Below are 288,358 nucleotides of genomic sequence, written 5' to 3' on the forward strand. Positions count from 1 at the left end.
TGCTTAGCGACCTATTTGTAAATAAAGCCCACATGCACTGAATTCAAACTCAACCCTTTATTCAACCAGCTTTTTACCAAAACTGCAAGTTTTTAAAAAAGAAAAAAGAACGCATGCTCTCTGAACTCTTTAAAGGGGGCGGAACTTGGTTCCTGGATCTGCATTGTGATTGGTTGGGAGGATGAAATGTAATATTAACCTACATGATAGGGTGGAATGCAAAAGGGAAGAAAACTGTTATTCTATTGAACTTTTTATTGATCCCCGTTTTTTCTATCATTGATATACGTCTATTGATCAATATATATTGTTATTGAATTATCATCCAGCCCTACTGTGAGGTGAAGAAAAGGACTATGAAGAGGACTCTGGATGATCTGGAGATCCCCGTCTCTGCGTCCTCTCAATGGCTTCTTACACGTCTTTCACAAAGAGTGTCAATAAGTGGCTGGAACGCATTCAGATTCAGCTCATCACCTGATCTGGTAATAAAAATCTAAGGAAGCCCAGGTGACCGCATTGACTCACAGGCTTTGCAGCAATCTCCCCAAAAATATGTCTGGTGTTTTCATGCATTTTGCCCTGTTTGGGCTTAAATATATAAAAAGGGGGAAAGATGTACCATAAATAAGCCACACTTTATTTGTTTGAAGTATTTCCGTTGGTTTTTTGCAACAGCTTTTAAATATTTGAGCTTCCTCGGTCTATGGCCTGAAAATAGTTTAAAAATGAGCAGTTCAGCCTGTGAAAAATGACATCAGAGCTTAGAAACAGCTGAAGATGTACTCTAATCTAAAAACCTGCATTTCTGTAAAACATTTTACATAATTCAGCTATTTTCCTAAACAGAGGCGTATCCTGATGTGAACTGGATGGAGCCAGGAAAGTTAAACCCACCAGTGAAAAAGTTGACTCCACAGCGCCACCTACTGTCGGTGAGATGGCACCAAAAGGCCTGAAGTTCTTTGTTTTTCACTCGAATCTCTTACTCTGGTTTGAAGGTTATGATAAAAAAACTCCTGGAAAATGTTCTGAGAATGCAACATAATTTAGTTTTAAAACAGACATACAGAAAAAAACTAAGTGAGAATTTATCTAACTCACGCAACAATACTTTCTGCATTTGTAACATAAAAAAGGAATCCAGTTAAAGTATTTTACTTTATTTTTTTTACAGCTCAGATTAAAAAAAATCAACAGGAACACTGATTTCTGTCTGTTACACTAAATTAGATAAAGTTTATTGTTGTCAGGATTATGCTGGTGTACAAATACTGCTGCTGTTTTCACATTTAAAACCAATAACCTCTGCATTTTCAAAATACAAACCAAAAAAACACCTATTTCCGTTTTTAGTTGAACCCAAATTACTTTGGGATTACTTTTTTATGAGTGGATAAACAATGAGTTTGTGCAAAACCGACACTTTTAAGTCAAACAACAAGCAGCCCTTTAAATCAATGAATCTCCTTTACAGTGACACTAATGTGGCCGAAAACAAAAAAGCCACAGATGCGTTTGCGTCTGAGTAAACAGTCAAAGTGTGAACCAATCAGCAGAATGCAGTGGGGTGAGCAGAGCGAGCTGTTAATGGGATTACAGAACTTTTTATAGGCTGCAGAGTAAGCTCAGCACGCTGGCTCAGATGTCAACATCACTCTCGCCATCACTGCTGTCCTCATACCAGCTAAACGACAGACAGAATCCTGACGCTTTTAACAGTTCAATTAATGCATGTCCCATTTAAAAAAAGAAAAAAACCTGCTTTGTTGTGCAGAAAGTTAGAAATCCATTTATTAAATGTACAGCTGCAATATTGGGTTTTATTCTCTGCAACTATAAAAACGGCGGCAAGTTTCCTAATATTCTCTAGTAGCAAATGCAGGATTTTTTTCCCGATTTGTTTCAGAAAGAGAAACTATAACTAAAAAACAAAGGGAAAAAAAATTAGAAATTTCCCTCAAACACCTCCAGAACAATAATGTTTTCTGTCTTACTTTTTAAAATAACTCAGAATCGTCAGCAAAGTGCTTTTATAGTGATGTTGGTGTTTGAATATCCCGCCTGTCCTCCATGTAGAGTCGCCGGTCCATCACAGAGACATTTGCAGGACAAACAGTTCTTTTGGGCGTCTGTTAAATTCTAATGATTAATTGTGTTTGGAATAAGATTATTGGAGATTCAGTAAATAAAACAGTGTCTTGTATGACAAAAAGAAAAAATAGTTACTGTATTTTTTGCCAAAATAAATCAACCAATTTCATGACCATTACAATAACCCTCTGCACAGGTAAAGATGTGGAAGAGTCCACCTGAAACCTGAAGTCACTTCATTTATTTAATTAGTAATGTTTTATTTTAGTAATGGCTAAATAAAGAAAAGCTTGCTGCAGGAAACTGCTAAGAACGTTGCAGCTTAACAAAAATGTTTCCTCATATCCAAGACGAGTGTGAAGATTTCAGGAAGAACCAGGACTTTCACCTTCTGAGGTGATGCTGCCGCCAGTGCAGAGCTTACTGAGCACTGGTGGCAGCTGGGTTTAGGTGTGTCTACAGGCAGGGGGATGAAGGCCCTCTTTCCAAGAAAAGCAGAATTAAAGACCGGCCTGAAATCCTGCAGGAGCAAAGGGTGGGATGAAGACGTCCTCAGTGCAGATCAGCGTATTTTCCAGCATGATGGGGCAAAAAAATATATACAATGAAGTAGTTTAAGGATCAGAAAACTCTTAAAATAACAGAAAAAAGCACCAGACAGAAAATTAGAAAATCCCCATTTTTTTATTTAGCTGAATTTCATCACAGTCATTATGTACAAGGATGAAACTTTTTTTTTTTTTTTTTTTTTTTATCATGTTCAGGTGAAGAACTTCTTTTCGCTCTTGATTAGAAATGTGTCACATCCAGTAGATTGTTTAACCAGCCAACTAAAATAAAAAATAAAAAGATTTAGCTGGAAGCACATTAGCTCCACATACACATTTTTTTTTTTTAGCAAAGTGGAGTTTGAATCACGGAGCTGCGGTTCTGTGACTCGGAGTAAACACGCTGACTTCAGCCTAACGCACCGTTTCCTTTCTTAGAGCATAAATAAAAACATAAGTGCATTTATACAGTTCAGCCACTTCATAAACCTTGTTCAGTACCATTTCATTTGGTCAGTCATTTCTGTTTTATGTGTAGCTTTGGTAACATAACAAAAAAAAATTCATGGCCTTTTTGCATTAAGAGATTCAGTGGGTCAAAGATAATTAGTATATAATTCTTCAGGTATGGCAATTAATAGCAATAAAGCCAAGTAGAAACACGATGCGGATATTTATATCTGACCCAAATGCTCCTACATGCAGCGTTAATGTGCCGGGCTGGGATTTAATGAGCTTACAGGGGCGCCACCTTCCAGACTGGCCTCTATTCAGCTACGAGTAAAAGGTTAAATTATCTGGAATATTTTAAAACATCCATCAATTGTCCTCCAGCTCAGGCCGAGGCCAGCCCCCCCCCCCCGACAGACGCACGGTTCGTCTCAGTGAACCGCGGACGCATCGACTGGGAAAGCTGTGTTAGTTTGTGGTGGGGAAGGGGAAGAACTGTTAAACAGCCAAAAACTGCTCTTTTTTTTGTAATAAAAATGTGTAATTAGAAATATAAATGTTCTTCTTTCCCCCACAGATTAATACCAAGCGACTCTGATCAGAACCCAGATTATCGAGGTTTCTGCCAGCACTCGAATGCATCACGTGTTTGCAGACATGTGGCAGACAAGAGGAATTCAGAACAAGCTGAATTATGTGTAAATACAAAACTACTCGGGAGATAATCTGACTTAATTATTGTTAACTTTTAATGTGGGCTTCTTCTATCCACGGTAACGTTAAAGTTCTTGTTGCTGTAACAGTCATATACAAAAAAAAGGGGCTTTTAAATTTAAAGTTAAAACCCTGATATGAAGGGGGAAAAAAAACAACGCATTTCTTCTTAACACATGTTGCAAAACAGTAACCGGACCCATAAACAGAGCAGTTTTAATCTGACTGGTGCTAAAAATGTGATTTCTTTCTGACTTTTTTGCCCAGTTTGTTGGTCGTGAAGCTCAGGACGGCGGACCGATGCTTTGACCTAAGAGTTATTTTTAGGGTTTAACGCAAACCGTGACGTAGGGGTGCGGCTGAACTGAGGTTCCTCAGCACCTGTTGCACAAAAACCTTGATTTGAAGGAAATAAATCAGCTTTGTTTTTAAAACTGAGTGGAGAATAAGGTTTCAAACTTGTTATTATTAAACCACACGGGTTACTGACACACTGCTGCTTCCAGATCAGTCGGAGTAAAGAAGAGAAAATCCTAAAGGCTTTTCATCTGGTTGCTTTCTAGAACCATGGAGGAACAAAGATATATATATCCTGTATAAACCAACAACACTGCAAAAAGAAAACTAAAAATAAGTAAAATTTCTTGAAATTAATGTTTTTGCCCTTGATTTGAGCAGGAAAATAAGATTATTTGACAATGGAATGAGTATTTTTACCCCTAAAACAAGATGCTTAGAAATACTGCACTTAAAATAGGAACAATTCATCTCTATCATCTTATTTTAAGCGCAATAAGATATTCAATTGGCAAATAATCTTATTTTCCTGCTCAAATCAAGGAAAAAAACAACACCCTTCCAAGAAAAATTCTTATTTTTAGTTCTATTTTTGCAGTGAAATGGAGCACATACCCTAAGTAAACAAGAAAATAAAAACTTTTACACAGCCTGTGTCTTCAGAAAGCACCAGTTAACTAAACGGGAGAACTTTAGTGTTTTGGTAAAACATTTTAAGCAGTGAACAGAGCTTCCCCCTGCCTGATGATCTACAAAGAACAAACAAATTGTGAATGATCAGGTCAGCGTATAAAACATATTCAAGGGATCATTTGGATTTTTTAAAACTCCAAAACAAAAGGCAAATTCACCAAAAGGTTAGTAGGGAAAAAAAAAAAAAATGAGATGAAGCCTTTTCCCCCCTCGTTATAAAATTCTCACAGACCGGATTATTTTCTGCACAGCATCCCAGGATCGTACTGCAAACGTTCACTTCTTAATCCGCTTTATCGCTGCTACAGTTAATTCTTCAAGGCACGCCGCTGTCGCTGTCAAGTCAGAAGGTAAAAAGGTCTAGAGATTGAAAATCATGACGGGTAGTTTTCAACAAAACGAGACAAATAACGCAGGACATGATGGATGAGCCGGCCCTCCGGCGTCCTGCAGCCTTCAGACGCTTCAGACCGCCTGACTCCTGCGTTAATTTGTTAATTCGTTAATTTGAGCCCGACTTTACGGGGAAGCTAAGAGCTGCAGGACACCAGCCGGTCTCTAGGATGTGAGCTGGAGAACGCTAAACGCTGAGGCTTCAAATTCATAGATGATTACCTACTTTTTCCCCCCCCCAACGCCTAGTTTAAAGCTACGACATAAATTAAAGATGATTAAAAACGAAGGATTGCACTTCGATCTGGACTACAGGCAGACGCTGATAGTCTCTTTAGCACGGCCGGGATGCAACGAGCACAACATAACCTGCAAAGACCAAAAAGCTACAGGAAGCGGCGGCAGACCCGCCTGGCAGAGAGTTTAGCGCCTTCCGCCGCTAAAGATGCTGGTTCCAACCCCCTGCGTCATGCCAATGAGCAACACGGCGCTGCCTTTAGCCCCAGCAGGGCCTGCAAGGTTTGGGTTCGCACACATGATGCGTTTCACCAGAGGAGGCAGGAGAAAGCGGAGCAGTTTTTTGTGGTTTTTTTTGTTTTGTTTTTGTCAGCGTTCTGTGGTTCGGGTCTCCATGCGGTACGGAGGAGAGGCGTGCAGCTGAAGAACGAAAGGGGTGAGCGCATGCTGATGACGGAGGTCTTCCTTTCTCCGGATAACGGCTCAGACGTTTAGCATCAGACCAGGAAATGTAGCGGCGATCCTGACGAGGGCAGCAGTTTTTTTTAAGGGAGGCTAACAAGCCGTTTTTTCTTCTTCTTCTTCTTCTTCTTCTTCTTCTTCTTCTTCTTCTTTCCCGCATTAGTAACAAGAGCGAGTTCTGGTGGCTGATGGAGGAAGTCGATGCAGCCGTAACTGGTTCCACGTCCTCGTTAAGTCTTAATGGCTCGTTTTCTGCTGAGCAGCTGGAATTTCTAGGATGTTTGGCATCAAATTTACCACCAACCTTCTACCCCAAAGGTGTTAAAAGTTTAAGTAAATGTGTATGTGGGAGGGGGGGGGTATGTAAAAAAAATAAAAAAAGTCCTCCACCAGATGACCAACTGTATCTAAAATGAAAAGCAATAAACAATCCCTCCACATCTCCCCCTGATCCCATCGTTAGCAGGTAGAAACAGGACGAACAGGAGAGTTTGGCGTATAACACACGTGTGAAGTCACAACCAGCATCAGAAACGTTTCAGAAACCAGGAGCGAGGGGAGCTGGTTGGTGGTTATTGGCCTCGTTCGGTCGGTCGGTCGTTGGTTGGCCGTGGCTGGTAATTTAGGGCTGGCTTTTCTCTGGGCTGCTCACAGCAGCCAGATGTTGCTGGATCATAGCAGGGCCTCGAAAGGCTACGAGGAAAAATATAAAAACAGGTGAAATTAGCTTAAAAAGCAAAAGAGGCAACACCCAAAACAGCTACTTATATCACACGTCTCACAAAATCTTCTCATTTTGTCACGTTACAACCACAAACATCAATATGCATCATTGGGTCAACACAAAATAATAATAATAAGTGAAAGTGACACTTTATTTCACAAATTAAACATCCTAGAAGCATTCTTCTTCAACCTCGTTTCCTCTGACATCCCTAAATAAAATCGGCTGCAACACGTTGCCTTCAGAAACAACCAGCATGATGGAGTCCAAACGAGCCAGCAGACAGTTCAGGGAGGAGGTTCTGGTTTAGCTTAAAGCTGGGTCGGGTTCTAGGAATGCAGAACCATCTCCTTTCAGTCCATGGTCTGAGTATGGAACGAGGAAGGACGCCCTGCAGACCCAAACATCCATATAAACACACAGACCCATCTGAAACTCTGGAGGAGTTGCAGAGGTTCACAGCACAGGTTGGAGAATCTGTTGACAGAACAATTATGACTCTGACCTCCATAAATCTGTCCTTAATGGAAGAAGCGTCAGAGAGGAAGTCCTTAACGAAAAAAAGCCAAACAAAGTCAGATTTGCCACTAGTTATGCAGCGAATGTGGAAGAACGTATCAGAGCAGTGGTGGATGAAACCTAACGTCCTCCTAAACAAGGCGTCCCTACGGTGAAATAAGTTCTGGCAAGAGGAGAAGGAAACCTGGTAGATGCAGCGGAAGAACAAGAGCAGAACGACACAGAACCGACGCAGATCAAAACCTATTCGTGTGTTCGGACGGCCTAGTCAAAGTAAAGGAATCCGATCTGGAAGAGCCTGAGCAACGCTGCAAAGAAAAACTTTCGAAGCTAGTGGAGATAAAAGTTCCTTTACGCGAGAAAACCCGCATACAAACTAGGGCTGAACATTTAATCGCATTTGCAATATTAATCGTAATTTAAAAAAATACAATTTCCAAATCGCAGAGGTCTGCATGTAACAATTAGTGAATCAGACGCGTCCTTTAGGTGTCAGTAAAATGTTTAAAGTGGGTTTGCCTCCACATGGAAGGGAAGACAGCTGCAGCAGTGAGATAATCTAATTTTATAACTTGTTTTAGAGTTTATATAATTATTCTGTTTTACCAGAAACTTTAAAGGAATCTCGCCACAGCATTAAGTTGAATCACTGCTGCACTTTATCCTGTAATTTTATCCTGTAATATAATGTAACTTACTGTAATTTTCAAGCTGTATGCAAACGAAATTTCGTTCTGTACGCACTCTGTACATACAAAATGACAAATAAAGTTGTCTAAGTCTAAGTTCTGGCATATCAGTTTAATACATAGACTTGTTTGTTGGTTGCACTTTATGTTCAACAAGGATTGATGTCCAATTAAATTAAAAGCTGTTCTCTTGAATAATATTCTGATTAATAAAAACATTAAAAGTTCTTGTTTTAAATAGTCCTTGTTTACAAACATCTTTATCTAGAGGCCATTTTTGTTGCTTGTGGTTAATGCAGAGAAAAGTCAGAATCAAATCCCAATTGGTTGAAATCTATCGTAGGCAGAACTCAATCATTTCTGCTCAGAGTTGAGACGCAGCGGCTCTTTTAGCACCTGATCTGCACAGCGATGAAAGAGATTGATTTGTTGTTTGTATATGTTTAAAAAGACATGATAAATTAAACTGAAATTTTTTTCTCGCAATATTAATATTAAAAATAAATAAATCACAATAGCGCTCCGCGAGCGTGACGTCACCATCTCATTAATATTCATGAGCAACGCCACTTGTCGCTAAGGTAGGACAAACAGTGTCAGAGCGCATGTAGCATCAGCCATTACACGTGCAACACATACAACGATATGATCGACTTTTCAGCTGTTAAACTTTCACAAGAGGATGTCCAGGCGCCCATTTTACTGGTAGAACTGTGGAACAACATACCAACGTTCAGCTCAAACGATGGATTGAGTGTCGAGGGCTTAGAAAGACTGGAAAACGGGCCGAGTTGATCGAACGGTAAATCGATGTTTTTCTCCTGCTCGGCTGTCATGGCGTCATCGGTCGTTTTGTCAGTCTAACCGTCCAGGAATCGGTATATTTTTCCAATCGGTAGCTACAAAATAACTGTTACATCTCAGAACATTTCCCTTTATGGTTGAGGTTTATTTCGCTCGGCAAGTATAGTGGCCTGGACCGTTTAGAATCGATTGAATGTTGCAGTTCAATGTCGGAGTAATTTTCAATTCAAAAATAAATTCATGGCAAATTGTTTGTCTAATGTTTGTGTTATTTGAAATTGATTTAAGTAGGGTCTTTTTTAGGCTTATATGCTATCATGGTAGCAGGCCCTTTATTTTTAGCTAGTCGCTAAAAATAAAGGGGAAAAATAAAGGATGTTCTTCGTTTGTGCCCTTTCCTCCAACAAAACGCTTGCTGCATATGTATGTGAATTTAGTAACTTTTAACCGGGTTGAACTGTTGTGAAGGCCGACAGCACAAGTGTACCCATCGCACACACATTTCTCCTTGGCAGTCTTGAGTTTCGGGAAATTAATGAAGAAAACATCCTTCATATGCGGTCTATCAGCGTACCTCGAGTCACTGTTGCACGTTCCATAGCAACAATGTTTAAAAACCATGGTCTTAGATTTGGAAAAAGCAGTCGTTTTAGCGAGTAAAATCCAGTGTGATGTACAGTGAAACAGTGGAGGACAACGTGATATGACGTCACACTTAGATGGTTCTAAAAATACATCGCTCGCGGAGCGCTATTAGATTATTTTCCAAAATTGTTCAGCCCTACTACAAACGTAAGCTTTGTTTTTTTATTTGGGAAAAGAAGCAAAGAAATGATTCATCCACTTTAACTCGATCTCCATTAAAGTTGGTGGTTGTAACGTGACAAGACATTTGGATGTGCTAACTCAGGCTAGGAGACTCACGCTAGGTTTTAGTCAGGAAAACAGAAACGCCGTCTTACCTTCCTGCGTTAGCTAGTTGACACTGAAACAAACGATCACTTTCCTGGAAGAAAAGGCGACAAGACGCAATCACTGACATGTCAGCACCGATTGAACAGGTCAAGGAGGTAATAACAAATAAAACAAATAAAAAAGAAAAACAAACCAGCTGCTGAAAATAAATTAATTAATAAATAAATAAAGATTTGACAAAACAGACAAATGGATGGACGTGTTAGAAGGCGGTGATTCGTGTCGCCGTTTTTCATGCTTCAGATCGCCGGACAACATCTGGAGCGTAACACAGAGACAGCTGGGGGGGGGTTTGGGGACGCGTTAAAGCGGACAGCATGAAGAGACGTGCAGGTCGACGTGAACATGAGGGGCGTTGTGGTTAACACGTGACGAATGGAGAGCCGGAGCGGTTTGTTACGGATGGGCGTAAAAAAAAGCAGAGACCAGGTGACAGCAGCCAGCCAAGATGGCGACGTGCAGCACTGAGGACAACCAGGAGGGCTTGTGGGAGAGAAATTAAAGAGACGGAAGACGGCGGGGACACACAGATTGGGACGAGGCGGCTCTTACGAGTCACTTGGACTCTTGTGAGCTGTCTGCGGGGTTTTCTCCCCCCGGCGGGTCGGCGGATGAAGGCGACAGGGGCTCAGGTGGAGGCATGGGCAGAGGCAGGGGGATGGGCTTACTCTGCTCCGCTGGGCTTTCTGGACCCAGATCAGATGCTGGCTGGATTATGATTACAGTCGTACCTGTTGGATCGGGACAGGAAAATCCTCAAGTGTGCGTCCATTTTAATCCTGCGCTGATGCAAGCCAGTGAAGCAGCTTAATGTAGTTTAATACGAGCACCAGAGCCACTCCCGATGCTAACTCACATTTTATTAGATTTTCCAAACAGATCAACAAACAAACCTCTTTTATATTCAGAAAGGTTCTTCATGCATCAAGTTTTATTTACTTACCGTCACATTTAATCAGTAGAAAATCAAACCCTGGCAGCTGTGATTAACCAACATATAACCTGCTGCTATTATTCTCACTCATCTAAAAAAAATATTCATATTTATTTGGTAAATAATTTGAGAACATCCATCATTGATGTTTTGGAGTGTTTTGAACAAAATCATAATTATTGGCAGCCCATTACTCTTCCAAACGGGAAAGAAGGTTTAGCTTCTGATAAACTGATGTCAGCAGGTCTGCAGAGCAGCAGCCAGACACCATCCACGCGCATCGGCAGCCATGACAGGTCACGGCTTTTCTGTTCTACCGCTACAAACATGAAATGAAGGTCAGATAAGAAGCACACGGGGGAAACTTTCAGCTGCAAACACATCAGATGAAGATGAAGCTTCTCTGTGGAGAAGCCCTTCATCCCTTATGATGGGGGCAGAGTTGTGATGCTGTGGGACCTGGGAGCCTCGTGGGCGTGCTCAGCATCATTTTTATTTTTTATATTTTATACCGCGACATTTTAACTAAACATCTAGTAGGTAAAAATAAAAAAAATAGGATCTTTATTTGGTCTTTCAGCAGGAAGTAAATCAGCCGTCTCAGTCCACTGATCTACACCCCAAAGAAAAATTAATGCTTCTTACGACGGCCTGAACAAATGTACTCAATTAAGGCTCCGGTATTTCCCATAAAAGGTTTCTCCATTATGGGCTTTTTTCCTCTAATAAATGTCTAAAAAAAAAAAAAAAAAAAAAAGGGGGGGGTTATAATCGTGAAGGTGCTTCACTGGCTGCATGTTGACAAATCAACACTGAGATTTGACAGATTTTGACTCGTCTGAACAGGGAAAAAAAAAAAAGAAAAAAAAAAAACAATCGTTTGGTAAAAGTTAACGTTCACTGACACGCAAACACTAAGACTTAACTCACTGAAACTTGAAGATAGATAGATACATAGATACATAGATACATAGATAGATAGATAGATAGATAGATAGATAGATAGATAGATAGATAGATAGATAGATCTCAAAACTACTCTTTAAATGACCCACAATCAATGTCAGTGTATTTGATACTCCTATTAGTGCAGAAAATGGGACAAAGTGATCAAAGTACGTTAAACTGATAATAAATACTGATAATAAATAATAAATAATACAGACAGACAAACACACGGAGCCCAGGGCGCTCACCTCCGTCCTGGTCCGCTCTGATCTGAGCCTCCAGGTCTTCCGGGTCGACGTACTGGTAGCTCTCGTCGTCGTCGGGGGGTTTGCACTTCCCGCAGCAGAAACAGCAGCAGCAGCAGCAGCAGCAACACGTGAACAGTGTGCAGCACAGCACCAGACTCTGCAGGGATCAGCATGCATGACAGATTTCTCTTTTCAGCTCTCACACACTTTCATCTTCATCTCTAAACTGTTGACAGTGAATTGGAGATTTATCCCCCCCCCACCTCCCAGATTATGAGTTATTCTGCACAGGCAGAGCGGCTGGGACACTGAGGTACTGTGAACTTGTCATTTAAGAAACAAACTGCTATGGTGACATAATAAAGAGCTTAATAACCTCTGGCTGCCTCTGTTTACGTTACACGGCTTTACGCTGAGCAGACGCTGCTGATCTATGGCGGCTTTAATCTAAGTTTTTGGCAGTAAAACAAGTGTCTACGAGGATGAACCGGAGGACGGCGTCAGGGTTTTCCACAGAGTCTGAAACTGCTGAGTTGCACAAAAATAATCAAAAGAAGCACCAAGAGTTAAAAAACTGCAGCTCTGCATTTATATATGTCTTAAATATGAGCTACATTTGCCTAATTATTTAAAAATAAATCACCAATAACTGATAAAACACAGAAGGATAATCACTGTGTCGCAGGTTTGTTAATTTAATAAAATTTAGCCTGATTTTTGCCCAGATCTCCTCCTTCCCAGAGACGCTGATTATCGCTGCATCTCTTAAGATAATCTTAGGACATTTTCCTGCTGTGTGGTGAGTTAAGAGCGGTCGGGTCGGTGGAACGTCAGGACCGCTCCGACCTCAAATCGGGGACGTTCAGCATGTTGGACCGTCCTCCTGAAGACAAACGAGCTGAATGTGACGTTCAGCCAATCAGAAAGTGCGGTGAGGGATTCACCGAGAGAAAAAAAACAAATCAGCTCCTTATATCAGCGCAGCAGGCGTAGAGACTCCAGCCACGTTGCCTCCACTTCCTTAACCAACGACTTTTCTTTCTGTTAGGTTTTTTTTTAGCATTATTCTCCCCCATCATCCATGTTTATTTACTCTGAACTCACGTTTTATCTGGAGAGGATTCGCACGATTTGCCGTCTGACATCTGAATGATCTAAAGCTGTCTGAGTGGACGCCACACGCTCTACGACCAAACCCGTTTTATCTTGTGTTTCTTTATCGTTACGCGTCTCTCAGGCTTCGACAATCCGGCCGTGTGAACCAAACTTTATTTTATTCCAGTAGGGCTGGGCGATATGGATTAAAAAAATAAATCTCCGATTTTATCATACCAAATCCGATTAATCGATTTTTTTTGTTTCTTTTTGTTTCATAAAAAGAAATTAAAGAAATTATTTTAAAACCTTGCTTTTATGTCAAGCATTTTGTCTGGGAGTTGACCTGAATTCAAAGTGCAACTAAAAACAAGCTGTGAAACATGCTTGTAAAACAAGATGGCAGCCGTGCCATTATAAACAATGAAAATATAACAAAACATTTGCTGCTAGTGGTATTACACATTGAGCTAAGAACAGGCTTCACTGCACTTGTGAACTTCAAACTAAGTTTAAAAAAAAAAAGGAAATAACTAAATGAAGTACCTCGTATTATGGTAAAAAAAAGTTTCCACTTAACAATATTTTGACAATACATTTTCCTAAACATATATTCAGCATCACATGCTGTTCTCTTCATGGAAACCCAATGAGTGTATTGGCAAAATAAAATCCAGATTTTCCAAAAATGAAATCTTAAAGAATTGTAAATTCGAATTAATCGATTTATCGCCCAGACCTATATTCCAGAACCAAATGAAATATGATCTTTTTTCACTACAGAAACTAAACTAAAAATACCATCTTTGGATGTTTGTAACTTCAAATTTTGTGTCACCGCATGGATAAAACTTACCTGAATATTCTTAATCAGAATCAGAAATACTTTAATAATCCCAGAGTTCTTTTTATTATTTTTTTAGTATATTCAGAATAGTAATTATTAATATTCACCTTTAACAAGCCGTCTATACCGTCTAGGTTCTAACGTGCATCTATTTCAGCTGTGACCAGAGAAAACGACGCCACTGACCTTAAACCACCATTTGGACATGAGGAAGTAATATTTGACGCTCTCCTCTCCGAACTGTTCGGAGACGTAAAGGCCCATGGAGCCGTACTCGTCGTAAATCCTTCGCTTGTTGTCATCGTTCAGAATGGAGTTGGCGTTGTTGATCTCCTTAAACTTCTCCGCCGCGTCTGGGTTGTCCGGGTTCTTGTCCGGGTGGTACTTCAGCGCCAGTTTTCTAAACAGAGAGGAGACGATCCAGAGACGGTCAGAGGCTCAGACTGACTCTGAAATAACGTTTCGTTTTTATTTTTATAAAAGCACAGATGTCCATCGCTGCTTACTTCTTCACGACTAACCACAACCCCCACAAATTTAAACTCCTCGCACACATTTTCATCTTAATAATGTGTTAAAGATCAGTTTAATAAATAAATAACTTATTTTAGTAGGAGAGTTTTGCACTTTAACGCCCAAATGGAGATAAAATATTAAGATGTGTTGTCGTTAAAACCTCATGCAACCCCAGAGAGATTTGGTCATATTTAAAATGTATTTATTCTTTATGTCTTAAAATAAAACATGTGACCACTAGTAATATTCGTGTTTGATTTTATTAGGTGTGTTTAATTATTACAGTATTTTGTTACCATAATTGACATTGTATGAACCACTGAGCTATATAATACACTGGAGTGCTGATTTTGCTGAAAAACTGAAGTCACTGGCCGCCATCTTGCTACTCCCTACTCTCACAGAATCCCATAGGATTTGGTTGCAACAACAAGCAGTTTTCTGGCTGAGTGAAAACGTTTCACAGGTAATTCTACAGTCTGTGGATGTACTAACACTATCAACTACTAGGAAATTAGGTGCTGAAATATTTTACATGTTATTCATATTAAATATACATATATGTATATATATAAATATTTGTACATGTATATATGTATATATGTATACATATATGTAAATATATGTTTTTGTATATTGTTATTTATATATTGATAAATGTTATATATATATATTTAAGTGCAAAATATTTCAGCACGTCTTTCTCAGTACTTGATAGTTTTAGAACATAACATAAAAGTATATGGCATTTGACATTTTAAAAGTCTTAAGCCCCCCCTGAACATGAGAAAATCCTCGTTATTCGATGCTGTAGCGCACATATTCCCTAGTTACTGGGGGAAATAGGGAGTACCAATATGGCGGCTGGTGGCTTCAAAGTGACTCATTCTAAGAGCGGCTATTAGCACTCCAGTGTATAATATAGCTCAGTGGTATGAACCTGCAGGCTTGCCTTTCACACTGCTGCCGTTTCCTCACTGAGGGACATTTTACTTTTTATTCTATTGAAGCTGGATAACGCAACAAATGAACTCCCCATAAGAAAGGAAATGCATTCTTTAAACAAATAAAACAAAATCATTCCCCCTTTTATGAGGTGACAGAAACAGGCACCTAAATGTGGCAGAAGCAGAAAACCTACGATGAGAAACATTTATCATTGAGTTTAAGGAACTACTACGACCCGGCAGAAACCAAACCTTTGAAAACGAACAGCGGAGACTCTGTAAAAACAGGTAATTTGTTCAGATTAGCGCAGGTTCACCTGTACGCCTTCTTAATCTCCTCGGCCGACGCTCCTTTCTCCAGGCCTAGGACCTTGTACACGCTCTCCCCGGAGGTGGACATCTTCCTCTGGGGTCGGGCAGAAGTCTGTTCAGCCATGGCTCACCTCTGCATAAAAACACATGGACCGCATTACAGGAAACAGGGAACGTAAAAACACTTCCATAAATCACTTTTATGGAAGTGATTCCTTATTCAAATGCTGTGAAATGAGAGGAGCTGCAATAATTTTTATTAAAAAAAAGAGGATTTTAAATGTGAAACACCTCATTTTTATGTCATTCTGAGAATTCATGCTTCCCTTTTAACTTATTTTGTTGCTTCACTGTTTAGCTACAAGTTTAATATTGAGTTATTGTCATGTTAAATCATCTTTATTCTGGCTCTTTCTCATAAAAACCAGAGGAGGTTTACAGGCTGCTGGTCACTTTGCAGCCTGTAAACGTATGAAGGAGGCGCCGGGTTCACATTTATTATAATTTAGCGTTTATCTGCTTTTCAGCTAATGGTTTACAGCAGTTCTCTAATTTAATCAAAGCTCTTAATAAAAGGCCAATAACCCAAATAGATGTGAGCTGTTTGGGCTCAAAATTCATGGCCGTGCTTCACAGTGAGATGATTGTAGAAACAAACACATAACAGGCCCAAAAACACGTTTTTAAAAAAGTCTGATTAGTCCAGGCTCCACCAATCAGGACGTTCCAGAGAAAAAACACATTCACGCTTACAGAAAATAATCATTATAAGAATAAATAGATTAAAAGGAGCCATTAGCTGCAGCTGCCTGGTGTTCAGAGATCAAAGGCACTGAGAAAAACATAATTTCAGTTAAACACAAGTGAGATTTGAGCTTTTTTATGAGAAATATAGTCACATATAATGGTTAAAAAAAAATAAATAAAAAAAAGGAAGAAGGCTGGAGCAAATGGGGATGAATTGGTGAGGAGCCAGACATTAGATTCTTCATTACAGAAACAATTAAAAAAAAATAATGATTAGTTTTTGTTACATTCATCAAGTTACAGAGATAAAATAAATAAATAAATGCATCCATCGTCTGTCAAAGCGTCATCATTTAACTAGAACACAGACAGGAGGACTTTTTACTGATCGGCGGCACAACAGAGGGATTCCTGGTGAACCGTGGCAGCGGTACAAACCAGCACGTCTATTACTCAGCCGCGCAAATAATGCCACAGCGGTCGTTGACTAAAGAAGATTACATTTTGCTGATCTAACAGATTATGCGTCCAAGTCTACGTCAGAGAGGGCCGTTCGGGGCTGGAGAGCTTCATGAAGCAACAAAACCACTCATACCGCCACACAGCTACAAGAGAAATAATAAATAAATAATAAAAATAAATGGTCCTAAAGAAGCTGGCAGAGGAAAATGTTCATCTCCAGGCAGAATATCCTCCTCTGCCAAATAAAAAGCAAACGATCGGATATTTATTACATGTAAATAATCAATCAGAGTCATCTTAGACAATAACTAATAGAAATGGAGGCTGTAAGCATTAGAGCGTCACATGAACTTAGTCAATAACAGATAAAAGATGCTATAAATAAAAGGAAATGTTGGCATTATCAACTCTTTACTGACCAGGGTTGTCAAAAATATTGATACTTTTCAGAGTATCGATATTTTTGACACTCTGCAGTGCAAAAAGAACTAAAAATAAGTAAAATTTTCTTGAAATTAATGTATATGCCCTTGATTTGAGCAGGTAAATAAGACTATTTGCCAATGGAATGAGTATTTTTACCCCTAAAATAAGATAATTAGATATACTGCTCTTGAAATAAGAAGATGGAGATGAATTGTTCCTATTTTAAGTACAAAAATCTTATTCCATTGGCAAATAGTCCTATTTACCTGCTCAAATCAAGGAAAAATACTTTAATTTCAAGAAAGAAAATTCTTATTTTTAGGTCTATTTTTGCAGTGTGTATCCGGATACAATACTAATGTGGCGCAGTATTGATGCTAAACATTTTAGCATAGGAGGAAACATCTGGGTTCCAACAACTTCTCATGCAGCTCAATCCACAGTACCGTATTTTTCGGACCATATGGTGCACCATTAATTATTGAGAAAGTTTAAGGATTTTAAGCGAGCCTTATAGTCCAAAAGATTTGATATGTTCTTCCTTCACCAAACCACTTCAGGGATACTTTCTGGATTAGTTGCACTTTTAAAGAATAATACCTCAGACCATCTTCAAACATGTTCAAATTGCCTCATATTTGAGTTATTTTGGATTTATTTGCACATTTATTAACTGGCATCTGTGTCAAGAAAGCAAGTTCCATGCCGAGATAGAAAATGTGTTTTTCATGTTAATAAAATATTTTTTATGCCTTTAATTACTTTTTTCTTTTTTTTATAAAATTGGCAAGTTATAGAAAATGGTATCAAGCATCAAACATTTTCCTGGGTATTGTTATTGAGTTTAAAATTTTGGTATTGTGACGAACCAAATACTGTATTTGCATTTGAATTTCTAGGGCAGGTATGAGCTTCTGCTTCTATAATGAACATAAGGAAAAATACCAGGGTTTCATGCTATAATAAAACGTTTTAAATTATGTAAAAAAAAAAAAAAATTAATCTATTAGAATAATTATTCCTACTGTTGCAACATAAAACATTATTACAGCTATGCTAGCGTAGGGCTGGACGATGTGGCCAAAACTTTTATACATTTCTTAATTTCAGTCGATACGATATAAATCACGATATCCATATAAACTAAATAAAAAGCCTCAGAACGACTGCAAACTGATGACATTTTGCCATGTTTACAAACTCCTCCAATATATTTTAGAAATATTTGCTTTAAAAAACGCAAAACACCATAAAACCCAGAACGTCAGTCAGTAACAAATGCTGTACTCATAAACCATAATGTATACTGAAATACAGGAAATGTCATACCACCTTTTTTCAATAGTTATATTCCGCATATTAATATTGATTTATTATCCACCACTATATTAATGCGATATAAAACCTACATTATTCTGATACAGATGTAGAATAAGCAGCTGCTACATTTAGTAGATAAACGCTTCTTGCTGAATGTCATCTTTACGTTCTGCTCTTTAGAGTAAAACAGCATATTATGATATTAGCTGGTAGTTTGGACGCGTTATCCACCATTAACATTCAGTAAGCTGCTTAACAGAAATGCCACTCCATCGCCCCTCAGCTGGAGTTTAAATACAGCCTCGGTTTAATCAGAATGAGAGGCGTTCTGCATCATAACTCTACATGCTCTTTGTAAAGTTGCCCAAGCTTCTCTCATAATAATTCAATTATACTTTAACTGGTTAAGCCTCTTTATAGCTTACATAGCTAATTTAGTACAATATGAAAATATTATAGATTTAAATGTCAAGCATGAAAAACTGCAATGATTTTTTTTTATTTATTTAAAAAGGCGACCATACGGATTTACTTTAAAGGAGCTATAAGTAATACTGACACCTTGTGGCTCAAATCGGTACAACAGCTTCCCGATCACAACAATCTAATATGCCGTTTTTTTAAACGATATGTTGCTGTTGTGAATTTTTACTTCCTCAGGACATATGATGTTATATTCTGCTCCATTTCTGGTCCACTTCTCTTACTGGCTTCAATGCTTACAGGCTGCTGCTCTTTTCCCAAGATAAAATACCAAATGCTGTTTGAGGAACCCTGGGAACTCTGATGTGATTGGCTGAGGAACCAGGAAGTAAACATGGGCTACACTCTGAACAGAAGTAGTTCTGGACCGTACCTCTAGGTTTGAAAGGAGAAAAACACGACCAAGACATTGTTGATGGAGAGGACTGGTGGTTTATAAGGAATGTTACTTCTATCTTAGGTGAGAAATGAAAACAATTTAGGTTGATTTTACTATAAATATCTTACTTATAGCTCCTATAACATAAATGAATGTTTGCAGGATTTCTGCCTGTTTAATCAAACAGCAGGAAAACTGCATAGCAGCTTTTTACATTTTTTAATGTGTGTACTAGCAATGCTAAAATATTTTTTGCAAACTGCATCACGTTTCAATTCCAAGCAACGGAAAACGATAAAAAAGTAACTTGTCATAGTAAATTTGTTTAAACAATTGATTGCATGTTTGCAAAAGACAATCTGCATTTATCTACTGCCGTTTAGCCCAGAGTTCTTCCCCAAAACCCGTTTATAAAATCAAAATAAGGCATCCATTTGTCTGAGACAATTACGCCTGCAACAGGAGCTTTATTACATTAGATTAATGTGTTTGGCTGCACATTACAGCGTTTTGACTAGCATTAAACTCCCAGCTTTGGAAAGTGTTTCACAGAGAAAGTGCAGAGGACGACAATAATCCAGCAGTGTTTGAGTAATAAGCTCTGTTGCACGTTTCCTGGGAAAATCCTCTGAATGAGTCCAAAAGCAGCTTTGCTTCTATTGGCCCTCATCTAATTAGTTAAGATTCCCGCGATGCTTACATTCCTTTCACAACTGCACCAGATGGCACTTTCTCTCGCTGACTCTTAAAATGGGTCACTGGGACCAGAGACCAGAGAACGCCTCAGAGGAACCCCAGGATGACAGCAGAACGTCACGGTCAGACTTATCCTTCAACATTTACGAACCACAACAGGTCACACTTTTATACATTCACACTGCAAAAACTGAACTAAAAATAAGCAAGATTTTCTTAAAATCAGTGTGTTTTTTCCTTGATTTGAGCAGGTAAATAAGATTATCTGTCAATGGAATAAGATTTTTGCAGCTAAAATAGGAACAACTCATCTCGGTCATCTTATTTCAAGTGTAATTTATCTAATTATCTTATTTTAGGGGTCAAAATACTCATTCCATTGGCAGATCATCTTATTTACCTGCTCAAATCAAGGACAAATACATACATTTCAAGAAAATATCACTTATTTTTAGTTCTCTTTTTGTAGTGCAGAACTAAGGTGGGGCGACGATGCAAACAGCTCATAAAGTACTTTTTGTTTGTTAAAAATGAAAGGTTAACATTTTAATACATAGATAGACCACAATAACTTCAGTTTATAAGCATATACCTATATTAGGATTGAAAACTTAGGATTTCCTCTCCTAAAATGTAAAGTTCACACATGAAAACATAACGTGTGTCAGATCTGGACGGCGGGGGGGGGAAAAGCTGACAGGAGCATATGTTGTTGACAGTGTAGATGCGTTCCAGCTCACCGGAGCTGAAACGCTTTAATCAAGCAGACGGATTTACGCTTCGTCGTGAACGCACATTTCACATTGGCTGATGTTTGGGAAAAACCGAGGCAGCGGCGTGCTTTCAATCAGCCGTCCGACCACAGCAGCAACGAAGCGAGCCGCAGCAGACGCGTTTGTCCAGAAATGTTGGAGCGCGCCACGGGTCCAGATGGCGTTCCTGCCGGAGCCAAGATGGCCGACGTGAAGCTCACCGGAGGTCTTTCTACACGACATCCAGAGAAGGAACAGAAACATTTCTGATAAAGGAGGCGACCGCCCCGCTAAACCCATGGATGGGGTATTGCTGAGCCGGGTCCATTAGCTTAATTAGCTTAATGGAGCGACTTCAATCTTTAGGATTCAGGACTTTTAAACACGTCTGTAATGCTGCTTTGGTTATAATACTGATGTGAAGCGTTTCTAGTTCAACCTTTCTATGGTTTTTCCACATTTTGTTGCACAAAAAAAGCAAATCTGCACACATCAAAATATTTATTCATCCTTACAGTCCCTGGAATCACTTAATATCTTAACATCCTGCTTGGAGATAAAACACATGTAAGGCATGTGGGAAGAATACACTGCAAAAAGGGAACTAAAAGTAAGTGAAATTTTCTTGAAATGATTGTATTTTACCTTGATTAGAGCAGGTAAATAAGACTATTTGCCAATGGAATAAGATTTTTGCACTTAAAATAAGAACAATTCATCTCCATCATCTTATTTCAAGTGCAGGAAAACTGATTATCTTATTTTAGACATGATTTGTTCCTATTTTAAGTGCAAAAATCTTATTCCATTGGCAAATAGTCTTATTTACCTGCTCAAATCAAGGAAAAATACAATGATTTCAAGAAAGTTTCACTTACTTTTAGTTCCCTTTTTGCAGTGTATTTTTCCCACATGTGCAAGTAAAGATTTCTTGAAATTAGTGTATTTGTCCTTGATTTCAGCAGGTAAATAAGATTATCTGCCCAAGGAATAAGATTTTTGCACTTAAAATAAGAGCAACTCATCTCCATCTTATTTTAAGTGGACATCAAATTATCTTATTTTAGGGGTAAAAATACTCATTCCATTGGAAAATCGTCTTATTTAACTTCTCAATTCAAGGGAAAAAATGTATTATTGCTAACCAGAGTCAGATTTTTGAGTGCATTGTACCACATAAAGTCAGTCAGTAAGCACAATGGTAATCATATATAAGGCGCCTCGTACATTTTTTAAAGAATTTAAGGATTAAGTGTGCCTTATAGTGCGAAAAATACAATCCATGGTGATTTTTTTTTATCAAAATCACTTGATTATATGTTCCCTGAAGGAACAAAAAGAGTTTAAAAAGGCTATTAATAGCAGAGAAGCCTAAGAGCATCTGTTATTGGTTTGCTGCCAACTCAAAAGCTTCTCTTCAAAGACACCAACTGAGGGAGGAATCATGTGAAGGCCGCAGCCAGCAGCTCTTATTGAGATCGTAGTCTGGCAAAACAGCATCTTAAGACAGCTCCCAACACTTGGTACAAAAATAAACGATCACGAATGTTAAAAATATCTCTGGCAGAGCTCCAGCAAGCAGCTCCGGGCAAAACGAAGGTAAAAACAAACCGAGCGTGAAACCAACAACCGCTGCAGCCTTAAACTAACCTGGACATTTACACCAGGGCTAAAGAGCTGCTAAAAACCTAAACATGCAGCTTAAACTATTCCTCTTTCATTTGAGCCAAACGACGCTTTTATAAACGAAATCTGAAAAAAAGGTAGAAAACCCAACGAGAAGCCGCCAATTTACTCCTCCTAAAAGAAGCTGAACTGGAAAACACGAATAAAGATGCATCAAAATATGACGCAGTTTAGCGAAACTGATGGGAAAATAAAGACGCTCCGGTTAATAAACGGCCGCATTGTTCAACGGGACGACGGACTGCAGCCTCTGACCTGCAGGAAAACCTCTTAAAAAACAAACAAGAGAGCATGAATTGTGCTATATGGCAATATTAAAGAAAAGCAGGATGCATTCGGACACAGATTTGGGTCAAAGAGAACCGAGAACAATGGGAGACGGAGAGGCGGGCGGGGTTCTGTTGGCGGATAACTGGGCCAAGATAGCCGGGTTGAAGTCAGGTGAATGATGTCCGCCGAATAAATCAATCTAGAAATGAGCAGATTACGTTACGTAAGCCCCGCGGTCCTTTACATGGAGTTCTGTTAAAGATGCCGACGCTTTGTCTGCAAGTTCCTACGTTCTGAATGATTTTCATCACCAGAACTGTGACAAATCCACACGGCTCACTAATTTAGTTTGGAACGGTGAGCTTCAAAAGTTTGTCTTTGTTTAGAGGGAATAAGACACCAAAGACAAAAGGAAGTTATCTTTACTGAAGATCAGATTCAGGCCGGGATTAAAACCTAACCCTGAGTAAACAAAGACGTTTATTTAAGCACAAATGTCCATAGACTTGTTTTCCGGGCCTTTTAAATCTTTTTTCAGAGCATTTCCCCCGCACACCTATTCCTTACCCATCTTCATTTATAATAGCCCGTTTCTGCCTTTTAATTTTAAATTTAACGCTGTGTTGTTTACTTGGCAATTCATCGTGCAATTACCTGCAGCGTTGTGGTTAATAAAGGGATTTTAGCCTTTATTTAAAGTTTAAAAAAAAAGAGTTATGTGACAGAACCACAGCTACTGAAGCCGCCTTTGGAACATATTTACTGTAAAAAGTTTGCAGACCTTGGTCTTTCTTTGTTTTCCCGCTGTAACGCACGGGGGTTACTGAGTTTTAAATAATTTCCCCACACATCGTCGAGCTCTGCAGACAACCAGGAATAAAACAAAAGAAATCAAGAACAAACGTGGACGATTTTCCCTGCCGTGCAAACCCTTTTGGCCCGTTTTGGAGCTCTTTGTCCACTCCCATGGCAGAAACACGTTTTTTCCTTTAACATATTTAAAACTTAAAAGGCTTCAGGTCCTCTGAAGTGCTGAGGCTTATCCTGAAGACCTAATAGTTAACATCTGGGTCCGTAATGCTTAGAAGAGGCCTTGGTTCCGGATCTTGCTTCCTGATTTAAAGCCGTTTTTAGTCCTTGTATCGGGTTGCTTACTTCTATATTATTCCTCGCCAAAAACAACAAAAGAAACTGTGAAAAAGATCTATTGTTCGCCAAATATTTGCTTTACTAATCACTCTGGGAAAGTTAGTTTAGAATCCAAACAATTGGTTTTTATTGATGTGAATAAACCGTCATTAATGGCCCCGTAAGTCTCACACAGGCTTTCAAGGGTCAAAGTAAAGTAATCAGCTGCTACCCAGACTATTTATTTTACCCCCTGCACAGCCTAAAACAAATTTAAATAACTTGCAATACTATTTTTAAAGGCACTTTTAAATAAAAACTATTATTTTCAAGCAACAGAAAACACTAAACACACCTTTTTATTCTGTACAACTTGACCAAAATAAAAACGCTAGCCTCCTCAATGCGCCAAATTGTAAAGAATAAATAAAATGATATTACTTATATATACTTAGATTACTTAATATAAAGATGGCTCTGCAACAGCTACAGAAACAAAGCTTCATGTGTCCAAATCGTTACGCAAAGATTTATAATCCTCAATGTTATTATAGACGTGGAAGAAATAAAGATCGGTTCTCCAAATCCTTTGAAGGTTTGAGAGGTTGTGAGCTCGATTCCCACACATTGTGCTCAGAGGCAGTGTGCTCTTAGCGAGCAGACATTATTTAAGTCCTGGGTGCTGTTTGGGGGGATAATGAGGGAAGAAACGCCGCTCGGTTCCCGTCTGGTTGTCCTTGCGGAGCTCTAATCCTTTCCTAATCCCACCACCACCCCTCCCTGCAAAGGGGATAACTCCTTTCCATTTTACACCTCCTCATTCATAACAGGAACCATTTTTTTTTTCTTTTAACCTCAGCAGCCGTTTCTACTCATTTCTTTCCCCCCTCCTCCCCAATATTTCCGCCGGGTTTCGTTACGCTAACTCCAGCCGTAACTCCAAAACGCCCACACAAACTCTACGGATATTATACGTCATTTTTTTTAAACAAAAACAATTACAATTCAGTAACAAAAATAAATAAATAAAATAAGCACATTTCAACCCGTATTAGTCCATTTAAGCTGCGCTAGTTTGAGCCGTTAGCTAACGCTAAGCTAGCTAGTAGCGAGCGTCCGGGCAGAAAGAGCCTCACCTTGAGTAAACTGAACACCGTGTATCCCGCTGTCCGGTTAACTGGACCATAGAGGCATCCGGTTTGATGGCTCAGACGGCGGTTAACGGGTCAGAAACGAGCTTCCGTTATTCCGGTAACGAGGCAGTGACAGACCGCTACCTGCCTGCCTGCTTGCTTGCCGGGTCGCTCCTCCTTCCAGGAAATAAAGGATGAGGAGCCACGATGATGCGTTCAAGGCCCAAATCCGCTTATCGGGAAAAACGTTGATCATGGATAAAAAAAAATAATACTTTATGTGGACAATTTTTTTTAAATATAACGCTAATTATGCGATTTTATATATAAATTGAAGGATTTATTTAAAGTAATTTTAAATAGATATGTCTAGTATTAATCTGCACACATAACAGAAGCTCAGCTTTTGAATGAAGTTATTTGTTAAAAAAGGGTTACAAGTTTTTTTATTTTCCTGCTGACTCATAGTCAACAGCTGTGGCTTACAATGAGTTAAGTTCTTTCCCCCAACAGTTTTAAGAGCTCCATTGTTGGTTCAGAGGCTCGATACGTTATAAAAAGATCTCAAACACATTAACACGTTGATTTCTGCCATAACTGTTGCTACAGGTGCGAGCATTGGGTATAAATAAATAAATTCACAGTTGTTCAGTGTTGTTTCCAAGCCCTTGAGTTGTTAGCAATAGAGCTTTGCCATTTTTTAAATATTTTTTGGAAAAAGTTTAAAAATAAACAAACTAATTTGACCTTTAGCTATTTTTCTTATGTCCCTGTTACCATAGACATCATATACGCAGGTTCGCACGTCAACGTCACCGCCATATTGCATGTGGCAGAAAAAAGTTTAATTCTGTTGTGGTGAGCGTGGATCAGAGAAGATGCTTCATTCCTGTGCTGCATGGAAAAGTATTCTGGCTGATTTCACTACTTGTATCTGCCTTCTATAAACTAAGGCTGCACCATGTTGCAAAACTGGACACACTAAAGCTGCAGAGTGGCAACACTAGAAAAAAAGCTGTGCAAGACAATTCTTTTTCAAGGTTTTTAGTTTGCATACAGTACAGACTACTGTATTTAGACATAGATGTGCATATATAGATTTTCAAGTATTATAAATAAGTCAAATAAATAGGTGTGTGATTTTATATATATATATATATATATATATATATATATATATATATATATATATATATATATATATATATATATATATATATATATGTGTGTGTGTGTGTGTGTGTGTGTGTGTGTGTATGTATATATATATTTGTGTGTGTATATGTGTATGTGTTATGAATATAAGGATCAATTTGTTAAATCTAAACATTGTGGTCTTCATTATTTCATTAAACCGTGTCACATGTGAAACTTTAGGAACAGACTTTTTGGGGGAGTATTAAAGAGGTAAAATTACTAATATGAGAAAAAAGGACCTAGGACAATAAAGTAAAAAAAACACAAAAGTGATGTTATGAGAAAAACGTCATATATTGAGAATTAAGAGCGAACATTTCCAGAATGTTCACAGTTTGCAGAATTATTACTCCTGGAGTAATAGGGCCAGGTTAGATTATTTTAATTATTTTTATTCTTTACGAAAATAAATTCAGGAGAATGATGCTAAAGGGATACGAAAATAAACTTGTAATATTGCAAAAATAAAAATATTACGAATACAAAGTATATATAGAGATTAAAGTCCCTCTGATACTGTTTAAGTGACTGAGTAACTGCCGATTTGCCACATTTAACATGGCGGACGCTCTGACGCATCGCAGCATAGGCAGAACCCGCCCAATGACGGGTCTACTCTTATATTATGTCTATGCCTGTGACTCTTTTGTCCTGGAAACTACAACAAATAGTAAATCCTTTTATTTGCAAACCACTAACAAAATAGGTTTCCTATTACATGATTATTTGCAAATACAAATGTTTCTATTTGGTGACCTTTTTAAATGTTTTAACTGCACACAAAAAATAAATCTGGGAAACAATAAGCAAGAATCACAAAAGTTTAAAAATTTGTCATTTAATTATTTTTTTAATGTTGACTAATAAAATAAAATAAAAAGTAGAGTACCCCAAATTGCCATTATGATTCCTTATTTACCATTGATCACAATTAGAATATATATACTAGATCAGGCGTCACCAACACGGTGCCTGTGGTGAGCACCAGGTAGCCCCCAAGGACCATATGTGGCACCCTCAAGCCTGTTAGAAAAATAGCACAACCCTCCGATGACCTGCATTTATAATATTTTATTCTGTTGCTCTTCCTTTTCAATCATAGTTGTAGTTACATAGATTTATTTATTTTACAGTACAGGTAGTATGACACAGTAGCAATGAAGAAGCTCTCAGTTTCAAAACGGTTGGTACCTCCTCTAATACCCCTGTACTAGATTAAGTTGATCTCATTGGAAAGGTCTTCATTTTGCCTAACCAGTGACACAGCTGCTTTCATTAGTTTTAAAAACAAAGATTTATATTTAGAACTCTAATTTTGCACTTTAACACTAACAGCAATTTCACCAGACCTAGACTCTGGCTCCTATCAGCATTTCTTTCTTACAATTTTACAAAGCAGGTCTAAGGATGAAACTGAATTTCTGTGTGTTTTTTTTCTTTTTACTATCATGAAAAGAAAAAAAAAAAGTTTATTTTTGTTAGAATATTTGGCTCTATATAATATGCATAGTTTGTGATATCAAATCTTGATCCAGACGTTTTCTACATTTTCTACCATTTAAACATATATACATAGTTAAAATTATGTTTGTCATTCAAGCATCTATGACAGATTCACTTCAACATAGTGATGCTTTGGAAAAATCTCTTTATTTTCCGCATTTCAAGTTCTTCAACACTCAACTTACGTCACCGTGTGGACTAAGAAAAGTTGTTCTCTAAACGGTTACAGTCCAAGAGAGCGTTGACAAATGCAGTAAATAACCATAAACACAGGCAAGGGTAGAAGAACACCTGTGTGCTTTTATTTTTATTGATGCTGTATGTTTAAGGAATATTCCAGTGAAAAATACACATTTTTCCACAACTATTTCTGGTGCTGACATTGGCCACGGCAGAACCGGTAATATTATAACCTAAAGATTTAAAGAGATGGGCTTCCCTTGTTAACATCCTAGGGGGTCATACAAATCTTTTCTTGGCAAAAGTAAAGAAAAAAAAAGGGGGCAAAAGTTTTCCTCCAGCCGACAGAACATACATTTCATATGCATAAAAAAATAATTTGAATGCCCTCATAGCTTCCTTTAACAGCCCCGACCTGGTCCACAAAAAGGCTAAACGAAACAAAAATCACTAAAGTATCTTTATGAGAAATGTTGGGGACAAAAAAAACAAAAAAAAACAAACCGCTTTTCTTAAACCAAAAGGTGAAAAGTATCAGTGGGACATTTAAAGCAGCATCATAGAGACGAAATATGAAATTCTAATCTAAAACATGGTTCTCCAGTCCATCTCCAGTCATCTTTTAAATCTTCACAGATTGTCTGGAAATAACATGGTAATATTGCATTGCAGCTCTTCCAAATTTGACCAGTTGTGCTACAAAAAAAACAAAAAAAAAAAACAAAAGGATGGATTTATCTGCCAAGTACGGTGGCCAGCAGGGCCATTCTGATGTACATGCCGTTCTCAGCCTGACGGAAATATGCAGCTCTGGGGTCCGTGTCCACCTCCGCGCTGACGAGACAGAAGGAAAGGCAAGTTACTCCTGAAAGCTTTGCTTTGGAAACGTGATTAAGAACATGATGAAAAAAGGAAGTCACCTGATTTCGTTGACCCTGGGCAGAGGATGCATCACCACCATTTTCTTTTTGGCAACAGTCATGATGTGAGGCGTGAGGATGAACTGACCAAAACACTGAGAAAAAAAAAAAAAAAACACCATCAATGAAGGATTTTTATACGTCCTGCTCACTGAGCTATATAATACACTGGAGTGCTGATTTTGCCGAAAAACTGAAGTCACTGGCCGCCATCTTGCTCCTCCCTACTCTCACAGAATCCCACAGGATTTGGTTGCAACAACAAGCAGTTTTCTGGCTGTGTGAAAACGTTTCATAGGTAATTTTACAGTCAGTGGATGTAGTAACACTATCAACTACTAGGAAATTAGGTGCTGAAATATTTTACATGTTATTCATATTAAATAAATAAATAAATAAATAAATAAATAAATAAATAAATAAATATATATATATATATATATATATATATATATATATATATATATATATATATATATATATATATATATATATATATAAGTATGTGTATATGTATATATGTATACATATATGTAAATATGTTTTTGTATATTGTTATTTATATATTTATAAATGTTGTAAATATATATTTAAATAAATAAAATGCAAAATATTTCAGCACATGACTTTCGCAGTACTTGATAGTTTTAGAACATAACATAAAAGTATATGGCATTTGACATTTTAAAAGTTTTAAGCCCCCCCTGAACATGAGAAAATCCTCGTTATTTGATGCTGTAGCGCACATATTCCCTAGTTACTGAGGGGAAATAGGGAGTACCAATATGGCGGCTGGTGGCTTCAAAGCGACTCGTTATAACAGCGGCTATTAGCACTCCAGTGTATAATATAGCTTAGTGGTCCTGCTTCTGCCCAGCATGTTTAAAAGTGAAAATCCGACTTACAGCCTTGTACTCGTCCTCAGACCCAAACCTCTCCTTCTGGATCCTGGTCATGTACAGGACGTCCGTCTCAGGCAGCGCTTCCTCAATACTGTCAAACTCCTCCTGTTACACCAGTGAGATTAACCCCGTTTAGCGCGCTGGAAACCATTTTCTGCGCACCGGCTTTCAGCTGGGAAGCGTTCCCCACCTGCTTGATGCCCTTCGACGCCACGTAGTTGATGATCTCTGCGGGCATGTGGAGGTTCTTAGGCGCCACGTAGCGCAGAGTGATGCGGTACTGGGTCAGCAGCTTGGCCAGAGAGTGAACGGTGCGGCCGTGCTTCAGGTCTCCAACCATGGTGATCTAACAGAAAAACAACGACCCGTAAACCTTCCCTTCCTCCTCTGGATGGGGCATTCAAGCGTCTGGCTTCTTACCGTCATGCCGTTGACCGTGCCGAGCTCCTCCCTGATGGTGAAGATGTCCAGCAGGGCCTGGGTGGGGTGCTCCCCGACGCCGTCGCCTGCGTTGATCACCGGCTTACGGCAGTGACGGGATGCAGTCTGTGTGGCGCAGAGAAAACATCGTCACGTGAAAATACCGGCTATGGCGAAATAAAGCCGCAACACCTTCAGAATAAAGTTTTAAATTTTTTTTTAAGTTAAAACAATGTACAGCATATATACCTAGTTTGAAATGTATTTAAAGTACTTCTTGATTCTGAGATCGACCAACTCGGAAATACATGCATTAGTGACCATATTTTCAAAAAAATGTAGCATTAAGATCGTGATTGCGCCATTAAAAGTTTTTTTAAGGACTTAAAATTGTCCCTCGGTGACCGCTAGGCTGAAAATCCATAATTTGGGTCGATGACGTAGTTTGTGGGCGTTGCCCAGGCTACGCTACAGAGAGTTCAATGAAGTACACCACGAGAAGTTCAGATGGCGATTCACAAAGTGATGATTTTAACACGAAAGACAGCGCAAGCGTCTGTTACGACTTGGGTAAGTCTGAGAAAAACATTTTAGGAGAATAAACGGAATGGTTTGCTAATGTATAATTAGAATTGGTGCTCATAATCGCGGTCATGGCTGACCGTTTGGATGTAAACACGGAAGCAACTCGTTGAAGCTCGATTGTCTGGAATCGTTCACTACCTCTCAGCACAGCAGCGCCGTGCAGAGAGGTAGTGAACGAGAGGAGAGAATATGGACATTTCAGCTGCCTGAAGACAGCGTTTATTTATTTTTATTTTACAATTTTGTAAACAACAGCTGCCGATTAAACTGAATGTTACAATCTTGACATGATTATATTAGTTGTTTTACCGAGAAACCGATCAGAAGTGCCGTGAAACCCCGCCTCTCTGGATGCAGCTCCCGATTCAGAGGGGAACAGATTTTTATAGGGGAGCTGAATTTCGCACAACACCGGGACTTTTTGGGTTTGGAAATGTGTGTAAAGAGACATTATCCTTATAGTTGGTATTTGACCAACCGTAAGCCACACACTTTTTAGCCATGTTTAATCCGCCTATTTGTGTTTGAGAAAGCGAGTTTGCAACCAGGAAGTATCTTGTTACCATGTCAACAGATCAACGCCTAGCCACATATTTCGTCATCGGTCATGCAACATTTTCTTATGAGCCTTGAGCTAAAAAGCCTTAAAAATCCACTTTTTCATAAAAATTTTAAATTTTTTCCCCTCAGGTCATAATAATATGAGAACTTTCTAACATTTAGCAACTTGTATGATCTCAGAATCAAGAAGTACTTTAAATATCATTAAACGTTAAAATTTATTTTGAAAGTTCCCGTTTGGCTGCAAATCTGCCTAGCGGCTTCCATCTCTACAAGCCACAGCGGTTCTCTGGTGCATTAAGAGATCATGTGCTCAGATGCTTCTTTATGATAACCTGAGCCGGAAAACCTCAGCAAAATAACCTTGAAGCCCAACTCTAAACATTTATAAGCAAACTGGTTAGAAAGAAGGCCGATTTATGAGAAAAAAAACGTTTGTTGTGCTTTTGTTCCTCTGCCTTTGACTTCTGTTTGCCTCGCAGGACGCTTGAAGAACAAGAATTAAACCGTCAGACTCCATTAAAAGAAAATCAATCACAGCTTTCCAGGGTTTCTGTCTTAAACTCCTTAGTAGAAATTAACAAGGTTCAGTGCAAACAACCTTAGATCCTGTTAGCAATTTAGAAAAAGAAGAGCAGAAAATTCAGCTGAAGCTTTTTCCACTTGTTCTCGATACAAAAACGCCTCACTGCTGGAAAAAAACGTCGCCAGCTACACTGATCTACTGAACTACAGTCAGAAAATAAAACCCAAGAATCTAATTGATTAAATAAAAAGGAAATCTTCACCGTTTTCATTGTTTTACGCAGTTTTTAAAAGGTTCCACGAGAAAGTGACATCAGTCCTTTAATCCCAGGATTAAAGGACTGATGTCTCAGCAGGATCTGGAATAACTAATCCATGCGTTTATTTTTAATAGAATAGATTACTGCAACAGTGTTTTCACAGGTCTGCCTAAAAAGTGGATCAGACAGCTGCAGCTGATCCAGAACGCTGCTGCCCGCGTCCTCACTAAGACTAAGAAAGTAGAGAACATCACCCCAGTTCTAAAGTCCTTCCACTGGCTCCCTGTATCTCAGAGAATAGACTTTAAAATCCTTCTGTTAGTCTATAAATCCCTAAATGGCTTAGCACCTAAATACATTACAGACTTGTTATCAGTGCATCAACCCTCCAGACCACTCAGGTCTTCTGGCTCCAGCCTGCTCTGCAGAACCAGAACCAGAACCAGACATGGAGAAGCAGCATTTAGTTCCTATGCTCCACTTATCTGGAACAAACTTCCAGAAAATTGTAAAGGTGCGGAAAGCCTGAGTTCCTTTAAATCAAGATTAAAAACATTTGTTTAGGATTGCCTTCAACTGTTCTAGTTAACTGAATCACCACTTTTTTGTTCTATTTTCTATCTACATTTTATTCTTACTTGCTTTTATTCTGTTTTATTTTGCTATATTTTAATCATGTAAAGCACTTTGCATTGTCTCTGTACTGAATTGTGCTATATAAATAAATTTGCCTTGCCTTACGTCACACCTGATCAAGCTTAAACGCAAACAAAATACAACTAAATGTATTAATGAAATATTCCCATTATAAAGAAGGAGAAAAAGACAAATATTTAGCACAAGCGACTTAAAGCGAGCTGTACATAAGGATATCTTAGACAGCATGGTGAGCAGAGTCATCTAGTCTCTAATTATTGGCTCATATAAAGTTAAACTCGTTTTTTTAAGCATATAAAAAAACATAATAAATATGTAATAAAAGGAGAATATAAAATCTAATCAAATGCTCAGTAAGTGGTAAGCGCCTTCTTGTGAAGAGTTTTTCAGAATGTGACCCTGCGGATCCAGAAACCCACCTCCACGGCGCCAGGAGTCGGGTGTCTGAGCACCACGACGTCGGCGTAGCAGCACATGGTCTGGACCGAGTCGGCCAGCGACTCGCCCTTTTGGGAGGAGGAGGTGGAGTCGCTGAAATGCACGACGGAGCCGCCCAGGCGCTGCATGGCTGCCGCGAAGGAGCTGCTGGTGCGCGTGCTGACTTCGTAGAACATGGAGGCCATCACTTTCCCCTGGGTGGATGGAAACGGTAAATGGAGCGTTTAGAAAGAAAATATGAACGTTAAGGAATAGAGCTGGACGATAATTCAATAATATATATCGATAGATCGACCGTGTACTGATAATAGAAAAAAAAGGGTAACACTTTATTTGAAGGGGTGTGCATAAGACTGACATTACAGTGTTTTACACCTGTTATGAACATAAATGACTCTTTATGAATGTTTAGGACTGTTGTCATTAATTGTCATTCGGTAAATTATGACACTATTAAAGAAAAGTTGACATTGTTTAAAATGTCTTTGTTATGACAAACCCTTAACTTAACAAAACCCCAAACCAAGCCCTTAATTTAACCTAATCCCAAACCAAGCCCTTAATTTAACCTAATCCCAAATCAAGCCCTTAATTTAACCTAATCCCAAATCAAGCCCTAAATTTAACCTAATCCCAAATCAAGCCCGTAATTTAACTTAATCCCAAATCAAGCCCTTAATTTAACCAAATCCCAAATCAAGCCCTTAATTTAACCTAATCCCAAATCAAGCCCTTAATTTAACCTAATCCCAAATCAAGCCTTAAATTTAACCTAATCCCAAATCAAGCCCTTAATTTAACCCAATCCCAAATCAAGCCCTTAATTTAACCTAATCCCAAATCAAGCCCTAAATTTAACTTAATCCCAAATCAAGCCCTTAATTTAACCAAATCCCAAATCAAGCCCTTAATTTAACCAAATCCCAAATCAAGCCCTTAATTTAACCTAATCCCAAATCAAGCCCTTAATTTAAACAAATCCCAAATCAAGCCCTTAATTTAACCTAATCCCAAATCAAGCCATTAATTTAACCTAATCCCAAATCAAGCCCTTAATTTAACCTAATCCAAAATCAAGCCCTAAATTTAACCTAATCCCAAATCAAGCCCTTAATTTAACCTAATCCCAAATCAAGCCCTAAATTTAACCTAATCCCAAATCAAGCCCTTAATTTAACCTAATCCCAAATCAAGCCCTTAATTTAAACAAATCCCAAATCAAGCCCTTAATTTAACCTAATCCCAAATCAAGCCATTAATTTAACCTAATCCCAAATCAAGCCCTTAATTTAACCTAATCCCAAATCAAGCCCTAAATTTAACCTAATCCCAAATCAAGCCCTTAATTTAACCTAATCCCAAATCAAGACCTAAATTTAACCTAATCCCAAATCAAGCCCTTAACTTAACCTTGTCTCTGTTAATGTCAAGTTGTCATAACAAAGACATTTTAAACAATGTCAACTTTGCTTTAATAGTGTCATAATTTACCGAATGACAATTAATGACAACAGCCCTAAACATTCATTAAGAGTCATTTATGTTCATAACAGGAGTTATGTCATGTTTATGACAGTGTAATGTCAGTCTTATGTACATTCTTTTTTTTCTTTTTTAAAAACTTGCAGATTTGGTACAAAGTGTGTTTAATAAAGGGTTGAGTTTGAATTCAGTGTTTGTGTGTATCTTTATCTACACTGCAAAAACGGAACAAGAAATAAGTAAAATGTTCTTAAAATTAGTGTATTTGTCCTTGATTTGAGCAGGTAAGTAACATGATTTGCCAATGGAATAAGAACTTTGCACTTAAAATAGGAATAATTCATCTCAATCATCTTATTTCAAGTGCAGGATGTCTAATTATCTTATTTTGGGGGTAAAAATACTCATTCCACTGGCAGATAATCTTACTTACCTACTCAAATCAAGGATAAATACACTAACTTTAAGAACATTTTACTTATTTTTAGATCCATTTTTGCAGTGTAAAAATAGGTTGCAACAGCATAAATTGGCCAGGGCTGCATTTAAAATATGTGTTTTAAATTTGTCGATAATTATCGATATCGATCAATATGATTTCTATTTTATCGATATGATTTTTTTTCCTAAATCATCCAGCCCTGTTAAGGAATTTTTAATGACTAATGGAATGGCCGTTTGGTATATTTAACAGTTTACCTTCAAGATTTCCAGGCTTCGCTCTTTCTGGACCAACAATCGCAGATTGTGGGCAACATTAAAAAGATGAGACATCTGAAAGAAAGACAGAAAGAAAACCCACGGGATGAGATGTGGCAGAAAAGACCGCAGTCGTACCTCTGTGCCCTGGACGAGGCGTTGCCATCGGGTACCTGCTCTTTGCTGAACTGGTTGACCGTCAGGATGTGCTGGCCCACCAGTGGGTGAAGCAGGGGAGACGTCTGGAAGTGCTGTACCTGAGTGGAAGTCATCTGTTTGGACTCAGACAAGGGGGAGAGCAGCCTGGACAGAGGCGGAGGATGGCTGTAACCTTCCCCAGAGCCGGGGGTTGGGATCATGGTGAAATCTACAGGAGTCACACACAGACAACTGGTCCGTAAACGATGCAGCTAAAAGATTGTTTCTGCTTTTATTGCCTCTCTTTGTAATAAAGCCGTTTGTTGGCTTACAACGCAGACAACTCACAATGTCTTTAAGAAAGAAAGAAGCAGTCGGACTGTTTTTAACCAAAAGCAATATCCCCTGCGTATTTTATGTCAATATTGCACATTTTTCTCATTTGGTCCACATATGGATAAGCTGGTATTAACTAAGGCAAATTGCTATGAAACTGCATAAAATCATTGGTTCCTCCAGATTTTTTAAGCCAACATCATAGAATTAGTCCGACTTTAAAGGCGCATTGCCACGTTATTTGACTTTTTTATTTATACGTCAGTAGCTCACTCTGGTTGCATCTAGCCTCAAAAAGGAGCAATAAAAACATTCTCAAGACAGACGTTAGGTGTGTAAACCTTATTTTATCATAACTAAACGGTTTTTGGTCTTTTTTGTATAAGCAAATAACATGATTATGTACCTTTAAATATGCAAAAACCAGGAGGTAGGAAAGAGGGAAACTTGGAAGGAAAGATGGATGAATTACAGCAATAAATATATGAAAGGCTTGATGGATGGCTTTACAAACAGATGGTCAAATGGGAGGATGGATGACAGAAACACAAACGTACTGGTAAATAAAATATAGAGACATAAATATTTGCATATATTCCAGATTATGTGGGAACCCTAATTTCCATCTCAGCTAAAGTTTGACCAATTTAGGGCTGAACGATATGAAGAAAACTTATACCAAGATATTTTTTAATCTCGGTAGATAAAATATAATTACGACATCGATATAAACAAAATAAAAGCTTCAGAAAGAATCACCACAACAGACGCCTGTACAAACGCTTTCATAATTATTTCCCCATGTTTATAAAACTCCTCCAACGTAACATTTTAAAAATATTTACATAAAAAAAATAAAACCCAGTACGTTAGGCAGTGACAAATGCTGTTTTTAAAGACTGTAATGCACATTGAAATATCTTATAAAGTTGATCGAATAGTTATTTCGTGATATATACTGATATTGAATCATAGTCCTGGGCCATTTGACGGTATAGACCGGTTCACGCATGACGTCACGAGCTACATCCGGGTCACGCTGGTAGGCAAAAACAGAACTGTTTTCGCCTACCAGCGTGACAAAACAGGTGAATTAGAGCGTACTGTTAGTTTATTTTTGGAATCTAAATAATGCATACGACTTGTTGTTCTCCCGGTTGCACACAGAGGCATTCCTAATAGTCGGATGTACGTTTCTGTCGTTTACCGAAGGACGAAGAAAGAAATGGATAATTTCAATGAAAAGGATGCAGGCAGACAATCCCAATCAACTGGGAGCCATCAGCACGACAGAATTTGCAGTCTACACTTCATCTCCGGTAAATACAACTTAATTCTGCTCTAGTCATTGTTCAACGTAAATCATTATATAAATAAAAAATTAGGATATATATTTAAGTCAAGACGTAAACGTTCGTTTCGTAATAATATACGTACATGTACAATGCATGCAAACCCTCTGGCATGAGTCTGTGAAAAGGATTAATAAGACAAAAACACCAAAATAATCCACAATGTTTTTTGTTTTTTTTAACCTACTGGTGGCGGGTCTTCCTCTATGCTGAGGCGCCGTTTGTGTCCAACCATCAACTTACTCTTAAAAAGATCTTGTGATACGTTATCTAAAGAAGAAAAATATGTGGAGAACTAGTTGTTTCCTTTGCGTCCGCCATTGTGCCTACCAGTCAAAAAAAAAAAACCCAGAATCAAAACAATAACAATGAACTGGTCTATTGCGGGTTTTCTAGTACCTGGCGGTAGGGCTGAACAATTAATCGCATTTTCAATATAATCGTGATTTAAAATAACGGAATTTCCAAATCGCAGAGGTCTGCAATTTTTGCCTATGTAACAATTAGTGAATCAGACGCGTCCTTTAGGTGTCGGTAAAATGTTTAAAGTGGGTTTGCCTCCATATGGAAGGGAAGACAGTTGCAGCAGTGAGATAATCTAATTTTATTACTTGTTTTAGAGTTTATATAATCATACAAAGCATTAAGTTCTGGTCAATCAGTTTAATACATAGACTTGCTTGTTGGTTGGACTTTGGACTTTATGTTTAGCAAGGATTGATGTCCAATTAAATTAAAAGCTGTTGAATAATATTCTGATCAATAGAAACATTAAAAGTTCATGTTTAAAATAGTCCTTGTTAACAAACATCTCAATTTAGAGGCCATTTTTGTTGCTTGTGGTTAATGCGGAGAAAAGTAAAAATTGCAATTTTGATTGAAATATATCGTAGGCAGAAATTTATTGTTTGTATATGTTTAAAAAGACATGATAAATCAAACTGGGAAAAAAATCTTATTAAATCGCAACAAAAGTCAAAATTGCAATTTTGATTGAAATATATTGTAGGCAGAACTCAGTCATTTCTGCTCTGATTTTAGATGCTGTGGGTCTTTTAGCAACTAATCAACATGGTGAGGAAACAAATTGATTTGCTGTTTGTATATATTTTGAAACACATGATAAATTAAAATCGTATTTATAAAAAAAAAAAAAAAAAAAAATCGCAATTAGATTATTTTACAAAATCGTTCAGCCCTACCTGGCGGTAGTCCAGGGTCAGAGGAACGGTGGACCCTCGGTGGCAGCAGGAACCGGGACTCCCCTGGAATGCGTCTGGGACTTGGAGGTCTGGTTCGGACGGGTCCGTCACGCGGAGTCGACGGGCGCGGTCGCTCTGGGGACTGACGAAACCGCAAACAAACTTTCTGAATGAGAACACAGGTCAGAAAGCCAACGGCTAGCAGCTTGTTTTACAAGTCCTCTGAATACCAGCGGCGTGTCCTTAACGGGCTCAGCCGGGTGAACGGAGGCAGCAGGCCAGCTCTTCACATCCTCGCCAAAACCAGGAGGCACCAGAACCTAAAAAAGAAGGCAGATTTTCTACGTCGGGTTCAAACAAACACTCAAACGACCGATGATGTGGAACGCTAGCTGACCTGTCCATCGATGTAGGCCAACTCTCCTCGCAGAACGACGCGGAGAACTTTACCCTTCACCTTCATGCCTTGGAAAGGAGTCCACTTGGACTTGGTGAACTGCATGGACTGAGGAATGACCCACTCTTGCTCCAGATCAACCTGAACAACAACAGAATGTACTCCAGATTACATTTTCATAGATTACGTTCATAGTTCACAGCCTTTTTCAGGACGTCGCCCGTACCTCCACATAGGTGTTCTCCTGCACGGGCAGGTTGAAAATCTTGCGTGGGTTGTCGTAAAGACGTCTGATGATGTCATCCAGAGTCAGGCGTCCGTCGCTGACGGCGGTCAGCAGCAGCGGCAGCATCGTCTCCAGGCCCGGGTAACCAGGAGGAGGACGCTCCGAGTTCTTCTCCTCTACGGTGTGAGGAGCTGCAGACAAAAAAGGAGACGATGAAAACGAGAAACGACTGTAAGTGTGCGCTAGGGTTGGGAATTGAAAAGATTTTCACGATTCCGATTCCCTTATCGATTCTGTGAAACGATTAGATTCTCTTTTCAATTCCAATTTGGGGAAAAAAGGAGAACAAACAGTTTGTTTGTTTGATAGGCCTAGGCTGCTGGAGGACATCAGGGTCTAATTTTCTCACTGTACTGATTTCTACTGTTCTTCAGTTTTGCATTGTATTACATTGAAATGACTGTCGTCATTTCAGCTTTTAACTTTTTGCTCTCTCTCTTTTTCTTTATAGTAGGTACACCTGGTCTGGCGTTCTGTTAACTGTGACATCATCCAGAGAAGATGGCTCACCCGCTACTACCATCTAATGTAGAACAGATTACTAGATCAATGTGTGCTTCTGTGCTTTTTTGTTTCTCTTGTTGTGTCTCTGTTCTGTCTTCTGTAACCACAGTCGGTCGAGGCAGATGACCGTTCATACTGAGCCCGGTTCTGCCGGAGGTTTTTCCTTCCCGTTAATGGGTGGTTTTTCTTCCCACTGTCGCTTCATGCTTGCTCAGTATGAGGGATTGCAGCAAAGCCATGTACAATGCAGACGACTCTTCCCTGTGGCTCTACGGCTTCCCCAGGAGTGAATGCTGCTTGTCGGGACTTTGATGCAATCAACTGGTTTCCTTATATAGGAAATTTTTGACCAATCTGTATAATCTGACCCAATCTGTATAATATGATTGAACTTGACTTTGTAAAGTGCCTTGAGATGACATGTTTCATGATTTGGCGCTATATAAATAAAATTGAATTGAATTGAATTGATGATGAGCATCAACTTTGTTTACTTAACTATCACACGACCTTACAAACTAACAAGGTCAAGATATCCACAGCAAATGTGCAACTGAAGTAACATTTATATTTGTTTAAATAAAAAAAGGAATATAAGAACAAACTTAAATACAGTAGATGAGTTGCTTATAATATAAGAAAATGTAAGTTTGTTGTGACAGTTGCTTATTAATCTCTCTTTAGATAACCTCAGTCATCTAAATCTAACAGAGAAGGCATCGGTTTAGTGAAAAAGCATTACTGTACAATTTTGGGAAATAAACTCGTCTCCCCCTGATTTAAATAAACTAGCGTCACCTTTCTCTCGCTCCCGGAACTGCGGAGCAACTTCGTAGCATGTTTCGTTACATCCAATGCAATAGCTAGAATCATGTAATAATTCCAGCTACCAGTAGTTCTAATTAAACATGTTACCAATGAAGGGCTGGATTAACGAGAAAGACACACTCCCTTAATAACCCCAAAGAAAGGTAGGGAATTGGTTTATTTCCAGAGATGGTATATGATTTACTAGGAACCAGCCAGTGATGTAAAACTATCTACTTACACTGCAAAAACGGAACTAAAAATAAGTAATATTTTCTTAAAATGAGCGTGTCTGTCCTTGATTTGAGCAGGTAAAAAAGATGATCTGCCAATGGAATAATATTTTTTGCACTTAAAATAGGAACAACTCATCTCCGTCATCTTATTTCAAGTGCAGGATGTCTAATTATCTTATTTTAGGGGTTGAAATACTCATTCCATTGGCAGATACAATTATTTACCTTCTTAAATCTAGGACAAAAACACAAATTTTAAGAACATTTTACTTATTTTTAGATCCATTTTTGCAGTCTACCACCAGAGCTGCCTTCCATGCTGGTCGTAACTTTAGCTTCTGTCCGGTAAGAATCAAAAACACGGCATTCATTAAATTATATGCCATGTTGTGTGTGCAGGTGTTTCTGCCTGTTGGATCTATTTCCTCCCGCGGATGTATATGCCATTTTGCAATGATTGCAAAGCGCCTCGTTGCCATCTTTCTCTTCCTTTAAAATGAAACCAAACTTTCGACCGCTTCCCCCGATGGGGCGCCATTTTTTTTTTGTTTTGCTTTAAGCTTGGTCACGTCGTTTAAAAAAAAAAACGTTGTGCTGCTAAGAGCTACGGCACGACGGAATCGAAAAGAGAGAATCGTTTAGCGAGCTGCCAAACGGTGCCACGGATTTGGAAAACACGGAACCGGCTCTGAACAGGAACCGGTTTTGGATTCCCATCCCTAGTGTGCGCTCACTGACCGTGATCCGTAGCAAAGCAGTCTATCACGTCCAGGTTTTTCCACAGTGCCTCCATGTCCTCGCGGGTTCCCAGCGAGGGTCGGACCTGCGCTTGCCCCGCTCCGATGTCCGCCACGTTGTCCTCGCACAGGAAGAGGTGATGGGGCGCCACCTCACACGTCACCTGGATGCCCTTCTGCTTCGCCGCTCGGATGACCAGGATCTAAAAAAATAAAAAATAAAAACATCAGAGCCTGTAACTGTTGCGACTCCAACGCGGAGCTGAAGACAAACCATCCCGTTCCTTACCTCCTCCTTTTTGGCCACATGGCAGATGTGGACCGGACGCTGGTAGAGCTGCGCCACCATCAGGATGGCGGCCACAGTTTGCTTCTCAGCGTGAGCTACGATGGGCATCTGCTTGGGCCAGTTCTCAAAGTGCTGCAAACAGAACAAGGCAGTGTGGGTTTTAGCTCCTCCATTGAGCCCAAACAGTTTCTCCAACACATTTAGGTCCTGAGATTAAATCCATCCGTTTTCCACAGTACTTTTCCTCTGTCACCACTTCCCTCTCAGTCTCAAAAACAGACATTTTGGCTTAATTAGTAACTCTAAATTGCCTTTAGCTGTGTGTCTTCATGACATAAGGCACAAGGAACTTTTAAAACAAACACTTTAATGCCTTCAAAAGCAGGATTTTCTAGGTTTTAGGTTTAAACTAGGATTAAAAACATTTATTTTTAGCAGGACGTATGACTTTTAACATTTTACAATTATGCTATTGATTTTATTCATAAGTGTTTTAAAGCGATGCTTAGTTTTAAATTTTGATTTTACCCTTCTATGATGATTTTACCTGTAGCACTTTGAGATTTTTCTTAAATGTAAAGTGCATTACAAATAAAATTTATTATTATTATTATTATTATTATTATTATTATTATTATTATTATTAAACTGCGAGGAGTTTTATTTTTAAAGCATTTACAATAAAACGTCAGGTGATGTTTTGTGAAAAAGATAGCTTTAACAATGTTCTGGAATGTGTTAAAGCAACGTAATTAACAAAAGCTTGGAGCTATTTAAAGGTCAAAGTTCGACTTTTTTAAGAATTCAATTTCAGATGTTTCTTTTCCCTTTAGGAAGCAAAAAGTTGTGTTTCTTATCTTAGAGTTATACTCCTCGTCTGAAACTGTTGTTAGAAAGTTAAAGTCTTTTATAAGATGAAAAAAAATATATTCTCATTGTTCTTTAAACATTAGTACATGGAGTAAAATAGTAAAGCTCTTTTCTAGTTATACGGACCAACCCAGTCACATTCTCTCAGCTGCACTTGGTAGCCAACTTGGGGTTAAGGGTCTTGCCCAAGGGCACCTGGAAGTGTGATGGGAACCAAACTTATTGCCAGGCGACTATTCCTCAAACTGAGTCAGAACCAACCTTTTTTTTTTTAATGCACAAAAATCCAGGTTAAAGAACGTAATTGTTGTGATATAGTGATATTTTATTTTAGCAAGGTCACATAAAACAGTTTCTTAAATATATGGGGCACCATCAATTTTGGAGAAAATTTAAGGATTTTTCAGTGCGCCTTATAGTCTGGAAAATACGGTAGTTTATCGTTTCTCAGAGTTTCAAACACCTTGTTTAAAATAAATAAAAACAAACATGATAGGGCTGGGCGATATGGATTAAAAAATAAATCTCCGATTTTATCATACCAAATCCGATTAATCGATTTTTTTTCCCTCCTTTTTGTTTCATAAAAAGAAATTAAAGAAATTATTTTAAAACCTTGCTTTTTATGTCAAGTAGTTCGTCAGGGAGTTGACCTGAATTCAAAGTGCAACTAAAAACAAGCTGTGAAACATGCATGTAAAACAAGATGGCAGCCGTGCCATTATAAACAATGAAAATATAAGTGGTATTACACATTGAGCTAAGAACAGGCTTCACTGCACTTGTGAACTTCAAACTAAGTTAAAAAAAAAAGTAAATAAGTAAATGAAGTACCTCGTTTTATGGTAAAAAAAAGTTTGCACTTAACAATATTTTGACAATACATTTGCCTAAACATATATTCAGCATCACTTTCTGTTCTCTTCATGGAAACCCAATGAGTGTATTGGCAAAATAAAATCCAGATTTTCCAAAAATGAAATCTTAAAGAATTGTAAATTCGAATTAATCGATTAAATCGATTTATCGCCCAGCCCTAAAACATGACATTAAAAGCATTGATTTAAAATATGTGCACCATCACTTCTCAGATAACCTAATTAGGCTCCACCCACCTCCATCCACAGGGAGACGTTGTCCATCTTGAGGGTGGAGTACGTGTCGTTCAGGTACATCTTCAGACCTGCAGCCTGGGTCGCCACGGACGGCAGCGTGGCGGCGTTGTCTGAAGACGCGCCCACGTACAGGGCGTAGTCACAGCGGCAGCCCGCCTTGGCCAGCTGATGACAGATCACATGTTTTACGTCACATTTTGTCAAACGCACAACAAAAGGAGCGCGATCACAGATCCTTCCTCCCAGCAGACTTTAGCACCATCACTGCTCCCATCCAGTGGCGCCTCCAGAAATATTTCATAGGGGTGGCCAGATGGAGCCACTTAAACTCTTGGGGTGGCACTGAAACTAAAAGCTGTAATTTCAGGATTTTATTCTACTGTTGTGGTAAAGCTGCATGTAGAAAACAGGCAGAATCAGAAAGACTTAAGTAAACGCCTACTAATATCTTATGGTTTTTAATGGTTTTCTGAAATTTTAATGTTCCTAATGATCTAATGTGCATAGCCCAATAATAGCACAGTTAACATTTTGTGTTGAACAACAATACATTTTTAATGCGTAATTACATCAGGAATAAGGTGTACATTTATTCATTTATTGGAAAAAAAAACAGTTATTAAGAAGTTGATACTGGCAGATACAAATAAGTGCGATAGAAGCCAAGGAAGAGCGTCTGTCTTGCTGGCTGTGCATGATAGGATAAAATGCTAAACTGACGCTACTACAATAGACACTGGCCAGTGGGGTGGCAGGACAAGGCACAGGGGGGGCCATGGCCACCCCTGCCACCCCCTGGAGGCGCCCCTGCTCCCATCATCTCTGCTGTTCTTCGAAACAGTCGTAAATGGATTGTTGGCATTTTAACCCATAAGTATTCACACGTGTTTTCCACATTTCTTTAATTTCTAGTTTTTAATAACTACAGTATTTCCTTCTTATGTAGTAAATTGGCTTTTTGCTGCTGGTACGCCTGAACTTTCCCACTGAAGGACCGCGACGGATCCTCCTCTGTGCTTTATGTCGGTTAAGTTATAAAAGACACTTTTTGCAAAGTAAAACATATTTACATGCATTTTTTTTTACCTCTGACTTTGAATAGTTTTGATCTGCAGGCTTACCTTCTGTACCAGCGCCAGGGTGGCGGCGTCTGTGACGGCGGGGGACGTGTTGGGCATCGCACACACCAGAGTCACACCTCCTGCCAGAGCAGCGGCCGTGCCAGAGGAAAAGTCCTCCTTATAGTTGCCGCCGGGTTCCCGTAGGTGAACGTGGACGTCGATTAGACCTGAGGGCCAACAAGAACCCAACTTAACCGACAAACGGGTCGGAAATAAAGCCGAAACTTTATGCCAATTTTCTACAAGCAAAGGTTACAAAAAACAACTTCTGGATTGCAATAGAAGAAGACTTCAAGAACAAAAAACTAGGATTTTAACTAAAGGCACACACGTCCACTCATCTGTAAAGGTTTGTTAGAAATTAAATTAGCAAAGATTATTAGATATCAGTCTGATTTGGATTCAAGTAACTCAGTGGTTCCTTCATAGGGGAAAATACTTTCCCCTTTGAAAAGGGGAATGGGTAAAAAAAAAATAAAAAAATAAAAAAATTATCGTTTTCTGTTTTAATGCATTAAAGCTGTTGTTCTGAAGATTACCCAGAACCCCTTTTAAAATTATAATGTATATATGGGTTAATGGTTTCTAACTAGAATGTTTCAACATTGGCACTTTTTTAACTACATAATATTAAAATGGGTGTTAGCTCGACTCGTGCCTGCAGTCAACTTGTAACTAGCTGTGTAAAATAATACTAAGCCATTAATATTAAAGATAAACTTCAGATACATTAAGTTTTGCACTTTTTAGGAGTTTATCCGTCATAGTACTAGCTGCAGGTACAGACCCCCCTGCAGTACCTGCACCATCCCCTAGAGAGCGCACCCTACTATCTGACAACCACTGAAGTAACAAAGATCAAATTACACAATTTTAGTTTTCTTTCCAAAGAAGGAAAACAAAGAAGATGACAGAAAAACAGAAAAGGAAAAGCTAAATAATTCTGAATTCAATCTCCAAAGTCTTTAAGGCTGGTTCACATCGCATGATTTTTAGCACAATTTTCACCCGTTCTCCCCTTTCTAAGAGGCGGTGATTAAAATAATCTTAAGAGATATTCCTGCCGCGTGTGGTGTGTTAAGAGCGATCGGGTCCGTTTGGTGGAACGTCGGGACCGCTCCGACCTCAAATCGGAGATATTCAACATGTTGGATTGTCTTGCCCAGATATCCTACCCTGTGTGGCGTCTCCCTAGGACAAACGAGCACGGAGCCTGTTGAATGTGACGTGTAGCCAATCAGAAAGCGAGGTGAGAGACTCCCCAGAGAGGAGGGAAATTTTTTTTTTTTAAAATCGCCAACTTGCCCCCATTTCATAGTGCAGAAATCGTAGAGCCTCCCGGTTGCGTTGTCTCCGTTTCTTTAACCAACGGCTTTTCTTTTTTTATGTTTTTTTTTCTCCATTAAAATTAGTCCACAAACTATCAGCATTATTCTACCTGGTCGTCCACGTTTATTTACGCTGAATTTCTTGATAGGATTGGCAAGATTTCCCGTCTGATATCTGAATGATTTTAAGTGAAATCTATTTGTGTGTGGTGTGTTGAGTTTGTCACACTGTACGAACAAGCCTGTTTTATCTAGGATTTTTTTTATCATTACGTGTGGCGTCTGTAAGGCTTTGAAAAATCATGCGACTCTTTTAAAATCCTGCCGTGTGAACCAGCAGTATTCAGAAGAACAAAAATTTCTGTTGCAGGTTAAAGTATTGCTGGCCACAATATTTCCAAAATTAGGGGAACATTTGTGGAAACAGGAAATTGTGATCCTTCCGACTCCATTATTGCTCCATTTTTTGTGCGCTTTAGCATCTCATGGCACCAAGAATGTGAAGGCGTCACCGCTAAAATGTGGTATCCAACCACTGAGCTATATAATACACTGGAGTGCTGATTTTGCCGAAAAACTGAAGTCACTGGCCGCCATCTTGCTACTCCCTACTCTCACAGAATCCCACAGGATTTGGTTGCAACAACAAGCAGTTTTCTGGCTGAGTGAAAATATTTCACAGGTAATTCTACAGTCAGTGGATGTACTAACACTATTAACTACTAGGAAATTAGGTGCTGAAATATTTTACATGTTATTCATATTAAATATATATATATGTATATATAAGTATGTGTATATGTATATATGTATATATATGTATACACATATGTAAATATATGTTTTTGTACATTGTTATTTATATATTTATAAATGTTAAACATATTATTTAAATGAATAAAATGCAAAATATTTCAGCACATGACTTTCTCAGTACTTGATATTTTTAGAACATAACATAAAAGTATATGGCATTTGACATTTTAAAAGTCTTAAGCCCCCCCTGAACATGAGAAAATCCTCGTTATTCGATGCTGTAGCGCACATATTCCCTAGTTACTGGGGGAAAATAGGGAGTACCAATATGGCGGCTGGTGGCTTCAAAGCGACTCGTTCAAACAGACGGTGATTAGCACTCCAGTGTATTATATAGCTCAGTGTATCCAACCAATACGGGACTTAAACAGTCCTTTGCAACTGCATTATTGCAAACACTGACATTGCAAACTGAACTGGCTGGATATACAATGTAGCTTTTAGACAAATCAAAGCTAATTAAGAGTCACTGTAGCGAAATGTCCCAACAAATGCCATGTTTTTACCCTAAATCTTAAACACTGTTGTCCATATTTAAGCTTGTGAAGTAGAAATAAAACACTACTAGAGTGAATAAGTGCTGCTGCAGTGAGGCACTTTGACTCACCAGGCAGACGGACGAGGGTTTGGGATGTCATGCAGTCGACGTGAGTTTTCACAGGTGGAGTCCGACCAACCAGACGAAGAGCCTGTAATCAAGTCCCTCATGTGAATATTTAAAAGGTAAATAGCCACGCAATGTGCTTAGAAACAAACAAACAAAAAAACAACAACATTTGATCATGATAAAATAAGGTTATATACAGCAAGCCTTCATCCTGATAGTGTTTTGATTGTCCTTTTATAGCCGAAAATTAATCCCCTCTCAGGCACGATTAACAAATACAAACAGATGTGGTGACATCTAGCGACAGTATCGCAGAACTATCATAATGCCGCTTTGCTTAATTTACCGCATTTTTTGGACCATAAGGTGCACTAAATATTCTTTTAATATCACTCCACGTCCACAGCTCTCTATCCGTCTCTGTCAGGAGGACAGAGTAGCTGGACTACACTGCCCTGTTTCTAACATAAGGCCAAAATAAACTCAACTTTTATAGTGAATTAACTCACTAAGTTTATTGTTGCTAGTATGTATTCCAGGCGCGGGCTGCTTTACATGTATGCACTAATTTATACATTACAGTCAGGCAGTCTGGTAGACAGCTCACGGGTCCTCAGGTAGTGACACAGTGTACCGTAATGCTCCTAATATCCATTGAGCGGAGTGGCTTCGTAGCTTACCAAAGTTGTATTAAACATTTTAACAGCTTTTTGAGCGCGTTGTACCACATACAATTAGTAAGGACAACGGTAATGATATATAAGGCGCACAATAGAGAAAGAGTTTTGAGAAAATGTAAGTGTGCCTTATAGTCTGAAAAATACGGTATAAATCAGAGCCTGACCCTCTGAAATGCCTCACAGTAAAGTGGCAGCTCGGCGTGATCGAAGATCAGCTGTTATCAATTAAATAAAACGATATATAGCAACTTTAAGAGCCTCACAGCAAAAATTTACTCGCATCAATCAACTCTGCGTCACATCTGAGCCTCGGCAGGTTTACCGTCCGCTTCAGTGACCATCAACATACTGTATTCCCAGAGACATTCCAGTCTTTTCCCTCTTGGAATTATATAATTTTTTGCGCTTTTTTTTTTTACCGTTATTCAATATTTTGTGGGAGATGCTAACAGCCGTTAGCCGCTTCTTTCTTCTAACCCCTGCTGCACATGCACAATGTCTTACTTCCATTGATATTGTAAATCTTTCATAAAAACTTTGTATGCAACCAGTGTCAGCTACAGATGTATAAATAATAAAGCCAAATAACGTGAATATGCACCTTTAAATTCCAACACAGCAGATTTTACTGTGATCACCTGAAAACAGGGCATCTTACCTGAACGAAGAGCTTGGTGCACTTGATGTCGATGATGAGCGGAACAGAATAGTCCACAGCCATTCGTCTGGTCCTGTACCCCTTGGTGACAAAGGAGGACAGCCTCCGGCCGCCGCTGTTCCTCATGGAGAGGTTGATGACCAGCTCAAAGTGGTTCTCCTCCAGGTAGTTCATGATGCTGCGCTGCCTCTCCTTGGTGGTACCGTCACTTTCATCCTCCTCAAATGGCCAGTCTACCGCGGTCACCTGGAGGGAGGGGGCCAAGATCACATAAATGTACGCACTTGTGTTTATGTATCTGGGTAGCCTAGCGGTTAGCTTCGGTGGCAGCCTAGCGGTTAGCTTCGGTGGCAGCCTAGCGGTTAGCTTCGGTGGCAGCCTAGCGGTTAGCTTCGGTGGCAGCCTAGCGGTTAGCTTCGGTGGCAGCCTAGCGGTTAGCTTCGGTGGCAGCCTACCTCTTAGCTTCGGTGGCAGCCTAGCTCTTAGCTTCGGTGGCAGCCTAGCTCTTAGCTTCGGTGGCAGCCTAGCTCTTAGCTTCGGTGGCAGCCTAGCTCTTAGCTTCGGTGGCAGCCTACCTCTTAGCTTCGGTGGCAGCCTACCTCTTAGCTTCGGTGGCAGCCTACCTCTTAGCTTCGGTGGCAGCCTACCTCTTAGCTTCGGTGGCAGCCTACCTCTTAGCTTCGGTGGCAGCCTACCTCTTAGCTTCGGTGGCAGCCTAGCTCTTAGCTTCGGTGGCAGCCTAGCTCTTAGCTTCGGTGGCAGCCTAGCTCTTAGCTTCGGTGGCAGCCTAGCTCTTAGCTTCGGTGGCAGCCTAGCTCTTAGCTTCGGTGGCAGCCTAGCTCTTAGCTTCGGTGGCAGCCTAGCTCTTAGCTTCGGTGGCAGCCTAGCTCTTAGCTTCGGTGGCAGCCTAGCTCTTAGCTTCGGTGGCAGCCTAGCTCTTAGCTTCGGTGGCAGCCTAGCTCTTAGCTTCGGTGGCAGCCTAGCTCTTAGCTTCGGTGGCAGCCTAGCTCTTAGCTTCGGTGGCAGCCTAACTGTTAGCTTCCGTGTCAGCCTAACTGTTAGCTTCCGTGTCAGCCTAGCTGTTAGCTTCCGTGTCAGCCTAGCTGTTAGCTTCCGTGTCAGCCTAGCTGTTAGCTTCCGTGTCAGCCTAGCTGTTAGCTTCCGTGTCAGCCTAGCGGTTAGCTTCGGTGTTAGCCACTTATTGTAGCTTCGCTGCTCTCACCATATACTGGCTGAGAGTAGAAAGAAGGGCACCGCATTCATGTTTACGAGAAGAAGAGGAAGGCCACAGTAGAAATAAATAAGACCAGAATGGATTTGGGAGATTTTGTCATGCAATCCCTCTGAAGAGCGGAAGAGCGGGTAAGACGGCCTTGTGCAGTTATTTTAAAAGTGGCTTGGGTAAACTTCCAGGAAAAAAATAATTAAATAAAAATATTCGGCAACTCTAGCTTTAAGCCATTTTTAAACCGCAAGTGCAGCTATAAATGTAGAAAAAATGCTTCTGAATATTTTATACCAGTCTTGTTTTAATAAATCCAAAAATCAGCAAATTAAAAAAAAATCTGCAAAATAGAGAATGTGGCCCCGCAGAGGATGGTGAGAGGACGCATTGAAGTGTCCCTAACCTCTGAGCAGGAGAGCCTCTGCAACAACGGGGCTTTGAACATTGCTAGAGGCTCCTCTCACCTGCTGCTATCAGATGAGGTATTTTATTCATTTTTAACACCGATCTGTTAAAGATCCTGAGAAATCTTCTTATATCCCTCACTGCAGCATATAGGATGAGCACCAGCCAGGAACAAAACCAGATCCTCCGACTCCTACCGTGACTCCGTGTTCTGTGTAGAAGTCAGCCGTTCCCAGACTGGCGTACAGGTCGTATCCCAGAGACTCCAGAGCCTTAACCGTGGGCAGCAGCTCGCTCTTGTTCTAAGGTCACACAATTCAAAAAGACATGATTAGCAAAAGGAAACCATTTTCACACGGTTCCAGTCCCCAGCAATTATTTAAACACCTGCTCCACAAATTTATTCTTTAAAAAAAAAAAAAACACTGTCTTTTTTCCTCCCTCATACATTATTAAACTTAGAGATATAAAATGCGGAAAAACGTGGCGGACGAGCAAGCGCTCCTTCTGGTGAAGGTTCATAAATTTAGATATCTTCATGATTCGACCCTTAAAGATCACCGTGATTGGACAGAAATCGGCATCACTCTTGGAAGAAAGTAAGAGGCTTAAATGTTTAAAACAACTGTTTTCTACGTCTCTGTGTAGTGTGGTGTAGTACGCTTGGCGTAGGAGCGCAACGCTGCCCTCTAGAGTTTAGGAGACTAGTGCTACTTGGAGGATAAGCTGCATGCAGCATAAATGGTGCAGACGTTGCGTTCGCACGTCTCATTTCCGTGTGATGCATACGTGCGTCAATCGGATGAAATGAGCTTTAATCTAATAAACGATTAATCGACGGTCGATTATTTGTTCACCAATTGTTTCCAAAAATGCTACAAGTCAATAAGCGAGTAATGAGGAAAATGGGCATATGTCACAACTGATGCTACCGCAGTATAACCAAAATAAACTGCAGATTGTCTAATATCGTACAGCCATGGTATTTGTATGTCGTCTAGTATGTTAGTTCACAATGTACACCGTTAGATTTCTGTTTTTGCTGGTTTCATTTCAGCTTTAATTGCAGCTTTACGTCTCTGGATTAATTTCAGATATTTTAATTGGATTTCTCCTCGTCTTTGGTTAGTTTGATAGTTTGAGAAGAAAGATTTAAATTATTGCAGTTTTTTTCACAGATTTGTTTGTTTCTTATTGGAAGTTTATTTCAATTTGGTTCAATTATCTCAGAAACGTCTGTTAAAGTCAACCTCAGCCACAACCTATGTTCTTCCAGAGTGGCTCCCCGTTAAAATGTTCCTAAAATATCTCAGCCATACCTTATAGCTGCCGATGGAGAGCAGGATGTTCTTCTTGGGGATCTTGAAGCCCGTGGAGAGCATGGCCTTCAGGTAAGCCTCGTACCGGTTCTCCCCAAAGCAGGCGACTTCCCCGGTGCTGGTCATCTCCACGCCGAGGACCACATCGGCCCCGGCGAGCCGAGAGAAGGAGAACTGGGGAACCTAAAGAACGACGCATGGTTGTCGTTTTAACACGTGAAGAAGTGAGGCAGCAAAAATAGTTTGAGTTGGAACATTTACCTTGACTCCCACAATCCCTTTTCCACGCATCAGACCCACCGGCTCGACCTCGACCCCCATGATGACTTGAGTTGCCAGGGCAACGAGATCCACTCCCAGCGTCTTTGATACAAAGGGGAAGGAGCGGGAAACTCGGACGTTGCATTCGATCACCTTCAGCAGGTCGTCCTTTAAAAGAAAAGGCACAAAAACGATGAAACAGTGTTCCTTATTCAAGTAGTCTGCTAGAAGTAATCAATGATGGCCTGTTTGTTGAAAGGAATAACCAAAGCAGCACTTTAATTTACCAGAATAACTGTCTTAATTAGATATTTATAAGAACTATTAAAGGCATTCAGGTTTCAGCTGGAGGTGGTTTGCAGATGAAAAGCTCCAGAAACCCAGAAAATAGCATTTTCTCGCTCAAAATATGGATGTTGTTCTAAACATCCTCACAGGTTTAGTTCATATATTCACAGGGATGAGTCCTTGGCCCGGTTCTGTTCTCCATTTACCCGTTTACCCTTCGACAGCTTATCAAGGACCACAGTTTAACTCTTTACGGTTCTTAAACAAAAAAAGTTTCCATGTGGAAAATCACACTTTTCCAAGTCTAAATGTTCCAACTTCTCAGCGTATGTTAAAAAAATGTTTTTTTATTTAAATACATTGGATTAAGTTGAATTAAGAGCACATATTCTACAAACATAAGATTTTAAAGAGCGCAAAAACGAGGATGAGTGGAAAGCTGGATGGATGGGATGGCTATCCTGCATGCTTGGACAGATAATAGATGAATAAATAAATAGTCTGGGTCGATGGATAGACAAACTGAAAGGGTAACTTTTTTTTGCCAATAAACTGTTAACCTGGTTTTCTCATAGCACTGTCTATGTATCCTGGTCATTATTTTTTGAAAAATTAATACACATTTGTTAACATCCTGCTTTTGTGTCTAAAATCCTCAGTGTGGCGCCTTCCTAGAGTTAAACGGCGGCCTTCAACTGAATTTCAAACTAACATTTGCATTTGGTGACTGTGATGTAATTCTGTTCTAGTGCCGCTGTGGGGTATAAAAGCTGCTCCGATTAAAAATCCACACCTCCCTCCATCTTCTGCCTCCATATAGAGCACTGTTGCACTTTTCAGACCCTCTAGCAACTTTCTTTTTCTTCATAAAAGTGACTAGAAACTATTCAAACCTGCCTGCAGCAGTCAGATCATCCAGGCTTCATGTCCACATTACAAATGAATCATGATGCGATAGGCCGCCAGTGATCCCGTCTGGATTTCAAAGTGGTAAATAAATATATAACTGGACCGATCCTGTCCTCCATTGCCTCGGTATGAGGGATTGCTGCAAAGCCATCAACAATGCAGACGACTGTCCACTGTGGCTCTACGCTCTTTCAGGAGGAGTGAATGCTGCTTGGAGAGACTTGATGCAACCTGCTGGGTTTCCTTAGAGAGGAAACTTTCTCACCAACCTGGAGGATTTGATTGAATTTGACTTTGGAAAGAGCCTTGAGGTGACATGTTTCATGATTTGGCGCTATATAAATAAAATTGAATTGAATTTTTAATTTGTCTTGGGCGGAAATCTGCTTTTACATGAAGAGTTACACTTGAAGGACGCAAAGCTTGTTAGAAAGACATGTAGATGAATGCAGGGAGTAAAGTCTGGAAGCAAAAATTAAGTTAAACTTTGTACATCAATGTATCTGCTGATAATAAACTATACAATTCCTTCAGTTTTTGTGATAATTACTTATCACAAAAACTGGTTTGGTTCATGCAGCTCTCAGTTTGCAGCCTATCACTAAATATCAGCCATGCTACTGAAAATCTGTAATAGTTTAGATCACATGTAGGAATGGGTCTCACCTTGGCGATCAGCTGCAGGTTAAAGGGTCCGGTGACCTGCAGCTCCTGGCCGATGGCGTGAACTATCATCATGATCCTTTCTATGGTTTTTGGGTTGAGGTCCTGAGGAGGAGTCACCAAAGTGGCGTCGCCCGAGTGAACGCCAGCGTTCTCCACGTGTTCAGAAATGGCAATGGCCATCACAACCCCGTCGCAGGCCACCGCGTCCACGTCTATCTCCTGGTAAACAGGGAAGAAAGGAGAATTTTACAGCTTACTGTGGCATTATCCACTGATATGCTACAGTGAGATGAAAATGACAGAGAATATCCTAGTTTTACTATAGTAAATTTATCCCTTTAGTCATGGAAAATTACTTTATTTCTTGAATATTTACAACTTTTTTGATATCAGAAAACATACAATTTTGTTTCTTGGAAATATGTGAAATTAATCTTAAAATTTCTGATTTTTTTTTGTGTGGAAATTTACTCCGCCATGGTAAATTATTTATATCTTTAGTTTACGACTGCCCTAAAACTTTTCTGTATGTGTAATTTATGAGAATAAAGTCATGATATTAGGTGTACAAGAATAAAGTCGTAATATTAAGAGAATAAAGTCACATAACTGTTTGCACAACTGTTTCAAATAGGGCTGAACAATTAATCACATTTTCAATATAATCGCGATTTAAAAAAACGCAATTTCCAAATCGCAGAGTCTGCAATTTTTGGCTATGTAACAATCAGGGAATTAGACACGTCCATTAGGTGTTGGTAAAATGTTTGAAGTGGGTTTGCCTCCACATGGAAGGGAAGACAGTTGCAGCAGTGAGATAATCTAATTTTATTACTTGTTTTAGAGTTTATATAATCATACATAGCATTAAGTACAGGTCAATCAGTTTAATACATACACTTGCTTGTTGGTTACACTTTATGTTCAACAAGGATTGATGTCCAAATCAATTAAAAGCTGTTCTCCTGAACAATATTCTGATTAATAGAAACATTAAAAGTTCTTGTTTTAAATAGTCCTTGTTTACAAACATCTTTTTTTAGACGCCATTTTTGTTGCTTGTGGTTAATGCAGAGAAAAGTCAAAATTGCAATTTTGGTTGAAATATATTGTAGGCAGAACGCAATCATTTCTGAGTTTAGATGCTGTGGGTCTTTTAGCAACTAATTTGCACAGCGAATTTTTACCGTTAATGGGTGGTTTTTCTTCCCACTGTCGCTTCATGCTTGCTCAGTATGAGGGATTGCAGCAAAGCCATGTACAATGCAGATGACTCTTCCTGTGGCTCTACGGTTCCCCAGGAGTGAATGCTGCTTGTCGGGACTTTGATGCAATCAACTGGTTTCCTTATATAGGACATTTTTGACCAATCTGTATAATCTGACCCAATCTGTATAATATGATTGAACTTGACTTTGTAAAGTGCCTTGAGATGACATGTTTCATGATTTGGCGCTATATAAATAAAATTGAATTGAATTGAATAGAATTGAGGAAACAAATTGATTTGTTGTTTGTATATGTTTAAAAAGACATGATAAATCAAACTGGGGAAAAAAATCGTATTAAATCGCAATTTTAAGAAAATAAAAAAATCGCAATAAGATTATTTTCCAAAATCGTTCAGGCCTAGTTTCAAAGTCCTGGAACTACTAATAATTTGATGCTGATGTGCTAAAAAGTTTTGGTATTTTCTTATTTCGTAAAAACCAATACCTAAACGTAACTTAAGATGCTGAATATTTCTTATGTTAACACAGACTGTGCTTTTTTTTTTTTTGTTCTCATAAAGTGTAGGAACTCCTGCTGTAACTCACCTTGGCTTCTTGTATGAACTTGGAGATGACGACAGGATGTTCTTTGGACACGGCGGCGGCGCTGGTCAGGTATTTCTCCAGGTCGCTGTCGCTGTACGCCACGTTCATGGCCGCTCCGCTGAGAACGTAGGAGGGCCGCACCAGGCAGGGATAGCCGACCGTCTCACAGAACTTCACGGCAGACTGCAGGAGGAGAAAAAAAGAAGAAGTGAAGGTCGGAGCGAGGCACGGGGCGCGACAGTCGGTCGGCTCTCCGGCCGGGCCGTACCTCCGTGTCTGAGAGCTCCTTCCACTGAGGCTGGCTGATGCCGATGGTGTCCAGCATTCTGGAGAACTTGAAGCGGTTCTCGGCGCTGTCGATGAACTCCGGCGACGTTCCCAGGATGCGGCACTGCTGGCGGTGCAGCGACATGGCGATGTTGTTGGGCAGCTGGCCCCCCATGGAGAGGATCACCCCCTCCGGGTTTTCTCTCTCGTAGATATCCATCACCACCTGACAGACGCAGAAAAAGGAAACGGCTTTAAACGCCGGGCGCACGCTGTACGAGTTTTTACTCTTTTTATACAGGACTGCCATCAAACTTTACAGTGCTGCACTATAACTGCAATTACTATTTAATAACCTGTGCAATTAAATAAGAGACTTCAGCTGTTATAAACTACAAAAAGGGAACTAAAAGTAAAATATTCTTGAAATTGGTATATTTTTCTATGATTTGAGCAGCTGAATAAGATTATTTGCCAATGGAATGAGTATTTTTACCCCTAAAATAAGATAATTAGATATCCTGCACTTGAAATAAGATGATGGAGATGAATTGTTCTTATTTTAAGTGCAAATATCTCATTCCATTGGCAAATAGTCGTATTTACCTGCTCAAATCAAGGACAAATATACACATTTCAGGAAGATTTTACTTACTTCGAGGTCCCTTTTTGCAGTGTAGTTATCTCACTACCTCACTGTTGTGCTTTAGCTGGTACCACATTAATGCACAACGTCAATCCTTATGTATATAAGTCACCTTAAATACCTTAAATCTCTGCTTTATTTCTTTTTTTCTCTCCATCCACTGTATATATGTGGACACACTGTAAATACCTCATACACCTTTTTCTCCTTTTGGTACCTTCTTTTGATTATTGAGCCGATGTGAAACGTGAATTTCTCCACCGTGAGATCAATAAAGTATATCTTATATTATCTTATCGTAACGAGGGGTGATTAGCCTCTCACGACCTCCTACCGATCAGGAATCGTACGGTCGGATAAAAAAAATGTCTGAAATTCAGTCGGCCCTCCTGAGGTGATGGTGAGCGCCTCCTGCTGGTGAAGCAGAGCTACAGGCAGATTTCCCACAACCTTGCACACTGCACATGTGCAAACAAGGGAATTCTTCTTGTTCTCCTCAGATGCCAACATGGGACTGCTGTCATGTTCAGTTTGTCTATGTCAGGGGTCGGCAACCTTTACCACTCAAAGAGCCATTTGGACCAATTTCAGACAGTAAAGAAAACACTGGGAGCCACAAAATCCTTTTGAAATTTTAAATGAAATAACACTGCACATAAGGACTTTTTTGCAACTGAATGGACCCGCACCAGAACCAATGCACCTCTGCGCTTGTACTTCTACTGTTGTTTTATGGAAATCGTCAAATCTGCTAATGTCAGAGTTTTTATTTTGAATAAAGCTTGGTGCGAGTAAACGCACATCATGGTCGGACTATTTTATTTATCAGCCCATATAAATGGTTCATCCGGAATACTTTCTTTCCTTTAAATCCGAACACATTTTAATCACATCTGCGAAAGTGAACGAGCTCCTGTCATTAACAAGCTAACAAGCTAACAGCTGCATTAGACGAGCTATCAGACTTCAGCTGCGCAGGACTCCGCTCACATCCTCGAGCCAAGCGCTGTTCGCTTTTCCTCACTTTGAAAATGAACAAACGTCAGATATAGAAATGACTCTTACCCTGCTGTTTAGCTCTCTTCAACCTCATCGATGAATCCATGTTATTTTAGTTCACTGTGTTTGTCATTTGAAGAATTTACTACAAAAAAGCAGCATTTGAAAATGCCGCCTTAACTCCGCCTCGCTGTGTTTATGTCACTGCAGCCAGTGAACTACCAGTTCTTCTTCTTCTTCTTGAGTTTGACGGTGAGCAAGAATCTATTCAGTGTGCATTACCACCACCAACTGGTGAGGAGTGTTCGTCAGCCAGCATTGATGACTGCCTGTATGAGGCACACAGCTTCGTGACATAATTATTTTCAACACCTGAGCCGCATCAGAGCAATCAAAGAGCCGCAGGTTGCCGACCCCTGGTCTATGTCGATGTGTGTCTGTCCCTACCAAATAAACTTTGAAATGAAATGAAACTAAACAAGTGGAGAGAAGCATGGTGGCGGTACGTGTGACATTGAGTCAAACTACGGAGGAGAAAATCATAGAATTACCAAGGCAGCGCGTTTCGTTCTTGTGAGCCCCATATTTAACAGAGAGCATCGACACTTTTTCTTTTTCTACTGCTTACGTTTGGATTCCTGATAGACGAGTCCGAGTAGTCTGACGTGGTTTTTAGACGTACAGTGTGAGCTGTCAGATCGCATCGGGCCGTTTAGTGTGAGAACAGATGTTGTGAGCTGTGAACTTTTAAATCCTGCGATTTCGTCGTACAGTTTTGAGCTCTGAGCGCAACGATTGAACATATCGTAGTCAACGCCCGGCTGAAATCTCAAAAACCTCTTGCACAGATCTGTGCCACCACAAGAACATGACACACTGCAAAAACGGAAGTAAAAATAGTTAAAATTTTCTGAAAATGAGTGCATCTGTCCTTGATCTGAGCAGGTAAATAAGGTGATCTGCCAATAGAATAAGATTTTTGCACTTAAAATAGGAACAATTCATCATCATCTTTTTTCAAGTGCAGGATGTCTAATTATCTTAATTTAGGGGTCAAAATGCTTATTCCATTGGCAGATGATCTTATTTACCTGCTCAAATCAAGAACAAAACATTACGTTTAAGAACATTTTGCCTATTTTTAGATCCGTTTTTGCAGTGCAGACTTACCTCGAAGGAGATCTCGTCGAAGTAGAGGCGGTCGCACATGTCGTAGTCTGTGCTGACCGTCTCAGGGTTGTAGTTCACCATGATGGTCTTATAGCCCATCTGTAAAGAAACAATAGATTGTATTGCGTTAATTTGCCGAAAGCTATCTCGCATCTCGGCGCATGAAGGTTATGAAGGTTTTAAAAACCGAGCAGAGCCCCGATCGTCGGCCCTGACCGCACCTTGCGGAGCTCCGTGATGCAGCCGACCGCGCACCAGTCGAACTCCACGCTGCTGCCGATGCGGTACACGCCCGAGCCGATGACCATGACGTGCTGCTCGCCGAAGCTCAGGTCGTCCTCCACGCCGTGGTAGGTCATGTACAGGTAGTTGGTGTAGGCGGGCCACTCGGCCGCCACCGTGTCGATCTGCTTCACCACGGGCAGGATGCCGTAATCGTGACGCAGCTTTCTGACCGCCAGCTCGGTGCTAGGAGACGGGAAAGACACATTTGATGAGAAACCAGCGATTCAATCAGACTCCAAGACGATCCAATCACGTCTCTCCGGGCTTTAGCCTCCGTTGCTCCACACCTGTGTATGGCCTGCGCTATCTGCTTGTCCGAGAAGCCCAGCTGCTTGGCCTTACGCATCTCCTCCGGAGCGATGGTGCCTTCGTCCTGGAGGATTCAGGAGAAGAAAGCTCAGAACACATTGTTGTTTTCAGCCTAAGCTGGACGCCGCCTTAAAGCGTTACCTGGCTATATTTCTCCAGCAGCCGCTCGTGGTCGGCGATGTTTTTCATCTTGTGCAGGAACCAGTGGTCGATCTTCGTCAGCTCGTACAGCTGGTCCACCGTGTACCCGGCTTTGAACGCCGCCGCCAAAACAAAGATACGCTTATCGGTGGGAGTCTGCAGCTCCTGCAGGGAGGACAGGGGGGGGAGGAGGTGACAACCTGAACGCAAACAAACCCAGACCTGGTCGGGAAACTTTTGGGTTATGCTCAGACAATCCAGAACAGGATATCTTGTATACACTGCAAAAAGGGAACTAAAAGTAAGTAAAATGTTCTTAAAATTAGTATATTTTTCCTTGATTTGAGCATATAAATAAGACTATTTGCCAATGGAATTAGAATTTCTACCCCCAAAATAAGATCATTAGACATCCTGCACTTGAAATAAGATGATAGAGTTGAATTGTTCTTATTTTAAGTGCAAAAATCTTATTCCATTGGCAAATAGTCTCATTTACCAGCTTCAATCATTGGAAAATACATTCATTTCAAGAGGATTTTACCTACTTTGAGTTCCCTTTTTGCAGTGTACCGGTCATTTCAAAACGCTTTTAACGCGTTTTTGGAGACATTTACTCAAGACGAGACAAAGATCCTAGCTAGATCCCATGAAAACACTTTCTCTCAACCAAACTATAACTTTTTACCATTTGTAGTTGACAGCATGCTTAGTTTGTTAAACATGTAGCAGAAATACATATTTTCCTGACTGACAACAATCAGGCCTCTTGTGGTGGATGTAACTCAAAAGGTAAAAATCTGCAACGGCTTCCTTTGCCTTCATCAAGTCAGCCACATGTAAAGCAGAAGATGCAAGTACCGTATTTTTTCAGACTATAAGTCACACTTTTTTTTTCATAGTTTGGCCGATCCTGCGACTTATATTCAGGTGCAAATTATACATCGGTTTTAAATGGTAAATCATACAGACTAGCTAGAACCAAGGAGTAAACATTACCATATGTAGCCACAAGAGGGCGCTCTAGGCCAGTGAAAACTATTTCCTGCTCCTGTACCACTTAAAAATGAATCATTATCTTATAAACAACAAAGATTGAAAACATGTACATATGTTGTTTCACTGTTTCAATATGGATTCATACAGCAAAGTGTTTGCTCGAAGGAAACAGACGCGACAGAACCCTGTTACTGGGCTGTCCGTGAAGCTAATACAAGCTAGCGCTAGCTTGCAGCTCTGTTTACAACTTCGCTGATGCACGTGAGCTTTATGTTGCTCTGGAACAGCCGTGTTGTACTGTTAGCTTAGCACGTTGCACCGCTATGTGCTCGGTCTAATTTCACCGTAATTAGACCGAAATGATCTAATGAGAACTTCCCCGGTTGAAGTTCCTGGCTTGTTGTGCTAATTTGCCCGATTCAAACCTCCAAGCATGCTCCATGTTATTCAGCCGATTGTGGATGCAGCTGTGTTGTTGAATAAATTGCCATACCAGATTTAATGTCAGTTTTTAGTCTTGGATTGTGTGAAATAAAGTTCTAAATAAATGCGAATTATATATATATATTTTCCCCCCTCATTTTGACATGTTTTTTGTCTGATGCAACTTCTACTCTTGAAAAACTTAGTTGGAAAAATACGGTAAACTTTTTAGTCCTCAGGTAAATAGTTTTTAATAAGTCAGTGAATCAAATTAGGATGACGGCTAAGCTGCAACACCATAAGTTTTTTTTTTCCCCTACGTGGAAATGAGACGCGTGGACACATCTCTAACATTTATGCTCCATGTGGAGGAAAACTCTGAAGTTGCACTTTTCTCCTAGACTCTAGAGGGCAGCATTGCACTCCTATGACAAGCATACTACACCCCACTGCAGGTAGAGGTAGAAAACGGGTGTTTTCAACATTTAACCCTTTTTCTTTCTTCTAATAGTGACGCCGATTTATGTCCAGGAATTGTTAATTTGTTGATCACGACGAATCGTAAAGATTTCTATATTTACGAACCTCCGCCAGAAGGAGTGCTTGCTCGTCCGCCATGTTTTTCCGTCAAAATGGCCGCGCGGACCATGACTGACCTCATAAACATAAACCAGGCATAAGTGTCCTCTGTGTCTCCAGCTTTATTATTATCTCGCACAAATAGCACCTCGGCTTGGGTTTTCCCATCACGGATGTGAATAAAATGTTACAATAGGGTTACTGTATAGTTACATCCAGCAGTTTTCTAAAACGATAGTAGGGAATTAAAGCAAAACAACTTTCTGAATGAGATTTTTTTTTCCAGTTAAAGATGTGAACTTCACTCAGCCTGCAAATCAGCAGGCTGAGTGAAATCAGCCACCCTACAATGCTGATTATGAAAGTTTCTCCCTGATACTTTTATTTAGGTACTTCCTCTGTGCAATGAGGCTTTTATTTTGACATCTCCTTTAACAGGACCTGCAGTCCTGACTAACGGTAGCTTTGTTTAAAAAACATGGGGCGACTTTCTCAACTATCAGGCTCTCTTACACCGCGGCGCGGACTCATGGTTACATTAACGGCTTAGCTGGAAATGGAAACAAAGTATTGTGTTCCTTAATGTTTTATTAATGCTGGGGTGACGCGATACGCCGACGGCCGGGCTGCACTGGAGTCATAACACTGATGCTCCTTACAGGAGAGCTCAGAGCAGACGCTACCAGCTGAGGAGGCGGAGGTCTTTTGGACTACAGGGGGCGCTGCTGAAGACTTTTGACTCTGTGGTGGCATCAGCCTTCTTCTATGGTCTGTAGGAGCAGCAGCTTATTTACAGCTGAGAGGCAGCGGTTATATAAGCTCATTATGAAGACCAGCTCTGTCCTGGGATCCTACCCCCCACAACCCAGACCAGGTGCTGGGAGTCAGGAGGACTCTGGCAAAAATAACACCCATGTTGGACAGTTTAACCCACCCGCCCCGGTGCATGAAGCCGTAGCAGAGCCGGTGAGCTCGTTCAGGGACTGCTGCTCTTTCCTCCCAGCAGCTGTTAGACTTCATAACCATCACTGCTCCCAGCTAACTCATTTTTATTCAGATTTCTTCAGCCCTAATATACCTTTTTTATTAACTGTACAGTACTTTTTTCTTTTGTAAAGTTGCCTACACTGCACAGTCTTGTCTGCGTTTTATATTTTTCTGATAACCTCTGTATCTGCATGCTTCCGTTACATAAATGTTCCCTCTGAGGAACATTAAAGGTCGTTTCTACAGGACTGTCTCAGAAAATTAGAATATTGTGATAAAGTTCGTTATTTTCTGTAATGCAATTAAAAAAAAACATGAAATATCATACATTCTGGATTCATTACAAATCAACTGAAATATCTCAAGCCTTTTATTGTTTTAATATCGCTGATTATGGCGTACAGCTTAAGAAAACTCAAAAATCCTATCTCAAAATATTAGAATATTCCCTCAGACCAAGTAAAAAAAAAATTATAACAGCAAAACAAAATCAAACATTTGAAAATGTCCATTAATGCACTGAGTACTTGGTTGGGAATCCTTTTGCACAGATTACTGCATCAATGCGGCGTGGCATGGAGGCAATCAGCCTGTGGCATTGCTGAGGTGTTATGGATGCCCAGGATGCTTCAATAGCGGCCTTTAGCTCATTTGCATTGTTGGCTCTGGTGTCTTTCAGCTTCTTCTTCACAATAGCCCACAAATTCTCTATGGGGTTCAGGTCAGGGGAATTGGCAGGCCAATCAAGGACAGTAATGCCATGGTCAGTACACCAGTTACTGTGAGAATCTTATGTCGTCTCTTAACCACTACCATACTTGTGATTTAGTTTACTGAACCAAGCTGAGTGTTTTTCAAGGCTCAGGAAACCCTGCAGTGTTTCCAGTTAATTAGACGATTCAAGTGATTAGTTGATTGGCCTACTAGTATACTTTTTCACAATATTCTAATATTTTGAGATAGGATATTTGGGTTTCTAAAGCTGTAAGCCATAATCAGCGATATTAAAACAATAAAAGGCTTGCGATATTTCAGTTGATTTGTAATAAATCCAGAATGTATGACATTTCATGTTTTTTTTATTGCATTACAGAAAATAAAGAACTTTATCACAATATTCAAATTTTCTGAGACAGTCCTGTATGCTAATGTAACGCTTCTTTTTGTCGTTTTTCTGTTCCAGAGCTCTTACGGCGTTGTCTAGAGAAACATGATGGTTGTCTGGGAAGGATTAAGTAATCTAATATATGTTAAAAAAAAAAAAAAAAAAAAAGGCTGAGCAGAAATATAAACATTTAAACACATTAATATGCTTCGTCGTTGTTCTGCTGTGGTTCACTACAAGCCTCGCCTTTTTTTACATCAACATATTTAACCGCTTAACCAAAAATCTTGTCATTCACAGCAAATATGAAGACTCAAATACATCTATGCAGTTTATGTTTGTGTTTTGTAGCCACAAAACTGGATAAATGAGACTAAAAAAAAAAAAAAACTGGACAGCTGTGAGAAAAGTTTGAGATTGTGTAATATTCACACAAAGCGGCTCCACAAACCTTCTCTGAGACGGGCTTGATGGTGTGGTCAAAGCCGACACAGTTCTCATCCACCATGCGGAGAGCTTTCTGGAAGGCCTCCTCAAAGCTGCGGCCGATGGCCATCACCTCCCCTGAGGAGAGAGGAGGTGAAAAGCATGAGACAAAAGTTTCCTGCTGCTGTTTAAGTGTAAACCTGTCAGCACTGCAAAAAAGGGAACTAAAAGCAAGTAAAAATTTCTTGAAATTAGTGTATTTTTCCTTAATTTGAGCAGCTAAATAAGATTATTTGCCAATGGAATGAGTATTTTTACCCCCAAAATAAGATAATTAGATATCCTGCACTTGAAATAAGACTATGGAGATGAACTGTTCCTATTTTAAATGCAAACATCTTATTCCATTGGCAAATGGTCTTATTTACCTGCTCAAATCAAGGAAAAATACACTCATTTCAAGAAAATTTCACTTACTTTTAGTTCCCTTTTTGCAGTGAGAAAAGGAGACTACGGAGCTCCAGGCACAATCCCCAGACATATTTTATTTTAAGTCCGCTATGGCGTTTAAATAGTGGTAGGGTTGAAAGTTGGAGAGCGCAAAAAAGAGGCAGACAGATGGACTGACGGCAGGATCAACTTTTAAAGAATGAAGAATCCAAACATATTTACAAACTTCATTTACTTTTCCCCCCCCTAAAACAAGATGTGATTTAAATCAAATATTGTACTTTTCCAGAATTAAGCAATCTAGAGCTGATTCACAATGACACAAATATACTTCTTTTAATACAGGAAATGTAAGCAATTAATTGTGTTTATGACTTTGACATCAGAGAACATCCAAAATTAGCTTAAAAACTTTTTTTGTGGAAATTTACCAATTCATTTTTCTTTATTCTACTACGACCCTGATACAATTTATTTGGGAGGGAATTTTCAAGTGGTCATAATATTTTGATCTCCCCAGTTTCCGGCACTCTTATTTCAGGGTTGCAGGCAGAAAAGTTTGGGAAACTCTGATCTAGACGATGTGCTTTTAAAGTTCAGCTTACAGCTGAAGTTCCAGGGGAAAAGCAACATTAAAGGTTTTTTGTATTTCTCCTCTCTCACCAACGCTCTTCATTGAGCTGCCGATCTTGGTAGAAACCCTAAGGAACTTGCTGAGATCCCATCGCGGCACCTTCACCACACAGTAGTCCAGACTGGGCTCAAAGTTGGCTGTGGTCGAGTTGGTGACAGAATTCCTACAAGAGCGACATTTAGAAAATTAAACATGACGCACAGATAGAGTCGCGTTAATAAGCTGCTTGGCAGGAAGAAGTCTTCACATACTGCTTCAAGTAGGGCTGGACGATATATAGAAAAAAATAACTATATTGATAAAATATAAAATCATATTTATCAATAATTATCAAAAGATTCAAAACGTGTGTTTTAAGAGCAGCTCATGCATTTTTATGCTGTTGCTTAGTGACCTATTTTTAAATAAAGACACACAAGCACTGAATTGAAACTAAACCCTTTATTCAACCAATTTTTTTTAACCAAAACTGCAAGTTTAAAAAAAAAAGAAAAAAAAGAAAGAATGCTCTCTGAACTCTTTGAAGGGGGCGGGGCTTGGTGACAAAGCAATCCTGGGTCTGTGTTGTGATTGGTTGGGAGGATTAATGACAGTAATATTAAGCTACATGAATACAAAAGGAAGGAAAACTGTTATTCTATTTAACTTTTTATTGACCCTTTTTGTGCCTATCAATCGATTATATATTATTTAATTATCGTCCAGCCATAGCTTCAAGACAGTCTCGACTTACAATATATCGCTGGACGATAATTCAATAACAATATATATCGATCGATAGAAAAAAGAAAGGGTAAATAAAAAGTTCAATAGAACAACAATTTTTCTTCCTTTTGTATTTTAGCCTATCATGGAGGTTAATATTACAGCCATCACATCCTTCCAACCAATCACAACGCAGGCCCAGGAACGCTCCGCCCCCTTTAAAGAGTTCATTGAGAACATGTTCTTTTTTTCTTTTTTTAAAAATTGTAGTTTTGGTAAAAAGTTGGTTGAATAAAGTGTTGAGTTTGAATTCAGTGTTTGTGTGTCTTTATCTAAAAAAAAATAGGTTGCTAAGCAACAGCATAAAATGGCCAGGGCTGCAATTAAAATGTACGTTTTGAATTTGTTGACAATTATCTATCAATCAATATGATTTCAATTTTTTCAATATGCTTTTTCCCCCTTATATCATCCTGCCCTAACTATAAACATCAACGCCCAATGTAGCGCGTTCTCAACAAGTAAACGGCTCTAAGATCATTTTCAGATCTCTTAATATAATTTGATTTGTCACCAATAGTCTGTCCTTCCTGCGACCAACTATGAAATAAGACGGCTGCTTAGTTCTTTGAAAACTTATTTTTGTTGCTAGACGGACCCAAAGAATAGATCCGAAACAGATCCTGAAAGTTATAAAATTAAAATTTAATAAAGTTACGCTCAAAAATACGTTAAACTCTGGCAGATCTCAGATTTCAAAGAGATATTCATTCAATCGAGAAGTAGGAAGGGAGAACGGGAGGCACCCCACCCCCAGGACAACATTTCTAGGTGAAACGCTGCATCACAAACAAAAGGGAACCTAGTTAACATTTTAAACCAGGGGTGTCAAACTCATTTTGGTTGAGGGGCCGCATACAGCTTAATCTGATCTCAAGAGGGCCACACGAGTAAACTCATTGCAAGATTAAATAGAACTAATAAATGTGGACTTGTTGTTGGTTTTTATATTAAATGAATTTCACTTTTACACAATATATTATGAATAACCTCAGCGTTTTTAAGAAAAGTATGTGCAATTTCAACAAAACTTTTACTCAGTTAAACATTTACTTGTGCATTATGCATAAGAACTGATCACAGTGATTATACAATGTTGAAAAACATTTTTTCACTTTTTTTGGAACTTAAAAACACTGTCCTACATGACAAAATACATCAAACAGATAAAAATTAAGAAATTATTTAAAATAAATTTTCCACATCTGTAAACAGCAAAGGTAGAGGACGTGCTGCCTCTCAGCAGCTAAAACACGTACTTGAGTTGTGGCAGCGGGATTCCCAGGCCCAGTTTAGCCGCCACATAAGCCAGAGGGTAACCCGTGGCCTTACTGGCCAGCGCAGAGCTGCGGGACAGCCGGGCGTTCACCTCGATGATGTAGTACTGCAGAGAGAGAGCGTTCAGCGTCACGGCGACGCTCCATCGATCGGAGCGGCGTCTGGAACGGCGTGGCGTACCTGATCGGATTCGGGGTTCAAGGCGTACTGGATGTTGCACTCCCCCACGATGCCGAGGTGCCGGATCACTTTGATGGCCGTGTTTCTCAGCATGTTGTACTCGTGGTCGTTCAGCGTCTGACTGGGGGCCACCACGATGGATTCCCCCGTGTGGATGCCCAGCGGGTCGATGTTCTCCATGTTACACACCTGGAGGACGGCAGGAAGGTTAAGTTAAAGGAAAAGAACGGCTTCCCCCGGATAACATGACTGGCCGTTCGTCGCCGCCCAGGACTCACAGTGATGCAGTTGTCGTAGGCGTCCCGCACAACCTCGTACTCGATCTCCTTCCAGCCTTTGAGGGACTTGTCCACCAGCACCTGAGAGGTGTGAGCGAGGGCCGACGTCACCAGCAGGACGAGCTCCTCTCGGTTGTTGGCGAAGCCGGAGCCCAGACCGCCGAGAGCGAACGCCGAGCGGACCAGGACCGGGTAACCCAGACGCTCAGCAGCAGCAACCGCCTGCAACCAAAATAAACAAAAAAAATTAAATTACTTTTCCAGATTCTAGTCTCTGCTTTCTGCACAGATCCGTCTATAAATGTAGAACCTGCATGAACCAGAAGAAATGAAAAGGCTGCATGGAGGTAAATGTGATAATATGGCTGTCATTTCTATATGTGGCCACTTTGGCATCATGAGGCCATTAAAAGGGCCGTTGAATGTGTATAGATGATACTTGTGATTTCAGTTCACAAAGAAATATATAAAAATGCAAAGCTACAGAAAAGACTAATTTAAACAGTTTATCTGCCAAAAAAGGTGATTTTGTGTGTGAGTTACACTTTAAACTCATCGTTCTGCATCACTTTTTCTCTTTTTGAACATTTCTGGGTTGTTTTAATGTGTTGTGGGAAAAACTGACATCTAGTGGCAGAATGCTGTTACTACACAGTTAACAAAAAACATCAACAATCCCTGCAGGAGGCTCAGTTTTAGCCGATTTAAAGGATATATGCCTCTACTTTATAACATAATATGCCCTTTTTTGGCTCTTGAAGGTCGGATAAATTGCCTTGACGGGCCGCATTCGGCCCGCGGGCCACGAGTTTGACACGTGATAAGGACAAAAGCATGAACGAATGAGTTGATAGCTGGATAATGGAGCAACAGATGAATGGATGAGAAGTGGACCAACACACGTTTGGATGGATAAAGGTTCAATAGATGGATACAAAGTAAAAAATAAATAAAAAAGATTTAATTGTGGCCGAATTAAAACCGTTTTGGCCAGAAGTGTGCCAAAATTTTCCCCACAGCAAAATAAACGAGTCATTTCCAGTTGTCGGAAATGATTGAAATATTGATTTTAGTCTGCATGGCTTCGACTAAATTTAATTGACCGTGGCGCACGGCCACTGCAAAAATAAAAGCTGCAACACCTTTAGAGTGTTTTTTTTAATCTATGCTAAAACAATAAACCATACAAGATCTATATTTCCTGTATTATTTATAACCTATAGTTGCACACTTATAATGGGACAATCACAGTTTGAAATGAATTTAAATATCATTAAATGTTAAAATGTACTTTATTTTGAAAAACTAACACTGCCTGCTCCTTCCTGTCTGGCTGTGAAGCTGCTAGTGGCTTCTGTGCTGCTTTCAGGAAGACTAGAGAGGACCACTGTTGCCCATTTAGCGACATCTCAGACCTGTCTAGTGATTTTCTTTCAAAAAGCGACTAGCACATAAGTTAAAACAAAAAGAATCAGTTTGACTAAAAAATCTTCCTAGTCAGCCCATATATTCCTGGCCGTGGACGTCATGCCACATTAGTTAGCTCACTTGCTTATTATGCAAAGTCAAAAAATATATTTACCTTATTTCTTATTATTATTAGAAACAATTAAGTCTTTCTGTATGTTTGTTAATGTATGAAAGAAGTTTAGTCAATGATTTATTTAGCTTATTCTTTTGTTTTTCCTGTCTGTAATGCTTTTCTGTTCATGTCCAGCACTTTGAATCGTCTGGTTACTGAAAAATGCTAAATAAATAAACAAGTCTTGACTAACCCGCTCTGTTTGCAGCTGAATCATGCGTGCACCACAGTGCTGCTGATCCCGCCCTGCATTACAAAGCGTCATATTTACAATAAATATGACAAATGCAGTTTTTAAAAGTAGTCCATTTTGTCTCTGAAGCTGTTGCACTAAAATAATTCACAGCTTTAGTCTCATTGAGTGCCTCTGACAGCTGGATTAATTTGGTAGTTTGTTTTATGTAGTGTGGATTCAGGCAATGTATTGAAAGTCATTCCATGCAGGTCATATGTTTTTTATTTAATCCCTTTTTTTGTCTTGGTAAAAGCTTCTTTTTCCTACAGCCCAGGATATGAACAAACATGCAAATGGGCCGACGCCTCCTGTTCACCTGCTCCACTGACAGAGCCGCTTCACTGGGAGCGACGTGCTCGTTGATCTCCTCCATCTTCTCCACGAAGATCTTGCGGTCCTCGGTCATCTCGATGGAGGCCACCGGCGTTCCCAGCACCTTCACCTTGTACTTCTCCAGGACGCCCAGCTTGGTGAGCTCCACGCCGCAGTTCAGCGCGGTCTGACCGCCGAACGTCAGCAGAACGCCGTCCGGACGCTCGTTTTGGATCACCTGGCACAAAACGACGAGAACACGTTTAATATCAATGCTTTCTGTTCTCTAATCAGATGTTTAATAGGCGAATTCCCTGTTTTCTTCACATTATTTAGCACTTTTATACACACATTTTCCCCTTCGACTTTTTCTGGGGCTAGTTTTGCTGCAATCCTGCTAACTTTTTATAGAAAACAATGCCCGCAGAACAATTTAGTCCGGCCCGGTGGCTAAATGCATTATCATTATTCAAAAAAATAAAAAATAAAAAATCCAGTGTCCTGTCTGGCAATGTGGCAATACGAATTGTTGTCACAAGTGGAGCAGTACTGCTTTTGCCATAGTGCTCCGCTTGATTTATGAATGTGAATAGTTTTATTATGATTCATGCGGGGAATATCTCAAATGATATGGACACTACAATGGGAAAGTAGGAGAGGAAAGGAAGAACAAGAAAAAAAGAAAAGGTGAAATAAAGAGGAGATAAAAGGAAGAGAATGATAAATTATTGAAAAAAACATGTACTTTGTTTAATTGAAAATCTGCAGTTCCTATATTGTCCACGAGGGGCGCTGTGTTTTAATCAGCAGATGGTAGCACTGAGCTTCAGATGTGGAAAATTGATTTTAAATCATTTCTTAATTTTTATCTGTTTGATGTATTTTGTCATGCAGGACAGTGTTTTTAAGTCCCAAAAAATGTGAATAAATGTTTTTCAACATTGTATAATCACTGTGATCAGTTCTTATGCATAATGCACATTTAGTAAATGTTTAACTGAGTAAAAGTATTGTTGAAATTGCACATACTTTTCTTAAAAACGCTGAGGTTATTCATAATATATTGTGTAAAAGTGAAATTAATTTAATAAAAATCAACAAGTCCACATTTATTAGTTCTATTTAATCTTGCAATGAGTTTACTCGTGTGGCCCTCTTGAGATCAGATTAAGCTGAATGCGGCCCCTAAACCAAAATGAGTTTGACACCCCTGATCTACACGGATTTACACGGCAAAGAGTGGAAAGGGTTAAAAGTGAAGAACAAACGCACCTGAGTGACGTATTCTGGTGTGAGTGGCAGAAAGTAGACTTTGTCGGCGAGACCTTTGGATGTCTGTACAGTGGCGATGTTGGGGTTGATCAGCACGGTCTGGACATTCTCCTCCTTCAGAGCTTTAATAGCCTGGGAAAACAAAGCAGAGTTTAAATGAAAACTAGAAAAAGCTGTTCCTGCGTAACAGCGAGTGAGAATGCTAATCTGCAGAATGATTTTAGCAGAAGATGCAGAAGATCCCTGCAGAAGAGAAAAAGTAGCTGAAAAACATTGAAATCAGATTTAAAAAATTTGAAAAAAAAATTAAGAATTTGAAGGGATTTGAAGAATTTGAAAAAATTTAATTGGAAGAAATTGAAGAATTAAAATTGCAAAAATGTGAAGGAATTTTAAAATTTTTTTAAAAAATGTGAAGGAATGTGAAAAATTTGAAGAATTTGAAAATTTTTTGAAGAATTTGGAAAAATTAAAAAATTTGAAAAAATTTGAAGAATTTGAAAACATTTGGAAAAATTTGAAGAATTTGAACAAAATTAAAAAAAAATTGAAGAATTGGAAGAATTTAAAGAATGTGAAGAATTTGAAAAAAAAATAAAAAAATTGAAGAATTGGAAGAATGTGAAGAATTTGAAGGAAGTTGTATCAATTTGCATTGATTTCAATGGTAACAGCCAGAAAAAAAATGCTGTATAGCATTCTCACTGAATAACAAATTCTAATCTATTCTTTGAGGGGAGCAGTTTCCTGATCTCACACCTGAGATCCAGAGTAGTCAAACTCCCCGGCCTGGCCGATGGAGAGGCCTCCAGAGCCCAGGATGAGGACCTTCTTGGGCCTGACGACCTCCTCCGTCTTTGAAGAGCCAGCGTATGTAAGGTGGTCCATCAAACGCTGCTTAACTGTGGAAAAAAAAAAGAAAAAAAAAAAGACATGAAATGCTTTAAGGAGGTTGCCTGAACTCGTTATTACAACCAGCTTCCCTCTGATCTGTTTAACGATGCGTAGACTGGTTAGAGCGGGAGGAAATTGAATTACCAGATTTCTTGCCGTTGCCCACTTTGTGGTCCTTGACGGCGTCGAGGAAAACGTCAAACAAGCCGACCAGATCTGTGGGGCCGGCCATGTGCTCAGGGTGGAACTGGACACTGCAGGGTGAGAGGAGCCGATCAGGGATGTGATCCACATTAGGGCTGAACAATTAATCGCATTTTCAATATAATCGCGATTTAAAAAAACGCACTTTCCAAATCGCAGAGGTCTGCAATTTTTGGCTATGAAACAATTAGTGAATCAGACACGTCCATTAGGTGTCGGTAAAATGTTTAAAGTGGGTTTGCTCCACATGGAAGGGAAGACAGTTGTAGCAGTGAGATATTCTAATTTATTACTTGTTTTAGAGTTTATATAATCATACATAGCATTAAGTACAGGTCAATCAGTTTAATACATAGACTTGCTTGTTGGTTGCACTTTATGTTCAACAAGGATTGATGTCCAAATCAATTAAAAGCTGTTCTCTTGAATAATATTCTGATTAATAGAAATATTTAAAGTTCATGTTTAAAGTAGTCCTTGTTTACAAACATCTTTATCTAGAGGCCATTTTAGTTACTTGTGGTTAATGCAGAGAAAAGTCAATATTGCAATTTTGGTAGAAATATTTCGTAGGCAGAACGCAATCATTTCTGCACCGACTTTAGATGCTGTGGGTCTTTTAGCAACTAATTGATTTGTTGTTTGTATGTGTGTTAAAAGACATGATAAATTAAACTGGGGAAAAAATTGCATTAAATCACAATATTTAAAAAAAAGAATAATAAATAAATAAAAAATAATAATAAAAAAATAAAATCGCAATTAGATTATTTTCCAAAATCGTTGAGCCCTAATCCACATGAAGCGGCGCGTCTACCTGAACAGCGGCTTGGTGCTGTGCACGACGCCCTCGCTGGTGTGGTCGTTGGCGTTGGTGAAGAGGACGTCCCAGTCGCTGGGCAGGGTGTCGGGGTCGACGGCGAAGCCGTGGTTCTGACTGGTGATGAAGCAGCGGTCCGTCCCGTTGTGGATGCACGGCTGGTTGTGGCCTCGGTTACCGTACCTGAGATTTAAAAAAAAAAAAAAAAAAAAAAAAGAAAGAAAGTTTTTTACTGAAACAAAACAAACCTAACAGAAAATGTTAATTATAAGACATCAAAAGGCTTTTCAACGTCTGCTTGAATGACATTAATGGTATATATGATCACTGGTGGCGTTAATGGAGTTGCCATTATTTTTAGTTCCCGTTTAATCATTTATTAGAATAACATTAAGTTGGTCACTCTGTATTTCTTCCTGTTGTTTTCCTTTTTCAATACTGCTTAAAAGCCCAGAAATCTTTTACAAAATTACATTTTACAATTAACCTGTTTAGCACATGGTGCAGGCGTTCGCCACAGGCATAAGTTGTGTTTTTAAATTTAAGTTACTGCCTAATGCATGCACTGCAAAAAGTGCATGAAAGTAATGTATTTTTCCTTGTTTTGAGCAGGTAAATAAGACTATTTGCCAATAGAATAAGATTTTTGCACTTAAAATAGGAACAATTGATCTCCATCTTATTTGAAGTGCAGTTTAATAATTATCTCATTTTAGGGGTCAAAATACTCATTCATTGGCAAATAATCTTATTTACCTGCCCAAATAAAGGACAAATGCACTAATTTCATGAAAATTCTACTCACTTTTAGTTCCCTTTTTGCGGTGTGTGTGATATAAACAGAACACGAGTTCTAATGCATAAAAATATAACTTAATCAACTAAATAAACTGGTTTCAGGAGTGATTTTTCTTGTTTTCCAATTCCTGAGATTATTTTAAGTATTTCTTTGTAGAGTATAGCTAAGTTTATTGAAAAAAAAACTGAATTTCCACCATGATTATCATCCACAAAAAGAAGAAAATAACTATTTCCTATTAATTTTAACCACTTTAATCCCCCGTTACAGACTTTTCTTTACAGGAAACCAAACGGTTAATAAACCAGGCTGCATAGCTGTAGTTTGTTGCCCTGAATCCAGGCAAACTATCCTGAAATTATCTCTGAAGATGTCAATAACATTCCAGGAGGCAGTGGGAACCTTTTACTGCCCTGAGAAAAGCTGCCGGGCGGCGGCCGCTGTACCTCTGAGCTTCAGGGTCACTGGGTTTCCGCTCATCCAGGACTGCTGAGGACAGCTAAACCTGCCTTTCACAGCTCAACCGTTCCCAAACAAAGAGGCAAAACGCCACAGCCGGAGGATTTCTGAGAACCTGCCCCCCGGATCGGGTCACCTGGGAGACATTTCTGTCCTGCTTCAGAAACCTTTAAAGCACTAAGAGGGCTCGTAATGTTATCAGGTTTGCCTGTGTGATAAAGTGAAGCCGGCTTGATTGATCCTTTCTTCAGACTTTAATAATTTAAAACCGACGAGCCTTTTCGCTGCATGCCAACAACAGAGGAATCTCACTTCATCTTGTAGGTTTTTGCTCCAATGACCAAAGAGAGCAGCTGGTGGCCGAGGCAGATCCCGAACACGGGCTTGGGCTGATCCACACAGACCACCTTCCTCACGTTGTTGATGGTGGCCTGACAGAACCGCGGGTCGCCGGGACCGTTGCTGATGAACAAACCGTCAAAATCTGGGGAGAGAAAGTCGACTTTACCGTCTAAAATCTTGCCTGGTTTCGTCCAAATGAGCAAATGCTGCCGGCACAAAAGCTTACGGTGTGGACTACTTACCGTTGGGGTCCAGTGGGTGGTCCCACGGCACCACAGTGACACAGGCCCCCCTCTGAGCAAGGCACCGGATCTGATTGTACTTGATGCCACAGTCGACCGCCGTGATTCGCACGCTGCCACTTGGGTTGAACACTCGTGGCTCCTGAAAGAAACAAGAGCAGAAATAAGAGAACCGCATCATGAGTAGCAGAAAGCAACATTACTCTCATATCATAGGGAAAAAAAACGTTTCTCCTGCCTCCTGATGCAGCAGCTGATGACACTTCAGCCACTAATGCACCAAACTCACCTGAAGTAGAATTCTTTAGTGTCCCATAGGGCCGGTTCTTTTGCAGCAGAGTCTTTTAAGTCTATACTAGGGTTGTTTAGTACTAATTTGGTACTGGGGCATTTAAAATGGTGTTATACTGGGCTCCTTTGATAAGCACCATCACTTAGTGGAAAGGGGCGGTCGGTTGCGTCCTGCAGGGCGCAGGGGCTGGCTAGAGGGGTCCCTGGGGCTCTGGGGGCACTCGGAGTGGGGCGCCTGGTGGGTCTGACCCAGGGGTCTGTTGCCCCCATCTGGGCGGGGCTTGGGAGGCCTAGGGGCGGCCTACAGCGGCCGCTTGCGGCGCTCTTGGGGAGTTACTGACCTGGTAGCTGTACTGCCACTTGGTGGGTCCGGGGGTCGGTGGTCCCTGGGGTGTGCCGGCCCCTGGCAGGGCCTCAGGGGTTCGGGTTCCGGGGGGTATGCCGCCCCCGACAGGGCCTCGGGGGTTCGGGTTCCGGGGGGTATGCCGCCCCCGGCAGGGCCTCGGGGGTTCGGGTTCCGGGGGGTATGCCGCCCCCGGCAGGGCCTCGGGGGTTCGGGTTCCGGGGGGTATGCTGCCTTCGGGCAGGGGCCCCCGGCGGGGCCTCGGGTTCCGGGGGGTATGCCACTTGGGATCTGGGCCAGCGCGCCGCCTGAGTGTTTGCCCCTGCACGAGGCCTCTGGTGTGCTGGGGGGCCTCGGGGTCTGTTGAGCTGGTAGGGGGGCATGGACTTTAACATCTCAGGGCAGATGCTCTTCCCTTTCTTTTTGGGTTGGCACTCTGCTAGTGGAGGGGAGGGGAGGGCGGGAGGAGTAGGGACTAACCCAGCCTTGATGTCTATTGTTGCATGTATGGTGAGTTGTTTGAATGTTAGTGTTGGGGAGGGATTACATCTACGAGTGGGGGGTTGGGGTGTGTGTGTGTGTGGATGTGGACGTTTTGGACATGGACATCATATATGTAGACGCCGCGTCGTTGGGTGAGAGGCGTGCTGACAGAGCGGCCATCGTAGGTCAGACCAAGCTGCAGTCAGACAGAATACACGTCAATTCAGGAAAATGTACTTTATGTTTTCAGACACTCTGAATCCGGTGAATTCTCAACCGATTTCCAGATAAATTAGCTGACTGAAAACGTCACCCCTTTAGGGGCTACATGAGATCAATTGATTGAATTAAATTACTGTCTAACTTAATACATCATTTCAAATTTTGTATTGACAGTTAGCAAACTTCCAGAGCTACGTCTCAGGAAGCCCGATTTTTTCTTTGCTTATGGGTGCACAAATAAATGGACACTACAAACTACATCCTGGGGAATTACCTTTTATAAGTAAAATTGTCTGATAGATAATCCTCTGCTTTACAGTTAGTTTTTCCCGGCATAAACACAATATGTGCTAATGGGTAGAGAAGTACATTGAACACCCTGATTTCTGAGACATGTGACTGAGGATATATATATATTGTTTATAATAATATAAACAATATATATTGTTTTTGCTATGATTTTGTAATCTCTTTGATTCTAAGATGCATTATTCATTTTTTGTTGATTTGTTTTCCCTCCGCATTGCGGTTTGTATTATATCATTTTTAAATTTATTGGCATCTCTGCTCTCACTTGTCTGTATATAGTTTTGCTCTTATGTAGATAAGCGCTGTTGTTATCACGTACTCTTTAAAAGTGTCAGATGGTCACTAATGAGTATCTGTTTTTTTGTACAGTTTAAAGTGTCATTTGTAAATGTATTTACACATGAAGTAGGAAGCTACCCTGTTGGATCCGATTGATAATTATATTAATATATAACTTAGTATATATATATATATATATATATATATATATATATATATATATATATATATATATATATATATATATATATATATATATATATATATATATATATATATATATATAAAATCCAGTTTAAATAGTTTTGGTTCTGAATAAATATGTGTAATCTGACTGAAATGTCACGATCATTGTGAACATATGATTGTGGATGGCTCGTGCAGGCTGGCTAGCCAGGGTCCCCCCTTTAATTTTTTTATTTTATTTCTTTCTTTTTTGGTAAAGCCAGGAGGCTTCGTGGGTGGGTCGCGGGGGGGTTCGGTTGTAGGTGTTGGCTCACGGGCCCTACCGCCTCTCCCTGGCCCCCGGGCTATGGTGGTGCCGGGGCCCCCTTCTCCATGGGTTTCGGGGAGCGGGGGTGCCTATTGGAGTCAGTAGGGGAGCTGGACTGCAGTAGGCCCCCCAGTACTTTTCTCCTCATCCCCGGACTCCTCCCCCTGCCTGCTCCATCACGCTGGCACACTTGTAGGACCTTGGGGAGTGGGGGTGTTACTGGAGGTTGCCACTTTCTGATGATGTCCCTCACCCCAATTTTATTATGCATTTTAGACATTTTCACAACGCACATACATGTAGGCCATGGTATGGGGGGGGGGGTGAAGACATCTGGGGGAACGGGGGGCATATGTTGTTTGAGCCTCGCCTCGGATGGCTCCATTCACCTCCTCTCGCATTAAGACATTGAGGGTTCTGGGCAGTTGGAACGGGTGCGTTAGCACCAGCTACCTTCCGGAGGGTGGGTGGACTGTGCCGGACACCCCCTTCGGTGCTCCCGGTTTTGAACACACTTGAAAACAACATGCAACAATACAACATCTGAGCGGGCGTAGGGAGGATCGGGGGTCTTTTCCACACCCCCGTTCTCCGATTGCGGCACGGAGTCTGGGGCCTGGAGGAAAAGCTGGCCACAGGGTCCGGGGTCTTGGCGGGGGGTTGCTGTGGGGCCTAGGTGGCTTGCCGGGACTGGGGCTGACACCTCTGCTCTCCCCAGAAAGGTGTGGGGGGAGGGGTGGCTAGGGTAAGGTGGGGGAGGGAGTGGGTTTATTAGGTATTTAGGGGGTCAGGGGCGTTCTGGTTGGGTGGCCCGTACGGGTCGTGTTGGCCCCCTCCCTGGGGGGCCTGGGCCGGGTGTGGGATCGGGAACTGGCAGTCGGATAGTTGGATTATGGTGTGGTGTGGTGCCCCCCCCTCCCAATTTGGGATTGTTGGATGTGGGTGTTATGTGGAAATGTGTGTACGGCGTCGTCCCCTTCTTTTCTTTCTTTTGAAAGTCTGTGTGTGGGGAGTGGGGCACTAGGGTGGGAAGGTATGAATGAGATTTATTTTTTAAAATTTTTTTTATTATTTTTTTTTACCAGGTTCGGGTCTAAGTTCAATTTTCTTGAAATTAGTGTTTTTGTGCTTGATTTGAGCAGGTAAATGAGATTATCTGCCAATGGAAACAGTAGTTTTACCCCTAAAATATGGTAATTAGATATAATGCACTTGAAATAAGTGACTTTCAACATTCTTCATTGTCTCTGCGTGTTACCGTGGTGAAAAACCTTTCAGGACATAATGTGGCGTTGAGTTCACACAACAAACGGACAACAAACACGTGTACAGCTTTGTTTTTGTTTTGTTTTAATTAAAAATGTGTCTAAGGATGACAGGATCTATGCACTTTTGACTCAGCAATGGGATTTTTTGTGTTCTCTTCTCTTTTTATTTGAACAAAGTATCACAATACATATCGACACACAACAATAAACACTAAAAGAGAGAAAAACAAAAAACAAATTTTCAAGTTTAAATCAGGACTCCAGGCTGGAAAAACTTAAAAACCCAGCAGCTAAAGTTCCTTCCTGTGAAGCTGCTAGTGGCTACTTCTGCTCCCAGGAGGGAAGGAAGACTAGAGACGACATTTAGCATCTTTGTTGCTACACTTAAGAGACTTTTCAGACCCCTCTGGTGATTTTATTTCAAAAAGTGACCAGCAACAATGGCTTTTAGCAACTTTTATTTTCCCCTCCGAACCAACTGGGCCCGCCTGGTGAGAATGCTTAAGCGCTCTGGATGGGTTACCTTCATGGACACCTCCTGGACCAGGTTCCTCTGATCGGGGTTATCCAAGGGAACGCTGTTCTCCGGAGTCCCGTCTACCACCAGTTTCCCCAGCATGGTGCCGCGCTCCCTGATCTTTTTGGTTAGGCAGCGAGTGTCGATACCTGGAAAGCAGGAAAACAGCTTTAAAAGCCTCGATTTTATCAGCCTTACTTTAAAACAGGCGTGTCCAAAGTGCGGGCCGGGGGCCATTTGTGGCCCCCCCACTCCCCCTACTGCGTTTAAATAAAGATTTGCTCCACCAGCATAGGTGTCTGATGCAGATGGAAGCTTTTAGTTTTTAAATCAGGGCCAAATTATTACAGAAAAGTTCAAATCTTACAATAGAAAATGTTAAGTTCAACACAAAGTATTCAAATTTTAATAAATACACTTTTGACATCCTCTTTAATTTCATTGTAGCGTCTATCCAATGACATTTAATTACTCAGATGCAGACTTTGGTGCATTAAAATCTGCTTTGAATTCAGTTACACTGGTTTTAAAGAACTACTGACCCAAATAATGTTCATATGTTGCTAGACCAAAAAGAGTCAATTATTCAAAAAAATTTGCAAACTGGACGACCATCTTTTAACGTGACAAATTATTTGGATCTACAATGATTTACACATTTATTTCCTACAGAAAATCTAATTTATTTACTTAAAATTATATTTTGCAGAGCAGGTAAAAAAGTTAGCATACATTTTTTTTGGTTTAAAAGTTTTTTTTTAGTCATTCTTTGGCTCTAGAGTTCCTTTGGCGTGACATTTTTGGCCCATGTATAGAAAAGTTTGGACACCCCTGCTTTAAACTTTGAGATGGGAATGAAATCTCCTGACCTTGCAACCCGGGGATGCCGTGCTCTTTGAGCCACTGGTCGAGCGACTTCACCGAACTCCAGTGGCTGGGATTCTCCGACAACTCTCCGATAATCAGAGCCGCAGCGTGAATCTTGTTAGATTCAAACCACTGAGGAGGAAAAAAAACGTGAGAATAAAATTAATGTGGCGTTTTCGGTCCGATTTAAGCCCACTTCAGCGGTTTTATTTCCGCCGCTTACCGAGCTCAATCCAAACTCCCCCTCCTCGTCGTCCGGTACGCCGTAGTTGCCGATGAGAGGGTAAGTGAGGGTCAGCATCTGGCAGCGGTAGGAGGGGTCTGTAAGGGCCTCAGGGTAGCCCACCATGCCCGTCTGGAACACTAAACACACAAAAAACCTTCCTCAGCAAGACCCCAAACTCACTCTGCACTGCAAAAAAGGACTTAAAAATAAGTAAAATGTTCTTAAAATTTGTTTTTGTCTTTGATTTGAGCAGGTATATTATATTATCTGCCAATGGAATGAGTATTTTGACCCATAAAATAAGATAATTAGACATCCTGCACTTAAAGTAAGACGATGGAGATGGATTGTTCCTATTTTAAGTGCAAAAATCTTATTCCATTGGCAGATAATCTTATTTACCTGCTCAAATCAAGGACAGATACACTCATTTTAAGAAAATTTTACTCATTTTTGGTTCCGTTTTTGCAGTGTGCCTCATCCACGTCTGTGGACGGGGTCAACGTACGGCTCAGGTCTTCCTTTCATTTCATTTCACAGACTTTTTTTTTCTTCCAAACTCTTGATAAATAACCCGTACAGAGTTCAAAGTTTGTCTTTGGGCTTCAGATGCTTCTTATTTTGAGCGCGGCAGCCTTTTTTTTTACCCTCAGTCCAGCTAAATAGCTCGTTATGAGCCGTACACTGCCAAAACAGAACTAAAAATAAGTACAATTTTCTTATGAGTATATCTGTCCTTGATTTGGGCGGGTAAATAAGATTATCTGCCAATGGAATAAGATTTTTGCACTTAAAATAGGAACAATCCATCTCCATCATCTTATTTCAAGTGCAGGATGTCTATTTTTCTTATTTTAGGGGTCAAAATACTCATATTGGCAGACAATCTTATTTACCTGCTCAAATCTAGGACAAAAACACACATTTTAAGAACGTTTTACTTATTTTTAGGTCAGTTTTTGCAGTGTAGATGTTACACGTTTGATTGACATCATCTGTGCAGATGAAGCTCTGCCCTTCAGAGGCGAAGAGGCAGATCTGAACATAAGAGGCATCGAGTCGCTTTGAACGTCTCAGGGGGAAAAGAAGAGAGGCTGCTGCCTACTTTCCCAGTCTAAAAGATTGGGAAAGTAAAATAAATCCAGGCCTGAGGCTGAGATTTAAACGTTAGCATTAGTGACATAAAACCTGATCATAGTAGGGCGTAGGCCAGTGGGGCTTTTGTCAAATGACGTCAAACGTTGAGCCGAACAGCTTAAAATAGTTTGAATAGTCAAATAGTGAACAGGTCCGTGCTGAAAGTCGCCTCCGCAGACATTATGGCCGCCATAAAACGCAGCTGCTGCGTCGGTTTCTGCCGGAGAGACCAAACGAAGGGATTTTTTTTTATTAATTTTCCTAAACACCAAAGGATTGACGGGAAATGTCAGTGTTGGGTACGAGTTTGTGACCGAGACGACTTCACTGTGGAAACTCTGACCAAAGACGCCTCTGTGAGCTCTCTGCCTTCCATCGGTGGTGAGGAGTCAGACGAGACACCAGGTAGGCTAAATTTCTCTGGGTTTTTTCTCAGCGGAATGAAACCATCATACAGATACGGCCGCGCGATCGATTTAAAATCAATTATTTCCAGATTTACAAAGTTTGTAAGATTTAATTTTTGGAAAATGCGGATTTTACTTTGCCAACGCACTCATTGGGCTTCCGTGAAGAGAACAGCAGCAATGCTGAATTCATGTTTAGGGAAATATATTATCAAAATATTGTAAAGAGGAAACTTTTACTTAGTTTTTTTAGTTAGTTTGAAGTTCAAGTGACGCGAGGCTCATCGTGTAAAACCACTGGCAGCAAACATTTTGTTCTAATTTCATTGTTTACGACGGCAGGGCCGCCATCTTGTCGCGTTTTGAATTCAGGACAACTACAAGATGACATAAAAGCAAGTTTTTAAATTATTTCTTTAATTTTTTTTTGGTGAAACAAAGAGGAAAGAAAATCAATTAATCGGGCTTGTTATAAGAAAATCAGATTTTATTTTGAGGCCATATCGCCCAGCCCTATACGATCCATGAGGTGTTCATGAGCTTCATTCCTGCATAGTCCGCCTATTATAAGCAACTTTGGGCTTATTTTTCTCTAAATTCAGTCGCAACGTTCGTTGAGTTGGTGATTATGGTTTTTTTGGGTTTGTTTTTTGAACGTGAAGTCACTTTTTTTTTTTACAACTGAACCCCTCATCATGGAAGATTAGTAATATTATTTGTGTGTCTGCAGCGGTGAGAAGGGACGCAAGTGTCTGATTAAAGCACGTTGGTTGACTTAGAAACTTTAGAAAATAAGCTATTTTTTTCCCTAGTAAGCCCAATAATAATTTAAAACACAGGCCTGTAAAAAGATGTTTTTTTTCTTTGTACTGGCTGTAATTTTACGCGGATTCAGCTCGTTTCCCTTCTCACATTTGATCCGTTCTGTGAGAGGACAGCCTCTCCTCTCTTTGGGCTTATTTTGAGACATCTACGTTTTAACCAGCATTTAAGCTTTTCTCTGCTGGGTTTCTTGATTGAAGCGGGTTGAAATGAAGCTCGGTTTGTACTCTGCTTGACCGAACGTGACGTCATTTGAGAGAAGCCCCACTGCGTGATAATTCTGGCATAGATTATACCAGCAGGATAATTATTTATACCATTATAACTATTGGGATTCAACAATCTCTCCAATGTGAGATCAATAAAGCTCATCTTATCTTAACAATGAAGGAAAAGGAAACTTAAGATTGCCACAAGGATGTAAGCAATAAAAACAAAAGATGTGGCCGGAGTTGAATAAAACCCAATTATTATATCAAATTTAATGGGAAACTTTAAATCTTTGCATTGCAGCTCAGTCTGGGTGTGGAGGCGTGTTCTCAGAGCATGTTGTTGTCAGGAAATGACACCTTCCCAAGCATGCTTCAGATCAATCTCACCTCATATTGGTTGACTGGATTGCGTAAACCCAACTATGCCGTAGTAAAGGCATCACAGCCGGGGGCGGAGCCACTTTCATCTGTGATCATTACCAACAATGACAAGATAAGAGAGTTTTCAGGAGCTGACTACCTGAGGAAAGCTAAATAGTCACAACAGGGCTGCCAAGTGTCCCGGGATGACCCGCGTTTCGAGCCAAACTGAAACATTACCCCTTAATTCTTGTTTTTTTTTTCCTGCGTCCTGCAATTTGTATTAGTAAATGACTGGGGGCGCTGCTCGCCTCACCTACACCAAAACATAGACATCATATACGTAGACGCGTCATTGGGCGAGTTCTGCCTATGCTGCGATGCGTCAGAGCGTCCGCCATGTTAAATGTGGCAAATCTGCAGTTACTCAGTCACTTAAACAGTATCAGAGGGACTTTAATCTCAGAATATACTTTGTATTCATAGTATTTTTGTTTTTTGTAATATTACAAGTTTATTTTCGTATCCCTTTAGCTTCATTCTCCTGAATTTATTCTCGTAAAGAATAAAAATAATTAAAATAATCTAACCTGGCCCTATTACTCCAGGAGTGAAATAATTCTGCAAACTGTGATTATTCTGGAAATGTTCCCTCTTAATTCTCATAATATGACGTTTTTCTCATAACATTATCACTATGTATATTTATGTCTTTTTATGTGTTTTTTTACTTTAATACCACTTTTGTGTTTTTTCTTTCTGTCTTTTTTTTTCTTTATTGTCATAGGTCTTTTTTTTCTCATATTAATAATTTTACCTCTTTAATACTCCCCCAAAAACTCTGTTCCTAAAGGTTCACATGTGACACGGTTTTATGAAATAATGAAGACCACAATGTTTAGATTTAACAAATTGATCCTTATATTCATAACACAGACACACAAATATATATATATATATATATAGATAGATAGATAGATAGATAGATAGATAGATAGATATAATCTTGACCTATAGTTATATATAATCACAGCTATTTATTTGGCTTATTTATAATACTTGAAAATCTATATATTCACATCTATGTCTAAATACAATAGTCTGTACTGTATGCAAGCTAAAAACCTTGAAAAAGAATTGTCTTGCACAGCTTTTTTTCTAGTGTTGCCACTCTGCAGCTTTAGTGTGTCCAGTTTTGCAACATGATGCAGCCTTATTGTATAGAAGGCAGATACAAGTAGTGAAATCAGCCCGAATACTTTTCCATGCAGCACAGGAATGAGGCATCTTCTCTGATCCACGTTCACTACAACAGAACTTAACTTTTTTTTCTGCCACATACAATATGGCGGTGACGTTGACGTGCGAACCTGCGCCCAACGACGCGTCTACGTATAAGATGTCTATGCACCTAAATACGACAATCACGTCGAAGTAGAAAGCGCGCCGCAGGCTTTGCGTGTCCGGTGGATAAGCTCAGCACCATACCCACAACCCTACCCCGGCTGTCCGGTGTTCTGGAGGTGCCGAACCGGCAACCCGAAGTCATTACATATTAATTTAAGACAATATGTCGCTTTCAGGTAGCTTGTGATTTCCAGTTACTTACCAACTTCCCCAGAAACAGACACGTTCGCACCAAAAAGTCGGCCCCTAAACCTTTCTCCATCCTCCAGAATCAAAGTAGCCATAGTAGCCATTTCTTCCCCCATGCTAAAGCTAACTTAACCGGTTCGCGGTTTGGAGAACGGTCCCCACGTGAACTCTCCTCGCCACGCAGCGCGCGAAGATGCGAAGGATGAAAGCAAAACGCGGATAAAGACAAGGTTTGAGAGTCAAAGGGGGTTAGCTTAGGCGCGCTGCCGCGTTTCCAGCGTCCCCGGGAGGCAAATAAATAAGAATTAAAGCTTAGCTGGAGAGTTTGATGGGTAGATGGGCCGGAAGGCTGGCAGAAAAGTGTCCCACGCGCGCCGCCAGCAGCGTGGAAGTCGGCCCGCGGTGACTGCACGAACGTTTGACGCAAAAAACCGGAAGTGACAGTTCCGGTTGAAGTTTTCAAAATAAAATTAAAGGTATGACCATAGACATAATATATATGTCTATATATATATATATATATATATATATGTCTAATATATGTCTATGGGTATGACCACTGAGCTATATTATACACTGGAGTGCTAATCACCGTCTGTTTGAACGAGTCACTTTGAAGCCACCAGCCGCCATATTGGTACTCCCTATTTCCCCCCAGTAACTAGGGAATATGTGCGCTACAGCATCTAATAACAAGGATTTTCTCATGTTCAGGGGGGGCTTAAGACTTTTAAAATGTCAAATGCCATATAGTTTTATGTTATGTTCTAAAAATATCAAGTACTGAGAAAGTCATGTGCTGAAATATTTTGCATTTTATTCATTTAAATATATATGTTTAACATTTATAAATATATACATAACAATATACAAAAACATATATGTATACATATACATATATACATATACACATACTTATATATACATATATATATCTAATATGAATAACATGTAAAATATTTCAGCACCTAATTTTCTAGTAGTTGATAGTGTTAGTACATCCACTGACTGTGAATTACCTGTGAAACGTTTTCACACAGCCAGAAAACTGCTTGTTGTTGCAACCAAATCCTATGGGATTCTGTGAGAGTAGGGAGGAGCAAGATGGCGGCCAGTGACTTCAGTTTTTCGGCAAAATCAGCACTCCAGTGTATTATATAGCTCAGTGGGTATGACTAAACCAAAACCACTGAGCTATATTATACAGTGGAGTGCTAATCGCCCGCTGTTAGAACGAGTCACTTTGAAGCCACCAGCCGCCATATTGGTACTCCCTATTTCCCCCCAGTAATTAGGGAATATGTGCGCTACAGCATCGAATAACGAGGATTTTCTCATGTTCAGGGGGGGGCTTAAGACTTTTAAAATGTCAAATGCCATATACTTTTATGTTATGTTCTAAAACTAGCAAGTACTGAGAAAGTCATGTGCTGACATATTTTGCATTTTATCAATTTAAAAAAAAAAAAATATATATATATATATATATATATATATATATATATATATAATATTATATATATATATATATATATATAACATTTATAAATATATAAATAACAATATACAAAAACATATATTTACATATATACATATATACATATACACTTATTTATATATACATACATGTATATTTAATATGAATAACATGTAAAAATTTTCAGCACCTAATTTCGTAGTAGTTGATAGTGTTAGTACATCCACTGACTGTAGAATTACCTATGAAACGTTTTCACACAGCCAGACAACTGCTTGTTGTTGCATCCAAATCCTATGGGGTTCCGTGAGAGTAGGGAGGAGCAAGATGGCGGCCAGTGACTTCAGTTTTTTGGCTAAATCAGCACTCCAGTGTGTTATATAGCTCAGTGACCAAAACGCACTAAACCAAACTGAGGTGATGGAAATAAAACAAATGACATAACAGAGCTTTAAAAAATACAACAACCTAAAGTATAAACATTTGCAACGTCTGGGTTTTGTTGTCCTGCTGTTGCTACCACACAGAGTGCACTGTAGCAGAATCTGATTTGGAGACCCAAGCCATCCTTCACATTACTGATCACAGAAATAGCTTGTTGTGGAAATATATAATCAGTTGTTGTATTGTGATGTATTTGTATTAAAGCAGTAAGAATTACCCACGTTTTAAATAAAATAGGTAAACTGTGTGGCCTGGAGTGCAAAGAGGATGGAGTCTGTCTGCTAACCTGACACAAGCCAGACGCATGTCTCCGTCGCTCCGCCTAGCTTCACTCACATCTATCTGGGACATCTCCTATAGAGAGTGATTTCTTCAACCAAATTTATGGTCTGGCCAATCAGGACGCAGGGCGGGTGTTTCCTGGATGTGACGTAGTGGAGAAGCCACCGTGAGATTCCAACAACAATGGCGGCTTGCATCGAGGAAGCAAGCGTTAGCATTGATGCTACTATTTCTTCTGTGTTGTCCAATCTACCTAATATTGTTTCATTCATTCAACATCAGAGAACGCCTCTGAAGGCTTTTGTTGGTGGAAACGATGTTTTCGCCCTTCTCCTGACCGGATTTGGCAAGTTTTGTTTTCCGGGGCGCGTCTGTGGCGGAGCAGTTAGCGGTTAGCGCGAACCATATTAGGAGGCCTTTAGTCCTCAACGCGGTCGGCTCGGGATCGACTTCGACCCGCGGCACTTTGCCGCCTGTCTTCCCCCCTCTTCCTGTCAGCTCACTGTCAATAAAACGCGTGCCAAAAAAAAAAGTTTTGTTTTTTTCCAACATCGCTCTCACAGCGTCACGGGTTAGCTTCGGTGTGAGTGGTTGAAATAGCACGTCGATAAAGATGACAGACAAGTGGCTTATCCAATCATATGCAAGGATTTTTGATAAGGCCCAGCCTTCTGAAACGCCATTCCTATGGAACTGTCCCAGATGGATGTGAGTGAAGTTAGGTGGAGCGAAATACATCTGGCGAAGGTCAGGTTAGTAATCACGAGCTAGACTCTGAAAAGAAGTCGTTCCGGAGAAGGAGGAAACGTTGGCTAAGACATTGTTGATAGAGGGGACCGTTTGTTTATAGCGAATGTTACTTCCATCTGAGGTGACAAATTAAAATAATTTAGGTTGATTTTACAATAAATATCTTACTTGTATTTCCTTTAAGATACAGAAAACAGGCACTGACATGCCCAACATAAGACCTAAAGGCATGAAATAAAAAGTATAATCTAATAATAATGTCAACATGGATTGACATTAGGGAGTTAAGGAATTTGTCCTGCATTTGTCGGGTTGCCGGTTCGATCCCCCGCTATGACTGTCTCAGTCGTTGAGTCCTTGCGCGGTTGTCAGAGGGTCTGGTGGTGCTGATGTTTGGCAGCTTTGCCTCTGTCAACTAACAGCTCACCACTGTCAGGTGAATGACTGATTGTAGTGTAGTGTCGTCGGACTAGTCAAAGCTTTATACAAGAACAAGCCATTTACCATTTATCAGTGTAATTAAGTAGCAGAAAAATGTAATTAATGTGCAAATGAAAGTCAGCAGTATAATTCAGACCAGTTCCAGTAATAATTTAAGTGTGTTATTGTACAGGGTGATGGCATGTGGCAGGAGACATTTCCTGTATCTGTGATCGACAGCAGATCTGTAATAGTCTGTGGGAGAAAGTGCTCCACTGTCTGTCCAGTGTGGGTTAATAATAATAATGGATTACTTCAGTATCCTTCCTTTCACCACAGTCTCAAAGGTCTACAGCCTGAAACAAATCACATAGCCAGTCCTCCTGTTAATGATTCTCCAGTCTGCAGGTTTCTGTGATGCTGCTCTCCCAAAACACAGCTGATCCTGTGAAAAAGATGATGCTGGAGACAACAGACTGCTGAAAGATCACCAACATCTTGCTGCATAAATTAATAGATCAGGGCTTCCCAATAGGCTTAATTTATGGACTTGAGTTTATTCATAAAGCTTTTTTTAGTCTGTGGTTACAAAACGACAGGCAAATAAAATAAACAGAAGGGAATAAATAAAGCAGTTGTTATAGATTATTTTTTTCTGTACTAATATTTTACAATATTTTTAGGTATTAAAGAATTCACAAGTGCTTGATCTATAATCTATAAATTAGACGTTAGGTTATCACACTGGTCACTCGATGCATTTTTAAATCATAAATATTAGATAAATATTATTAAATATTATTATCTTATATTCAAGAACAAATGCATTTTAAGCACATTTTTAATGTGTAAGTATTTTGAGTTAAAAGATTAAACTAAGAAGTAAACATAGTATTAATATTCTTTCATTATGAAAATTGTTATATTTCCCTGTTGTTACTTTAACAAGTATCAGCTTGACATAAAAATAAAAGTTCACATAGTTTATGTTTAAACAAAATAAAAATAAAATGTTACTGCCCTCATAGATATTATATAGATGGTCCATGGACTGGCGCTGCTTATTGGAGCTGACGGTGGACATACCAATTAATTGTTGTATAAATGAATATATTTTATATTTTAACCAAGAAACAAGTTGGTTTATTCATTTAAATTTATTTCACACTCACATGTACACTCTTGAGCCTTCTCTACATACAACAATATTTTTTCCATATGTATACCATATGTATACCACTGCATACACAGTTTTTTTTAAGGTCTGTAAAAGTGTTCTTTAAAATTTCCAAGTCATTTCAGTGTCTTACACTACTCTGCCTGGAAATAGGGCTGGAGATTGAGACCCTTGAAAAACAACTGTTTTGCACAGCTTTTGCATCTGCTGGCACTCTGTAACTCCAGGGTACTTAATATGGCAATGTGATTCAGACTTAACTTGTGAAATACTGTTATAACAAATTAATAAACCTAAATTTATGGTCCAGCTGTTGGGTTTCTGCATGGTTCTCACCAAGTAAAAACTAATCTTCAGAGCCAATCTCAGTCCAAAATGGTGATATGCACTGTGTGATTTTCTTTCAGTAGTTATCGACAGTTATTGTAACCGTCAGCTGCAGAAAATACGGGCAAAGTCGCTCCCTCTGCGTTTACTCCAGTCGGCTCCTATGCCAACCTGGAGCAGGAGATACCCATCCAAGATGGCGTCGCTCAAGCGCGCAACGTGCCCTGCTGAAATTTTATTTTGAACATATGTTTGCCTATTTCCTTTTTTGACGTCACCTGCGTCATCTCTTTTCCCACCACAACAGTTTTTTTTCAAAGATTTATTATTCCAACGATTTCCTTGTTTGATGGCGCCATTAAACACATTCTCTTTTGTCGAAATAAAACCTCGAGAAACACTTTAGAAGCTTATGAGAAAAGTATTTGTAAAGTAGTGGTGATGAACCTGTCTTGCCCTACCCCAATGTCAAATCGGCTAAAACGTAATAGAATAATAGACAAGTATCAAGCGGATTAGTTGAAAACAATGTGTAAGTTTGGACACTTTTAACGAAGTTTTCGTTAATTCTTAGGTTCCTTGGGTTATCTTTACATGTGTCAATATTATTAAAAACTATTCCGTATATAGTAAAGTATATATTCACAAAACGCGGTACTTGTGCTATGGAAGGGGATGTAGCTCAGTGGTAGAGCGCATGCTTTGCATGTATGAGGCCCCGGGTTCAATCCCCGGCATCTCCAAGTGTAATTTTTTTCTCTAAATTGTTTCTATAAACGTTGATATTCATTTTTGTCATTGGCTGATAACATATCTGAAGACATGTCTTAATACTATTTTACTCGTGCCTGTCATACAGCTTTGTAATTTAATAATGTCCTCTGTGTAAAGCAGAGGACAACTTCTTGACAACCCGGCTGTATATTGTCAATCATTCCTTTGATTAACTTTACTATTTGTATCTTTATAACAGTTTTTTACTCATAGGTTTACGCATATTTGTAGACAAAACGGAGTAGCTTAGCTGTAGAAGCTTGGCCAACGAGAAGTTCTTAAATTTCCGCCTGCTTCTAAACGCACCACGAGTCCCCTCCCAGAGCGGTAACTAAGGAGATCACGGTTGTGTTTACTACAAAGATGTCCTCCTTGCTAGCTGCTGCTGTCCTGCAGCCGGTCAGAGAGATGGCCGAGATCTAAACCATTATCTCAGCGCTGATAACCGCGCTGTGGGCTTCCTGTCGATTATTGTTTTATATATATTTTTTAAAAAATGCAGCTGAAGCATATCAAAACACTCCTAACCCCCCAGGTAAGTTTGGAGGTGGGTGGGTGGGCTAGCTAACGTTAGCGGACGCTGGCTAGCTTACACGTTACAGTTGTAAATGTAATTTCAAACCCCTTTAATAACGCTATTCTTTCTGTATGGGTGTAATTTGATAACACTGACTTTGCTGTGTTTAGGTCATTTTAATCATCCCCCATAACATGGTGTTCTTTTTTTTTTTTACTGCTTTTTGATTAGCATGTCTATATCCCCTGCATTGTTTACATTTCAATTGTTTACTATAAATCACTGCTGCACCTTATCCTGTAATTTACTGCAATGTACTGTAATTTTTCAAGCTGTATGCATACGAAATTTCGTTCTGTACGCACTCTGTGCATACAAAATGACAAATAAAGTTGTCTAAGTCAAAGTCATGTCTGCTGGAATGCAGTCAGCTCTGATGTATAAATACCGGTTTAATACGATTTAGATTTTATTTAGCGGTTTAATTGTATTTGCTGTTGATAGGATGGTGCTGCCAAGGTGACATGCATGGCCTGGGCGCCGAACAACAGCAAGTTTGCTGTTTGCACTGTGGACAGAGTAGTGCTGCTCTATGACGAACAAGGAGAAAGGAGAGACAAGTTCTCCACCAAACCTCTGGACCCGAAGGTGAAACCCACACAGACGCACACACACAAAAAAAAAACAACATATTTTTATCGATCTAATCTGGTAAAAAAAAAAGTTAGCTTCACACACACCATACTATTTAAACAATACAACCCAAATAAAAAAACAGCAAAATACTAGGCGTTGTCTTTAGGAATCACCGACAATGTTTTACAGATGTGATTCCATTATATTTAAGTGTTAAGCTGTGGCGACTCTGCATTTGGGGCCAGTGAGGCCTAACCCCACCAGATGTCCCTGTGGAGCTCTAATGAACATAGAGCTGAGTAATATTGTAAAAAAGACAAATTCCCTTACCAATATAATTCTGTTATAAACATTTGTGTCTCTATATCTAAGTCTGCCAGAAAACTGACAAGCTCAGTAGTTAAATCCTCTTGAGGCGCCTTAATGTTGGGGCCGGTATGTTCGAGATAAATTCTTATAGTAGGAAGATTCCACTTACATGGGTATAAAGATCTCCTTATAATAAATTATTTACACACACAGCTAAAAGGAGCCTTTTGAGATTAAACATCAACCAATAAGCTAGTTTCTAACATGATAATTGTGTTATAATTGTAGGTGCAACCTCACCAACATGAATTATGTCCTTTTTTTTTTCCTAACAATCTGTGGTGACATTTGACATGAACCTTTTGTTGTCCTGCTTTTATTATGCTTTAGGCTATGTTAGAGTTTTTTTGCACTAACATTTAGGTGTTATGTGATCCGACAGTTTGGCAAACAGAGCTATGTGGTCAATGACATGGCCTTCTCGCCGGACTCCACCAAAATCGCCATTGGCCAGTCGGACAACATCATCTACGTGTACAGAATCGGCGAAGAATGGTAAGCTGGTCCACACTGCTTTAGGGTTCTCCAGTGTAAACGTTTGCTGATAGAGCAAAACACAAGATCCCCAGAAAATCTTCGGATGTGTGGAAATTGTTTGTCAGAAACGTTCAGGTCTAGATAAAGGAACATGTAACCTACAAACGTTAATGGTCCGGCGCTGACAGATAAAACAATTCTTAGTTTACATATAATAGATATTTTCAAATCTGTCTAATAGATGACCAGAGTCACCACGATGCTACATCCGTTTGTTCATCTCACACATCAAACTCTGAGTTTCCAGAAATACTTTAATATTTGTCTGATTTAAGACCAGGGGTCTCATTTATAAAGCTTACCTACGCACAAAATGGGGCCTGAAACATGCGTACGTCACTTTCCAGGTAGAAGTTGGGATCTATAAAAAAATAAATACAATTTATGGGAGAATGTGTGGTTCTCACGGGAGCTCTGCCCAGGGATACGCTCCTATTGGAGACGGAGAAACTGGGGACACAGATGGTAACGTGATGATTTGCAGCCAAACTGCATCATAATTCTTCTCAGATGTTCAATTTCCCTTAATATCCGACTTTAATCATCGCTCATCTTCATCATAGCTACAGTGGTATTCATTCTTGAGCTGCTGACACATAAATATACAAAAGGACCTTTCAAATAGAGGAAAAAATGCCCATAACTTAAATCATAAATAAAACTCTGTATGACATTTGATCAGTTTTCTGCCATCACATCCGATGCTCACCAGATTGACGTGTTCCACAGATTAACTGATTATTGTGAGAAGGTGCGAGGCGATTACTTTAATTCCTGTGAACGGTGAAATCCACTGCTGCGTAATGCTGAGCAGGTGATGAGGCGGCACTGCATGAAGACCTTACAGATGGGAGAACTAGGAAGGAACACGGTTTCCTGGCTAATATGCCGCTTTAGACTCCAAGCATCGCTTTCTTGAATAAAATACCGTGTTTGTTAATTTAACAAAAATTCTCTTTTGTGAGCTCTATTGCAAGTCGTTTCCTTCCTGGAAAAACCTGAGAATCTCAGTTTGGACATGAGTTTAGCCCTGAAACCCAAAGCCGGGTGGAAAAAATTCGGAATTAGATTTGAATATTTTCAGAGTTGTGGTAAATACGGAAGAGAAAACCAGAAAGTTGAAAATATTTGTTTTTCCACGTTTTATTCTCTGTCTTTCTGTCTGGAAATCAAACCCAGCCGTCCATCCATAAGCCTGTCGTTTTTAATTATTCCATATTTAAAGCCAGACCGCTGTAAAAAAACAACAACAACCTGCTCCTGAAATTATTTTTGTAGAGGTTCTGTATTTTTTGGAAAATTATGGTATTTTATCATGGATAATGTGTAGGAATGTGTTGGGACACTGTGAATTTAAAAAAAAAAAAAACTCTTCTATCTTTTTTAGGGGTGACAAGAAAGCCATCTGCAACAAATTTGTTCAGACGGTGAGTAAACAGAGTTTGTTTGTTTGTTGTAACGCAGGGGTGTCCGAAGGGCTGGACTGCAACTCAAGAATGGTTTGTTCCATGGAGACGTTAATACATTTAAAAAAACTCTTTATTGATCAGATAGAAAAAGGTACCAAACATTCATACAGGAAGTAAGGGGCGACAGAGGTCCAAAAAACAACTGGCTCCATTCTGTGAGCTGCACACAACAAAAATTCCCATGATGCCTCACACATGAATGACACATATAGAGCCTTAAACCAAAGAAGTAATTAAAATAGTTACAAAATAACCACAATAGCTAAATGTACAAATTCCCAAAATGAATATGAATCACAAATAATATCTAATAATTCAAAGAAAAGTCAATTTAGCTAGAAGAAACAAAACTATTAACCATAAAGCATACCAAGAGGAGCACTAAATATAAATTCAGGCTCCTGCAGAGAGGATGGAATGAAGCGGCTCTTCATGTTTAGTAGATGCGGGGTTCTTCGCTGACCTCTCAAAGCGTCAGGTGTAGTTTTGAATCCACTGAATAATTTCCTTTTGCTTTTAATCCCATGCCGTTTTAGGATTTTTCTGTTTTTACCTTCTTTCTTGTGAACTTGAGCTGGCTTTGCTGATCTAAAGGATTAACACAGGCCTCCTCTAAACATTTATTTAAAAAAAACTCAGACCTCCTTTATGTCTTAGAGCTAAACATTCTTCTCTCTACGCATAATATAGAAAATTTAGTCCCAGAAGTGTGTTTTTTTTTTTGTCTTTTAGAGACGTGTTTTGCATCTGAAATTGTTAAAACTGAGGCTAATATCAGACACGGAGCACTGTGTGAAGAAAGTTGTCATTTTTTAGCTTTCTTTAACTCTGTTAAAACCTTTAGTTTCTGCAACAAGCACCTGAATGTTTAACTTTGACATCTGTGTTGCAGAGCGCCGTGACTCGCCTTCTTTGGCCTGCAGAAAGTGCGATTGTTTACGGACTAGTTGATGGCAAGGTAAGTCACCAACACACCATAAAATCTTTGCCATCTGTCTATAAAGGACAGAAATGGTTGTCACTAAGGGAAAGTACAGAGTGGCTCTCAGTGGGGTTCACACTGCTGTTAAAATGACAGATTTTAGATGTAAATAAACGACATCATGGTAAATCTTTTTTTAAATCCACTACGTGTGGTGTGATAATGATGATGAACAACTCAAGTGGGGAAAAACAAACAAATGCATTTGTGGTAAAATAAAAAATACTGCAATATCCTGGTTGCAAAAATGTACACACAGTTCAGCTAATACCTCTTTGAAGCTTTTTTTCATGACGTTTCAGTATTTAGTCTGTAGTTCACACCTGCAAATGTTGAGAACTATTAATTAATAGCCCAATTAACTATTAATGTGTAAACCTTACATACACAAGTTCACTCTCACCAACATCTACAGGTGGATCCAGGTGCTTACAGATTCACTTCTATACAGAAAATCCCTGTTATTATCTTCAGCTGTCACTTTATAAATGTTGTATTAAATAATATTGTATATTCTTCAGTGATGGTATCAAGGCGTTGGTTGTTTTTACCTGTAATACTTTATCGGCTGGTTCTGCTGTTCTTTTTATATATCTCTCTGCAGATGTAGAAGCAGACTCCAATGATGTTATCTTGCTCTTTCCTTTTCCTCTCCGCTTTCTCTTTCACCTTTTCTCCCTTTTTAACATTTTGTCTAATCTGTTTCTCTCCTTTTTTTTTCTCTTCTACCTTCCCGTTTCAGTGTCCATTTAACATGAAATAGTCCCAGCATAAAACCTAATAAAGCTTCTTGCATATATAAATCAAGCGGAGCACTATGGCGAAAGCAGTAAGGCTCCGCCTGTGAAAGTAAAATCTGTTGGGCTCTTTTTGGCATTAAGACAACAATTCTTATTTCCACATTGCCAGACAGGAAACAAATAAATAAATACACCAAAGCATAGTGAAGGAAGTTGGTAATAATTGGGCAAAATGGGGGACAGCGTTACAAAAACTGGACATTTCTCCTAAATGGTTTAAGGGACCAGCTTGAAACGGGTCAGGGATGCTAAAGAGGTTAACCAGTCAGTTCAAATTAATTTATTTGAACTGACTGGTTGTGTCATACACGTGACAACAATCTCTGGATTTAGACGTAAAGTCAATAGAATAATTTTCTTCCAATAAAATCATCCAAGCCTGGCTAAGAAAAACCCACAAATATTAATGTGTCTTAATGTGTTTATGGTCTAATTGAACCAATTTGAAGCTTTTTAGTTCAAGGGTCCAAATGAAGATAAACAACCAAAGGAACACGCTAAGCCACAGGGATGGCAGCTTACTTTTCTTCAGATGAAACTGAGGGTTTTGTCAAGGTGGATGTAGTCGAGTAACTCAAAGTACTAGCCTGCCGTTTTGGTATTTGCTCAGAAGCTTCATATTGAGTCCGAGCAACATCCAAAACAACAAAAGAACGACTCCATGAGAGGAAAATGAAGGTTCTGAAACGGCCTGGCCCCGAGTCCAGAGCAGGAAATGTGTGGGATCATCTGCAGAGGGCTGAGGACCACCGATGTCCTCATAGTCTCATCGATTCTGAGACCTTTTTCAGTGCAGAGTGAGCGCATATGGCCGAGTCTTCATGTCGGATGCTGAAAGACTCCCTACAAAGACAGATAAACACTGAAACCGCATGAAAAGGTGCTTCAACGAGGTTTACAGGGTCTGCACAACTCTTTTTTTCTAGTGATTTTTTTTTTTATTACTATTGTTTCATTTAGTTTTTACTGTGGTTTATTGTTCACTTTTGTGCTTTATCCTCTTAAGCCAAAAATAAATAAATAAAAGAAGGCATTTCTCAACTTGCCTAAACTGCTAATCTTGTTATCAACTAACATAGAGGTTCAGGTGGATGTGAAAAAATTAGTAAATTTTTCTGGGGCTGAGTAAATGAGATTTAAATGCCCAAAAAAATTATTCTGTACTGTGCCACTCTTTATTTACACTCTCTAAAACTATATATACAAACTATATGTGCCCTTATATCCTCACCTGAGCTTTGGTGGTCAGCTGAAAGTTTTGCTAATGAGTTTGATTGGGATGGATTCAGGGTCTAGTTGCCTTTCGTTGTGTTGAAACACAAACTTGGTCATAATTTGCATTTTGGCTATCTGAGTGTTCTGCTGCATGGTGTTTGAGCTGCGGTCAGTGGATATTAGAATAAAGTAGATCATTTTGTAGAGGAGTCTCAGATAAAGACCTGAACATATGATAAATGTGTCGGTCTCAGTTAGTCAGCTACAAACGCGTTATTGTTGCTGAAGAGCTCAAGCCCTCTTAAAAGTGGACTCACGGGCTTAAGGGGTTAAGCATTTTATTAATCGCTTATTACTCGTGCAATTCATGCAACCAGGTTATTGCAGCAAACACAGATGGTTCAGTCCAGCTAACCCAAAACTGACCCAAAAATAAGATGCAAAACCATGACAGGTGATGTGAAACTGAGAGGAAGAAGAAATAAAATGTTTGGTAACTTTGAAACGGAGGATAGATGAGGAAAGAAAAAGCTGAAACAGAGGAAGCAAAACTAAACCACAGAGAGACTTATTTATATTGCACCGTAGCCGAAGACACCATCCTGCAAAAAAAAAAAAAAGGAAAGTAATTAAGTTATTTTTTTTATCCTCAGGTTCGCCTCGCCAACACCCAGACAAATAAATCCTCCACCATCTACACCACAGAGTCCTGTGTTGTCTCTCTGGCATCCAAGTAAATGTCTCACCCACACAGCGCCCCCTACAGTTCTGAGCCCTCCTGGTAAAGCTGTGCAAAATGCTTTAAAACAAATGTTATTGCTGTAGCATCGTCTCACACTGAAGTCATTTAGGACAACACAACCAACTTGAGCTCGTCAGTGTGTGGAGTCTGATGAGTTGATCCGACTGTTTAGGAACTTTTAATCGGCAATTAATTAGGGCTGTGCATAAAAATCGATACAAAAATTAATATTGATATTTTTTTTAAAAACAATTTAATATCGATATTCTGGCTTTCAATACGACATACCTCCCAACCCCTAGGGGGCGCTATTACAGCCATTACTGCTCACAGTGAGGAAGAACAAGTGAGACAAATGTGTGGACCGACAGGATTTTAGATGTGCCTTTGTCCCTAAAATCAGACGTTTGGACACATTTTTGGTTTCTGTGATACATTTAAATGCATTGAACCAAATGATTTATGTTCCTGTTCATATATCAGTGTTCAATAAATTGAACATAAATATGATATTTAGTTTTGTTTATTTATGATATCTGGTTTTGTTTATTGAATGGCTTTGAGCATTAATTTGAAAGTAATAAATATCAATATTGGAGTCAAATCAAATCAAGCTGAGCTATATATCGAGAATAGTATCGAATCAACACTGCAAAAACGGAACTAGAAAAAAGTAAAATGTTCTTAAAATTTGTGTATTTGTCCTTGATTTGAGCAGGTAAATAAGATGATTTGCCAATTGGAATAAGAAATTTGCACTTAGAATAGGAACGATTCATCTCAATCATCTTATTTCAAGTGCAGGATGTCTAATTATCTTATTTTAAGGGGTCAAAATACTCATTCCATTGGCAGATAATCTTATTTACCTGCTCAAATCAAGGATAAATACACTAACTTTAAGAACATTTTACTTTTTTTTAAATCAGTTTTTGCAGTGAACTCATCCTAGATGACACCCAGCCCTACAATTAATGCCTTCCTGCTTCCCTGGGGCATCAGTATGTTGGGGCGCAGTTCTCTTCCTCAAAATGAGAAAGATTAGAGAACTTTCCCAGGGCAGAAGTTTAAAATGTCAGGACTTGGCTACAAGAATATCAAAGCAAAGCGGGACACAGGCCTGAGCTTATCTTTCCAACACGCGCTGTAAGGAGGCTAATAGCGGGGAACATTAGGCCAACCGTCTTCCATAAGCATTTTACACAGCTTCACCAGCGACTGCAGGGTTTTCACTGTTTAGTTGTGACTGACGGTGAAAGAATATGTAAATTATCCAGCTGTTTTTGTCCCTGCAAGCATTGCTTATAGTAAAAAAGCCATTTGTGTGTCAGTGTTTCGGGTAAGGGCGTCCTCTCTGGTCACGCCGACGGGACCGTCGTGCGCTACTTCTTCGACGATCAAGACTCAGGGGAGTCTCAGGTGAGACAAGATTAGACCTCGCTTAACGTTCATCAGCTCCTCAGAGGTTTTTCTCACGTCCGTGTCCGCTGCGTTGCCGCCTCAGGGGAAGCTGCTGACGCACCCGTGCCCTCCGTACGCGCTGGCCTGGGGGGCCAACGGCATCATGGCGGGCGGCTGCGACAGGAAGGTGGTGGCATACGGCAGGGAGGGCCAGGTCCTGCAGAGCTTCGACTACAGCCGAGAGCGATCGGAGAGGGAGTTCACGGCGGCGGCCACCAGCCCCAGCGGGCAGTCGGTGGTGTTCGGCAGCTTCGACCGGTCAGTGTGAGGCCGTCTCTGTTGGGTTGGGACGGAGAAGCGTAGAAAACGTGAAAAACCTCCTCTACTTTACACGTTTGTGCAATATAACGGCACATTATTACAAATAATACGGCACTAGCATGATAATTTATTGCTTAGACATTAAAAAGAGGCATTATCATGTTTATCTTTTTGTGTTTAGATCAGCAGAGGACTGGTTGAGAGAATGTTTCGTCTACAAATTGTGAAGTCAAAAACACTCGAGGTCCCAAAAACATAATTTAAAAAAAATAAAAAATACCCCAAAATTATACTGACATTTTTTTTTAGCTGTTCCGCAAAATATTTGCTTGCAATATTTTAATTAAACGAACTACACTCCAAAAACGGAACTTGAAATAAGTAAAATGTTCTTAAAATGAGTGTATTTGTCCTTGATTTGAGTAGGTAAATGAGATGATCTGCCAATGGAATAAGATTTTTGCACTTAAAATAGGAACAATTCATCTCCATCATCTTATTTCAAGTGCATTATGTCTAATTATCTTATTTTAGGGGTCAAAATACTCATTCCATTGGCAGATAATCTTAATTACCTGCTCAAATCAAGGATAAATACACTAACTTTAAGAACATTTTACTTATTTTTAGATCCGTTTTTGCAGTGCAGTCAGCTTTTCTGCATTGCAAAAACGGAACTAAAAATAAGTAATATTTACTTAAAATGAGTGTATCTGTCCTTAATTTGAGTAGGTAAATAAAATGATTTGCCAAAGGAATAAGACTTTTGCACTTAAAATAGGAACAACTCATCTCCACCATGTTATTTCAAGTACAGGATGTCTAATTATCTTATTTTAGGGGTCAAAATACTCAGTCAATTGGCAGATAATCTTATTTACCTACTCAGATCTCGGACAAAAACACAAATTTTAAGAACATTTGACTTATTTTTACATCCGTTTTTGCAGTGTGTAGGAAAGGGGATGTGTAAATGTCTGCCTTGTTGAAATATGGCCGTCCAGTTTGGAAATATTGTTCTGCTTGATTGAAGATAATGGACAGAAATTTAGTCTATTATCAGCAATAAGAACAAAAAATGAGTCAGTCTGTCTTTGAAAACACTTGCTTTAATTTAGACATTGTTAATAAGTGCATTAAAAGCATCAAAGTATTTTTTTTTTACTATGAAATTAAAGAGAATTTAGAAACCAAGGTTATTAAAAGGCAATTACTTTTTGTTTTACCATTCTACATTGTAAGAAGATTTTAAGTTCTCTGTAATAAATCTGCTCTAGTTAAAGCAAAAAGTCGCTATCTGCATCAACGCCTGTGCTGGTGGACCAAATTATCATTGGGGGGGCAACATGTGGCATGTTGATCTATAACAACCTGGAGCCTTTTGGAAAAATAAATAAATGCAGAATAAATGTGCTGGTCAGTGGCGTTTCTGAATTTAAAATGTTTCATGCTCCAACAATAAACGCATTGTTCTGATAATGTCCTATGCACAGTAAATTATCTCCTTCATACCATATAAATATTACATTTTGAGATTTATTTTTTTTTGCATAATAAATGGTTACATTGTAGTTTAGTGTACATTTAGTTACATTTTAACATAATTAGCTCTTTTTTTTCCCCGCTGAGGCTGCGGCTCTACGTTTCTACGCCTTTACAGATGACCTGCAGAGCTAAAAATGTTTTTCTTGGCGGCGTTTGTGCAGACTGCGAGTGTTTAACTGGGCTCCGAGTAGGAGCCTGTGGGAGGAAGCCAGACCCAAAGAGATCACCAACCTCTACACCATCACCAGCTTGGCCTGGAAGAAAGACGGATCGCGCCTTTGTGCTGTGAGTATACAATGCATAATCACCCCCCTGCCTATGGACCTATTTTGTTCCTTTCCAACCAGTGATTTTAGATGTTGTTTAATATCAAAAATATTTTCACTGCAAAAAGGGAAGTAAAAATAAGTAAATATTTCTTTAAATAAGTGTATTTTTCCTTGATTTGAGCAGCTAAGTAAGACTATTTGCCAGTGGAATGAGTTTGTTCACCCCTAAAATGAGATAATTAGATATCCTGCAGTTGAAATAAGATGATGGAGTTGAGTTGTTCTTTTATTAAGTGCAAAACTCTTACAGTGACTTTTGCAAGGCACTGTATAAAGCATTTCATCTGCATTTTCATTCAAACATCCATGTTAAATAAAATTATCCAGCAGCTGTATTGTGCACTGCAAAAATATAACTAAAAATAATAAAATGAGTGTATTTGTCCTTGATTTGAACAGGTAAATAAGATGATTTGCCAATTTTAGGGGTGAACAAACTCATTCCACTGGCAAATAGTCTTATTTAGCTGCTCAAATCAAGGAAAAATACACTTATTTCAAGAAAAATGTACTTACTTTTACTTCCCTTTTTGCTGTGAAAATATTTTTAATATTAAACAACACACTGCAAAAACAGAACTAAAAGTAAGTAAAATGTTCTTAAAATTAATGTATTTGTCCTTGATTTGAGCAGGTAAATAATATTATTTGCCAATGGAATAAGATTTTTGCACTTAAAATAGGAACAATTCATCTCCATCGTCTTATTTCAAGCGCAGGATGTCTAATTATCTTATTTTAGGGGTAAAGATACTCATTCCATTGGCCGATAATCGTATTTACCTGCTCAGATCAAGGACAAATAGACTAACTTTAAGAACATTTTACTTGTTTCTAGATCCGTTTTTGCAGTGCATGGAACGACTTATATCTTAATGATGTCACGCATCATTATAATTATTATTGATTAATATTGTTTGTGTCCTTGCAGGGAACACTGTGCGGCGGAGTGGAGCTGTTTGACTGTTGCTTGAGGAGAACCATCTATAAGAACAAGTTTGAGATGACCTACGTTGGCCTGAGTCAGGTAGAAACCGTCTCACCTGCACAAAGAGAGAAATAAATTCCCAACACATGTTTGGCGCCCCGGATAAGGATGATTAATACGCCTTTTGGTTCAGATAAATCTTTCATTGCCTTTTAAACAGGCTCACATCCCAAAACTGCAATAAGTTTAACCTTTAATTTCATTTAAATAGCTCTTACTGAAGGAAAAAAGTAAAACATTAATATTTTATAATTAAGGACTATCCCCTGTTTTAGGCAGGGTTTGGTACATTTTACTAGAAATGTTCTGGTATTTGACGGCACCAGAACATTTTAGGGGCTTCTTAGCTAAAGTGGTGGATACATTTGCACATACAAAATGCCAGGTTTATATCTATATATATATATTTATATATATAAATGTATTTATTTTTTTCCCCATTTCACTTTGCTGACAAACTATTTTCTGCAGCCCCATCACATACACTGCAAAAAGGGAACTAAAATTAAGTAACTGTTTCCTGAAATAGGTGTATTTTTCCTTGATTTCAGCAGCTAAATAAGACTATTTGCCAATGGAATAAGATTTTTGCATTTAAAATAAGAACAATTCATCTCCACCACCTTTTTTAAGTGCAGGATATCTAAATATTTTAGGGGTAAATAGTGTTATTTAGCTGCTAAAATCAAGGAAAATACTTATTTCAAGAAAATTTGACTTTCAGTTCTTTTTTTTTTTTTGCAGTATTTTGAATAAAGATTAAAAAACATTTGCATTTCATTGCCGTTAAACAGGCTCACATCCCAAAATTGTGAAAAGTTTAACCTTTAATTAAAAACTAAAACGTTAATATTTTACAATTAAGGACTATCCCCTGTTTTTAGGTAGGGTTTGGTACATTTTACTAGAAATTTTCTGCCTTTTTCATGAGTTCAAAATAACTTTCAGTCTTGACAAAGTTCTCTGCCCAGAGCATCACAGACCCTCCACCGTACGTAACGTCGGCGAACATGTGGCGTCTTTCCACATGAGCATGCTTCGCCTTTTCTGCCAAACCCTCTGAGTTTTGTTCCTGTGGAGTGGAATCTGGAATAATATTACTTCTAATTCTTCCAGGGGTGTAAATATCGTTTCCTGAATTATGAAGGTAAACATAAATCAGTGTTCAATAAAAACATGCTCTCTGTTCCTTCTGATTGTAAAGAGCTGCTAAGTGAAATAAACTTTGTAATTTTAGGTTTCTGACCAAGAGAAAGTTTTCTATCACCGGTGTAAACCCAATAAACTTAAACTAAAATAGTAATTATAAATGCTTAAGTTAGTTTTATTTTGCCGAAGCTGTTAGGACTGCAAATAAACACGGGACTGGCATTTTTTAAAACCATTTTATTATTTGTAATTCCGGTCTGAGACTAGGCAACTGAATTAAATCCTATAAGTGGAGTATTTCTCAGGTAGCAAGAAGCACAATTGGTTTATAAGTGATAAAAAGAGCTGTCCAACGAAGTCTTTCTCTCGATAGAAATAATTAAAAACATAAAAACCGCCATCAGTTGTTTCAGAGGAGCAACTCAGACTGACTTATGTGTATAAACTGCCCAGCGCCGCAGATTTATCAATAATAAAATGACAAAATAATTCATCCTTACAGAGAGTTGTTTGTCTGCTTTGCTTGATTATCGAATTCACCAATTAAATGTGCCGATAACAGGAACGGATACAATCTTTGAAAGAGACGACGGGGCCGAGACACAAAATAAGCAAAATAATAAAACAGGGCATACTTGAAAACAAGCACCAATTATTGGAGCTGCAATAAATTGAAACTGAGAGATCGAACAAAAGACATCAAAGCTTCAAATGACACTTTTAATTTAAGAAATCCAATCTCTGTTCCAGTTATGCTCTCTGAATACGTCTCCTAACGCCTTAACTTGCGCCGCCCTTGTTCAGTAGATAAATGAATGTGTTGATGTTGTCTCTTTGCAGGTGATTGTGAGGAACCTCTCCTCTGGGACTCGGGTGGTGCTGAAGTCCTACTACGGCTACGAGATAGAAGAAGTCAAGATCCTGGGCAAAGATCGCTTCCTGGTGGCTCACACCTCTGACACGCTGCTGCTCGGAGATCTGCTGAGCAACAAGCTGAGCGAGGTGCCAAACACGGCCGGCGTCCTGTGAACTGCATGACTTTACTGTGATAAAACCTGCTGTCGGCTTTTTATTCCTAATTTACTTGGGTGTTTTTGACAGAAATGATGAATTCGCTTTTCTTTGCCTCTCCCTCAGGTGCCCTGGTCAGGTTCTGGAGGAAACGAAAAGTTCTTCTTTGAGAACGAAACCGTAAGATTACAATTATGTAAAAAGACAGAGTGGTGCACTGCAAAAACAGACCTTAAAATAAGTAAAATGTTCTTAAAATTTGGGTTTTTGTCCTTGATTAATTATTATTACTATTACTATTATATTGATTTGAGCAGGTAAATTATATTATCTGTCAATGGAATGAGTATTTTGACCCCTAAAATAAGATAATTCTGCACTTGAAATAAGACGATGGAGATGAGTTGTTCCTATTTTAAGTTCTATTGGCAGGTCATCTTATTTACCTGCTCAAATCAAGGACAGATACACTAATTTTAAGAACATTTTACTTATTTTGAGTTCAGTTTTTGCAGTGTGTTAATTTAGAAGATCTGTATATTTCTAAAAAAACCCAAAAAAAACCCCAACATGCTTTTGTTGAAATCAAAATCTGCGCCTCCAGGTGTGCATGATTTTCAACGCCGGGGAGCTGAGCCTGGTGGAGTACAGTAACAACGAGATTCTGGGATCCGTCAGGACCGAGTTCATGAATCCACACCTCATCAGGTAGGCAGGGCTTCTGACCGCTGAAACGCACATTAGAGCTGGCCGATAAATCCATTAAGTCGAATTTACAGGTTTTTTTTAGATACAATTTCTGAAAAAAATGGATTTTATTTTTCGCCAATGCTCTCACTGGGCTTCCATGAAGAGAATAGCATGTGATAATGAAAATATATCGTCAAAATATTGTAATTTACCATAATACGAAGCACTTAAATTTGCTCATTTACTCTTTATTTCTTTAATAAGTTGGTTTGAGGTTACACAAGCGAAATTCAGCCTGTTCTTAACTCATTGCGTAACGCCACTAGCACAAAGCGTTCTCACTGTTTACAACAGGGCCGCCATCTTGTTTTACAAGCAAGTTTCTAAAAATAATTTCTTTAGTTTCTTTCTGTGAAACGAAAAGGAGGGAAAAGGATTTGGTGAAAGAAAACCGGAGATTTTATTTGCAGGCCGTGTCGCCCAGCCCTGATGCACATCAGCCTCATTAATAGGCCGGTCAAAACGTACCGCATGTCCCTGGAGGATTACAAGCCACACTGTAGTTTTAAATGTAGAGAATAAGAAAATAACATCAGGATTAAAAAAAAAAAAATCTTAGAAAACGTAAATTGCGGCAGATTTTTGGGTGCCATGACATGAAAAACATAAATTTTACTGCTTTGTCCACTAGATGGTGATATTGAGCTTTGCATAAATCTGAGCCATCAGCATAAAGCAGTTTACAGAGCTGATGTTACGGCTCCTGCAGCTGCAGTCAACTGTGATATGTTGATGCTGAACTTGTTTCTCGACGTAAAAGCATTGATAACTTATGTCTTATAACTGAGCCCTGTGTTTTTTTTGCATGTTTGTCCAGCGTGCGACTTAACGAGAGGAAGCAGAGAGGAGTGGAGGACAACAAGAAGCTTGCCTATCTGATCGACCTAAAGACCATTGCCATCGGTAAGAAACAGGAAAGAGCAAGGATGATTCCAATACGATAGAGAAAAGGTAGATATCTATTTGTACTGCATAAACACAACTAAAAGTAAGTAAAATTTCTTTGAAATTAGTGTATCTGGCCTTGATTTGAGCAGCTAAATAAGATTATCTACCAATGGAATAAGATTTCTGCACTTAAAACAGAAACAACTCATCTCCATCAGAATCAGAAATCAGAAATCAGAATCAGATATTTAATAATCCCAGAGGGAAATTGCTGTTTCAGTACCATCACCATAACATAAACAGCACAAACATTTCATGGGGGGAGACGGTTCACTGAGGCTGTGCTGCTAAGGACACTACTGTGTCCACAAGGCGCTGCCCTTTGATCTGTTTAAGGAAGATTACAACAACATGGGGGAAGTGGTTGTAACTTCATCATCTTATTTCAAGTGCAGCATATATATCTTATTTTAGGGGTCAAAATACTCATTCCATTGGTAGATCATCATATTTAGCTTCTCAAATCAAGGACAAATGCACTAATTTCAAGAAAATGTTACTTATTTTTAGTTTTGTTTTTGCAGTGAGGGTCTTTGTGCGTTATGATTTTTCAAAGTAGAAAAGTCAGTCAAACTCAAGGCAGACTTTTTTTAACGCCTTTATTAAGTCTCAGTGGGGCTTTTTGGGCTTCAAACAGCTCGCGTAGCTTTTCAGGTAGTTTTAAATCAATGAAAACCTTGTTTAAAAGCTTATCACCTATTGCTACTATCCTCACACTTTGAACACAGGATGTGCTGGATGGATGGGGTTGACATGTACGTCACTAATGATGTTTTTTAATCCACGTAGATCCCGTCAGGTTCTTCAGATATTCAGAAGGTCTAATGTTCAACAAATGATCATCAGAGATTTGGTCCTGACACAGTAGTGAATCTGTCAGAAACACAGCCACTGCAAAAACATAACTAAAAATAGGTAAAATCTTCTTGAAATTAGTTTATTTGCCCTTGATCTGAGCAGGTAAATAGAATTATCTGCCAATGAAATAAGATTTTTGCACTTAAAATAGGAACAACTCATCTCTGTCACCTTATTTTAAGTGGATTATATTCAACTATCTTATTCTAGGGGTAAAATTACTAATTTCATTGGCAGATAGGATTATTTACCTGCTCAAATCAAGGACAAATACACTAATTTCATGAAAATTTCACTTATTTTTAGTTCAGTTTTTGCAGTGAGATGGGTTCTTCCTCCTGAACAGAAGCTCCCTCTTTATATGTTCTGCCCCTAATTTCCAACACAAGTGGCCTCTAGTGGCTCAGTTAGGGTGAAACGTGTCTCCTACACTTTGTAACAAAACGCTGAGCTTGCATTAACCGTCCAGAAAATGTTCTTATTTCCATAGAAACTCACGCGAGGCAAAACGCTTCAGTCTTCTCCCATGTAGGAGACGTTTGTATTGACTCATAAAGTACCTACAACTGAGAGTTTCTTCAGATTATAGAGGAACCAAATGCTGGTTCTAATAGAAAGTTGCCAGAAAACACGGTGGATCACGGTGCGCTGTGTTCTCTGTAAGAGGCAGCGTAGCTCAAACACAAACCAGTGTTTTCCTGTCAACTGGGTCTATAGCTGAAGCATTGAGCATCAGAACCGGACCACGAAGCAAAGCAGAAAGGCGGCCCTGTGTGTCACATTGATGGATGTGTGTAAGCATCACTTACCTGGGGAACATGTGGCTCTAACCTTGATAAGTTTGATATCCTAAGATCTCATTCCAATTAAAAGTAATCTATGGGAAAAACAAGTCTGATCTCATCTTAACTTACAGAACCTTAACAGGATAAAAAGGACGTTCAGGTTCCTCAAGTGGATCAACTAAGCCGGACTTTCACCACCATTCAGGCTGAGTTTGGCTGAAAACACGAGTTTAAAAAGTCCAATTTTTATTGCTGGTCAACCTTAAATGGCCATGAAAAGATGCCTGCACTGCAAAAACAAAACTAAAAATAAGTCAGATCTTCTTGAAATTAGTGCATTTATTCTTGATTTGAGCAGGTAAACAAAATGATTTTCCAATGGAATGAGATTTTTACACTTAAAATAGGAACAACTCATCTCTATCATCTTATTTCAAGTGCAGAATATCTAATTATCTTATTTTAGGGGTGACAATACTTACTCCATTGGCAGATCATCTTATTTACCTGCTAAAATCAAGGATAAATGCACTAATTTCAAGAAAATTTGACTTATTTTTAGTTACGTTTTTGCAGTGCGAGGATATCCTGTGTTCTTAGAGAAAACTCTGCTGCTAACATCAGCGCACCAGATACCGCAGAACACAGCCAGGCTGGTTGGGCACCAACACACCATTAGGCAGGTGATGATGATGTTATGCCTGTGTACCTATATTAAAGATTTCATTTTAATCGCTGTTCTTCACAAACCCTGCAGTAATAAAGTTTTTTTTTAATTTTTTTTATTTGTAAATACGCACCACATGACCTTTTAAGTCGATGAATTCAGGCGCTAAAATCTTTGGGATAAATTAAAGCCGAGACGGTTAGTTAGGTCTTCTCTTCCAGCATCTTTTCATTACTTGTGTGAAGGCAGAGAAGCAAATGTTTCATTTGTTGGAATATTATTTTGAAGGACGAATGACTCGTACACTTTTTCAACCTTTTTTGGGGCCAATCGATTGTTTTCTCTTTTCTATTAGTAGTAGTTAGTAGTTAAGCCAGTTTAGCTTCTGATTTCTACCGAATTAAAGACCATAATTACTCCCTACATGAAATATTTTCTTACGTAAACAATAAAATCTAAGGATTTATGTAGTTTAACTACTTGACACCAAGAAAACTTTAAGTTGAGGCTGTTAGTCAGGCCTTCTCATCCGCCATCAATAGATTGTTATCTTCTTTCAGCAATTTAAAACTACTTGACACCAAGAAAAAGACTTTGTGTTGATCAACGTTAATGTTAACATTTTTGTTGCAGACAAAGATGCTTAATTATCTATTTCTCTGTGACTGTGTAGCACCTTTGAATACCAAAGGCTTCAGTATGCATGACATCCGAATAATAATAATACTAATACTCTTATTTACCATTAAGTTATTCTGCGTTTTATCCAAGACAAGCCGAGTTACTTAGCAATGCAAGGATTTACATGAAGAAAACAGAAAGGTAGAGATTTTCAGGGAGCAACGAGCTAACGGAGCAGTTAATGTTTGTTTTTGATGAGGTGAAACTTTCCCCTCTGCCCGTTTTACTGGACAACTGGCTGATTTATTTATTCTTTTTAATCCTGAACAAAACCCATCTTTTAGCCCTCTGCTGGCCGCCTGGCTGCCGCTCAGTTAATCTGCTGCTTGTTTTTCCCTCCTCAGTGGACTTGGCCGGAGGCTACAACCTGGGAACCATCAGCCACGACACCAAGATTGACTGGCTGGAGCTCAATGAAACCGGACGCAAACTGCTGTTCAGGGACAAGAAGCTGCGGGTGAGAACGAAGCCTCAGCGCCCCGAGGGGCTCAAAGACTGGAAACAATGAGCTACAGACCTCCAGGCAGTAAATTAGAGAGGGCAAACGACAGACCGCTATGGCAGGGAAAAAACATTTCTCCTTAGTTGGGGCTTGTCTGCTGTCAGAGCCGCATCCATCACCCACAATGTGCCTTGTGGCTCTGCATGGTAGCAGTGTGGTCACCAGGGAATCATGATGGAGAGCTGGGATGAAGGTTGAGGCTTCAGAAATTGACCGTTGTGGAAAACTGAAGCGGCTACCCATCACACTGCAAAAACAGAACTAAAAATAAGTTAAATGTTCTTAAAATCAGTGTATTTGTCCTTGATTTGAGCAGATAAATAAGGTGATCTGCCAATAGAATAAGATTTTTGCACTTAAAATAGGAACAATTCATCTCCATCATCTTATTTCAAGTGCAGGATGTCTAATTATCTTATTTTAGGGGTCAAAATACTCATTCCATTGGCAGATAATCTTATTTACCTGCTCAAATCAAGGATAAATACATTAACTTTAAGAACATTTTACTTATTTTTAGAACCGTTTTTGCAGTGCATACTTTCCAGTTTAGGATTTTTATTTTTCACGCTGCTCATAAAAGCAACTTGTGTAGCGGAACAAGAGCTGGTTCTTTAAAACTCTTAAAGTGAAAGTACGTACATTTGTACAACAATATAGCTTTGCTTTTATAATATGTATATTTTTACAACCTAATTAAAACCGAAAGAAATCTAGTTTTATATTTTTAATAGGTTCTGACATTCCAACATGTCACCTGGAGCTGGAGCTCAGGAAAAGTGAGATGGACGGAGAAATGCTTGACATTCTCTTCGAAAAGTGTGACTATTCATTTAAATTTTCTCCTCCGCCGTTAGTAAAACTGTAAGAAGTCATTGTTTAGTAAATGTTACTTTAAACCAGTGGTTCTCAAAGGTTTTCTTTTGAAGAATTGCTCTGAAGATTACCCAGAATCCCTTTTAAAACGTATAACCGTTAAATACCTTATTTAACAATAGTTTCTAACAACTAGAATTTTTCAACATTGCTACACTTATTTTCACCATATAATATTAACAACACTATAAAAGGTCTCTCATCAATAAAAATCAAAGACCTATAATAGACGAGCTGAAAATATGGCCAAAAATAATATCAAACCAGTAATATTAAAGACAAGCATTACGTTTTATACTTTTTTAATAATATTCTTCTTCTACAGACAAACATAATATTACCTCAATACAGTGAAGTCGTTGCTCTCACAGAGAATCCATAGCTACTCACACTACTAATAACTGCTCATCTACCATCAGGTAAACGCTCCAGAAGCATTAAAGCCAAAAAAGATAAACTTAGCCCTCACAGCTCTTTGTAAGAAGCTGTTTCTATCGCCCCCTGATGGGAGACTGTGATCCAACACGCTAAAAATCACCCCACGGTTACAAGCCCATCATCACGTTACGATAACTTTACTGTTGTTGCCTATTTGCACACTATTATCTCAGAATATCTAGATGCACTTCTCTGTAAATGAAGCCTCAACTCATTGAACAAAAGCACCTTATTACCTCATTATTTATCTGTAACTCACAAAAAACTAGTTCTTAAAAACTTTTAAATCTTCATCTTTTAATTTTTTTTTTAATCTTTTGAACGCTATAATGGAAAAAAACAAACAACTTTAACCCTTGTTCATTGGCTGTTTGTTTGTTTGTTCGTCTCTTATGTGCACTCCTAGCCGGAGTGGCCAAACACGCGGTGACAATAAAGAATCTTTGAATACAGAACCCCCCTGGGTGACACGAGAATTTTTAGTTTATTTTGCGTTCCCTCTCAAAATGTTTTGCGTTCTCTTGCAATAACCTAGTAGACAATTATTGCCGCATATTGAATACTGAAAATCTTTCTGCTACAATGTATGGTTTTTACAAGGTTTGTCCATGTATTTTAATATCTAGTTAGTGAACTATCTGAAGTTTTATCTAATTTCTTTTGGACACAAATGCACCACAGACTTGTGTCCAAAATACAAAAGCTAAATGGGTTAAACATGAGCTTTCCATCTCTTTCCAATCCCTTCTAAGACAAACATAAACTTTCCATAAGAAGTCAAGAAAGAAAAATTTAATTCAAGCTATTAGGATTATTTTTTAGTTATTTTCACTGGGTAATAACGTCATCGGACAGTTTTGATTGTGTCTTCTTTTGTGTTGGTGGTCTGGCTAATCATTTTCATGCGCTGTTCTCTCTCAACCTCACACAAAGATCAATTTTCAACCAGTTTTCTGCACCAAAGAGTTAAGAATGTATAAATGCGTTTTCAACCGGGCTCTTTAAAGGTATTTGCAATTTTAAATTGAACCTTATACTGTAGCAGAAATACTATAGTATTTATATACAATATGTCGAATGAACCGTCTACTAGGTTATTGCGAAGGAATGCAAAAGTATTGCGAGGGAGTGCAATACTTTTGCGAGGTAATGCAAATTAAAAATACATTTCCCATTTCCCCTAGGGTTGGTCTGTATCAAACATCCATTAAAATTTACCATGCAGTGATTTTATTACAAATGTTTGAGAGGAAACATCATAAAATGAGAGCATTCTCCAGCATTGAAACAAACTGTTCACTCAGATCAAAATGAGCTCCATGCCAGTATAAAATCAAGGGAAAGTTTATTTATAAAGCACTTTTCAGTAACAAGATTATTCATGAACAAAAAAAGAAAACATCACAGAAACAGAAGGATAATATTACAGAGGGAAACACTTTGCAGTGGAACAGCAGCAGCAGACCAAGTTGGAATATAAACTTCAACATAAACATTTAAAGGCAGCTCTAAACAAATAGGTTTTTAACCTGGATCTAAAGCACATGTGTCAAACTCAAGGCCCGTCAGGGGAATTTATCTGGCCATCAAGAGCCAAAAAAGGCATATTGTGTCATAAAGTAGCGCCATATATCCTTTTAAATTGCATAAAGTGGCTAAAACTGAGCCACACAAAGCAAATGTTGATTTTTTTTAAAACTGTGTAGTAACAGCATCGTGCCACTAGATGTCAGTTTTCCCACAACACATTAAAACAACCCAGAAATGTCCAAAAAAAGAAAAAGTGATGCAGAATGAGAATTTAAAGTGTAACTTACCCCAAAAATAATCTTTTTTCCAGATAAACTGTATAAACTGGGCCTAAGGGTGTTACTTTTATGTTACTGTGAATTTTATATACTTCTATGTCAACTGAAATGAAATTCTGAAATGAAAAGTATCATCTATACAGGTGCAACCGGCCCTTTAATGACTCCATGATGCCAAAGTGGCCCGATATAGAAATGGGTTGGACACGCCTGATTTAAAGGAACTCAGGGTTTCAGCACTTTTACTTCTGGGAGTTTGTTCCAGATAAGTGGAGCATAAAAACTAAATGCTGCTTCTTCGTGTTCTTACATGTAGTATCCTATTGGTGCATGTCTGGTAACTCTGTACACTTTGAGTCCTTTTTTAAAACCTTGTTGAGGATAAATCTTCTGTTTGCTTCGTTGTTTTCCTCCTCAGCTCCACCTGTTCGACGTAGAGTCCGGGGTGAAGACCACGCTCCTCAGTTTCTGCTCGTACGTCCAATGGGTGCCCGGCAGTGACGTGGTGGTCGCCCAGAACAGGGGCAACATTTGCATCTGGTACAGCATCGACAGCCCAGAGAGCATCACCATGTTCCCCATCAAGGTGACACTTTGCACACGGGTTCCCAGAAATGTTCTTTTCTCACACAGTTGATACCCAATATGAACGCATTCTGGATTAATGCTGTTTACATGAAGCTGTTTGGTCAGGTGGATGCAACACTTTAAAGGTATATAGTTACGTTAAATGCTTATAAAAAAAAGACCAAAAACCCTTTGATCATGATAAAATAAAGTTATCTACACCAAACCTCCATCTCGATAGTGCTTTGATGGTCCTTTTTGAGGCTAGAAAAGAATCCACCGCCCGGTGCGATGACCAGATATAAACAGACTTGGCGCCATCTAGTGGCAGTATCACAGAACTGTCATAAGGCTGGTTTGCTTAATTAATAAATAACTTATAAATAATGCTGGACTAAGACTGACCCTCTGCAATGCCTCACTGTAAATGCCTCACTGTTTTTGCGTTTTTTCCCACTGGATCGTGGACCTTTCTTCATTGTTTCGCTGGCAGATGCTAATAGCCATTAGCCGTACTTCTGTTAAAATCGTAAATAAACACAAAAGGCTTTATTTACAAACAAACCGAGCAAAAACAGACCGTAAAATCTCAAAAATAATAACTAATACACCAGCCGGAAATGATGATCTTTCATAAAAACGTTGTATGCAACCAGAGTGTGCTACTGACGTATAAATAAGTAAAAAAATAAGTCAAAAAACGTGGCTATGCACCTTTAAGGCATCTGGAAATTGTAGCAAAGGATGGACCAGATACAATTCCCTCCCTGGTATCTGATTTATTTTGTCTTTTCTTCATGATGTCACATACATCTACATACCGCATGTGTCTTCATTTTACCGCACAGTTTAGATTTCCCTCAGAAGCTTACAAAGCTGTATCATTGTCTGGGTTTACCTAATTTGTGTAAAGACATTTGTGGCATTTAGCATAAATAAATACATTTTGATAACGCTGACTTTCCCAAAACTGGAAAAGCTGTCTTTTTATGCTTTGCATCCAAATATCTAGATTAAACTGCATGCACATCATATAAAGCTTTTAAATGTGTTTTCATTTACAGTAACTTATTTCATTCAGCCTGTTTACTATTATTAGATATCATTATTACTTTTTATATTATAACACATTTATTATTTATTAAACATTATTATTATTTTTGCATGTGAATAAAATGTCTGCATTCACTTTTTAATAATGTCCAAACTACTGGTTGGGGTAGGTGGGTGTTAGGTTGATGCCTTAATGGCAATAAAGCAACTGTGTTTACAGTGCCCTGTACAAAGGTTTAAACCTGTAAAAAGCAGGTAGTTGAGGTTCAGATGTTAGTGGAAGTAAATGTAGATCGGCTATTCGACCTTGTGCAGCATAGAGAAAACCAACAATACATTTAAACTTCAGCACCATCGTATTATTATTGCATATCGTATTTTATATGGAGGGATTATACTCAATATGGACGTATATTACCAGTCCACAAAATGTCAGAAAGGAACAAAACAAAATAAAGGCTCTAAGTTAATGATATTCATGCAGATGAGTGTGTGAAAGCTACACACTGGAGCTGCACAATGAAAAAAGGCAACTAAAAATAAGTAAAATCTTCTTGAAATTTGTGTATTTTCCATTGATTTGAGTAGGAAAATAAGACTATCTGCCAATGGGATTAGTAGTTTTACCCCTAAAATAAGATAATTAGATATTCTGCACTTGAAAAATGATGACTTCAAAAATCTTTTTCCACTGGCAAATAATCTTATTTACCTGCTCAACTCAAGGAAAAATGCACTAATTTTAAGAAACTTTTACTTACTTTTAGCTCCCTTTTTGTCCCGTTTGCTGCTCACCTGCACTAATTCAACCAGGTCTTCCTTGTTGGTTAAAAAATCACTGTAAATATACGTATTTACAAAATAAAAACCCACCTTTTTTTTTTTTTTTGCATTTCCCAGGGTTCCTGCGGATCCTTAAAAAGTCTTAAAAGGCATTGAATTCTGTAATATAAAACTAAGGCCTTAATTGGCATTAAAATGTCTTAAATCAGTCTTTCTTAGGTCTTAAAATTGTTACCAGGTCATAAATAGGATTTTATTTTTGTAATCCTTACCAAACAGTCAAATAATTGATACATTATATTTTTTTTAAATTTACCGATAGCGGAACCAATAAAAACTGTTGCGGCCGGACCATAGCTGCAAAAAAGAGTTGGCACTGATTTATAGTTTATTTTAGTGGGGAACGAAACAAAGTTTGTGAATTCAGTTCAGTAGTTGTTAAAAATATATCTGTAATTTGTGTGTTTTTGAGATTTCTTCCTATATGGAATGTTTTTCAAAATCTTTAACATGTCTACTGAGCCAGAAAGTAATGGTTTATGTTAAAATAAACATTTGGGTAAAGTTGTCGCATCCAGGTTTATCTTGTTTATCGTGAAGTTGGTCTTAACTTTTTATTTCAAGTGGCATTAAAAAGTCTTAAAAAGTCTTCAATTTAACTTGCCTTGTGCTGTAGGAACCCTGATTTCCTTTCCTATATATTCATATTTCAAACGTATTCCTCGAGAACGCAGGTTCACCGAAGCCTAGATTCCTCCTTTGTGTCACAAACCTGCCGATTAACGGCGACTCTGGTCGTTTGCTTCAGGGAGACATCGTGGATCTGGAAAGAGTCGACGGACGGACCGAGGTCGCAGTAACGGAGGGCGTCAACTCAGTGACGTACACTTTGGACGAAGGCCTCATTGAGTTCGGCACCGCCGTCGATGACGGAGATTACGACAGGTAGGTCCAGAGCTCACTTCCTGAACGAGTAACAGAGGAGGAGGCCGTGAAAGATGGATGTGGCACCCAGTCCGTCCCTGGGTGTGAATCACTGCCTCCCAGCAGGGCGAGCAGAAGAACCCAGATGTCCTTTTGTCCCTCAGCTTCCTCCTGCAGCCCTCTCAGGCCAGCTGGGAGGTGTAATGTGTCTCCTCCGTGTGTCGTGACTTGGACACGTCCAAGAGGAGTCTTGTGAAGGCTCCTCGTCAACCGGAGGAAACGATTAACTGACCTCCTTTTGCAAAGAAGTAGCAGCTGATTTTTTTTTTTGTACAATAACTCTTTTAGGGTTTATTAAACATCCATTGATCTTTGGATGTCTTAAAATAACTATATTATCTTTAACTCAGCTAAACCACCCCATCACTGACCAGCTGACATCTACAGTCCCTCTTCCTGATTAAATTACTGCATTTACAGTAGCGAGCCTTTTGGGGTACGACTCTTAACAGGTTTGCACATCCAAAGCTCTAGAGCAATTAGTTTTGCTCTAATTCAACACTGCAAAAACGGAACTAAAAATAAGTCACATTTTCTTGAACTTACTGTATTTGTCCTTGATTTGAGCAGGTAAATAAGATGATCTGCCAATGGGATGAGTATTTTGATCCCTAAAATAAGATAATCAGATTTCCTGCACTTAAAATAAGATGACGGAGATGAGTTGTTCCCATTTTAAGTGCAAAAATCTTATTCCATTGGCAAATCATCTTATTTGCATGCTCAAATCAAGGACAAATACACTCATGTTAAGAAAATTCGACTTATTTTTAGTTTTGTTTTTGCAGTGAAGCTTGTAAATTCAGAGACTTTCACATAGATTTAGTTCTGTAGTATGGCTGGGTCCTTCTACCTCACAGACAGCGTTGTTGTTAGCCATCCTTTATTAGCTCTGGGTATGTTTAGTGCCCCAGTCTCCAGTGTTGCCCGGTATTCAGCTCCTCAGGGCTGGTCACCAGGACCCGCTGCCCTGCCTACCTCATCTGTTCCCCAGCTGCCCCACGCCGGCGTTAAAGGTATACTATGCAACCGGGTTTGATTTTCCAGCGAGGCTCCCCCAGTGGGCGAAAGTAAAAGTGCACTGTCGTAAAGATGCTCAGCTGTTCTGGTTTCTCTGTCAAGCCAGGTGTGATTGTTTTGAGCTTAGCAGACAGGCGAACGCAACGAAAAGTGGAAAAAACGGCAGTACAAACAATGACTAACACAGTGAAAGTATGAACATGCACACAGAGAGACAGAAACCCTACAATGTTACTTACAATCTCATCAGCAGAAACGCGAGGTCCGCGTCAGCCTTGCAGGCTTCTTTTTCTTTTAGTTCTCACCATTCTGAAAAAGCTTGCCCGATGTTCACCCGTGTACGACTCCTCTCTCTGTCCAGAACCCTTTTCCTCCTTCTTGCCTGCTCCAACATGGGCTTTCGATGTTTTCTCGCTGGTTCCGCCATGATAACTGCGCTAGCAACCAGCATGCCTTTCACTGGGGGCGTGTAGCAGTTCTCGCCGTAAAGCAAGACCGACTCTCGCGATGCACCAGACTTCTGAGCCTGTGGGTGCGGGCCGAGGGCTCCTGCTATTGCAAGTACGGTATTTCCCCCACAGACCACCAGGGCGGCCGAGAAAACCTTTGTTCGACCTGAAATGACTCATTTAATCATCCAAAACGGTATGGAACACATTAATTAACTGAAAAATGTTGCATAGTATGCCTTTAAATAAAGGGTGGGATTGGCCGGCTTCTGCAGCACCCGACGGCACGCTGAGAAGCATGCTGCAGTCTTTTAAAGCAGATGTGCTGGAACAGAGATGCATCTAAAACCAGGAACAACAAGGAGCCTTGAGGACCAGGTTTGAGAGCTGCCGACTTAGACCAGTCTCCCCATCGCTGCTGAACAAACGGGTCCCCTCACCGCGATGCTTCCAGCTCCATGTTTTACAATGTCACTGTTCCCCTGCAAGTCATTCAGCATGCAGACCAGAAAGGGGCTATTTTCCTCACCTATGAATCTCTGCAGCTCCTCCATAGCTTCTTGGCTGCAGCTCTGATTAATGGCTAAGAGCATTGGTGGGTCTGCAGTGGAAAACAACTGTTTCCTCCTAGTGCAGATGTAAGGTCTGCAACCTTTACAATCCAAGGAGCCAAATTTGCCCTCAGTCCAGTTAAATAAAGCTTGTTTAGCGCTATAAGTGTTGCATTTACTTTTAAAGGTCTAAGAAAAATATTAAATACTTATATAGAACTGTTGCAAACAAAGGGTGGATACATTTTCTTCTATAAGAAGTTGATATTTGTGGAAAATGATTTAAAAGAAACGCAACATAAAACGTATAACAAGAAACATTTCTCTCTCTCTCTCTATCTATCTATCTATATATATATATATATATATATATATATATATATATATATATATATATATATATATATATATATATATATATATATATATATATATATAACTGCTTCTTTAGTGTTGTTCTGTTGTGCAAAATCAGTGAAATTATTGAATAAAAATATGCATTTGTGATTATATTTAGTATATATAAAGCATGATTTTCCCTCATTTTCATTTTTAGCCAAAGTCGACTTTTAGAAATTACGGTTTAAGTGCATTTATAAAAGATGCTCAGATGTTGACAGAGACTCCTTGGATAGATGTTGAAACGTTTTCTGAAAAAATACAGAGGAAAGACCCGGATAGCCGAGAATTAGCCCAGGCACATTTTTAAAGTAGGAACTAATGAATGTATTACAGCAGGAGAAGCTTTTGCAGGACAAGCGGGACAGAAGAAGAGTCTGAACAGCAGACGGACGGCGTTTGTTGGAATAATAAAATATCCGGGGCATTCTTCTTTAGTTCATCGCAGACTGTTTGCCAAGTTTAACGTTGCATGCCGTCCTCCGTTTCCAGAGCAACGGCGTTTCTGGAGACGCTGGAGATGTCACCGGAGACGGAGGCCATGTGGAAGACGCTCAGCAAGCTGGCTCTGGAAGCCCGGCAGCTGCACATCGCAGAAAGGTCAGCGGGGCGGCAGCACCGGCGCGCAGAAATGCACAAACCTGCTCAAATGTGGCTCCGTTTCTTCAGCAAGCTCTGTTCTCACTGCAAAAACAGATCTAAAAATAAGTAAAATGTTCTTAAAGTTAGTGTATTAGTCCTTGATTTGAGCAGGTAAATAAGATTATTTGCCAATTGAATGAGTATTTTGACCCCTAATATAAGATAATTAGACATTCTGCACTTGAAATAAGATGATGGAGATGAGTTGTTCCTATTTTAAGGTCAAAAATCTTCTTCCATTGGCAAACCATCTTACTTACCTGCTCAAATCAAGGACAAATACACAAATTTTAAGAACATTTTACTTATTTTAAGTTCTGTTTTTGCAGTGCTCCATCAGTATTCTGGAGAAAACGGTGTGGGAGGGTAACCAGGCGCGGCTTCTCGCTCACAATAAAGAAATATTTTGATGCATAATTTGATTCCCTGCGTCGTCTGGAAATACAAAATTAAACAAAAGCGCACAGCAGATGGTGCGTCCCGGCCTCCGAATCCATTCATCATAAGACGGCTTTTAGTTCCCCGTCATTCTCCTTTTCTCGCTCTGTGCTTAGAAACGCCTCAAATCTAAATTCTCTGTTGTTAATAATGCATATGCTGTTCGTTAGGCGTTGGCTCCATTTACATAAATCACAAAAATCTGGGAATCTTTTTTTTTTTTTTGTTGTTGTTTGGACTGGATACTCCCTAATGAGGGAGGGGAGTGATGTTAATGAGGAAGGAAGAGTCAGTAAAGAGTTTTTATTATTATTATTACTTTGTTTATGTGATGCAGCTGTTCAGACAGAGTTGGTAATTAAGTAGCCCAATGCTAAGACGTTCTCATCTCTCGGCCTGTCTGTGAAGGCTCGTTAGGCTGATGCTGTTATTTATCTCGCGTCATTAGGTTTGCAGGTTTTCATTCCTCCGATCGATCGGCCGTTACCGAGCTTAAAATGTTTCCCGGTGTTTCGCCGCGCCTCCTCTGTACTCTGATCGTTTTCTTCTTCTCTGGTTTTCTCTCACTGGGCAGATGCTTTGCTGCTCTGGGCGACGTCTCGACTGTCCGCTTCCTCCACCAGACAAATCAGATGGCGGACAAATTCTCCCAGGAAACGGTGCGTTGTAAAAGTCTAAGTATGCCGCTTATTCATTTTATTTATTTTATTTACAGTTATTGGTGCCTTGCAGAAGTACCCTCAGCCTATGGATTTTCTTTTTAGCCCACAAGTCTAGACTTTTTGAACCACCTTACGCTCCAGTTACAGCCGTGTCTGAAAAACGCATCGTACATCTAAAGACCACAAAATACTTAAATTCTTAACGGTAAGATTGGACGGAGAATGTCTGCAAAATTCAGTTTTTCAATCAGACTCATGTCTGGCCTTTGACTAGGACATTCTAACACATCCATATGCTTGAATCCAAACCATTTTATTGCAGCTCTAACTGCAGGTTAACGAACCTCTGCACCCTCTAGTAGGTTTTCTTCCAGGATTGTCTAATATTTAGCTCCACACTGCAAAAAGGGAACTAAAAGTAAGTACAATTTTCTAGAAATTATCGTGTTTTTCATTGATTTGAGCAGGTAAATAAGACTATTTGCCAATGGGATTAGTAGCTCTACCCCTAAAATAAGATAATTAGATATTCTGCACTTGAAAAATGATGATGGAGATGGATTTTTCCTATTTTAAGTGCAAAAAATCTTATTCCATTGGCAAATAATCATATTTACCTGCTCAAATCAAGAAAAAATGCACTAATTTCAAGAAAAATTTACATAATTTTAGTTCCCTTTTTGCAGTGCACGCATCTTCACGTCAGCTAGGAACAGCTGCGTGCTTCATGGTGGAGACGGTGTGTGCAGTAAAATTGGCATTTTGGTTGCCCTGGATATTTTTTGGCTTGGGTACAAACACACAACAAGCTGATTTTTATTTATTTAAAAAAGAAAATTAAGCCATGTGATAAATCCTTTGATGTATCTTTAGTCCTTTTTTTTGTTGGACTGTGACATTATCAGGTTTTATGGTTGCAATATGACAAATTGTGAAAATTGTAAAGGGTATGGATGTTTCTGCAATGCAGTGATGTGTTGTACCAGAATAATCCTGTAGTTTAATAATTTGATTTCATGTTTTTTTTTTCATGAAAAGCAGAAAAACAGAGAAAAAAACCCTAAGATAAAAAACCATTACCATATTTATTGTAATAAACTTATTTTGAATGTGTCATAATGCCGTGGACTATGTCTGATGTCTGCTTTGTTCATATTTTAATGTGCGTCCTCTAATCAGGGAGAAGATGGGGCCTCATTTTACAAAGTCCAGGCCCACATGGCCATGTTGGATAAGAACTTCAAACTGGCTGAGATGCATTACCTGGAGCAGGTTGGTGTGACAAGCTAAAAATGATATTTTTCCACTAGTAAGGAACATAAAATAAACTAAAACCATCTCAGTGACCATCTGCTTTAGGAACCCAGTTTCATTGACCAGTTATTGCTAATAAAATCATCCACTAAACACAAGCTTTTAATTCCTCAGTCTGTCAGTGCTTTGCATCCTAAGCACCGTAATCCGATGTGTTTGACGTTTAGTGTTTTATTTTTTAAACCATAGAATGCCATCGACGAAGCCATAGAGATGTACCAAGAGCTCCACATGTGGGATGACTGCATCGCTGTGGCTGAAGCCAAGGTTTGAAACTTTCTGGGATTTCAAAACCATCATGAATGCCCTACATTCTAAAAAACCTAGCTTGCACTTAACTTTTACACAGAGAGGTTTGCTGCAGAGAGCAAAGCACACAGTTCCTGTTAAAGGAGCATTTAGCAGACTTTTGTGACGCTTACAGACGAGGAATTTCTGCTGCAATGCCTCTTAAAAAAACCTCTCAGCTGGCCTGTTGCGTCTAAAGGTTGTAAAAGAGACTTGGTGAGCTGCAGAGGCGGCTGTTTTCCTCCAGCAGTGAACTTAGGCGGCTTTTATCACCGTCTGACTGTGCCTGGCGGGAAAAGATAACCTTGGGTCCTCGTCCATCCACGTTTGTCGCTCTTCCAGTTGTTTAGATGGACTAGATATGACCTAAGCTGCGGCTAGTATCCGCCTATAAATTTTAAAGCAATTGATTTTCCAACAGCGCTTTTCTCTAAAGACTTACAGCCAGATAGAAAGTCCTTCTTGAGTTGTTCCACAGCTGCAGGTTACACAACCACTAAATCAAATCCAGGTGAAATAAATGTAGATGTTTATGAGTCTCTCCAGGTGATCAAAGCCTGCGGTCGCTGCTTTAGATTCTGACAAAGGCTTTCCTTTGCTGAATAAACCACAGGGCCACCCCGAGCTCAGCAGCCTGCGTGGGAACTACTACCAGTGGCTGACAGACACGGGTCAAGACGAGAGGGCCGGCGAAGTGAAGGAGAGCGAAGGGGATTTCCAGGCCGCCATCAACCTCTACCTGAAGGCCGGACTGCCGGCCAAAGCCGCCCGGCTGGCCATCAGCCGCCCGGAGATCTGCAGCAGCGCAGACACCGTCAGCCGCATCGCTGCCCGTCTCATCAAGGGGGAGCTCTATGACAGGGTGATCGATTTTTACTTGTTTATTTTGTCAATTGTTGCTCTATTTAGTAAAAAAAAAAAAAAAAAAAAAAAAAAGAAGCCGCCTCTTCATATCCATCAAGCCTTTCATTCGGCTCCTCGGCTCTCCTAGCAGAGGCAAAGCAGCGCTCCTTGGTATTTTCAGCTTCTCTCCGTCTGTCTGTTATTTCTCTCCACTTTTGTCTCTGTTCGTATAAAAACTCTTTCCTCAGAAAATCTTTTAGCCGTATTTGATTAGATGTCTGAAAGCAAACAAGAAGTGCAGGCAAACGAAGGTTAACTTGCAGGACTTTTTGTGTGTTTATTTTTATTTTTGTTTTTTTTTGCAAGAGCCTCGATTCTTTTGTGCCGTTTTCTTTTTAATGCAGATAAATTATGCCTCAGTTAAAAGCAGACTTACTTAGAGGAATTCTGAGGTGGCCATATTTGGACCAGATGTTTTACTTCAGAATTTATTTAAATTTTAAAGAACAAACTTTTTAAAAATCCCAATATTTTCTGAAGTATTTCATCACAGGAAGCCCATTAAACTGGAATAGTTGGGGGAACAACCTTTGAAGTCAGAACTCACACTGCAAAAATAGACCTAAAAATAAGAATTTTTTCCTGAAATTAAAGTATTTTTCCTTGATTTGAGCAGATAAATAGGACTATTTGCCAATGGAATAAGATCTTTGCACTTAAAATAGGAACAATTCATCTCCATCACCTTATTTCAAGTGCAGTATATCTAATTATCTTATTTTAGGGGTAAAAATACTCTTATAATCGGTAATAATCTTATTTACCTGCTCAAATCAAGGGCAAATACATTAATTTCAAGAAAATTTTACTTATTTTTAGTTCTCCGTTTGCAGTGCAGACGTTGCACCGCAAAAACAGAACTAAAAATAAGTTAATGTTTTCTTGAAATGAGTGTATTTGTACTTTATTTGAGTGGGTAAAGAAGATATTCTGCAAATGGAATAAGATTTTTGCACTTAAAATAGGAAGAACTCGCCTCCATCACCTTATTTCAAGTGCATTATATCTAATTATCTTATTTTAGGGGTAAAAATACTCACTCCATTGGCAGATAATTTTATTTACAAGCTCAAATCAAGGACAAATACACAAATTTCAAGAAAATTGTACTTATTTTTAGTTCTGTTATTGCAGTGATGTGATTGCGTGAAACTCAGCGTAACATTGTTCTATTTCTACTAATGGAGGCAAGTTGTTTATTCCTAAAACTTTTATTACATTTTACCCATGGGGCCGCCATATTGAATTTTTAGATAGAGGTTGTTGAAGAACTTTTGACCTTTCACGAGGATTTTCCGGCTTCAGCCGTTTTTCAGTGAAAGTTTCTGACTAATTGTAAATGGAAAGTGCACATTTCAACCATTTGTTTCTCTCTTAAAGGTAAGGAACTATGTTGGTGTAGTTTGAGCCGATTATTTCTTGGCAGTGACTCCCAGATCTGACAAGAACGAAGAAATAACTGGAAAAAAAATAGGATTTAACTTCCATAATTTCCAACATAAATGATGTCCTTCTACGGAAGAGGATTAGGGCCACTCAAAAAAAAAAAAAAAAAAAAAGTCTACTCATTTCTGACTTTTTTCTCAGAATTCTGACTTTTTTCTCAGAATTCTGAATTTTTTTTAAGAATTCTGACTTTTTTTAAGAATTCTGACTTTTTTTCTCAGAATTCTGAGGGGGAAAAAGTCAGAATTCTGACTTTAATCTCAGAATTCTGAGAAAAGAGTCAGAATTCTTAAAAAAAAAAAGTCAGAATTCTGACTTTAATCTCAGAATTCTGAGAAAAAAGTCAGAATTGAGTAGACTTTTTTTTTTTTTGAGTGGCCCTAAACCTCTTCCGTACCTTCTCTTTTTATCCAGGCTGGAGATCTATATGAGAAGATCGGGAACAACCAGAGAGCTTTGGAGTGCTACTGCAAAGGGGGCGCCTTCAGGAAAGGTAAAGTTTTTTTTATCATTTACAATAGGTTATGTGTTTTATTTTCATTCTAAATCATGTTTTTTTCCCCTCCCTCCTGTAGCGGTGGAGCTGGCTCGCATGGCTTTCCCCGCCGAGGTGGTGAAACTGGAGGAGGCCTGGGGAGACTACCTCGTCCAGCAGAAACAGATGGACGGCGCCATCAATCATTTCATTGAAGCAGGGTGGGTGGCGTAGATATGGACAGGTGGAGAAGAGAGACGAGGAGAGAGAAATAAACTCAGCCGCGAAGCCAGAAACCCTCTTTAAATCCTCACCAACACTGTAATGCAAAGATAAGAGGGATTATTTTTAACTGCGCCCCAAAAAAAAAAAAAAAAAAAAAATCATCGCCCAGATTTAGCAGAGAAATCTAAACCAAAGATTCCTCCGTGGCTTCATCAGGAGAGGTTTTAACTAATACTCAGGTTGAAGGCATGTTAAGTTCAGCTTTGAACTTAACATCCTTTTCTCGCCCAGTTAAACGTCTGTATTGTCTTCCTCCTAGCTGCTCCCTTAAAGCCATCGAGGCGGCGATCGCAGCTCGCCAGTGGAAGAAGGCCGTCCACATCCTGGAGTTGCAGGACGACGAGTCGGCAGAGAAGTTTTATGTCAAGATAGCTCAGCACTACGCCTCCGTTCAGGAATATGAGGTGAGAGGAGGAGAGTCCAGGAGCGTTGGCGCAACATTAAGGAAAGAGTTGACTATTTGGTCACAGTTCTTTCTGTCTTTATTGTTTGTTTGCATGGGGACAGTAAAAAAAAAAAAATAGTGCACACTATAACATTTCTAGCCTTCGCCAATCATCCATATCATAGCATAAATCTTAATATTGGCCTAAAAGAATGAAACAAAAGGACTGTGGTAGAACCATGAATGTTAATCATGACTTATATATTAAATTATAAACCTGGGTAGTTGCTCTGATTGCAGTTCTGGTAATCATTAAGGTCTGATTATTTTATATATATATATATATATATATATATATATATATATATATATATATATATATATATATATATATATATAAGCCTCCAGACATGATTTAGACGAGAGGATTAAAAAAAAAAAAAAAAAAAATAAAATAAAAACTAATATATATATATATATATATATATATATATATATATAATATATATATATATATATATATATATATATATATATATATATATATATATACATACATACATACATACATACATATATATATATATATATATATATATATATATATATATATATATATATATATATATATATATATATATATATTTATTTATAAATATATTTAATCCTCTTGTCTAAAGGCTTAAATATATGTATACGTTTTCACTAATATTTGGTTAAAGGTCCCTAAGGAAGTTACTCCTAGACTGCTTTTTGTAGCCTTTTAGCTGAAATCTACCATTAATTAGTCGTCGTAGATTTAATTAAAAAAAATTATTTTCCAGGACAGAAGTGACTTTTAAGCATGAACCACAAATTTCATCCAACAAGCTCAACGTTGGGTGTGAAAGCTTTTTGACTCAAAAACATTGTACCGGCTGTATGCACGGTGGTGGTGGCAGGGCCGGTTCTAGACGGGGGCCATCAGGGGCCGCTGCCCCTGTAGAGCTGGCTCCTGTACTAAAGACACGATATTAAATACATTTCTTATGATGATCTATGCTGACAAAGATACTGTAACTGATTGGTCACTTGGACCAATTGCATTTTTTAAATTTTTTGCGCTAACAATAATTAAAAAATTTAGCTGTCTCACTTTTAGCTCCAGCCGCATTTGGACAGGATCAGGACTCTGCAACACGCAGTTCCAGAGCCGAAATTGGCTCTTTGGCTCACTTAATATGTTAACCGATGAGATATCTACCCGTTTATTTCCCCCCCCCAATCTTTTGTTCTGTGTCCCCATAAAAAACAGGACAACAACCCTAACCACAGATCCAAACCGCTGGGATAAAGCAGGGTAACGATTAGCTTCTCAGGTGACCAGACCGCAGCCCTAAAAACACAAAAACAACACAAAAATCAACAAATTAAATGAACTAGGCCAATTCTGCAGAGAGACTACCCCAATTAGAATCGTACCTACAACTTGTGGTCCAAGGTCGAACTTTACAAGCAACATTTAATTAACTACCAGTCTGGGTACACATAGACAGTCGATATGCAATACATTGGAATATAATTGAAAAGGTAATTTTTTTCAGTAACTCAGCTCACTAAGTGAAAAAAATATAGATTAATTACACAGGCTGATGATTTCTGACCTTTATCTAGATTAATTATGATCCTTTTCTGCTTACAACTATTGACAAAAAACATGTAAGATTAGAATATTACACCAGAGCTATAAAAAGATTTTATTACAGAAACGTGGGCTTAATGAAAAGTATGTTTGGATACTTTTTTTTCCTAAAGGTACTTTTAACCTGACAAACGAGCCTCATCGTGCATCATATCCTAATTTACTGGATATGAGTGTATATTTGAGGCTGTGTCTGTGTAGAAAGGTTTCAACAAGAGAAATAAACACCTTCGTTTGTAAAACAGGTCGTCAGCCTTATTCCAGATCAAGTTTGTGGGTAAAAGTTTGTAAACCTTGATTTGAAACTTTGGCAGTCATAGATTTAAAATTTTCAAAGCGTACAATGGAGCACATCTGACTGAAAAACCACAAACATTTAACATCCACTGTGTGACTGGTGCTCATATTACCGTAATCTTCAGACTATAAGGTGCAGCTACAATCTCTAAATTGCACCTTATCTATGATTACCGTTGTGCTTACTGGCTGATTTTATGTGATACAATGTGCTAAAAAAAATCTGTTAAAATGTGTAAATACGACTTTGGTTAGCAACAATGGATATTAGGAGCATTACGGTACACTGTGTCACTACCTGAGGACCCCTGAGCTGTCTACAAGACTGCCTGACTGTAATGTCTACACTTGAAGTACATTCATGTAAGGCAGCCTGGGGTACGTGCTAGCAAAAATAAACCTAGTAAGTTCATTAAATATAAAAGTTACATTTATTTTGACCTTATGTTATCATGTCTCCTGACAGAGACGGATAGAGAGCTGTGGACGTGGAGGAGTGATATAACCAGTGGCGCCTCCAGAAATATTTCATAGGGGTGGCCAGATGGAGCCACTTAAACTCTTGGGGTGGCACTGAAACTAAAAGCTGTAATTTCAGGATTTTATTCTACTGTTGTAGTAAAGCTGCATGTAGAAAACAGGCAGAATCAGAAAGACTTAAGTAAACGCCTACTAATATCTTATGGTTTTTAATGGTTTTCTGAAATTTTAATGTTCCTAATGATCTAATGTGCATAGCCCAATAATAGCACAGTTAACATTTTGAGTTTACATTAGGAATAAGGTGTACATTTATTAATTTATTGGAAAACAAAACAGTTACTAAGGGAAGTAGATACTGGCAGATACAAATAAAAGTGCGATAGAAGCCAAGGAAGAGCGTCTGTCTTGCTGGCTGTGCATGATAGAATAAAATGCTAAACTGACTTTACTACGATAGACACTGGCCAGTGGGGTGGCAGGACATGGCACAGGGGGGGGGGGGGGGGGGGCATGGCCACCCCTGCCACCCCCTGGAGGCGCCCCTGGATATTACACACTTGGGAAGAATATTTAATGCGCCTTTAATCCATAAAATACGGTAGTTTCACTTTTGAATTCTGTTAAAACAGGTGAAGTCTGTAAACTTTAGGTCCTTGTGGTGGTAAAAAAAACCAACAACACGAGTTCTGGAGAGCAGAATTCAGATTGTTTTTGTTGTGCCCTTGTTAATTAGTTTCCGTGCCTCTCTGAGTAAATTGTGTGGCCGCTTATGAAGCATTTAAACGTTGAAGCGTGGCAGTAGCCGGTTTTAACCGTGGTCCCTTCTTCCCCGCACGTTATGTAACTGCTTGCTTGAGGGAATTTCAGCGTTAATGAAAAGTTTGCTTCGACACAGTAAACCACTGTGCATAAGTGTTGGAGAAAAAGAGCAGATAACGAGATAAAGGCAGTGGAGAACACAAAGGAACGGGAAGCGGATGATGGTGTTGATGCACGCTGCGTGCTGCGCTGATTGTGATGAGTTCAGCCGAGCCGCTGAAAATAGCAGCGCGCCGCAGTCAGATTGCTCCGCGGGAACAATTCGCAGAAAGTAATTAAGATAACAAGTTCTCTGCGCCGCAGCTGGCGGAAACGTCCAGAAGGTGAGATTTTCACCGCGGCGTCTAAACGGTGACGGAGGCGCACACCTGAGGATGAGGAGTTGGTGCGCGTGCGGAGGAAGAGCGTTATCGTCGGCGTTATGTCAGCCTCGGCTTTGTGCGGGAATGTTTCCCCAGCAGGGAGGAGACCGGCCGCTCCGTCGTTACGTTCACGTCACGCCTTCCTGCTCCACGTCACGTGACAGTTTGAGGCTCCTGGAGTCTGACGGTTTGTTCTGGGGAAAAATCAAAGGGCAAAATAGTTTTACTGCCTGGCTTTAAAAGATCCATCCATCCATCCATCCATCCATCCATCCGTTCATCCATTAATCAATCCATCCATCCATCCATCCATCCTTCTCTTCTCCATCCATCCATCCATCCATCCATCCATCCATCCATTCATCCATCTGTTCATCCATCCATCCATCCATCCATCCATCCTTCTCTCATCCATCCATCCATCCATCCTTCTCTCATCCATCCATTCATCCATCCATCCTTCTCTCATCCATCCATTCATCCATCCATCCATCCTTCTCTCATCCATCCATCCATCCATCCATCCATCCATCCTTCTCTTCTCCATCCATCCATCTATCCTTCTCTTCTCCATCCATCCATCCATCCTTCTCTTCTCCATCCATCCATCCATCCATCCATCCATCCATCTGTTCTTCATCCATCCATCTGTTCTTCACCCATCTGTTCTTCATCATCCCTCATCCAACCCTCCAAAAATCCCTCCGTTTGCAATCATCCCTAACTAACTCCCTCCCTCCCTCCATCAATCCATTTATCCCTTTGTTTGCATCATCCATCCATCCATCCATCCATCCATCTATCTGTTATTCATCCATCCATCCATCATCCCTCCATCCATCCCTCCGTTTGCCTCCATCCATCCATCCATCCCTCCGTTTGCCTCCATCCATCCATCCATCCCTCCGTTTGCCTCCATCCATCCATCCATCCATCCATCCATTCATCCATCCATCCATCCCTTTTCTCCATCCATCCATCCATCCATCCATCCATCCATCCATCCATCCATCCATCCATCCATCCATGGGGTTCATGTGTTTCTCTGGTTGGCCTCTAGGTGGCAGAGCAGCTGTTTGTGAAAGGAGGCCACATTAAAGACGCTGTAGACATGCACACCACAGCCGGCCGCTGGGAGGAGGCTCACAAGGTCAGTGAGGAAAAAGTTTGTGTTCAACTAATAATTTATCATAATATGCCACTAAACTGGTAGTTAATGCGTTTAATCCAACGAGTCAGTTGTTTAAGTATTTCCACCAGAATATGTCAGATTTGTTTAAGCTGCTGTTGTTAAATGTGGACAGCTGGCAGTGGAGTGTATGACGGAGGAGGAAGTCCGTGCTCTGTACGTCAGCAGAGCTCAGGAGCTGGAGAAGGACGGGAAGTTCAAGGAGGCTGAGAGGTGACCGGGCCCACGCTGTATCAGTCTTAATTTCACCTTTGACCTTCATTAGAATGAAGAGACTCCATTAAGAGAATGAACTGATGCTCCTCTGCCCTGCAGGCTGTTTACCACCGTGAAGAAGCCCGACCTCGCCGTCACCATGTACAAGAAGAACCGCATGTTTGATGATGTCATTCGTCTGGTGGCCAAACATCACCCTGAGCTGCTGACGGAGACCCACCTCCTCCTGGCCAAGGTACAGCAGCAGACAATTTCTCAGTACACAGCTTCATCTGAAATTCAGAGCTTTGACTGTCTGAGCTGCACACATGGCAGTCTGCTAAAGTTAGAATAGAAATTGTCCTGTTTTTATTTTATTTTTTTTTGTCCCTGACTACATCGTCTGGCATGGTGACTGTAGTGGGTGGAAGGAGCAGTGGTGAATTTCACAGTAAATCAGCCGTAACTCTGGAATATTCCCACATGAATCATCTGACTACTGAACCTTTAAATTAAGATCAACTCTCAAAGGTCTCAAATCCCAAATCTGCAAAGCATTCTCACACGGAATGAGGACATATAAAGCGTGTTTGTTAACTAGAATTGAGAATGACTGAAAAATCTGTTTCATTTTAGCACCAACTTTGTCTTTTTTTTTCACAGATCTATGCACACGAAAGCCCAAATTGTAATAATTCAGCTTATGTATAAGGAAGATAAGGGGCTGTGCAGGAAAATATCTGCATAATGTTCTTTAGAAAATGGTAGAATTAATATTTTTTAATTATTTTATTCATTTATTTCAGTTAATCATCAAATAATTTGTCAGCACTACAACAAGACAAACAGCATCAACAGAAAAATGCACAATGCTTGTATCTGTACCTGTTCTACAAATCAAATTAAACTCTCCATCATTGTTCTTACAAGATAGGAAAGAAAAAATTGCAACATAACAAGAGCAAAAAAACAAAACAAAACATATCATTATTTGAATATAGAAATTAATAATCAGAAAAAAAGAAGAAAAAATAAACCATAAAAACCATACCAGATGCACTTTAACAATACAAAGTTATTTATACTTAAAGCCCTGAAATATAGTCCCTCTTATCAATTTTTGGAAAACCATTAATGAATTACACATTTGTAGATCCATACTTGCGTCATTCCATAATTTAACTTCAACAACAGATATGCACCTCCTTTTAATCTCTTTTTTAACTTGTTGTTTCATAAATTTATAAACTTATTCATATTTGGATATGAATATGTTTACAAATTTACATTATTATCCTCTATAATGTATAGAGCAAAATTAAATATACACCCTGCTGGTGTGCAAAGATTCTTTAAATTTGAAAGAATCTTTGCACACCAGCAGGGTGTATATTTAATTTTGCTCTATACATTATTTGCATTATTTTGTAATAGACCAAATCATGAAATTTCATAATATTGACTTTTATAAACAGTGGATCAGTATGTTCATGGTAACTAGCCTTATTAATAAAGTGTAGAGCCTGTTTTGTAATAGAATTATATCATTTGTTGTTTTGCATGTGGAGCCCCACACCTTAACACAATATGATTTATAGAAAAGTATGAGTGAGCAGTAGATTAGATGTAAAGCCTTATGATTTAATATATTTCTTGATTTATTCAGAATTTTTATTGATTTAGCCATTTTGTGTTTTATATTATTGATGTGTTTTATCCATGTTAGCTTATGATCAATAACTAATAACAAATAAGTCACTCGTTCAATCTCAGCATCACGTTTTTTAGTTTCACATCCATATTGATTTATTTCCGATTCCCGAACACCAGGATTTTTTTTTTCATATTCAAAGATAATTTCTTCACATCAAACCAATTTTTAAGTTTTTTTTTTTATATCACTTTCAATATATTATTGATGTGTTTTATCCATGTTAGCTTATGATTAATAAATAATAACAAATAAGTCAATCGTTCAATCTCAGCATTATGTTTTTTAGTTTCACATCCATATTGATTTAATTACGATTCTTGAACACCATGATTTTTTTTTTATATTCAAAGATAATTTGTTGTGATCAAACCAATTTTTAAGATTTTTTTTATATCACTTTCAATAGAAAGCAATAGATTCTATAGAAATTAGGCAATAGAAATCTGTTGCATTTCTTTTCATGGAGAAGCTGGCTACACAGCTACATACGTGAATGATTGTAATATGAGTTATTTGCATATTATAATTGTATCTAATGTTTTTTAAGCTTGATTACTTCTTTGGTAACAAATATTAGTTATGTTAGAGCTTGGTTAACCTGCAGAACCACAAATCTTACTTTAAAGCCAACGCATAAGAGCTTAGACTTTGAGCTGTGATGATTTTAAATAACAAGACTACAGTGACTGGTAAAAGCCCTGTTGGCTTTTTGTTTTATTTTTTTTATTAGGGTTTTAGTATTTGTTTTCAAATGTTTCTTTTTATGTGCTCCTCTCGTCGTATTAGACTGGATGGCTATGGTTTCCGGCCCTTTGTCTGCGTAAATGTGCCTTTTTTTTATACTGTAAATGGTAAATAAAGAGAATTGGATCAGTCGTTGCTTACAGAATGTAAATTCCTTATAAAACACTTGTTTGAACTGGTATGGACCGTCTGTGTAGTGGAGACGCTTCTCTGTGTTTGATGTGTAACGCATGGCGGGGCTTTTTCTGCAGGAGCTGGAGGCTGAGTCCAGGTTCTCAGAAGCAGAATACCACTTCGTGAAGGCCGAAGACTGGAAGGCAGTGGTTCTCATGTACAAAGTCCACGATATGTGGGAGGAGGCGTACAGGGTACAAATATTACAAGTTACTTCTTTATTTTGTAATCCTGATTTAGCTGTGGTGAATCTTTGTGGTTGGCCCAAAATGCATACAGTCCTCAGCATCTGAACCCATAAGTAACTTTATCTAACTCAATTTAGGCAGCTTAACTTAATTGTTTTGGAAAGGAAACTGTTACACTGCAAAAACGGACCTAAAAACGAGTAAAATGTTCTTAAAATGTGTGTTTTTGTCCTAGATATGAGCAGGTAAATCAGATTATCTGCCAATGGAATGAGTATTTTGACCCCTAAAATAAGATAATTAGACATCCTGCACTTGAAATAAGATGATGGAGATGGATTGTTCCTATTTTAAGTGCAAAAATCTTTTTCCATTGGCATAAAATCTTATTTACCCGCACAAATCAAGGACAGATACACTAATTTTTAGAAAATTTTACTTATTTTTAGTTCCATTTTTGCAGTGTAGTTGTATTTTTTGGAACATGTCGTGTAAATTTTTAAAGTCAGCTACACGTTGATGATCTAGAAAATACTACTTCTCTAGTGAACACTGATCAGAGGAAGCAGGTGTCAAACACATGATTATCAGAGAAAATTAACACAGACACCTTGAAAGATGAACTACACGTCCAAAAAGCCCAGATTGTTCACATTTTTAATATACTGGAAACATAAATATTGGGTTTTTCTCTGCTAGCAGCGGTGTTATGGTGTTTTTTCTACATAAAGATCTCTGTAATGTAACATGTGGATGTGCATCAGGTGGCAAAGAGCCATGGAGGTGCTGGAGCCCAGAAGCAGGTGGCCTACTTGTGGGCCAAGAGTCTGGGGGGAGAGGCCGCCGTCAAGCTGCTCAACAAGCTCAGCCTGCTGGACTACGCCATCGAGTTTGCTGCAAATAAGTTGTGAGCGTCATCGTGAGCTGTTCAGCAACACACGTGTTAAAGATTACAGAACAGCTCATTGCAAGAAAAATCTAAAATACGAAACGGCTCCAGGGCCGGGGTGTCCAAACCTTTTGTCACCTGGGACAAAACTGTCAAGTCAAAGGAGCCAAAATTATAACAGTAAAAAACTAAAATGATCCACAAATGAGATATTTTGATTAAATAAGTGTGTAAATCATTTAAGATCCAAAACTTTAAAGGAGCAATAAGTGAAATCTCATCATTTTAGATAGAACTAAAATAAAAATAGTTCGGGGAAGAACTAAAGGTATCTTTTTAGATGGACTATGGTTAAACTTCACACACCGTCTCTCTGTGTTGTTCTCCAGTCACAAAAATGGTGGAGAGCACGGTGATCAGATCAAAACGTTCTCTTGCTAACAGCATTATAAAGTTATGAGTTACTGACTTCTTCACTAGACATGTTCCTCTGAAAGCTGAGGCTGTTTTGCTGTGTTTTTATCCTTTGGCTCATACGAGCCGATGGTGGAGAAGGGGAAATGGGTGTCGAGTGGTGGAGCAGAGATAGAGAAAGGCGTGGCTTGATGCACGTCTTGTTTTGGTCTACAGACAGGGCTCCATCGCCACCTAGTGGTGAAAAATCGCATATTGCATCTTTAAAAAGAGTTTTGCACATTTACTTATTAAAGGAGCTATAAGTAATGCTGACACCTTGTGGCTGAAATCGGTACAGCAGCTGGCCAATCACAACAATCTAATATGCTGTTTTTAAACTGTGTTGTGAATTTTTACTTCCTCAGGGTAGATTAACGATGTTGTATTCTGTTCTATTTCTGGTCTGCTTCTCTTCCTGGCTTTCATGTTTGCAGGCTGCTGCTCTTTTGCCAAGATAAAATACCAAATGCTGTGCCCTGTGTTGGGAACCCTAGGAACTCTCATCTGATTGGTTCAGGAACCAGGAAGTAAACACAGGGCTACACACTGAACCAAAGTAGTTCCTGACCGTACCTCTAGGTTTGAAAGGAGAAAAACGTGACAAAGACATTGTTGATGGAGAGGACTGGTGGTTTATAGGGAATGTTACTTCCATCCCAGGTGACAAACGAGAATGATTTAGGTTGATTTTATAGTAAATATCTTACTTATAGCTCCTTTAAACTATGGTCATCCAGTTTTGTTTATTCACAGCAATAAAAACTTTGATAATGTTTGCTGTAGGGCTGGACAATAAATCAATTCAATCAATTCAAATTTACAACTCCTATTTTGGAAAATCAAGATTTTGTTTTGCCCATGGACTCTTCTGGGCTTCCATGAAACTTTGCACTGTATCAGTTATATGTTTATATGTTTAGGAGATTACATTTTTACCCTAAAATGGGGCGCTTTAATTTATTCATGTACTTTTTTTTTTTTTAAGTTGGTTTGAAGTTACACAAATGAAGGGAACCCGGTTCTTAGGTGTGTAATACAACTAGCGGCAAACGTTTTGTTATATATTTCTATTATTTATTGTGCCGGGGCCTGCCATCTTGTTTTCTGAGCATGTTTTAAAGCCTGTAATAAGTTGCACTTTGAAGGTCAGGGTCAAGTCCCAGATCAAATTATTGAAATCAAAGTAAGTTTTTATAAATGATTCCAGCAGTTTGTTTTTATGAAACAAAAGGGAAGAAAATCAGATTTTGGGGAAAATAGAAATTGGGGATTTTATGCCACATCGCCCAGCCCCAGTTTTCTGTATTCAGCCAATTCTAATAAATTAAATAAAATCTGATTGTGGTGCAACAAAGTCTGCCTCTGAGACACAAAAATCACTGGATAGATGTGGTCCTATTTACTATGAATTAAAGAGGATTAAAAATGTGTGGTTTTAAAAAGACTTCTTTTTAAGACTTCTTAAATTGCATTTGGGGGCCGCATGAAATCAGTCCAGGGGGCACAAATGGCCCCAGGGCCACACTTTGGACACCCCTGCTCTCCAGCCTAACACATTACTGTAGCGTTTATTTGTTTACTGCGTCGTTGTTTTCCATAAGGGATCTTGTAAATTCACGTCCACACTGTGTGATCTCCGCCTTTCCTTTCTTCGTTTTAGCTCATTTGACTTTGCGTTCGACTTGGCTCGCCTGTCGTGTAAGGAGAAGATTCCCGAGATCCACCTCAAACACGCCATCTACCTGGAGGACGAGGTAAACCAGCCGGCCGCCTGCCTCATTGTTCCACGCTGCCATCACGGAGGCAAAGGTTTTTGTTTACAAGCTAGATGTGGTTGTGAAACCAGGGCTGAGCTAATTAAAACCAGGATTTTTCTTCATTAGCAGAAAGTAAATTCCCATCAGAATGAAGTTCCAGCAGTCTGACTTGCTTCCCTTATTATCGTTGCTGCAAATTTGATCAGTCGCTAATGCGGCTGCATGTCATTATTACCAGTGAGGATCAGCCCCTACTTTCTGCCACTAATCTCTGCTCCTGACTTGTTTCGTTTTTTTTCCAGGCAAGGTTTCCTGAGGCCGAAGTTGAGTTCATCAAAGCAGGAAAACCCAAAGAAGCCGTGTTCATGTGAGTTCTGGAGGCAGGATCTACTTTAGTTTTTGTTTGCTACAATGCTGGGTCCCTCTCATCATCAGCAGGAATGTCATATTTAATTTGAGCTTTTAATGATGCATTGAAATATATATTCTTTTCTAGATGACATGAAACAGTGAAAAACAAAAACTATCATTGTGGATATTTCCTAATCCACACAGTGTATAATAGGGCTGAACGATGTAGAAAAAAAGCATATTGATAAAATAGAAATCATATTGATCGATATCATAACATAGATTTTAAGTGCAGCCCTTGTCATTTTATGCTGTTGCTCAGCAACACAGTTTTTAAAAAGAAAAGAACATATGCTCTCTGAACTCTTGAAGGGGGCGGAGCTTGGTGAGCTGGGTCTGCGTTGTGATTGGCTGGGAGGATGTCATGACTGTGATATTAACCTACGTGATAGGCTAGAATGCAGGAAGAAGGAAAACTGTTTTTGTATTGGACTTTTTAATTGACCTTTTTTTTTTCTATCATCGTTATACATTTATCGATCGATATATATTGATATTTAATTATCATTCAGCCCTATTCTATAATACTGTTTATAAATACACCCCCACTAATTTTTGGATTAAAGTAGAACCTTATGGCTAATTATTTTACTGGATATTTGGCCCCATTTCTTGGTAGAGCTCATATAAAATAGTCAGACAGTATTTAAGCAAAGCTTGTCATACATTTTCACTTGGGCTGAGGTTGGGACCGTTAAAGATGCCCAACTTTAGCCTCCTACATCCATTCCAAAGCCAATTTAAACGTGTGTTCAGGATCATTTAGCATCTAGCGGTTGATTTGAAATGCAGTCGAGGAATTTGAAGGTAGTCGTCTTTTATAATCAATGCACTAATGTTATTGATGAGAGATTAGCCCCACAACATGATCGAAAATCAAGAATCTTTACGGTCACCATGTGTTAGCTTGGTAAAGTGTTTTTAGGTAGACACCGGCTCAGGATGTACACAGATATAACTTTTAACATGCAGAAACAACAGACATCACACTTTGTATGCATATCCATCCATCCATCCATTTTCCTTTTCAGAAAAAGCTTATTTGGGCATTTTAATATGCAATTTTGCAATAAATAACACTGGTAAAAAAACATACTTGTACAAAAAATATTTTTATGTTTTATTTTCAAGCACTTTTCAGAATTGGAATGAAAACATCCTGGTGCCATAAAATGTTAAACTCTGCCCAATAATGCCTAAATCGCTAATCATAACGCCCTGATATTTACAGTAAATAAATAAAGTATTTACTGTAAATAAATAAAAAAAATTGTTTCTTAAACAAAGATAGAAATAGTATTAAACGTTTACATATAAAGTAATACTAATTTTACATTTTAATAAAGTCACAAGTTTTTTTTCACCATCTCACACACATAATCCTGAGCTTTCAAACCAACCACAGTAATTTGTTTGTATATTTTTGTATTCTGTTTATATCCACATTCATATACAGTTTTTTTCAAAGCCTGAAAAAGGTTTTAAATTTCCAGGTCATTCCAGAGTCTTACATTTTATATCTATCTATCTAGATATATCTATATCTAGATAGATAGATAGATAGATAGATAGATAGATAGATAGATAGATAGATAGATAGATAGATAGATAGATAGATAGATAGATATAAATCAGTTGATTGCACTGACCAAACACACTTCCTGGGAAGTTTAAAGCATCTAGTCTTTATGGTCTGATAAGATGCTGCCACCACCCCGCTTGATGGTTGGTGCAATGTCCTACAAAGTTTGAAAGCCTTACAGTGAATCAACCAAACATATTCCTTCTAACTGTGGCCAAATAGCTCAATCTGTGTCTCATCTGACCATAAAGCTTTTCCGTAGAAGGCCATTATCTTGTCCGTTTTGAAAACTGGCCATTCTGAAGTTAGACAGACTTTCCAGTGAACACTAACGCTGCTGTTCCAGCATGTTCTAGATTATGATGAACTTCACTTGGGGTCCCTGGGTTGTTGCGAAGTATCGTGATGACAGCTGGGGTGGAAAGAATAAAACATTAACCCTATTAAAAATAAATTAAAGAATAGGTCTGTGCCAAGACACTTAAATTGACACTTTGATTTCTGATAATAATCACCCAGCCAGAGGTGTGTCAGAAACTTTTTAGTGGCTTAAATGGGTTGCTGTTAAAGTGGAAATCACATTTAATCCAGGTATTCACCAAATTAGTGGAAGTGTGTGTGTATATATATATATCAAAGCCATTGGTATAGTTTAGATCTAGTGAGGATTAGAGGAGACCTGTGGACCAGTTTGTTTTTAAAATCGAGTGAATCTGTTATTTAGAATTATTTAAGTGCATCGTTATAATTTGTTTTATTCATTTAAGCTTTATTTAACCAGGAAAAGTCTCATTGAGATTAAAAAATCTCTTTTACAAGAGCGTCCTGGCCAAAACAGGCAGCAAGGTAACATGTCCATTACAAACATTCATCATCCACACATACAAAATAAACAATTACAAACCAGTAGAAGTTTGAAACGTCACAAGCAACAATTTTTTACAATGTAATTAAAAAAAAAAATCAGTTAACACAACCACATGTTAATGTGACAGCATCTCTGTCATTTAAAGGAGACCAGCTCCCTCATTTTTAAGGCGTTTTGTAGAAGGATCCAAGCAGAAGGAGCAGCAAAAAATGTTAAACCTCTTCTTTCCCAGCTCAGATCGGACCTTTTGGAACTGACAATAAAAATAGGAACCAGTACATTTCTGAAAAAAAAAAGTCCTCAGTGTCCCACTTTTAAGGGAGCGTGTGTTGACGTGGATCTGTTCCAGGTACGTCCACAACAAGGACTGGGCCAACGCTCAGCGGGTGGCCGAGAGCCACGATCCAGAGAGCGTTTCCGAGGTTCTGGTCGGCCAGGCCAAGTTCTGCTTCGAACAGAAGGACTTCCAGAAGGCCGAAGCGTTCCTGCTCCGGGCGCAGAGGCCCGAACTGGCCGTTAAGTTCTATAAGGTGACCCTAAGGCAGACGATCCCACCTGCTGTACTCGTGAACTCACTCAGTATCTTTTTATGAGCCTCATTCGGGCCACTTCTCGTTGTTTATTCCCACGTTTCAGGATGCAGACATGTGGAGTGACGCAATGCGGATCTGCAAGGAGTATCTCCCCAGCAAGCTCTCCGTGCTGCAGGAGGAGTATGAGAGGGAGAACTCCAAGAAGGGGGGCCGGTATGATTACCTTTTTATTTATTTATTGCATTCATCTCAAAATGCTCATAAAACCAGGGTTCCCATGGGTCCTTGAAATCCTTGAAAGTTTGTGAATCTGAAAAAATTAATTCAAGGCCCTTGAAAGTTATTGAAAACAGCCAAAAAAAACACCTTGTCCTTGAAAGTCCTTGAATTTCTTTGTGGGGTTAAAGGTTAACACGGATGACGACTCGTGTCATTATTTTACTACCACACGATCTTTTAAAATTATGTTGATTCCGCAGACTTTTAATTAGCAAAAGTACGTTCGCTCTTCTTCAATAGTTGGTAGGCTATGGTTTAGGTCTACGTGCGTCCAACAGGTTACATTTACGCAGTGTTGCCAACTCAGCGACTTTGTCGCTATATTTAGCGACTTTTCAGAGTCAAAGTGAAAAACTAGCTTAATCAAAGATGAAAGTAAGTGAAACAAATTGATATAATTCTGAACATCTCAATGCTGCACTTTTTTCCATAAAATTTCATGAAATGGTAGGCTAATGTACATCTTATATGTAATGTAGTATGGCATAGCCATGTACTGTGGATATAAATGTAGGCTATGAATATGATCAATATCAATGTAGGCTATAAATTAAGTCCACTTTCTTGCATTGCTTCTGACCCAACAACTTCTATGCCGTTTAGTCTTTTATTGAATTTGCATTGTATTAAAATATGATAACCTATTCAGCGGTCACAGTAGGTAAATGCCGCCACGTGTGGTCCTTGAATTTGAGGAAATTGGTCCTGGAAAGTCCTTGAAAGGTCCTTGAATTTGATGTTCACCAAGGTGTGGGAACCCTGTAAAACGTTTCACCGTTACTTAAACATCATCTACGGCTCACCGTTATGTTTATAGCCGCTTAAACAGCCTCGAATCACAGCAAACTGAATATTTTACTGCCTCTCTTCTACAGCTCAGCGAATTAATCCGTCCACAAACAGTTAGTTTGATGCTTTATTTAAACATCGCTCATGTTTTTTTTTTTTTTTCTCCCCCCCCCTGCCCTGAAACTTAAACTTTCAACAAGGAACAGCTCGTTAGCGAGCAAAGCAGCAGCGTGCTGCTCTCATCCTCCCTCCGATGCCTTAATGGCTCGTGGGAGAAAACATCAAAAGTTGCCAGTGGAGACGAATGAAAATGAGGTTTAAAGGGGGAAAAAAACACTAAATTATTCCTGAAGAGTTCACATCTGCAAGTCTCGCCTTTTTATTAGGAACCACTGCAAAGATACTGTGGAGGCGGGGTTTAGTAATCAAATGCACTATTAATTTGATTTATGGCAGTAAATTTGTCTTTTTAGATGCAGTAATCTTCTTTTTTTTCTTTCATAGGAAGAAAAATTGATCTGAATTTAGTTGTGTTTCTCCTCTTCATACATAAACGACTTCCCGTAGATTATAAGGACAACGTTTGTTATCCTTAATGTTTGCTCTTAGGAGTGTGGAAGGGTTGCTGGAGCAGGCCAGGGAGTGGGAGCAGTCGGGAGAACATTCCCGAGCTGTGGACTGTTACCTGAAGGTGAAGGACGACTCCAATGCGTCCTTGATGGAAAAGTGCTGGATGAAGGTAGGAGCCGGACGAGTTTATTCACGCCCTAATCGTGTTTGCTGCTGCCACACCCGGCCTGAACAGAGCTTAGGTTCAGGGCCGTGAAGCTTACTAGTCAGAAACCGGTAAGAAGCTGTTGAGCCGCAGCATGAAGCTGAACTGGGATCTGACTGGGATGGGACGGCCTGCCTGCTGGTTTGTCTTTTAAAGGGGACGCAACATGCTAAAGCCACTTCTTCAGCGCGTAAATACCTTTTGTTGTGTGCCTGGGGCCTCCAGGAGGACTGAGCAGATGAATTTAATTCAATTCAATTCAATTCAATTCAATTTTATTTATATAGCGCCAAATCATGAAACATGTCATCTCAAGGCACTTTACAAAATCAAGTTCAATCATATTATACAGATTGGGTCAGATTATACAGATTGGTCAAAAATGTCCTATATAAGGGAACCAGTTGATTGCATCAAAGTCCCGACAAGCAGCATTCACTCCTGGGGAAGCGTAGAGCCACAGGGAGAGTCGTCTGCATTGTCCATGGCTTTGCAGCAATCCCTCATACTGAGCAAGCATGAAGCGACAGTGGGAAGAAAAACTCCCCATTAACGGGAAGGAAAAACCTCCGGCAGAACCGGGCTCAGTATGAACGGTCATCTGCCTCGACCGACTGGGGTTACAGAAGACAGAACAGAGACACAACAAGAGAGACAAAAAAGCACAGAAGCACACATTGATCCAGTAATCTGTTCTACATTAGTCTTCCAAGGTGTTCAGATATATATATTTTTTTATTTTTTTCCGTTTTGTAGCAGTAGTGGCTCGTTTTTTCAAAGTAGGCTGACAGGAAAGGAGGTTTGGGGGGGAGACATGTGGTAAAGAACCTCAGGCGAGGACTGAGGCCTCAGTACATCGGTCGTGCTCACTACCTCTGCGCCATCGGCAAACGCCCTCTTTAGATATTTTTAGATTCTTTTTAGCTCACATTTTTCAAGCCGTTCACATTTTTCGGTTCTCTGCTACGTTTTCGTCGCTGTTACAGCGTCTAAATAAGGTAAAAGGTGTCCCACCGTTCTTCCGCCGACCGCCGTGCTCAGTCCAAACTCTCCGTCAGTCTAAATGTTTGGTTGTTGGGTGTGTTAATTAGTGTTGCGCCGATGCTATTTTTTGGCCCCGATACCTGGCTGTGCAGTATTGGTTGATACCGATACCATCTGTTTAAAACTGATGTGTGTGTGTGTATATATGAAGAACTGCATACTACTTAGGGTAGTAGAACTTTTTATTGCCTACCTGGAATGGGTGACAATAGTTGAATAAACTTTTGGCTCTCAAAGGCCAAAATAGTGCAACATTCGTGAAATTATAACATGTATAATAGTAGTGCAACAGTAAGACAGTAAAATTACATTAATAATTGAATTATCTCTTTTAAACCATGAGTTTCGGCTCTCAAATGCCAAAATAGTGCAACTTTTATGAACTTATATAACATGTATAATACTAGTCGGGAGAGAAGGCTGCATTCAAGTGACATACAAACATTAAAATGGTATCTGTGCCTATTTGTTGGTACTCACCGATACCAATACCATCATTGTAGTGCTGGATCGGGACCCAGTCCCATACTTGTATCGGTGCAACACTAGTATTAACCAGTGTTGTAGTACTCGAGTCCGAGACTCGAACTTGAGTCCGAGTCATTAGCTAAATTTAGAGACTCGTGACTTGACTTGGACTTGAGCATTGATGACTCGAACTTGGACTCGGACTCCTACATTCAGATCACTCTGACTCGGAAATTGATAAAAAGACTCGACTTTTTTTTATATCATTAGGCTATAATTATAATATGTCATTAGAATATTATTTGGTGTATGATTTTAATATCTAAATTATTAGTGTGGAGTGTGGATTTTTTTTTTTGTTTAAAAACATGTAGGCTATGCTTACTTTAGTGCGGAACTTGGACTCGACTTGATCAATAGTGACTCGACTCGGAATTGACTCGGATGAGTAGTGGACTTGACTCGGACTCGACTCGGACTCTTTTTTTTATGACTTGGACTTGACTCGGACTTGAACACTGGAGACTCGAACCTGGACTCAGACTCGAGGCATAGTGACTTGACTACAACACTAGTATTAACCCACACAAGTCACTCCACAGGCCCCCTGTTATCAGAACCTTGTCAAAGTTGAACTCTATTTTTCGTAGCTCCAGTGATTTTTGCCAAATTTGCTCAGAGACGTCGTCTGATGCCGGCCTCCTTTTCCTCCTGAGTACAGAAACGAAGGACAGAGCAAAGCATTAAACGGCTGACTGTGTTTTAGACACCGTAGCGCTCACTTACAGTTTCTGGAGAGCACAACCGTAGCACCTGTTAATATTTGAAGGCTGCTGGTTCTTCCTCGTCGTTCTCCAGACTCCAACACGTAAGGCTGAATGGAAATGTCTTCCGTCTGCTTTTTTTTTTAGAATAAATTTGGGAATAAAAGGTTTCTCTTGCTCTAGATAACAGTCTCTCAGCCATTAAACTACAAAACAAATGGTGGCGGGGAAGGTGAGGAACGAGTCTGTTGAGCTTCACTGACGAAGACTTCAGACCAAATCCACTTTATATAGAGCACATCTGAAGCGTTTCAACGTGAAAAAGAAGGATGATAACATGTGATCAGAAGATTCCTGACTGCAGTGAAGGGCGGGGTCGCCGTTCTGCTGTCGGACCTCGCTGTCATCAACAGATAATGCTTCCCTGTAAATTCTTCCCTGGTAAAATGTGGCATAAAAGAAGTGACCATGAGAAATCATTTCATCGACGTTCTCCACCTATAACGGGGACTATTGTCTTCTTCTATCATCTACATCAGCTCTGCAGGCAATTAAACTAGTTTTTATCGTTACCAGAACATCTTAATGAGCTCCTGAAACATTTTCTGCTGCTTTAAACAAAACAAAAAAAGCTTCAGTACGTTTGTGTGTTTTTTCTTCCTGCATGGTTGTCACGAGTAAATGTTTCAGATTGTCCAGGAAGTTTACACAAAGGTAACACAAGAAGAGACAAAATGCAGAGTTTTCATGAAGGGATGAAATAAAGTCCAAACCCACATGGTCCTGTGTGGAAAAGTGATCGTCCCTCCCTGTTTGTAACATAAAATAAACCTCCATCTAAACACAGCAGAGGGAAATTACACGGCTTTGTCAAATATTTCAATTTGTTTCATGATCTGAGCCATTATTTAAAGTAGAGACAATTTATTGCATTTACAATATAGTCGTAATTTCCAAATAGAGGTCTGCAGTGTTTGGCAATGTAACAATTAGTAGATGAGACGCATCATTTAGGTGTTTATAATGTGTTTAAAGTGGGTTTGCTCCACATTGAAGGGAAGAGAGCTGCAGCAGTGAGATAATCTAATTTTATTACTTGTTTTAGAGTTTGTATAGTCATACTTTTTACCAGAAGCCTTCAGGAATCTCACTACAGCATTAGGTACTGGTCAAACTGTTTAATGCATAATTTGTTGGTTGCACTTTATGTTCAACAAGGATTGATGTCCAACTCATAAAGCTATTCTGTTGAATAATCATATTCTTTATTTTTTTTTATTTATTTATTTATTTTTTCCAGAAAAAAAAAAAGAATAGTCATATTCTGAGTAATAAAAACAATTACATTTCTTGTTTTAAATAGTCCTCATTTACAAACATCTTTATCTAAAGGCCTTTTTTGTTGCTTGTGTTTAATGCAGAAAAAAGTCAAAACTAGATTGCAATTGTGGTTGAAATATGTTGCAATTTAATAATAAATAAATATATTATTTCATATATATATATATCTATTATTTCATATCTATATCTATCTATCTATCTATCTATCTATCTATCTATCTATCTATCTATCTATCTATCTATCTATCTATCTATCTATCTATCTATCTATCTATATATATATATATATATATATATATATATATATATATATATATATATATATATCAATGATCAATAGGGAAAAATATATCTCAATGATCAATAGGGAAAAATATATCTCAATGATCAATAGGGAAAAATATATTTCAATGATCAATAGGGAAATATATATATCAACCATAACAGGAATATTGATATAGACCCAAGTTAATTACATCAGTGCATTAGTCCTAGTTATTATTTTCACTTGACACAATTTATTGTTTGTCTCTGGTCTCTCAACCAGTGACTGTTTCAATGTGTTTTTGATGTTTTCATGATGTAAAGCACTTTGAACGGCCTTGCTGCTGAAATGTGCTGTACAAATAAACTTGACTTCACTTTAAAATAAAAGTATAGCTGGTAAACCTTTAGTTATTTTCATTTTTTATTTATTTTTTTGCACTGAAGCTGAGTCGGTACATTAAGCAGATTTAGGGTTAAAATCAATACTGAGTCAAATTGCCGACGCCTGACTTCACCGCGTTTTCTTTCAACTTCAAGGCTGGAGTAGATAAAGGTGTCGGTTGCTGAGATTACCTTGGAGAAACGGGAAAGGTCACGGTGTCTCTAACACCAGTGGATCTCTCTCTCTCCGTGGAGTGTGAAGATACACATCGGCTTCTGTGTGCTATTGACTCGAGGGCTGCAGAGAGATCATTTGAAAATTGAATGCTTGCTCTCGCTGTGTTGCTGAAGGGAAAGGTCGCGGAGTGTCAAGGATCAATAGGTTTGGATCCGCGGGGATTTTCATTAACCCAGAAACTGTAGTGTCAGCCCGAGGGACGAGTCGGGAGTTACAACCGTTTGTTTATTGAACTCTGGGTCTCCTGGTGGTGTTTTAGCAAAGATCACAGGGTCCCCCGAATCAATATGTTTCCTTCCTGTGGTGAGCTTAAAGGTGGACATCAGCCTTTATTCTGTTTATCTTTTAATTTTTTATTCATTCTAATGCGTTTATAGAAGAGCATTGATAGCATTTACTTATTTTCAAAGGCATTTATAAGCAAAAATATCAAATTTATGCTAAAAAAAACAACAACAGATGATCACCAGATTGTTTTCATTTCATAAGAAGAAGATGAGGTGTTGATGGGAGGAAGCCCACCCAGGCAGCCTCCCTGTCCGCACCAACAGAAGTCATGTCAGTGATTATTGTTCTTATTTAGACAAACAAGATTTCCCAAGCCATCAGAAAAGAGGACGCATTGTAGAAAATTAAAAATGCACCGATCAGAATTGTGTGACTGATTTCCAATCGCCAGCTTTAATAAAGATTTGACCTAGAGCCAATATAGCCACCTTTGATTTTTCCTTAAGAACTATAAATTAAAAAAGGCTCAAGAACACTTTTATTTTCTCTACATTACCATTTCTTTTAGAAAAAGAGACCACATCTCGCTACTTTAAGCGTGCTGGATGGGGTTTTACTGCCGTTTAATGTTTACGTTGATGAGATTTTAAAATGGCTTCAATGATTTTTTTAGTAATAGTTTATGCTGGTAGTATTACAAAAACAGTATCTGTGTGAGTATTCTAGGGCAGAGCAGTCCTAGTTTTGACTCCTGGGTCCATAGCAACACTTGAAATTATTGAAACAATTGAAGAGTGGTAAACACTCAATAAACTTTGCTAATTACTGCAAGCGTTTGCAAAGAAAGGGTGACCCACTTCCCGCTGTTCTGGCTGAGACTAGACCAAAAGTATTTTATTGACCAAGAAACTCTAAACTTTGCAGAAAGTTGCCAACTTTTCCAGAGAACAGAGGTTGAAAGCCCAACAAGTTCTAACAGAGCCACCTTGTTTTACTCCACATAGCCTGGTGTCTGAAAGTCTTGCTCTCTCTCACTCTTACGCAGCTCAAATAAACAGCAGACATGTTTCAGCTGCAAACTCTTTTCCTTTTATAGCTCTGTGCTTCCTCCCTCTTTTGTTCTTCCTTGCTGCCATGTTTGTTGTCACGAGGTCTAAAAGTCCAAAAGTGTTTGCCTAACCATGCGCTGCCAGCATTGATCAAGCTCTGCAGTGGTGGCGACGCGTCTCTGCCGCTCACTGGTCAGGACGGGGAATTGTCCCGTTTGTTCATTCAGATCTAATCCTAGTGTCAGTCCATGTTTCTATGTTTTACAAGGTAGCTGCCTTGCTCAAGGGAATGCTCCACACCCATTTTCTGCGTGTTTCCAGGCCGCCGAACTTTCCATGAAGTTCCTGAGTGGGGACCGAGCCATGGAGGTGGTTCAGGTCGTCGGGCCGCGACTCACACAGCTGAGGAAGTTTAACGCTGTGGGTGAACGTACACAATCACGCACTTTTAAGAAAGACTAATCTATACGTATTAAATACTCTCAATACACCTAATTCACCTGCATTTCTTTTTTATTTCTTTTTTTATTTGTGTTCCCAAGGCTGCTGAGCTTTACCTGAACATGGACCTCATCAGAGAGGCGATCGACGCCTTCATCGAGGGCGAGGAGTGGAATAAAGCCAAGCGAGTCGCCAAAGAGCTGGAACCCAGGTTAAACGCACACCTCCAGCCTGTTACTCTACTTTAACCCCCAGTGGGTGGAGGCAGATGAGCGTTCACACTGAGCCTGGTTCTGGTTCTGCTGGAGGTTCTCCTCCCTGTTAAAGGGGAGTTTTCCTCTCCACTGTCGCTTCATGCATGCTCAGTATGAGGGATTGCTGCAAAGCCATCAACAATGCAGACGACTGTCCACTGTGGCTCTACGCTCTTTCAGGAGGAGTGAATGCTGCTTGGAGAGACTTGATGCAACCTGCTGCACTGCAAAAACAGAACTAAAAATAAGTAAAATTTTCTCGAACTTAGTGCATTTGTCCTTGATTTGAGCAGGTAAATAAGACTATATGCCAATGGAATGAGTATTTTTACCCCTAAGATACGATACTTAGATATAATGCACTTGAAGTAAGGTGATGGAGATGAGTTCTTACTATTTTAAGTGCAAACATCTTATTCTATTGGCAAATTATCTTATTTACCTGCTCAAATAAAGTACAAATACACTCATTTCAAGAAAAATTTACTTATTTTTAGTTCCGTTTTTGCAGTGTGGGTTTCCTCAGAGAGGAAACTTTCTGACCAACCTGGAGGATTTGATTGATTTTGACTGTGGAAAGAGCCTTGAGATGACATGTTTCATGAAGTGGCGCTATATAAATAAAATTTAATTGAGCTGCGTCTTTTCTGAACTCAAACAACAGAATGCTTCATAGTCTTATTCACTTTTGACTGATGCTCTTTTTTTTTTTTTTTGCAGATATGAGGACTACGTGGATCAGAAGTACAAGGAGCACCTTAAAAACCAAGGCAGAGTGGAATCTGTAAGCATACAAAATAAAACTTGAGCATTAATCCCTACCAGAAATGTGGATGACAGAAGAACAACGTGTAGACGTTGTTGTCAGGTTTTGCAAAATGTATGTAAACATTTCTAAGAAGAACAACATGTATACGTTTATAAGAAATGCGAGAAGGAAGATTTAAGCTTTTCTCCAAAACTGAAATAATTGCTAGATCTTCGTCCACTTAAGCAGATTTAAAGGTTCCTTTGAGATCGTTGCGCTGTACTTCCTGGATGTCACCAGCTGTTGTTCTGACTGTGTGCTCAGCTGGTGGGTGTGGACGTCATGGCGGCTCTGGACCTGTACGCAGAGAAAGGCCAGTGGGAGAAATGTCTGGACACGGCATCCAAGCAGGTATAAAAGGCCGGCTCTCTGCAGCCACCTCCATATGATCTGTCGTGTAAAAAAGTACAGAGGCTGGGTTAAGCTGTAAAAAAGGAGAGGGCTAACCTGTAAGTCGCTCCATTTCAACGCTGCGTTCTGCAGTCATGCGGAGGGGGTTGGCCATGTGGTATTTGTTTGGTCATGTGACCACGACGGTGACGCAGCAAAGCATTGTGGGATACCAATTCCAGAAACCACCTTTGATTCAGTCTGAGATGCAGACAGCAAAGGTTGTGGGGCAATGTCAGCAGTGAGGGTGCTTGTTTTCTCACGTTGATAAAAACTGCTAAACCAAAACTGCAAGTTTTTTAAAAAAGAAACTCTTTAAAGGGGGCGGAGCTTGGTTCCTCGGTCTGCGTTGTGATTGGTTGGGAGGATGTAATGACTGTAATATTAACCTTCATGGCTAGAATGCACAAGGAAACTCTTATTCTATTGAAGTTTTTATTGACCTTTTTTTTTCTACTTCTATCGATCGATATATATCGTTATTGAATTATCTTCCAGCCCTACCGTAAATATCGCTCATCGGCCATAACAGCAGTATTAATATCGGGTATTGATATTGGCTCATATTGTCACATCGGTGCATCCCTGTTAACAGCTGGCGGCTTCTAACCTATCATAAATATAGATGCTGCCTGTATAAAACACATTGGCAGAAGCAGGAAGAGCGTGTTTCTATGTACTTCTGAAGGTTTGACTCTCATTAAATCAGCCGAACGCAGAGATGCAACCTGTTGTTGAACACGTTGCTGCAGCTTAGGGTTACTTAATGCGCAGAGAAATCTATCATCAGCTTGTATTGCTAATAGTTGTTATTCCTGCCACTGAGCAAAGCAATTACTGTGTCCTATTGGGTTCCCAGCTAGTTGCTATTACCTGGATAGGTTGACTGTTTTTAACTGCTGGGTCCCAGATTCACGTTTAAACTTTTAAAATGAAATAATGAACCTGGTTAATCTAACCGCAGTGTCCTACAAAAATATTAAATTTGAATTGTTTTTGGACAATTTGTCACATTACAACCACAAGCTGCGGTGTGTTTTATTGGGATTTTATGCAATCTGCCAATTTAAAATAGTTTATAATTGTAATCTTAGAGCAAAAGGATACACAGTATTTTACAAATGACAATCTGAAACGTGTGGAGTGTCCTGTATTTAGCTACCGACTCTCTTCAGAAGTCATCGATTAAGTAAATCGAGTCTAACTGGGTGTATTTTAATGTCCTCATAAGTCCAGCTGTTCTAAAAAGGTCTCAGACGTTTGAGGGATAACAGCAGAAAGGAAACGTATAACTTTGGAAAGGTTTAAAACAGGATTAGGTTGTAAGAAGTATCCCAAACTTTGAGCACAAAAAAAGGAAAGTGGCAGCGTCATGTTGTGGGGGCAGCTTGTCTCCAGCAGCGACAGGGAGCTGCTTAGAGCTGATGAGAAGATAGATGGCGCTAAATACAGGACAATCCTGGGGGAAAAACAAACCGTTAGAGGCTGTAAAAGACTTGAGACTGGGCCAGAGGTTCACCTTCCAGCAGGACAACAAACCTAAACATGCTAAGATTTAATGTGATGGTTTAAATCACGTGTCAAACTCAAGGCCCGTGGGCCGAATCCGGCCCGTCAAGGCAATTTCTCCGGCCCTCAAGAGCCAAAAAAGGCACGTCATGTCATAAAGTAGAGGCAGTTATCCTTTTAAAGTGCATAAAATGGCAAAAACTGAGCCTTCTGTAGCGAATGTTATTTTTTTTTTTACTGTGTAGTAACAACATCCTGCCACTAGGTGTCAGTTTTCCCCACAACACATTAAAACAACCCAGAAAAGTCCAAAAAGAGAAAAAGTGATGCAGAACGATGAGTTTTAAGTGTAACTCACCCCAATATCAACTTTTTTGCAGATAAACTGTTTAAACAGCCTAAGGTGCTGCTTTTATGTTACTGTGAATTTTATTTTTACATTTTTATGTGAACAGAAATGAAATTATGAGGTCAAAAGTATCATCTATACACGTGTAACCAGCCCTTTTAATGACTTCATGATGCCAAAGTGGAAACAAGCCTTAGACTCCTGGGTTAGAAAGTGCGTCCACGTGTTAGAAAGGCCCAGTCAATTACATTTGTGTTGTACAACATTTTTAAATAACCTCACAATAAAATGCTCTGCGTGGTTTTACGTAGTTTCGAGGATATGGGGCAGTAAAACTCTTTGAATGTGAATAAACTTTTCTGAGCTTTGCTCCTCAACCCTGATGTGTGCTTTTATTTTTTATATCAGAGCTTTAAGATCCTCCATAAGTACGTTGCTCTGTACGCGACTCACCTCATCAAGGAGGAAGATGCTGTGAAAGCTCTGCAGCTCTACACCCAGCACGGCGCGCCACCGAACCCACAGGTAAAATCACGCATATCTCAGATGCTGAGGAGGAAAATTAGATCAATAAGCGACAAATGAAGGGTTTTAGAACAGATGGCTTGTTAAGCATCAGATCGATATTGTTTCCTTGCCTCAATTACACAGCAAAAAAAGGGATCTAAAGGTGAGTAAAATGTCCTTGAAATTAGTGTATTGGTCCTTGATCTGAGCAGCTTTTTAACTCTAAAATAAGATAATTACATATAATAATCTAATAATTAGATATTTTCACTAGAAATAAGACAAGGCGAGGCAAGGCAAATTTATTTATATAGCACAATTCAGTACAGAGACAATGCAAAGTGCTTTACATGATTAAAATATAGGAATAAAAGCAAGTAGGGATAGAATGTAGAAACAAAAAAAGAACATTTGAAAACAGTAAAACAGTTTAACTTGAACATTCAAAGGCAAATTTAAACAAATGTGCTTTTAATCTCGATGATGGAGATGAGTTGTTCCAGTTTTAAGTACAAAAACCTCCTCTACCGGCTCAAATCTAGGGCAAATACACTCATTTCAAGAACATTTTACTTACTTTTAGTTAGTTCCCTTCTCGCAGTGAGGAGATAATACACTGCAAAAACGGATCTAAAAATAAGTAAAATGTTCTTAAAGTTAGTATATTTGTTCTTGATTTGAGCAGGTAAATAATATCATTTGCCAATGGAATGAGTATTTTGACCCCTAAAATAAAATAATTAGACATCCTGCACTTGAAATAAGATGATGGAGATGAATTGTTCCTATTTTAAGTGCAAAAATCTTATTCCATTGGCAAATCATGTTATATCCCTGCTCAAATCAAGGACAAATACACTAATTTTAAGAGTATTTTACTTATTTTAAGTTCCGTTTTTGCAGTGTAAATCAGAACTTCTTTCCTTTTAGAATTTCAACATCTACAAACGTCTGTCCCTGGACCTGATCAACCGCTCCGACACGGACGGACCCGAGTCGTACCGCCTGTGGGCCGACCTGCGAAACTTCCTGCAGCAGCTGGTGAATGCCGACACGAGAGGGGAAGGCGCTCGGGTTCCCTGACGTGACCGCGGTGACACGTGTGCCGTCTCTGTGCTTTCAGTGCGAGAACGTGTCCAAGTCGGCCGAGGCTAACTCCCCAGCTCACCAAGATTTTGAGCAGATGCTGCTGATCGCTCACTACCTGGCCACTCGATCCGCAGCCAAAGGAGCGGAGCAGCTGGTGAGTTACAGATTTGATGCAGGACGTTTCTGTTCTGCGACAAATGATGCAATTTAGCCAGTTTATGTGGAATCAAGAGGGTTTTTAGCGGAGGAACAGCGTGTTTTGGTTAAAATGTTTTCTGTTTTCAGATAAGCCTCGCGGCCAAGGTGTCGGTGTCTCTGCTGCGTTACACCGAGCTCATCCGTGCCGACAAAGCTTTCTATGAAGCTGGCCTCGCCTGCAAGGTGGGTCCCACCGGGAAAACTCCCACACTGCAAAAACTGATCTAAAAATAAGTAAAATGTTCTTAAAATTTAGTGTATTTATCCTTGATTTGAGCAGGTAATTAAGATTATATGCCAATGGAATGAGTATTTTGACCCCTTAAAATAAGATAATTAGACATCCTGCACTTGAAATAAGATGATGGAGATGAATTGTTCCTATTCTAAGTGCAAAATTTTTATTCCATTGGCAAATCATCTTATTTACCTGCTCAGATCAAGGACAAATACACACATTTTAAGAACATTTTACTTATTTCTAGTTCCGTTTTTGCAGTGCACTTCTGCTTGTAGTCGTTCTGTGTTTGAATCGCGCAGATTTTATACACTGCAAAAAGAGAACTAGAAATAAGTAAACTTTTCTTGAAATTAATGTATTTACCCTTGATTTGAGCAGGTAAATAGGATTTTTTGCCAATGGAATGAGTATTTTTACCCCTAAAATAAGATAATTAGATATACTGCACTTGAAATAAGATGATGGAGATTAGTTGTTCCTATTTTAAATGCTAAAATCTTATTCCATTGGCAAATAGTCTTATTTACCTGCTCAAATCAAGGGCAAATACATTAATTTGAAGAAAATTTTACTTGTTTTTAGTTCTATTTTTGCAGTGTTTTCCTTTTTGCTCGTCCTGTCCTGTTTATTTTTGTTTTTCTTTATTTAGCCCAGCTTAAGATGGAAGGACCAAAGCTATGAAATATGTATTAAAACGCCTTTGAGGTTGCAAGAATTACTCAGATTATGAAGATTTATTGTACCATCCAGATATTAGACCCTACCAACGTTGCCAAACCTTTATAATCCATTTAAATAGTTCACAACTGAACATTTACTGCGTTTTTGCACCGTATTATTTTGCACTGCACTGAACTTTTTCATATTAACTTTTATTTTTGCACCATAAACATGGTGAAACATTCTTCTGCACACTTTTTCTGTTTTTCTCCTGCACTATTACATCTGATCACTGCTGCACTTTATATTGTAATGTCATCTTATGACTGCAATCGCATTACACTGTTATAAGCTGTATGCAACGTAATTTCATTTTGTATACACTCTGTGCATTTAAAATGACAATAAAGTTTGTCTAAGTAGACGTTTATTCTCACCGCTCTACCCTTCCACTTTAGTTCGAGTGGTCAGGATTTAAATGTGTGAATATAAATCTATAATTGTCATTTATTAGTAAATGAAGTTGGGGGAGATGCATCTAATGGCCTGTGATTTCGTGTTTTTACAATAATCCTGGTTTAGCTGCATCATTAAAACCTGATTATTTTCTGTCCTGTCAGGCCGTTGGCTGGGAGAACATGGCCTTTATCTTTTTTAACCACTTTGTGGACCTGTGTGACGTAAGTATCAGCTTCCTAATAACCGTCTATGACAGCATATTAGGGCTGCTGAAGATTAAAAAGATAAAAATGCAATTTAAAAATGTCAAAATTAATTTTCTCTCATGGTTAAAAAATCATAAACTTGTTAATTAAAGATATAAATGTGCAAGAATAATAGGATTTCTATGACATTCTTGTTAAACATTGGCTGGTAAAAACGGTAAAAGTTCAGGGAATAAAGTTTTAATTTTAGTTGTAAAAACATATATTTCCAAAAATGTATTAAAAGTCTTAAATTTTGCAAGAAGAAAATGCCATAATGGGAGATTAATGATCACAAGAAGGACATCTGGCTGTTCTGTAAAGTTGTAAGCAGCAGATTTATGAATCTTAACGAGTCACAAATTGATATAAAAGAAGAAAGAACCAAAAAAGGAGATTAATATTTAGTATCACTGGTACTTTTCTTCTTCTTTTTAACTTCTCTGTAAATTTACGACATACATCCAGGTCAATGTCGTAAATTTGTGGCAAGTGTAGTTTTCTTTCCATCTGAAGGTTGCTGGTTCAATTCCCTTAACATCTTATTGCCTACTGATCTGATTATTGGCGTATGAGTGGGGTTCTAGTGTAACTCTATGCCTGTAATTATGGAAAATGAAACTTTATGCTTTAAAATGTATTTTTTTCCCAACAATTACGGCTGATTTTATTTTTCCCCACATTAATATAATATTCATGTTTTTATTCCCCCGAAAATGTTCCAGCCCTCTTCCTGCTCTTAATCTTCATCACTTCTTGGTTTGTTTTCTGACATTGTGAAGTAAATTAAATCTTTATTTCCTCTGTTTCTCTTCTTCGGTGGATCCCTTCCTGGCTGCAGGCCTTGGACGACGGCCACGCTCCGGATCACTCCGACTTCATGGACACCGACATTCCCTTTGAGGTTCCTCTTCCCACCAAACTCTGTGTGACGGTGAGAAAACGAACACCCCCCCCCCCCACCCCCCCCCCCCCCCCCCCCACCCCCCCACCCCCCACCCACCTCCACGCTGAAATCACAGCCTTGATAAATGGAGATAATATCGTTGTCGCGCTACAAATCCCATCCGAGGGAGTTAGTGTCACATTCCTCGGCGGTCTTGTTAATAAATTAGATTGTGTGGATTTATGAAATCATTAGTGTTGCTGTCAGCTGAACGTCGGCTGTTGGATTGATCCGTCTCGTCATTTTTAGTCTTTAACCGCAAATGATGAGAAAAGATGACAATGATTTTATGATTTTTAGCCAAACCTGGACCTCAGAAGGCAGAATTCATCAAAAGTTTGCATGTATTTTATTCAAACTGTTTATTCTGTAATCTACATACTTAAAGATACACTGCAAAAACTGATCTAAAAATAAGTAAAATGTTCTTAAAGTTAGTGTATTTATCCTTGATTTGAGCAGGTAAATAAGATTATATGCCAATGGAATGAGTATTTTGACCCCTTAAAATAAGATAATTAGACATCCTGCACTTGAAATAAGATGATTGAGATGAATTGTTCCTATTCTAAGTGCAAAATTCTTATTCCATTGGCAAATCATCTTATTTACCTGCTCAAATCAAGAACAAATACACAAATTTTAACAACATTTTACTTATTTCTAGTTCCGTTTTTGCAGTGTATAATTACTTTTAGAGAGCATGCAAGCATGAAGGCCCTTTATTCATAGAACATGTGTCTCCAATAATTTAAAATGAATCTCTCCGGCTAAAGACATGATTGCTTTTGCAGCGTTCTACCTTTTATTTTCTGTCTTTTTGCTGACAGGATGCGCAGCTGGAGCAGATCCGGGACTGGGTTCTGATGGTGTCCGTGCAGAACCGGCTGGACCAGGTCCTGCCGCGGGACGAAAGGGACACGTACGAAGCCTCGCTGGTGGCCGCCAGCACCGGCCTTCGCTCGCTGCCCTGTGTTCTGACCGGTAATGCACCGCCGCAATTATTTAACGTGTCACAGTCATCTATCTGTAAACTCAAACATTTGAATTTGAGGCAACTACACTGCAAAAAGGGAACACAAAGTAAGTACATTTTTCTTGAAATTTGTTTGTTTTTCCTTGATTTGAGGGGGTAAATCAGACTATTTGCCAGTGGAATAATATTTTTGCACTTAAAATAAGTACAATTCATCTTCATCATCTTATTTCAAGTGCAGTATATCTAATTATCTTATTTTAGGGGTAGAAATACTCATTCCATTAGCTAATTGTGTTATTTAGCTGTTCAAATCAAGGAAAAATATGCTAATTTCAAGAAACTTGTACGTACTTTTAGTTCCCTTTTTGCACACTGCAAAGACAGAACTAAAAATAAGTAAAATTTTCTCGAAATTAGTGCATTTGTCCTTGATTTGAGCAGGTAAATAAGACTATATGCCAATGGAATGAGTATTTTTACCCCTAAGATAAGATACTGAGATATAATGCACTTGAAATAAGGTGATGGAGATGAGTTCTTCCTATTTTAAGTGCAAACATCTTATTCCATTGGCAAATTATCTTATTTACCTGCTCAAATAAAGTACAGATACACTCATTTCAAGAAAAATGTACTTATTTTTAGTTCCGTTTTTGCAGTGCAGTGTAAGAGGCAAAAACCTGAAAAGAAAACTTAAAAAAAGAATATTTTATCCTTTTTTTCTTATTTTTTTCATGGGTATTAACAGTTGTTCATCAGTTCAAAGTTTGTATAAAAATACCTTTTCCTCCTTTTTTTATAGTTTGTTTTATCCGCCCAAAACAAAGCGGTAAAACAGTTTAGAGGAAAAATGCATTCACGCCTTGAAGTAGCTCTCAGTAGTTGATTTCTGAATAACCGCGCCAGTCTCACACGTTCTTGTGAAGGATTTTTGGGCTGCTCTCCTTCTTTTTACACTAAAATATATATAAATTGCTTTATTGAGGCTTGCAGGGATTATTTTCTGTACAGTTTACTAAAGGTCCCACATCACTTCAGGTCTGGACTTTCACTGCAAAAACGGAACTAAAAATAAGTAAAATTTTCTTGAATGAGTGTATTTGCTCTTCATTTGAGCAGGTAAATAACATGATCTGCCAATAGAAAGAGTATTTTGATAATAAAAATGAGACAGTTAGATATTCTGCCCTCTAAATAAGATGATGGAGATGAATCGCTCCTATTTTAAGTGCAAAAACCTAATTCCATTGGCAAATCATCTTGTTTACCTGCTCAAATCAAGAACGAATACACTAATCTCAAGAAAATTTGGCTTATTTTTAGTTTCGTTTTTGCAGTGCAATGGAATTAATATTTTGACCCCTAAAGTAAGATTGTTAGATATAATGCACTTGAAATTAGAAGGTGGAGATGAATTGTTCCTATTTTAAGTGCAAGAAACCTTATTCCATTAGAAGATAATCTTATTTACCTGCTCAAATCAAGGAAAAATACACTAATTTCGAGAAAGTCTTACTTATTTTTAGTTCCCTTTTCGCAGGTTGGACTTTCACTGCAAAGAGGAAACTTAACTTAAGTAAATTTGTCTTGGAAGGATTGTATTTGCCCTTTATTTGAGCAGGTAAATAAGATTATCTTTCAATGGAATAAGTATTTGGACCCCTAAAATAAGATAATTAGATATAATGCACTTGAAGTTCGACTCCATTGGCAAATAATTTAAATCAATTACAAATACACTAATTTCAAGAACATTTTAGTTACTTTTAGTTCCCTTTTTGTAGTGTTGGACCAGTGAAACGGCTCGATTCTTGTTTTCAGAGCCGTGGCTGCGAAATGAGCCTAAATCGTCACCCCTGTGTTACCGTGTTGTACCGTTTGCTTTTTGTTTTTGGTGTGGCTAAACATCAACTTATTGGATTTAAGTAAAAACACCCGGCTGCAACTTGACTTTCTATGGAAGCGACAATGGTGCACTTAGTTTTTTCCCATGATTGTATAAATCAGCTGAGGGCATAATGGTGAAAGCCATAAAGTCATTTAATTCAAGTTCTGTGTAGAATGAAAACAAAAATGAATCTGTCAGACGTTAACCACCCAAATCGACAATCCTTGGAGCTGTAATTACACGACAGTGTGCTGAAGTTGGTCATTCTGCATTCAGAAGGATAAAAATATATTATTTTAAACATAGGCACGACTCATTAAACAGTTTATATGAAAATAACTGAGGCGCTGAAGAGCATTAAGGTCAAATTAAAAGCCTCAAAGCTAGTAGTTTTTCTCTGCTCTGGCCTTTAGTTTTTCCTTTCTTCTGAAAACAGTAATTTATTATAAAAGTTATCAGATCTAGTTAATAGTATTTTTTATTTTATCTTCTTTTCTTCCTGCTGTCTGTGCTTTTAGTTGATTAGAAATGTTCATTAAGGTAAATTCTGGTTCATTTGAAGAGTAATTTCCTCTTTTATTCGTATAAGAATAACAGCTGAATAATTAATTTTATTTTCCAATCCCCAAAAAACTGCTTTTGTTCTGCTGCTTTTGTTGATGTTTCCAGTTTGCTCCTCTCGTGACGCAGTTTATTTTGTTGTGTCTGCCTGAAGGTTACCCTGTGCTGAGGAATAAAATTGAGTTTCCTGCAGCTGGAAAAGCAGCCAACAAAGAAGACTGGAATAAATTTCTTATGGCAACAAAGGTGAGATTTGACTTATGCTGCCTCTGTGAAACGGTTTTACTTCAAAACACAGATCCAGTTTCTGTCCCTTCAGTTATAGACAAATATGGCAACATCAGCGATTAATTTACATTTATTCTTAATATTAGCAGATCTACACACATTCTTACATCATACTGGAGCATAAATTATTAATATGAATATAATTTATGTATTCACCAGAATACAAAGTAGTAATTTCTTACCATCTACATAATGGCATAAGCAGGGTTTCTCTTGTATTTTCTTGTTGAGTGGAGCATGAGATTTATTATCAGTTGGCTGCAATATTTCCTGCTGCCACTAGATGGCACTTGGCGCTACACACTCTCCCTTTAAAGTGTAACTCGCCCCAAAATCAACTTTTTTTGTAGATAAACGGTATAAACGGTAACCTGTGTCCATACTCAGTTTTTAAAAGTAGGAAATTTGCTTCAGGAATTCGAGGTTTGTAAAAATATGGATAATAATTAGGGGGGTGACACATTTGTTTCTAGATTTTGTTTTCCATTTTCTAAGATGTTATAATCAAATTTTTTTTAAATCCATTTCCCAACACCAAAATAGACTTATTACTATACCTTTCGGACTATAAATCGTATTTATTTAGAAATTTATATCACATAATCCAGGACTAAAAACTGACATTTAATGTGGTTATGGCAACTTATTCAATAACATGGAACATACCTGGGAGGTTGAATGGGGTAAATTAGCATAACGAGTAAGGAACTCCCTCCCTGAAAGTACTCATGAAAGCATTTCGGTCTATTTACGCTGAAATTAGACTGTGAGCGTAACGGTGCTACGTGCTAAGCTAACAGTATGACACTGATGTTTCAGAGCAACATAAAGCTGACGTGCATCAGTGAAGTTGTAAACCACCCGTACAACAGAGCTGTAAGCTAGCGCTAGCTGCTATTAGCTTCACAGACAGCCCAATAACGGGGTTCTGTCGTGGTTTGGACCCTTTCAGCTTTACAACGCTCCGCTGCGTGGATGCATACAGAAACAATGAAACAGCATATAAACATGCTATGTCATTGTTGTCTATAAGTTAATGTTTCAAATAATTTCTAAATGGTACACGAGCAGGATAGTTTTCAAAAGCCTAGAGCGCCCTCTATAGACGGTAGTGTTTACTCCTTGGTTCATGCTAGTCAGTGTGATATACCATTTAAAACTGATATATAAGTTGCACCTGACAACAAAAAAGTGCAACTTGTAGTCTGAAAAATACAATATATGTAATTTTGCATATAGTAAATGCCATTTTTTGATTTGTCCACATTCCACTTTGAGTTCTACATTTGAGAGTTAGTGTGTTTAATGTCCTTATCCTAGTTTTTAAGTGACCAGAGACATGGAATGTTTAGTGACTGGCTGTTTGCGTTGATTTATCTTTACAGACCACTCACAGTCCAGAGTGTCAGGACGTCCTAAAATTCATAAGTCAGTGGTGTGGCGGTCTACCCACATCAGGATTCTCCTTCCACTGATGGGAACGCACTTCACACATGCTTCCATATTCCTTAGCTGCTGCCATTTATACATTTTCTGTTACATGTTTGTTTTGCTGTCAGACTTTTCTGTGCCCTGTTGATTTATTTATTTAATGTTTTATTGAAATTAAATATTGCTTAAGTTTGCTTCATGCGATTTCACAAATATTTTAAATTGCTTGTCTGGAAAATTTCAATATTTGTTACATTTCATTTATATAAATAAACAATTAACTAATAATTAACTTGAATGTTTTGGCATGAAGACTAGTGTAAAATCTGGGGAAATACTTTTATTTTCTTTCTGGGAGTGCTTGTTTTGTTTTAACATAGCTAGGCTAAACTAAGCTAACAGGTTAGCCTAGCTTAATTTACCTACTATGTTGAACACAGCTAGCTGGTTTTCGACACAAATTCTACTTTTATTTTTATTTTTTTACAAATTATTAAAAGTTGTTGGTGTCCAAACACAATACTTTCCAAGACGTTACTGTGAAATTTACAGATTTTTTTTTACACGGAAGATAATGCAACCTAAGATAAAAGAATGCTAGCCTTAGCCACTTATACACTGCAAAAAGGGAACTAAAAATAAGTAAATCTTGAAATGAGTGTATTTTCCTTGATTTGAGCAGGTAAATGAGATGATTTGCCAATGCTATAAGATTCTTGCACTTGAAATAAGATGATGTAGATGAATTGTTCTTATTTGAAGTGTAGAATATCTAATTATCTTATTTTAGGGGTAAAAAATTCTCATTCCACTGGCAAATAATTGTACTTACTTTTAGTTCCCATTTTGCAGTATACAAATAACAGTGAACAATGAGTTTTTACTTTTTATGCATTTTTAATAGTGGCAGAATTTAAAAATATATATATTCAGAGTCTTTGTTGAAATGGATTTAAATCTATGCTTGTTATAGAAAAGGGGGACAAAAGCCAGCAAAAAAATCTTTTAGGCTCTCAAAGTGGTAAACCCCCCATTTTATTCTTTTTTTTAAATTAAACATCTTAATTAAATCTGAAACTTAGTTTAATTTCCTCTAATGCTGTCAAACATCAGCACTAGTCCTGAATAAACTGTGATACAACAAAATATATATTAGTATTTTAGTGCACTGCAAAAAGGGAAATACAACAACTAACATTTTCTTGAAATTAGTGTATTTGCCCATAATGTGAGCAAGGAAACAAGATTATCCGCCTGTGGAAATTTGTATTTTGACCCCTTAAATAAGATAATTAGATGCACTGCACTTACAATAAGATGATAGAGATTAATTGTTCTTATTTTAAGTGGAAAAATATAAAAAATTCACAATTTTTTTTGCATTAAGTTCCCTTTTTGTATTGCAGTCATAACAGTGATTTTTCAGGATGGTTTATATTCAAGCATACATAGTAGTGATATATATATATAATTTTTAATGTGTCACAATATGAAACATAATTTATCCTTTTATCAGTCTTTTCTATAATTTCTCTGCTTGACTTCCTCTCAGGTTGGCATAGCCGATAAAGCCAAAGGTTGTCGTCTGAATTTAAATAAAGATTTTTAAATGTTATAAAGCTGCAGCGTGACTTTATTTACAATTGCTGATTGGTTTTAAGACTTTTTTTAATGTAGGCGGGCTGGAAAGTTCTTTTTTGCTGTGCGTGTGTTTCTGAAGCCAGTAATGCCTTTTTCTGCATGTTTCCTATGGAATGTATTTTGATTAGAAATGTCTAAATAAATGTCTTAAAAAAGTTTTCAAACACTTTTTATGGGCTTGTGTCTAGCAATAATTTAACACCATCATACTGGACTCTCCTCTCATTATTAGCCAATTCCATAGCAGGCATTTTGATGTTAACATGTATTTGTTAAGCAAATGGATGCCCAGATAAGTCATAGTTATGATGTTTTGCTTGTTTTTGACGTTTTTTAACCCCTTGTGAAGTTTAACTTCATTACAAACAGAACGGTGCTCTGGTCGCCATAGTTATTGCAAATATATTTGCTTTACCAAGGGAGGCTTTATATCAATAAATCGTCCCTTGACACCCAACCGTTGATGATTTATTTTATTGCTGTTAGGGTACCATGTATACAATAATTGTAAATATCACAGAGAGAGAGGGCAAAAAAGGTAAAACAAGGAGACAGTAAGAGAAAGAGGGAGAGGAAAGAGACAGAAAGAAAAAATATGTAGACAAAAATTACAAAACACAACAACCAGCTGATTAAGAAAAATCTTCCTATGGCTATTCGTGGAGAAAACCGGAGAAAGATGACCACAAACATCTGCAAAGAGATAAAACTAACCAAAAAAAAAAAAAACAGAGAGAGACAGTACCGGAAAGAATATATAGGTTTTTCACAATTATGCAGTTTGTGTCTACAAATGACATTTATTCACATGTAAATGAGGAGTTAACCATTGTTTGACTGGTACCTTTTGAGTGTTTTTAGGTGTATGTGAGTAAAACCAGACTTTCATGTGAATGGAGGACATCTGCTGTTAATGCACCTGTTCCCGTTACAAAATGGCCGACCATAACGAGGCTAATTGGGGGGTTTCAGGAACATCACAGGTTGCTGGACTATGTTCAGGATTATCTGCTTTTTTCGACGTCTTTTGTGATTGTAGCAATTGTACGTCCTTAAGCTCTTTAAAGTCTACTATTTGTAAATTTTTCATTATTCTTTTCACATTAATTTGGATGTTATTTCAGGTTTGTCATCTTGTCATTTGTATTTTTTGTTATCTTTTTATAAAATTTTGTTCAGTCATTTTCTTTTCTTTCTTTTTTTACATCTCGTCTTGTTTTATTTGATAAGCTGAACATGATGTGCAGCGGACCAACGATACCAATACTCAAAATGATAAGTTGTGCAATTCAACAAATGGAAAGAAAAAAAACACTTTATTAAGTCCAGGTGTCTTTTAAAATAAAATCTGGAAATAATTTTTTTTGTTTAATCCGAAGTTGTTTGATGGTACTTTTACACCAAGGAGGGTATCCTCTGGATCCGCATGCATCTTACTAAATTCATCACAATCCGTCCCTCAGTTCTGAAACTATTTCTCAGCTTGAGCTTCAGATTTATTCTCTTTTCTAAGTGAAAAATATTGACGATGTGGAAGTTTTTGGTGCATTGAAATCATCTCACACATGCCCCTCAGTTCATCTTCATCAGCGTTGAGGCAACCTGATCCTCCCCATGGTGAATAAGCTCTTCCTCGGCCTCATTGCCATCATCACAGCTGGTGCCGTTTAGCAGGAATATTCTGTCTGGTTGTATCTTCAGAGGGTACGTGTCTGTTGTGCCCAGAAAAGGGAACAGCGGTTCTGTGGACCGGCACCGGAAGGACTGTATGAGCATGTTGGGATCAGAGAATCTCAAAACTCCTGCGTCACAGTTCAAATGAACCCGGATCCTCTGCAGACGCTTTGTAAGTGCCTTCATGAAAGGTATAACCTGACTCCGCCAGATGTATGTCGCTCCGCCTAGCTCCACTCACATCCATCTGGGACATCTCCCATAGAGAGTGATTTCTCCAACCAATTTTATTGTCCAGCCAATCAGGACGCAGGGCTGGAGTTTCATAGATGTGACGGAGTGGAGAAGTGACCGTGACGTGAGACTGTTTTGATAGCAATGGCGGCTCGCATTGAGGAAGCAAGCGTTAGCATTGATGCTGCTATTTCTTCCGTGTTGTCCAATCTACCTAATATTGTTTCATTAAAAGAACATCAGAGAACGCCTCTGAAGGCTTTCGTTGGTGGAAACGATGTTTTCGCCCTTCTCCCGACCGGATTTGTTTTGTTTTCCGGGGCGTACCCGTGGCATAGCAGTTAGCGGTTAGCGGTTAGCACGAACCATGTTAGGAGGCCTTTAGTCCTTAATGCGGTCGGCCCGGGATCAACTCCGACCCACGGCGCTTTGCCGCCTGTCTTTCCCCCTCTTCCTGTCAGCTTACTGTCAATAAAACGCGTGCCACTAGAGCCGCAAACACATAAAAAAAAAGTTTTGTTTTTTCCTGCGTCGCTCTCACAGTGTCACGGGTTAGCTTCGGTGTGAGTGGTTGAAATAGCACGTCGATAAAGATGACAGACAAGTGGCTTATCCAATCATATGCAAGGATTTTTGATAAGGCCCAGCCTTCAATAAAGGCAATTCCTATGGAGAGGTCCCAGATGGATGTGAGTGGAGCTAGGCGGAGCGAAAGTCATCTGGCTAAGGTCAGGTTATGAAAGCTAAGCTCCATAACCCAGACTGTGAGCCCAAGAGTCCTTTTCTCTTGACAGATTCTGGCTCCACACCCAGCATCCAGTGCTGACTCTCCCCCAACTCGACCTCCCAGCTGTCACTTCCTCGCAGCCGAGGACGATGGAGGAGCTGTCGAACCTTTCTGGGTTGTCGGGAAGCTTCTCGGCCATCCCCTGTCTGACGTTGGTTAGATCATCCGACAGTGTGAGTGTCAGATGAGCCGTGTTTGGATCCAGGATCAAAGTACAGGTCCCTGATCTTGCTCCAGATGTTGAAAGTCAGATTGCCCACATGTTTGGCCGTGTCTACAGGAGGTCCTGAGGGCGGGGCGGGATCTTTCCACAGGGGTTGCTGCCCGACCCGCTCCGCTGCCGCCCCACAGCGGCGCAGGAAGGAAACATCTCCGGCTCTCAGCTCCTCCCTCGTTTTTGTGATCGTGTCTGAAAGACTCGTCGTCCTTTTCCTCAGTTCCTTCGCTCTCTTCTTCACCGACTCACACTTTTCCTTCTGCTCCGCCCTCACCGCACCGACCCTGACCGCTGTCTCTGCCTCCAGAAGCTCCCGGAGCAGCTTCGCCTCCCTCCTGATCTGCTTCTTGGCTTGTTGTGCCTGGATTTTGACGTGGTTTCCCGTTCGTTCATAGCCATCTTGAACCTCCTTAAAGAGTTTAAGTCTGTCTTCCAACGGCTTCAGCGACGCCTCCAGCTCCTCTCTGCGACGCCGGGCCACTTCGTCGATGGGTCTGAACTTATGCTCGGCGTGTCTCTCTGAATCTCTGCAGACGAGGCAAGTCGCCTCCTGGTGCTCCAGACAGAAGAGCTTCAGGTTCTCGGAGTGCAGACTGCAGACGTCCTCGGCTCTTTGCCCCTGCTCCAATAAGAAAGCCTCGCAGAGGTTCTTTAATGCCAAGTTACGCGGAGGCCTCCTCCTTCCAGATACGCGCTTGCACACGGGGCACTGCAGCGCTTCCCTCCTCCGCCACCACCTGCGAAGGCAAGCCGCACAGAAGCTGTGGCTGCAGGACAGCAGGACCGGGTCTCTGTAGACGTCGTGGCAGACGGGACAGCAGAGGTTCGTGACGGATCCGGAGGCCATGACCCGTCTGAATGTAGCAGAAAACACAGCCGTAAAAACAACAGAACCGTCAGAAGTCTCCAGTTTCAGTTGTATTTAACTGGAAACCCCCGTTTGCTGTAAGCTCAACGCGTTATTATCCCAGGTTTCGTCGAAGTGGGTCAGCGCAGGTTTTGCCCTTCAGCATAAACTCAGAATGAGTCAGTGAACAGGCGAGGCGGTATACTGACGGTTTGGATACACCCGCCGGCTTCAGGGATACTGAAAGAATGCGGAAAAAGCAAGAGGCAATGAGCAGCAGAGCTAAAACGCACCAAGGGGGGGCGAACAAAAAAATGCATCAAAGATTAAGAAAAAGGCCGTTTTCTATTCAGTCATGTGAAATTATTAGAACACCGTTTTATTGTTCAGTTCTTTTATTAAGAAAAGGTAAGATCAGATGTGTTGCGTAAATATGTTTTTAGGTTATACTTTCTATTTTATACTTTTAGGTCTTATATTGAGCTTAGAATCAGAATAAGAATCAAGTTTAATAGCCAAGTAGGTTTGCACTTACAAGGAATTTGACTTGGTGTTGATGGTGCAGACAAAACTAAATAAAATAAAGTAGATATATATATACAGAAGTTATATACACTCAGTAAACTGTGCATTAATGTAACGCAGAAGCTTGTAGTCCTGAACGGGGGAGAGAGGCAGTGTCCAGATTCACGGGCGGCTCTTGGCCTTGTTCATAAGGCTGGTAGCAGATGGGAAAAAACTGTTCTTGTGGCGTGAGGTTTTGGTCCTGATGGACCGCAGCCTCCTGCCAGAGGGAAGTGACTGAAATAGTCTATGACTGGGGTGAAGGGATCAGCCACAATCTTCCTGCACGCCTCAGAGTCCTGGAGGCGTACAGGTCCTGAAGAGATGGAAGATTGCAGCCAATCACCTTCTATGCAGACCGGATGACACGCTGCAGTCTGCTCTGGTCCTTAGCGGTGGCACCAGCGTACCAGATGGTGATGGAGGAGGTGAGGATGGACTCAATGATGGAGGAGTAGAACTGCACCATCGTTGTCCTTGGCAGGTTGAACTTCTTCAGCTGCCTTCTTCAGGAAGTCCATCCTCTGCTGGGCTTTCTTGGTGAGGGAGTTGATGTTCAGCTCCCACTTTAGGTCCTGGGAGATGACAGTTCCCAGGAAGCGGAAAGACTCCACAGTGTCGATGGTGGAGTCACAGAGGGTGATGCTGGGGCTGAGTTCTTCCTGAAGTCCACAACCATCTCCACTGTTTTTACAGCGTTGAGCTCCAGGTTGTTCTCCCTGCACCAGGTCACCAGATGGTCAGCCTCCCACCTGTAGGCGGACTTGAGGCATGTAGACGTGGTCAACGATCTGCTGCAGTTCAAACTGAGCATCAGAACGGGGAAGAAAGATGACTTAAGGGACTTGGTTGTTGGTGCCAGACGGCCTGGTCTTAGTATTTCAGAAACTGCTGATCTGGGATTTTCATCCGCAACCATCTCTAGGGTTTACAGAGAATGGTCCGAAAAAGAGAGAATATCCAGTGAGCGGCAGTTCTGTGCTGCCAGTTGATGGTGAATGGCCAGACTGGTTGGAGCTGATAGGAAGACAACAGTAACCACTCGTTACAACCAAGGTCTGCAGAGGAGCATCTCTGAACGTACAGCACGTCAAACCTTGAGACGAATGGTTTACAGCAGGGGAAACCACAGCAGGTGTTGCTCCTGTCAGCTAAGAACAGCAAACTGAGGCTTAAATTCACACAGGTTTACCAAAATTGGACAACAGAAGATTGGAAAAACGTTTTCTGGTCTGATGAGTCTCGATTTCTGCTGCGACGTTCGGATGGTAGGGTCAGAATTTGGTGTCACCAACATGAACGCATGGATCCATCCTGCCTTGTATCAACGGTTCAGGCTAGTGGTGTAATGGTGAGGAGGATATTTTCTTGGCACACTTTGGGCCCCTTAGTACCAATTGAACATCGTATCAACACCACAGCCTACCTGAGTATTGTTGCTGACCATGACCAATCTATGCCACAAAGGATTAAGGCAGTTCTGAAGGCAAAAGAGGGTCCAGCCCGGTACCAGCAAGGTGTACCTAATAAAGTGGCCTCACTCCTCGCTGCTGTGAGACATTATAAGTCACCTGCCAGGATCCCGATAAAATAAACCAATTACGTTTCAAGATACAGTGAACTAGCTTGGAAGTTATGCTCCAAAATAATAATTATATGCTGCTTAAATATAGGAATCATGTTAACCCAGTGAAGAACCTCAGGTATTATACATGGTAAATGTTTAAAACATAATAATTTTACGAGGCTTTTGTTTGAGGGGAGGAAAAAGGAGCATGGATGATTCATTGTATCGTTAGTTTTCCTATGAAATTTGTTTCTTTTGAGGAAAGGCAGTAAGTATAGAAGTAAGTTTCATTCATGTCTTCTGTATTCATGATGTAAAAGTCAATAAATAAATAATGAAACCAAGATCTGGGCTTTGATTAGGCCCAGGATTTTTCTTTTCTTTTCTGTTCTCCTGCCTGTCTGTTTTTCCTAGAAAGCGCAGGTTTTCTTGTTGCATTCATCCTGTAAACATTAAACACCCCCAAAGTCTCTTCCTTCCACTTTAATACCAACGCTAGCCAGAGCCTGCTGAAACTCCCACTGTGACATTTCAGGATTTTTTGAGGCTTCTAGTAAGATCTTGAGGTCTGCAAACTACTCTTTCCTTTTTGTTCAGCGTTTGTAAATATTTTTGTTTCTTGAAACAGGCAATCTCACCGACACATAAGGTCTTATTCTGGAGACAAAGGCTTACAGGTGAGAAAATGTATGGAAAGCAAATCAGGCTTTCTGTGTGTGATGGTGGAAGAGGCCAAAATATAAGATCAAGCAATAATAATTGTACCTACGCTGCCGACATTTATGCTGTTGCTCATTTCCATAGCATCTAACTCTGACCTTCGTCTCTATGAGACAAAAGGTTTGTAAAATTAATGGTTGAACCAGTTCTGTTGACAGCTAACCTGTGGAGGGTGGGGCTAAAAAATGTTTTTTAGGGGAGGCGCACACTTGAGGTCGGAGATTATCGCACAACAATAATTAACATAAACCGCCTGCTGCTGGATTTTAAGCCTGGTTGGTCCATTCCAGGTTCCTTTTATCTGCTTTTTTTTTCCCCTCAAACAAAAGCCTTGTTGAATCATTATTTTCAAACTAAATGACCAAATTTATTTTGCTGCGCGCTATTGTCTCCTTTCTTGTCGTTGTCGTGGTCTGCCTCTTCCATTCGCATCATGTTTCAGTGACATTTCCATCTGCACAGCTAAGCTGCTGGTCACGTGACTTTGAAAAATTGACCCAAATGTGCTGATTGGCCACAGGCACAGAGAGCTGTAACCAATGAGAGACCAGCACAAAGTCACATGGAAGTTGAAAGTGTTAAAACGTGCGTACACACTCATCTGACCGGCGCCCCTCGCCTTTCAAACATTAAAACTAGGACAAAAAAAAGGTAAGGAAAATGCTGACAAATCCAACATCAGACATTTTATGATATAACAGATTACTTATTATTTCTTAATTTTATTTACTATGTCTACAATTTTTCCTGCAATTTTGAAAGATTGTAATAATTATAAATAAACGATAGTCATAATTTGACACGTTTTTCTTGTCTTCCTGGCTCTAACATGATTATACTTTACAGTGTCTTGCTGCAGGGAGTTGGGACGTTCTCCATGTGCGTCTCTGGGTACTCCAGCTTCCTCCCACAGTCTAAAAACATGATTGTCAGGTTAATCGGTGACTCTACATGTCCCTTATGTGTGAGTGTGTGCCTCTGTGTTGCCCTGTGAAGGACTGGAAATATGTCCAGGGTGGATCCCACTGACAGCTATTCATGAAGTTTACATTTTACCTTATTTTAAAAATGGTTTTTGATGCACCAGTTGACCTTTATTTCCAGTTATAAGACAGGAAAATGTGCAGGGAGAGAACAGGGGACAATATGCTACACCACGCGCCCACACATCCTTTTTAACTGTAATCCTGCACAATGAATCCCTCCAATTAAAAACGTTGGACTTTTTGTGCTTTATGTCTTACCTGTGTCGTAATTTCTCTAAATTTTACAACCGCGAAAAAGTATTCACCTAATAATTTTTGTCGTACCTTGTACAGCTTAGGCTGCTTGGTGTTTTCTGTTTCATTTTAATAGTTCAATCTGTAAGTATTTTCATGCAAGCTTTGGCTCTTAATGCTCTCTGAACAGATCAATTATTCATACGCCTCCATGCATGTAGGAAAAAAAAAAAAACTTTAGGTTAAGGGTCCCTCAAACTTTTAGAGCTGCAGCAGGACTATTCTCGTTCTCATTTATTTGCTGGAAATGTTGGTCATTCTAAGAATTAAATGAACCAATAAAGAAATATTTTATATATTGAGTTTGAATGAGGTAGACCCAGACAGACATCCCGTCTTCAGTAACACTATAGTTCTTTCTGCGGAGTTTTCTTTGACTGATTCGGTTAGACGTGGAGCAGCAGCTCTTATCTAGAAGACGGAGCTCTAAATCCCATATTTAGGCAAAGCCAAGCTAAAAAAACGCCAAACTAATAAGTTCTGATGAGTGTAAAACATAGCAGGAGTGAATGGAAGTAGCTAAAAGTCTCCGTTTTCCATTGGACTTGCTTGTGAGGATAAATAATATTTTTCTGTAATAGTATAATAGTATAATAATTTTAAAATATTATACAGAGGGTACGGTCTGTCATACCACCCATCTTCTAAAAGTCTGCCATTTTCTCACAGCAACATGTCGGCTCGGTCCTAAAAACGTCTCTTGAAGCTGGCGGTACATGCGATGTTTGGGGTATGAATTAAAATAACGATGTAGAGGGCAGGTGCTGTCAAATTTTCACATTCATTTGGCTCAGAAGCAGCAGGAAAAAAATAACTAATCATCTTCAGTAAACATGCGGGGGAAATATACTTAAATACCACAAGTAAAGCTTTTTCCTCAACTCCCAGGGGATGCATAAGACATTAAATAACACCATGAAACACAGCAAGCTGGTTCGCTTGTCAGAGCCGACTCCTTTTTGGTGCAGAGGAAGAACAATTTTCTCTGATTTTACCTTTTCAGACGAAGGGACTTTAGTCTGTGTGTCCTGATCTGCAGCTTTAGGAGTAATTCTGCTTTCCTGTTGTATATTTAGATTGAAAAAAAAAAGCGTCTACAGCTTCATTTCTGAAGGCGAATTGTACTGTCAGTTTCTTTTCATTTGAATCATTATATTCTTCTGAGACACAAGGACAAAAGACAGAAAACGAGTTGTCAGATTTGTTTTATTTTATTTGCCAGGAGTCACATAAAACACAGTAGTACATTAGTGAGAGCGAAAACCCACACAGAGAAAAGGAAACATTCTATGAAACAAGGAGAAATTAAGACTAAAACTTCAACTTATTTCATCATTTATAACGTGAGGACATAAAACTTGCTGATTAGTTGGTGGAAATAAGGTAAATAATACAAAACATAACCATGAGAAACTTTTGCTTTACATCTTAAAAGGCCAAGTTTTTAAACGTATAACAAAAAGCTTTGTGCAAAGACGTTTTTGTTAACCGGCATGAAAAATAATCAAAGACTCACAATCTTCAAGGTTGAGGATAAACTCAACGGCCATTATGATTAAAACTGTCTACAGCAGAATCAATATGTGAATAGATTGGGGTGCGTTTATTGTTTCGAGCACAAAATGCGCTCCGATAATCAAAAAGGAGCAACGTTAAGATGAAAGAGTTGTAAATTTTCCCGTTGAGCGGCTGCTGCATGTAAACATAAAAGTGCTCATTACCTCCTTTCCCAGCAGAGCTTCTCGGGTACATCCGCGATCGATCAATAGTCTGCATGCGTTTGAGGAAAATGCATTAGAGAGTAATAACTTGGGTTTCCTGCTCAGCCACTAAACATCTTCTTTACTATTTATTTATTCTGCTGCATTTAGCCCCTATTTTACACCCAGGGTTTACATGAAACTGAAGATGGGTAATTAAAACGCAGCCCACGTGGTTTCTAAAAATTTTTCGTTAAATATGTTGAATTTTTATAAAATTCATTTAGAATTGAGATTTTCAGTCAAAGCTCGATTTTTTTCTGGAGTGCCATCGCTGTCTTTGTCGTTTTCCCACCAGGAAACGTTACAAGCAGCTAAATCTGCCAATGGACAGCAGGAGGAAGTTAGAAAGAGGGGCGTGTGTTATTAAGGATTCCTGCAGATTCCTCTGTTTTCTCTACATAATCTAATCTATCTGTGGTCAGACTTGTTGTTTTCCCCCCCTAGACATTAGTTTACGTTGGTTATTTTGTTATAGTCTTTTGTTTCCTCCTTCCACGATTAAGAAACTCTGTGATTGACCTGCAGGCCCTCACAGGGCTGCTCTCCATTTTTCTTGGAGACGACAAATTACAGCAGATTTCTCTGGATTCAGGAGGCTGATGTAAGCGGGAGGCAACAGCAGAAAGCCGAATGTTGCTGATGGAGAACGGTTGTGAAAGCAGTGCGGATGAGGCAACATTCTCCATTGTTACTGTACCAGTGTCGATTTTACTTTTCTTTTTTTTCTACCTCGGTCTCCACAATTTGCGTCACTGCTTGTTAATTTCTTTGCTGAATCCAAAAGAAAAAGCCACAGGCAAAATAAAAAAAAAATGGTTTTGATCTCTGACGCCAGAGACGCTGAGACAAATTGGGTAAATCGCTCTGGCTCTGTAGCGCCCCCTGCCGTGTAAACCCACATGCATGTCGCATATATATATATATATATATATATATATATATATATATATATATATATATATATATATATATATTACCACTAAGTTTCTGTAGTCCAAGAGACCAGGGGATTTAATTCAACAATTTTCAGCTCAAATGGATCCAAAAAACATTTCCCAGTTTTGGCAACCGGAGCCGACTTTAAAGCTCCATGAAATGGAGCGACTGCCAACGTTTGTCCTCTATCAGCCCCGTTCAGCTGGTTAAAATGTGTTAATCTGGGTTAAATATAGTTAATCCATGAAATCTAAAAGACTGGAGGTTTCTAAGTCGGTCTTAAGTTCATTTAAAAAATGCATTGCATGTTTTTGCCCTTGAAGATGCCATTTATTTACAACAGTCTAGCTATCTTGAATTTTCTTTTCCAGGTTAATTTGTCCAAATCCTCCCACATTTTGTACCTAATCTCTGCCTTTTCTTCCCTTCCTACTCTCATTTTGTTCCTGCAAACGCACCATTTCAAAGCCAAGTACGTAAAGCCTCACATATCAGTTTATTTTTCCTTTCAGATGAGCATTTGTCATGAGGTATAGTTAACATCTTGACATCTCATGTCTCATTTAATTCTGTTCTGTATTATTGTCTAAAAACAGTAATCCCTGTGGGTAGATTGTATTTATCGGAGTAACAAAACCACCAGGGAAAAATAAGAAAGCTGGTATAAACTGGACCCAGTTCACTCCGTTTATATTTCACACCTGCTTTGACCACCGCCATTTTGAGGTAATGCCTTTAGAGTCGGCCTGCTGTCTACATTTCTACTATTTAAAGCAGCTTATTAGGATTTAGTGCAACTTTAAGGTTTGAATTAATGTAAGAGACCTTTGTCATCATGGTGATTATTTAAAAAAAACAACAAAAAACACTGATTTGTGTTAAATATGCAGCACTTGCCCCTATCACCACCAGTTCTGCCACATGAGGGCGATGCCATGGTAAAATATTACTGAAAATCTTATTAGATGTGAAGAAATGGGCAAAAAAAAAGCTTTATTCTCACACGCGCCGATCTTTGACAGTCGAGCTTATTTAATAAACCAACTATAACTACTTCTTTGGTGCTTATCAGTGGAATAAGCTTCAAATTAATAAAAAAAAGCTGTTTTTTTTGTCTAAATGCAAGAAGAGAAACGTAACAAAAAAAAACAAAAATCCCTGTGTTCGTAATGTCCGCAGTAAATGCTGTCGCTAAAAAAAACCGAGTGCTCCGTCTAGTGGTCTGGGGTGGTACTGCATCCCTCTGTTGAGCTACTGATCCTGGTTGTTTCGCATCATGCGGACTCCCAGCCGGGTGGAACTGCACGTCGCTGCGTCTGCTGATGTTCAGTCACTCTCTTGGCATTCACCGCGTGCCTTAATTGTATGGACATTTAAATCAAGGTCCGCTGTGAACACGAGGAGAGAAAACCCAAAGTCCCCCCCCCCCTCCCCCCCCCAACCGCTCCAGCCATTTTCCATACGCACTTTTTATTTTCTGATGACGTTTAGCTTTTTTTTTTTTTTACAAATCTGCTTAATTACCATTAACTAGTTCCGCTGCCTCATTCCAGATGAGTCTTCTGCATACATTTACTAATTCATTTTCGCTTCCTTGCTTTTTCTTCCTCAACACTTCAAAGATTTGTGATCTGCAGATGCAAAGGAAGTGTTTCTATAAACTACTAATCACATCTAATTTGATCTCTAAGAGGTTATAAAGTGTTGAGTCGCAGCTTAGGCCAAAACTACTCACTAAATGTTATTTGAATGTATGAATTTGATTGATTTCCGGCCATTAATGGTCAAGTCTCCCTGGCTGTAGTAATTATGTCGCCCTACCTGCCATGCAGGGTCATATTTATCAAATGCATGTAACGCTTTAAGGTGAAACACTTTTTTTATTATTAATACAAAAAGATTTAATCCCACCTCTGTAGGTTTTGCACAGCTCTGACAGACATACTGTCCCAGATTTAAATGCGTGTGTGTGTTGGATCTTAGCATTAAACTGGATGTTCCTCTGACCTTCAAACAGTGTCTGGTCGCCCGTTATTCAGAATCCACTCTTTAGGCTTTCTGTGCGATGCTGAGCGAGTATTTTATTCTTCCTAAGAGAAAAGGTCCTGCTGCAATCTGCCTCATCCTTAACATACAGAGAGGAGATGTGAAAGGTTTCGCTTTTTTAATCTGTAAGAAAATATGGTGTTATGTAAATTAGCATCGATCATTCCTACCCAATGAAAGAAAAACTACGCAGCTCCACAGAAGCCTATATGGACCTAATGCTCACTGAGATTGATTGTCTGTCTGCTGCAGGTGTAAAATCTCTGTAAATTGATTTTGAGCCCACAGAGGAGTGGAGACTAATAATGGCTTCCTGGCAGAGCGGAAAGATGCGTTATGTTTTTTTTTTTTTTTTTCTTAATAAATGCAATGCATGCCCAGTATAAGTGTTTAATTTTAGCAGATCCAGTTTAAAAGTGCCGGCATGGTCCTTTAAGCAGCACTGCGGACCTTCAGAGCATCACCCTCCATTATCCAGCGGCCATAATGTGCGTTCTGATACAGCACTGCTGCAGGGGTGGAAGCTGCGGCTGCAGCTCTACCCATCATCCCGCATCAGTTCACACATCATGTCAGATGCAAAAAAAAAAAAAAAAAAAAAAAGAAGAGAGAGAGAGAGAGAGGGAGGAAAAAAAGACAAGAAAGGAAGAGGATAGAAAAAAAGGGGGGAGCAGAGGTCTGATGAAAGAAGGTGCAGCAGTGCAGCTCAGCGGCTCTCAGGTAGAAATGAAAAGAAATGGAGCCATCTGCAGCCTCATTAAACGCAGAAATGCAAATGACCCAGATAGCTCATGTAGGCTAAAAAACGCAGAGGGGGGGAGGAGAGGGGGGGGGGGGGGGGGGGGGCTCCTTTGTGGGGGTCGGCTGGGAGGTTTGAAGCCAGTATTAACCATTTTCTAATATTCAGAGACGAAATGAGCCAAATTACAACAAAAGATTTACAAAACACCTCTAATAAGGGCTACCCCCCCCCCCCCTGTCAGAGCATCACATTACATCATGGCCTCTCCAAGAGATAAATGTCACATTTCTGTCAATGCGCACTCTCTCAGTGTTAATCCTGCAGAATTTCTTTTTATGATAAAGAGATGGAGACGCAGCCCCACAGCCCTCTGCGGCAAATAAAACGCGCCCAAACCCCCCAGAATTTCAGTTTTACAACAATACGAGCAAAAAACCGAACAACAATACCTGCCGCCTGCGAGGAGCGGGACAAATGGTGCAGAAATGTGCATTTTAAAACGTGATCTGAGGCTTTTGACGGCCAGCAGCTGGAACGGCTCTGCAGGGTCTAAGCCGGCTGGAGGTGTCCTCTCCATGGAGGGATGCTGAGGGATGATGCGGATGTGGGGGGGTGGTGGTGGTGATGGTGGGGGGGATGCAGAGATCACGCCGTCCTCCTCCCGCAGATGAGCTGGATGCAGAGTTTTCCCCCCCCCCCCCCACCAGAGAAGCTCGCTAAGCAGACATAGTCCAGAAGCATAAAGAAGTGTGGAGGTTAGAGCTGAATGTGTCGCGCGCCGGGTGCAGTCCGTGCAGCTCTGTGGCAGGATGGAGGCAGAGAAGCCGGGCGCAGTCAGATGGAGAGGAAAGAGGAGAGGGGAGGGGGTGGTCCTCTGAGAGAGAGGGAGTCAGATGAAGGCAGGTTTTTACATCCTCAGCTTCAGCTTCCACCCCCCCCCCCCCCTCTCTGCTTCATCCTGCTCAGGAAGGAGGAGGAAAGGCTGAGTGAAAGCATCTGGCCCACAGTGGCACCCCCCCCCCCCCCCCACACACCTAACTGCCTTTAATTTAGGTTAATCTGGAATATGAAACATGCAAAGTTTTTCTGCACACGGCAGCCGGACGTGTCATCAAGTGCAAACTGTGATCATGGTTCAGCCTTTAGGTTTTCTGTTAGATTTCTGCAGCATTTTCCGCCGATAATTACTGTCACTCATGAGCTGTGAGACGGAAATCTGACGGAAGATCTGGAGGATGAAGATCCATCCTTCTCCTCTTTAAGCCGTCGCTCAGTTTCCAATTTAGACCAAAGGTGTCCAAACTTTTCATCTCGTGGGTCGAAATTGTCAAAAGCAAAAAGCAAAAAGCACTTGAGGGCCAAAAAAAAAGGAATAAAACAAAATAACATAACCAAACAATTGTGACTTTTTTTTATACCTGTTCTACTAAATATGGTCATTTTAAATAAAGAAATTATCAGATTGTGGTGCACCAAAGTCTGCATTTGAGTTAAAGCCACTGGAGAGATGTGATCCTATTTGACATCAAAGAGAATGTTTACCTATTAAGACAAATGGTTTGTGTTGTACCCAACATTTAATTGTAACATTTTAACTTGTCTGTAATAATTATAAATAATAAAATTTGGTTGGCCAAATCTTTCTTGAAATGCAACTAGGGGAGGGCCGCACAAAATCAGCACAGGAGCCGCAAGTGGCCCCCGGGCCCCACTTTGGACACGCCTGAGTCTTTTAAGACTTTCTTTAAATTTATTTTCATCTTTTTTGCATTGCGTTGCTCTTATTTCATAATAACTTTGGCCTTTTGATAACTTATTTGAACCATTCTATTTTTTTTTTCAGGGTGATCAAAAAATATTCGACTTCAACATTAAAAAAAACAAAAAAAAAAAAACAAGAATTGAGTTCACAAATGTATATTTAATGTGGATTTCCTCGGATTAGTGGGAGCCAAGACGTCCGTTTCCTGACACTGGACTGACTTCAGAGGCTGGTCCGTATGTTTTTTTTAACCGGTTGGTGTTTCCAGGATTTTAATGTTGGCGTAAGTAAAATAGTTTCTTGGTATTTTTCCATTAGCCCCACAGCATGACTCTGCCACCACTTTGCTCAAACCTTGGTTAAGTGTTCTTGGACTTGAAAGCTTTACATCTCAAAGCAGCAAAATCTTTGTCTTGTTGGACTGTAAAGTTTCTCCAGGAAGATTTAGGCTTGTCTTTGTGTTATGCTATAAGTTTCAGTCTAGCCAGCTTTGGTTTCTTTATCGCCATCTTCTCAGTGACATCGTTGATCCATTAATTTCCAGGTCAAAGCAGACCTGATGTTGTTTCTTAACATCCTAATAAACAACATAAACCTGAAACCTGCATTGAATCTGTGAGCCCCAACGTGACAATGAAAAATATTTAAACTGGTTCTTTAAGGGCTTTGTTGGTAAGAGCATTTCACAAAGACACCATTTCCTCAGCTAAATGTATTAAAAACAACAAAGATGACACAATCCAACAGTCAAAATATTTTGTGAGCTTATATATTGTGTACTTTGTATTTGCTGTTTTTTAAAAGAAAACACTGTAGGTTTTATATATACATACGAAAAACATATATTTATGTCCCTTTTCATATGTTTATTTAAAATGTTTTAAATAATAGCATGATAAGGTAAAGAGGGGCACACAAACTCAACACCTGTTAGCAACAACTAATTGTTTGTGATGCATACAAGCTGAATTTATAAATGTTAAATTAAACAGATAAATTAGCATGAACCAACACACTAGACATTCCTTTTTATAAAAGCTAAATGTTGTAATTTAATCGTATACATAAAAATACAAATAAAGGCTCACTTATATTCATTTATTGAACAGAAAAGATTCTCATCAATCCTTCAATGAGCTAGCAAGGACAACCAACACTAGGTTAATATTTGCTTTTAGTTTACATTTTCCTGTTATATTTTGTTTAATTTTGCTTTTATTCTGTTTTTATTTTCCAATGTTTTAATCGTGTGAAGCATTTTGCATTGTCCTTTTTACTGAAATATCCTATACAAATAAATTTGCCTTGCCTAGATGGTTGCAGACTAGCCGGCAGATAAACGTAACGTGTACAATTCCAGTATTTTAATTGGACGATCCGAGCTTGGGGCCACAGGATTTGTGCCCCACAGATGTCTACTGAGAGCATGTTGGTCATGCTCACTGTGATTTCAGATGTTTATTATTTAAACAAACGTTGGTGGGCCGGCCCCAATATCAAGGCGCCTCAAGAGGATTTAGCTACTGAGCTTGTCAGTTTTCTGGCAGACTTAGATATATAGACACAAATGTTTATTACAGAATTTTATTGGTAAGGGAATCAGCCTTTTTTACAATATTGCTCTATAAAGAATGATCATGTCCCATTGATTATTGCGAACATAGAGCTCCACAGCGACATCTGGTGGGCCTGGCCCCAAATGTAGAGACGCCACAGATGGAGAGCAAAGTGGAACTGAAATCAGTTTCCATGTTTGCAAGCACAAACATGGCGTTTAAACCTGATTTTGATTTTTGGACCTCTACGGACCACGTCAAAAATCCACCACAACATGAAAGGTCTTTCAGGGTCAGGATACAACAACAACACTCTCCCTCCCAATCAAAACTGACAGATTTGGGCATGCTTGACGCTTCCACAGGTCGGCCATGTTGGTTTCTTACTGTGGTGGCAGCATTTCTGGGTTCTGGGTGTGATATGGGGAGGTTTGTTCACATCAGCTACAGCTAATTTATTCCTTAAATCCGATTTATACGTGTGTGGATTGGGTAATCAGAGACATTGAAGCTATGCTGGCCAAGCTGGTCTCATAGCAAGGATACAACCTCCCCCCCTAGGTACGTTGGTTGCTACGTGGGTTTCATCCCACTCCTGCTTGGGCTTCAAATTAAACCAATCCACTCTCTCCATGCTAGAAAAACATGCTTAGAACCATTGCACCTTTAAAAGGGTTTCCTCTACGCCCTGTAGAGCAGGACTCGAAATTCAGGAGAAGCACGCACGCCTCCAAATTGCGCCTAAACTCAGCTGTGTTGGTTGCTGGGAGACTACAGGAAGGTCCGAGCTTTTTAGGCTGCGATTTAAATGCAAAACGCCAGGCTGCCAAAGATAGAGGAGAGGAAGGAAAATTATGAGCTGTAGGTTATCTGATTCACGACGCCTGCAGCCCAACTCACAATTAAAAACAAAAAAAAAAATGAGACGTTAAAGCTTCTGTATGACTGGCCAGTGGTGGTCGGTTAAAAACGTATGGATTATTCATTACGGGTTCTCTGTGCACGTTTCCTCCTGCCTGCCTCCTCGCTAAGGTGTACTCAGAAAGTGCTGCAGTGTGTAGGATTCATTGTGTAGGACGGCGTGCTTTCCAGCGTGCGGTACTCTGCACGGCTCCAGCCTCTCACCTCCATCCTGCAGCCGATGAGCCCCATAAAAATAGAGACGGTGTTTCCTCCTCCACAGCGAGACGCAAGCTGAAATATCTGTGGTTAAACTCTGCAGATTGTGACCAGGTCAAGAGAGCGTCCCAGCTGAGGCCTCCATCTGGTAAAAATAATTTAAAAAAAGCAGCTGAAAAGGAGGGTTGCTGAAATTCGCCACCGTCCAGCTGTGTTTCAGCGACCGCGGAGGTCATGGAGACAGTAATCTGACGTAGATGATGAAGATTGTAAGTTCAACACCACTGACCTGGACCAACGTCTTTTTTTGTGATGTGATTTACACGACTTTGTTTCTTTATTATGAAATATGTGTTGCTTCTTGGCGCAGAAAAGCAGCAACTCTCCTCTGAGGTAGAACGTGGTGCAATGGGAGGCTTTGAACGCTCCGGCTGAATTATTGATGATTCTCACCTTCATACAGACATCATCAGACACCAACATTTTTTTAAAAAAAAGTAGCTTTTTTTTTTAGTACAAACAGAATTCTTCCATATGGTACATCATCTGTCCCTTTCCATTTCTTCCTCCCTCTGGTGCACGGGGGAACCAATCGACTGATGAGGACGGCTTGATGCTCATTTCACTCAACCAGCTTCATTTATTAGAGCTTGATTTCCTTCCACCTGACCCACCATCAGTACTCTGAAGCTGTCATGTTCAGTCAGATTTAAAGCCTACCGATTAGACTATAGGTACCTTTTTTTTAAAATAAAGAACCTTTAAGCTGGTATTAAAATACCTTTCATTAGGGATGCACGAAACATCGGCATCGACGCTGGTACCGGCCTGATAGATAAAACTGGGTCAACATCAACAACCGATTTTTGTTTCCATCTTGTTGCCTTTTGTGTGTTTCAGGAGGGGGAAGGGGTCATTTGTCTGGTCATGTGACAGTGATGCAGTGCAGCTCTGTTTGAAGCAGAGACTATGGTCCTTTTTTTCAAACAGCTGAAAAGGTAAGGAACCATACATAGCTGAGGTGTCCAGAGTGCGGCCCGGGGCCATTTATGGCCACTGGACAGATTCCCAACTGCATTTTGTCAAATGATTTGGTTCCACAAGCCCCGGTTTTTAATTATCAGAAAAATATTACAGACAAGTTAAAATCTTTTTTCAATTGAAAATATTCAGTATAACACAAATTATTTGTCTTTTAATCACTACGTTTTTTACTTTCTCTTTAATTTCATTGACCACAACGATCCAATGACTTGAAGGCAGACGTTCATGCACAAACTCTGCTTTTGTTTGTTTATTAAAATTGGTTGAATACAGCAAGCGTTTGCAAAGAGACTGACCCAAATCCTGTTCTTATTGCTGACAATAGACAAAAAAAATAAAATAAATAAAAAGTCAATCCATTCCAAGACATTTTGACCGAATTTTAATTTGGCAAATGTGCAAAACTTTTTAAGTTTTGGATCTATTTGCATATTCTCTTTGCAACAAAAAACATCTGACTCTTTAATCAAAATGTTTAATTTACACATTTTGTGCAGCAGGTTAAAAAAATTCCCAATAGAATTTTTTTGTAATTTTAGTTTTCTTTAAATACCATTTTTTTAGACTATAAATCACTCCTGAATATAAATCGCATCAGGCAAAAAATGTCATATATAAGTCTTACCAGTCGCAGGATTGGCTAAACTATAAAATAAAATGCGACTTACAGTCCGAAAAATATAGTATATATATTTTGTGACCCTCATGTAGTTTTGCCTTTACTATTTTGGCCCACATGAAGGAAAGTTTGGAGACCTCTGATATATAGCATAGATAATATGTGAATATATCAGTTTAAGATCAAGAATCTTTTATTATCATCTCATAATATTGTGCTAAATTTTTTTTTTTAAACAGACACCGGCTCAGGGTGCACACAAATAACATATACAGTTAGACACAACAGACTCAGTATTTTTTAACATATGGAAATGAAACACACTTCCTGAGAAGCCCAGGCGTGTAAAAAAGTCGTTATGGTCTTCTAAGACTTCTAAGAGCTCTGAAAGTCAATCCTCTTTAAACGATATGATTTATTTTGTTGTTGCATGAATTAATCAAAGCTCCTGTGATGATATGTTCATGCCTGCAGAAAATTCTGTGCAGTAAACTTATACCTTCCTCTACAGAACTGTGCAATCAACCATTCCTTATAAGGTAGTGTGCAAATACACATTCACAGTAGCGTTATTGGAACGTGTGACAGACTCAGTCTTCTCAGCAGGGGGCGATGGCCCTCACAGCTTTTGGGAAGAAGCTGTTTCTGAATCTGTTAGTTTTGGATTTAATGTTCCTGAAGCATTAACCTGGATGGGAAAGGCGCAAACGGTGCATCTGGCCTTTCTTTGGACTCATGCTGCATTGTCCAGATCCTGCTGATGGCATCCCACAATCCCCTGCGCTGTTCTCACCACCCGTGCTGAATCCTTCCTCTTCTGCACTGTGCAGCTCCCGTACCGCACAGTTATGCTGAGACATAGAACACTTTCTATGGTAGAAATGTAGAAGTTTTTTTTCTGTTACCGGCCATAACTGCAATATTATTTTTGGATATTGCAACTGGTCAAAAAATTTTCATATTGTTTCATCCCCACTTTTCATTAAGCCCACATTTATGTATAAAAAGTTTGTTTTTTGTCTGATGTAATATACTAATCTTAAATGTTTTGTTTTTATCTAAATTATAATTAGTAGAAAAGGCTTAGAACCTTTCTGTGTGCAATTACTCTATATAATGAATTTGACTTTGTTAATTAACTTACTGAAATAAATTAACTTTTTTTGTATAACATTCTAATTTATTCAATATGACAGTATACTGCCAGAAGACACATTTTTACATACGTTTAATACAAAAACATTGATGGAGTACATTTTCTAAGAAATTATTGGAGTGGATATGTCTGAAATGCATTTTCAGTGGCCTGTTTTGCAACTTTAATCATAATAAAAATATAGATGTCTGAACCTGAACTAGTTTTTAACATGTCACTATTTCAAATAACCAGAATATGTTGGATGAAGGTTAATTGTTTTCTAATTTAACTTATCTTGTGGTTTTAAATGTAAGAACATACAGGGAGTGGTGGCCTAAAGGTGGGCGCTTAGGCCCTGGAGAGGCTGCATGTTCCCTGGTTCAAATCCCACAGACTGCCACTCTGGGCCCCTGAGCAAGACGCTCAGCCCCCCGGAATGCTCCCTGGGAGCTTCACAGTGGCAGCCCACTGCTCCCTAAAGTAACGCCTTAAATGCAGAGAACAAGTAACATTGAAATGTATATTACAGTAACATTTTATTTTCTTTAAGGTATAAGGATATGTTGATGTGTGACACTAAAGAAAATGTTATTTTATATTATACAAACCTGAATAATACAATTGCGCTACTGAATTTAAAATATTATGCCTTACAATTAAGAATAATTTGAAATACATGAAAATTTAGCCTTTGTCTTATGTATAGATAGTGATAAAAATAGCAAACAATGTAATCAATAAGATATCCCAAAATGGGAAAAAAAGTCTTACTTTTTACATTTTTTTAATCAAAACCTTTTGTTTCTCTTATTTTAGAGGCAGTAATGATGTGCTCTATCACGTTGGAATATAAACCAGGCTAATTTGCAACTTATAATTCAATTAAGTAAGTAAAAACGCACAATCTTCTTTCATTCATGAAATTAAATATGGAGAAGCTTGGATTTGCCATAAATATCTGCAGTACAACGTGTTTGTGTAAACCTGCTGTCAGCCTGTTTATTATTTAATGAACAGACAGACACCAGTATTTATGCACCATAATGTAAAAGTAAATGATTTTACAGAACATAAAACTATTTGCACACAAAAGCCAATAAAAGCAGCTTCTAAAATAAGATTTTTAGAGTCCCTTCCAAATGCTAATAATCAAAAAAGCAAGGCCAGTTTAAAAGGCAATGCAAAAATGTGAGCCTGTTAATTTTATAAGAAAACATTTTGCATTTTAACCAATTACTTACGTAGTTGTGATTTTTACAAGTTTGTTGACCAAAAAATCCCCGGAAACTCAGATCTACGTATCGTTGGAAAACTGCACCAGTATTAATTAATTTTATTTTGTAATATGACATACAACCTTTGCTCAGACTTATTTTTCATGTACAAATTATAGTTATTCACTATTTTATGCTATTTCTTCATTTACTTTCTTCCCAACATCTTAGTGTAAACTGTGCATTTTGCTGGATTATCGTTTTTGTGCAACACTTTGTGAGATGTGTCTGTGGGAAGGTGTTATATAAATATATTTTACTTATCGACATAAAGAGGTTTGTGCTCTTTCTGACTAATTGATTCAAACCTACTGTTTGGTAATGACGAGTCATTTTAAACTTAGCTGAAATTACCAACACAATTTCTAAACGCCCATATGAGTTATAAATGGGCCCTTTGTGCACAGACATTGGGAGCCTAATTCAAATAAATTGAAACATTTTAACTAAGTTTTAAGAGTTTTTTTTAACATTTATTTCACAACTGTATTGTTTTTGCAGTTATATGTCATTATCTTTATGGTATTTTGTGTTTTTTTCCCCCCCTATTTCTTTCTATTTCACTAACAAATAAGAATTAAAGCACACTGTCTATTTCCCCTGCATTGTCTACATTGTTACATTGTTTTACATCGTTTACATTTTAATTGTTTATATAAATTACTGCTGCATCTGGATACCGTGAATAGCACACTGTCTATTTCCCATGCATTGTTTACATTGTTACATTGTTTTACACTTCAATTGTTTACATAAATCGCTGCTGCATCTTTATTCTGAAAATTAGAGCAATTTACTGTGATTTTTGAAGCTGTATGCAAACAAAATTTCGTTCTGTACGCACTTTGTGCATACAAAATGACAAATAAAGCTATCTATGTCTATGTCAAATGTATGTTTCAGAACCGTTTTAAGGTTAAAAATTGTATAAGTTGTGTAGGGCTATTATTCCTCGTGATCAGTAGAAACACATCACGATGGTATCAACTATTTGGATATAAATAGAAGTAATTATACACACATAGAACAGTGTTGATTTTGTTTTAGCCATAGGCTTTTGACTCAAATGTGCTTAATTTTACTTTCATTTTAGTTACCTGTAGTCGTATTTCCTGTAACAATAATCGACCAAATATCCCAGAGGTCATTTCATAACTTATTTCATTACACAAATAATTAGTCTGGGCTGTTTTCACCTACTCTGCCTGGATTGTTTTATTCTGTTTTTTGGTTTTTGTTATTGTCATTATATAAGCGGAGTGCAGGTGAAGTTACTAAGATAGTAGTATGAGTTTATAGGAGTTATGGAGCCATAGTGTTATGCTGACTGTTGTGTAACAGCGCTGCAGCCCAGTTACATCAGCTCCGCGCTACCGTTGGGTAAGCTGGCTGTTATGTAGCCGAGCCTGACCGGGTAACCGCTCCGGCTCCAATGGTCTCCTCCTCCAGGCTCCGTTTGGTCTGGCGACACTTCCTGAACAGTAGAATGGGAGACATGGCCTCCAAAACACAGATGCCAACCCCAGAGACGGCGCTACCCGGCCGGACAGAGAGCATCAAAGTCTCCGGTAAGACTCACTGCAACTATCTAGCTAGCTTTAACCAAACTTCTCTACGGAAGCTTTTAAGAGCGAACCGGGAGGAACCGTTTCCGGTGTTTAATCCTGGTTTCCCTGGTTACTCGGCGTATAATAATGTCCGTGGAGCTGTTTAACAAACCCCAGAGTCACAGTTTCAGAAAGACTACAGATATTTTTTGTCAGTTAGTTAGCACCTGCTACAGAGCACGCATGCGTAACCCATCAAGCAGCGCCGATTGGTTTTGTAATACGTCATAGGATCCGCCATATTAGGAAGGGAAACGCCGAGCAGGAAACCATTCAACTGAACTAGTGATCTGTGTTTTATAATAGGTGTAACTTTGGTTTGAGTTATATAACTCTTGGTATCATAAAGTAGATAAAAAAAGAATGTACTTAGTGTTTGGTCAGTGTTTTCTACACTTATTGGGATGTGTTCTTCCAGGAATATATCATTTTAATTTTATATGCATTTCTTTTTACAATCTTTTTCTCTCGCTTTTATTATTATTACTCCAGATCTATAGAGCACTTTGAGCCAAGTCGGGATTGTTGAACAGTGCTACATAAAAAAAAAACTTTGATTGATTTATGTCTTTAGATTAGTTTGACCTATGCGTAATAGTTATAAAATGTCAAAATATCAAATAAAAAATGTTTCATACAGACATAGCATCCTGAAGGACTTATTTTAGAGTGTAAACTTGATATAATAAATACCCAAACATAAGTTTATGTCTAGCAGTTATTTTCTCCAATAAGATAGCAGAATGCTTTCTCTTAAGCTGTGCTTGAGACAGTAAGAATTGTCATTTGAAAAAAAAAAATACTCATGTAAGAGTAAAAAAAAGCATTTGCGACTTAATTACTGAGTAACAGCTCATACTTTATGATTAGGTTTGTGAGAAATATTCAATTAGACAGATAAAAATCTAAAGTTATGTGCAAATTCCTGTGGTGTAAAGAAAAAAAATAACAAGTCGAAAAAAATAACTACATCATAAAAGAACAAATGAAATATGTCTGTATCTGGTGCAATTTTGTGTGAAAAGTTTTGTTCTTCATTCAGAAAAGAAACTACAGGTCAGTAGAGTTGTCAGAAATTGTACTCAAGGTAGAGTAATGTTGTTTTGAAATAGCATCACTCAAGTAACAGTAAAACTTACATCTAATTAAAACTACTCGAAGTCAATTTAAAAAAAAAGTTACTCAAGTAAATTTAACTATCTACTACCTACCTCTGCCACTAAATATTTGCTCAGTAAATTTGAGATTGCTACGATGACGCAATGTAAAGAAAATGTCTGCAATGTTAATTTTGCTATATTTCCTTTTGTTTTTCAGCTTTTTCTTTTTTTTTTTAAGGATGAAAAATCTTACTAAATAATAAATGAAAGGCAAGTTTTCAGTTGCATTAAATGCATTAAATAAACAGGAAAGGTCAATTTTTTCCGTATTTGCAGCTCCAGTTAAGGTCTACCTACTCCTGTAGGGTTGAAATAAATAAATTTTCTATTATACTATCAGTCTTGCAATAGAAAATGTAGGAACAATCCAACATTTAATTAAGAAATGTGAATAAACGTATTTATTGGGTAGAAGAATCCATCAAGGTTCAAGGTTACCGGTTCTTGATTAATAATTATAGGTCGATTTGCTTTCTCGTGGTTCAAAACATTCATACAAACTTCTTTAACACAGTCAGAACCATTCAAATAAAAAGGTTCTCAAAGGGCTTCAGGCTCCATTAATCAAATCAGAGCAGAAAACAACAGGAGAGAAAAACTGAAATACAGGGTAATCATGCAAGAAATACAATCTTTATAAAACTTATGGGTAAAAACTGTTCAAGAGAAATAATCAATACCTAATAAAATCTGTTAAAACCCTTAAATCCAACCAGAGTCGCAGCTTGTTCCGTTTTGTAACAACGTTTTAAAACGTCTGGTTTCACATTTAGGGACTAAGGAACTTCTTCCAGAGAGAAGCTGAAACTCCCAGAGAATGGGATGAAAGTCGTAATTTAAAGCAGAAGTGGCTCTCCTCTGTACAGATGAGACTGATGGTTGGGGCTCTCCAATCAGTCTAGGCGACAGCTTCACAACCTGCTGGAGGGAACTCCTCTCTTTCAGAGTTTTAAGACCAACGGATAAAACTGATTCGATAAAAGCACAATAAAAACAGGTTTTTATAGTTTGGTCAATACTAAAATGGCAGAGTATCCTCAAGCAGAAGAGGCGCTGATGTGACTTCTTGGACACTGCCTCACAGTTGGCTTCAAAATTTAGTTTGTCATCTAAAACAATACCAATATTTCAAAGAATGCACACCCTCAATTGTCTGGTCTTTAATTAAAGTGACTTTGTGCTTAAAGCTATAGTTGGTAATGGGTGCATAGCATTAGTCAGACAACCCAATAGTTCGACAACCCAATAGTTCGACAACCCTAACCCTAACCCGACAATCTAAGGCACAACTCATGACCGTTCTGTCTAATGTGGGAAAAGTTTAGTTTTCTTTGCCATGCACTCACCATGAAGTTCAATCTAATGCCATCAGAGAGTACTAGGCATGGTAACTGCTGGTACAGATAAGATGAATTTGGGCATGGGCCTAGCGCATAAATCTTGTCAAGGTATAGGCCTGCTAAGAATCAATACTAAAAACCAAACTCATATTTTTCATCTTGAAACTGGTTTGTCAGACTAATGGGTCATCCGACTATATCAGACTAGTGAGACTATTCGAACTAATGGGTTGTTGGACCAAAGGTTTGATGGACTATTGGGGTGTCGGACTATTGGGCAGACCCTGTTGGGAATTCTGTTCGGAAACACTTTTTGTAATACTGGGTAAAATGGTCCTTTCACCCTGTAAGTAGTAAATACATTATGTATTAACAAAAAAGAGGATAAAAATTTGTTTTTTGTGGGAGCTGCAGACCTGTAAAAACCTCTAACCAATCCATGCCCGTTGGTCCGAAGGTAATGGATTTAACAGAGTTTTGTTCCTGCTCTCTTCAAGTTCTGGGGGTATCGCCTTATCTATTGGTCGTCCCACATGCCATCATTCTGACGCGCTCACGTAACGCCAGTGTGCGTGCTCTTTCCTCCCTAGTTTCTGCTTGCTGGCTGTGCATGCGCACTTCTAGCGTTTATGTATCTGGCTTGGCTAGCAGTTAGCTTAGCGGTTAGCCTAGCGGTTAGCCGTTCATTGTAGCTCCGCTACTCTCACCGTAGACTTTGAACATGGCTCAGAGTCGCAAGAAGTGAACCGTGTTCATGTTTATGAGAAGAAGAGGAAGACCTCAGTAGAAAGAAATAAGACCAGAGTTGATTTGGAAGAGTTTCATGGCGCGATTCCCCTGAAATGCAGAAGAGCGAGTTACAGTAAGCCGGTCTGCGCATGCGCAGTTATTCAAAAAAGGGACTTGGGGAAACTTCTGGAAAAATCGCCGACCCTAGCTTTAAGAGGTCTTCGCCTAAAATCAATAAGGACAAGACTCCTCCGCACATCCTTTTATAAAGGCATCATTCACAAGGCTTTTTTAAAAAAAAACATTCAGCAGACTAAAAATTACCTGTGCTTTTTATAGAATAAAAAGCAAAGGTATTGACACATGGCCTTGAGGTAACCCAGTGGATGTGCATTCAAAATCTGAAAAAATTGTTAACTTTCACTTTCTGTGTCCTTTTAAAAAAAATCCAGGATACATTCAACACAGAGACACACAGGACAAAGAACCATGCACACACGACTAAGGGAAATCCAGCATCCCCCACAGCAACTTCTCACTTAAATCAAACTGTTAATGGTGCCTTCTGATTACAATATGCGGTTGAATTGTATGGAAAGAAGAGAAAAAAAATCCACAACTAAAACCCCGCCATGTGTCCCATGCGTCACACCCACCAATAGGTCCAAATCATCACCACATGAGGTGTTTAAAAATGTCCCAGTCAGTTCACATAAAACTGACTGAGAAAACGGGTACCTCAGTCCAGGCTTTTATATCGTTGATTTGAGGCTTTTTTACAGTCTTATAAATGGGCAGCAGATGCACACAGTTACAGTCAGCAAAGCCCTAGGAGGAAGAAGGACATCTTTATAGGCATGTTATCACTGATCCCGTAGCACAGATGTAGCGTCTTGTTTCGCCTTGTTGTGCAGGAGACATTCTGATACACTTTTCTTAATGTCTTCTACAACAAGAGACATGCTTAAAATCACCTAAAATAACATTTGGTGCATCAGAGGAGACGGACTGCAGTTCCTGCATCACATCAAAGATGGTGCTGGAGGCAGAGACTGGGTCCGCTTTGGGAAGATGGTAACTGAACACAACTGTAATAAAGAGTTGGGGGAATTCACAGGGAAGATAAAAAGATCACAGTGACACTGATATTAGTTCAATATGTGGCGTACAATCACGCTCCCATATTGTCACAGATGTACAGTAACAGTAGTAATAGTCTTGGGTTCTCTTTTGTGCTGTTGTCAGCTCACCCCACAGGCTCTCTGTTATGCCTGTGTTCATTTGGGACACTTTTTCAGTTTACTGGCAGAGGCCACTGTATTTTTGTTTAAAATGTCCCAGTATGTCAAGGAATTCAGGGTACCATGCACTCTAATAAGTCTCCCTGGGTGCTTTTGGAAGAGAAACAGGCCCACAGCATCACTAATTATCCACCGTACTTATTAGTGGGTGCGAGCAAGGCTGGGCGATATAAAAATAAAGCATATTGGTATAATAGAAATCATATTGATTATCAATAAGCATATATATTGAGTGCAGCCCTGGCCATTTTTTGCTGTTTCTTATTACCTATTTTTAGATAAAGAACACATAAACTCAACCCTTTATTCAACCAACTTTTCACCAAAACTGCAAGTTTTAAGATAAGAAAAAAAGAACGTGTGCTCTCTGAACTCTTTAGAGGGGGCGGGGCTTTGCACGTCCCTGAGTCTGCGTTTGTGATTGGTTGGGAGGATGTAATGACTGTAATATTAACCTACATGATAGGCTAGAATGCATAAGAACCGGAAACTGTTATATTAAACTTTTATTTACCCCTTTTTTTGTCCTATCGCATCACACGTATATATCGTTATTGAATAATCGTCTGGCCCAAGGTGTGAGGCATCTTTCGTCCTTGTGTTTCACATCAAGCCCACTTGGAGTGTTCAGTTTTAGTGCCATCTCAGTAAAAACAACATGGTTCTACTCAAAGTTACGGTAGAGTTAAGAAAACTCCATATGAAAGAAAAAGCCATCTCCTGGCATCACTTCTGGAAACAACAAGTAGACGCCATCTGAAGGGCGAAAGAAAAACACGGGCCCTTATCCAGTAGAATAGCCTCCATTTAACATCGTATTTATACCCCAGGAACACAGAAGATCATAAAAACTGATCAATTTCAAACAGTAAAGTATAAATTAAACAAAGGGCTCAGTTAGATGCATGTTACGGAAATTGTAGAAACCACCACTGACTTGTGTAAAGTTTCTTAACACTGAATACATTCATTCCAAATTAAGGGTTGGATTTTTATTTAAGGAAATTCTCAGTGTGAGAATTATGCTGCTGCAATAAAAGATAAATGTATTCTAAGACTTTTCCCAACATCTTTACCAGGGGGGGTGCCAATAAACACGTCTGGCAGTGTATGTGTGTGTTTGTGAGATAGGGAGCCTTCTGTGTGCACAAACAGGCCGACAGCAGCAGTAAGTTGGCAGTGAGGGCATTTGGCACCGACATGCCCCCTCTTCACTACAAGTGAGGGCGCTGAGCCTTGGCACACGATGAATAGATCCGCACTGGCACCGAACAAAGGGCTCAGGACACACAAGAGCACACACTCGCTGGCCTTTATACTGGCCTTTAGTTGCAAGCAGTAAATATAAAGGTTGTCGGGTGAAAGGAGTGTTGACTCAGCTGTGTCTGAGTTCTGTGTCGCAGAGACTTAAGACTTGATTAGCGCATTATTAAATGTTTTGAGCGTCCTTAAAATAAAACACGCTGCGAAGTTGTCGAACTACTTTGGCTGGTTTGGAAAGGGTTGGACCGGAGAAGGAGGATGTGGGAGTGAAGGGGTTAGGAGGGCGGGGGTCCGCAGCGAAACGACGATCGGGACGGATGGGAAGGTTGAGGCGGAATGGCACACTTGCTGGAGACTCGCCAAAGCTTCTCGGGGAGCGGTGCCACGGTGGAGAGAGGGGCGAAGGAAGCGCGAGGGAGCAGAGGGGAAAGGAAAAAGCCTATGCCTGCAGTAGAGAGACTTGGCAGGGCTTCTTTTCTTTTGTCTGTCTGGTTCAGGGCTGCAGCGCCAGAGGAAATCAGGAAACGTCCAGGCATGGTGGTTCTGGTGGTGGACGGGGACAATTTCAGCGTTTGTGATGAAAAAAAACAACAACAACTAACAACCCCAAAACATTCTGACTGAATCGACTGGAAACTAAACTTCGGTGAGGTGGGAATCAAAGACAAAAGAAGATGGTTTTCCTGTTTTTTTTTTTTTTTTTTTCTTCTCTCTCCACAAAAGTCAGCTTTGGGACCGTTGGACGGGACAGGGTTTTGGAGACAAAGTGTCTGCAGTAACCAAAAATTCGGACAATACTTTAATTGTAACGCGACAGATTTTATACCGTCTGGTATTTTCTTTAACCGCGTCTGTGAACTGGACCAGGATGAACGGCAGAAAGGCCAATGGAAGCCAGAAGAAGGCCAACCATGCACCAAGCAGGAGGTTTGTCTGTGATCAGGGATTTGGATCTATGACCAAATATGGATGGGGGGGGGGGGGGTTGCTGCTTGTGTTTGGGGGAAGGTAATCCAAGTTTAAAAGTCAAATGCTACAAGTTTAATCATTTAGATGTGATGGAGCTAGAGGAGCGAATGCAGGTGAGGCTGTGTCAGCGACACAACCAGCAAAAATTGAGATTTCTAGATTATGACGCCTTCAGATGCTTTTACTTGAGTATTATACGCATATTTGTGCTGTTTAATTATAGATAGATACACAATTAGAAGTGTTAAAATAGGAGAGGATAGTAATGTTTGGCCTCAGAGTGGTGCAGTACCTCACTGCTATGATATGGGTTGGAAATGGATGAGAAAAGCAGCATAACTTCAGTGTTTCTAGTGGATTACCTGCTTTTTTTAGACCGTGATTTGTTGACCATAAATTAGATACAAGAATTGCATGTGCTGATAAATTACTCTGGTATGCTTTTGCCAGAGCAGGCAGTCTGAAAGGTGGATTTAAGTATCGCTGACCTTGAAATAGAGTTAGCTTAGTGCAGAAATCTTACTGAATGCAGCTGATAGGCTGCAGCCCCACACCAAGGGACTTTTCATGCAGCGTTTTAACCAAGTGCCTCTCATGGCTCTCTGCTAGGTCACAAATGTTGCCGGACGCAACCTGAGCAGCATATCTGTCCAACTCACAAGACGAGATGAGACAAGATCTTTGGAGAGATTAAAATCCTCTTTTTCTTTCTTTTGCAAATAGAGTAGATGTTTAACTTTTAAATAATCTATAATCAGTGTGTAATAACACAGTTGAGGGTTTTCTAGTTTATAAATTGCAGTTGTTTAATATATTAATATATATTAAAGAATCTCTGTGTGTGTGTAGTTCAAGTATTTCAGATTTTGAATTTCAGATGAACCAGTGCAGTCCAGACCCTTTGGACAGTGAAAAAGCCCTTTAGCTTCAAGAGAAAGTTCCTAATTACTTTTCTATAAATTATTAACGTTTATGGCTAATGGTTAGCCAGTCATGATATTCTAACAGTGCTTGCAAGTTGACTGTATCTGGGTAAAGACTCTTTTAATGTATCCCTTCCCCCAAATTCCCCCAAAATATTTCAAAATGTCATATTGTGAGTTAATCATTTGTGAAAAAACTAAATGCAACCTTTAAATATTAGATATATGTGCAACGTGCTAAGACCCTATAATTTAAAGGGGTGTGATGGCACTGTCTTTTCTGTGATTGACTTTAAATGAAGGTGGCACTGGCAGGTGAGAAGAATCTGTCACCTACCTGTCAGACACAGAGGATGCTTTGCCAACGCATCAGACGGCGCTACCAGAACTCGCCAGAGTCCAGCTTGCTGGGATCACAATGCTGGTCTGTGCTTGGATCTATCAGGTGCTTGTCATGTTGGCTCCACAGACGTCACAGTGACATGACGCCGCACCGTGTCCTAGCTTGCTTTGAATGCTAGCTTATTGGTTAAGATGGTGTGTGGGCGTAAACGTGAGCAAACAACGTTGTAAAAATCAAGTCCTGTCCCTTCTTTTTATAAAGTAAGCGCGCTGCTTTTGATGTGTTCCTGTTGTGAATAGTGCATACACGTTTATTAGGATCGGTGGTGTGGAATTCACTGCTGCTCTGCATCCCGACCTGACAAAAAAACGCTTTTTCATGACTTCACAGTTTTGCTTTCAAATTAAAGGATCTACTGGTTATATGAGAATTTCATCTCAGGGCTCTGTAAGTGTGCCGCCAGGCATTCAGATAATTATTAGCCAAATTAATCAAAAGGAAGGTCGGGTCAGGTGCCACCAGCTCAAGCCTTCAACATGCACAGATGAACATGCCAGGTGTCTGTTAATAATGGGATAGTTGGGTATTTGCTGCAGTATTTCTGTCACAGTTGCATTGATGCTGTTGCAGCGGCGAGATATGAGAGCCGGTGCGCTCAACAGGCAGATGTTTTAAGACATGACCACAAAATGTGAGGCAGCCTGGCCTTTAACAGGAGACCAAACAGCGAATACTGCGGTGTCTAACGTGTAAAATGGCCGTTCCTTTAACGTTCTGTCTTCCTACGCCAGGGAAATGAGAGACAACGTAACTTGTCACCCTGGCCTGCAAAGTTTCCCCACCTTTACACACAGACGGACTAAAGACTAATGAAGAAGTGGCTGTCCCCTTCATCACAGTTTGCTCCAGATGTTGGAACATCTGGATGCAAGAGTCATCAGCAGACGTACTTGTTGGCAGCGGGCAGCTTGTTTTGGCGTAATCGACTGTACTTTGAGGATCTTCTTCATACGCAAGACATCCAGGAATGTTTTCGCTGCAGTTTGCCGTGAAAAATTAAAAAAAAAATCACTTTCCTGGCAGCTCACAGTGTGGCAGCTGAGCGCAGCAGCTCGGTGAAGCCAGATGTTTTCCTGATTCCACACTGCCAGCCCACAGCAGCCACATCTGCACACAGCTGTCAAACATACAGCATCATAGTCGCTGATGCCCTTTCCTAATATGTTTTACCCGCTTATATCACTAAACATTCGCTTGTTAGCGAGAATCCGATGATTTGCTTAAATGTCAGGACTCGATTCAGATGCTCAGTTATTTTTATTTTTTTTCTGGTGTTCTCTCAATTTGAATCAGTCCTGGCAGACACGTTTCTAGTACATGTTAAGTATCTTCAATCTTATCAGGCTGTTGCTTCCTTTCTTCAGTCTGTCTGCATTTATCAGTGCCGTTTCCACAACAACACAGATGGATTCTAGTGGGCAAATGAGCCTCTCTTTGTGCAAGATTTCATCAGCACGGTTTGTTGTTGTCGACGCTGCCCTGATAACCTTGACAGGAAAAATGACAAGTGTTTAGGGGTGAATGTGAGCGGCATAATGGATGAGGACATCCTGCAGATTGGCACAGATGGAGAGGGGGAAGAAAAAGATGAAGAGAAGCAAAAAAGACTCAGGCTGCAAGGTCAGTCGGTTCTGAGGTGTTTAACGTTTAGATAATCTTTTCATTTATCTTAAATATTGCAAATGTCTTCCTGGGTCTAAACTTTCCACATGATGAGATGGAATAACAATGCTTCAACTGAAGGCACACTCAAATTGCCAATCAGTGCCCGAAACCGACAATGTTGCCTTTAAGGAAATGGTTTATTTTAGGTGTAGTTGTGTGAGGTATTTACAAGCAATTTATTATCTGAACTGAACCTGAATTCTACATACTGTAACATCTTTCATAAAATCTTAAACAAAACTAAGCAAAGTAACAAAAAGGATCAGAAACTCTCACAAGAGGTATTATGTATGTAAATATAAGTTAGTGCGCAACAAAGGACAATGCATCTTTGATTGCATTACAGAGATGAATACAATTTTTATGGTGGAAACTACAAATCTTCTATTTTGTATCTACAAGGAAATTCAAGAATGAATGAAAAGTTACTGAAATATTAAATTTATGAATAAAGTAATAAATAAAGTCTGCATATGTGTAATGAAAGAAACAAGCTAAACTTGTTTCCCTGTTTTATATCTGGTGCCATAATACCAGACAACATGATGCACAACATTTTTTGACAAAAACCCGTTGCTTTTGTGTATATATATAAAAAAAATAGGTCAATGTTTTAATTGCAACCTTTTTAATTAAAGTAAGGGCCAAGGAAATATTCAGAGTCTAGGGGTGAAATGAAATTCCCCCAATATGTGCAATGGAACACTAAATAAAAGTAAATAAAACATTACAATGATATATCTCTAAATGTAAGGAAAGAAATATTAGTAAATCAAAATGACAAATAATTCAATAAATACATGAAAATTGCAATAAAACCAAAACAGACAAGTGAACAAGGGTAAAATGTCTAAAAAAGCTAAAACAGTGGCTAATTTGAAATATGATCAGGAGTAAATCGTGACTCTTAGGCTTGACTCGAGTTAACTTTTAAAAACCGGAGCAGTGTCATGTTCAGGTCTTCAGGAAGCCTCTTTCTGTGAGGACCAGAACAGCTGCATATTCTGTAGGGATCAAACATTCAAAACGTTTTCTAAAAAAAATATATGGATTAAGAGTAATGAAAGCTTTGCAAATCAGAACAATTGTCTTAATAAGTAGATTTTACTCAAACGTAGAGCAGCTGTTACAGATTTTTTTTAAATTTTAGGCTATAGAACTTATACTTATTTCATTTAGGCCCTGTTCACACAACGTTTTTTGGTGAAAACTTAAATGTTTTGTTGCATTTCTACTGTTGGTCTACCTTTTCTCAGAAAATCTCTAAATGGGTTCCAGAGTGCACCATTTTGGGTGTTTTCGTGTTTAGTACGTTTGAACATAGCGCCTACTAGTGGTGTGGCAGGGAAGTTACTCTGTTTTAAAGGTTCCAGTGTTGGCGTCTACGCGGAGATTGCAATTAAAACGTTGTCCTGTAGATGCGTTAACAGCAACAGGACAACAATCTTGTTTTCAATTGAGCGTTGTTGTGGAAACAAGGCCTCAGTGACACGTGAAAAGGATTAACTATTGTTTAATACATTTGTTCTGGATTATTGTTTTTTTTCCCTTTTGCTGTATATTAAAATTAAACTAACATAAAGATTAGATGCTCTGTATTACTCATCTGTCTGTGTAAACCAAACTCAGTAGAGGATCAAATATCTCTGTGATTAATACTTTTGTTTGCACCATTGTAAGCTATTGGTTCTGAAATAGATGTTGTGCAACTCTAGTTTTGACAGATTAAAAAAAAAAAAAAAACACAACAGAAATGACCTTTTCCCAGAAAAATATATAATGATGTGGATTACAGTAACATTCACACTGCCTATAATTTATAGATGCTATTCAATATATGATAAATCTATTGGTTCCGTTGAGATTCGGTCCTCTTTTTGCTCTAAACATTCACATTTCATGTATGAGCTACAGCCTCTGTAGTCAAATATTCCACATGCATCACAGCGCTGTCTCGGTGCAGCAGTCAACATTTTCCACAGCATCCACTTACAGAAAGTGTGAATGCAAAAAGCCATTACTATAACACATAGAGGTCTGAAAGGGTCCAATCAGTCTGCCAGTGCAAAGTGCATTAAGTCCGATTCTCTGCACCGCACACTGTCTCACGACTAATGGCTGTGAGCAATCGATTGAGTCGAACCCTTAGGGAAGCGCACACACACACACACACACACACACACACACACACACACACACACACACACACACACACACACACACACACACACGCGCACATTGCAGAAAGGCCCTGTAGAGGCTTATTAACCCCCACCTCCTCTCTAACTACACTCACAGCTGTCAGTTATGGTTTAAGGAAGATGAAGAAAAGGACAGAAAAAAAGGGGCGGGTCTGGTGCCAATCTCCAGTGGTCATTGGGTGAGACGGGGGGGGGGGGGGGTGCCAGTCCATCTTAGGGCAACACAGAGACACACAGGACAAACAGCCATGGACTCACACCTAAGGGCAATATGGAGAGACCAATTAACATAACCGTCATGTTTTTGGACTGTGGGAGGAAGCCGGAGTACCCAGAAAGAACCCAAGCATGCACAGGGAGAACATGCAAGCTCTATGAAGAAAGAATCTATTCAATTCAATTCAATTCTATTTATATAGCGCCAATTCATGAAACATGTCATCACGAGGCACTTTACAAAGTCAAAATCCATCATATTATACAGATTGGGTCAGATTATACAGATTGGTCAAAAATTTCCTATATAAGGAAACCAGTTGATTGCTTCAAAGTCCCGACAAGCAGCATTCACTCCTGGGGAAGCGTAGAGCCACAGGGACAGTCGTCTGCATTGTACATGGCTTTGCTGCAATCCCTCATACTGAGCAAGCATGAAGCGACAGTGGGAAGAAAAACCACCCATTAGCGGGAAGGAAAACCTCCAGCAGAACCGGACTCAGTATGAAAGGTCATCTGCCTCGACCGACTGGGGTTACAGAAGACAGAGCAGAGACACAACAAGAGAGACAAAAAAGCACAGAAGCACACATTGATCCAGTAATCTGTTCTACATTAGATGGTAATAGCGGGTGAGCCGTCTTCTCTGGATGATGTCACAGTTAACAGAACGCCAGACCAGGTGTACCTACTATGAAGAGAAAAAGAGGGAGAACAAAAAGTTATAAGCAGAAACGATGACTAGCAATGCATTATTGAAGAACAGTAGAACTCGATAAAGTGAGAAAAATAGATCCTAATGTCCTTCAGTCCGGGCCAGGATTTGAACCCAGGACCTTCTTGCTGCACAGTAATAGTGCCGCCAAATGCTCCACTGTGTAATATTAGATACTTATTATTTCTTAATGAAAAGTAAGGAGTGAGTTCCACATGGGCCATTTTTTTGCATTACAAAACCTTTTCTCCCAGTTATTTGCTGTTAAGGCTTCAGCTTAGTCTGAATAATTTAAATAATCACAATGGCCGCCATGTGGAGGCCACACGTGAACGCAGATAAAAGGCCGACCCTGACATTTTCCTAGTATAATTTGAATTTCTGGAATAAGACTTGTCTATGTATTATGTTAACAAAGATTCTTTATATGAAATATACAATGTTTTTTAAATATAGCATAAAAGAGTAAAAGTTTTATTTCCAAGGACACCATAAAAAAATCCAGTTTATTCTCTTTAATATCTCTTGATATAAAATAAGTTGTGTTTAACCCAAACCTCGGTTTGTATTGTAGTTGTATGCTATTGTATTGTCTATAAAAAAAAGATATGTGTTAAATTAATATACTGGAACTCAGAATATAACCGAATATTTAAATCTGACTTCAACTTTGCGAACACACAGATCACATTCATAAAAGCAAATTCTTAAGCAAAAGCACACCATAATGGAAGAGCTGGTTGTGAATATTTTTTTGATATCTTCATGATTCAGTAGCAACAGCAACTTCCTGTCTGGGCTTATCAGTCACTGTTGGGGAATCTTGGCCCATTTTCTTTTCCAGTGTTGCATCGGTTCATTGAGGTTTGCATTCGTTCCGGCTCCTTTAACCTCCCATCACAGTATTTAAATTAGCTTTAGGTCTGGACTTGGACTAAACCATTGCAACACATTGAGTCGTTCTGTTGTAGATTTGCTGCTGTGCCTTGGATCTTAGTTCTGCTGATGACCCGTCTTCAGCCGTTGAACTTTGGTGTTCAATGTCGACTCAGTGGCTCAAAGGTGCACAGATTCTGTGCCTGCAAAACAAGCCCAAATCATCATTCTGCCACCACCATGCTTGAGATATCGATGTGCTTGGTTTTCACTGAACATAGTCCTGTCCAATGTTATAGCTGGTTATGTCTCCCTGTGGACTATTGGGCTGTAAATCATGTGTACATGGCCTTATACCCCTCCTCGGATTGATGAGAAGCAATAGTTTCTTCTTTGAGGCCATTGGCGAGGTCTTAAGATTAGATTAGATTAGGTTCAACTTTATTGTCATTACACAGGTACAGGTACAAGGCAACGAAATGCAGTTTAGGTCTAACCAGAAGTGCAATAGCAGCAAGTGCAGGATAAGCTGTGGTTCCATATGTACAGGACATGGGTTTTTACTGAATAAATATAGAGACGGATACTATTATAGACAGAATTTTACTGATCGATTTGTCCTATGAGTATAATATATAGATAACTAGTATTGTATATGTACCGAAGATAGTATACAGGTGGAGTTTTACAGATATGTACAATAGCATAATATACAGATGATTATTATAACAGAATTTACATGTACTATGAATATATGTACAGATGGCTATTACTATAGGCGGAATTGTCTTTACCTCTTGGCGTTGTAGTTGTGGCATAAAATAGGATAATCCTGGCGGTAGGTGTTGCGATAGGTGTGCGGGTGGGTAGGTGGTTGTGTGCGTGAAGATTGTTGGGTCATGCAGCTTGAAGAAGGAGCGCAGCCTGAAAGTAGTGTGCGTCGAGCTAATAACAGTTAGCGCGTTAGCTTATTTACATCGGGAGGGTTTCTCCCAGGCGGGAACTTTGATGTTGCTCTGAAACGTCGAAGGATTTCAAATAAACAAATGACGCCTAGCTTGGCGGGTACGCTAGGGAAGACGTTGTATAGATCCAGACCCACCAATGTGTATGAAAACCTGCTTTTTTATGTAGCAATAGTAGTTATAAAATATAAAGGATGGTGACTTCATGTTTGTTAATAACAGCTAGAAACTTGCCTTGTTTCCATTATGCAGGCCCAGCCTGTCATGTCTGTGTGTTGATGTTTTTTTTAATTGCCATCTGGTTGAGCGATTTGCATAAATCGCCGAGCTGAAGATGAATACCTCCAAAGAACATGTGCATTTTTGTGACAATTGAATTCCTGTGATAAATATTTCCTTGGTTCGGCTGTAATTCAATATTTAGCCTGCGTTATTTCCCCATAAACTGGCTCGCTGCAACTCTTGTCCCACTGTGTCAAAAAGAAAATACTTCCTTGAGTTTTTCCTGTGCGCTCCCAGGCGAACGCTGAGCGATGCTAGATACGGAGCAATAAGGATAACACTGATGGCTGTCATGACGCGCCGTAATAAAAACAAAGACAGCAATCAGAGCAGCTGATGAGAAGCTCAGATTGAGAGCAGGAGAGAGGAAAAAAAGGGATAACAGGGAGGCGGGTGTAAAGGCAGGATGAGAGGAAAGTGAGGAGCAGGAGAGAGATGGAGAAACCAGGCAATCAGAGAGAGACGCAGGCAGAGGAGAAGGTGGGGGGGGGGGGGGGTTACTTTGTAGATTTAATTGCAGCACGGTGTAGACAATATTGTGCGTACGTGTGTGTGTGTGTGTGTGTGTGTGTGTGTGTGTGTGTGTGTGTGTGTGTGTGTGTGTGTGTGTGTGTGTGTGTGTAGACTCCCCAATCTCCCCCTAGCCAGACATTAACTGCAGTGCTTCATTTATCACTGTCAACTCTGGAGCTCCGCTGGGAAGGTGAACACAGACTCCTGAACATTCAGCACAGGTTTCAGCTCTTCTTCTGGGATGGGCCTGTCTCAAGTCACTGCGCTAACCGAGATGTTTTGGTGACAAAGACGTAGATCTACAAGGCTGAAACCTGTTAGTACAGCACAAGGATTACTGTAAACTGGACTGAGCTGCCTTTCTAAACTGAACTGGTTCATGAGGCGCCTCCAGATCCATCCACAGGTAAGGAACGGCGTTGCACCAACATTTCACGTCCTGCCATTGCAAAAGTTGCACCAAAGAACATCAAAAGCAGCCATGAGCTGGAGGAGGACCGCAGCAAAGGTCCTTGCTTTAGGAGCATACTCTGACAACTCTGATTTACACATTTATCACTCAGGGACTTATTCCTGGAGACAAACAGCTCAAAGTTATTGTCTTGTGGACAATGAATGAAACATTATTTTACCTTCACCCTATTAACAAAAGCTTATATGCATTAAGTTCAGTTCAGTTCAAATTAATTTAAATAGCGCCAATTCACAACACGTCATCTCAAGGCACTTTACAAGTCAAATTCCAGACAGTCGTCTGCATTGTTGATGGCTTTGCAGCAATCCCTCATACTGAGCATGCATGAAGCGACAGTGGAGAGGAAAACTCCCCTTTAACAGGGAGGAGAACCTCCAGCAGAACCAGAACCAGGCTCAGTGTGAACGCTCATCTGCCTCGACCCACTGGGGCTTAGAGAAGACAGAGCAGAGACACAGAAAGCACAGAAGCTCACATTGACCCAGGAGTACTTTCTATGTTAGATGGTAATAGAGTATGATCTGTCTCCCCTGGATGATGTCACAGCTAACAGAACGCCAGACCAGGTGTACCTTCTATGAAGAGAAAAATGACAGAGAACAAAAAGTTAAAAGCTGAAATAACAAACAATGCAAATTGGAGAACAGTAAGAGAATTCAGCAGAGCGAGAAAAATGGACCCAGACGATTAGAGCATTGCTTTGGTCAAAATGGACCAATAATTTTAAATATTTTTTAGCTGAGACCAGTTCATGTTGTGCAGTCTGTCAAGAACCCCATCGGCACCGATCCCAAACCTTTTACATGTTACTAATAACAAAAATAAGTTCTAAAATAGTTGATATCACTCAAAAACTGAGGAATATGCTGAAAACTCTCAGCATCTGACCTTGATATTTTATAACTAAATTGTAAAGGTAAAACAGACAAAACATCTACGGTCATAGACAAACAATTAGAACCTAAATGATCCTAAGCCAGGGATCTGCAACCTGCGCCTCCAGAGCCTACTAACTGGAAAAAAAAAACATTTTTGTCCCTCAGTAGGGACATTCATGTGTCTCAGCAGCAAAGTGAGACGCAAATGGAAGCATGCAGATACACAAGAGTCAAAAACATAAAAGCAAAAAACAAGAAAAGGTGAATGTGTAGTAAGGACAGATTTGCAGCAGCACAAGAAAAAATGCTGGACAGCTTTTATTTGTTAAAGAAGCGTTTTTAAAATAAAAATGTAAGAAGTCTGTAACTGAGCAGGATGATTTTAAGAAATGTGCTAAACGTGTATGTATATTTATACAGAAAACCCCTGTTTTACAGCAATGAAAAAAGATTTATTTCTTGTATTAATTTAAAATATAAAAAAAACTGTGCAAAAATAGCAAATATAAACACTTTGTTTGGAGCATTGGTGGTCCTAACAGCTGCTGGGAAGAAGGATCTGTGATAACATTCCTTTGTGCACCTAGGATGACGCAGTCTGCCGCTGAAAAAGCTCTCCAGCTCTGCAACAGCTTCATGCATGGGGTGGGAGACATTGTTCATCAATGATGTTATTTTTGTAGCAGTTCTTCTGTTTGCAGCAGAGATGATGAGCGTATCCAATCGCTGCACCAATGGTACAGGCTTTTAGAAGTAATTTATTAATATTTTTTTTAGCTTCAGACAATGAGCTTTATTTGTAAGTGGGTGCTGGTGAATAAAAACCTGTTAGAGTAGAGACTAAAACAAAGGATAACATACCATTTGAGCGTTTTCAATGTAACCCAGTTATTCCCGGAGATCTATACTGGGCCAAATGTAAGACTGGAATCTATTATGTTAAAATCTTTAGAATATTAATAGCGCTAAATCTTGTCATTTTCCCTTTTTACCAGCCAAAGCTGTGTAATAGATAATACATAGGTGAACATTTAGGGTGCTTTTACATAAATGGTACTCGCAAAATAAAACCTTATCTTTATTTTTGTGTAGATCTAAGTGAAAAAAAACAAACAAAATACAATTGAGATTAGCACTTGTCTAGTAAAAATGTTTGCTATTTGAAATTAATGAAGTATTTCAGTGTTAATCTTTTTAATATTCTAGTCAGAGGTTTAGAGATCGATTATAAGACGTTCAGAGTGGTATTTTGCAGGATTGAGAAACTGAGTCACAGCAGCATCACTGGGTTAGACCTGGAGAGAAGAAACATGTTGCATCCTATCCACCTCTGTCTGCTTTTAATTAGGAACTTATTTTAAGAAAGATTTGCAATTAAACCGGCTTTTTTACTGCTGCGTTCTTATTAATTTCTGCCGCTAAAAGAAAAGGCTGGTGAAAGCTGGGGTGCACAATATTCCAACAGATTTTTACCAACAATCGATACTGATGCAGATACATAAGTCTGGCAAAGTATCTACATGCATGCATAAAGAAGGGCATAATATTTTAGACATGCAGATCATGAGCTGCACGGCGATATTTGCAGATGACACTGTGATGCACAGTAAAAGTAGAGAGTGGAAAAGCTGCAGCAGATGGGAGGGAAAGGCTCTGCAAAGAAGGTAATGAAAGTCAGTGGCAGCAAAAGCAAATTACATCTGTGTAAATAAGAGTTAGACAGGTGAAGCTGTGAGGACTGGAATGAGTTTAAGTCCCTGAGGTCACCCATCCACAGCAGTGGGCAGAGAAAGCATCTCATGTGTTGATGGAATGGGGCGATAGCTTATAGGACGCATCATTAACCGAGGAGAACAAGAACAATCCCAGGTTTCTCTTCAGCGGCGTAGCCGGGATGACAAAGATTCACAGCTGTGCTGGTGCCAGTGTTCCTTTAAGTCTCCGTAGTATTGACCTCAGGAGCTCTTTCACAATAAAGATGTTTCTAATAGGCGAAGGATTTGTGACATTGCTCCTACTGTTGGAAATATCTCATCCTCTTTTAGATGTTACAATAAAACTGTGTCCGTGTTTAGCTGGTTTTTATGTTGTTGAGCTCTCTGAGTTATAATAAAAACTTCCAGGAAGCCACCTGGTGTCAAGACCAAGTATACCAAGCTGTTTAAGGAAGTATTCCCTTTCATTTATACCTTAATATCTGACCCAATCAGTAAGTGGATGAGTTAAAATACCTGCTTTCAGTTGGCAGTGAATTAAAGGATGAGTGCCAGAGGTAATCTAAACAGCCTCAAGAGTTAAAATGCAAGGCTTACGAGATGGAAGAAGAGCATTACGATTGGTTTGGAGACGGTGGAGCTATCAAAACAGACCAGATGCAGAGCTGAAGGCAGCAGGGCTGAACGTGTATTTTCGTAGGGAGTGACTAAAATTAACGGGATTAGACGCCGGTAATTTTAGAGCTGTCCCTGTCATATAGTAAATATGACAGATTGAGGCGTTTTCTAAATACAGGATGAGGCTGAGGTGGTTGGACGTGTGAAACGGAGGGAAAGGTCGCATACGGTCTGCACAGTGGAGCTGTTGGTAGCACTGTTGGCTGGCATCAAGAAGGTCCTGGGTTCAAATCCAGCCTGGGGTCTTTCTGTACGCATGGGCTCCCTCTGGGTACCCGGGCTTCCTCCCGCAGTCCAAAAACATGACTGTTAGGTTAATTGGTCTCTCTAAATCACCCTTAGGTATGAATCTGTGGACATTTTTGTCCTAAAGTGGAATATGGAGCCAAAAGAGAGGAGAAGACGAAGACTATAGAAAAGGTTGATGTGATAGAGGATATACAGAGTGTCATAAGAAATACAGATAGTGACAGCCCTGAAAGATTGTAGCTGGAGAGATGTCATAGACTATATGGTGCCTCCCTAAATGCTAAACAGAAATACCAGACATCACATTGGTCTTTTCAGATATTCATTTTAAAAAGAAATTTTAAGGTTTAGAATACAGATGAATTTGAATAAGACAGCCCTGTCCTACGACAACAACTTCCAGGCTGACCCATTTACTGTTTCCTTATCTTGCATATTTTAGATGTGTCTTTTGTTATCTTTATCGTCTCAACGGAAAATTAAAAAGTGATGAAGGGCCACGGAGATAAAGCAGAGTGTACCGTGCCCTGATTGGCCGATTCTGGAGCTGTCGTAGCTGCCTTTACTTACACACACACACACACACACACACACACACACACACACACACACACACACACACACACACACACACACACACACACACACACACACACACACACACACACACACGTGTAGGCCTGAGCTGAAATAGAGCAGCACTAATACAGTGTCTATGTGTGTGTGTGGTACAGATGCCACCCTGGATAAAGGCCTGCTCTGTGATCAGGCTTATTATTGTGACAGGATTCAGGGTGCTGAGAAAGAGACTGGGAGGCATCCTAGTTAGTCCTAAACACACACACACACTTTGTACCTAAAATGAAGTGGCTTACTGTTTGATGTGAAGTGTCCTGAAACGCTTTCTAAGCTCTTTCCCTGCTCTTCACAACCAAATAAAAGCAAATTAGCTGCAAGCACAAACTGGGATCTTGCAGCTGAAATCAGTTTAGGAACACAACATGGAGCAAAAGCCTTCTGCAGTCTGCTTTCTACGGTTAGAGTAACAACATAGATAGATAGAAATCTTTATTGTCATTTTGCATGCACAAAGTGCGTACAGAACGAAATTTCGTTTGCATACAGCTTGAAAAGAATCACTCTAGAAATCACAGTAGATTGCGCTATTTTTCAGGATAAAGATGCAGCAGCGATTTATGTAAACAGTTGAGATGAAAACCAATGTAACAATGTAAACGATGCATGGGAAATAGATAAATATGTCAGCTGTGAAATGTAAAATCTTCTTATATTCCTTTATTTTTACTGCCGCAACCTTTTAAATTTCTTCTAATTGTGTTGCGGTAAGGGACCCAAGTGCAGAAACAGGTCTCCAGTTACTGAATACTTTATTCATGAAGTTAAGGAGAACTTGCACGAGAATCGCAGGAAGAACAGGTCTGGAAACACAAGCAGAAAATGGGGAAAAGTAAGGTGCAGCACAAATAACAGTCTAGCAGAAGGAATGTGCAAAGAACAAAGTCAGCCAGAGCTCTTAAAACTAGGGTCGGTGATTTTTCCAGTTTTCCCAAGTCCATTTTTGAATAACTGTGCATGCACAAGACCATCTTACCTGCTCTTCCTCTCTTCAGGGGGATCGCGTAAAAAAAAAACGAAAAAAAAAAAAAAACTCCCAAATCCATTCTGGTCTTATTTCTTTCCACTGAGGCCGTCCTCTTCTCCTCATGAACGTGAATGCGGTTCTCTTCTTGTAACTCTCAGCCATCTTCTAAGTCTACGGTGAGAGCGGCTACAAAGAATGGCTAACCGCTAACCCGAATAGATCAGGTGATACCCCCAGAACTTGAGGGACGGAGGGGGGTGAGAGCAGGAACAAAACTCAAATCCATGCCCTTCGGACCAAGGAGCAGTGATTGGTTAGAGTTTTTACAGGCATCCAGCTCCCATAGAGAACAATTTTTAACCTCCTTTTTGTGAACACATAATGTATTGACTACTTTTAGGATGGAAGGACGATTTTTACCCATTTTAACAAAGTGTTTCTGAACAGTATTACCAACTATAGCTTTAAATACTGAGGGAGGGGTGGAGAATGACATGGAATGCAGGTGAATTAATCAGGGGATTATGTGGAACAGCAGGGAAATAAACCCAAAAGTTTAAAGAACAGACCAGAAAAATAAACAAAGAAAATAAACACAGAGAATGAATAAATATGACAACACCTGTGAGGGAATAATAATTACACAGAAGTAGCATACGGCAAGACCCCAAGAACATAAATAAACTATAACAAAGACAAAAGAAAACCAGAACCCAAACACATCTGAATCATAACGCTATTTTGACCTCAGCGAGTGAATAAGAACAGGTTGTGCGATTTTGTACAACAGAACAAACAAACAAACAAAACAAACCCACATAATATTTTTTATAAAAAGCAAGCATTTCCTGGAAGATCAAATGGAATTTATGCAACATGTCTTAGGATTGCTGCTTGAAAATGTTTGAATTCTGGTGGAGTTTTAAAGGGTCTGTCAGTGCAGCTCATGCAAAATAAAAATAAAAAGAGAGACGACATTGGCAGCAAGTGGTGAGAACAATTTTAAATTTGACATTCTCTTCTCAGCCTTGTGTTGCTGGACATGTTTTAGAGCGGTTTGTTCTTGAATCTACACTGTTTTGTGTTAAAAAAGTGACCTTGTTCTCCGAGGAATTTCTTGGTCTGGCCTTCTGCTTGGTTCATCTGTTCTGCCAATCTTAATGTTGCTTCTGCCAAAAATTAAAAAAGGCGCATGTTGTTATTGGAGCAGGGAGGCACGATTCAGATATTTCTAAAAGCAGCCTACTACATATGTGCTAAAATTACTCTGGCATTGCCTCCAGCAGCCAGGCTGTAGCAGCTGATTACGGCTCACATCTAACTGCCTAGAATAAAGTTGAAATGACAACTTCTCATTTTAAAACAGAGGAAAAGCCAAACAAGGATCCCCTCTGGTTGTTGCCAAAGCTGACGTTTTTTTTAAATTGCAACGTAGACGTACTTGGTTCACCTCTGTTTCAAAATCCATAACACTTGGCACTCAAATTGGAACTAGATTATCCTACACTATATGCAGATTCTTGTGATCTGTGATTTTGAATACAGACGTGTTTGTCTCTCTGCATAAAATTACCTGTGCAGACCAAACCTGCATGCCCAAAATTAAAAAAACTAAATCTGCGCTGAGCGCTTTAAATGCTCGATAGCTTTGTTTGTGCAGAAAAAAAACAATAGATATGCAAAGACGGCCTAAAACTCAAATAATAGAAGCTTTTTACCGGCCTGTCACCTGTTTTTTTTTTCTTTTCTTTTTTCCTCCAACAAACTGAAACAACGGAAGGTGTGTTCTCCCATTTGTGATAACATTTTTTTCATCTAAGGAAGGTGTTTACATTTTGAGACATACAAGTGCATTCGCCGCACAGCAAGACAGATGCAGCAGGCAGGAGATCTGTATCATCTGCTGCTTCTTTGTTGTTTCTTGATTCTTCTGTCACACATTCGGCAAGCTTTTAAACTCATTAGTATTCTGTCTGGACTTATTTTCTTTCCCACTGACATTTACATTTAAATTGTTTATCTGCGTGTGTGTCTGTGTGTGTGTGTGTGTGTGTTTGTGCCTGCATCCTGTAATGAACATGCCTTTGCTGTTCCCTGAAGGCAGCCATTACCAACGCACACACACACACACACACACACACACACACACACACACACACACACACACACATGGACGGAGGATAATGTGAGAGGAGGAGGAGGAGGGAGGAAAGACGAGGCTGAGGATCTGTCTCGGGATTTTAAATTTCCATTTAAAATCATTAAGATTTGAGAGTTTCTAACGCCTGCTGTGTGCGTTTTTCATGAACCTTCATTTCTGCCGGTGTTCGTAGCTTTTCGATTTGATTAGTTTTGTAGCAAAAAAAAAATCCTTTGGCGAGGAGCGTTTTTTGTTTTGGAGCTTGTCTGCAAGAGTTTCAGCTTGTGAAAACTGGGGCATCGCTGACTTTGTTCTGCCGTCTTTTGCTGCTTCTGGGGTTGAACAGAAAGTCTTTCAGGGGGTTGCACGATAGATTGTAGAGAGAGCTCAGGTTTATTCAAACAGAATATCACTTCAAACAATTCGCTTCGTGCTTTTTTTGAAAATCTAAAGCAATTTCCTTATGTCCCTTTTTCAAAGTCATTGTGATAATAGAGTCAAAATATACTCTGAAAATACGCCAAAGCTGTTTAGGTTGGTTGGTTTCTGCTCAGAATTTCTATTGGTTTTAGAAAAAATTAAAATGATGCACTTCAGCAACGCTATATTGGTCATGTAGGGTTTGCTTCACATCCGGTTAGATCAAGAAAAGGTTCACTGTAAGGTCGGAATAATGTTCAGATATGCATTTACTGCACGGCGTTTTCAGAAAGAAAACCAGCATGAATTTAACATGTGAGTACTGATGCTGTTCCGAATGAACGGCAGCTGTTGGGCAAAGCAAGACTTCAGAAACGTCAAGAATCAACTCAGAGAGGCTGAAATGTTCTCCCTCAAGCTCCAAGAAGACACGCGTGCCGAAGAGTTGCCCGTGCAGAATACAGAGCATCCGAATCCTGCTGCGGCTCGGCTTGGCGACGAACGGCTGCTCATGTAATCAGACAAACTCACTGACTCCGATTCACAGGATGTGTGCTTGCACAACTTGAGAATGCTGAGAGCAGAACACAAAATTCAAGCTGATTATCACTCTGCGTGTGTGTTGCTGATTGCTTGGCAGTACCCGCTCTCTCGCTTTTGTCCATCAGCATGCAGCCCTCGTGACAATTATGCATCTATGCATGAAGACGCTGGATGTGTGCGTGGGGATAAAGGATGAGGCTGGGGATCCAGATGTTTGCTTCATTTTTATTCTCCCCCATCATTCCAGTTTTCTTTTAATCCGTCGTCCTCCCCCACAGCAAACCATCTGCACACACACTGAGCCCCCAGCAAGCCGACGTTAATGTGTGCTAGCTAAGCCAGGTGGCTGCGTGGCCTCGTATATGTCCTCGTGCATCTCTGGCTCTGCGCTGATTGGAGTGAGTGCAGCTGCTGTGAAAATCTGCAAACCCTCTTTAAGTGGGTCACTGTGCGTATGTGCTCAGGTTTTTTTTTTTTTTTCTTCTTCTCCATATTTAGTTCTGCATTCTGGGTTTCACTGTGCATTTTCAATAAATAAACATGTACATCCTCAGTAAGGATGAAAATGAGCGTTTAAATAATGAGATATTTGAAACATGTGTAGTAAGAGAGCAATATGGTCAACTAAACTTGTATATTTTGTTAATTGATGTGCGTTCGAACCACAGGAACCTATTCATGGCTCTTATAACCTTTTACTCTTCTCTATACTGATATCTGTTTTACTGTCTTGCAGTAGTATATTACATATAATACAATTATAAAAGGATAAACTATTATCTGGTTGACTCATTGGACAACCAATCAGAATGCACTGTATCATGGCTCCAATGGCTTTTGGAATAAAAAATAAACTGCTCTGCATCATCACAAATCCCCCCCCCCCCCCCCCCCCCCCTCTCGTTAACACTGGAGATGATGAGCTTTTCCACGTATTGATTTTTTTGTTTCACACCAGATCTACACAAAAGGGGCTCATGGAGACCAACAACCAATCAAAACGTTGTTTGCCCTATGTTCCAAACGTACGGCATTTCTTATTGGAATCCATAACACCATGTAGTTGTTCAGGAATATAAGAAGCAGGAATTAGTTCAAATATAAATATCCAGAGTGGTGTAGCAGGAGACTGAGATAAACTTTGAAGAAAGTTGGTTTTGTCGCATATGGGCCTTTTTTTGTGTTGATTTGCCCTCACTTTTTTGGCTCATTATGAAATCCGAGTCCTTTCAGCTGCTCCCTTATTCAGGGTTCAACATAGCAAGTTATTATATCTAGCATCCAGAGGTGCATAGATGCCTCTCCTGACATCCGGGATTCAAACTCAGGTCCTCTGTATTAAAGAGTCAGACTTAGCTTGTTTCAATAATTATCCTGTTGAAAAACAGGATTATTATTTTTTTTCAGTCTGTTGGCGGATGCTACCAGAGATTTATTTAAAATAACTCTAAGAGTTTCAAAGAGGATGCACATATGCTCTAATAAGATTCCCAGAAGCTTTCCTTCACCTCAAATAGAGGCTTTTCACACATTCTGTCTTTGTTTCACTGCGGCTCCAGGTTAGAGTACCAGTAGCTTTCTGTCAGCTGGTGTAAAAATGAACCTGATGTTGATAAGCAGAGTAAAAGACTAAAACACTGAATTAGCTGGGATACAGCCTGTTTTATTTTAGTTTTTAACCACAATAACCACAAGTGAGAGAGCTTAGATTGTTTCAATTTCATTGTTCATCCAAAATGTAGTTTTTGCTGTTATTAACTTTCATATTTTTGTCCCTTTCCATGCAGCCAAACATGATGTGAATGGAAACAGGACTGTTCCACCTTTCCCAGAGGGCACAGAGATGGTGATGTTTGGTAAGTGTCCAAATGCACACTAGTCGATTCATGCTGACTTACAACTACGGTTACAAGCGAAAATGTGTCTTTATGTGGACAAATCAAACTAAAGTACTAACATTTGTTCCTTCTTATGCCTACAATATAACATTATTTAACTGGAGTGTACTAGACTTGCACTATTTTGTAGTTCTTTGTTGTGCATTAAGCAGACTAATGTCTGTGGCTTTGCAAAACAACTCAGCTTTCCAAACTGAGTTTCTAATTATTTTTAAAGCAAGGACCATTTAATTGGCTACAGAAGACTCTACAAGGTTGTTTTTTTCCCTCTCAATCATTGAGATTGATCAGAAATGTCTCTTTACATCGAAATAAAGTGTGAAGCATTATACTCAGTAATTGCTCACATAGAAAAATGTTGATGAACAATTCTTAAAAATGTACTGTTTGTGCTTTTGACCTAGAAATGTTTGCAGTGATTAGGTGCAGTCTCATAATAATTGTTAAATTAAACTGTCTAAGGTAGAGAAAGACCTACATTGTTGTAGCTTATGTCATAACTGACCTTACATTCTTTAAAAAGAGCAAAAAGAAATTGCTCTAATAATGTCAGAAATTGTATGGCCAAGACTAATACTGTCTCTGTTCTGGTTTCTCTAAGGCATGGGCTGTTTCTGGGGAGCAGAGAGGAAGTTTTGGACACAAAAGGGAGTTTACTCCACCCAAGTTGGCTACTCTGGGGGATACACACCTAACGCCACTTACGAGGAAGTGTGCACAGGTAGCCTCTGCATACCAACACGCACGCGCATGTGTTTTCTATTGACAGTTAATAAACTGTGGAAAACAGGACAGAACAGAGACAGAGGAGCGACTCATTTCCCTCAGGCCCTATTAAACCGGGCCATGGATAAGGCTGCTATTGATGCCTGACCACTCTGAGCTGGGACTATTTCTGTGTGTGATTCTTCCCGTCCATCAGCACAGAGTGAAGCCATCATTAGCCTTGCATCACCACCTGTCTGTTACTCTCTTAATCGGTTTTATTTTGACCATTTTGTTTATAGGTTTACCTTTATTAGGTAATGCTTAGAAATCAGAAATAAAAAAAAAACCTGAAAGGAACTATGTAATTTAAGAAAAAAAAAAGATTTGCGTTCACAAGATTGAATTTGTAATAGATTATATTTCATTATGCCAGGGTAAAAATTCTTTATACATGCTTGAATATGTTGGTGATTAATATATTCTTAATTCAATTCAATTCAATTTTATTTATATAAAAGTAGACAGGGTGTCTGCCTCACGGACCAAAACTGGGATATATATATATATATATATATATATATATATATATATATATATATATATATATATATATAATATATATATATATATATATATATATATATATATATATACACTGCTCCTAGATACCAACGTTACCCGACCTTGTAAACTTTTGGAGCAAAGCTAATTGGCCTGGTTTGGTAAATCTGCCCCAAAACTCGCCGAGTAAACATAGCTGCTGATAAATTGCTTACAATTCAGTATTAATGCACAGTTTGAAGGTTAAAGACAGAACTATTAATTTAAAGTTTATTTCTTAAGTTGTTCCTGATGGTGTTTTTGTCTAAAATTTGTATAAATGTGTGTAAAACTGCACTTAAATACATGTTAAATGCTTGTAGAAATAGGTTGATGGGTTTGACTTGTCGGCTTTAGAGAGCTATTGGCAGAGAGGGAAAGTCAGGTTTAGAGTTTAGAGGTTTAGGGAGTTGTTCCGTCTCCGGACAAATCGAGGAAGTTTCTTCGTTTTTTCACTTTGTTTTGTGCATATTTATACAGTTATTGTTGCACTGACTAGATTAGTGTAGTTTGCATGTTCTTTATGTTCTGTCACAACTTTACCTTTAATGCACGTTAGCCAGTTTAGCAGGTTTGAACTCCTAATTGAGCGTTTTTAATTAGTTCTGTATCTTGGTTGAAAGGGGCCACTTGGCTGAACAAAGTGCGTCTCACACCCTCACATATTCAGGAAAGACAACAACTGAATATTCACTGTTGGTTAAATATTTACAGTCAGTTCAGCTTAGGTCCAATTTGTGATGATTAAATTTGCATATCTTTCCTCTGATTTGAGAATAAGTACCTGTTTGTACATTTAAAAACACTCCCACACTGTTCATTACTTTTCTCATATGCAGTCTTGTTTTTTTTTTTTTTTTTTTTTTGGTCCCTCAGTTATTGACAATGTTCACCATACATTTTCTTACATTACAGTCAAGTAAATGTTTGTTTATTATCGCCGTTAGCTCAGAGGTGAGGTATATTTACCTCACAAAAGAAACAGAAGATATTTAGGAGAAATGTTCCAGCTCGTATTTCCTACATTAGGCCATCACGTGTGTACGTACCTATTAAAGGTACAAATGATTAGAAATTTAACTGAATGACATTCTAGATACATAAAACCATGACTTTGCTGTGCTGATCTCCAGGAACTCCTTCAACAGTGATATTAAATTCATATCTTTATATTTCCGTGTGACAACCTTTACCTTCTGAGTTGACTGTAATTAAAGCACAAAAATACTAATATGTTTGATAGGCATTCATGCTTTTAGTTTGAAACTCTTTTACTTCATAGACACATCCAGAAATCCAGGAAATGATCCCAAAATAGTTTTTTTATTGGGGGGCAAATTGTGAATCCTATAACTTTGTGTCACTTGTTTCTTGGTGCTGCTTCCACGGTTATTGTTGCCTGAGCTCTAAGATGGCAAAGTACCTGGATTCACCAAACTCTTCTGCTAAACGATCTCCGGCTTTGACAGGAGTGAGAGATAAGTCCCATCCTGCTGCTGGTGTTTAGATCGTCCTCTGGGACTCATTTATGTTGTTTCCACTACTGAGAGGAGTAAAAACGATACCCAGGCTGCATAAAAACGACATAGCACACATGCAGTATCTGTAGTTCCTGTATTTGTGCTATACACTGCAAAAAGGGAACTAAAAGTTAGTCAAATTTTCTTGAAATTAGTGTATTTTTTCTTGATCTGGGCATGTAAATAAGATTATTTGCCAATTGAATGAGTATTTTGATGCCTAAAATAAGATAATTAGATATTCGGCACTTGAAATAAGATGGTGGAGATCAATTGTTGCTATTTTAAGTGCAAAAATCTTATCCCATTGGCAAATAGTCTTATTTACCTGCTCAAATCAAGGAAAAATGCATTCATTTCAGGAAAATTTTACTTACTTTTAGTTCCCTTTTTGCAGCGTATGCAGCTCGGGCATGAACAAAAGTAACACAGATGAATAGTAACGTTGGTCACTCTTTGCTTCATCTTGTCTGGTCTTATGCTACGAACCGGGAAACGTGTTTCCTGGCGGCAAAACTCTTTTAAAGTTCTCCAAAATCAGAAACTGTGTCCGCCTGATGATCCGACCCGCTCACCTGACTGCTTCATCCTGAGTAACAGCCTGATTATGAGATCATTTGGCACCTGGATGTACGTTTCCCGGCCAGCTGCCGCTTTATTTTTTTTTTTCTGCTCCGATCCCAATCTTTACTGTATTTCACATCCAGCCCGAGATGAATTTATTCCTGCGAGATTGGCCTGGTGAGACATTAATTTAATGCGGGCCGCTGCTTTGTCTCTGTTCACCAATATCTGCCGTAGGAATCCATAACTCCTGATATTAAAAAAGTAATAAGGCAGAGAGAGACATAGGAGTGGAGGTGGAATGAGAGACGTGGAGAAGATGAGGTGTCACGTAATGGGTCACACTCATTACCAGCACCAGCTGCTGTTTGACTCGCAGCAGAGGGGATCTTTCTTTTGCAGAAAATCAGCTCTGGACCAGCCTGGCCTTTCAAGGACGCCTGATGTATATTGTGCTTTTCTTGTGTAAATCTGCTCTTTTTCGTCTCGCATCTTAAAAAGGAATCCAGATATTAAAAGTATTAAGGCGTCAGTTATCAGGGCATGTTAAAGATTATGTGATACAGGCACGTTGTGCTGCAAATAAATAAAAACATCAAAAGATTATCTTTTTTACTACTGGCTGTTATTAAAGGTAAAGACTGCCAACCTGCTAATGGGGTCAAATTCGGTCCGGTTTAGTTAGTTTCGGGATTGCAGCAGGAAGATCATGCAAAGTTTGAGGAAGCATTTGGGTTTATGTGGAAAAACTTTATATATAAATATATAAATTCAAGTTTTAAACGTAAGTTGTTTATTTTTTTCCCCCTAATTGGCTCAGATTTTCTGCCATGAAAATGTCGCTCAGCTCAGCTCTAGAAGAGGCTTCTGGTGACGCGACCTCTTTTCTTCCAGCGTCGAGTAGAAACTGTCTGTCTCAAGGAGGAAAACATGCACAAAACAGGAGTTTGTTTAATGAGGACAGAGCAACTCAAGCAGCTGAAGAAGCCCAACATGCTAAGAATAAATGTTGCTTCTGTTAGCTGCTCCCTCCAATGTGAACAACGCTCTGCAAAATCTCTGCAAAATCTCTGAAATTTAAGCTTTTAGGTGGTTATTTGTATAGCTGTTGGTTTTTATGAATCTTCTGACTAAATCAGATTTTTTTTCTATCAACATTTTGCCTTTTTTGGACCGACTAACAAATGCGAAGCACCAAGAACAACAGGGTGATTTAGTTGCATCTTGACCTCTTCTTCAGCAGTTAGTTAACTTGCTGTCTTTTATTAATACACCTTACATCAAACATAGTTATATCTAGGACTGGGGTTTGCAAAAGGTTCCTGCGTCTTTCTAGCTGCCGTTTTTCCATGTTCTCTCCATGTTTATGTGGCTATCTTCCTGTTTCTTTCCATTGTCTTTATGTCGTCCAAAACAATCAATACATGAACTAATAACAGTTGTTTCCAATAAACATTCAACACCAGGCTTCAGATCATCAGTTACATTTTTCTACAGTCAGGTTGCTTTGGATGGCTTATTTTGTTTTAGTCTAAATAAATGAAAAACTGTTTCGCATTAGGCAAGGCAAGGCAAGGCAAATTTATTTATATAGCACAATTTAGTACAAACACAATGCAAAGTGCTTTACATGATTAAAATATAGCAAATTAAAAGCAAGTAGGAATAAAATGTAGATAGAAAATAGAACAAAAAAGTGGGGATTCAGTTAACTAGAACAGACGAAGGCAATCCTAAACAAATGTGTTTTTAATCTTGATTTAAAGGAACTCAGGCTTTCCGCACTTTTACAATTTTCTGGAAGTTTGTTCCAGATAAGTGGAGCATAGGAACTAAATGCTGCTTCTCCATGTTTGGTTCTGGTTCTAGGTATGCAGAGTAGGCTGGAGCCAGAAGACCTGAGTGGTCTGGAGGGTTGATACACTGATAACAAGTCTGTGATGTATTTAGGTGCTAAGCCATTCAGGGATTTATAGACTAACAGAAGGATTTTAAAGTCTATTCTCTGAGATACAGGGAGCCAGTGGAAGGACTTTAGAACTGGGGTGATGTGCTCTACTTTCTTAGTCTTAGTGAGGACGCGGGCAGCAGCGTTCTGGATCAGCTGCAGCTGTCTGACCCACTTTTTAGGCAGACCTGTAAAAACACAGTTGCAGTAATCTATTCGACTAAAAATAAACGCATGGATTCGTTTTTCCAGATCCTGCTGAGACATCAGTCCTTTAATCCTGGAAATGTTCTTCAGGTGATAGAAAGCCGACCTTGTCACTGTCTTTAGATGCTTTTGGAGGTTCAGGTCTGAGTCCATCACTATACCCAGATTTCGGGCCTGATTAGTGGTTTTTGATGTTAGAACCATGTCTATGATCTGAAATATTGAAGTGTGGCATTAAGACAAAAACCACAAATCGGGCGCAAATACGTGTCCGCAGAAAGCTGAAGCTGATGATTGTACTTTGCAGGCAGAACGGGACACACCGAGGTGGTGCGAGTTGTTTACCATCCAGAGAAGATCAGCTTCAACGGTCTCCTGAAGGTCTTCTGGGAAAGCCATGATCCGACTCAAGGTAAAGGCCACGGTCATGCCTGCACCCTGAAAGGACATTAGGGCTTATTTTATTGTTTTTTTTTCTTTTGCTGCTCATTAATATACAACATAATTAAGCTTGGATGCTACATGGGGTCCACACATCTATCATCTGGGGCTTTTAAACCCCGCACATGCAACCGTATGTACGCCAGCCGTGCAAAGCTTGACACACGGAGACTGACAGACTGACAATCTGACAGCGAAATGATGACATGATCAGAAAGAAAGAAAAAAAAAAACAGCTTTCGGTTCAGCCGCGGCAGAGGAAGACAGGTTATATTTTTGGAAATGCTGTCAGTTGTTGTTTGCCAAGAACTGGAGACAAAGACACCACACTGCGACTGAAATCCTCATTTATTAAAAAATAAATAAATAAAAATGAACATGTGTATTTTCAGGGATGCGTCAAGGGAACGACGTCGGGACGACGTACCGCTCTGCCATCTACGCCTACACGCAGCAGCAGCTCGAGGAAGCGTTGGCCTCCAAAGATCAGTACCAGAAGGTGAACACGAGTCTTTATCTGAAAAAAAATGTGTGCATGAAAGCATTTTGATTCAAAGTAATCTGGAGAAAAGCCTCGCTCCGCGCGAGAAGCTCCGGATCTGCCGGCTGCAGGACGGACATTTTGGTCATGCTCTGTGTAGAAGAGGAGGACAGCATGACGGACTGCAAGATGAGTTTTATTTAAAGGTGAAACTGAGATGCTGCAGAGCGAGCAGTCAAAAGGAAACCAATGCACAGAGCTAAACGGGCCTTGCAGGGTGGCACGCTGAGACAAAAGGGAGGAGCCAGTGTAAGGGCACGAGCCTGACGCCAGAGAAGAGAGGCAATTTATGGCTGAATGCAACTGAGACACAGAGTAGAGATCCGCATCAAAAGCAGAGACTCTGTTAACGAGGAGAACTGAAACTGAGGGGAAAAAAAAAAATCCAAATAATCAAAAATCCTTTCACCACAGCAATGATGTCTGAGTCGCTTATCTGTGTTTGTAAGGAAAGGGTGTAAATAAAAACAACATCCCGACCAGAACGGCTATAATCACGATCTAAACACGGTGCGGTGATGATGTTCGTTATCAGGATGACAGTCAGCGAGTTGTTCTTTAAAATAACTCAACAGTTATTCAAGGATTCAGACAAACAAGAGCTGGGTTTTTTTTTTAATTATTAAAAAAAATACAGCCAAAGTTCTCAATCTTTCTGTAGTCAAAGCTGCTGAGTTGTACCTGGACAGAGAGCTGGACCTCCTCCATCCACCACCAGAACCAGAACCAGAACCAGGACCATTTAGAGAAGCACTTCATAAGATCAGTTATTAAGATTAAATGTCATTTCAGTTCAGGTCAATTCAGTTCAATCAAACTTAGTCTAACCAAGACACATTGATTTAATTGTATTATGTTTAATTAAAGTGAGTTCAGTTCAGTTTAATTCAGTTCAGTTACTATTTACTATTTGGAAACTTGGTTCTAGTTAGTTCTGTTTAATTCTACTTAGTTCGTTGTTAATCAGTTCGGATCAATTTAAATTAAATCAAATCCAATAAAAGTAATTTGAATTAATTAGTTAATTAATTAGTTCAGTTAAACTGGATTAAGGTCTGCTTAGTTCGACTAAATTTTGTTCAGTTTCAGTTCAAACCAAATCGGTTCTATTTATTTAAATTCAGTTCATTTCTTTTCATTGTATTTTTGTTAAAATGAAATTTATTTAATTAACTTTGTTTGGATATATTTAGTTTAAATAAATATACGGTATATCTTTTTTGAATCAGTTTAGTTCAATTAAGTTCATGTCAACTCAGTTTAGTTTAAGTCAAATCAGTTTTACTTGGTGAAATTAAATGAATTTCTACTCAGTTTACTCTAATTTAGCTGAATAGTGTTTAGTTCTACAATCCAGGAAATACTCTGACTCACTGATCACAGCATGCCAATAAAGTGGCCAAAGAAACAAGCAGATATATGACTGAACTTTCACGTCAACTCCTTTACTTGTCTGTAGCAAGCACGGGGCGACAGTAAAGAGAAGCTGGAAGAATCCCTCAACAGAACGAGCTTAGGATGAGGAGCTATGAACATCGTGGCCTTTAAATTCTTATGGAAGTATTTCTTTAGAACCAAATCAGTTTGAAATCAGGTGAGCTGAATGATCCAACGTCGTTTGTTTTGTAAATTTATAAGTCCAACAACAGCTGATGGTTTCCTTATTGAGCATTAGTGAAGCAGGACTTTAGTTGTTTAAAACATGCTACAGATCACTGGACTCTTCAGTTTGGCGATTGCGTCACTATACTGTCCTGTGGGACGTTGTTTTAACTTGATACAGGCATAAATTTACGCATTAAAATTCAGGAAGTTCATGTTGAGCAAAGTTTTTGACTGTAGAGCATGTTTCCTTTGTTGGACACAGCCCTAAACATTTGCCATTTTGACTTTTCCATGTTCATTTTTCCTCATTATCTTCAGTCTTCTCCAGAGCCCGCTGGGTGCTGGGAGGGGAGGGGGGATTAAAACCAGAGCTCATTAAAATCCATTCTCTAACTTCAGATAACTGGACGCAGAGATTTGCAGCCCATTGCCTCAGTTTTGTAAACCCTAAGAAACCGATTTGCTCTTTGTTTGGGTCAAATCTAATCTGGTGAGTTTTTATCCCTGTGTGAAACGCTGATCATTCCTAAGCACTCATTCAACTCAAAGCTTGATCTGTTTTGATTCAGATCAGCCTGCAGTGTTTCTGCTCTTAAAGGACCATGAACCTGGTTAGTTTATGTTTGATTATTAGGCCTAAAAGTAAAAAAAATACACAAATATCCAGCTTTCCTGAACCAAAACGCCTTACAAACACAATTCTTTTGTTTTTTTAGTCTTCATCCATGACTCTGAAAGCAACATTTACACGTTCATTGACAATATTTTTCTCCTCATACATTTAGTTTTTATAATTCAGGTTTTTTTTGTGTAACTCAAAGAATGGTTTGTCTCTATCAGGATGCTGGCGTTCATTCGTCTCAGTTTGACTTCACTTCCCAGCATCCCCCTCTGCTCCCCGGGCCCACTCCCGTCAGAACCGTTCGCGGTTTCCATATTTCTGCTCTTACATGCAGCACACATACGTCCGTATGCTTTTAAAGTCCACTCACACAAAGGCCGTTCACACGCCGCCTCCCTCGCCAAACCCTCTCCTGCTGAGGCTTTTCCACCGCCGTCGCACCAAAGGGCTTGTTTCCATGGCAACTGACGGGGGTAGAGGCTACTCTATTCGACTCTATTCTTTTCTAGTGTAGTCTGGTCTTCATTAGTCCTTTTTTTTTCTCCTGCTCCTCACCCTGTTTGCCCTTCCTTTTCTTTTCGAAACCTTTTCTTTTTTTTTTTCCTTTCAGTAAAATGTGTCTGAAAAATAAAATACATAAAAGGTTTTCTGTAGTTTTTTTTTTTTTTTGGGGGGGGGGTTGGGAGGAGGGTTGCCCCATTGCTTTTGGTTGGTTTGAGGTCTTTTATGTGTAGAATGAATAGAAAACAAAGTCAGCCAACAGGAAGGTGGGACGATAATGTAAGGAGATCTATGAACAGCAACCCGGAGGAGAGATGGATAGATAAGGTTGAACACGCTGAGAGGTGAGGAGTGGAGATTCAAAAGGTTAATTAACAGAGATGTAGAGATTGTTGTGACTCTAACTGCTTCAATACAAAATTGTGCTGAAGTGAAACTGTTAAAGCTTTAATCCTTTTGAAGGTCAGGCTCTTTTAAGGGATGTTGCGCGTATTGATTTCCTTCAGTAGCTTGTTTTCCAGAAGCGCCTCAAGTTTTGATATTTATAAAAAAAAAAAAAAAAATCTTTATTTTGTTGCTCTGGTAGGGATGTTTCAGGGGCCAGGAAGTGAAGAAAAAGCTCATAAGGGCAAAAATACTTTGCTGGAAATTAGAATCATCACGTAATGCAATTTAATGATCGAAAGGTTGTTTTATTTAGCTGCTTTCGTTTATGAGTTTAGAAAGAAAAAGCTTATGTTACTCCAGTGGAGCGAAATGGAAATACGTCTAAACATAATGCAGAAATATGCAAATGAACTAAGCAATTACAGATATGCTAGAAATTCCCGGATATATTCAGGCATCCGAGTAATTTGACCATAAACAGCGTAAACTTGCCTAAAGTTTTAATATCCGTCTTTTTGGAGATCCTCCATTAATGCCATAACAACAAAGACCAGGAGCTACCGAGCGGATGACTGCTGTTGTATTTTCTCTAAATGTTTGATTTACTTTTGTTTTTTTATGGCAACAATTCCCAACAAATGACGCCTCAAGACACTCTGCAACACAAACATGTCCGGTTTATATCCAGCTATGTAGACGGCAATTATTTACAGATTAATTTCAGGTCAATCCAGTTTGTTCCACTAGTACAGCAAAATTTATATCCAGTCACATGCAGCTCAACTCAATCCTAATTATAATAAAGATAGTCGCTTATTTATTGCCAACTGGTAAAAAGGTATCTGTCAAAGTAAGCCCAGCTGATTGCACGGACTTCTCAACCATCTTTAATCCGTTGCAAGCACGTGGCGACAGTAGAAAGGAACCACTTAATTTTAACAACCTCCAGCAAACCAGACTATAAACCCATTTACACTACCCTTTTTTAACCGACCCATGCCGAGTTCAGACCGAGCTTGGATCAGTTAACCGTGCTGAGTTTGGTTCTGACGACCATTTACACATCACGCTAGCACGGTTCCTCTCCTCCTAGTGACGATCTGCGGTACTACAGCTCTCTAGGATTGAAGGAGGGAATCAAGCAAATAAAAATGGCGGTGCCCGTAACATTTAGGAAGTTATGTTTGGTTATATTTGTGATATTTCATTGTTTGCGGAGAGTCAGTTGAAGAAGGCAACCTTTGGTAAATTTACTTGACAGAGTCGGCTTTTGAGAAGTGGATAAGACAAACAAACGTCTAATCAGGATTTACAGACACAGGAAACAATGACAGACACTGAGGTTCATCACACTGCTAAGCAGAATCATCACTGGAAACCGCATGGCACGGTAGGGCAGCTAGTATTATTATGAATGTCTGACATGACGCGGTCTGCTTATGCGATCTTTGTCATCAGAGAACCGAGCCAGTGAAAAACCGGGCTGAGCCCACCCATTGAACTGGTCTAGATTTAGCGCGGTTCGGTTGTGTCTGGCTCGGTTCAGTTCAGTTGCTTTCCGTTTACACTCTATAGTCATCTCAGTTACTGAGCTCGGACCGTTCTCAGCACGGTTAAAAAAGGGTCGTGTAAACGGGGCTTTAGTATGTTTAGTAGTTCACAAAACACCTCAATATGGGATTAAGGAACTGTTTGGGCAGGACAGCGTGTTTTGTGAAAGAGACGGTGATGCAGCAGAGGTAGAGGTCCGCCCACCTCTGTCCCACCTCCGACTCGCCAGGCGGGGTAGTCCCTGGCCCAGATCAGCTGACTTGTACAAGGGCAATCCTGCTCTTGGGGTCAAGGGAATACATATATCAGTAAAATATGGATTGTGCAAAAATGATACAGATGCAGAGGTACTGGGCCAAGAGTTCTTTGTATGCAAAGCTAATGGCAATACTAGCTCTCTCAGTAGCTATGTCTACAAGCACAAAATTTCACGATCAGATTAAAATGTTTTCGGATTAAATAATCGGATTGCACCGTTTATATGGGCACACAATTGATTAATCTGATCATAATGTGTGTGTATATACACCTGTCTTAATTCAGAATAGAACCACTCTGACATGCGCAGTTATCAAAGTCCCCGAAAAATAAACACAGAACAAGAACTTCCGTCTTTGCTAAACAAAAAATAGCAACCAAAGCAGTTTTATACGAGTTTGTTTGTCTTCAGAGCGCCCAGGCTGGACCTGCACGATGTTCTATAGTTCAAACGTTACTGAGTAAGCTACTATTTTGAGCTCTTTTATTTTTTCCAATAGAAATGTTGCATTGGGAGCTCCGACAGTTTTTGTTCCCGATGTATTTCTGCCACTGACCGTCTGCCACATTCGGAATAACTTGATCCTGACAAGCGTTTATATCTAAATTGATTGGATTATCAATCGGCATAAGCCACTGCTCTCATTCAGATTACAATTTCATTCCGATTGGCTTGTTAACATGCCGCTTTTTTGTTCCGATCGACCCTTTATTCCGATTACTTTTGTCCATGTAAACGTAGCTAATGACTTGGACCTGGAAAAGAATCTGAATCAGAATCAAGTTTAATCGCCAAGTAGGTTTGTACTTACAAGGAATTTGACTTGGTATTGACGGTGCAGACAAAAAACACAGTAAAATAAGAAGTAAAATGGATATATACACGGAAGCTGTATACACTCAGCAGTTCACCCCAGCTAAGATCAGGTGAACTGGGCCGGGAGTGAGAAAGAAAGACAGAAATCACAACAGCTCCGCCAATTACTTCAATCAGAAAAGAAACAGCTAAAAAACAAAAAAGCTCCTCTTCAGTGTCAGGGACTTTCAGCCCTTAAATAAGATTTTTAAAGATTTTTACATCTCCTGGTTGGGGGCGAGGACTTTCAGTTTGCCCTGGGATTTTTTGGGTCGGCGTTATGTCCTGAGCAACGAAGGTTGGTGAATGTTTTAAGACCTGCATGATGTTGCTGCTGTCTACTTTGTACGAGATTCATATCTATCTACTTGCTAATCAAATAAAAAGACAAATTATGACTTAGAATAGACTGAAACATTGAAAGAGTAGTAAAGTTTTTATGTCAAAAAACATACAAAAAAATACCACACACAGTGGATAAAGTCAGGCTTCCTGTTTGTTTAACCTCTGTGTTTTAGATGAGGCTTGTTAATGTACAAGTTCCTTGAGACGTGACAAAGATGAGCTATAAGAAGCTTTAAAAACGAGCAACAAAACCTTAAAATCAATCCCACATCATATAGGGAACAACGCTAGTGGGGTTAATTGCAAAAACAAAATTCTGCAACTGCTTCTTATCTCTTACAAACGCTGCAATTGCCCCTAAAACAAATACTCAAGGACCGTTTAAAGGAAAGGCGCTGGTAAAGTTATTTATTTTTTATTATGTTTTAGTTCATCAAGAAAAATTGGAATCAGCTAAAATCTGTATTTGCAAGTCGAAGCTTTATGAAAAATCGCTCTTATCTGTAATAAGACTCCGGAGTTCAATGGATGAACCAGCGTGAAGTTTATAGAACAGGGTGACGCCCAAAAAGTTAACTTTCATCCATGTTCATCTGAAGGATGAAGAATCTCTCCGGTCCTTTCGGGTCTCTGTTGGGTGATCTAGGGAGATGGGCCAATACTAAATATATAATTCACTGTTTTTGCTTACGTTGTTTTCTAAGCTAATGTGAATACATCTGTAACACGCTTTGGCCATTTAAATGTCATTATTCAGGCAAACACACACACACATATATATGTGTATATCTGGAGTGTGTAACGAAAATAATTCCCCTCTGAGATTATTAAAGTATTTCTGATTCTGATGTATGTAATCTATGAGAGTAACGTCTATTTGGCTGTAACCATCTCGTTATGTAAACTTCTAGAGGTAAATCAACCAAAATACGACCTGCTGCAGCACAGAAATCATGGTGTCCAACTATGACATCATCATGGGGTCCAGTACCGACGTTGGCTCAGATCGGTCTCATCTCTACAACAAAGACCTTCGAGTACCACAGACTGCCGCGGCTTTGGAGGAGATTTTCTTTCTTTCTTCTTATTTTTTTTCCCCACAGAAACCCAGATGACTTTCTCTCCGTAATTGAGAGATAGTTGATGCACGGATAGATTTCCTGACTCTAACTCTGACAGCCATGTCCTCCTGAAAATCTCTCTTAGATTTTTTTTTTTTTTTTGTTTCCGCTCATTTTTTTTTCTCCTCACCAGATTGGCTCTCCCACCCCCTCCCATCTGCGTCTGCATGTGTGTGCACGTACGTGAGTGTGTGTGTGTGTGTGTGAGAGAGAGAGAGGGAGAGAGAGAGGGAGAGAGAGAGAGAGAGAGCACTTGGCCTTTAGCAAACACACTCCATGCCAAACCATCTGGGCATTAAATCTGTCCTACTCAAAAATCGCTTCAGTTGCAAAAGTAGCGAACACACTCTCATGCTCACGCTTTGGGTTTGTTCCGATGATGCATAATTTTCATTGTTTGTACCAGTACAAAGTCCCCTTGATGATAAATGGCGTAAAGCTATCATTTCTTTAAATTTTTTACCGTTTCCCTTTCTGCAAACATAACGAAAACTTCAATAACTGACAGGTTATTTTTTCTCTCTCTCTTTCTCCTCTTTGGGAGTTTAGTCATCACATTAACCTCCGCATGCCTTCAAATATTTATACATTTTGCTCCAAAAAAAAAGAAGAAAAAATCTCTTTAAAGTCTTTGTGTTCATGGCATCCAGCTACCCGGTTCGTCTTCTTTATTTCATACAAGCTGAAAATCCAGAGTGTGTCAAAAGCTCGGAAGATTTCTCCCCGGACTTGCAGATCAGGCGCTGACCTGAATCTGTGAAAGGCTCGGTTAAATACAAAGCTAAACGCTCTTTTATTCCCTTTTTTTTTTTTTTTTTTACTAGGCAGCCATGAAAAATGCAGTCAGAGGAGCAGAGAGAGGGTGAAATGAAAGCAGAGGAAGCACTGAAGTTTAAACCAGAGAGGAGAAAGTTGGAATAAAAAAAAAAAAAGGAGAGGGAGAGAGAAAAACAGTCTGGTTCATTTGGTGTCACGGTATTGACCGTGTCCGCTTCGCCGGCTGCCTTGATTGTATTGTTCACACAGAGCATGATTGGGTAATTTGGTGTGTGTATGTGTGTATATGTGCAAGGCACAACAGCGCTGCAGAAAATTACCTTGCAGGCGGCTGGTGGTTGTCTGCAGCATGAAAGGAGCCTCCCTTTTCTTTTCTTGCCTCCTACCCATCATTAGGGTGTGCACTGCGTCTAAAATGGCAGGTAGTGGTAAATGTGTGTGTGTGTGTGTGTGTGTGCGTATGCTTGATGTAATAATGTGTGCTGGGCCTGTGGGTGCAAGCATGGCTCCTAAAAGCGGGGTGTTTTCATTGTTCTGGTATCTTTTCTGGCTGATCCATTTTCTTTCCATTCTTATATCCACTTCTAAACACAAAACCGCTGCTTTTATTTCCTTTGCCTCTTTGTGTACAAATTTTCCTCTGTTGTGCCTTCATCCTGGCAGCCTTACCTTGTTTCAGTCCCCTTTTTTTTTTTTTATTCCTTTCTCTGTCTTGTGGCTGCTTATCAGTGTTGTTCACGTTTTCCTGCTTTACCCGAGCAGTTGGAGGTATTTGCATACCAAATGAGCAATCTACCTCTCTGACATGCAAATTAATGGATGTGAATTATGCATTTATAGCACGCAGCTAGCGCAGCGTCAGGCACCGGCACAAGCAAATGCTTTGAAAACATTGAAAAGAAGGAGGGACAATAAAGATGCCACCACAGCAGGGTAACTGCGAGGGGGACGCTGCCTTTTTTTGAGCGTCGCATGTAGAATTAGTGTAAACAGTGCAGCGGCCATGTTTTCTGCCAGTGGCCAACATTTTACTCAAAATCAAAAATTTTTGGTATCAAAATCAAGGGCTAAAAGTGGTTCTTTTAAAAATGAAAGTCTTCTGCTCAGCCTTTTTATTCAGAACGGCGTATGAATGCTTAACCTAATTCAATATGTTCTTAATTTCCTTTTACCTTGTTTCTAACTTCTTTTAACTCTGTAGCACTTTGAGATCTTGCTGATGAAAAGTGAATTAGAAATTACATTTCTTCTTCTTCTTCTTATAATTATCATTATTATGAGAATCCGGTCCGGAGCTCGAGCTATTAGAGATTCACAAATCAGAGTTTTGTTTTTGCATTTCAAATACAGATTTTTACTGATTCCATTTCTATTTTAGCCACAGTTACCTTCTACCCCCCAAAAAATGTGTCGCTAAGGACATCAAGGACACAAAAAGAAGAGGAAAAAAGAGTTTTCTCTCTTATGGTCCCAGTGGTTTCTCTATAAAGGCCAAAATTTCAGAATAAAAGTCCTTTTGCCTTGCATTGTGATCATCAGGGTTTTAAGGCGAGTCCATTCCTCCAAATCCTCTCTACTGTCTGCTGTAAATTTCGGACTCTGTAGCCAGGACTCTCTGTAGAGCTCGGTGCAGCCCTGGTTTTTGTGACAATGCTAACTTTGCAACACAGAAGAAAAAAAAAAAAAACAACAACAAAAGAAACTGTATCGATATCATGGTGAAAGACTCAATTTCTCCTAATTTTAGCTTCCTTTCTCCTTGCTCCCTTCTGAGTATAGACAATAGACAATTGACAAACCGGCGCAGTGTGGCTCTCTATGAGGTTGTTGTGTATATATATATATATATATATATATATATATATATATATATATATATATATATATATATATATATATATATATATAAAAGTAAAGATCTCTGTGGGATGCTATGATCTTTCATTAACAGATACCTGAAATAAAAGCACAAAAGTCCTCCACCAAATCAATTGGTGCTGTAGGCTATTATATTTTAAGCTACTTCCTGTCATGTATTTCACTTCAGAACCTGATTCTCACAGACCGAATGAAAGAGACTGTTGCCAAAATGCTAAAACCTGAGGCTTAATTGCAATCTGTATCATCATCACAGTATTTAATAACTGAAAGTATTTGAAAATATGTTTCTTCTTGCTTTGTCATCAACTACCAACCATTATAACTTTAGTCCAATTATAGCTGCTGTGTTGTATCTATACCTAGACTACACATATGCAGTAGTAGATGGAGTCCATTAGGAAGTTTACAGGAAGTGATGAATCAGAATGAAAGCTGAGCTCACCGACTGCCTTTTGTTTCTCTTTGCCGTCTTCTGCTTGTAAAGCCTCACAGACCCTCCGGGTTTGTTTGCCGGCTGCGTTGCTAACAGTCTCCAAGTGCTGACGTCAATTAAGCTAAAATGGTTTTCGAATAATTACCTCTCTCAAAGCATTAGAGCCACCAATGTGTGAAATTACTGGAGGACTCTTTTAGTGGGATTGTTTTTGTGCTAAAACAAAAGAAGTCGTATTTCCCTAAAGGATTGTCTTTTAAAAAGTGAAGTGCTGCCACGAGGGTGTCGCATTAAAGCTGTTTTTCATTGGCTTTTGAAACGTTGTACTTTAGTTTTTTGTGTTTAAGAGAAATTATTCATTTGGGATTTTCCCCCCCTCAGCTTTCATGTTTTTACTTTACTGTATTAAATCCACAGAAATAAGCATTTCCTCTCAGAACAGCTCCCGAGTGGCATCAAATTCCCCTGTTGTGGTGAGTTTTAGCTTGACGCATTATTTTGTTGATCGTCGCTTGGACGGCTTCTTTTTGACGCCAGATGGGCTCATGACCACATGTTGAGCTGTTCTCCCCACCTGTGCATGGAAATATCCAGGTGCCAAGCTAGAATGCAACCAGCAGATTGTGTGCAAACGGCACAGGATTGTAAAACCGCCACTCGTGTGATGCTTTTGTTCGCTACAGCTAGGAGGAATCGCTTTGGGCCTCACTCCCAAACGGCTGTGTGAGGTTCTGTGGCTTTCTGCTGCTGGAGATACAAACAATGCACGAACTGACATGTCATCTCCGAAGGCCGAACCCAGAGCAGTTTTAAAAGATTTATTGAAGCGGCAGGTGTAGCCGGACTGGTGAACTGCTGGCCCCGACACAGGAATCACTTTAAGGGAGAGGAACAGGTTAGTGGCTGAATGAGAGCCATTAAGCTATCTTTAATCCAGAGAGTGGCTCAGAATCCAAGCAGTGACTCCATTGATATCTTGGTTGTCCTTTGTAAACCGAGGCAGAGTCCAAAACACAACTTAATGCTGGGGAATTGGTCCAGGGTCCCGCACAAGGGATCAGACGTAGGCAGAGGTAACAGAGGGAGAATCAAAAAGTCTTCATTCAGACAAACACAAAGGTAACAGAGAGGCTGAGTCAGTCACAGGTCGATGTCCAGAATCTGAAGACCAAACGAGGGAGTCTGACAGGGGCGAGGCAAACAGGCAGGAATCCACAGAACGATCTGATTCACACGCAGGAAGGCAGTGGTTTTTGAGAATCTGGCGCATTGATGGAGCCAGGTATAAGATAAGATGCTTTATTTATCATTATACACACAACGAAATTTCGTAGATCAGATGAAGGGTTAGCCTGAGCTGCTGCGGCTGAGCGGGATGCTGCTAATGGCCGACCTGACCAGCATGAGCGGCCGGAGATGGAGACACTTGGAGAACATGCACACTCCACACAGAACCCGGGACCTTCTTGTTGTGAGACAACCACTGTACCACCGTGCCACCTATATATAGTGCTACATTAACCTGACAGAAGCCAGACAAATGTTGCTCCGCCTAGCTCCACTCACATCCATCTGGGACATTGCCCGTAGAAAGTGATTTCTCCAACCAATTTTATTGTCCAGCCAATCAGGACACAGGGCTGGAGTTTCATAGATGTGACGTAGTGGAGAAGCGACCGTGACGTGAGACTGTTTTGATAGCAATGGTGGCTCGCATCGAGGAAGCAAGCGTTAACATTGATGCTGCTATTTCTTCCGTCTTGTCCAATCTACCTAATATTGTTTCATTAAAAGAACATCAGAGAACGCCTCTGAAGGCTTTTGTTGGTGGAAACGATGTTTTCTCCCTTCTCCCGACCGAATTTGGCAAGTTTTGTTTTCCGGAGCGCGCCGGTGGCGGAGCGGTTAGCGCGAACCATGTTAGGAGGGCTTTAGTCCTCAACGCGGTCGGCCCGGGATCGACTCCGACCCGCGGCGCTTTAACGCCTGTCTTCCCCCTCTTCCTGTCAGCTCACTGTCAATAAAAGGCGTGCCACTAGAGCCGCAAACACATTATTATTATTATTTAATTTTTTTCTGCGTCGCTCTCATCAGCGTCACGGGTTAGCTTCGGTGTGAGTGGTTGAAATAGCACGTCGATAAAGATGACAGACAAGTGGCTTATCCAATCATATGCAAGAATTTTTGATAAGGCCCAGCCTTCAATAAAGGCAATTCCTATGGCGGTGTCCCAGATGGATGTGAGTGGAGCTAGGCGGAGCGACATGCGTCTGGTGGAGTCAGGTTAGTGCTACATATCATTAGCACAGGTGCAGGTAATCAGGGAATAATTGTTAGAGCAGCGCAGGGAGTGACGTGAGCAGCAGAGAGTCCCAGCACAGTTTTTCTCAGAAATAAGCATGCCGATATGCTAAAGTAGTACAAACCTTTCTTATAAATCGTTTTCATAAATCCCAGAATCTCCACGGTGTCCATTGAGCTTTATTTTCGTCTTCCATCCTATGATTGGCCAGCCCTGCTTACTTTTTGTCGTAAAACTGTCAAACTATTTGGTCACTTCAGGCGTCAGACGTTGAACTTCTACAGCCAGAGGCATCGTTACAGCTGACCTCCATGAATCACAAGCCTTAATTCTTGGTCCTTTTTTTATATTGTGTTACCTTCCACTGATTCCACCGTATGTTGGCTTTGTTCATGGTTTGCTGCAGAGCTCATATTTTCTTTAGACAGTCGACAAATGTCCGGCTCTATAAACATCTTTAAGCAGCGTGGCAGGTAATGTTCTCAAGCTGATTCCCACCTCTCATTTCAAATATTGAAAAATAATTAAACATGTGAAAGGTTTAATTGCCCTATAATATCTTGTAAAGATGATTTATTTCCTTTTTTGAATCATCGTAAAAAAAAAATAGCCGCACATTGCACATAATGACAGGATATGGAGCGTATAACCAAGCTCTGAATTATGGCATGCGGCGTCTCTAAATCAAACGAAGCGCCAACCCCTCAATAATTAACCTGAGCGCACACAGACTGTCTTAACATTCACATAAAATTTTTACTGAGTGAAACTGGAGCGTCTTTGACTTTTTTGATTTGACGCAAAATAAACCAGCTCAAACGTTAACGATGACCCTGGACCGAGGAGCAGAACCGACGGCCTCAGTAAATCGTCGACCAGCAGGATAGTAACCATAGACTTAATAAACTCTGCGTTTTGGGTTCGTTTCTGTCAAGTCGAGGAAAAAGAAATAAGAGCAGCTTTGCAGATAAAAGCCTAAACGAATAAATGTCAAACCACATTTATCTCCGGCGCCGTCCCAGGAGATGATCAAACCGAATGCTCTGCTGTAGAGCTCCCAGCTAGAAACGCCGCAGCAGCCTCCGTCGCAGATTAAACTTTCATCACCGCGTGTGTGTGTGTGTGTGTGTGTGTGTGTGTGTCTGCGTGCCCACTGTCTGCCTTTGTCTTTTAAATTACCCACACACCATCTGGTTGAGTAATTTTTATAACAAGCCGGAGAAGGTGTCATTACCCACCGATGCGGCGATTGTGTAAGTCTGTTTTTGTACGATTTAGACGTATGGGATGCTAATGGCTGCTTGGCAGAACGAGGTGTCGATGGGATTAGTCCAGATGAAAGGTTAATCATTCTTGAGGTAAATCTGGTTTTTACGCAGACACATAAACAGCGTGAGGGGCAGAAAAAATTGAGACGGGGACCTAAAGATGGGCCTGTAAAGTTTTATCTCAGAATGGAAGAAAGTCCAGGCAGATGTAACCTTGGGAAAGGAAAGTGGTAGTGAATCTCACAGAATTATTACCAGAGGTATTTTTGCCTTATTTACCAACATTAAGTCAAAGAACGTAGGTAAATAAATGTTAAAACGAGCTGTACATCAAGTCAGTGAAGTTATTTAAAGCTAACCACGGACAAATCGACAATAAAGCGCAACTTTAACAGTTTCCCCTGAGAAATTTAAATAATTAATATAGTGCTGCCTCTTCTTTGAGTGGTGGAAAAGATTTTTCTTCCACTTAGCTTTCCATTAATATCACAGAAAACAGATTTATACGAGCAGCTAGCTTCTGTCTTTCTTAATCTTTCTTTTATTTATCCATCTTTCTCTATAGTGGATCTTTATACATGGTTATATTTTGGAGGCTGCCTGCCTTTCTTCATTCCTACTTCTTGTAAGGAATGAAAATCTCTTTAAAAGATCTTCGTTTTAAAGATACTAATGAAAACGAAAATCTCTTTAAAATCTAGATCTGCCAGAGTTCAGAATATTTTGGAGTATAACTTCATCCAATTTTGATTTTGTTACGTTTGGGATCTGTTTCGGATCCATTCATGGGATCCATCTAGCAACAAAAATGTGTTTTCCAAGAACAAACACGCCGTCTTATGTCATAGATGAACTCAGGAAGGTGGATCTTTCTTTCCAACAGACTTTTGGTGATTTGTGACAATCAAAGCAAATTATATTTCTGTAGGACATCTGAGAATGACCACAGAGCCGTTTACTTGTTAAGAACGCGCTGCATTGAGCGTTGGTGTTTATAATAATCGAGTTTAAACAGACGTGATCATCCCCACATTTGTATGAGGCAAACGTTCGGGACAAAACCTGAAATAAACACATTTATCCCGTTGGATCCAGCGCTCCCGACACAAGCAATAAAAATTCATCTATAAGCATTTTTCTTTAATGAACAACTTGTGTTTCACCATCAGGGCGGCAGGGCGCCCCCCTTGTTGAACACTAGGGGAAACACTGTTAAAATATCCAACTTCAAATATATATACTAACCAAAAATAGTTAGTGCAGTAGATGTTGTCATGCTGTCATTGAGCCGTAGCAAGAATTTACTGTAAAATTCAAAGACTCAACTGATGCAACCAGGAGTTTTAACATACATATATCCAGAACACACAAAACGCAGCAGAACTAGGCTCAAGCATTACACTTTAATTTAACAACTAAGCTTAAATGTCATAATTTGTGGTGGTTGTTGTTGGCCCCAAACGCAGAGAGGCAGACGCAGAAGTTATTGGTGGATTTAATGAAAATAAAAACTCAAACAAAAACACTGGAGGATGCAGGAGCCAGGGCAAAAAGCAAACGTAGATCTGGGAATTCCAAAAAAGTAAAAAACAAAGCAACTGGACTTGTTTTCCGTAGTTGAAGACGTTTCGCTTCCTCTCCAGGAAGCTTTCTCAATTCAATTAAATTCCTGGAGAGGAAGCGAAACGTCTTCAACTACGGAAAACAAGTCCAGTTGCTTTGTTTTTTACTTTTTTGGAATGACCATGACCTGGATGACTGAGAATCTTCACCAGCGTAGATCTGGGAAGCAAACGAGGAAGAGATCGGTCAACAGGAAGCAAACAGTAGAAACCGGCGGCAAGTGGAAAATGAGAGGCGCTTAAATACTGGGAGGATGAGAGCTGGAACAATGGCAGGGATTGATTGACTAATTGATGGCAGGAGAAGGAGCTGGAGGAAAAAGTGAGGAGAGAAAGGGAGTGGCAACAGGGGGCGAGAGAGAGCAACAGGGGAACAAGGAAAAGAATAAATGAATAAATGCCTGGACATAAGGAATAAACTAAATACATTACAGAAGGGACCTGAGACAAGGCTGATGCAATAAATATAAGAAACACAGGACGAACCAGGGGAAAACCTCAATGTAAGGAAAATAACTAGGATAACTTAGAAAAGACAGATATCAAACAAGGAAGCAAACCTAATCTAAAGATACTGAAATGCTAGGATTGGACCTTCGTACAGACCAACATGCTGTGAGTCAATCACTGCTGTGTTCAGCAGCTGCATGCTTTTATCCACCTTTTACTTTGTTCTAGACTCATTTTAGCATTTGGGAAATGAATAACCAGTATTCCACCTTCTAAACATTCGGGGTAACTCTTGTCTGAATTGCATTTTCCCCACTGACAACATTTAATGATTTCTTCTGATGTTTTTGAACAAAATCCCTCTAACTGCAATGCGTTTGTAATGCAATGTTGTCTGAGGTAAAGGCCCTGCAGCTTATGCAGGGGAAGGGAGTTTCACTTTGGGACAAACTGCAATCGCTGATTGGTCAGTTATGTTTTTTGTTTTTTTTTTGCTTTTCTTACCTTAACCCAGTTTCAATCCAGTGTTACCTTTTTAATTCAGTTTTATCTTAATTTCTTGTCTTCTTGTTTCAGTTACAGCTTTGCTTCACAGATAAATTCGCTGAACTTTTTAATAATTGTTGTGAATTTTCTTCTGTTTCATTCAGGTTCTTACAGAGGAAGGCTTTGGTCCAATTACCACCGAAATCACTCAAGCCAAGCCATTTTATTATGCTGAGGACTACCACCAACAGTACCTGAGTAAAAACCCACATGGATACTGTGGCCTGGGAGGGACAGGAGTCTCCTGTCCGATAGGACTCAACAAGAAGGCCTGAGAAATCCTCACCAATCTGTCCTAAATGCAAAGAGAGGTCAACATCGCAGCACTTATGACATGTAACGCAGTTTCTTATCATATCGTAATTTCCTGCTCTGCCTGTCTGTAAGATGAGGCTGTAAATTGAACTCTAGTTTGACAAAAATTGTGAAATCGATCAGATTTTTCTTTTTGTTTGAAGCCTTTTTATAATAAAAGGCCTTTAACTTTCTATTTTTATAATCTGTTTTTATGAGTTATTTTAAAATTACAGCTGCTTATGAAATGATTTTGACAGTTTTGCCCAGAGGATTATTATTTAGGAGCTGTGCGCTTTGGAAGTGATGCAATTTGTTTTGAATAAAGCAGCCTGTGACATTAGAAATGTTGAGTTTTTTCTTTCTTTTTCTTTACTTTCCTTCTTATTGGGTCCAACAAAAACAAAAACCCTTGTTTTTGGTGGACCCACTTCCTATTGATACAGGTTAATTCATTAAAGGTCCATTGGCAGGTTGTTTGACTTTTTTTTATTTATATATACGTCAGTAGCTGACTCTGGTTGCATATAAAGTTTTTATGAAAGATTATCATGTCCTTCTGGTGTATTAGTTGTTATTTTGTTATTTTATGCTTTGTTTTTGCTCAGTTTGTTAGTAAATAAAGCATTTTGTGTTTATTTATGATTTAAACGGAAGTATGTAATGCCCATATAAGCAGCAGGGGTTAAAATAAGGAAGTGGCTAACAGCTATCAGTGTGTTCCAGCCAAACAATGAAGAATGTTCCAAGATTCAGTGGGGAAAAAATCCCAAAAAATTATGATTCCAAGGGGGAAAAGACTGGAATGTCTCTGGGAATACAGTCTGAACATTGGTGTTCACTGAAGCAGACGCTAAACCTGCCGAGGCTCAGATGTGATGCAGAGTTGACTGATGTGAGTAGATGTTCTGATATGAGGCTCTTAAAGTTGCTGTAGATCGTTTTATTTAAATAATAACTGTTGGTCTTCGATCACGCTGAGCTGCCACGTCTGTTTATATCTGTTCATCGTGCCCAAGAGAAAATTATCTTTCAGCTCAATAAGGACCATCAAAACACTATCAGGATGGAGACAAGTTGGTCAACTGGTCTGGCTTAAGACATGACCTCTTACATTGTTCCCACTCACACTGATGAAGAACTAGTAGCAGGAATGCACAAGTTACTTCTTAGCAAGCCTGGCCACCAATGGGAAGTTTAACTCATGCTGTTTCCACCATCCAGAAGGTCAGTCTCCAAATCAGGCCCAGGTGCCTGAAGATACATGGAGAGCTCCAGTTCAATGGATGCTCTGCTTGGCTGACAGTGGGTGGTGCCTTTTTGAAGTAGCTACTTAAACTCTTCTATGTTTTCTTTGTTGGATAAGGAAGCTCTGGCTCATCTTCAGCTGGTGGTGAAATGGAGGTGGCTGTTGTTTCTGCACCATGTCCACCAGCTCTGCTGCAGCTCTCATCTTTATGAAGTCCACCCTCTCTTCCTTCATATAGGCTGTCTTAAGCCGCGGGTCAGCAAATGTTGTCATGTCTAGAAGGTTGTTGATGGTACGGTCATCATACTTTTCTTTGAGGTACTTGAGGACCCCCTCTTTGATTGCTTTTGTGAGCTCTGTGTCCCCATCTTTCTGGCTGAGTATGTTGTTGTTGAAGAGGTGCAGTACCGGTTTCAGAAAAGATACGGTGACATACTACTCCCCCCGACAAAGCATCATTAAACTCAAACAGCGGACCCGGTGCCTTGTTCATGGACTCTAGCACCATCATGTCTTGCCAGCTTGGCACCAGATTTCTTGCGTAAGTCAGATAGCAAAGGAAATAGGTTACTTTCATCAGGAGGTGAATCTAGGCTGCAAACATAACGAGAATCCACAATGAAAGGCACCAGTGTGCAATGTCCAGTTTCTATGTCTCACTTTCTTGTCTGCTAGAAGGACCTGTGATGGAGTTTTCTCCTTCTCTAGGAACCTCTGGATCATCTGCTGCCCCCATCTTGCAGGGGTTTCAATGATGAGCTGATGGGGAGGCAAGTCCACTACTGCTTGAGCTTTGGCCAAGTCACGTTTTCTCTTCCATGAGTTGGAGAACGCACTCACCACCTTTTTTACAGACCCCAACTCCACGTTCCACAGCCTGCTTTTTAGATGCTGGTGTGAGAGCTTTTCAAAGCGTCCTCTGTTTAGATAAAAGAAAACTGTAAATAATGTAATAATATGTCTTGACAGAAATTTGGATTTTATCATGTAACAATTTATGAATTTATTGTATAATGAAATTTAATTAAATCCGAGCGTACTTTCCGCAACCCACCACGGCACCCAGCATGACGTCATTTTCTGGGGTAAACCAAGTTCAGTATTAATGTCTTGTGCGTAGGTTGACCAAACATAACACAGGATAACCAAACTAATTTTACTTCATAGCACTTCCTGCGAAGCTTTAAGCATACAAGTAGTCTTTAGGGTCTGGTAAGACTCGTACTGAGTCCTAAAAGTCTGATATCAGTCTCTTTGCGAACTGTTTGAATTACTGTGTTGTTGCGTGAATTAATCCCTCAACACCCCCTCAATTATGCAATCATGCCCACAGTAAATACTGCGCAGGATTCTTAAGCCTTCATATACAGAACTGTGCAATCAGATATTCCCTGAGAAATTAGACTGTGCAAATAGGCATTACCAGTAGTGTGATTGTAACATGCAACAGACCACAAACTTCTCAGCAGGGGACGATAGCCCTTACAGCCTTTGGAAAGAAGTTGTTTTTGAGTCTATTAGTTTTTGATTTAATGTTTCTGAAGCCATTCCCATTACAATATTACACTAGGCCGTTTTAACATTGTTTTACACTTACCGATAGCAAGCTGTAGAGTAGACGGTGACCAAAACGTAGTGGCCATTCCCATTGATTCAGATCCATTGCAGTGATGTTGTTAGTGGCATTATCCATAATACTTTATTAATTATTAATCTCAGATTTAATACAGTAAAAATTATAGAACTCTATAATAAAAAGGACAATACGAAAACAGCCAAGCCCACAATGCATAATAACCCATGTATGCATATACGTTATTAAAAGTATTATAAATAGAATTAATATGCAGCAATAGCTGAATGATAAAAACTATTGCATAAGTAACGTACCGTGGGCTAGCATGGCTCCTGTTGGTCATCTGGAAAGTAGGCAGTCTGTAAACAGTGAGCGCAGAGGGTCCAGTCTTCCCTGATGAAATGGATGGTTAGGCTCATGTAGGGCTGCATCACCCTGCTTGTCCACAGGTCAGTGGTCAAGGCATAATGCACCACACTGCCAACCTCCTTTTCTACTTTGGCCCAGCATGCGTCATACAAGCGAGGCAACTCAGTTTGACTGAAGTGCTTGCGATTGGGCACGAAATACCTCGGATCAAGGATTTTGACAAAGTCTCAGAAGCTCTCCTTCTCAACATCACACACGGGGATCACGCCTTTACATATGTAATGTGAGATGGCAACTGTGATTTGTTTATGCCGCTTGGTAGTCTTCTCAAACGGGGGGCATTATGCTAACAACGCTGGCTATAGTTGTTAATTTCACACATATAGTTTTTATTTTCTAGCTGGTTCACAACTTGCTTTACCCCACACTTTTTGGATCCCCATGTATTCTTTTTCATGGTTATTTTTTAGGTGATAGAAGAAGTTTTTTGTGTTGTCGTTGGGTGTGGGAACAGTCTTTTAGCATAGTTTGCAAATTATCCGTTTTCTGCTCTGTGACGGACTTCTTAAACCCAAAATGTAACTAAATCACAGACGTACACCCTCTTTTTGGTAAAAGTGCTTCTTCTTAGGCTGTCTGTGTAGCTATGTCTGTTTGTTGCAACCACGGGTTTGAGACTTCAGCCTCTTGGGTCTCAATCTTTCAGCTTTCATGAGTTAACTAATTTAAAGCATGTCGCAAACCTGCGTATGAGTCAAAAAACGTAAACCAGCATCATGTTGTAAAACAACAAGATGGAGCTTTATTGCACATTTTTTTATTCTTGTTCATCACTTACAGTATATAAACTGAGATTATGCAAGGTGACAACACTAATATGTTCATCATAGTCTACTTTCTAAAATATTTTCTTGAGTAGGTGATAAAATTATGTTAGAAATGATAGAAGTAGCACTATAGAAACGTTTTTATCGTCGTCACATTATGCATTATCATATCGCCCAGCCCTAAAAGGCAGTGTGTTTTGAAAACAGCCTTCAATCACCTCGAGGGCTGGTGTCCTGCAACTTTCAGATGTTTCTGTGGTCCAACACACCTGAACCGAATGATTGAACTGTCTCCTCAGCATGCAGTGTAAGACAGGTCTAAACGGGAGGACACTTTTATGAGTCAAGCGTTCCTTCTCATTTTCCAGACTTTCTCAGATGAAGGCCCTGTCAACATCTCATGTTGTAATGACTAGGACTCAGAGAGCCCGATTCAGGGCGGACATAGAGTTATGTTTAAAAGATTTATTGGTAAGAGTGTAGATACTTTATTGTTAAGAGTGTAGATGACAGGCAGGCAGGACAGGCTGCTGATGGCAGAAGATGACTGAGGCAGGCTGAATAGGGGATGAAGGCAGAGACTGGCTGAACTGGTGAAGATGACTGAGATGGACGACCAGCTGGTGATGAGTGAGGCGGACTGACCAGGTGATGATTGAAGTGGGATGACAAGAGTTACAGCCGATGAGTTCACAAAGTAGGACAGATAAAGCACTATTCCACACAGGAACACACAAAGCCAACGGTGCCCACAAGCAGTAGTAAGACAACTAATGAGGGCAAGCTGAGCACAGGAAAACAGGATTGGTAGTCTGACCACACAGACACTGGGGAACCAACATGCAGGCAGTGAGATGACATGTTCTGGCAGGGAGTGGTTGTGTGAGGCAGGTATAAGTAGCTAGAGCTACAGGTGCAATGGCTTGATGATACATGGACAGAGGCAGGTGAAGATGCGTGGTGGCTGAGAGGAGCATGGAATGGGGATTAATCAGCCCCAAAAACCCAAACTGTACAGTCAAATGCAACTTTTTATTAGATTTTATGCCTTTTGAGGTATTTGTTTATTCCTTTATATTTTTACAAATTCTGTTAGCGGTGTATCAATGCAGACTGAACAAAGGTCTCTATAACAGATGAAACAGCTGCCAAGGCCTCTGCCATGATTGTGGAGAGGAGGGTGTCTAGTTTGGGACCGTTATGACCACAACTATTGTGGAAGATGTGGATTTTGTTGTCTTGTTGGCTTCTTCGATCCATGACCTCCAGTGCAGATTGGAGCAGTTTGCTGCTGAGTGTGACACGACCGGGATGAGAGTCAGCTCCTCCAAGTCTGAGGCCTTAGTCCTCGACCGAAAAATGGTGGATTTACCTCAAGCTGAGTAGTTTAAGTATCATGTGCAGCATTGATGGTAGGATGGAACGAGCTTGCCTCGTTATACATGGTGTGTCTTTCTTTTTGTCATGGCCTTTGAGCCAGGTCGTAACAATTGGGGGCTTGTCCGGGATCTGAACACGGGACCTCTCACACCTCAAGCGAGAATCATGCCCCTAAACCTCGTGGCTCTCCATGTTGGTCACTTGTGTGTTTAGGTGACTTGTTAGTGTGGTATTAAACCACTTAGTGTGTGACCATTTGTGTCGTGATATCAACAGTTCATAGTTGGTTTGGATTATTAGTTTCCACTTGTGGCATTGTGTGGTAACCATTTGGTTTGACTGTTGTGCTCCCTTTTTGGTCATTTGTTGCCATTGTGTAAGTCGTCTGTGTTTTTCCCTGTTAGGCTGCAAGAATTGTTATGACCTGGCTCAAAGGCCATAACAAAAGGAAGACACACCTTGTATACGAGGCATGCTGCGCAACAAAACACAGCTGCCCCGTTTGTAAAGAAGTGGCAGTTTAAATACGGAGGTCTCTTTCAGGATTGGTGGAGCAATCAAGGTGAGTATCCATTTGGGAGGAGAACTTTTACAGGAAGTGATGGAGTAGGAAATGACCCAGGAGAAGGTCTGCATCAAGATCCATTAGCGGAACCAGCTGGCAGGAAGCAGCAACTGCACCTGAATTTAAATAACATGAGAAAAGAGAAAACAAATGAAGGTCACTGGCCGTAACATAGGAACACAAGGTCATTGAGCACTTGAGGTGCCTGGCTTTTCAAACATTTAAAAATTTACAACACATCACAAATTTAACAAAAATCAAAGTTCATAATATTCAGTTTTTTATAAATGCGGCAGTGATGATATCTAACGGGCTTTCTGTCCAAAATGTTAATTGCTCGGTCACATCTTGTCTTAAGAGGCTGAGACCAGGTCTTGAACCGTGTGCTAATGGAGGCATTGATCAGAACCATACTTCATTTTCACATGTAAGTGGTATTTAAGAAGTGTCCATATTCATTAAAGACACGGGTTTTATCTCAAATGACAAGGTAAATTTGGAGTGATCAGTCCAGAGACAGACCAGAAGTTTCTGTCGGTCAATAAACCATTGATGGGTTTTCCAGAACAAAATGTTTCTCGACTGAGTAAATAACTAATGAGAACAACTTAAAGTTTGTAGCAACTGGTTTCACAATTGTATCATCTAACCTCTGAAGGGAACTCATCAGCGTTCTCTTCTGTATGCAGTAAAAATCTCATTAGCCTAAGGTTTTAGTCATGTTAAACACAAAATATTGTGCCTCTGTACACCTGGAAATGCTCTGGATATTCATAAAATCAACGTGAACAATATTAGAAAATGGCAGATTAGATTATTCATTGTAAATACTTGGGCAGTGGGTATTTGCTCTTTGGTGTTGTGTGTCCATATTGTGTTTCAGGGCGGTGTTGCGAAATGACCTCTTTCCTCTGATCTTTGCCCGAAGCCATGTTCCGGTCCAGGCCTCGTCTGTCATCACTGTTAATCTCCAAGCATGTGTGTTTTTGTACACTACATGCACACATGTGTGTTTGGATTGTAGAGCATGCAAACTCGCACACACCCCAGCAGGAGGAGAAAATATTGGACGGGCGGCCCTCCGAAGCCTGGCATCAACATCACACAGCAAACCTAGGAAGAGATGGGTCTCTTTGGGAATGGCCGAGTGCCATATTGGATCTCTGCTGGTTTGGACCACTGCTGCAATGGCTTTTGGAAGCTGATTTTGGAGCACTATTTCTGGAACAACGCGGATATTATCAAAAATATTAAGCAACTGTGCTATTTATTTTTCAAAGTCCCTATCTATTTAAAGTCAAATCAGAGATCATTTGTTCATGTTAGTATCGTTTATTCTCATATAAGTCTTTATCATTTAGACTTAAATGCAACCAAAAATACAAAAGATCCATTGTTTAGCCTGCAGCGCCCTCTACAGTTATTGGCATCACTGATTAAAAAGTTTAATTTAGCAGAGGCTTGGTGATGCCACTCTTTATTACACATTTTCTTTCTTTTTCACTGCAGCAAGATCTTCCAGCCTTGTTTATCACAGGTCCAGATTTTTTGAGCTGTATAATTATTGTTGTAACTATAGATTTAGGTAAGTACACTGCCGTGCAGGAGAATTCTTTTCACTTGTTACATTACAAGCAAAAGCTTTATAGGAGCCAAGTCACATATTTTGATCATAAAAAGAAAACACAAAAAACATATATTCATCTTCAAATAAAACAAAATATGCCAAGTGTTCATTCTAATAGTGTTTACTTAGTCATCTTTGAGCCTGAAAAGAAGTTTACACCGGGCGAGATCACTATGCATAAACTTTGTGCACCATCAGAAAACAAGTTGGGGACAATTGATGCAGCTACTGTAAGAGCGAGTAGACCTTCCTGCAATGCCTCGCAGTAAAGTGACAGCTCAGCATGGCTGAAGGCCAACCTGATCTACAGGGTAAAGATTATTTAACCTCTTTCTTTTTGCTCAACCGCTGGGTGTTGTTGACTCTCTAGGCTCCATCACAGACATCCATATGTAGAATCACACGTCCACTTACCATTATATTGGATGTGGCAAAGTGGAGTAGTTCAGAGAAGATTCCTCAATTATGCGCTGTGTGGATTTGTACAGACCGTTTCAACATACAAACAAGATTTACTGGCTTTACCCTTCACAGGCAAGCATGAACACATACTTATGATTATACCTTATTATATTTACTCATTGTAATGTTTTTGTGTGTGTATATATATATATATATATATATATAACAGTTACAACAGTTCATAACAGTTGTGAGCTGATTTTCTGATGATGTGGATTACGAATTGTGTTTTGATCATCAAACTGATCATCAAACTGTGTGCATGGTACACTGAGCTATATAATACACTGGAGTGCTAATCACCGTCTGTTTGAACGAGTCGCTTTGAAGCCACCAGCCGCCATATTGGTACTCCCTATTTTCCCCCAGTAACTAGGGAATATGTGCGCTGCAGCATCGAATAACGAGGAATTTCTCATGTTCAGGGGGGGCTTAAGACTTTTAAAATGTCAAATGCCATATACTTTTATGTTATGTTCTAAAAATATCAAGTACTGAGAAAGTCATGTGCTGAAATATTTTGCATTTTATTCATTTAAATATATATGTTTAACATTTATAAATATATAAATAACAATATACAAAAACATATTTTTACACATGTGTATACATATATATACATATATACATATACACATACTTATATATACATATTTATATTTAATATGAATAACATGTAAAATATTTCAGCACCTAATTTCCTAGTAGCTGATAGTGTTAGTACATCCACTGACTGTAGAATTACCTGTGAAACGTTTTCACACAGCCAGAAAACTGCTTGTTGTTGCAACCAAATCCTATGGGATTCTGTGAGAGTAGGGAGTAGCAAGATGGCGGCCAGTGACTTCAGTTTTTCGGCAAAATCAGCACTCCAGTGTATTATATAGCTCAGTGGCATGGTAACATGTTTTCGTGCTGCTGGGCGATCATAAAAGCCAAAAAACTGGTTGTAGGTGAGGCCGGCAGTTCCTTGGCCTCTAGGCAGGGGGCGCTCGAGGAGCATCGCTCCTGATCCCAAAACAGTAGAGTGACAGAAAGTTATGGATGTTTTATAGGGCTTGGTCGTCATGACGTATTACTTTGTGTGGCCGCCATATTGAAAGCCTCCGCGGCTCCGCCCCCGCTACTCAGACTACTGCCTATTACTACCGCGTACTGTACTCCCTCTCTCAGCCGTGTTTTAATTTGATTAATTTTACCGTAACTTCATTTCAACCATGGTAAACCGTTGCTGTGTTGTGGGCTGTAACAGCGCAACACATGATCGCCATGGAAAAAACATAGAAAATGGGTTAACTTTCCACCGCTTTCCTGCCTGGAGGCGCACCTACGGGAGAGACAGCAAGCGCAATGGAGTTGTCGGCTCGCTTGGATCGCGGCTTTAAGACTACCGATCATAACTTTCCACAGTATCCCGATGTCAATGAGAGTGTGTTCCCTGCATTTTCATTCTGGTAAGTTAAAGATGCACGGTTTTATTTAATAGCCTACAGTTTCTTTCCTTCAGCCGCGACACCACATACATGCACATAAATACTAAAACGGCAGCGGGAAAAGGCTCAAATACGTGAGAAACCCGGAGGGTTTAGGGAGGGCTGGCAGTTAACGTTACTAACTAAACCTTTGAAACACATAGCAGCTAGTTAAAAGTACATTACATGCGTGAGTGGTTGTTAGCACTGACGATTAGCAGGTGCCAGAGCCCGTCTGAGCGCAGCTTACCTTTGTGTGAATTACTGTGTTCCCACTGTTTACTGGCTTTATGATCTACAGCTCCTGAACCCATCCATTCGTGAACTGCACATGAGACTCCAAGGACTTGTAGCTTTGGAACTGTTCTGAAGTATAGGCGCTCACACCACAAACTAGGTAGCCGAAGACGTCCGATATGCAAAACAGTGGCAACAAGTGGTCGTCGGCGCTCCATAATAATGCTGATTTTGTCAACATACCGGTCCCTGATTTCTCTATTTAATGTGTCCCGGTAAATTTCAGATCCTTTTCGGTATTTTAACATATTTTTTATATCTATTCTTTCTCAACTCTACTTCTACGTCTCTTCGTTCAACAACGTTATGTCAGAGGTATTTTAACGTTGCGTTGCTGTCAATATGGCCGCCACGTCCCACAATGCAACGCGGATCCCGAGCCCTATTAGCGAGTTTTGCTAAACATGTAAAGCACTAAAAAGACTCTAAACATACAGCTGTAACAGGACTGATGAAGGAAGGCTTTCCTCCCTGGCAGTGAGCTCCACTGAGACTGAGAGAGTTTTAAAACTGAAGAAGATAAAAAGAACTTTTACCGGAAAGTGACCGATATTTTTGTGCAGAAAGAGCGCCGCATGGACTTCAATTATAAGTAGAGGTAAGACAGCGATAGTTATTCGCGTTTTGTTTTTGTAATGAAATGTGCGTAATGTGTGTTATAGTTTTTGAATGTGTTACAAATGCAGAAATCCATCATAACTCATAACTGGTAGAGATGTACCGCAACCAACCTGCAGCTGCAGCCTGCAGTGTGGTGGTGGCTGCAAAGCTGGGTGATTTTCTTCACATACAGTCCAGAATTCTGTTGCACATTGGTGATTTTGGGTATTTCAACATGTCAAAACACCATCAATATTATTATTAATATTATAATTTTGATTAGCTGACAAACAGTGCTGCTGCCCTGTTGTATTCAGAAACTATCTTTATTCAAGTTTACCCTCAAAAGCCTGGATCTTGCTGAATTTGAATATGTCCCTTTTGATATTACTGGCCTGTACTGCCATCTTGAGGTGAGTCTACAGTATGAACATTTTTTTCAGCAACGACCATTACACATAATTTAAACCTCTTCTTTAGGCCAAAAACATTTCTCCTGTTGTTGCTATTTTGTCACACTTAAATGTTTGAAATGATCAAATCAATTTTAATATCATCCATCCACTGTCTTCAGCTTCACACAGATAACCTGAGTAAAGGAAATGTGCAGTTTTAAAGGGATTATGTCTAAAAGATTATTACGGAGAAATAACTTTCCAAACCAACCTGCCTTATATGAGAAAGTAATGACACCCCTACTCCTGATAACTAGTTATGCCAACCTCACTGGCAACAACTGGCATCTAGCATTTGCTATAACTGGCATTGAGACACATGTTTCAATTCAGCCACATTGGAGCATGAAAGGCCTGCGTAAGGTTATGCCTCTGTGTCCAGACTTTGACTAGGCCAATCCAAAATAAATCTATTGAGTGTTTTTTTTTATGCGATATGTATGTGGACTCGCTGGTAAACTTATTTTCATTGTCTTGTTTCACAACATTGCATTGAAGTTTTAAGATACAAACTGATGGCAATACATTCTCCTTTTCAGCGAGAGAACTACAGTCCTGATTCTATCATTTACTCATTTGATAACTCTCAGTTTTTGGATCAGTTGTCAGACTTCTTATCGGATTTGGTGTTAAATACTGACGAGGTTAATTATAGCGGGGGATTTTAACATTCATGTTGACACAGAATGTGATAACCTTAGTGTAGCCTTTAAAACTATCCTAGATTCAATTGGTTTTGCTCAAAATGTGCATTTACCAACGCACTCTTGCCTTTATACTTTAGACGTGGTGCTGACATATGGGATTGATTGTGAAGATAGTATTTTCTCACAACCCTGTCCTATCTTATCCGTACTTCAACTGTAATATGCAATTACCTTCCACTGCACTTTAATTTAAATAGCTTCTGTCCAAACTCTATTTATTAATTTTATAGTAATAGCTACCTGTATACCATGTTCACAATTCCGCCTATAGTAATAGCCATCTGTACATATATTCATAGTACATGTAAACTCTGTTATAATAACAACCATCTATATATTATGCTATTGTACATATCTGTAAAACTCTATTTATAGTAATATCCACCTGTATATTATATTCGGTACATATCCAGCTGTAAATTTAGTTCACAATACTAGTTATCTATATATTATACTCATAGGACAAATCGATCAGTAAAATCCTGTTTATAATAGTATACATCTCCATATTTATTCAGTAAAAACCCATGTCCTTTACATATGGAACCATTGTTTATCCTGCACTTGCTGCTATTGCACTTCTGGTTAGACCTAAACTGCATTTTGTTGCCTTGTACCTGTACCTGTGTAATGACAATAAAGTTGAACCTAATCTAATCTAAAAGAAGTCCAGAGAAATACCTTAAGAGACTCGTTGAAAACTTGGTGATTAATAAGAGACCGCTTTCCAAGGAAAAGAAAATCTGGCTGTCGATGCAAAGTTGAATCTAATCTAATCTATCTGACCATTTTTAATAACCTTTAAGTTTAATTTAACTGAGTTCTCCACCCCAAAAAGAGGGTTCAATTATTGTAGATCTTTATCAGATAATGCTGTATCAAACTTTAAATAATATTTAATTATTATTTTATTATCCTCAGTACTGCAGAAATGTTGTTTCTTCCCAATCACAAATAGAAGCCTTTGTTAACAGTGTGACTTCCTCATTGCGTTCTGTATTACACAATGTAGCTCCCTTGAAAAAGAAGGTGATTATTCATAGGAAGCTGGCTCCCTGGTTTAATTTAGAGCTGCGTTCCTTGAAGCACAATGTATCTTCCCCAGGCTTGGTCCGTTCTGGACTTGTCTCAGTAGTAATAATTGGTTGAGTCATACAACATGCCGACCGCAGACCGCCACTGTCAGCTTGTTTTCCATGTTAAATCAAAACTGTTGCTTCATACATGCTCAGTATGAGGGATTGCTGCAAAGCCATGGACAATGCAGACGACTGTCCACTGTGGCTCTACGCTCTTTCAGGAGGAGTGAATGCTGCTTGGAGAGACTTGATGCAACCTGCTGGGTTTCCTTAGATAGGAAGTTTTTTTGACCAATTTGTATAATAATAATAATTGATACTTTATTCATCTCACAATGGAGAAATTCACTTCTGCATTTAACCTACCCCCTTGGGGAACAGTGGGCTGCCACTATAGGGCGCCCAGGGAGCAATCAGGGGGTTAAGGGTCTTGCCCAGGGACCAAGAATGCAGGCAGTTGGGATTGAACCGGGTACTGCTCTAACCACTAGGCCACCACTCCCCTAAATCTATATAATCTGACCCAATCTGTATAATCTGATTGAATCTTGACTTTGGAAAGTGCCTTGAGATGGCATGTTTTAATGAATTGGTGCTATATAAATAAAATTGAATTGAATTGAATTGAAAACTGCTTTGTCTCCGCTGCAGTCCTTCATCCCACATCACAGCCACATCCAGTTCCTTATTGGTTGTTGTGGTGCGACAAGACACAAAAATTTAGATTTTTCTATTCCAGCAACTGTCACTTTGCATCAATCGCAGGTGTTGTGTCGCTCAGACTTCGCTTTAATAGCCAAAATCGCACCTTTTATGTTGCTAAAATCATGTCTGTGGCCTCGCTTTGCATTTCATTACTCCTGTGTTGCACCTTTACAGGGATAATACGTAAATCTGTCGCTCACGCTGCCAAATCACATTTAAGCTTCCCACTTCCCTTCACTGCTGATACGTTCTTCTGCTCTGCCTCACTATGTTCTAGACATGAGGTAATATTGCACAAAACCACTGACATTACTTCAGTAACAGCAGAGCCATTTACACACGGTCAGGCATGTGCTGTCTTGCACCTCTGACAGCTGGGATGCTGCTTTTTTGTCTTGTTTTCAAAATGTCACTAGATAGTGATTATCCACAAATTACCCCCATCTCATTCCAGTGTGAACAAATATGAAAGTATGTGAACACTCAGAAAGAAAATCACCAGTGGGTTGGAAATGGCTCGACATGCACAGTGGCACAGGAAAGTAGTTTAACAGATGTATTTTGCAGAAAAGTAACCTCAAATAAAAATAAAAAATGTCATGCCTGTGCCTGTCATGGTTTCAGTAGAGAGGACCCAAGTTCAGAGCTTTATGAGGGAACATTTATTAATAATAAATGTAGCAAATGTACAGATAAACGATACAAAGACAGAAACAACAGGTGGCAGAACAAGGAGGAGAAACAAGAAGAAATCTAAAAATATATTTACCAGAAATAACAGATTACAGAATTAGGTTAATTTAATTTGTCAGCTGCTTCAGGAGTCCAAGGACAATAACAACCACGACCTAAAGGTCTCCTTCTTCAACTTCCATCACCGCTGGTGTCCACCGGTGTTTTCTCCAGTTGCCGCCAAGACAGCAATGGCGGTCCCGAATACAGTTCATTTCCAATTCCACGTCCCCAACCTCCCTCGGGAGATGAGAAACATTTCCCCGGAGGTGTGAATTAAAGACCAAATGAAGAAGATCAAAATTCAAAGCTGCAGCAACAGACGAAGACTCTAAATACATTGAGGCCTATAATTCTTATGGGTTATTTCTTGTGTTACAGATTTTTTTTAAAAAGTCGTATTAAAAAACAGTAATCATGAACCTATGCATTAGGTGATCTTTATTTTTCATCATTAAATAATATTAACAAGATTCTCAAAAAAATAATAAAAAAAAAAACACAATGAAGGTATGGTAAATAACTATTAAGGCATAACTGAAACTGAAAATTGAAATGGTTGATACGATGTAAGTAAGCTGAAGTTATGAAAGGGGTTCAAGCCCCTATTGAAAGCCCAGCACTGCTTGCGTTCTTTCTGGCTCATTTCCGTCCCTGAGCCCACCCCAACTCCCATATCCCAAAACACACACACACACTCACACACCCATGCGGAAACCCCTATCGAATGCCAGGAAGGCCAAGCCCCTTAAACAGTGTATATTTCATCATTTGAGAAGAAGAGCCCGCTTGTAGATTCACCAGTTATGAAGAGGGACTTTTCTTGGGAATGAAGTTTACAGTTGTTTCAAAAACGCACTTTTAATACCCATAACCTCCTATGTTAAGTGTTCATCAATTTATTTCATGAAAAGTCTAATTTAAATTGATACAACTCCTTATTGAGCAAAAAAGCCTTATAATTATTATCAAAATAAATTCTTAAAATATTCTCAAATAACCATTTTAGAACACAATATTTTTTTCTGTCTTGTTTATTTGCATGGTGAGAAGTATGAAAAAAATACTGAAAATTTGATCACTTGTGGTCTTTGTTAATTTGCTGTTCACGTCTTTGGATTACCCAGGGAAACATGCCTTCTAATGTAGAACAGATTACTGGATCAATGTGAGCTTCTGTGCTTTTTTGTCTCTCTTGTTGTGTCTCTGTTCTGTCTTCTGTAACCCCAGTCGGTCGAGGCAGATGACCGTTCATACTGAGCCCGGTTCTGCTGGAGGTTTTCCTTCCCGTTAATGGGGAGTTTTTCTTTCCACTGTCGCTTAATGCTTGCTCAGTATGAGGGATTGCTGCAAGAGTAAAAAAAAAAAAAAAAAAACAGAACACGGGGGAACCAAAGAACCTAGGAAACACAGGGGAACTACAGAGGCTAGAGAACACTGGGAGCTAAAAGGCGTACGGAAACGCCGGGACAACACAGATACTAGGGAATGCTGGAGAACTCGAACAGCGTATGAAAACGCTGGGGACTTGAGCGTGCGCTGGGCAGCGACAGACCGGGAGCGCCAGAGGGCTCTGGCTCTTAGAGAGCGCTGGAGAACGCAGGAACTTGAGAACGTAGATGGAACTCAGGAACATAGAGAACATGGAACAGCCCCGGAACTTGAGAATGTGGAACAGCACAGGAACTTGAGAACGGTGGTAGGTGGAGAACGGCGGCAAGTTGAGAACGTGGAGCCAGAAGCAGCTAAATCCAGCCGGCTCCTGCACAAAAGCTCTGTGTGTGGTGTCCAGGTTCATCTTTGGCCGGGTCGTACTGTCATAATTTGTCTTCATGAACCCAGACAGAGCACACATACACAGCTGGTCTTGAGAGTTTATTGCAAAGAAGGAGTAGTGGAAGGTGAAAACCAGAATCAGTTACCAGGCTGGAGTAGATGATTTGCAGGAGCAGGCTGACTGGAGGAAACCAGAGAAATGAAGCACTGGGGTAACAGAATTTCCAACAGCAAGGCAAAGTACTGGAGACAGGCGTGTTGTGAGTGGAGACTGCAGACGACCCGGGGACCAGGAACAAACTGAGGTGAGTATAGATTCACGATATAGATTTTGTGAAAACGATTTGATTCTAATTTCAAATATGGGCCATTATCGCCCATATTTGGGCGATAATGGCCGCCCCCATACACAGTGATCGAGACGAAATATGCTTTTATTTTCTTATTGATTAATGCTAAATTCATTAAATCACCACGGACGTATTAGTTTTAGGTATAGCTAATGATCCACTGATTCCTTGTTGACCGGACTTCACCTTTAAAATGAAGCCAAACTTTTGAACGCTTTACCCGATGGGGCGCCTTTTTTTGTTTTGCTTTTCTAGACTTACGCCTGGTCACGTCGTACTTGATTACTGAATGCCGTGTGCATAACTTCCGTAAAAAACATGACGTAAGTCGTGCTGCCCGGCTCTGGTGCTGCCTGGCTCTGAAGCTCCACAACATGGGATTGTCCACACCTCTCTGTTCCTGGATCAGTGGTGAAGATAGGGACGATCTGCTCCACTCATCCTCAACACAGAAACACCACAGGGTTGTGTCCTCAGCCCAGCTGTCTTCACCCTTTTCACCCAGGACTGTTCTGCTGCCCATCCCACAAACACAATGGTTAAGTTTGCAGATGACACCACTGTAGTGGGTCTCATCTCCAACAATGATGACGCCCACTACAGGGATGAGGTCAGCAATCTCACACAGTGTTGCTCCAGGAACAACCTGATCCTGAACATGAGCGAGACCACGGTGGTAATAATAGACTAGAGAAGGTCCAGGAAGACTAAACACGCTCCTCTCTACATACAAGGGGAGGTGGTGAAGCACGTGGACAGCATTAGGTTCCTGGGCATTCACACCTCGTCCAACCTCTCCCGGTCTGTGAACACCTCCCACAGGGTGAAGAAGGCCCAACAACGGCTCTTCTTCTTCAGGAAACTGAAAAGGTCTGGATTTCCCACTAAACTGCTAAAAAACTTTTACAGAGCTACCATAGAAAGTTTCTTTATGTCTCAGCATAACTGTGTTGTACGGGAGTTGCACAGTGCAGAAGAGGAAGAATTTAACACGGGTGGTGAGAACAGTGCAGGGGATTGTGGGATGCCGTCTGCAGGCTCTAGACTCAGTTTATCAAGAATGAGTCCAAAGAAGGACCAGACACATTTCCACTGATCCCACCCACCCAGGCAATGCACTGTTTGCCCCTCTCATCAGGTAAACGCTTCAGAAGCGTCAAAGCCAAAACAAATAAATGAAACAGCTTCTTACCAAGAGCTGTGAGGGCTGTCACCCCCTGCTGAGTAATTCTCCATCAAATGTCCATCATATGTTACAATTATATGTTACAATCCATCATATGTTAAATATATTAAAGTCCACCATATGTTACAATCACTGTACTGTTATTGCCTATTAGCACACTATTGCTCTCAGGTATATCAAACTGCACATTTCTGTAAATGAGGCGTCAAGATCTCTGCACAAAAGTGCCTTATTACCTCATTAAGGACTGACATGAACCTTTCTCTTATGCAGGGATGGGCAGTATTTCTAATACAAGTATTTGAAATACATATTTCAAATACAAAATACTATTTTGTAATTTGTATTTTATTGAGATGATGAAAATGCCTTCGTAATTTGTATCAAAATTAGGGCTGGGCAACGATTAAAATATTTAATCGCGATTAATCGCCCTGATTAATCGCGATTAATCACATTGTATTTACAAACTCCAAGAATGAATTCAAAAGTAGTGTAAAGAGCACTTTTATTTTAATGTTCTGCTGCCATATGAACAAAAGTGTTGTAACATTTGTAGCACTTATCAGTAACACATATTTAGTGTAAAGCTCAACTTAAACATGTAAAACAAAAAATAGCAATAATAATAAATTAAAGCTTATTGCCACTGACAAGGAATTCTTCCAAGAAATCTACCAAAAACAGGCAATTTCTGAGGTAACAGCAGGGAGCAGCATTACCATTTTATGTTCAATACCAAAGTTTAACTTGGCAGTGGTTACAACTAACTTGTTTCTGTCATATTCGATGCTGGAAGAACTTTAAACTGAAATGCTTGCTAGCTCGATATGCTTGCGTTGCTTGCGTTGATTTGACGTTGACACGCGGTTTTTTGTTGTTGCTTTCTCGCGCGCATATAGTGAATGGCAGGGGAAAAACAGGCAAAAACACATGGATACTTTGAAACGAGAAGCGACTTCACCGACGGCGTCGATGCAGACCTCGCTCCGCTCCGCACAAAACTTGTTCTGTTCGCGAAATCACCGCCTCGCCTAAGCAAATTCCTGCGGGAAACACCGCCTTCCGCATGTCGGCTTTGTTTTTTTCCGGCCAGCACCTTTGTTCCTCTGAATCCGAGGCTGGGCTGACAGCGAGGTTATTGGCGCATTATCGCCACCTACTGTTCTGATTCAAACCCCTACACCGCAGCAATAGACCTTCACAAAATAAAAGCATGTGAGCAACATGCGTTAATGCGCGTTAAAGAAAATATTGCCGTTAATAGTCTAATGAGTTAACGCAAAATTAACGCGTTAACTTGCCCAGCCCTAATCAAAATACTTCAGTGTTGTGTATTTTTGTATTTTCAAAATACTGTAAAATACTTTAAGACATATAACTGTCTATAAAGCATGAAATAGTGTCTGTGTCACCTTCGCAGTCAAGTCCCTGTGATACCACTCTCGGCCACTAGGGAATTTTGGCACTGTTTTACACTTGCTATGGGAACATTGCTCGATCAACACAAAACGAATAGTGTTGCATATTAAATTGAGTCAGGTATCTTCTACTTGGTGCTTTGTCCGGACCAGTCAAGGAAGTTGTTTCAAAGCAAGGTGAGCAACCAAATTTACCTAGTTTATATCAGCAACTCATTTATTCTCAACCACGAATCACTCTTTTTATCGCATGTTCCTGTTCAGTGTAACGTTCAGTGTTCGTAAGGCTAGGCTATTTAACTTTTGAATGTTAGCTGCTAACTAACTCTCAGTGTTAGTTTCACTGTCGTTTATTTCACCAGTGTACATTCAAAGAATCATGTTTTTAAAGTTATTGTTATGTTACACGGTTTCCTTTTGTTTCATGTAATTAGTCTATAGCCTACGTAAGACTTTTGTATTTCATTGTCAATATGTGTGCTGCTGCAGCACCACAGGTGATCTTCTCCGCCACTTGTAGTAGGCTAGTTTTGGCTCATACTAGTGTTGGCCATTTTAATTAACTTTTTCTTAGAAATGTACCTAAAAAATGTTCTACTGTTGACTGTATGTAGCCTACACAATATCAGTAGTGTTGTGAGTAATACTGTAAAAAAGTAATTTAATTAGGCTACAGTAATGTATTGCTTTTTGCAGTAATGTAAGTAAATAAGTATACTTAAGGAAGGTCTCCTTGAGTTACTGAACATTTCTCAGGGCAGAGGTTTATATTGGGGTGTCTAACATGAGGAGTCAGCATATCTGTTGACTGATTATGGAAGGAGTCTCATGCTTTCACATGTGTTGCAGATAGTGTACAAGTGAATGGATAGAAGAAAAGGGCTCCTAGAATGAAGTATTTTGTAGTATTTATATATATATATATATATATATATATATATATTTAGAGAGAGAGTTAAAAAATAAGTGAAGCCGGGCTGACTCGCTGCGCCCTTAACATTTCCAACAAGTTGTCCAGATGATTCGTCCAAGAAATCCACAGAGACATTATTGCATTTAAAAACTTTTAGTGAGTAGATGGAGGAAAAAAAGGGTGTCAAACATACATACAAAATATACCACTCTGTGAGATATACAACCACCAAACTCCCATGATGCATCATCATTAAAAAAGTGACAAGTATGCATCCTTAAACCATAGAAGTGATGAGATAATAACAAAATGTCCACAATAGCTAAATATACAAATTCCCCCAAATTAATATATTAATATGAATTACCAATAATATCTAATAATTTCAAGAAACATTAACCATAATGTATACCAAGAAAATCACTAAGTATAAATTCAGGCTCCTACTATATATATATATATATATATATATATATATATATATATATATATATATATATATATATATATATATATATATATATGAGAGAGAGGTGTATAATTTGTGTGTTTATTATATTAATATGTAACTGCATAATATATAACTGCGTGTATATATCTCATCCAGTTTAACTTCAGTTTAAATTGGTTTGGTTCTGAATAAATATGTGTAATCTGACTGAAAGGTCACGATCACTGTAAACATATGATTAAAATGTGATCTGAGCTGCCTCCTATTCATTCAGACAGCAGCTGTCTGATCTGTGGTCTGACCAAAGATGGCCGCCCTGTAGGCACGTCAGCCTAGCGGGCGGCAGCGTCCAATGGGGCATCTATGTATATAATGTCTATGAATATGACACAAGCCTCGAAGCCCGAAGCCCGGCTTCAGATGCCCCATCACTACTTTCTGTTGCCCAACCAGTTATTCTGCTCTTTGTGTCTGAGCTTGTCTGATATCAGTCTGTTCCTGTCTGCCTGCCCGAAACCTTCTGGTTGGGTTTTGGGGATCTGAACCTGCCTGTCCGGGAGTTACTGTGTTGGGATTCTCCTGTGAGCTCTTGGAGAGCTGCCGGTTGTCTGGATCGGGACTGGACCCGCTGTTGTTACCTACTGCTGGAACTGAGCTTTACCTCATCAGGACTCCCCTCCGTCTACTTTTTTCCAATGTTTTGAATAATTACTTTGAGCTCCTGATGTTAGAGTTGTTGTAGTTGTAGCGGTTAATGGGCCAGTGACGAACTCCAGCAGTCTCTGCTTTAGAAACGATGGGCAGAAAGTGGAGATGTAAGCAACTTTAAACCCTGAGTTGCAGAAGCAGTAAACCAGTGGGTCCAGCAAGCAGTCGGCGTAGGACAAAACCATGAGGGCGTCGTACACCTGGGTAGCTACTTCCTCTTCTTGTGTCCATTCTTTCACCCGCACAATCAGCAGCGCCGCCCGGGCTATTGTGCACGGCAGGAAGCAGATGGAGAAGACTACGGCGACAGACACAACGGCAAACACAGCTCTCGTCAGCTTGGCCTTCTCCCCGATCGTCTTCCTCCGCAGTCGACTGACGATGCGAGCGGTGCAGTAAATGAGGATGATGTAGGGGATGACGATTTGAGAGAAGAAGATGGTCTAAATAAAAGATAATACTTATTATTTAGAGTAGCAGTGCTTCTTGTAATAAAAAATGAATATTGCAGCTTTTTACTTTCAAACCAAAAAACTGGTTGAAAAAGTGCTGAATCTGAGTCAGTGCTGAATCACTGCAAAACAGAACTAAAATAAGTAAAAATAACTAAAATAAGTTTCTTGAAATGAGTGTCTTATTACTTTATTTGAGTAGGTAAATAAGATAATCTGCCAATGGAATAAGATTTTTGCACGTAAAATTGGAAGAACTCATCTCCATCAACTTATTTTAAGTGCAGTATATCTAATTATATTATTGTAGGGTTAAAATTATTCTTTCCATTGGCAGATAATCTTATTTACCTGCTCAAATCAAGGACAAATACACTAATTTCAAGAAAATTGTACTTATTTTTAGTTCTGTTTTTGCAGTGATCATAAAGAACATATTGTATGAAATAATATTAATCTAGGTTTTAAACATATAAACTGTTGCACTTATGAAGAATGGCCTGCAAATTAGAGCTGATTTGATTATGAAAATTGATGTTTTTTGTTACAGAAATTACTGTAGCCCCTGCCAACCCATTTGGCCAATCAAGCTCTCAGATTAACAATAGACCCCTTGCAACCACGTGACTCCGTTACCCAGAACCCCTTGCGTGGCGGCCATATTGGTTGGCACGCCATTTGACAAATGACGAGTTCTCCAGGTATTTTTCTTCTTTAGATAACGTATCACAAGATCGTTTTAAGAGTAAGTTGATGGTTGATGGTATCAGATTGCCAGAATCACACAGCAGAAGCCTGAAGGGACGGAGCGAGTCTGTGAAATGCTGGCCAAGGGTTTCGTACCGCGACACAGCTGCTTTATAAACACGCAGGCCAGTACAGACAAGAGAGCACGAAAGCCCCTGAAACCACTGGACGGCTACAATTATTTTATATCAGGAAAAAGGCTCCAGCAACGCCCGCGACGCCATGAGGGATTAAGCGGTCAGAAAATGGATGGATGGATGTTCAGACATGTTTGTGTAACAGCAGAAAGCAGAGAGGAAGACCCGCCTGGTAGGTTAAAAAAAAACATCACTCACTACGGATTATTTAGGCGTTTTTGTCTTGTTAAAATGGGCGGGGGTGTCGGCGACATTGCAGCGTAAACACAGAAGTACTAGCGCCCGTGAACGGGCGGAGGGGAGGTGGCGATCGTTACACTGGCCGGAGAGCCGCCGCTGTCTGAAGCAGCGGGAAGCGGGTGCTGCTCCAGACAGCGGCTCTCCGGCCCGTGTAGCGATCGCTATAGCAGCCGCCGTAGCCGCCGCTGTCTGAAGCAGGCTTCTGCTCCAGACAGCGGCGGCTACAGCAGCAACAGCGGCTTCTCCGGCCCGTGTAGCGATCGCTACAGCGGGTGCTGCTCCAGACAGCGGCGGCTGCTGTAGCGATCGCTACACGGGCCGCTTCTTCGGCCCGTGTAGCGATCGCTACAGCAGCCGCTGCTATTTAAGTAGAACAATGACTAGAGCAGAATTAAGTTGTATTTACCGGAGATGAAGTGTAGACTGCAAATTCTGTCGTATTATGATGGCTCCCCCAGTCCATTGGGAGTGTCTGCCTGCGCTCTTTTCATTGAAAATATCCATTTCTTTCTTCTTTCCTCATCCTTTGGTAAACGACAGAACGCACATCCAACGATTTGGAATGCCTCTCTGTGCAACCGGGAGCACAACAAGTCCTAGGCATTGTTTAGATTCCAAAAATAAACGAACTAAAAGTACGCTCTAAATCACGCGTTTTGTCATGTAGTAGACGGGCTGTCAGGCTAGCGTGCCCACCAAGATGGAGGCGCGCACCCCCGATCACGTGACTGTGACGTCAGATGCAAGGGGTCTATTAAAGATCATTTACATAGACCAATTAACCTAAGAGTCAAGTTTTTGAACTGTGGGAGGAAGCTGGAGTACCCGGAGGGAACCCAGGCATGCGCAGGGACTCCATGAAGAAAGACCCAAGGTCAAGATTTGAACCCAGGACCCTCTTGCTACAAGGCATAAGTGCTACCAAATATGGCACCTTAACATAGATGAAGAAGAACAGAGCCTTACTTCTCTGAAGGAGTCTGTCAACATGTTACGAAGTGTGGACACCTCTCGGCCCCAGCTGTTGCAGCAATCAACCTTTCGTACCATCGTGGGGATGGTGAATGGCAGTAAGGACACCCATACAATCACAGAGATCAGTGGAGAATTCTTAAATGCCTTAAAACAGTTTTTCTTCCCAAGATGGACTACACTGAAGTAGCGGTCCAGAGACATCATGGTTAGGAAGACGGTGCTGGCCCCTCGATTGAGGAACCGCAAAAAGAGCAGAGTGCCACAAACTGTGGGTTCCTCACTGCCCCTCTGGTTGTTCTGATAATGGTAAATCTTGAGTGGAAGAAAGGTCAACAGCAAAAAATCAGCGAGCACAATGTTGAAGAGGAACACGCAGTTGTTCTTCCAGAATTTGAACCTAGACAGGAAGCAGTTCACAGAACATTTAGTAGAAGTAAACGGAGAGAACCAGAATATTGAACATTTGATCCACGACATCTGCAGAACAGCCAGAAACCCAACCTAACCCTAACCCAACTGTTAATGTTTCTTTACAGTATTAATAACGATTTGGTGGCATGTAAGTATTTTTTAATCAGTTTTTTTATGCCTTAAAATGACTGCGTTTAGTAAATGTATAACTGCATGAAAGAAAACTTTGGATTGTGGTCACCTGTCATACATTCCTAGATGAGCTTTTCCCCACACATGCAGCTTATGTAGCTGGCAACATTTTTGTGACCATAGAGCATGTTTTCTATAATCTGCGCATTGACAGTTAAAGGTGCGTAGCTACGTAATTTAAATTTTTCAAAATTGATACGTCAGTAGCTCACTCTGGTTGCATACAAAGGTTTTATGAAAGAAAATCACGTCCTGCTGGTGTATTAGTTGTTATTTTTGTGTTTTATGCTTCGTCTTTGCACAGTTTGTTAGTAAATAAAGCCTTTCGTGTTTATTTATTATAAAAATGGAGGTACGTACTGCACATGTGCAGCAGTGGTTAAAACAAGGAATCGGCTGAAGGCTATTAGCATCTCCAAGTGAAACAATGAAGAATGTTACAAGATCCAGTGTAAAAAAATAACTAAAAAAATTATTTGATTCCACGAGGAAAAAGACTGGAATGTCGCTGGGAATACAATATGAACGTTGATGTTCACTGAAGCGTGCGCTAAACCTGCCGACTGCTCAGATGTGACTGCAAATTTGATTGACGTGAGTACATTTTCTGATATGAGGCTCTTAAAGTTACTGTTAGATCATTTTATTTAATTAATAACGGATGATCTTCAATCACGCCGAGCTGTCACTTTTTCTGCAAGGCATTTCAAAGGGTCAGGCTCGGTCTGGCATTATTTACAATTGGTTTATTAATTAAGCAAACCGGCATTATAATAGTTCTGCAATACTGCCGGTAGATGGCGCCACATCTGTTTGTATCTCCTAATCGCACCTGGTGCTGCCGCTATTTTTATCCACAAAAAGGACCATCAAAACATTATCAGGATGGAGGCTTGGTGTTTATAACCTGATCAAATGTTTTTTTGGTCTTTTTTAAGCATATAACGAGGCTATATATTTTTAAGCATAATGATTTTTTTAAATATAAATCCAACAACTTCAAAAGTTGTTTTTTTTATTTGTACAGACAATTGAATTTAAGAGAGACTCAATTTATTTTATGCTGTCTTGCAGCAGAGAAAGCAGACATAGCTTGCAGGTCCAATGAATCTCAATTGTCTTTATTATCAAAAGTTAAACCTCATTGATTTGACCATATATATATATATATATATATATATATATATATATATATATATATATATATATATATATATATATATACTTAATTATTCATCTTAGCATGCCGTTTCTCTGATGTCCCAAATGTACAGAAAAGCAGTGTTACCTGAAAACGAGGACATAGAGCACTGAGAGATTAAGAGGTAGTCCCAGAGTGAATTCTCCAGCCATCACCCAGGAGAGGACTTGGTATGTGGATGTAGTATTTGGTGTCTTACAGGTATCATTTAAATCATCCATTTCTCGTTTACACCACAGTGAAGAAGCTCAGGCAGAATTCTTCGTTTAGATGAATCTTCAGATTTCCTTCTCTCTCTCTCTTGTCCGATGAATTCAACAGTTCCCTTCAGAGATCCCTGCAGGGAAGGTGGAACCCAGAAAATTCTTTCCTATCCACGCCAAAAGATACTGAGGAAATATGCACAGTAAACATACTAAGTAAATCAGATAAATGCAACACAGAGTGAAGAAAGAAAGTACCCTGACTGAGTTCTCTGTTTATGTGAGACTGCAACTGATCCTTCCGAGATAAAGATATGCTTTATCTGGAGGTGTGGTTTAAAGAGGATGGCTCAACTACCTAAGAAACATCAAGCTACGTTTCGGAAAAAGCTTTTATTAGGAACCTGTTTTTTTACTTTGGTATTCAAAGTGTCTCTATCAAAGGACACCCTCCAGGCTCTTCTTAACGTACTCCTCTTATGAAGGATCAATGAGAAGTCGTTGCACTTTACTGGAAATAAAACATGAACTTCTGCTGGTAAATAACTGAAAAAACAAGGCTGTACAAGAGTCAGATTAAGTCTTTGGACCACACTTAAAATCTCATTTTAATTTAATATCAAAATAATGTGAGCAAGCCAGGGTTTTAATTCTATGCAGGTCTGCAAATTCATTATTTAAGTTTTAGGAATAGTGAGGCCAGACTGCTATCTCCATATTAATACAAATGTATAACATGACACTCACCAGCAGGGACGTGCAGAGGGGGTTGGGGCGAAGGGTACTTGAGCACCTGCCCCTTTGGCCCAAAGTGCCCTTTTGTCAGTTTTTTTTTATGTGTGCGTGTTTGTTTGTGTGTGTGTACATGTCCAAAATAATAATAATTTGGATCTATATTGCCACGGTAACCGTGACCGGTTAAATGATTCACAAAATGTGCCCTACTTTTCCCCTCGCAGCTCCCAGCTCCACGCTGCCTCGCGTTGCCGCTCTGCCCGGTCTGTCCTGCCCCTTTAAATCTGCAGTACGCGTGACTGTGCTCTGTGCTGTTTAACTCCACTGTCATTGGTTATACTGCTTTAAATCCCGCCTTCATCTTTCTGATTGACTGTTTTCTAGTGTGTCTGTGTGCATGCATGCTTGGAGCGTGAGATTTAAGTTTTGATTCATACTGGGGTACTGCAGTTACCACAATTAATACTAGGCTACGAAACTAAACCTAGTTAAGAAACTAAATATTATCTGCACTAAAATAAGTGAAAGCTAGTGAGTGCAGTTCTGTAAAGAAGCAGGAGAGACTGTTTTGATTTGTGGAACTTGAGAAATGTAAGTAACCAACATTAGCATCTCAAAATACCATCTAATTCTGAAGTATAAGACATTTTATCAACAGAAACCTAAACCTAAGATTTCTAAAACTAAATATTGTGTGCCAGGCAGGAATTCTGAAGACTGCTGGAAAGATGGAAGAGCAAAGACTGTAGGCTATTAAAAATTCAGATTCTTAGCCACATCTGCGTGAAAAAGAAAAGGTGAGGGTATGCCAATAGTATATTACTATGTTCTAATTTCAATGATGAAATGGACAGCCGCTCATGTAACAATTCAGTCTTAGTGTCACCAATCTTACTCAAAGTACAGTATTGAGTCCTCCATGCTCCTTATGTATTAAGATTTACTGCACATTTAAACATTGACAACTCACTATTGTTAGGGAAATAATTAGTTTTCTGAGAGGATTTAGGTAAGAAGAAGCTGTTATCGACTCTTCAGATGTATGATGTAAGAAATGTGTTCGGAATGTTAAGATAAATTACATGAAATAGGCTAAAGAGAGTAACTACAGCCCAGTTGTACATTTGTTGAAGTTTTAGTTTAATATTTGTAATGCTGTTAGTGTCTGTGACACTTCTACTTCCAGTGCATAGTAAATACTAGAAATTTATTTGCTGTCCCTTTAATGTATAATTTTGCTGTGTTTTATGATGCAGACAGAGTATCATAGATTAAAAAAAATGAGGGTGGGGTTTATCTCTCCACGTTTCCAATGCTTCAAAAGAAAATACATATTTTGAATATATCTGGTTTAATAGGCACATTTTTATCATCTGGCTCTGTTGCTGGTAAGTTCAAATACAAATTTTTTTTTCAAGTGGGAAAAAAGTCCCAATTAAACATTCATTGGATCGGTCGCTGCTTTATAATTTATAATAATAATTTAACTTTATTGATCTTACAATGGAGAAATTCACTTCTGCATCTTTACCCATCCCCTCGGGGAGCAGTGGGCTGCCACTGTGCAGCACAAGGGGAGCAGTCGGGGGTTAAGGGTCTTGCTCAGGGACCCACAGTGGTAGTCTGTGGGAGTTGAACTCAGAACCTCTGGGACTCAAGCTCAATCCTCTAACCACTAGGCCACCAGATTAACAAAAAGCCTCTAGTGTGTGTCGTGCTTATAAAATTTGTACAAACGTAGCAAGAAATACTGCTTTTCTCTTTCGACAGAAGAAACGTGTCCTGACGCTTAAATCAAGCATAAAGAAAAAGGAGCATGCATATTACGAAGGACCAATGATGTCAGACCAATGAAGCTTTGGGCCAATAGTGTCCCTAGGATTAAAGTTCAAATCAAACCTACGCCCTTGATTCCTTGTTACATTCTTCATAGTATGGGTTGGTACATTTCAGCCGGTTGTATAGCAAGGTATGTTTCTGTATCGTGTTTTAAATCCGTGCCCCATGTGCTCTCTTTTAACTTTGAGCACTTTCTCTCCAACGGTCTCTGCACGTCCCTGCTCACCAGATTAATTTCGTTCCACAGAGCTCCACATGTCCATCTGGGATTGCCCCATTGGAAATGTATTTCAGAAGGAATCCTTGCATATGATTGGATAAACCACTTGTCTGTCATCTTTACTGACACGCTGCTTCAGCCACTTACATCAAAACCAACCCGTGAGGCTGACATTAGGGAAGATCAAGCTCTTTCCAAACCCAGCCGGGCGAAGGGCGATAAACATCATTTCCACTAACAAAAGCATTCAAAGGTGTTCTCTGGTGTTTTGGACAACATTGGACAACATTGATGAAACAGCAGCATCGATGTCACCGGTTACTTCCTTGCTGTGAGCCGCCATTGTTGTCTGAATCCAAACAGTCGCTTCTCGCCCAGCGATCCTGATTGGCTCGTCTGTTGTATGTGGTATTTAAATCCCTCCCAATGGCAGCGATTCCAGATGGATGTGTGGAACCGTGTGGAGCTCTGTGGAACGACATCCATCTGGTGAGTCAGGTTAGCAAATGTAAGGGACATTTCCTGGTCACTTTGCTCTGGGAGAGCACTGAATGGAAAAACAGAAGTGCAACAATATTGATGCAGTTTAGTCAGACTAGCTTTCAATTCTGTATTCAGAGCTTTTGTAAGCAGATGCAAATAATTATGGCGTTCTTTGGCCATGCTGAACAGCCGATAGCAGCGCTGCTGATCATTGTTTCTACTATCGATACATTTCCCCTTTTAAACAAACGCATGAACGCGCAGTTATCTCAGATAACTCAATCCAGCCATACTAATCGTAAACAGCAGATGTGTTCGAAGAACCCAATTAGCCGGATCATGATTAGCCGGATGAAATCATCTTGGATGTGTCATTTGGTCTCGGATGTTTTAAGCAACGTACGAAGAACGGACCCCTGGTGTAGCTTCTGTTCCTGTCAGCCTTTTAGTCTCTTCCCTCCTTGATTACTCCCACCTGGTTTTGGTTAATTAGTCCCTCCCTCTTCACCTGTCTGCACACCTATTTATACCCGCCTCAGTTCTCTGCACTTTGCCAGAATGTCTCTACTCATTCACTGGTAAGAGCCTTCCAGCACCTTTTTGCTTGTGAGCCTATTCTTTGTTGCCCGACTTGTTCTCCCTGTTATTTTTGTCTCTGAGCCTGCAGAGCCTCCCTGATCCTGTCAGCCTGCCTGTTTTTGTATTATTTAAGTTCTGGAATCTGAACCTGTCACCCTGAGAGTGCTTTGTTGGAGGAACTCTGTTTTTGGCTTCAGGAAGTCGATCTGTTTCCTAGGACTGGACTGTCTGTTCGCTAGGTAGACCTGCCTGGACCATTGCTGGAGCTTTGCCTCTGTACCTTTACCTCCCCTTCATCTGATTTTGTTCATGGCTTTGCCCCCCCCCCCCCCCCCGTGTATCCAGAACATAGCTCTGCCTTCAGTTTTTGTCTGCCCCTTTTTGAACAAACCTCGATTGTAATATCGGGTTCAGTTTATCAATCATTACATTTGGCTCTGATCTTTTTCCTCAGTATGTTTTTCATTTTATTCTTCTGTTGCACTGCCCAATATAAAAGAAGTGTCCTTTCTCTGCTAATTCTAATGGATTTGTAATTTTCCGGGTTATGAATCTTTAACTGCAACAGAAAGCTAAGTAGAGAAATCATTGTATTAAAAAGATGGCAGAAGAATTGTTCTCATACTGTTTATTTTTGTTGTTCTTGCATATTTTTTCACACTTAAGTGTTTCAGAACACAAAACAATTCATTAGTCAACGACAACACAAAATAACAACACAAAATGCTGTTTTTTTTTAGAGGAATGCTTTTATTCTATGGGAATACAACTGATCCCTCAGAGAGGAAGAGCACATGTTTTGTCTTAAGGTGTGGTTTAAAGAGAATGGCTCAACTAACCGAGAAATGTCAAAGCTGCTTTTAAAAAAAACAAAACAGAAACAAAAACTAAACCAGACAGAGAGCTTTCATCAGCCCTCGCGAGGCAGGAACCTGACCTAATTTGTTTCTTTGGCATTCAAACTGTACAATTCCAGAGTGTTGTCAAACAACACACTCCAGCACGTTTTAACTTGCACCTCTTATTAAGGATCACTGTGTTGGTGAGAAGTCGTTTCACTTTACTGGAAATAGTTCATGAACTTCTGCTGGTGAACAACAACAAAAAAAAAAACACTGCTGGAGATTAAATCTAACTTTTGATCCAAAAAGCTATGATTAATAAACTTTAATATTCTAATTTATATGCTAAAAGTTTCTTAAGGGGGAGATTGTGATATAAGTGCAATAGGCTGTTAGTGAGTTATTCATTAAGTTTGTTCCACCAGCTGCCTAATATATTATAGGATCCTCTTTATCTTTGGTATCTTAGTTATGTACATGGTTCTGTACACCTGACGTATCAAACACTTATTTCAAAACTTGCGAAATGAAATTCAGTGTAACTACATGGTTAAAATCTCATTTGAATTTAAAATTTAAATAAAAATGTAAACCAGCCAAGTTTATTACATCAGGTCTGCGACTTCATTATTTAAGATTCAGTAATAATGAGACAAAGCCAATTCTAAAGCTTTGGGACACAGTGAAAGTCATTACCAGTAGCAGCTCAAGACCAAATTTACCAGGGGGGCCGCGGTGGGGCCAATGTTCTTTCATGGGGCAAAAGACAAAATATATAAACCAGGGAAAACAGGGCAAAATGTAGTCATTTAATATATTAAGTGGGCCAAAGAGCCATTTGTGGCCCTTGAAAACTGTGATCCTGTCTCAATGCGGCTGAAACTGAAAGTGAAACACATTAATTAAAAAAATTGTGTTAAAATAAAAATGTAAGGGTAAAGAATTAAATGGGCCCAAGAGACTAACCAGTTACGGTTTCTATTCATCATAAGAAAATCATTCAGTATTGTGTCTTCTGTACAGGGGCTCTAACAGGGTCCCTGACCAGTTTTACAGGGGCACCGGCCCCTGTTGCCCCTGTCTAGAACCGCCCATGGTCATTACCCACAAATGACGAAAACACAGAACAGTGGTGAACCTTCCCCTGACCAAAATTACCGCAAGAGCCCAGTGACGACTCATCCAAGAGGTCCCAAAAGACTCCACAACAACATCAAAAGCCCTGCAGGCCTCATTCCTCTCAGTGAAGATCAGAGTTCATGCCTCCACTATGAGAAAGAGACTGGGCAAAAGTGGCTTCCCTGACTGATGTGTTCATCAGAGTCACCGCCTGAAACTGGCAGAGCCAGACCCGGACCACGGAGCCAGATAGCAACGGGCTCTGAGTCGGCTCGTTTTAGCCCTCTGCACTCCGTAGCACAAATCTGAAGGTACAAGTCTGAATAACCTGTGGCCAGGATGAGTTGGGTCAAGAACTATTTTTAGCTTCCTTTTTACGGATTGTTACTGAATGGAAGGTCAGTCTTGATGATCCTCTGCTCAGATCTAATTGTTGTAGTTTGAACGTGTGAAACTGTAACTGTAACTAAACCCCCTCAGGGCCTAAAGTCAAACATTAAATTAGCCTCTCACACTAAAACAAGCAGAGCTAGTGATTTCCATCTTAAACGTTAACTTCTGTCACTTCCCTTCGCTGCTGGCATGTTCTCCTGCTCTGTCACACTGTGTTATAGAGATGAGTTAATATTGCACAAAACCAGCGCCACATTCCTTTTTCCAGCAGCACGGCCATTTACACACAGTCAGGCATGTGCTGTCTTGCACTTCTGACAACTGTCACAGCATTTTTTTCCGTTTTTTTTTTTTACAAACTGTTACTAGATATTCGTGGAGAATAAAATTTATCCACAACCTATTCCCGTCTCATTCCAATGTGAACAAATACTAAATTATGTAAACATTCATCAGTGGGATGGAAATGACACTGCATTGGTGCGAGATCTACAAGGAACCTTCTTTTTCTGAGACAGAAAATCTTGGTTCAGCACATTAAGAATTACACACAAAAAGAGTAAAATCAGCAAAACCATTGAAAATAACAAAAAATAGTATTAAGTAAATCCCATACGATTCATGGATTAAATAAAAAATAATAATAGTATTGATTAAAATAGAATAAAACAGAACTACTTAGGGAAAACAAAAGTAATAATCCAAATTTGGCTCAGACAGCTATGGTTTATATTCAATTCTTAAGTCAAAATAAAATAAGATCTACAACCACAAAATAGTGACTAAGACATTAAATTAAAATTTGATTTCCAGCTGAGTACGAGAACTTCTGCTAGGAAAGAGGGGCTAAGGATATTCCACCTGGAAACAAAAGTCTCTTTTGACACTGTAGAAGAAATTGGGCTTTCTAGAATTTGGGTTCGGCAGATATGCTGAAGCAGTCTGACTTCTACCTAGACGTAGGTAGATTTAATCTGATCTCACGAGCTCGCTGAAGACCAGTAAAATAAAAAAAGATCTGTATGCTACGGGGTTGGAATAATGAGACAAAGGCAAAGTTTCCAGGACCAAATCCTTCCCCAGAGCGAGATGTTTGATTTCATGAAAATATGGGACTGAAAAAGACCTGGCTGCAGAAACAAATTAAAGGGGGGAGGAGGGGATTCCATCTTTTCACTTTTTCAAAAACTATTTATTATGCTTTCAGCTGAAAAGTGGCTCGTTGGTCATTCCTGCTGTGCTGAGATTTTTTTTTATCTCAATAAAATCTCAAAACCTAGAAACAAAAGTGTAGCCAGTGTTGCCAGATTGGGCAGGTTTCCACCAAATTTGGCTTCTTTTGAACACATTGCTGGGGAGAAAAAAAGCTAATCAGCATATTGTAAGAATTTGGGAAGCTGTTCACACATTTGGCAGTTTTTTTTTTTTTTTAGAAAGAATTAACAACAAAATATATCAAAATAGTTGTCACTGTGTGGCAGAAAACAAAACTGCCACATCTTAATAAATGCTATCTAACACCACAGTCCAAAAACATGACTGTTAGGTTAATTGGCCTCTCTAAATTCTCCTTAGGTGTGAGTGTGTGTGCGTGAATGGTTGTTTGTCTCTGTGTTGCCCTGTGATGGACTGGCGACCTGACCAGGGTGTACCCTGCCTCTCGCCCATTGACAGCTGGAAATGGGCAACAGCACCCCTCGCAACCAAATGGATGGATGGAAGGTATAATTTGTCGAACCTGACAACTTCAATCATTAACCGTCTCTGGTTAATCCCGTGTCATTATAAAATTGTATTGGTCGATGTTTCTAAACGCTCCAAACTGGGGATCAGTTCTACTGATCAACTTAAAAATGTTAAATGGCTGTGTGAAGTTGTGACTTACAACTAAAAATGACAAAGCGAGACGGTTACTTTCATTTGCTTGAACTTTAGTGAAAACAGTGAAAAAAAAAAAGAAAAACGTACAGCGTGCCAGTTGGATCGGCTCAGCAACTACTCTCTCATCAGGTTACGCTGCTTTGTTGTCTTCCTGCTCCTACAGCATCATGAGTAATAAAGTCCACCTTAATGTAACTCCAAATAAATGCAGTCTCAATTTTAACCACATTTAACACATGAACTGTGTCATCAACATCAATGTTAACTTATATTTTTTAACTCATTAACTTATTCATTTGTTATGAAATAATAGGTCCTCAACAAATAAATTAACATGTGAAAGAGAAATGTTGGGCTAGATCTATAATCCATGAGAGAAAGGCATTTTTTTATTAAGTTAGATTTACAACTCGTGCATTCTCGAACATTTAGAGGAATCGTTAATCAGCCGTAAGAGTTTCTTTGTTTCTGCAAAACGTTAACCCTTTGGTACCTCGGTCACTCCACTTTCTTCCCAAAGAAGCCTCCGGGATTAAAAACCTCTGATGGAGATCACCTTGTCTGTGAAATCAAGAATTATTTAATTTGCAATCAAAGTACAGTTTTCCTGTAACAATGTCAGCATCTTCTTTGGATTAAAGTAACCACGCATCGCACCACTTTACACAAAACCTTTCGCCATGTCGGATCTAACTGTATGTCACCACTCTATTAAATTATGTAACCTCTACTTGACCCCAGATATCCTACTCCGTGCGCTTCAGAAAAAAGTTCCTGTTTTAATCCTGGAGAAAATACAATCTTCCATCAGGTCATTTCCAGCACCCTTTCTACTCTAACGCTCATCTGAAGCTGCTCTGCTCCACCTTCACTCTTCCTGTAATCAATTCCTTTCTCAGTTCCCTTTCTATAGATACCATCCTCATGTCAAAAATCCTGCCCTCACCCTTTAACATCATTTGACAGGCACTGTTTTTTCAACACATACTGAATCCAAATATACATTCACTTATCTTTCTATCAACTTGTTACAAATCCTGATCCAGTTAGTTCCAACACAATGTATGCAGCTTTCATTCCTTAACTATCCTGTCTGAAATAACAACCATCTTCCTAAATTACTACCTTATCTGGGGGCCTGCAATAGAACTAGCTTCTAATTCTGGTCTCACCTTTTCCATCCTAGACACCAGCTGCTCACACTAATAGAATCAGACTTAACTGCATTATAGTGCCCTCTGTTTTACTATTTTATCTAACATTTACTAATATGTACATTACCACCCTCCCCCTTTTTCTGAAACAAAACTTTATTTACTGCTAGTTTTGTTACAGAAACATCAACAGAAAACAGTAGAAAGTCGTCAAGGGGAGTAAATTCAACTGCAAATGCTAATCTTTGTTGAAGTAGGAAAAACACTTCCCCCGTATCCTGAATCCAGATCAAAACATTATTCAATTTTATCATACCTTTTATCTTCACGAGGTCCCTCAAAGGTTGCATGAGATCAATAAAACCAGAATGTAGTGGCGACTGCAGCCTGATTGTCTCTGTCACACGCAGCAGTTTGGCTTTGTGAGGATGCTCTATTTGTGACCAGAGTAAATACTAGGTGTTCCTGCGGAAATAACACAGCCCAGGAAAGACACGTTTTCTGGCAACCACAATTTATCTGTACTGACCTTAAAACCACGTTGATGACGATGTCTCAATACTTAGGCCGCGGCCTGAAGGCAGATCTCAGCAGTAAGAGAAGCCAACAGCAAGTCATTAACATACTGAATTAGGCTGGTGTTTGTGGGCAGAGGACATGTCTGTAAAACATCTGTTATAACCTGATTAAAAAATACCAGGTATTATAGAAAACTTGGTTGCCGACTGGTATATCGTAGCTGGCAACTTTTATATGTAAAATAGAAAAAATCTCGATATTCTCTAGCTAATGAGAAATAGCATAACATGTTTGTCAAATCTATACATGTGTACCACTGATAATGAAGACTTCAAAGTGGAAATGGCCACTTTTGGATTAAACACAGCAATTGTAGATATTTTGTTTAAAAACAAAATGTTTAGCTCTGAGCACATGTGTGCATTCCAAAACATGGAGAGAAAGAAAAAATATGAGGAAACATGTCATCCAACATCATATACCATTATTGTTGTTCAGCAGTAGCAACCTCCACACACTCGGGTCGGGTGCCACATACATATTCCTAGAAGTGACTGTCTATGTTTTACCTTAAAGATTATTGTTACCAGTCTGTGTGGTTCCTGTCATAGATCAGATTGGCATGTGGCAATTCAGGTGAAGGGAGGAAGGAACTTTAGACTGCATTCAAGGCTTCCATGGCTGGAACACTGAGAGAACACCAGATGCAGAGGATCCTGTTCACCGTCCCCAACAGAGGTCAGCAACCCTTTCCCCACGTGTTGCAACGGCAGATGCTGTTATTTATCTGAGAAGCATCTCAGTGACAAAGTCTCAGTCCACAACTTAGAATCTGATAAAATATGTGGCTCCGGTATGTGCTGAAAGTTCATGCAGTCATTTCCCCTGACAGCTTGGGATCTGCAGTGCTCATGCTGCTTGGTCATCCTCAAGGGTGTGTAAATATCATCCATTGGAAGAGTTATCCACTTGCCGGGGGTACTGACCTCGTGGAGGTGAGGTCACGTTAGGATCTTTATTAGCTTAAAGACAATACAGAAGACTAAAGACAGGGGAGGATTAGATCTGCCTAACTTCCATAACTATTACTTAGCAAATAGGCTACAATACATCTCTAAATGGATAAAAAATAGTCTTTTAGATGAGCCTTGGTTAGATATAGAACAGGAAATGTGCAATAATATCATGATTTCAGATCTGCCGTTTATTAGCTCAAATATAAAACGGCATACATGCTTCAAAAATATCAACATTACTTCTACTCTGACAGCATGGTGGGAGTTCCTCAAAATGACAAAGTCATCCCTTATCCCATGCAGTCGTACACCTATCTGGAATAACCCTGATATCCTACAAAATAATAAAATGATAAACTTTACATACTGGAAGAATAAAGGTATTAAATATCTGGGACATCTACTTGACGGAACCGAGTTCATCAATTTTGCTAAACTAAATATGCAATATGGCATTAGTAAAAATTAATTCTTGGAATATGAACAACTTAAATCTATAATTAAAAATAAATATAAGCATATTAATGGTGGTTTACAAGTCCCAACTAATATATTAGAGTTCTTAGATTTAACCCCCCCCCCCCAAACTACTGTCTAAATCATACAGGACACTGACTAAAATAGATGATTCGATATCTCTTCCTATAATGAAGTGGGAAAAGGATTTATCAGGCACCTTTGAACAAAATTTCTGGGCTCAGACATGTCTAAGAACTTTCAAATTGACTAGAAACACCAACTTACAACTAATACAATACAAAATCCTTCACAGAGTACACTACACAGGACAAAGATTATTCAAGATGGGTCTGGCATAATCTAATATCTGCCCACACTGCATAGACAATCATCCTGATAATTATATTCATGCGTTATGGTTATGCACACCAGTCCAGAGGTTCTGGACACAGATATGTAAGGACTTATCAAAGTGCTTGAGCTGTAAAATTACACCTTCCCCATCAGTTTGCCTGCTCGGTAATTTTGAGGAAAGTCCTCTGAAAAAAGAAATAGTTTACATGGTTTTTACTGCTTTATGTATCCCAAAGAAAACTATCCTCATGAATTGGAAAAGTAAACAAAATCTCAGTATCAATCAGTATAGAGATCTTTTGTTGGATCATATTAATCTAGAGACAGCATCTGCTTCCACATCTGATTGGTCTCTTTGGGCTCCTCTGATCAACACCATCACTTAGTGGAATAGGGGGCGGTGGGTTGCTTCCTGCAGGACGCAGTGGCTGGATGGAGGGGTTCCTGGGGCCCTGGGGGCACTTGGAGTAGGGCGCCTGGTGGATCCGGCTCCGGGGTCTGTTGCCCCCATCTGGGAGGAGTTTGGGAGGCCTACGGGTGGCCTACAGCAGCCGCTTGCGGCGCTCTTTGGGAGCTGCGTGTTGACGGACGTGGGTTACTGACCTGGTAGCTGTGCTGCCGCTGGGTGGGGCCGGGGTGGGTCTGGGGGTCTGGGGTCCCTGGGGCGCGCCACCCTCGGGCGAGGGCCCCGGCGGGGCCTCGGGGGTTCCGGTTCCAGGGGGTGTGCCGCTTTTGGTGTGGGCCGGCGCGCGCCCGGGTGTCCGCCCCTGCACGGGGCCTCTGGTGAGCTGGGGGGCCTCGGGGCCCATTAAGCTGGTAGGGGGGCATGGTCATTAACATCTCTGGGCAGATGCTCTTCTCCTTCATTGGATAGGCACTCTGCCAGTGGGGGGAGGGGGAAAGGAGGGGGAGTAGGGACCTACCCAGCCTGGATGTCTACTGTCGAATGTATGGTGAGTTGTTTGAACGTTAGTGTTGGGGAGGGATTAATCTACGGGTGGGGGGGTGGACGTTCTGGTGGGCTTGTGTCCTGCCCCCTGTCCCGGTCCTGGTCCGTGTCGTCTTCCGGTGCGGGTTTCACCTGGGGGGTGGGGTTTGGGATGGCTCGTGCGGGCCGGCTGGCCAGGGTCCCCCCTCTTATTTATTATTATTATTATTATTATTATTATTTTTATTTATTTATTTATTTAGTTAGTTTTTTTTGGGGGGGGGGGGCCAGTAGGCTTGGTGGGTGGGTGGGCTGGGGGGGGTTGAGGTGTTGGCCCTGGTGAGTGGTTGGCTGGCGGGCCCTGCGGCCTCTCCCTGGCCCCCGGGCTATGGTGGTGCCGCTGGCGAGGCCCCCTTCTCTGGGTGGGGCTTTCGGGGAGCGGGGGTGCCTATTGGAGTCAGTAGGGGAGCTGGCTCCCTGGGTTGGCTTCCCAGTCATTTGCTCCCCATCCCCGGACTCCTCCCTCTGCCTGCTCCATCACGCCGCCACACATGTAGGTCCTGGGGGAGGGGGCGTTACTGGAGGTTGCCACTTTCTGGTGACGCCCCTCTCCCCAATTTTATCATGCATCTTAGACACTTTCACTTCAAACATTTTTCACATCGCACACTCATATAGGCCATGGTAGGGGGTGGGGGGAAGACATCTGGGGGGGGGGGGGGGCTTATGTTGTGTGGGCCTCACCTCGGACGGCTCCCTTCACCTCCTCTCCCACTTAGACATTGAGGGTTCTGGGCAGTCGCCCAGAGGGGGTGCGCTGTCAACAGCTTCCTTCCGGAAGGGGGTGGGCTGTGCCGTGCATCCCCTTCGGCGCTCCCAGTTTTTAAACGCACTTGAGAACAACATGCAACAACACAACATTTGAGCAGGCGTAGGGAGGATCGGGGTCTTCTGCACACCCCCGTTCTCCGATGGCGGCAAGGAGTCTGGGGCCTGGAGGAGGTGCGGGCCACTGTGTCCGGGGTCTTGGCGGGGGGCTGCGGTGTGTAGTCAGCGGCTTGCCAGGTCTGGGGCTGATGCCTCCGCTCCCCCCAGGAGGGGCGGGGGGCAGGGATGGCAAGGGTAAGGTGGGGGAGGGAGGGGGTTTATTAGGTATTTAGGGGGAGGGGGGGGGCTCTGGCCGGGTGGCTCGTGCGGGTCGTGTTGGCCCGCCCTCTTGGGGGGGCCCGGTCCGGGGGGCGTCTGGTCCGGGGCCGGGGCTGGGGGTCGGGCACAAGCAGTCGTATAGTCGATTTGGGGTGACCCCCCCCCCCCCTGGTCAGTGTTGGATGTGAGTGTTATGTGGGAATGTGTGTACAGCGTCTTTTTCTTTTCTTTTTCTTTTTTTTTTCTCTGTGTGTGGTGAGTGGGGCACAAGGGAGGGATGGTGTGAATGAGTTTTCCATTTTTTTTTTCCAGGTATGGGTGTGGTCCGCTCCCTCTCCCAAGAACATCTCAAGTCTCCGCTAGGTGCGGAGCCCATCCCCCCACGTCCTGCCCTCCTCCACTTCATTGGCGGGCGCCTTGGCCCTCTGGCGCATTGGTTGGCTTCGGGTTTGAGGCGGGTTCCCGGGCGTGCGCCGGCCCACTCCCGGCGGCCTCTTCGTGGGGCCTGGCCCCCCGGGGGGCGGCCGGGGCCCCCGTCGCGGGGGCGGGGCGCCCCTGGGGCCTCTGGCCCTCAGGGCCCATGGCCGAGACCACTTCAGCGGGGCTAGCTGCCGGCGGAGCCCACGGGCTCGTCCCCGCGGCTCTTGAGGGCGTCGGCATTGCGGTGGCTGGGGGATTTCCTCGGGGTCGTCTCTGCTCCTTCCTTGGGGGGGGGGTTGCAGATATCCTGTGTCGGCCCCTCCTGGGCGACCTGCTTTAGGGACCCCTTTGGGAGTCCGGGGTTACGGGTCCCCTGACGCCTGCCTCTGTGGTCGGGGAAGGTGGGTCTTCGGTTCTCCACAATCACTATCAAGCTATTTCTGGATAATCTTCACCTAAACTAGTGCACTTTCACATCTCCCACAGGTGCTGGGTCCCAGGTATTAAGTGTTCACTTATATACAGTAATCTTATAATTTATTTATTTATTTATGTTCTTTCACTTTCTTCTTTCAAATATCACATTACATATGTCAGCTTACATAATAGTATATATGATTTAGCAATGGCATCTAGGTGTTATTCGAGTGTATCTGTTGCTTTATGTCTGTTGGTTGTGCTGTTCTTTTTGTGTCTCTTTCCAGGTGATGGAGCAGACAAAGAAGGTTTTATCATTCTCTCCCTTTTATCTCCTCTTTCTTTCACCTCTACTCTTTTTTTTCTTTTCTTTCACTTTTTGTTCTTCCTTTACTCTCCCATTGTCATGTCCATATAATTTGAAATTCTCCTTGCAGGAATCATAATAAAGCTATTTACAAGCATAAATCAAGTGGAGCACTATGGCGAAAGCTGTTCGCTCCACTTGTAAAAGCAAAATCTGTCGAGCTCTATCTGGCATTGAGACATCAATTCCTATTGCCATATTGCTAGACAGGACACTGGGAAAAAAAAAAAAAAAACGGATTTGGTGGCACCATGCCAGGCTGACCTGCTGGTGGGGTAAGATGAACTACACAGTCCCGTGCCCAATGTCCAGGGCAACCACAGTTGTAGCAGATGTCAGTGGGTGTTCTTAAAGTTCTGCCGTATCTCCCTCGTCCTTTCGGCCCTTTGCTCCTTCCCCCATGCCCACACTGACCACCACACTGCCATCCGCTTCCACGTCCAGGACCAACAGACCTGTAATTAAATGGAGGATAGAAAACAGGAGGAGAAAAAAAAACCTCAGGTAGTGATGGGTATCACTACCCGATCCGTACCGGTAGCACGATCCGTACCATCAGCTCATTTGCGCACGCTCGAACAGAATAACTTCCGGGTTGCCAAAAAAATAATTTAATTACGGTACTGAAAATACTTGTTTCTATACTTAAATCATTAAAGAATGCTAAACTATATTGTATAGAAAATATTTTAGATTTTTCTGGAAGAAATTTTGCGTTTTACCTTCTCTCCATTGTATTGCTTGACGTCATTATTGGATATGCTCAGACGTCCGTGAATATATCATTGCATTACGTTTTGTCTGAATGCACTCCATTAGTTTTATTATTTGTTCAAACAGGACCGGGAAAAAATTTTTTTATCCTTAATTATAAGGTGAATTTTGTTATACAAATAATCTTGAACTAAAAATTAGTTTTATTAGAAAGTTAAAACTATTGATTAAGAGTTTAGCGCCCTCTGGTGTACAAATCATGAACAAGAGAAGACCCTGTCATAAAATTACCCGTATTGTTTGTTTTTTACAAAAAACGAACAGGGAATAGAACAAAGAACACATAACAAAGCCAAGGCATACTTCGTAAAATGCATTTATTAAGTACAAAATACACAAATACATATGCAAATCAAATAAATGATTAAAAAAACCTGAAGAATATTCAAAATAAAATATGTTTCTATACTCATAAACGTGTTCATAGCTGGGTTTTTTTTATGTCACTACGTTCGTTTGGTGAACTGTCAGCTCATTTGCGCACGCACGAACAGAATAACTTCCGGTAAGCAATATTTCGTTTTTCTTACTTTTTTATTCTTTTTTCGGGCCGGGTGTTTCTTTTTGTATATCTTAGTATTTGCGTAACTATATATATATATATATATATATATATATATATATATATATATATATATATATATATATATATATATATATATATATTATATGTATATATATATATATATATATATTATATGTATACACCATATATTATATGTATACACCATATATTATATGTATACATATAACTTGCAACTGCAAGGCTTAATAACTGGGACAAAACCACGTTGGGCTTGTTTTAAGGTTCTGCTAACAGACACAACATTTAGAACGCAAAAAGTAAAAAAAAAAATACAAAAATCCCTGAAAGAGAAAAAGCTCAACACTTCATGTTTTAAGAGCCATTAAACTCTGAGCTGAACTTTTTTTTAATATATAACTTAAAGCAGCACAGTGTAAAAAAACAAACTCTTCTCTCTCTCTCTCTCTCTCTCTCTCTCTCTCTCTCTCTCTCTCTCTCTCTCTCTATATATATATATATATATATATATATATATATATATATATATATATATATATATATATATATATATATTCACAGTGTAACATTTAGCCACTAGGGGCGCTCGACCTGTAACTTTCAGGTATCAGGTCTAGCCACTGGCTGCACTACACTGAACCAAAATTAAACAGAAACCCCCCAAAATAATTTATTTTACCTCAAATTAAGCTAATACATTGGTCAAAACTTACATCATGCTGCTTTAACTTGCAGAGTATACATCAGGAATATTAGCTTTAAATACGCTATACAATCATAGTTACATCATACAGCAACACAAAATCACATAAATTGGTGTGTGTTTATATTTTGACTGAACAAACATCTTCACAGGTCTGCATCTCCCTTTTCAGCAGTAGGGTTATGCATTAAGTAACACACAGCTTGCAGTGAAAAATACAGAACACAACAATTTTCTATAAATTACCTCGCTAGGTTATATAAAATGTCAACCTGGATTAAAACCTAACAAAGAAATGTAGACCTTAATACTCAAAATTTGTACATGTAATTTTACTGAAACAAAAAGGTTTATTTCTTGAATTGCTCCCAGTAGTTACATTAAACTCTACTGGTTACTTTCCTGAAACTAACTGGCAACATTGAATGAACTCAAATGTCAAGTTTACATTCCTGCTCCATGCAGGTTGCTTTTCTAAAATTCACAGTTTACTTAAGTAACCAGAAACTTGCAGAAATTACTTGCAGTTACTTTCCTGAAATTCTCAGGTTGCTTTCCTCAAACATAAACTTAAAACAATTTTCACTGAAGATACATCTGGGTTTCTGTGGATTGTGGTCCGTACTTGTTGCCTTATGTTTAAAGCTTTGCTCTTCAGTAAACACCTGTATGGAACAGCGGTTGCCAACTTTTTATGACATATACAACCAGTGAAGCTTAAGAAAGGTTGACTAATAATCATTTTTTTCAACGTTTTAAATAAATACTTTGAGCTCCTGATGTTAGAGTTGTTGTTGTTGTAGCTGTAGCGGTTGATGGGCCAGTGACAGAGTCCAGCAGTCTCTGCTTTAGAAACGATGGGCAGAAAGTGGAGATGTAAGCAACTTTAAACCCTGAGTTGTAGAAGCAGTAAACCAGTGGGTCCAGCAAGCAGTCAGCATAGGACAAAACCATGAGTGCATCGTACACCTGGACAGCTACTTCCTCTTCTTGCGTCCATTCTTTCACCCGCACAATCAGCAGCGCCGCCCGGGCTATTGTGCACGGCAGGAAGCAGATGGAGAAGACTACGGCGACAGACACAACGGCAAACACAGCTCTCCTCAGCTTGGCCTTCTCCCCGATCGTCTTCCTCTGCAGTCGGCTGACGATGCGAGCCGTGCAGTAAATGAGGATGATGTAGGGGATGACGATTTGAGAGAAGAAGATGGTCTAGACAAAAGATAAGACTTATGATTAAGAGTAGCAGTGCTTTTTGTAATAAAAAATGGATATTGTAGCTTTTTACTTTCAAACCAAAAACAACTGATTGAAATCTGAATCTGAGTCAGTGCTGAATCACTGCAAAAACAGAACTAAAATAAGTTACACTTTTCTTGAAATGAATGTCTTAATACTTTATTTGAGTAGGTAAATAAGATCATCTGCCAATGGAATAACATTTTTGCACTCAAAATAGGAAGAACTTAACCTGACGCCGCCAGATGGATTTGCTCCGCATATCCATCTGGAAACCTTCCGTTGAAGTAATTTTGGGAAGGGGCGAAAATACTGGTTAGCTGATTGGCCTATGTTGGTGATAGACGGGGCAAATAAACCAATCAGATCAACGAAGCATATGACAATAGCGACGATGAAAACACAACCACAAGCTCTTGCCGAAACCAGTTGGGAGAAGAGCAAAAACATCTTTTCCTCTGAGAAAAGTCTCCAGAGCAGTGTTTTGCTCTTCTTTCAGTGAAGAAATACTCTGTAATTCCGATAAAACTTGCTCGATAGCCACGCTAACGCTAGTTTCGTCGGCTGAAGCCGCCATGTTCTTTAGACTGAACTGTCGTGCTTCTCGTTGCGTCACACCTCAACCCGCCTCAAAGCCAACGCTGATTGGACGTTCGTTTGGTGAACTGCTCCAAATTTTCTTTAACGGAAAGTAGCCAGACTGATCTGCGAGTGAAACCTTGAAAGCATCCTGATCTCACGAGGCTAGGAAGAACTCATCTCTATCAACTTATTTTAAGTGCAGTATATCTAATTATCTTATTTTTGCGTTAAAATTACTCTTTCCATTGCAGATAATCTTATTTACCTGCTCAAATCAGGGACAAATACACTAATTTTAAGAAAATTGTACTTATTTTTAGTTCTGTTTTTGCAGTGATCATAAAGAACATATTGTATGAAATAATATTAATCTAGGTTTTAAACATATAAACTGTTGTACTTATGAAGAATGCCCTGCAAATTAGAGCTGATTTGATTATGAAAATTTAGTTTTTTGTTATAGAAATTACTGTAGCCCCTGCTAACCCATTTGCTCTATCAAGTTCTCAAATTAACAATTAAACATCATTTACATAAACCAATTAATCTAAGAGTCAAGTTTTTTAACTGTGGGAGGACGCTGGAGTACCCAGAGGGAACCCAGGCATGCACAGGGACTCCATGAAGAAAGACCCAAGGTCAAAATTTGAACCCAGGACATTCTTGCTACAAGGCGTAAGTGCTCCCAAATATAGCATCCTAACATAGATGAATAAAAACAGAGCCTTACCTCTCTGAAGGAGTCCGTCATGTTGTCAAGAGTTGTGGAATTCTCTCGGCCCCAGCTGTTGCAGCAATCAACCTTTCTTACCATCGTGGGGATGGTGAACGGCAGTAAGGACACCCATACAATCACAGAGATAAGTGGAGACTTCTTAAATGCCTTAAAACAATTTTTCCTCCCAAGATGGACCACGCTGAAGTAGCGGTCCAGACACATCAAAGTTAAGAAGGCAATGCTGGCCCCTCGATTCAGGAACCGAAAAAAGAGCAGAGCGCCACAAACTCTGGGTTCCTCACTGCCCCTCATGTTGTTCTGATAATGGTAAATCTTGAGTGGAAGAAAGGTCACCAGCAAAAAATCAGCGAGCACAATGTTGAAGAGGAACACGCAGTTGTTCTTCCAGAATTTGAACCTAAACAGGAAGCAGTTCAAAAAACATTTAGTAGAGGTAAACTGAGAGAACCAGAATATTGAACATTTGATCCACGACATCTGCAGAACAGCCAGAAACCCAACCTAACCCTAACCCAACTGTTGCTGTTTCTTTACAGTGTTAATAAGAATATGGTGCCACTTAAGTATTTTTTTAAATCAGTTTTGTTATGCTTCAAAATTGCTGCGTTTAGTAAATGTATAATTGCATGAAAGAAAACTTTGGAATGTGGTCACCTGTCATACATTCCTAGATGAGCTTTTTCCCACACATGTAGCATATGTAGCTATATGTAAGCAACATTTATGTGGCCATAGAGTCCAATTTCTATAATCTGCACATTGACATTTAAAGGTGCATAGCCACGTAACTTTACTTTTTTTAAATTGATACGTCTGTCGCTCACTCTGGTTGCATCAAGGTTTTATGAAAGAATATCACGTCCTTCTGGTGTATTAGTTGTTATTTTTGTGTTTTATGCTTTGTTTTTGCTCAGTTTGTTAGTAAATAAAGCCTTTCGTGTTTATTTATAATAAAAACAGAGGTACGTACTGCACATGTGCAGCAGGGTTTAAAACAAGGAAAAGGCTAACGGCTATTAGCATCTCCAAGTGAAACAATGAAGAATGTTCCAAGATCCAGTGGGGAAAATAAACGCAAAAAAATATATGATTCCACGAGGAAAAAGACTGGAATGTCGCTGGGAATACAATCTGAACGTATTGATTGATGTAAGTACATATTCTCAAATGAGGCTCCTAAAGTTACTGTACATCATTTTATTTAATTAAAAACGGTTGATCTTCGATCACGCCAAGTTGTCACTTTACTGCAAGGCATTTCCGGGGGTCAGACTCGGTCTGGCATTATTTACAATTGATTTATTAATTAAGCAAAACAGCGTTATAATAGTTCTGCAATACTGCCGGTAGATGGCGCTACATCTGTTTGTATCTGCTAATCGCACTCAGTGCTGCCGCTATTTTTAACCACAAAAAAGACCATCAAAACATTGTCAGCATGGAGGCTTGGTGTTTATAACCTGATCAAATTTTGTTTTTGTTTTTTTTTCAAGCATATAACGAGGCTATATATTTTTAAGCATAATGATTTTTAAAATATAAATCCAACTAATTAAATGTTGTTCTTTTATTTGTACAGACAATTGAATTTAAGAGAGACTCACAATAATTTATTTTATGCTGTCTTGAAGCAGAGAGAGCAGACATAGCTTGCAGGTCCAATGAATCTCAATTGTCTACATCATCAAATGTCTAACCTCACTGATCTGACCTTATATATACCTAATTATTAATCTTAGCATGCCGTTTCTCTGATGTCCCATATGTAAATTATTCTAACAACAGAAAAACAGTGTTACCTGAATATGAGAACGTAGAGCACTGAGAGATTAAGAGGTAGTCCCAGAGTGAATTCTCCAGCCATCACCCAGGAGAGGACTTCATATGTGGACGTATTATTTGGTGTCTTACAGTTATCAGTTAAATCATCCATTTCTCGTTTCCACCACAGTGAAGAAGCTTAGGCTGAAGTCTTCCCTGCCCCGGCTGTGAATCTTCTCCCTGCAGGCACAGATTTCCTTCTCTCTCTCTTGTCCGATGAATTCAACAGTTCCCTTCAGAGATCCCTACAGGGACCGTGGAACCCAGAGAATCCTTTCCTATCCACGCCAAAAGATACTGAGGAAATACGCACAGTAAACATACTAAATAAATCAGATAAATGCAACACTGAGTGGAGGAAAAAAAAACCTGACTGAGTTCTCTGTTTATGTGAGGCTGCAACTGATCCTTCCGAGATAAATATACACTTCATCTGGAGGTGTGGTTTAAAGAGGATGGCGCAACTAACTAAGAAACATCAAGCTACGTTTCGGAAAAAGCTTTTATTAGGAACCTGTTTTTTTACTTTTGTATTCAAAGTGTCTCTAACAAAGGACATCCTCCAGGCTCTTCTTAACGTACTCCTCTTATGAAGGATCACTGAGAAGTCGTTGCACTTTACTGGAAATAAAACAGGAACTTCTGCTGGTAAATAACTGAAAAAACAAGGCTGTACAAGAGTCAGATTAAATCTTTGGACAACAAAATAATGTGAGCAAGCCAGGGTTTTAATTCTATGCAGGTGTGCAACTTCATTATTTAAGTTTTAGGAATAGTGAGACCAGACTGCTATCTCCATATTAATACAAATGTATAATCTGACAATCACCAGATTAATTTCGTTCCACAGAGCTCCAGACGTCCACCTGGGATAGCCCTATTGGAGATGTATTTCAGAAGGAGTCCTTGCATATGATCAAAACCAGCCCATGAGGCTGACATTAGGGAAGATCAAGCTCTTTCCAAACCCAGCCAGGCGAAAGGCAAAACATCATTTCCACTAACAAAAGCCTTAAAAGTCGTTCTCTGGTGTTATTTTGGACAACGTTGGACAACACTGATGAAATAGCAGCATCAATGTCACCGGTTACTTCCTGGCTGTGAGCCGCCATTGTTGTCTGAATCCAAACAGTCGCTTCTCGCCCAGCGATCCTGATTGGCTTGTCCGTTGTATGTGGTATTTAAATCCCTTACAATGGCAGCGATTCCAGACGGATGTGTGGAGTCAGGTTAGCAAACGTATGGGACATTTCCTGGTCACTTTGCTCTGGGACAGCACTGAATGGAAAAACACAAGTGCAACAATATTGGTGCAGATTAGTCAGACTAGCTTTCAATCCCCTATTTAGTTCTTTTGTAAGCAGATGCAAAGAATTATGGCCTGTTGCTAATGGCTTCTTCTCTACTGTGACGGATCTGACGGTCTTATTCACTGCAAATGATATTTGCTTTGACATTTAAGATTCGGTTTGGCACCAACTGTGGTCCCAGAAACCAGGGCTTTTGGACATCAACTGAGGATGTACTCATGTAACGCTCTCACAACAGGTGGCTTGCAGTCCCACACAAAATTATTAACTGTACTGTCATCAACAACCTTATAACCCTCTCCCCTCTGTCCCGCTGTCTGCATTAAAGATTACTTCAGATGTAAATAGCACCAGATGACCAGGAAAGCTCCCAGAGATCCTCTGTGAGAAGCTCATCCAGCTCCCAGTGTTGTTTTTTACCTGTCAGTGATTCACCAGCTTCCTGGAGAGCATGTTTTCCTGGACATAAACCATTAGCACTGGTGCCCCCCAGGAATGTGTTCACTCCCCACTCTTCTTCTCTCTGTATACAAATAACTTCTGGAGTTTAAAGATGACACCGTCATTGGCCTGATCCGACACCAGGATGGGTCTGCGTATAGACAGGAGTTGGATCAGCTGTATCCCAGGTGTGGTCACCTGGAGCATAATCAGCTCAAGATTGATGGTGGATTTCCCAAGAACAGTCCCCATCCATTTCCAACAACACTGTGTCTACTGTTAATCGCTTGGTTCAAAGAACCCCTCTTTGTCATGACCTGAGATGGTCCTCATACATAGACAGTGTTCTGAAGAAGGCCCATCAGAGACTGGACTTCCTGTGTCAACTCAAGAAGTCCAATCTTCCACAGGAGCTGCTTCTACACTACCATCATTCAGTCTGTCCTGTGTTCATCCAGCACTGTGTGGTTTGACTCATCTACAAAACAGGAAAGATCCAAACGGCAACAAGGAATTAGGGCTGCAGAGAAGAGCATCGGGGTTGACCTTCCCTCCATCCAGAACTTGTCTGTTTGTCTGTACACTGAGCACTTGAAACCTAAATCTAATTTCTTGTTTGTGCACCAAAACTTGCCCAATAAAGCCTGTTTGTGATTCTGATTTTACCCAGCAATGGGCAAAATGGAGTTTTTGCCATGGCTTCCACTGTGAGATGCGGGTTTTGAAGGATGTTTTGATTTGATCCAGACTCCCTGCTTCTTCACTTCAACTTCACTCCAGGCATATTCTCTTTCTATGTTTCTCAGACCTCAAGTCGGTTTGGCAGACCTTGTACCATGTCTTGTTTCTCACTGTGGAACGGTGTCATGAAGGCACCAAGTTTGCCCCTTCTTGGGTCAGTGCTCCCACCATTCTCTGTGCCTTCACACCCACTGCTTCTGCTTCTTTTCACCATTGAGTTGTCTGACTTTGCTGCCACTGTTTGGGACACTGTTGTGTCACTGGCCTCCAAGCAATGGAGCACCTCTCTTGTGTGGGCCACCCTAAAATAAAAAGCTGTACATATGTTTATTGGCTGTTCCTTGTTGTGTGTACGCTGTATTTTACCTCAGTAACACGCGGTGACCATAAAGAATCCTGAATCTAAACTCCTTTAGATTCAGGTAGATAATTTAGCATTTGGCTCTGACCTTTTTGCTCAGTATCATTTTCATTTTAGTCCTCTGTTGCAGTGCCCAATATAAAAGAAGTGTCCTGTCTCTGCTGAGCCAAATGGATTTGCAATTTGTCCGGGTTATGAATGTTTTACTGCAACAGGAAGCTAAGTACAGAATTAATTTATGTACTCATACTGTTTTTTTTGTTGCATGCTTGTCACGCTTAAGTGTTTGAGAACACAAAACAATTAATTAGTCAACGAAAACAGAAACAAACACAAAATGCTGTTTTTCAGAGGAATGTTTTTATCATGTGGGCACCAGAGGGGAATTAAACTGATCCCTTAGAGAGGAAGAGCACATGTTTTGTCTGGAGGTGTGGTTTAAAGAGAATGGCTCAACTAACCAAGAAACGTTAAATCTGCTTTTAAAAATCAAAACAGAAACAGGAACTAAACCAGACAGAAAGCTTTCATCAACCCTTGTGAGTATTCAAACTGTAAAATTCCAGAGCGTTCCTGTCAAACAACACCCTCCAGGCATGTTTTAACCTACACCTCTTATTAAGTATCACTGTGTGGGTGAGAAGTCGTTGCACTTTACTGGAAATAGTTTATGAACTTTGTTGTGCAGTTACACACTGACTGTTTTAAAATTATTTAATGTTTAATAACTAACTCTCTGTCTTAAGTATTGTCTGGTAAATATCAGCCCAAGAGCTGATGTCAGGACAATAGTTGAAAGGGATGATTCAAGCACTGCCATTCTTTTAACACCAAACTCTGCACACATATGGAATAAAGAAGTGGCAACTTCTCTTCAAGTTCAAGAAATTATCAACAGAAATAAAATGAACATCCAGAGAACATCACTATATAATGCTGTTTATCTGATTATTATTAACACTATATTTCAATGAACAAATCCTCTCTACTAGGCTAGTGAAAGTGAACTAAAACTACTTGACAAAATGAAGATAAAAAGAAGCTAAGGGACTATGTACACACAAAAGAAACGCAAGACAAAATAAAGCGGTTGATCATCATCATCAGCATCGTCAGAATAATTCAGTGAATCCTGGTTTGCTGCAGATCTGAGTTAAAGAACCAAAGTTCATCTTAAAGAATGTGAATTGAGGTTAAATTATCTTAACTAATTCAGAACAACATTTGATATGTGTTTCAACCCATTCACAATACAAATCCTGAATTAAACAATATTTGATGAAATAACATTTTAAAGAATGATTTTCTCAGTAAACATCAGTAAACTTCTTGAACGCTCGATTTTATTAATGTGATTATACCTCCGGGAGGCTAGGGGTCGCTGTATCAATCGGTAGCTAAAATCGAGTAATCCTAAGGTTATACAAAAACACCATTAAATAAACATTAATACTCCATATTAATGCAGCAATAATGTTCATAGCACTATCGAACGATGGTGGAGTGAAGCGAAACCAACCTTAAGTTTGAAACTAATCATAGCCTTGCATCCGGAAGGAGCGGAGGTTATCCGGAAGCTGATAGCATTAGGCACTAATTTTAAAAAGCTTTGAATTTATTTTAATCGTAATGCGTGGGCCGGATAACACAAATATCCATATCCTATCAATGTATAAAACCCTTGTGGAGATAACTTTTGTTATAACAATAAAAACACACTCGGATTACATCGGCAATGGCATGGTTCAAAGAATAGTAGTGGGAGCTACCCTGTAAGCTCCACGTGTTTCAAAAACACAGTGAAAACACATTTAGTAACCTTCTAAATAACCCATTTAACTTTCCCTGTTATTTCTTTTCCAAACCTGTCGGCGCCTCTGTGACAGTTCGGTTCACTTTGGGCATCCAGGGGAAAGCAGTACTCCAGGAAAAGCAGCGGGCGTGTGGCTCTGCGGCTAGCCGAAATGTGGAAGGAGCAGGCCACAGTCGAGTCCCCGGAGTGCGAAACTCAGTCCTGCAACAGGCGACTCCCGATCAGCCCCTCGTCTCAGCTTGGCCTGGTGAGGAAAGGAGACCGCTTTGTGCCGTCTCGCGTCAACTTGGCCCTCCACTACATCCTCCAGCACCTGGACTCTGCAGGAACCTGTGCCAGCATCCTGTTTGTGGATTTCAGCTCTGCCTTCAATACAATCATCCCAGCTCTGCTTCAGGAGAAGCTCTCCCAGCTGAATGTGCCCGACTCCACCTGCAGGTGGATCACAGACTTCCTGTCTGACAGGAAGGAGCACGTGAAGCTGGGAAAACATGACTCTGACTCCCAGCTCATCAGCACTGGTTCCCCCCAGAGCTGTGTTCTTTCTCCTCTGCTCTTCTCCCTGTACACCAACAGCTGCACCTCCAGTCATCAAGCTCCTGAAGTTCCTGACGACACCACTCTCATGGGACTCATCTCTGATGGTGACGAGTCTGCCTACAGGTGGGAGGCTGACCATCTGGTGACCTGGTGCAGGGAGAACAACCTGGAGCTCAACGCTGTAAAAACAGTGGAGATGGTTGTGGACTTCAGGAAGAACTCAGCCCCAGCATCACCCTCTGTGACTCCACCATCGACGCTGTGGAGTCTTTCCGCTTCCTGGGAACTATCATCTCCCAGGACCTAAAGTGGGAGCTGAACATCAACTCCCTCACCAAGAAACCCCAGCAGAGGATGTACTTCCTGCACCAGCTGAAGAAATTCAACCTGCCAAGGACAATGATGGTGCAGTTCTACTCCTCCATCATTGAGTCCATCCTCACCCCCTCCATCACCATCTGGTACGCTGGTGCCACAGCTAAGGACAAGGGCAGACTGCAGCGTGTCATCAGGTCTGCAGAGAAGGTGATTGGCTGCAATCTTCCATCTCTCCAGGACCTGTACGCCTCCAGGGCGTGCAGGGAAGATTGTGGATGATCTCTCACACCCCAGTCACAAACCATTTCAGTCACTTCCCTCTGTCAGGCTGCGGTCCATCAGGACCAAAACCTCACGCCACAAGAACAGTTTCTTCCCATCTGCTACCGGCCTTATGAACAAGGCCCAGAGCTGCCCAGGACACTGTCTCTCTCCCCCGTTCAGGTCTACAAGCTTCTGCCTTACATTAATGCACAGTTTACTGAGTGTATATAACTTCTGTATATATATATATATATATATATATATATATATATATATATATATATATATATATATATATATATATATATATATATATATATTCAATTTTATTTTATTTCATTGTATTCTTATTTTGTCTGCACCATCAACACCAAGTCAAATTCCTTGTATGTGCAGACCTACTTGGCGATTAAACTTGATTCTGATTCTGATATCACCCGAACTCTGGAAACTATGGATCTGGTCAGCTGGTCTCTCAATGCTATTGATCAAATTTTTTCGACGGGAAAGCAGAGAAAATGGGACCTGTCCTGTCCTGACGGGACACACTTCGTGGGATACACCCTGGACTCTTGGGAAAGGTGGAGTTTGGTGTGTCCTTCGATTTTGTCAGTCGAGGACGTTGAAGACGTATACATGTTTGGATTCATGATACTTGGATTTCTTCTATTTGGATTCGGAGAATATCTGATGTATCTGCAACTTTAGAGGATGTTGGTGGCAATTATGGCCATGATCAGGCTGCCAGCCGTATTTGATGCGATCACTAAGGCTGTGAACGAACAGAACCGTAAGTTGGATGAGCAGAGCCACAAGCTGGATGCGATGGAACGTAGGCTGGCTGCGGTAGTTGAACTCAG

The 288,358-nt window shown here is 39.8% G+C and overlaps 7 protein-coding genes and 1 non-coding gene across 13 annotated transcripts; 3 read left to right on the forward strand and 5 right to left on the reverse strand.

Moving 5' to 3' along the window:
• Positions 1-5,423: 5,423 nt before the first annotated feature.
• Positions 5,424-25,122, reverse strand: dnajc5ga (DnaJ (Hsp40) homolog, subfamily C, member 5 gamma a). 3 transcript variants are annotated; one of them, XM_036147182.1, is made up of 7 exons: positions 24,932-25,122; positions 15,452-15,579; positions 13,858-14,071; positions 11,730-11,886; positions 10,268-10,330; positions 9,587-9,630; positions 5,424-6,581 (listed from the first exon to the last, which is right to left on the reverse strand). In XM_036147182.1, the coding sequence occupies exons 2-6, from the start codon at positions 15,568-15,570 to the stop codon at positions 9,623-9,625; spliced, it is 561 nt and encodes a 186-aa protein (XP_036003075.1). In that variant the 5' UTR covers positions 15,571-15,579; positions 24,932-25,122; the 3' UTR covers positions 5,424-6,581; positions 9,587-9,622. The 3 variants fall into 3 exon arrangements, with proteins under 3 accessions (XP_036003075.1, XP_036003074.1, XP_036003076.1); XM_036147181.1 differs by having other exon boundaries at positions 10,152-10,330; XM_036147183.1 differs by lacking the exon at positions 10,268-10,330.
• A 2,634-nt stretch (positions 25,123-27,756) lies between these two features.
• cad (carbamoyl-phosphate synthetase 2, aspartate transcarbamylase, and dihydroorotase) lies at positions 27,757-84,954 on the reverse strand. Its single transcript, XM_012882551.3, has 44 exons — positions 84,554-84,954; positions 80,004-80,143; positions 79,783-79,912; positions 78,920-79,062; positions 74,709-74,850; positions 74,437-74,608; positions 72,864-73,049; positions 71,987-72,096; positions 71,708-71,850; positions 70,949-71,080; positions 69,681-69,914; positions 67,548-67,769; positions 67,270-67,458; positions 67,071-67,195; positions 65,076-65,209; positions 63,988-64,100; positions 59,444-59,608; positions 59,281-59,366; positions 58,930-59,176; positions 58,709-58,807; positions 55,895-56,119; positions 55,627-55,809; positions 53,810-54,028; positions 51,947-52,114; positions 51,686-51,868; positions 50,564-50,668; positions 48,737-48,982; positions 47,399-47,480; positions 44,648-44,814; positions 43,527-43,691; positions 41,542-41,673; positions 41,254-41,455; positions 38,909-39,099; positions 38,683-38,823; positions 38,516-38,605; positions 38,286-38,427; positions 35,431-35,624; positions 35,258-35,332; positions 33,058-33,270; positions 30,051-30,176; positions 29,821-29,976; positions 29,634-29,735; positions 28,729-28,823; positions 27,757-28,642 (listed from the first exon to the last, which is right to left on the reverse strand). Exons 1-44 carry the CDS (start codon positions 84,654-84,656, stop codon positions 28,543-28,545), a joined length of 6,717 nt encoding a protein of 2,238 aa, XP_012738005.2. The 5' UTR covers positions 84,657-84,954; the 3' UTR covers positions 27,757-28,542.
• A 5,134-nt stretch (positions 84,955-90,088) lies between these two features.
• Positions 90,089-90,160, forward strand: trnaa-ugc. The gene has a single exon. It is a non-coding gene; the product is annotated as a tRNA-Ala (tRNA).
• Positions 90,161-90,532: 372 nt separating this feature from the next.
• Positions 90,533-160,887, forward strand: ift172 (intraflagellar transport 172). The gene is made up of 48 exons (XM_012882552.3): positions 90,533-90,726; positions 91,213-91,356; positions 92,096-92,208; positions 93,638-93,677; positions 94,612-94,677; positions 97,370-97,449; positions 98,790-98,877; positions 98,963-99,177; positions 100,887-101,010; positions 101,986-102,081; positions 104,032-104,193; positions 104,329-104,382; positions 104,807-104,910; positions 105,770-105,855; positions 109,236-109,348; positions 112,934-113,101; positions 115,727-115,863; positions 118,814-118,921; positions 119,976-120,060; positions 121,243-121,335; positions 121,567-121,644; positions 122,279-122,527; positions 124,429-124,507; positions 124,590-124,710; positions 125,034-125,178; positions 129,862-129,951; positions 130,106-130,203; positions 130,306-130,441; positions 132,895-133,011; positions 133,770-133,912; positions 136,011-136,104; positions 136,410-136,474; positions 139,318-139,498; positions 139,605-139,714; positions 141,179-141,308; positions 147,446-147,544; positions 147,667-147,776; positions 148,540-148,603; positions 148,892-148,978; positions 151,284-151,400; positions 152,313-152,423; positions 152,506-152,625; positions 152,757-152,852; positions 154,191-154,250; positions 155,116-155,208; positions 156,051-156,204; positions 158,803-158,894; positions 160,322-160,887. Exons 1-48 carry the CDS (start codon positions 90,688-90,690, stop codon positions 160,409-160,411), a joined length of 5,244 nt encoding a protein of 1,747 aa, XP_012738006.2. The 5' UTR covers positions 90,533-90,687; the 3' UTR covers positions 160,412-160,887.
• A 3,977-nt stretch (positions 160,888-164,864) lies between these two features.
• On the reverse strand, positions 164,865-165,960 carry LOC118566188 (tripartite motif-containing protein 35-like). Its single transcript, XM_036147585.1, has one exon. It carries the CDS (start codon positions 165,765-165,767, stop codon positions 164,865-164,867), a length of 903 nt encoding a protein of 300 aa, XP_036003478.1. The 5' UTR covers positions 165,768-165,960.
• A 19,265-nt stretch (positions 165,961-185,225) lies between these two features.
• Positions 185,226-235,319, forward strand: msra (methionine sulfoxide reductase A). Of its 4 annotated transcripts, none has more exons than XM_036147185.1 (6): positions 185,226-185,465; positions 211,514-211,582; positions 212,226-212,345; positions 217,479-217,583; positions 218,005-218,111; positions 234,783-235,319. In XM_036147185.1, exons 1-6 carry the CDS (start codon positions 185,330-185,332, stop codon positions 234,951-234,953), a joined length of 708 nt encoding a protein of 235 aa, XP_036003078.1. In that variant the 5' UTR covers positions 185,226-185,329; the 3' UTR covers positions 234,954-235,319. The 4 variants fall into 4 exon arrangements, with proteins under 4 accessions (XP_036003078.1, XP_021164305.2, XP_012738016.2 ...); XM_021308630.2 differs by lacking the exon at positions 185,226-185,465 and adding an exon at positions 191,621-191,943; XM_012882562.3 differs by lacking the exon at positions 185,226-185,465 and adding an exon at positions 191,968-192,224.
• Positions 235,320-255,235: 19,916 nt separating this feature from the next.
• LOC105940085 (hydroxycarboxylic acid receptor 2-like) lies at positions 255,236-259,093 on the reverse strand. Its single transcript, XM_036147586.1, has 3 exons — positions 259,083-259,093; positions 258,422-258,827; positions 255,236-256,322 (listed from the first exon to the last, which is right to left on the reverse strand). The coding sequence occupies exons 1-3, from the start codon at positions 259,091-259,093 to the stop codon at positions 255,837-255,839; spliced, it is 903 nt and encodes a 300-aa protein (XP_036003479.1). The 3' UTR covers positions 255,236-255,836.
• Positions 259,094-277,811: 18,718 nt separating this feature from the next.
• On the reverse strand, positions 277,812-282,072 carry LOC105940106 (hydroxycarboxylic acid receptor 2-like). The gene is made up of 3 exons (XM_012882560.3): positions 281,689-282,072; positions 279,881-280,286; positions 277,812-278,541 (listed from the first exon to the last, which is right to left on the reverse strand). Exons 1-3 carry the CDS (start codon positions 281,820-281,822, stop codon positions 278,077-278,079), a joined length of 1,005 nt encoding a protein of 334 aa, XP_012738014.3. The 5' UTR covers positions 281,823-282,072; the 3' UTR covers positions 277,812-278,076.
• Positions 282,073-288,358: the final 6,286 nt, after the last annotated feature.

This window comes from Fundulus heteroclitus, chromosome 15 (assembly GCF_011125445.2).
Source record: "Fundulus heteroclitus isolate FHET01 chromosome 15, MU-UCD_Fhet_4.1, whole genome shotgun sequence".
Taxonomy (NCBI): Eukaryota; Metazoa; Chordata; class Actinopteri; order Cyprinodontiformes; family Fundulidae; genus Fundulus; species Fundulus heteroclitus.

What these genes read in the sequence shown, in the direction of transcription:
- dnajc5ga (XM_036147181.1), bottom strand. Translation starts at nt 15,570, where the DNA reads ATGGCTGAACAGACTTCTGCCCGACCCCAGAGGAAGATGTCCACCTCC. An exon ending in GAGATTAAGAAGGCGTACAG is followed by an intron (nt 14,072 to 15,451) that starts GTGAACCTGCGC and finishes CTCTCTGTTTAG; the next exon opens with AAAACTGGCGCTGAAGTACC. An exon ending in CAGAGCGGACCAGGACGGAG is followed by an intron (nt 10,331 to 11,729) that starts GTGAGCGCCCTG and finishes CCGATCCAACAG; the next exon opens with GTACGACTGTAATCATAATC.
- LOC118566188 (XM_036147585.1), bottom strand. Translation starts at nt 165,767, where the DNA reads ATGGCCTCCGGATCCGTCACGAACCTCTGCTGTCCCGTCTGCCACGAC.
- LOC105940085 (XM_036147586.1), bottom strand. An exon ending in TGACAGACTCCTTCAGAGAA is followed by an intron (nt 256,323 to 258,421) that starts GTAAGGCTCTGT and finishes TCTTTTATTTAG; the next exon opens with ACCATCTTCTTCTCTCAAAT.
- ift172 (XM_012882552.3), top strand. Translation starts at nt 90,688, where the DNA reads ATGCAGCTGAAGCATATCAAAACACTCCTAACCCCCCAG. An exon ending in TCTTCTTTGAGAACGAAACC is followed by an intron (nt 104,383 to 104,806) that starts GTAAGATTACAA and finishes CTGCGCCTCCAG; the next exon opens with GTGTGCATGATTTTCAACGC. An exon ending in AGGGGGCGCCTTCAGGAAAG is followed by an intron (nt 124,508 to 124,589) that starts GTAAAGTTTTTT and finishes TCCCTCCTGTAG; the next exon opens with CGGTGGAGCTGGCTCGCATG.
- msra (XM_036147185.1), top strand. Translation starts at nt 185,330, where the DNA reads ATGGTCTCCTCCTCCAGGCTCCGTTTGGTCTGGCGACACTTCCTGAAC. An exon ending in AGAGAGCATCAAAGTCTCCG is followed by an intron (nt 185,466 to 211,513) that starts GTAAGACTCACT and finishes CTTTCCATGCAG; the next exon opens with CCAAACATGATGTGAATGGA. An exon ending in TTACGAGGAAGTGTGCACAG is followed by an intron (nt 212,346 to 217,478) that starts GTAGCCTCTGCA and finishes TGTACTTTGCAG; the next exon opens with GCAGAACGGGACACACCGAG.
- LOC105940106 (XM_012882560.3), bottom strand. Translation starts at nt 281,822, where the DNA reads ATGGATGATTTAACTGATAACTGTAAGACACCAAATAATACGTCCACA. An exon ending in CTCTACGTTCTCATATTCAG is followed by an intron (nt 280,287 to 281,688) that starts GTAACACTGTTT and finishes CTTCCTGTTTAG; the next exon opens with GTTCAAATTCTGGAAGAACA. An exon ending in TGACGGACTCCTTCAGAGAG is followed by an intron (nt 278,542 to 279,880) that starts GTAAGGCTCTGT and finishes TCTTTTGTCTAG; the next exon opens with ACCATCTTCTTCTCTCAAAT.
- cad (XM_012882551.3), bottom strand. Translation starts at nt 84,656, where the DNA reads ATGGGGGAAGAAATGGCTACTATGGCTACTTTGATTCTGGAGGATGGA. An exon ending in TTGACTACTCTGGATCTCAG is followed by an intron (nt 71,081 to 71,707) that starts GTGTGAGATCAG and finishes TTGTTTTCCCAG; the next exon opens with GCTATTAAAGCTCTGAAGGA. An exon ending in CCCAGGGTCAACGAAATCAG is followed by an intron (nt 28,643 to 28,728) that starts GTGACTTCCTTT and finishes CTGTCTCGTCAG; the next exon opens with CGCGGAGGTGGACACGGACC.